This window comes from Bombus pascuorum, chromosome 7, assembly GCF_905332965.1.
Source record: "Bombus pascuorum chromosome 7, iyBomPasc1.1, whole genome shotgun sequence".
Classification (NCBI taxonomy): Eukaryota; Metazoa; Arthropoda; class Insecta; order Hymenoptera; family Apidae; genus Bombus; species Bombus pascuorum.
This window is the reverse complement of record NC_083494.1, coordinates 5,894,533-6,182,890: the sequence shown is the minus strand read 5'-3', so window position 1 is coordinate 6,182,890 and position 288,358 is coordinate 5,894,533. Positions and strand designations below refer to the sequence as shown.

At 31.7% G+C, this 288,358-nt stretch overlaps 17 protein-coding genes and 3 long non-coding RNA genes across 48 annotated transcripts; 11 read left to right on the top strand and 9 right to left on the bottom strand.

The window, feature by feature from the left end:
* Positions 1-34,861: 34,861 nt before the first annotated feature.
* On the bottom strand, positions 34,862-38,375 carry LOC132908802 (uncharacterized). The gene is made up of 4 exons (XR_009658421.1): positions 38,266-38,375; positions 37,628-37,793; positions 35,339-37,561; positions 34,862-35,278 (listed from the first exon to the last, which is right to left on the bottom strand). It is a non-coding gene; the product is annotated as an uncharacterized LOC132908802 (long non-coding RNA).
* Positions 38,376-52,720: 14,345 nt separating this feature from the next.
* LOC132908951 (serine/threonine-protein kinase mig-15) lies at positions 52,721-137,573 on the bottom strand. Of its 14 annotated transcripts, none has more exons than XM_060963421.1 (21): positions 136,796-137,573; positions 135,796-135,861; positions 94,362-94,418; positions 87,684-87,728; positions 87,303-87,585; positions 86,961-87,172; positions 86,622-86,850; positions 86,280-86,540; positions 85,983-86,164; positions 80,655-80,675; positions 77,681-77,860; positions 76,150-76,253; positions 74,563-74,654; positions 73,583-73,659; positions 71,681-72,478; positions 63,885-64,037; positions 57,345-57,558; positions 57,008-57,228; positions 56,571-56,888; positions 56,188-56,487; positions 52,721-56,061 (listed from the first exon to the last, which is right to left on the bottom strand). In XM_060963421.1, exons 1-21 carry the CDS (start codon positions 136,859-136,861, stop codon positions 55,978-55,980), a joined length of 3,963 nt encoding a protein of 1,320 aa, XP_060819404.1. In that variant the 5' UTR covers positions 136,862-137,573; the 3' UTR covers positions 52,721-55,977. The 14 variants fall into 14 exon arrangements, with proteins under 14 accessions (XP_060819404.1, XP_060819406.1, XP_060819405.1 ...); XM_060963423.1 differs by having other exon boundaries at positions 71,681-72,043; positions 85,983-86,161; positions 136,796-137,570; XM_060963422.1 differs by having other exon boundaries at positions 71,681-72,043; positions 136,796-137,569.
* LOC132908952 (uncharacterized) lies at positions 66,322-68,135 on the top strand. Its single transcript, XR_009658467.1, has 3 exons — positions 66,322-66,365; positions 67,271-67,433; positions 67,519-68,135. It is a non-coding gene; the product is annotated as an uncharacterized LOC132908952 (long non-coding RNA).
* Positions 137,574-138,058: 485 nt separating the features above from the next.
* On the bottom strand, positions 138,059-148,993 carry LOC132908950 (PHD finger protein 20). 7 transcript variants are annotated; one of them, XM_060963419.1, is made up of 16 exons: positions 148,453-148,591; positions 145,392-145,528; positions 144,287-144,803; positions 144,056-144,190; positions 143,874-143,900; positions 142,990-143,090; positions 142,783-142,868; positions 141,866-142,268; positions 141,351-141,755; positions 140,373-141,101; positions 140,166-140,294; positions 139,940-140,020; positions 139,288-139,711; positions 138,833-139,221; positions 138,508-138,747; positions 138,059-138,442 (listed from the first exon to the last, which is right to left on the bottom strand). In XM_060963419.1, exons 2-16 carry the CDS (start codon positions 145,411-145,413, stop codon positions 138,321-138,323), a joined length of 3,810 nt encoding a protein of 1,269 aa, XP_060819402.1. In that variant the 5' UTR covers positions 145,414-145,528; positions 148,453-148,591; the 3' UTR covers positions 138,059-138,320. The 7 variants fall into 7 exon arrangements, with proteins under 7 accessions (XP_060819402.1, XP_060819396.1, XP_060819398.1 ...); XM_060963413.1 differs by lacking the exon at positions 145,392-145,528 and having other exon boundaries at positions 148,453-148,993; XM_060963415.1 differs by lacking the exon at positions 145,392-145,528 and having other exon boundaries at positions 140,373-141,074; positions 148,453-148,993.
* A 459-nt stretch (positions 148,994-149,452) lies between these two features.
* On the top strand, positions 149,453-151,857 carry LOC132909398 (large ribosomal subunit protein P1). Its single transcript, XM_060964199.1, has 4 exons — positions 149,453-149,672; positions 150,227-150,371; positions 151,469-151,573; positions 151,763-151,857. Exons 1-4 carry the CDS (start codon positions 149,601-149,603, stop codon positions 151,774-151,776), a joined length of 336 nt encoding a protein of 111 aa, XP_060820182.1. The 5' UTR covers positions 149,453-149,600; the 3' UTR covers positions 151,777-151,857.
* Positions 151,858-152,542: 685 nt separating this feature from the next.
* Positions 152,543-153,237, top strand: LOC132909278 (NADH dehydrogenase [ubiquinone] iron-sulfur protein 6, mitochondrial). Its single transcript, XM_060964021.1, has 3 exons — positions 152,543-152,752; positions 152,837-153,013; positions 153,089-153,237. Exons 1-3 carry the CDS (start codon positions 152,618-152,620, stop codon positions 153,149-153,151), a joined length of 375 nt encoding a protein of 124 aa, XP_060820004.1. The 5' UTR covers positions 152,543-152,617; the 3' UTR covers positions 153,152-153,237.
* Positions 153,232-154,573, bottom strand: LOC132909272 (protein SYS1 homolog). Of its 3 annotated transcripts, none has more exons than XM_060964010.1 (2): positions 154,326-154,573; positions 153,232-153,892 (listed from the first exon to the last, which is right to left on the bottom strand). In XM_060964010.1, exon 2 carries the CDS (start codon positions 153,806-153,808, stop codon positions 153,326-153,328), a length of 483 nt encoding a protein of 160 aa, XP_060819993.1. In that variant the 5' UTR covers positions 153,809-153,892; positions 154,326-154,573; the 3' UTR covers positions 153,232-153,325. The 3 variants fall into 3 exon arrangements, with proteins under 3 accessions (XP_060819993.1, XP_060819994.1, XP_060819995.1); XM_060964011.1 differs by having other exon boundaries at positions 154,216-154,329; XM_060964012.1 differs by lacking the exon at positions 154,326-154,573 and adding an exon at positions 154,076-154,167.
* Positions 154,574-155,482: 909 nt separating this feature from the next.
* On the top strand, positions 155,483-158,619 carry LOC132909265 (uncharacterized). Its single transcript, XM_060963998.1, has 6 exons — positions 155,483-155,768; positions 156,172-156,252; positions 157,112-157,230; positions 157,311-157,434; positions 157,548-157,822; positions 158,352-158,619. Exons 1-6 carry the CDS (start codon positions 155,704-155,706, stop codon positions 158,459-158,461), a joined length of 774 nt encoding a protein of 257 aa, XP_060819981.1. The 5' UTR covers positions 155,483-155,703; the 3' UTR covers positions 158,462-158,619.
* A 1,764-nt stretch (positions 158,620-160,383) lies between these two features.
* LOC132909232 (E3 ubiquitin-protein ligase Su(dx)) lies at positions 160,384-169,388 on the bottom strand. 2 transcript variants are annotated; one of them, XM_060963928.1, is made up of 12 exons: positions 169,057-169,388; positions 168,648-168,783; positions 167,312-167,758; positions 164,753-165,818; positions 164,435-164,666; positions 164,000-164,313; positions 163,675-163,917; positions 163,435-163,594; positions 163,056-163,330; positions 162,738-162,963; positions 162,559-162,655; positions 160,384-162,438 (listed from the first exon to the last, which is right to left on the bottom strand). In XM_060963928.1, exons 2-12 carry the CDS (start codon positions 168,703-168,705, stop codon positions 162,266-162,268), a joined length of 3,291 nt encoding a protein of 1,096 aa, XP_060819911.1. In that variant the 5' UTR covers positions 168,706-168,783; positions 169,057-169,388; the 3' UTR covers positions 160,384-162,265. The 2 variants fall into 2 exon arrangements, with proteins under 2 accessions (XP_060819911.1, XP_060819912.1); XM_060963929.1 differs by having other exon boundaries at positions 169,212-169,388.
* Positions 169,389-171,011: 1,623 nt separating this feature from the next.
* Positions 171,012-174,718, top strand: LOC132909256 (large ribosomal subunit protein mL37). 5 transcript variants are annotated; one of them, XM_060963987.1, is made up of 7 exons: positions 171,012-171,140; positions 171,699-171,872; positions 172,663-172,869; positions 172,982-173,101; positions 173,185-173,291; positions 173,585-173,767; positions 173,854-174,718. In XM_060963987.1, the coding sequence occupies exons 2-7, from the start codon at positions 171,709-171,711 to the stop codon at positions 174,273-174,275; spliced, it is 1,203 nt and encodes a 400-aa protein (XP_060819970.1). In that variant the 5' UTR covers positions 171,012-171,140; positions 171,699-171,708; the 3' UTR covers positions 174,276-174,718. The 5 variants fall into 5 exon arrangements, with proteins under 5 accessions (XP_060819970.1, XP_060819969.1, XP_060819966.1 ...); XM_060963986.1 differs by lacking the exon at positions 171,012-171,140 and adding an exon at positions 171,153-171,314; XM_060963983.1 differs by lacking the exon at positions 171,012-171,140 and adding an exon at positions 171,332-171,517.
* Positions 174,407-176,411, bottom strand: LOC132909260 (cyclin-dependent kinase 20-like). The gene is made up of 5 exons (XM_060963992.1): positions 175,802-176,411; positions 175,486-175,674; positions 175,052-175,288; positions 174,748-174,975; positions 174,407-174,677 (listed from the first exon to the last, which is right to left on the bottom strand). The coding sequence occupies exons 1-5, from the start codon at positions 175,985-175,987 to the stop codon at positions 174,522-174,524; spliced, it is 996 nt and encodes a 331-aa protein (XP_060819975.1). The 5' UTR covers positions 175,988-176,411; the 3' UTR covers positions 174,407-174,521.
* Positions 174,851-175,425, top strand: LOC132909280 (uncharacterized). Its single transcript, XR_009658512.1, has 2 exons — positions 174,851-174,977; positions 175,054-175,425. It is a non-coding gene; the product is annotated as an uncharacterized LOC132909280 (long non-coding RNA).
* A 191-nt stretch (positions 176,412-176,602) lies between the features above and the next one.
* Positions 176,603-185,274, top strand: LOC132909234 (DNA helicase MCM8-like). Of its 2 annotated transcripts, none has more exons than XM_060963932.1 (14): positions 176,603-176,893; positions 180,722-180,862; positions 180,980-181,221; positions 181,288-181,420; positions 181,510-181,760; positions 182,205-182,309; positions 182,623-182,766; positions 182,849-183,068; positions 183,466-183,629; positions 183,776-183,988; positions 184,067-184,194; positions 184,272-184,494; positions 184,612-184,749; positions 184,821-185,274. In XM_060963932.1, the coding sequence occupies exons 1-14, from the start codon at positions 176,815-176,817 to the stop codon at positions 185,019-185,021; spliced, it is 2,382 nt and encodes a 793-aa protein (XP_060819915.1). In that variant the 5' UTR covers positions 176,603-176,814; the 3' UTR covers positions 185,022-185,274. The 2 variants fall into 2 exon arrangements, with proteins under 2 accessions (XP_060819915.1, XP_060819916.1); XM_060963933.1 differs by lacking the exon at positions 176,603-176,893 and adding an exon at positions 177,571-177,958.
* Positions 185,275-185,399: 125 nt separating this feature from the next.
* On the top strand, positions 185,400-188,143 carry LOC132909102 (uncharacterized). The gene has a single exon (XM_060963693.1). It carries the CDS (start codon positions 187,175-187,177, stop codon positions 188,141-188,143), a length of 969 nt encoding a protein of 322 aa, XP_060819676.1. The 5' UTR covers positions 185,400-187,174.
* A 261-nt stretch (positions 188,144-188,404) lies between these two features.
* LOC132909270 (uncharacterized) lies at positions 188,405-200,335 on the bottom strand. Of its 2 annotated transcripts, none has more exons than XM_060964006.1 (3): positions 199,187-200,335; positions 189,129-189,291; positions 188,405-188,700 (listed from the first exon to the last, which is right to left on the bottom strand). In XM_060964006.1, the coding sequence occupies exons 1-3, from the start codon at positions 199,312-199,314 to the stop codon at positions 188,494-188,496; spliced, it is 498 nt and encodes a 165-aa protein (XP_060819989.1). In that variant the 5' UTR covers positions 199,315-200,335; the 3' UTR covers positions 188,405-188,493. The 2 variants fall into 2 exon arrangements, with proteins under 2 accessions (XP_060819989.1, XP_060819990.1); XM_060964007.1 differs by lacking the exon at positions 199,187-200,335 and adding an exon at positions 190,175-190,459.
* Positions 190,680-191,915, top strand: LOC132909273 (uncharacterized). The gene is made up of 3 exons (XM_060964013.1): positions 190,680-191,256; positions 191,472-191,700; positions 191,774-191,915. The coding sequence occupies exons 1-3, from the start codon at positions 191,120-191,122 to the stop codon at positions 191,855-191,857; spliced, it is 450 nt and encodes a 149-aa protein (XP_060819996.1). The 5' UTR covers positions 190,680-191,119; the 3' UTR covers positions 191,858-191,915.
* LOC132909255 (odorant receptor 13a-like) lies at positions 192,974-195,785 on the bottom strand. The gene is made up of 6 exons (XM_060963982.1): positions 195,522-195,785; positions 194,881-195,133; positions 194,186-194,289; positions 193,561-193,893; positions 193,198-193,473; positions 192,974-193,066 (listed from the first exon to the last, which is right to left on the bottom strand). Exons 1-6 carry the CDS (start codon positions 195,714-195,716, stop codon positions 192,998-193,000), a joined length of 1,230 nt encoding a protein of 409 aa, XP_060819965.1. The 5' UTR covers positions 195,717-195,785; the 3' UTR covers positions 192,974-192,997.
* A 454-nt stretch (positions 200,336-200,789) lies between the features above and the next one.
* LOC132909350 (protein crooked neck) lies at positions 200,790-204,377 on the top strand. Its single transcript, XM_060964133.1, has 14 exons — positions 200,790-201,120; positions 201,232-201,321; positions 201,479-201,639; positions 201,761-201,957; positions 202,024-202,325; positions 202,396-202,510; positions 202,601-202,776; positions 202,860-202,960; positions 203,029-203,140; positions 203,210-203,356; positions 203,446-203,522; positions 203,594-203,711; positions 203,787-204,047; positions 204,124-204,377. The coding sequence occupies exons 1-14, from the start codon at positions 201,085-201,087 to the stop codon at positions 204,277-204,279; spliced, it is 2,049 nt and encodes a 682-aa protein (XP_060820116.1). The 5' UTR covers positions 200,790-201,084; the 3' UTR covers positions 204,280-204,377.
* A 1,021-nt stretch (positions 204,378-205,398) lies between these two features.
* On the top strand, positions 205,399-209,060 carry LOC132909244 (F-box-like/WD repeat-containing protein TBL1XR1). Its single transcript, XM_060963954.1, has 6 exons — positions 205,399-205,595; positions 205,913-206,200; positions 206,914-207,260; positions 207,329-207,673; positions 207,759-208,127; positions 208,212-209,060. The coding sequence occupies exons 1-6, from the start codon at positions 205,538-205,540 to the stop codon at positions 208,341-208,343; spliced, it is 1,539 nt and encodes a 512-aa protein (XP_060819937.1). The 5' UTR covers positions 205,399-205,537; the 3' UTR covers positions 208,344-209,060.
* A 649-nt stretch (positions 209,061-209,709) lies between these two features.
* LOC132909266 (diuretic hormone 44) lies at positions 209,710-287,940 on the bottom strand. The gene is made up of 4 exons (XM_060963999.1): positions 287,550-287,940; positions 220,914-221,090; positions 212,067-212,474; positions 209,710-210,737 (listed from the first exon to the last, which is right to left on the bottom strand). The coding sequence occupies exons 2-4, from the start codon at positions 221,058-221,060 to the stop codon at positions 210,708-210,710; spliced, it is 585 nt and encodes a 194-aa protein (XP_060819982.1). The 5' UTR covers positions 221,061-221,090; positions 287,550-287,940; the 3' UTR covers positions 209,710-210,707.
* Positions 287,941-288,358: the final 418 nt, after the last annotated feature.

Sequence of the window (288,358 nt, the reverse complement as noted above, 5' to 3'; positions counted from 1 at the left end):
CTGCTGTTTGCTTTCACGCATCGGAAGCAGGAGCACGACAACGTTGGAAACGTTTAGGATACTGACAAACGTTAACAACGTTTTGGACTAAAACATAATCCTCGGCAAATCTGTCGAGTACGTTATCTTAAAGCGTTTATACTTTTATACACGCAAAATGTTCGAACGAATCGATTTACGTATAAAAGGCATATGGCGTTGTTCGAAAAAGAAAAGAAGAAATACAAATACATTTTCTCGCGTAACTCATTGTTACGCTTAAAAAAAGGAGCGATATGTATTACGAAAGTGAATATTGTTAATATTTGAACTTTTTTGTATCATTTCTTAACGTTGTTGATCACACACGAAAAACAAATATTACTTGACGTTATGCAAATATTGTAATAAATATGATAATATCTTGGAGTAGTCCAAATGACTAAATCTTGTAATCCTTACCAGAACAAAATAAAATGAAAACTCGAGTAAGGGAAGAACAATATCTTTCAGAAGCTAACGATTTTTACAGAAACTAAATAGTCGAAAATTTTGAAGAAAATAAGGCTTACGTTAAATTGTAGTTAATATCGTTATTGAACAAAAATTTCATAGAACTATTGCGAACCGTTGTTTACAAGTTTCGAGTATCGAACGATAGAAATACGTGGAAAGACCGAGCAGATACGATTAGAATGAATTGAATCGCTTAAATCCGAAGATTTTAGTGACTATATGTATGCGTCCTAGAAAAGTCCAATTAATTTGCCTGAATAAGTAAAGAAAAATTTTGAAATAGAGAGAAAAGTAGTGTGCGAATTTATTACATTTAGTTAGAATTTATCGCGTGCAAATTGCACGCACGAGAAAATCGTCGAAGATAATTGTGAAATGAAATTGAAAGTTACGAACGAGTGACAGTCGGAGCGATAATTTCGCATTACATTTTGACTGATTATCAGTTGATTTCAGTTGATTTGTTTAAAAGGTAAAAACTATTCTACTATATTTGTTCATAATTCTATTGTTGTGTATTCAAATTCTCCTATAACCCTGTCTTTCCATCAAACCAGAGGTAGTCAAATAAAATTCCAATAAATTTCCATAAAATAATTATTGTGCGAAATTAATCATACACATCTACGCTAATACATAGAGACGTAAAATTTTTACTTATTTATCATACTCTATTTAATATAACTCTGTCACAGAAGGAAACTTATTGAACAAAAATGTCAATCAACTCCGTTGTCTCCGTCACTGAATCGTTACTGTACCACCATCGGCTTAACAGCGATAATGAGGATGCCTGACCACTGTAATAATGGAGATGATAAGTTACGCTACTGATGCTGCTTGACAACACGACGTCAGTTCTGATGACATCGGACGCTATCCACGAGAATTTTTAAACGCTTAAACCCACCTGGACTACCATCACATCAATTAATTATCAAAATTGGTGCTCCAATTATGTTATTACGGAACTTGCATACTCCGAAACTTTGCAATGGGACAAGATCGCAGCTGATAGCTTTCGAAAATAGTATAATTGAGACTAACGTTTTCATTATCATTCCGTCAGATATACCTTTCTAATTCATAATATCAAACGGTAAAAATTTATTTTTTGCAATAGCAATTAACAAAGCGCAAGGGCGATCCTCCGAGTGTGTCGGTGTAGATTTACGCGATAATTGTTTCTCACGTGGATAATTGTACGTTGTCTTGTCACATGTGGGGGAAAAAGGCGCACAATTTGCGTCGAAAAAACGTCGAATGTAGCGTATTCGGAAGTTAGCTACATAAGGAAAATTTAATACAAAGTACCGTTAGGTAGCTACGTAATCGAAATTATAGAAAGAAAAATACGGAACGAGACGGGGCAACGGCCGACTTAAAGTTGATATTTTGTGAAATGTAAGATTTGTAATATTCTTAAAAACAATAAAATGCACATGCAATAATACGCATATTGATATTCTTTTATCCCAACACAATTATTTCAGTCCATAGAAAGGTAATATTTGCACTCTTTGCGTTTGATCGGAGAATAGTAAAACGTGCATCAAAACCCTTTTACACGTAAAATATAACGCACGCGGATCCAGTGCTATCTCAGATTCTATATCAATATTTTCTATTTATTTAGTTCCTACTTTCTTCCTCGAATGTGTACGCTGATGGAGTACTTTTAAAAACCTCCATTTGCAAAAGTTAACTTTTACTGGTATGTATAATTTCCACAATTATTTTACTTTCGAGTCTGCTTGTTTAAATTACATCTCTGAAAGGAACTCTGTTTTAAAGAATTATTTCAGTGAAACGATCCTTTCACGCGATTTAAAGATACATCGTTTTTTTTAGAAGATAAATATCAATAAATAGAAAGTTTACATTTTAATTTGACATTATTTTTCGTTGTTCCACGCATGGCCATTAATATCTTAATATTTTTAATCGTTCCTAGTTTCCAGAACAAGAATTTTATCTGATTACAGTCTTTTACCGTAATCTAGAATCGGAAATTTAACTGATTGCCATAAATCGATCGGTTTAGTAAGGAAATTTATTAAATTTTAGTAAGCAAGTGAATGAAAATTTTTAAAATATAAGCACGTGTGTGTGTGTGTACACAAAGGGTAACTTCCAAGTTACATGGCATTATACAAGGTTAAACTTCCCTTGAAACTATAATATATATTAGTTGTAAGTTGATAATTGCGATGACAAAGTGCATGCTGTAAATTAATACGAAGTTATAATAAATTAATCATTAAACTATGTAATGTTATCAAAATTGTTCCCCTGCTTACAGAAACGTAAGATTCCTGTAACTCGGATATTCTTGTAAATTCTAGGATATTTGTTACTAGAATAGAGTAACAGTAAGAAATAACAGTCTTTATAATGTGGACATTATTTTAAATCCAGCATGATGGTATTTACGTTGAAGATAATTCAGTAAGATAAGGTAACACATTGCAAACGTTTGATTATAATAATATCTCTTTATTAATATGCTTAGTAACTACTCGAAATTATGAACTCGCTTAACTTTCTCAAGACTCTTACAGAATTTCAGGATTTAATACATTTTACATTCTACTGTTCTTATTCTTGTTTACCTTCTTCTCTTCTCATTCGTCAGAGATATTTATAGATGAGTCGTAATGACAGTTATCGAAAAACACGTAATTTCAAACACTCGGTCTACGCACTGCTCATTTACGCCGAGAATTTTATCGTTTTTTTTTTTCTGAATTATTTGTTAAATAACAGAAAGTCTGTTGATATGTATAAACATTTATTATTACGATATATTTCGACATAAATTTGTCGAGTACAAAAATAAGTCGTATTAGGGGAGTTTCTTTACATGGAATTGTAATACTCCGACTGTATCTGTATCTATTTTTACCTATATCTATATTTATTTTTTAGAATAACAACAAGTCTTTATCCTTATTAAACATATTTTTCTAAAAGAGAACATACAAACTTCTGTATACCGCAAAGCAGACTTCTTTATCACCTCCCCTATGGGATTATAAAGAATTCCACATATCCCTGTGTGTTACAGAACTAGCAATTTAAACATCGTATAATATAGAGAGATAAAAAACTATACGATAACAATATACAATGTTATATACAACTAAAAATTCCACATAATACAATAATATAATCAAACAATATAAGAGCCGAAGCTTAAATTCTGGAAGATATTTTATTTCATTCGATCGACTCTTCGAAACAAGCTGCACTGCGATCTAAACGTGCAAGTCAATCGTCTAAGTGATAGAAAACAAAAAGATCGTGCAATTTCTATTAATAAAAATTGTTTTTCGCAAGCAAGGATCTGGAAAGGAAAGCCTCGATATTGTTCGAATAAATCGAGAGCAGCGAAATATTATGAAATAATCTATTACATTTCGTGGCGATGAGTTTACAAATTTCGAAATATAAGATCATTAAGGACAAGTGTTACAGCTTTTTTTCTTCTAGGTATTTCACACAAATTTAATTTTCCAAAGGACACGATAGCAAGGGGAAGAAACGGAAAGGAGAAGCGTCAGTAGAAGAAGGTGGTTGAGTGGAGAAGCAGGAGGGCAGCTGATGGTTCGACGATATCTCGGACTCTCGAAACTTACCGGATAGACGAACTCCGCGAAAACTTTCTTACCGCTTTCCTGCTCCAGCTCCTTGATAGTTAAAAGTTTGCACCAGCTTGGTGTTGATCTACTTCACCCACGCTCGGATTAATCGTGATTCCGTAGAACGGAGTGACTTAAGGAAGTACCTTCTGCAATGTGAAAACGATAACATAAAGTAAATTGAAATAAAGGATGGTAGACAAAACGAAGTAAGACAGATAATTACCTGCACGCGGTTGCCATACGATACTCGTCTAATAAGGCAACATTCTCAAGCGAAAACTTATGTATGACGTGGTTCGTGAAAAAGTATTTAACACGTGTTCGTGTCAGAAGTGTGGAAACAGAAGTTTGCGGTTGGAAATATATTTCACGGATTATCTCGGAAATCATTAGTTTCGAAAACACGAACTAAACATAAAAATTGCTTGTTTTTAAGCAAGCGGTTTATTTAAATAATCGACGTTTAAAAAAATTCATTTGTTTAAAAAATATGGTAAAAATCGACACATATCTGTTCATTCTTACTGTAAAATATTGGTGCATTTTATGCACCATTTCCTTATAAGTTTAGTAGCAAACAAATCTAACGGACAATAGTTTTATGTATTATCATACTCCAAGGAAATTTTATGAAACAATAAATTTGTTGACAATTGTGGATCTTAATCGCCGAAATAAACATATAGGAACACTTAGATTACACTTAGAATTGATATCAAAATAGTTTCAGATTTATTTAATACGTGATTTACAAGATATTCGTCGATACATATTTGCACGCGTCTCAGCACTCTCTTTGTCTCACCATCTTCTATACCACACTACCAATGGAACAGTTGTATTCTTTTGTTTTACAAGACGCTGTGCACGCACATACTCCCACACACTCATACTTATATATGGGTGTCACTACTACGCGGCTAATCTAGTGTAGTACACAAAATTATACATACCTCAATACAATTTATTACATCATTTAATTATTTCTATCAGATTATGCAGAGGAGAATGAAAACAACACATTTCTGCACTAATTCGTTTCTCTAATACTTTATTGTGTGTATTATATATCTATTGTGCAACTGTTTATTATGTCATTACTTAATTTATACAATTACTTATTCATTGGGTATGCGAAAATAAATCAAACAGAAGAATATTAATATAAACAGTAACTTTATGTATAGAGAGTAAATCTTTTCTCATTGATTTTCATCAATAATTGAGCGACGAAGAATATTTTCCAATATGTCGCACGAGAATTATTGTTACCAGTTACGTTTCTCGTATTTATAAGAGTTTATTTATTCGGCAAAAATTGTTGGTGAATAAAATGTCATTCACAATAGCCGTAACAATCGCTCGGTGAGCGATTCACTACAAAAAGCTACTGCAATTGCAGATAAATCAGAAAATACGATCGGAACAATTCGGCAGATATTCTAACCGAAATTCACTTAAATGCGCAACGTTAAAATGATAAACAAATGGACGGCGACTGAAAGAGCCGGAAAATAAGTGAAAATAGCGCAGAGCAGAGAAATGAAAGGAAAAAAGAAACAAACGAAAGCAACCTTAGGGTATGCTTAAATCTGTACTAGGTCTTGAGAGTTTAGCACGGTTTCTGCGAAGCTCTCGTAGAGAAAAATAAATTTTGGACCAGTCGACGGGCGTAAAAAGGATTGAAGAGAAAAGGATAAAACGAATATACAGAAAAGGAGATAGAATAGTAAAGGACAAGAAAAGAAAGAAAAAGGCACGCGAGCTTACTGCATACAGACGAAATTACATTAGCCAATGTACTTTTCTTGGTGGTCCTCCTAGCTTCTTTCTACTTTGACTAAAAAAGGAGCAATTCACTTGAACATACACACTTAGGATCACATATATAAGCATACGCTGATGCCAGGGAATCCAATTAGTTGTATTTCCGCTCGAAAGAGACTCAAGGGGCCTATGCAAATAAATTTACCTCTGGTACTCCGTCTCGTCATTCCCCCGCCCGCTTCTCCTTCCCATCAGCTTGTTTCTCTGTCTCGTCGTCTATTTTTGCATAATCTTTATGTTCTTCTTCTAAAATGTACCTTGTGTGTATCTTCAAAAATAGCAAGGTTCTATTTCTATAATACTTCACTTTGATCACACTATGCATACTATTGTCCTGTGATTCGATGTACAAACTTTCCCATTGTAATATATGTATTAGGTCGTCCGAAAAGTTTCTTTCGTTTTATAAGGAAATAATGGATGCACAACATTTTTCGTTTTATATTATTTTGTCGAATTACGTATGTTCCATTTTGTTTTATCAAGATAATGATGACAACGTTTGACAAATTAAGTTTCATGTTTGTATAAAGATGCATCGTTACGAAAGACGTGTCTGTAAAAAAAAAACACTTTTCGGACAACCTAATATATCCATAAAAGTAAAAATAAAAAGTTATAGAAAAAACCATGAAATACGACAAATATGTGCGTCGGTACTCTTTCTCCTACAATTAGTTTGACACAGCATAAGACGAGATACATAGCGACATAGCGTCATGATATTGGATTTTCGCGAACAATCCTATTGCATTTGCATTTGCGAGAAAGACCGATATCACGGCATCTCATCGTGAAAGTTTGAAATCTAAGGTACGCGATATTCATGACGCGTGTTGCTAGAAGTTATACATGTGTTTAGTGCTTTTGTGCGTGATTCTAGGAAGTTTAGGAAGAAAGCGAATGTATTCGTAAAATGAAATGAATTAATTATAAGAAGGAAAATTACACGCAAAGAAACGAGAAAAATCGCCATGAAATTCGGTTTTCGATAGATTCAATAGCACATCAATATCAACTTTACGTCGATAAAACCGGACGATGCTTCGAAATGCGAAATATGTAATTACTTGTAGATTTACGTTTCGTTGTACGTTTTATTGTAACTTCTTAACGAAGCGTTTATGGGTTTCTCGCTGCATTAATTTTTACTTTTATTTTCATCAATAAACTACACTGGCAAAATTTGCCAACAAAACAACATAATTAAATCCACGCTGGCACGTTTAACGACGACAACGTTTCGATAAAATAGTCGATATTTCGTTTTTCCGTTATATGGACGTATTTAGCGAACTGTTTTTTTTTTTTTTTTTTTTCTCAACCAAACAAAGTAGGTGATGCTAGTTGCCCGGTGAACCATCTGCGGGAGTGAAGAGAAGCTAATCGTTAAAGTGGCGAAACAATCGTCAATTACACACAGATGCGGCGGTTGGATCAGTACAGTTCGCAAAGATATACTCTACGTTTACACGCATTTACACAGGACCATTGTTGCAAATTATTTAAGCCGCCTATACTGGTCATTTATAGAGAGTGGTCGCCTTCGACCCTTTTTTTAACATCGACTCTCTCTCTCTCTCTCTCTTTCTCTCTCTCTGTTGGTTCATGCAGTTGGCCAGGAAAGCTACGAGACTTGAACTATGGTTGCATGACAGCCTTTATAATGAAACAGGAAAGGTTAACAATTTTTGCACGAAAGTTATTAAAACCTTTCCAAGTTATTAAAACAAACAACTGGTTTATTTGAAAGCGATGACATTTTAATACCCATTCCACAGGGTGACTTTTATATATCGTTTCGTTTGCATTATTGATACACTTTAAAGTTGTAACATTTTCGATTATGAAAGAGATTTTTGAGGATCCTTCTGAAGCGTTCTTGTTTAACTGTTATTTTTTATTCTTCCAACTTTTCTAATCAATCCAAAAGTTGAAATTAAGGATACAATATTCTCGAAATCCGTATTTGATATTTAGCAAATTCCACCAATAGATTTATATCGTACAAAATTTCGAGGAGTTTTTAACGATTATACGATCGTCATAAACAGATACTATCATAAACTATATATATATATATATATATATATATATATATATATATATATATATATATATATATACGTCATAAACTATAATACCGGCGTTGAGTATATTCTTGAAGATCACTTTGAAGAAAATAAATAAATGGTGTATTATTTTATCTATCAATATGTTTCACTAGTAACGTTAACCTTTTTTGTTATTCCGTGTACACAATTATTGCTCACACGCTGCAACTGTATATTTAAGTTTGACAGATCAACGGATAAGCTGTTAGGTTACGACGATATTTTTATTCAAAATGATAAGTGTATGCCGTTAAAAGCAATTTATTGTATGTATAAATTCAATGAACGATATCTGAAAATCGAAAATCACGCATCACTTTCGCCCCATCGAGTTTTTATAGAATCAAAATTTATTTCAAATGTACCATGTATGAATAAACGTTAGATATTGCCGAATTCTGCTACATACGAAAAAAAAGATATAAAAAATCTATTTTATATATAACGGAACAAACAAGCTACACATATCTATTTGTTAAGTGAATTTACGTGTCAATATGTTTTTCTGAAGTACCGTTGCTTTTGATGTGCAGTTGTGATCATTTTTCTAGAAAATTGTTATAACTATATAAAAAACAGGCATGCTAAATCGAGGATTATAATAATCATTAAAAAAGTATAATCTCGGTAGAGACTTGTTATGCACTGCATTCTGCGCAATTTTGCACTTTCGAATTTCCTATACTAAAATCCGTAGTTTAATTATAAAATATATCTCGCTAGATACATTAACACACGAAACTTGCTTTGATTGCTCAAATATTTTTTGTCCTATATAATTCGAGTTCTGTAATTTTTTTCTCTGTTAATTATTTATTCTCGAGTTATGACTATTTATTTTGCGTTATTAAATGTATTTGCATGCTTAAGCAATGGTTTAAAAATAATTAAGTGATTAAGTTTAATCTACACGTTGGTGTGATGATGGGACAAATTGGAAAGTTGATGATGTTATGAATTTAGAATGATGGAAAACCGAAACCAAAATGTTCGGAGAATGAGTCATCCATAAATAATTTAGTTGTGCGTGTTAGTATGCGGCTACGCTCGTACATGTATATGTTACATTATTTTAACTCGACTGAAGTCAAACGTTTCCTTTTTTGTATAGATATATTCCTAAAGTATTAATTCGTTATTTAGGTACATATAGCTAAAAATCTAATTCCGTAGATAATTATGGCATTAAAAGTACCACCAACCAAAATCATACGAAATTTAATAAATATATTTACGTGGACCTAACTAATTAATATATTAATACTGCAATAAATACAATGATGTGCAAATACTTCTTGTAACCGTTGTATCTATTTTGAAAGTGATTTATCCTCTGTGATTCTATTATTCTTATCAGTATTTCATTCAAAAAGAAGTAAAAGGTCTAAATAACTAGTAAGAAAGTCTGCTCAGCAGATAAATGTTAGTTTTACTTTAGCCCTTCTATAACCAGACTTTAATTTGATTTGTTCCATCCGTAAGACTGAATAGGTATGTACACTCGAATTTTCAGACCACCTATTTATTCTTTCATTGAAATATCTCTTTATCCGACAGTCAATATTTAAAGCGCTTAATTGATTTTGTCGTTTCAGATCTTCACCAATTAGAGTCTTCATGCTAATTATTATAACGCTCTCGTCTCTCATTCGTCAGTGATTCATACAGTCCTTTGCAAAAGTGTACGTCCTCCTGTTATAGAACATTTTTCTGCATATTATCCGTGTTTTAATACAAATTTTCGTCATAAAATAACAGCCATCTGGAAACCAAATAACTTTTTTTTGTACTTGTCTTATACGACTCATCTTGTACAGGTGTATTAAATATCTTCTAACTTTCATATAGATTTTCAGAACCGTTTAAGATTTTATCAACACAACCGTGATAGTTAGGTGTCGTTACAGTACCAATGAAATTCCAAAATGTTTCGTATAACGCACGTAATATGTTCATAAAAGACGCCAATAGGTGTACGAATAGTTTCGAGAGCGTATATATACCTCCGATCATGCGCCTGATCGATTTTCATTAAAATCCTCGCGAAACACGCTTCATCTATTCTTACGTGCAAACATTCCTCTCGCACACTCATCTGGCTACCAGCTGCGTCTACGTATACGATACAACGTACATATATTTATACGCGTACGTACACGCACTTTGTCATTAAACAGGAAAGAAATTTAATAATACGACAATTTTAATTAGTGGTTATTGCGGATTTAATTCGAGATTCGCTAATTGGGATCAAATTGCTTCATCCGCTTGTGCAGAAGTGCGAACACGTGGAAACGTTCTATGCATAACACGTTATAACGTACCGATATCTGGCCATCGTGGCTACCACCTTGGTTTTGCCATGCACAATTAATAACAACCGAATTCGCCAGCCCGTTATTAATGTCGTTTGGTATTCTAATTGTAGTCGAAGTTATCGATTTCCGGATTAATACTAATTACGTATCATGGTATTCAAAAGCGCGGTATTCTCGTCTATTAAATGGCAAGACAAATGATCGTTGAGAAAAATCTCGTCCATAGAGATGAAGCACATTAAAATATAAAGCATACGTGCGCCTCGCCAAAAACGAATGAAATAGTATCGATAAAATGATTGTGACCTGCAAGTGTAGTAAGATTATAGTAAATATAAGAAATAATCAATTAGATGCATCATTTCTCTACCCAAATTCCACAATTTTTCATCAAAATTTCCCATTCATTTTTCCTCTTTTCGCGTTATTCTGAATCAACGAAACTATCCTCGATGAACGCGTTAAATCGAATTTGTATGAAACATGCGCTACATATCACGTGTAAAATTCCAGTGTCTTTGATTTGAAAAAGTATAGCAGAGTATACCAGCGCCATTCTTCAACTATTGCGACGTGAAAAATCCTTCGTTTTTTATTAGCTTGCGTAGATATAATTTTCCAGACGTACAGACTGTTGAACATTTTAAGGTGTTACATTGTGAACTAAAATGTAACAATAGTGGAAAACAAGAAAATTGTGTTTAATATTTCATCGCTGAGTATTCGCAATCCTTCTCTAATCCTATCCTACAAACCTATCCATTCTGCAATATTTATCGCTGCAATACAACCTTGCCATTATAAAAAAATGAATAAGAATTATTTTGGTGCTTCATAACGAAAATACTGACGTATTTGAAAGAATACATAACTCGTGATTCATCGTCAAGAAAACTACGCTTTTAAACAACGAGTAAACTACTCGTTATTTTTCACGTCATGTTTTTCTTTAACGACAAACAACTATCTATGTTTCTGTAATCTCACGTTATTTTCCTTGTAACGTATGGTAAGAAATAGTTTCGATGTGCAAGCAGCCTCGAGATCATCGTCCTTATATCATTTTTTTCTATGAAAGGATGTAAAGTCCGTACTATTTCTATTTTTAACGGGTGGGTTCTCTAAATTTAAATTGCCGAATGCTGGCAACAATTATCGCTTTCAGGATATCTGGTCTAAAATAAATATCGACAATGTGCAAACGATATTATTTAAATGTTCTAGATGATATACATATATGTACATATATTTGTCAACAGTTCTAATATTTCTTATGTGCTCGGAGATATTTTCTGTAGTTTTAATTCTACTTAGGTACAAACACATCGCTAGACTTTTTATAATATGTTTATGAAAATTCGATTCACTTCGGTTTTTTTTTATCCTCCCAAGTAAGCGCATACTCTCGAAAGATTTGAACATTTCCAATATCGTTGATTTCTCGATGCATGTGGTATAATGTTAGCTGTATAATGATAAGTAGAAGTAACGTTGACTAAAAGAAGAAGAAAGATAGAAGACAGAGCCTAAAATTAATTATTTAGTTGACCTAATCTAAGATTAGGATGAGTAATAAATAATTAGAACTTGAAATATAAGAGCACTAGAAAGATCAAATAACGAAAGCTGTATATATATGTCAGAATAAAGTAGTAAATGCGAAAAATAAGGAAAAACGATAGTCTTTGTTTTCACACGGCGATAATTCGAATAAATTCACAAATTATCGAAAGAATCTGCAAAATTTCTAAACAACGAAACGTTTGACGAAAATAAATTGAATCGATACGAACGAACATGAATTACAAAATTTCTAAATACTAAAGCAAAAGGTACTCTCTTGCTAATTGGCCATGGATTCGCAAAGATTTTGGCTTATTATCAAGGTATGCTTTGTATTAACTCTGTCTCGATGAGATATGAATGGAGAGATAAAGCGCGGCCGTGATACCGATATTCGGCCTAAGATTTTACTTTATACTTCTTGAGTGCGCCAATATACCTGAATAATATAACGTGCAGTAACTACATATTTTTCAGTCATTTGTATATACAGGGTGTTTTGATTTTTCCTCGTCAAACGCAATTGACATACTGTATAAGATAAGATAAGAAAAAATGTGATAAAAAATATAGGTTGGAAGAATTTATTAAAAAATTTTACAAATATACGAAATGACACACGTGTTTTTATTTAACATAATGCTTGACCGCGGATTAACCTTAACGATGAAGGTTATTAACATTCTTCTCGGCGAGATTCTTTGGTCACTAAATATCACGTAACCGAATTTTTATTCGTGAATGGAATTTTAAACTTTCCTCGGCTTATCGGCCAAGGACTAATACGCTTTAGGTATTATATTATACGAGAGATTCATGATGCATTCATTAAAAGTTAAGGAAAACCAGCAAAAAATTCATAATGTGATAAATTCATAGATATCAATATTCATAAAAACAGGAAGTGCTTTAAAATGGAACTAATAACACGGCCAATTTTCTCCTATGTTTTATTGAATGCAAAACTACATCGCTGTTATGTCCCATTTTTATTGTGATTTTTTAACGAAGCATTTATTAATTTATGTGTCTATGACATTTTTGTCTTCCTTTTATTTATGAGATCTACTGTTACAGATAAAAACAGGATTATCCTGTATATTATACGTTTATTGCCCTATTTTTGCAATTATGTGGACAAAGCGATCTGTCAATGACATTAATCCTCTCCACTGGGAAATTACACCGGATAGACTTTGATACTCTTTTATGGATTTTTATGAGTAGGCAGGTTTAATGTTTAATCTACAATTTCTTTTTTTTTTTTTTTTGACGAAGTGCAGGTCAGCTGCCAGACATGCGCCGTTGGGTTTGAAGAACATCGTATTTAAATCATATATGTGGGATGAGCTACATTCGTTTCTGTAGACCACGGGGATATTTCACCTAAACCTAAGATGTAAATAAATAAATATATATATATATATATATATATATAACTTTACATTTATATAATTTATATAATTTATATATATATTATATTATTATATATATTATATATATATATATTATTATTATATGTATGTATATGTATTATTATTATATGTAATATATATTATTATTATTATATTATTATATATATAATATTATATATATATTATATTATATATATTAAATATATTATATATAATATTGCCGAACACTCTGTACAATTTATGTAGCTTACGATTACATTAGTATTGATAAATACTTAAGTGCAATAAGATAATTACAGATAAATAAATCAGTCATTTACATGCCAATGTAAGTGTATAATAAATGGGGAAAAATGAAATCAGTTGCAACAGAGAGGTAATTTTCCATGGATAAGGTGGCACGATTCACAGTATTTCTCTATGCATATATGCAGTATTGGTAACATGAAACACTACTGAGGTTTGTGAGTATAAATCAAACTATGCGTTCCTATGAGGAATGTGCATTTGCGTTTCATGACACGCAAGCATGTAATACATGTATATCGTAGGAAAATTATGACTATACGATTATATGCAGATGTACATGGAGGAGACTCAACTTATACATTGTTATCTGAATATCATGTGTTTCACACATCGTGAGCTAAACATCGTGCGATGAATTTAAAAATTCGTTAATTATAAAAATAGAATCTAGTAAAATATATACGTATATGTTTGAACGTGTATGAACATGTATTCATGTATATTTAACTATTTTCACTCATAGCAATAACATACTCGCGAGGTAATTTCTTACACATACATGCGTATTACGCGCGAATATAATCTAATAAAATGTTCATAATAGAACTACCACAGGAGTCAAATTGACTGGGTTTTACAAAAGAATGATATAATGAATTTTATTTTGTTTTTTATGTATTCAAACTGAAAATAATTTCGTATCAAGGCTATTTATACCAATACCAGTAAAAGTGACCGGTACTTGTCAAAGTGTAAAAGGATGCTGTAATCTGTTTATCGAACCCCAATTAACCAGTTTCCTCGTTTTGTACAACTTCCCACACATTTTGAAAATTTTTACTGCGTATCATTCGATATGATGATCAGTTATCAGAAAAATTCAGGATCGATCGCTAGATCGCTAAATGTTAAGACTTCAAGTGCAACACCAGTCAAAATAGCTGATCCTACGATTTTATAAATGTGTCAACTCTCGTTTAGGGATCATGGTCCCAGATGTATTAATAATACCAAAAATGTACTACATAACATGGAATGCTTCTGTAAGAAAGTAATAAATCAATAAATATAAAAATATTCTATTATTACGTATTTTTTAAAGACCAGTCGTTTCGACTGGTTTTGGTAGAAATAGCTTCGTATTAACTAGCGATAGTTCTAGTGTTAAATATGCAAAAAAATAATTTCATTCCATTATTTATCTTTATTCATTGTAATAGATTCCTATTACATGTACATGTAACGTATAATTATTTATTATCAAAAGATGAAATCATTAGATTCTGAAATATTAACAGTTATTTTAAATTATCGTAGAATAACGTAGAGTAAAATAAAAAATAATAGCAGCAAAATTTAACACCAACCACTATGTCATTAAGCATTCGAAATTTCTTAGTCTCGATTTCTAGCATCTCTGACCATATTAACTTGTTGATATTATTATACAACTTGGCCAGACGTAGCTATATCTTGTATTGCCAAGTAGCCATTGGCGTAATTATTGCAAACTAAACTAAACTTGAAATTTTAGTCTACTAATTTTAATGCGTTTGGGCTCGAATTCTATCTAGAATTAAACACACTTGTGTAATTGATGCTGTTTCAACTTTATGTTGAAGGCAGTATTAATATTTAGGCGTTAACGCCGTAAACAGACCATGTTACCAACGATAATATCAACATCTAATACTCTTACACAGAATATTCATACTATTTAGAGTGGAAACGAACAAATTTTGTATTTATCTAAAATAGTATGATTAGCAATCCCTGTAATAATACAAGTCAAATTAAACAATGTGGTATCATCGATTAAGTGCGTTTTTAAAATATACACGATCATCGACATTGGCAAACGATAAACGTAAAAGTAAACAGTTACAGAAACGTAATAAGTAAGCAGATACAGGTGACAAGGAAACGAATAATATTCTTAAAGGTGGAACGAAAAGCGAACAATTTGCAAACAATTGATTTCGTTTGGCTATTGGAACGTTTCTAGAAACGACTTGACTTCTTCTTTCGAGATCAAAACGAGGCGATTTCTTTAAATAATTTGCCCTTACCAATAAGCAAAGAGATGTTGCAGTTAACGTTGCCGTCTATTTTAAAAAATGAACGAACAAAAATGGACTTGCACTCAAAGCGCCGTTTGCCAGACACACTCGGATGAAAGGGCAGCTCAAAAAGCTAATGACGAGGTAATTCATTTTCCTTAAATTAGCGCTCGGCCAAGTGTTTGGAACCTTCAAGAGTCAAAGGTCCTATATGCTTGAAGTTGTAAGATGCTTATACGTATATTTTATACGCACACACATTTATAACCAGAATTTATACGCACACATTTATAACTAGAGACATTAAGAAGAACTGGCATAGGTCAACGGCGAATGCTAACGAAGAAAGACTAATTAATAACTCCAAAAGACAGATAAGAAAGTAGAAGGAAAATATACAGGGTGCCCCAACAACTAGAAGATATTAGATTGTCCGAAAAGTTTCTATCGTTTTATAAGGAAATAATAGACGCACAATGTTTTCTGTTTTATATTAGTTTATTGAATTATGCACGAACATAATAGTAAAAATATAACGAAATGGATCATACCTAATTCAATAAAATAATATAAAACAGAAATTGTTGTTCATCTATTATCACCTTATGAAATGAAAGAAACTTTTCGGACAACCTAACAGAATCGTCAATAGGGTAATTCATCATGAAAACAAAATTTCTTCGTGCGATGCTTCGTTTTCGAGAAAAACGAGTTGCAAAATTTGTCAAGCATACTTGAACTTGATTGATTATCAGACCAGGTATGAGAAAGCAATCAGCAACAGTTTGTCCTACATGCGGAAGATAGGCGAAGAATTTACGGTAAAATTTTCCCGTTTCCAAAAAAAAAAGAAATATAGTTCGAACATGTTCGATGAAAAAGTGTAATAACTTTCAAATTTATTTTTCTCGAAAACAAAGCTTGTCACGAAGAAACTGTTACTCTACCTTTCTCGCTTATTTTCACGCGTAAAATAACCTCCTGCCGATTATTCCCCCATCTTCGATCCGGAATTAGCCAAATTCCAGTATATTCGACAAATTTGCAAACTCGAGTATCTCGAAAACGAAGCGTTCTGCGAACAAATTTTACCCTATATTTCCCAGCTATTCGTTCCTGTCGTCGATCGTGTCGCAGTTGCTGGGACATCCTGTATAGAATTAGAATTAATAAGTTGCACAAACTCTAAGAGAATAGCTGAACAATTAAATAAGTGAGACAGAGAATACGCAGCGATGCAACTTGGTTTGTAGTTAAGTAACAAGAAGCGAGGAAGAGGGATAAAGGAAACGGAAGGTGAGCATGAGAATGAGGAGGCAAGATCGATTCGAGCGTATCTTATACATAGGCAACGCAGCGTTTCGCGTCTGGTTGTGATCCGCCAACCGGAAACGACGCAATTTACATGAGGAATCGGGGCAAGGCGTCTGAAGTAGCTAAGCCACAAACGCGTACGTAATTCCTCTCGCATCGCCTGTACTGTATGATCATATCGATAGATCGACGCACGTTATACTAACCTACATATTTCTTGTTTGTAGATCTCTCATAAGATCGGCTACTAGAACACTATTGACGGTATTTGTACAAATCCGAAACATTCATTCGTTTTTGTTCGATTTCATTCCTGTACGAATCGAATCTAAACGATGAAATTTGTTTTTCGTTCGCTACCTTCTGTTAAACTCGCTGTCAATACAATTACAATTAGTCCGGCGTAATACCGCACGAGCTTATAAACGGTTAAATGTGCGATACACGATAAAGGAATCCGTTTTATAAAGAACAACGAAATGAACAAAACGATAAAGGACAGGATTACATTTTCATTAAACGGTGGAATTTCTGTGAAATATTCTAGTAAAAAAAAAAACGGAAATAGCTTTGACATAGATGCGAAGATAGTTCACGTACTACTAACGAGAAAAATATGATTATATCGGTAAATCGATATAGAGCGCCGATATACATATATTTCGTTCGTTTCGTCGTATCAATATCAATATCCCCTCCTACTCTTCATCGAACTTGAAAATACAAAACACAATTACTGGAATTATTAGAATACAGTGTGAAATAAATTTTAATTTTAAGATTTTCTATCTACGTATCCCAGACGACAACGACGATTACGAGTAACAAATTTTCTCCAAGTGAACCAAAATTCCTATACGAATTATATAAATTATTTGTTACGTTTGCATTTAATGAACGTTGTTTCCCTTGACACAGTTTATAATTGACGAGTCATATTCACTAGAGGTCGGCGACATTAAATATATGCGGCAAAAGAATATTTTATAAGTAGTTTCGGCATATGAGGTGTGACCGAAAGTTATGTGTGAAACTTAATTTTCAAGAAAATCGAGTTTGCCACATAGATGTACAGGGTGCTATAAGAGTAAGTGTCACAACTACCACATTCTACGCTTCTCGTTCAAGCGAGGTTGATGCAAGAAGGCTGCAGCAAAATTGATCTTAACCTTGAAGTTCAAGATCATATCTTTTACTAAAAAGCTGATTACCTAAAAATATGTATAATAGCTCGTGAAAGTATTCGTTTTGTGGACATTTATAGTCAAATCGCGTATGTTATACGAAATATTTTACAATTTCACTGATACTGTAATTTCACCCAACTACCATAGTTATGTTGGTACAGTCTTTAACGATTCTACAAGAGTACACAGAGGTTACATGATATTTAGTACAAGTAGATATTTCGCAGAGATCACAAAAATACTTAAACGCCTGTTCAGGTACTCATCCACGATATTAATAATTCTCTGTATTCATTGCGAACGTATGTAATACTTATTATGTGCTCAAAATGATTCATACCATATACCAAGCTTTTACTGTATATGAGTTTACAATGAATATCTTGCAATTTCTATATATGACCAACCAGTTTTAATGGTTGCCGTCTATCTTCGTAGATTCTGTTTTCACAGAACTCTACTTTTAACGTTACTGATATATTTTCGCTGTTACGAATGCTTTGCAAAATTTATAAAGCTGCCCCAAATGAAAAATTCCAGAATTCCAGCGCAGTTGTTAGTATTGATGAGCATCCTGCGATATTTCGGAACTTTTCGCGAATTATTTTCGACTTTGACTGAGATTTATTCAGCCTGGTACGATGAGATTAAGTTCATTTTCCCAAGTAAGGGTTACGAATAACTGCGGAACATAGGAATTTCCAGATATAAATCCCACGATGTTTGACTTGATTTAAGGAACGTCTATTTGTGATAGAATATTTAGAGGGAGCTAGAACTCCAAATCGGAGGACCCAATCAAACATTGCTCAACACAAACATGAAACGGACCATTGCTGAATGTGACATCGAATATCACTCGATTTGATATCGATCGGTAGAAGCACATTAATTTCGTTTAATTTTTATAATCTATAAACTGCACTGAGAGATTCGTGTTCTAATATCCGTACCGAAATGGGAGATGAAGAATCGAGGTAAAATACTTAATCAATCTCACTCGATCTTGTAGTCGGGATGGATTACAATCAAATTAATATTCCTGAAATTTTTAACATGTGTTATACTCTGTGCGATATATAAATTGAAGATTGATAAGTTATTTCCACCCCAGAGTTTCTCGCAAGCCTGTACAAAATATTATACACTAGCTCACGAAAGTATTTGAACACTTACTACCACAGAAAACTATTATTTTCACATTGTATATGTTGTATAGAATATTTTGAAATTTTATTAGCACTGTAATGAGATACAATTTGATAGCAAATAAAATTTGAATTCTAAAAATGTATATGTTACAAAATATTTATTGCAAACGTATATTTAGTAAAATATTAATACACAGTATGAATAGTTACCTTAACCATGTAAAAAGTGTTGAAGATGGTTCTACTGTATACTGAAATTTATTAATATTGTAGATAATTTCCTGTTTAAATATTCTTGTGATCCCTGCAAGATATATGCTTGTATAGTATTTTGTAACTGCTGTATACATTTTTAGAATTATTTAAAATTGTACCAACACAACAATGATAGTTAAATGGAATTATAGTACCAGTGGAATTATAAAATATTTCGTATAACACACGTAAGCATCGTATACGTATGCAACAAAATTAATTTTGCACATAGGAGCAAGATCTACGAAGCAGTTTTACAACGCAAAAAATTATTTTCCCACTCTCGATTCTTAAAGCTGATTATATCTATTTAAGAAACAATCAATTTTTCATTCGTACGCGTACGCGCAAGCTCGCGAAAAAATTCTCCCAATAAACTGTTAATTATCAAAGAATACCGTATATAATATAAATGAACAAAGGATAGTATTATTGCTATAGAATCTTTATATCGATTTCGTATGTGAACGTTAAAAGATATAGACGCGATAGAGGAACATAGTAGGAAGTGTTTTATCTCTCTGAGAGAGTAGCCCATCGAGAGATAGCGTCATTGTTAAGTAACAATCGTGCGAATGGTAACGTCGAATAATATTAAGTTACGAATTCCGTTGGGTAATGTTGGCCTGACGGTGAAAATCGATTTCCGCGACAACTAGTTTCTGCTTCGCATTTCCCCTTCGACCAACCTCGCTCAGCCCCGATTCACGGGAGGCGATTTTCCCCTGTCTCTGTACAGCATCGAAAGCTAGCCCCTTCCTCCCTGCAACCGTTTTCTCCTTCCAGTTACCGGTGATTCCTCTCGTTTCGGCTCATAAAAGAGTAAAGTCTTCGTGATTCGTTAATTGCGATGACGAGGAGGAGAATCCGCGGCACAAGATCGATAGACATTTCCCTGATTTCCGTTGAAAGGAAACTCTCGGCGAATTTCAGTTTCATTAATTTCGAAGATCTTTCCCTCATCGCCGAGGGTCCTGCAGCACGCCACTTGAACATTCTCGTCGAACGAGGAGGAGCTCACTTGAAAATTCCAATCACTGCCGTTACCGACTAGCTGCGAGAAAAAAGAAAATTTTCTTCGCGACATTTAATCGGCAGTATTCGATGAATGCAAATCGCAGCTCGGCGGCCGTCATCTGCTTGCTCCGAAAAATTTTGTCGCTTCTCTTTACGTTTGTAGCGACGACTAAACGAGATCGTTAAATTTTCAATATTACAGTATAAAGATATGCTTTGCCGTTTTATAAGAAATAACGCAGTCAACATGTAGCTTGTCCGTCCACGCTTTCAAAGCATATATTTCAAGCCTTAACGGACGTTAACGCTTCGCACATGACTTGCCGCTGGGTCGTCGTTTTACTTCATAGCTGCGTGAAAAATGTTGCTAACACTGCTCGATGCGAGAACATACTTTTAGCACAGAAACGTTTATTCTAACGTTATTCATCGCGATCTATACGTTCAAGCTTTGATTATTTATTTACATGTTATCGATGTGTCATGTTTTTTCACAACATGCAGGAACATGGAGGAACGTGGTATTCTCCTACGCGTTTTATAAAAATATATATATGCTTCTGCTCGCTCCCCAAAAAATTGTAAAAGTTGTTTTAACGACTTGCGCAAACAAGGATACATAGATCCATAATGACTCACGCGGTCTACGCTGCCCATGAATCTATCTATAATTCGATACGACTTGATGTTTTTGGCTTAAGTTTTTAACCTACCTTCCATGAGACATACACGTCCGATACGGTAAAGTTATAATGTCACGTTACAGGTAAAATACATCCGTTAAGGGATAAAAAGTGTAGGTTTCGGATAATATTTGGAATGGGACGTACGACGTTGAAATGCTTCTTTTTAAATAATCTATTTATTTATGGAAAATTAAAGAAGTCCAAAATGTGTTTCAAGAAATACGTACGTATCTTTATCTTTCTATTAAAATTTAAAGTATGTAACACAATTTTAAAAAACAGTGAATTTTTTGTAAATACGTGCATCGAGTTTTATTTTTCTTTTAAATCACTGATTAATGAGGTATTTGTAAATGCTATTTGTAAAATCGTTATCTATGTTCTGGCTGTTCGTTGTACTTTAATTACGTATACTTAGATACTCTAAGTACGTATTCGTCGAATTCCATACACTTATTGATTAAAGATAACGCTACTGGTTCAACTAAATCTCTAATAAACGTTGCTCGATTTTCATGATGGTTCATGATAAACTTCGTTTTCTAGTACATCCCAAAGGAAATTTGGAAATTTGGGGATCGTGAGAATTCTGTCACAACCATTCGATCGGTTATAAAACAAGGTTTTTCAGTAGTAGCCCTAATTGTTGTATAAAACGTACTCGGCAATTGTCGTGTCTACTACTGCGTTATTGTACAAATACTCAACGATATCTGCACCAAAAGAGCCAATGTTTCTATTAACGTTGTTGAACCTGAGCTTCCGCCTGTTATATATCCGTCGACAAACTGATGAAACCCAATGAAACCGCAGCAGATATTGTTAATCATCGCTTGGTAATCAATCTCGTGAAATCAATGAAGGTTTTCCAATAGTGCATATTTCTTCGGTTAATCTATACATAATTAGCAAACTTTGCGTCATCATTAAACAAGATATTTCATAGAAAGGAAAGTCACAGTTATGAAAAATGTATCATCGCTAGCGGACGCTCGAAGCTGCGAAAATCCAACGTGGTATTATTATTACGGTTTTGTTATTACGGTTTACATGACCTTAAGAAGCGTACGTTTACGGGTTCCTTTGTCCCATTATTCCCCGCTTCGTTATTTTTTATTCTATATGCTTTATTTTTATGGGAAGTCGATCGTGACAGAAGGAAAATTAGCGAAAGTTGTGATTTCGTCAGCGGCAAAATTCGGGCCGCAATCAGCAGAATTTGACACGCGATTGCTGATGTCCAATAATCAGCGTTGAAGTTTGATTTTGGGCGGCGAGGTCTAGTCAACATACAGCTGCTTCGCAGTCTGAATACTGCGAGTATCAGTCCGAATAGCGAAGCCCGATCAACGTCTAGCCACTTCACCGCTCTATTCTCAGCCCAACTTCAACCGATTTCGCGCTAATTATTCGCACGATAATGCACGTGCTATATAATCGCCAGAGACGGTAGCCATGCGCAACCCATCAACGATCGCACGTTCCGTCGATTAACCGTTAAGCCGAATCTACACCTTTCCACTTTGGATGATCATCGTGGCTGTTTCATTCACAGTGAATATGAAAGATGAAATTATTCACATCAGTTCACTGGTTGAACTCATTTCGCTAGTCTGAAATATTCTCTGGAACTTAAATACTTAATATCTGCACCGTCTAAGAGATAAAAGAAATCCATATTCATTCCGTACGATATGTGTCATTGAAATGCGAACTGATTCTTCCGAATATGGATTCAGTATAGACGTATACCCGTAACAGTGTGCATTATAAAATATAAATTTATACTTGTCAGTGACGTTTCACTACGAACGAATTATTCTCTATTTTGGCTCTGTTCTGTTCACTGATCACTTTGGATAATTACTTTGGATGAAATACGGATGAAGACAATATTTTCTGATAAATTAGATGGTACAAATTCGCCTTTATACATTTTGAACATTGACTTCGTGTCATTGCATATTGTCCGTTTGTTTTACTTATTCTTCGGTATATTATTATTCATTATTCGTTCGAACCTATTTTTGTGTATAACTCGAAGATTAAAACCGACTACCCTATATATGTAAAAAATTGCTCAGTATAGTAGCCTTGATGGTATATAGCATATAATATATAGGACATATAAAGCATCAAAATAAGTGAAGAGGTAACTGTTTGGTAACTTTACCGATAATAATTTTAGATACGATAATAAAAAATTCTGAACGTGAAAAGTTGGAAATGTTTGGAATCTGTGTTTAATTTATATAGTCAACTAGTCAATATGAGTGGTAGTTACATTAATAAATTTTTACTCATAACAATAAGTATTAATTGTAAAATATGTACACAAAATCTACCTACTCTCTTAAAAAAGAAAATCGTGAAAATTTTCTTGCAACGACCTAGCAGTAGATGCAACGTAGAATTGAAAGATGAAGAAAAAGTAATCAAATATAGGAAGATAACAGATCTAAATCGTGAAATCAATTATAATTTTGTATCTGATAATGAAGAGTAAATAAAATATTATATATATATATAAATGCTATTATATAAACTTTGGATGTTAATTGTTTAGTCAAGTAACACTTGCTCCTTGGAGATTTATAAAATAGGAGCTTGCAGTGGAATTAGAAAGAAATCAGGAAAAAGATTTACTGAACGCGATAAATTTTACTACGGTATCTTGCTAACTGGCCGTCGCTATTCCCACCATTTCTTGTAAGTGCCTTTATAGTGTGGAGCTTCGAGGTTCTGACTTTAGAACTTCCGCATCACGAGTTGAGTATCAGGTATCTCTGTCTCGTTCAATTTCTCTATCCATTTCATGCCGAAGCAACATTCTTGGCATGTATACGTATACCTTCCTCTGCTAACTGGTCAGATTAGTTTCCAACACGCGACCAGTTAACAAGACACCACTGTAATGTATATGTACACGATATATTTTCGAAATGACAAGTTTTCGTTACAAAATTGAAAATTATAAAAGAAACAAGATGGGTATGTTATTCGCTAATTGTAAGTGGATACCTTCAAATATCGATAACGATGTTTCAATTTATTATTTCCGATTCTTTTTTTATAACATCCTTTCAATCGATCATGTCTCTCGGTAATTAATGACTATTTTTATACACGCAGATTTTTAAACAAAACATCCACTGTACACATTATGAATCTTATTAAATGAGAAAACCAAGCTATTTGAATTGTCAATAACTAATAGTTTTGGCGTAATTTACCTACGTAGCTACGTTTATGTTAAAAATACACATCTTAAATCAAATATATTCAACTAAAATAGGATTTACATCTGATAATAATGCTATAATATGATACAAATCAAACGATAAGATGAACGTAAAGGTCTCCAACTGACTGACTAAGGATATTGGTATTCATAAACGAAGAGATGAATAAACGCAATTGTCTGAACATACTAGAGAATAATGCGAGACAGGGACATTGTGGTGATTTTAATTTTTACATTGATAATAAGCTAAAACATAATTTATATAAGAAAAGAACTGAGTATTATATCGTATAATCAAAATTAGTAGAAACGCTCCTGTCATAATTATTATATTACAAAACGGTCGAATATGTGCATAAGAGGATTTGAAAGAAAAAGAGTATTGATATGACTAACATAATATTATAAATAAACAAGAATTGAAAAAGAATTTTAAGAGAATTCACTTAAATTGATCTAATACTTATTTTTACTTAATTATGTTTCTTTTCATACGATCTTTAGTATCGGGAAATATCTTGATATGTAACCGTTATGGAAGCAAAGAATATGTTAATGAAGAAGTATGATCACTATCACCAAAGTCCTTTAAAATATTCCATTTCGTATTTTGTACTAATCTACTGTTACCAATAAGTCTATGCTGCATTATCTGAATATCTGAACTCAAAATGTATTGAGTACTAGTCCTCGAATAATTTTGCAATTTTTCTGCACCTGTTCCTTTAGATGGTTCTAAAATGGAGCAGTAATTATCAAAGTACATCAATAACAATAACAAAATTTACTATACAAATTGTTTAAGACCAACGTTTGATTGTTCAGAATTCTATATGTGTTACAAATGTTTATTTTTGTTCCCGCTATTGGTAATTATCGGATAGCTATTCTGATTGCTTCTAAATTATTGGTCAATGGAACGTCAATAACGCCATATTTAGCATGATTGATTATCTTTCATTATCCCTTTTTCTTCGCGAAGGTAAAATAATCTTCGTACGCTGGATGTTGGTGTTCGTTGAAATTCATTTCTTCCGAACAAAGAATTTCTGGCTTGAATCGATTTCAGATCGGATATAACTTCTCGTGGTTGATATACCGATGTGTTTGCGCGATCATCCGCTGATATTCTATTCCATTATCGATTTAACGATACATGTAGTGATATATTTAACGCGAAAGATAACTTGTGGTTTGATTATATGTTGCCATCTATATACGTCGACCAGCTAGCTGTCTATAATGTTGCCGGATGTTTCGAGATTAAAATTTCTCCATAATATAATATAATCTTCATAATGATAATGAGAATCAGAACCTTACGTTCTTTAACGCTGTGTTCTTTCAGTATAGAACAAACCTTTTTTATCATTTTTGCTTAGATCTCTGCACTTAGATGTATTTCTTCTATATGTTTTAAATACTCCGATCGAGTTGAGCGATCTAAACTCGTCTTTCAGAACGCTTTTGTTAAATATAATTAAGGTCAATCTCGTGTTTCACTGCTTCCAACATTTCATCTAATCTGTCGCAGTTAGGACATTTCACGACATAATACCATGCCAGAAAAATTTACTTATAATTCTCAATGAGAATTGATTGTAAAATACATCCAAATAAAAAAAAAGTTAGGATATTTATTACGATGTTTAGTCTTTTCCATCTTTATTGTAGCAGTTAATGCTCTTAATGCAATTAATGCGAATGTGATGCACGCAGCTCCTACTGATTGTGAAAATGGCCTTTAAATCCAAGTTTTATTGTTGGTAACGCTACTGGCAATCCCACTGTGTCAATTTCCATAATGTTGTTCTTGTAGATCGACGGTTCTATAATTTATGTAACTGTAAGAGAGCATATGTTGGTAAGAGAGTTTCCGCTTGTTTTAGCATTAAGGAGACATTGTTTAACTATGTCCTTACCATTTGCATAAAATCCAAGGTGATCAAAATTTGGTAGTTTCTATCTTCTAAACTATTAAAAATAAATTCATAATTCACATTTCTACGTCCACATAGACTTGTTTTCCAAAATTTAACATATAGAAGTGTTCCGATTCTGTCATACCAGCTTTTAAAGGGGATCTTATTGAGCAGAAACGAATATTATTTTTTTAAATATATCTCCCATCGCCTGATTAAAATCATTTACTGTTAATAATTTACTGTTGTTTATGGATAATTTTAATATTTATTTTATTGTATCATATTTTATTTAAATAATACTTAAAGCTGATAATCTGCTGTTCGAAGAATTATGATTTAGCCTTTGGCGGAAATAATTTATACGTTATAAAATTGCTGATTTTAAATTGATTCTGTGATATCATCATCATGTTACAGCATATTGTACTTTGATATTGGCGAACGAGGGATTTTCGCTACTAAGAAGTTTTACAGCTTTTTTGGCAACTATTATATTTTGGTTTCAATATAGTTGATTTATTTTTGTATTCACATATACGTACAAAAACAGCCAATGTACTGGCAACCACGCAAAACGTTTACTATTGTTAGCAGTACACATACTTCCCATATCTGATCATGTAATAATGTACGTATGGGACACGTAAACAGTTCTGATTGTCAAAACATGTTTGTGGTATCGATTTCTGCTTACATATGTATATTGTATAGAATAAAATAAAAAGATGGTTTTCTAGAAATTGAAAATAAAATCTATTTGTTTGTTAATAATTTTTCATAGATCTAAAAAAAAAACACACATTTTCAAGCGTAGATTCATACAAAATTATGCCATCCGTTTTATCCAAATATGCCGTCTCAATTTGCCTCGAACTACGATATACTGACGGTTTTGGTTTACGCTTTACCGTTATCCGATTGACAATAAATTAAACAGCTACCAACTAACAGACAGCATACGAGAATAAAAATTTTCAATCTTTTAATCAAAATTTAAATCACGTAAAAGATAGCATATAGAGAGAGTGTACATGTCGATATCAAAAGTTCAATCCGAACATATTTGTTGTTCACTAACTTTCACGTGGCCAGTATAGTACGAACTCATATCTGATTCATTGAATATACGCGTCCGTGGTAGAAAAAAAAGAAGAAAACAGAATATAATCAGAAAACTTGAATTTGAAATATATAGATAAATTATAATCTTTTTATATTATTCTCTTATATACGTATATGTTTCTAAAGGCGAGTGTTTGTAGGAATGGAATTATTAAAGATCATTACGAAAGGATTATCGTTAATTGCATAATGTTTTTTAGATACTTGCGAAAGCTACGAACAAGAACTTTTATTACATTTTCTATACGCGATAAGAGACCATACATTATTTACGGATATTGTAATCTTAAGTATCAAAAATTCACAAATGATATAAAGGACGGAATTTTATACTTTTAAACAATTAATTTAGCTATGTAATCGAAAGAAAGATATTTAACTTAAAGAATATTTTTTAAATTGTTACTTTTGCGCTCATCTTTTCTACCAAACATTTATGCATCATTATATACATTTCGTTCTTCTTCATGAAGAAATAATTGCCAAATTTGCTTAGATTTTGTATAAAATCTAAACTGGTATCATATTTATCTAAATAAAACTATAAATTTACGTACATGAGTGATTCAATTACGCTATACCGTACAGTGGTTATACCGTATAGTTTCCCAGGCAGACAAAATGAATAATTCCAGTCATAGAAGTTGCAGCAAATGCTTAAGAACTGAATCTAACACTCCTCAGATTTATGAGACCTGTGGAAAGTTAATTTCGCTTTGGATCACTCGATCTATGGTTACCAATTTCCTGAAACCTAAAATACCTCACAACGCCGCAATCGTAAACATTATTCTACGAGATTACGATAATAAGTTCCGATTCTTTAAAATAATAATAAACTCACAAAGGATAATTGGTTCGACTATACGGGCTCGGCAAACCCGCAGATCTTAACTACGCACTACCACTATGGAATAACCGCCTTATTGGTGTGAAATAACTGGTTCCAAAAAGAGTAGACCCTACGATGTAACGTTCGAGAATGTCGCAGGAAAGACCAGCACAGCCAAAACAATAATGAACTGGCTAATAAAAATGGCCGGAGATAAATCTTTGTCGGGAAATCAACCCATAACCATGGGAGCTAACTGATGGTAACACGTGTGTTTGATCAGAATTAGGAAAGTTATGTAGAATGTGGCTAAAACTTGAACAAATGAATTAACATTATTACAACAAAATCATCAAACTGTACATATAAAACACAGTACAATATCGTTCATGTACTACTATTTCATACGTTTTACGCACACATACCTAACATAAGGTACAAGTCGGACCGCGCAACCTCTCGTAGTATACCTTGGGTTATTCAAATGCCGGCAGCACAGTTTTCATTTACAGTGCGATAAAATGGCGAAAAAGAATCGTACATCAACTTTTTAGCGATCTTTGTAAAGACGAAACTCGCCTTTACAAACGCATCTTAAAACGAATTCCGAAAAAAGGTTGTTAAACTTTGCAGAGTCGCTTGAATTCGTAAAATCTGAGAAAGACGGAAAGCTACTTCAGTTTCTCCACTCAGTTTTGTAAGAAAAATGTGTTTTGGAAAAAATTGAGTTCAAGAATATATATAAGAAAACAGAGATTTCGCTCTTTAAGATGAAGTCAGCTGTACGATTCTTTTTCACAAAGTTGCGGTTGTTCGAATATCGACAATTTTTTTCGGTCAAAGTTTGGTTGAACATGGTGAAATTCGATGAAAAAATTGATAACTTTATTACATGTTTAAAGTTATGATCGGGGAATATATTTTTACCCTCAATTCTCCTCACTTCACCGCCGCAGATAGTATCAAACGCTGTATCAAATTTGAACAAAAACAAAGAACATGCCTGCGTTACTCAAGTTTCCTATTTATCTTTAAATTGAACAGACACAATCAGAGTTACTTAACTCAGATCTCTCTTCAGAACTAATTTTCGCCCGCCTTCAATTACTATCTTCTTGTTTCGATTAATTAACGTTAGCTGCTATTTTTGTCAAGATCTACTAACTTCCTGTCTCAGGTAACATCGGAGGTTAAAATTACATTAAAGAATTTTATTCCTAAAGTCTATTTCAGACAGATACTCGCAATGATTTAGAAATATCCAAATGCAACGGTAGCATATAGTGTACAAAAAAACGTTTCTAAGACAATATTGAAACCCGACTAGACAGAAGCATACCATAGTGGAATATTCACGTTTAAAGCTACGATACAGAGCTAATTACACGTAAATTTCAATTTCACAAACACGTAAAACTAGTTACTAATAAAATTATTTGCAAATTATATCATAGTATGAAGGCGTACGTGAACAATATCAGAATCGAAACACCAGTAAACTACGAAACAAACAACAGTCAGAGTAAAAGCACAGGAACAGAAAACATGAAACACGAAAGAAATCAAATAAAGACAAATCGAACATTTCAAAAGAATAACAAACCGACATGACAAGTAACAATTCAGAGAAAAATTAAACAAATATGAACAAACATAGAAAGACAAACACACTACGTATGCAGAAGAAGACCGGCCAAATAAGGGCATCAACTACACACAACAACTGAGAGAAAACACAGAACCTGTTGAACTTACAATAGATTCGTTTAAACAGAAAATTGTGTTGCGTTAAGCAAAAAGACATCAAACGGAGAAAATTACGAAAGAAGACATTGTCCAAAACAAAAGGAGATCATAACTTTCTCAGAGACTAACTAGTTAACGATACATAATTGGAAGGCACCAGGAATTGAGCAGGGTCTGGAGATGGCTTCCCCGATTTTCAAAATACAACTCGGATCGTAGTTCGATACGTTGTTATCTCCAGATAGAGTCAGAAACTTCGATGAAACTGACGTTTGGATCCTAAGTAGATAAGTACGCTACAAATAGTAACTAATATAACGAACGATGCAATCGAAAGAGCAGCACGTGGAGCTCGTTTAAAAGATGTCATCTGCCACATTTTGTCAAAAAAATACTCTATACGTTAAGTATTTGCTGTATATAATATCATTGAAATTAGTTCATTAATAAAATTTATTGACTCCTCAAGCCCTCATCTGAATTTTGGTTCACCCTATATGTAGGTGACGTTGACTATACGCTACATTACAAACACACATACGATATCACTTTTGTAGAATACAGAGGGAATAAGCAAAGAAAGACACTTGCATTTCGGAATTGAAAAATGCTACGCGTAAGAAAAGGGAGTAGAAAGAAATAGAAGGAACAGAAACGCTTAATAACCAATGTAAAGGACAACATGTCACAGGTTAAATATTCAAATACCCCGGTTTCAAACAAAACACAAAGTTTAAGCGTACTTGTCTGTAATCAATAGAAATTATAGAACTATATAATCCTACAAAGTTATCATATATGCAGTAGGAACTCTGACATGCATACATTTAGCATAATAAAACCAACACAAACATGAAACAATTAAACAGAATCAACAAGAACAATCATGAATAAGACAAGAACCATCTGCCTAAACCATACATGCATAGGAGGTCTTTGCCTACCAACAGAACCAGAAGGAAGAGGAACGATAAACATCAAAACACAATCTGCAAGTAACAAATAATAACATTCACGCAGTCGCTCGAGAGACAGCAGCACATACCAAAGGTCGCGTGTACTCGATGTATATAGATTCGGATCGGATTGGGATCACGAAAGTTTGTAATTACATAAATATTCGTGTATTATATTAGAACAAAAAAGAATAGAAAATACGTATAAAATAGTTTCTCTGCGAAAGCGTGTCTTGTTCGCGATGTTCCTTCGTTTTGCGAGAGCTGACCTCATCGTTGAAAAAAAGCCGTTCGCGATGTCAGAGAGAATCTTCGATATGTATACTATAGATGGGAAATCGCGCGAAGCAACTTGATCGCGGCCAAATTGCGGCTTTAGTATGTAACGCCACTATCGGTTCACCTGTACTCATCGTATCCTGTACTTAACATGGTACTCCCTTTCGCTCTCGCAGCATGACAACACTATTTTTTATGTATAAACCAATAGCTGCTAAATACACGTAAGATAAATATTAAACAGGATATAGTTAAAAAGTAATTTAAGAAAAATTCAAACAAAGAAACATATCTACAATAGAAAAATTTATGTATAAATTTATAATAATAATTGTACAAACAATACGCGTTTCAACAAAGTAACGCAAGATAGAACTCTAAGTCAGTAGTTCCCAAAATTTGTTTAGTCACGACGCAGTGGTCTTTGGAAACTGTGCAAATATTCTGGCGTTCACTTGGTATACAAATTCCAGAGTATACAACACAGATGCAATTGCGCGATTAAAAAGAAAAAAGAAAAAAAGGTGTTGCCCTTTCGTGGTAGCGCACGTAGTTTTATCCCAGAGGCGCACCTTTTGGGAATCACTGCTTTAAGTAATAATACACCTAAATAAAAAGCATCCCTAAACACCTCAAGTTTCTGGTCAACACAGTATACACTATGCATACTACTATGCATGCTGCAGTATCTATAACATGAAGTTACAAACAAGCATTTTTTTTTTTTTTTTATAAATAGTACCTGTACAGAAAAACGAAAGCCAAGATAAGAAAGAAATGTGTGAGTCGAATATTTTGTATCGTCGTATGTACTTACTTATTTCTTAATGTTTTTTATACCGCGTCTGCATCAACTTGTTTGTTGCCTCCGGAACAACTCACGAACAGAACATAAGCTAGCCTGTTGGGAACAGGCCGTTTGATCTACCATTTCCTAAGCGAAAACGGTATTTACTGACGAATTCATTACTTGTTCGCTGCTGGCGAAAGTACTTGTACCATCGACGAATACGGTTCGCGATCTGTTCGCAAATTGCTTGGAAAAAGTAAAAAGGGTAGATATATCGTTTACAGTTACAATTCAAAACAGAATAGATTAGTAGAAGATCTGTATGCCAGTGTTCGATATATAATGTTATATTTAAAGTATCTTCCTTATCAAATTTATCAAAGATAATTCAGTTTAACAAATCGAAGTATCTTCATAACAAAAATGAAGATGCTTCGAGGTTCCACCAAGAAAGCGAAACAGTGGTTTATAAGGAAAGTAAGAAAGACAGATTATACCTATGTGTCAATGAATAGAATGGGAGGAATTGTAAATCGTTAACTCGTAAAATTATCGAATCCGAATCCTTCGTTGATGTCGAAGTTAAAGTCCAAGGAATTTTTGTTTTTGTCTATTTGTCATTATCTCTTTATTAATGTAAGCGTCTAATTTGCGAGTAACATGCAAATGTGCAAACATCGAGGTTAGCGAGTTGAGCGTTCTTCCATGCGAGCAGTGGAAAGGAAAAACAGAAGCAGCAAAAGGTTAGGTGCAAGTAGAAGAAAGATAGGTAGCGATGGCGATAGTGGCGCCGTTATCGGCAGTAGTGGAAACGACGGTATAATGTTAGTGAAAGAGAAAGCTGAAACTGGCCTCGAACGTGTGCAGAAGAGAGGTGACGGCGTGTGCTAGTCGTTTGCAGGATACCGACACGGCGTGTGTGCCGACGGTGGTGAACGCGCCCGGACATCGATACAGCTCTACCGCCACTCTGCCCCTGATCCACTCTGACCCTCTCCGATCCCCAGCACCCTCTTGCACACGCACAGCTAGTCTCTCCTATACTTGTTCCCGTGCCATTAACTTCAGCAACGGAACAAACCTTCTGTCTTCCTCTCCCTCTACTTCGTCCTTACTCCCTTACCTTCCCCTCAGTCCTAGCTATCTCTGTCGTACACATGAACTCGATCGCGCGCGTGCCGAGTAACCGTTCGTTCAGCTTCCTTCTCTCTTCCATTTTGACCACTCTGACCACTCTGTCGCTTTATCGCCACAGGCAACTACGTGCTCGAGCTTCTTCAAAGAATAGACGAATGACTACATTATTATCTTATAATTCTTATTAACAACATAGATTGATCATGCTCCTTGGACAACTAGCCAACGATTATTCTTCAAACTAAATGCTAAAACAAGTGAGATAACTTATTACTGTAATTTAGTCTTATTACTGTTCCGTTGGTGAATTATGTTATCACAATATCGCTCGACCGCGATCAGCTGTCAAAGCGTTTGCTTGCTACATATTTTTATTTCGACAAGTAGGAAGCAACGTGTAATATTCAATGTACACGAAATTATATACTTTGCACGAATAATAAGGATATTTGTTTAAAAAATGGATAATCAATGGATGCTTAATATTTATTCGCGTAGAATTAGTTCACTTACCACCAACTTCAAACGCTCGTAATATTCATTAGGTTGTGACATGTTGAATTTTATCGCACCAATTTTCCAAACCTTAATTATCATGTTTCTTTTTTAATAAATATGTTTGCCTTCATATATCTGTCGTTGTATAACATTTTAAAGCTGAGAATTTTATTTTTCATACACGATTTTAATATTTCAATCTTTTCAGGTAAAAACGCATTCTTCGTAAGAGTCTGTAGTACGAACCAGTACAGGTCACACATTTCATACATACTAGTATTACTGGCTAATAAAGAAAAAAACAAAAGCGATGCGTTTCTGATAACAAATGACGATTTCCTAATGTAGATTACAGAGGAGATATTTGATTTAATACTCGGATTTCCATTTGAAACATTTTAATGAACGTCTATTTCAGCACCTATAGCGGATGGACGTCAATCCTGGCACACACATTTAAAACCCTTTCGAGCTTATAAAGACAACGATCAAAATGATTAAAACCCTTTGTAGCCTATTAAATATCCACATTTATTTTACTTGTACCACACTATATATGTAAAGAAGCCGTTAATCAATTCCAAATTAATTAAAGAGATTGTTTTTTGTAACATATTCAATAGTTGAATATTTTATTTTGAATCGCATAATTGAATATCTTGATACAGATACGAAAAAGACTAATATATACCAATATAGTACTCATATACTCCAATATGTACTAAAAAATCGTATGCTTACCAAGAGCCATTTTTAAATCCTGCCAGTGAATACAAAAGACTGTACATGTATGTATTCCAGGAATTTGCGAAGAAGACGATGTCCAAATGGAACGCAATTTTAAAGAAAAATTTCGGTTTTGAAACTACATTACGAATTAATAACACCTTACAAGCTGAAATCGTTAATGATGTACAAGATATGCACCTATTACATCTTATAATATTAAACGATAGTCTCTACTCGTAAATTAGCCTTTGATGAGAGACGTCACTAATTAATGCTGGATGACGTTCATGAAATATTTAGAGTTGATATAATTTAAATTGGTATATTTTATTATCATGTTCAAATAATATGATTTCCAATATATCTTACGTATTATATTAACATATTTTTTTTACACATTTCAGTAACATAAATATCCACAGGCTACCAACAACAATAAAGCTATTGTGAATTTTTTCTAAGTGAAACATAGTGCGTGCAAACTTTGGTTAAAATCCCTTCTCTATAAAGTTAATAAAAACTTAAGAAGAACTGCTTTTAAAAGAATACTCAATCACTTAGTATGCTCCACTGCTTAGAAAATATAAAAGAGGCTTTCCTTCTGTATCTCTTTGCTTTTTCTCCAAAGATTATGTAAGAATGACTTATTTGTCACTTAAAAGGTGCATAGGCGCATTAACGTCTTTGGTGCATGAAAAATCTCAACTTCAATCGCAATGCTTCATCTGAAATATTTTTCTTTTAGTACTTCAAGGTACTTTAGCCTAGTAAGTTTTGTTACTTACTCCACGAGATACATGTGGCATGTCCGTACATTTTCCCACTAAATGATACTAGATGCATATTTCTTTGAGCAAGAATAAGAGAAACATGTCATACAAACATGCTAAAAAATTCTTCAATTGAAAAATTATAACAACAATACGAAATAATAATAGAGTAATTTTCGTTCGATACAGTATAGGAACAGATAAGCGATTTGTAAATATCGTTCTTAAATACTTTTGAAATTCTATTGTTCCCACAACACTATCTAATACTTTGTAAGAGCAATTTTTAACTTTTTATTGGACATTTTCCTTTTCTTGATCTATATATATACAGAAATGTACTTGTACACATACAAGCTATGACAAGTAGCAGCTACAACCACTTCAATAATTCCATTTTTTATTCTTATTCACTGCTTCACATTACACTTTTTTCCATCACTCACACTTTTTGACATTTCTACATTGTCCTCGATTTCTTAAATGGAAACCAATCTTCCTTTCGTGACGAAATTTGTGAGTAATTTCAAAATAAGCTCGACTATGCGTGTATTAAAATGATTATTGAACTATTTTTAAAGAAATTCTACCAGTAAACATGGCAGTTTAATTATAGGAGACGTTCGTTTCAAATACGATAAATGTTGTGTCGCGGTTGACTCACGTGGATTTGTTCCTCTTCGGGATCCATAGTTAGTCACACTGCCAACTGATCTTCGCACGACCGACTATCCGACGAGTTAGTCTTCAACAACTTGTATGCGATGAAAAGCGAACAGAGAATAGACAATCCTGAACAATGAACCGTCTTGGATGAATGAACCTTAAAACGCAGAGCAGTACTAACCAACCCAAAATATGTTCGAACGCAGAATTACTGCTATTTAGTAGGTATAAATGTGAAACGTTCTTGAACATCAGAAAATATAACTTGGTAAATGCTGAAGCATTGCATTTTGTAACATTGTACTATCCGCAGTTTGATTTTACTTATCTTTTGTCAATTATTAAATGAAAATAAATTATTCCTTCTGGTCCTGTATATCTATAGGTCCCAAATAGATTTGCATTTTTATTGTTTCAGCATGATAAACCCCGTTAAAAGATTTGTGTGAACAATATGTTATCATCCATCGATTACTATCCCGATGCGTTACGATGAAATTAATGTTATGGTTATCTCATGTAAAACGTATGGAGAAACGATCGTTATCGCAAAAGTTAACGTCGCAACTACACATTGAATTAACAGCCAGCACAGGTAATACACGAAACTTAAAGTGACGATTCTGCATGGAATAATTACAATAATTATGTACTGTGGTACACCGTTGGATTCGAAGAAGATTAAAATTTCTGTAAGAAAAGCGGACAAGCAATTTAATTTTTGCAAAGAAATGATTTTTTAAATAAATTTTTCGCACAAATTTATAGGTGTCAAGACACGATATAACTTTAATTTGAATCACTTTTTCATATCTCTTGTCGTTTACGATCTATAAACATTTACATAGAAAGCCGACTCGGACGAGAGGGTTGTTTTCTCCCTTAAAGCAAAAATTTCTCCCTTAAAGCACGAACGAATTACGGCTAAATTCCTTATCTGGGTCTAACGAACACTCGTGCAGAGTCTCAAAATCGATGGTGTTAGTCAAGGATTGTTATGATTATGAATCTTCTAGAATCTAGAGCATCATCTTCGATGGCACGCCCGCGCGTACGACTACAATGCCGATACCGAGATTCAAAGGATGCATTTTCTAAAAGAGAGCGTTTCTGACATCAAGAACACTGAACGTTGGTTGGCATAGCGTTCTCCGTAATAGCGAACAGCAGCATAAATTACCGCTATAGGCATTCAAAGTCTTGATTATCTCGAGATATTCCTTGTTCCTGTATCTCATGGTCGCGATTAAGCGAAACTAACAGCTCGCGTGTACGAAACATTAGAGGAATTCGCGCAAACCTCGTATACATACGCGATACACGTTGCATGTCGCTCGACACACTGAAATTTCGAATTCAACGTATCATACGCTTCAGCTTGATCATCAACGATGTACGTTCTTTATGTCGTAGGTAATAAGGACAACTTACATAGAGAAATTTTATCGAATCTCTTTTCATTTCTCTAATTCGTGTGACTCCATTGAACTATCGCGGCAGACTATGTATTTGCTTTGGAAGGTCGTAGTTGATTGGCTCCTCAAGCGAACTTGTGAGGCTGAGAAGCAGTTCCTAGATGGATAGAGCCGATTCTGTTAAAAATTGCACGAAGTTGATTGGGTGACTCTCTAGACCAACCTTTTTAAGGCGTTATCGTCTATGTTCGCTACGGGTCCAAGGGCAATTTATCTCGTTACGTGGGAGGCCTGAAAGTCCTCGGCTTCAACGTTTTCCTGCTTCGCGAAATTAGGCCTTGTTATTGCCCTCTTTGTGTCCAAACGGTTAGCGTCAATGGTACTTGATCCTATAAACAAACGTTTTCGTCTAAGAGCGGAACATTCGATTTTCTCGACAAATAAGCCTCGAACAAAAACATTTCGTTCTGTATGCTTTTCTTATTTTTCTATGAGAAATCAGTTTACGCTCATCCGTATATAACGTTCGGACGCGAAGTGTGATTTAAAACTGCAACTCGATAAATGTGGAACTCATCAGAGTCAGAATCGAAAACTCCTGAAACCCGTAGGTATGGGAAACCGTACAGAGTTCTAGAACGCCACTAATATATATCAGAAATCCCACGGCTATAAAGCACAGTTCAATTCATTGATAAACTAGTTTGGAAATAAGCAGCTCCAACGCCCGCGAACAAATACGCAAAGTAGAAGATACGCAAAGCGAATTCTTCGTGAACAAAAATATATCGACGACTTCCATTAGCCAAATATGTAATACCATTAGTCAAAACCTCGTATATATCATTACTAAATACTTACGAAACGAATATAGCACTTGGAAAGACGAGAATTGAATTTGATTATAGAAATATCATTCCCAACGCGTGGATGAACGTTTCGTTCAATTATAAATACGCAATAGCGCTTACAATTAGTGTTACGTCGAGTGACACTTTCCTCGACCGGGCCACACACCGCGGGCAGGCTGGCAACAATATGTCCGCACCTCATCACAGCACACCTTCAATAATCTCAAGGACCCATCCTTATTGGTTACTATGGAAACGTTCGTTTTGTCACGTAGGATGTTTTTGCGTCGCGAGGTTCATTATGGGTCGTGTTTTTAACCGTCGACCGCGGTCCGCCGGCGTCGCATACCCATAGTCTCACCTTCCCGACGAGAACATACAATGTATCGACGAGCATCTGGTTGCCGCCTGGCCGCGAGTTCCAGAAAGGTCGATTGCGATTTGTTTATTTTCATAAAGAAATCGGCCTACGTGATCATCGGCGCGTGCGGTGGCGTGATCCTAGGGTGGTGGGGGTTGTCTTCCCGAAAGACAAAGAATCGGTCTAAGATCGTCAGTCTAAAACGAACAGTCATTCTGAACAGTCGCACTTACAAAATCTCAACCTAACATTCTATCTGAACCGTCGCGTTTACAAAGTTTCATACGAACATTTATACTGCAAATATCGAGAATTGTCAGAAGTCGAGTCGAACCACTAACTGTATTTATCATGAAATAAGCTGCGACGTCTTTACAACCATTTACCTTGTTGTTGAAAATATATGTTATCTTAACCTGTTAATACAGTGTTAAATTCATTGAACCACCCCTGTTATCCTAATCGAAACACGGGGAGCGACCATTTCGCGGCGTCGATTACAAGAATCGTAGCGAGAATTTACGCCTCTCGCTGACGCGTTTCCTCGCGACCGCGTCTCTCCGCGATCGGTCGTAACAATTAGTTTTCGTTGATCTCTTTGTACCTAATATCCATCCCTGGAACAGAAACTGACATTGTGAATATCAAGAACCCAAAAGGTAAAATAATATTGAAACGGAACGCAGCCGACTATCCTATTAGCACTGAAGACGATTGCTTAACCAGTATACTCGCGAATATATATAAATACAGAACACCGTATATGAATAATATACGGATGCTGATTCACCTAGTGTATTAGGATATTGCACTTCGTATCGCCTAACTTCTCGAAGGACCACCCGTTGATAGAGGAAAGAAATACACTGAATACTGGTTTATGGTGTATTCAATGAACGTGCGGCCATCAACCTGACTGTCGTGAAATATGATCGATGAAACAGGTGCTGTCTATGAAAGTTTGACAACTGGTCTCACTTAAGTTGTGGATGTTCTGCATGCTCTGGCTTCTGCGGTAGACTGATCGATCCTGATTCCGAAGTCTAATCCTGACTACTGAATTGTATCTCACTAATTGACTGACTGGCTGTTGGATTATAAATAACTGAAGCGTGATTGACTTAACTAAAAACTGATTGTGTGTGTATTTTTACGTGTGTCCGACGACGATGACACTGCACTGCATTGCACCCGTCGAATTAACCTTGGGCGATATATTCACGAGGAGGAATGGTGAATGGCAAACTGTCGACGACACTGAGGGGTGTTCTTCTCCGAACGATAAGAAAATTTCGAACTGTCTCCAATTGCTGAGACAAGATTTACGAATGGTCGTTATGAATGGTCACACGATATCTTACTCTGACTGCTGAGAGTTAAAGTCGATTCGAGATATAGCTCGACTGAGATTGGCAAAACCGATCGTTTCAACTCTGCGAATGCCTGGAGATGTTTACAGATGAAAGGCTCGCACAAGATTGATTTTGCTAGATTCGACCTAGAGTACCTAGCAAGGCCCAAAAAGGGTGCGAAAGTGTACACGTTGCTTGAATTTCACCAAACGCAAGAAAGTGACCAATCAGCATGCTCGTTCGTTGGGTGTCGCTAATGCACTTTCGTGCGACCGAAGCACAGGAGATACTTGGGGGAAAAAGGGTAAGCCATACTTGGACGAACGTGAGGCTTGCGATCAATTAGGTAAGAAGGTGCAGTTTCATGACAGCCTCGGCCGTTGAGAACATCATGGACATGGAAAATTAAAATCATTCCCGACCTAGAAATTAGCCTCTTGCCTGCGGAAGTGTGCGTCATAAAATTAGCCACGAAAATCCTCAAGATTTTTTGTTCCTACCGATGGCACACTGACTATGTGTTAAATTGCGACTGAGGCCAACGCCAGGTCAACGCATCCGCGAAAATAGGATTATAATTACAATGGCATATCTGGATGTATTGTTCGTAAAGCGCATCAACTATAACCATAGCTTAACGCAAGGCGTAACGTTCAAATAGGATTTATAAAAACGTTTTCTTTAATGTTAATTTGACGAAGTAAAGACAAAAATAGCTTTAACTGTGACGTATAACACAGAAATGAAAACAAGTCTCGCGGGACGGCACAAACGCACATGAGTATTGATCTCTATCACCTAACGTCACGCGTTGCTATTAGGTAGTACGGAAATAAATCGCGGTTTTCAGACATGATACCCTAATTTGTGTTTTTTTATTCAAAATAAATTTATTTGTTCAAAATAGCATCCGTTAAATTTAATACGCTTTTCCTAGCGAGATACAAGCTTTTTTGTATTCCATGATCATAGAAATCTAGAGCTTTTGGGATAATACGATCCCCTTTCTCTTCGAGTCTTTCATCGCTATTTCGGAATCTTTGAAACCAAAATTATAGCGTTCCTCCGGTTATCGCTCCTTCACCAAATGCAAAATTAATGTTTCGTGCAGCTTCGACTGCACTTTGAATCATTTGAAACTCACGTAAACAAACTGCGCGAATTTGCTTTTTCTCCCTGAGTACACAAGATTTAGTAAGTAAATAAGTTTTAGTTGTAGAAAAGTATGAACTCAATATTAACTTTGTTACCGTTTCCTTCAATATTTAGCAGATTTTTCTTTACTTTAGATTACTTCCATCAACCTGTTGGAAACACTGTTCGCTAATTTATTCGTTTCGGATATCCGTCTGACCTTTGGATTTTGCTCATTTTTTTAGTTCAATTTGATATTTTCTATAGTTGGCTTCTCCTGATCGTCAACTTTTCTTGCTACAATTCCCCACGGGTTCTCGATCGGCTTCAGATCAGCACTCGATGCTCGCCACGGTAATAATTCTATTCCAAAATCGAACCACTTTTTCGCATCGGCGGCTATACGAATAAAAGCGTTGTCTTGTTGAAAACTTACCTTTCTGTTTTTTCTACTTCAGTTACGAAAGTCAATAACTCGCCGTGTAATTCTATAGCGTACATTTGACGCATTACGTAAACAACTTCGCTTTTCACTTTCTTGGAAATATCGAAAAAACGATGCAGGAAATACGTTTGAGCTTAAAATTAATCGCAACACCGTAAATATATGTAACGTAAATATATCCTTAGTAAAATATAGGATAAACGCATTTCTTAAAGCCAGCATCCTACATCTGTCGTTTCATAACGTTGCCGCTTGTTTAATCCGCAGATGCCCTTTTTCAATTTGCATACGTAACCACATTTACCTGAGACAGCGTAGCCCTCGGGTTGCGTTATGTATACATATTATCTCCTTCAATTCTCTATTGCAGCATTCGCTGAATATGTATACGCTGTATATGTATATGCTGAATCGCTGTATTCGCATCGAAATGCTTCACATTCATATCCATTTTATCTACCATGGTCAAGCGTGTCCTCTTTTAGGCACGTCATCTCTTATCTTCCGTAGTTTATTCTATAAGCAAGTTACTGTATTTATGACTTCGCTCCAATGTTTCTTCTCGAGATTTGCGACAATCAGCACGCGGCATGCCATTCCAAGCAACGATCTATTTTTCTGTTCTACCACGTGTGAATAACGTTCTACTGCCCCCCTCCCCCTCTCCTGATGCAACGTCGAACAACGTCTTTTCGCTACATGTTCCAAGACATTTCCAACGAATAGCAGCTTATAGACACGTTTTGTCCACACCGAGGCAACGTAATCTAAGGAACATTTGAATTTTGTATTAGGTTTCAGGCTATTCGTCGCCAGTAACATGTATACGCTGAATGGACATTTGTTTTCGTTGCCTATTTTTCTTTGATCTTTACCATTCCCAATGGGAACAGGAAACAAGCGACAACATTTGTTGCCGGTAACGGAAAGAAGAAAAAACTTGGAGAAACGCTCGACAACAAACGGCGACCTTTTCAAGAAACACGGAACACCAACAAAATGTTTCTCGTTGCTGCTTCACTGAAAACGGTACTTAAGATCCACAATCGGTCGAGTCTTGCTTTTTTTATTCTCTCGGAGAAGGTGTTCGTGATACGTTCCTTTCGGTGCAGCACTCGCAAGTTCCTCGTTTTCCACGAGATTCATTTTGATACCAATCGTGAACCTCTTTTCTTCCAATTCTTTAATTGCGTCCGAATCTCTGTGTCCAAAGTACATAGGCAGTCTCGTTTATGGCCGCGCTAGCTCTTTTCACGATTGCTATCTCGTACAATTCAGGATGAATATCAGTTTTTCCATCGTAACGCATACCTGCTCAAAGCATTGTAATCCCCGCAGCCATTTCACGCCGCGTTTTCGTAATTTTTCTTTTTCTTTGCACTGATACATCGTAATAATCGAAACCATCTGAATCATCTAGATTGAAAATATTTTTCATCGATGAGTATAATTCTTCGTCACTTCCTCTTCCATCGTACGAGTCAAAAGTTAATCGATGCCTTGCTGACGATGCATGTGTTCATTTTTGTTTCAGTCTGTTTAGTTTGTTTAATATTGTCACGTGTCTAAAATACACAGTAGCTCACGAAAGTATTCGAACGTTTGGCACGGAATTTCGTTTACGATACTTTTTTGCCATCTTCTTCACATTCTTTCAGAATGTAATTTTTCTTTTTTTTTTTTTTTTAATATATTAGACACGTTACGTGAAACTTTTCGAAACTTCGTTAGCACCGTAATGAGACACGACTATCGTGTTATAATAATGAAATTTGAAACTAATTCGTAGATATATTTAAGCTAGAAGACATTTATTGCAATCATACGCTGAATAAAAAATTAGTGAACAGCGGTCTTAAACATGCAATTAGTGCTAAAGACGGTCTCGCCACGTATTCTAGCTTGTTAATACAGTGAATAAATGACTCTTGCTTATATCTTCTTACTCTCTATAATGATCTTCTAACATCTATATACATTCTCAATTTTAGGAACATAATCGCGATAGTCGTATCTCGTTACTAATGAGATTAGAAAATATTTTGAATTGTAATATACACATAAATACTTTCTAGTAGAATTCGAACGCTTTCCTGAACCACAATTGTATTCGATAAATAATTCACGGATTAGTTTCAATTCCAATTTTTTCAGCGATTTAAGATGACGAGTTTGATACATCGAAAGACGCAGCACGCAAACGGTCGCATCATTTCTTTTTGTGTAAACTGCAGGAAGTTGTCCATTACTCTTCCTACTACCATAATAATTCCAGCATAATTCTTTGCTTTTTCGTTAACGTTTAACGAGTATTTTTAATTTAAGTTTAGCTTTTTTAATTTCTCTTCATAGACATCAACATTCTTGAGTTCGATAAATTTTATTTTCTTAACTTCAAAATGCCATAAAATTTCCTTTTACTTTATCCTTCTTCGCCTCGTTTCTATGAAGAATATTTTCAATGCGCTTGACCATAACCACCTACGTCTAATTTTATATTAATATCTAATTTATATCTAGGATGTTGTAAGCGCTCCTTCGCAAAACGAATACCATAATTCTGACTTATATTCCTTCGTCCGCGCAACAGTGATGTATCCTTATCGTTTTCTAAAATTGGCGCCGAATATTGAGAAACAATATGGCGACGTCCAAGCAGCATCGAACGCTTAACGACGATTTTTATCTTCGTCAGCACAAAAAGTTGAGGTTTTCGCACGAATCACTTAACATAGACTTAATCGGTAAGCAAAGTCCTGTGACTCTTTTTTCATAATTAATTTATCTGTCGTTATTCGTAACAACACCGACGTTGCAAGATATCTCGTATATTCCTAAAGATCCTATGTCCCGAAGTTAGCGCATCAAAACGCGAACTACGCTATCTCGTGAAATCTAAAGATCGATACACGTATCGCAATATATTTCGCCGTAGGTTACTTGAAACTGATAGCCGTTTCGTGAAATTCATGTATACTGAGAGTCGTGCATTGCCGCGTAAGCAGCGCCGCTTTAGGGGCACGTGCTAAAGAGACTTCCGTGACAGACAATCGTCAACGAGGCCCAGAGGTTGGTTAACAGTACGTGATACGGTAGCTTTAACGTAATCTGGTTTCCTTGACGACGCGGAGGACGCTTCGCTAGAACTGTCTAATCGCTCGGCTAACCTATCGATATGTCACTTTCGCGTTAGGAATTTGTCATTTAATCGACCATTAACCAATTACGTAAGTCCCTTACATCACTTACGAAAGTCTACCCCCGTACATCGTTTGCGAAATCAAACGTACTTCGACTGCTCTCGAACTAGTTTATCAATTATGCTACCTTCGAGTTTGCCTTCAAATAAACATAGCGGATTTTACGCTTAGCGTGCTGCGCGCTGCGTGCTGCACACGCATCTGTGATCATGAATAATCTGAAATTATTAAATTTAATTATTATTAAATCGGCTGATGTTTTTTAGGAGCGGGGTGAAAGGGAGCTGCGAACATATCGGTAATTCCGATGTTGTATGTGGAACAGCTTTTCTCTCCTTGGCTGTCTGACCGACAGTCGAATCAGGAGTAACCCTTCCCAGTGTTCTAATATTTTTCTTCGAAAGATCGCGTAGAAAGTTGTTATCTCAACGAAGAATCTATGGAATTTGCTTTTAAGGATAATACTCGCGTATCAGATTGAGATTCGGATTAAATCGACACAGTGAAGAACAGAGCTTTTAAACATTCACAGCAACCAACAAAACATGTAAGTCGTTCGACGCTGACTGCAGTATGAAACAGAATATCTTGAGGGAAGAAAAAGTGTGAGAGATTGAGAGAAGATATCGATACCAATGGACAGCAATAGACATTTCTTCAGTTTAGAAGCGATTTTCGAGTATTGACGAGCGGAAGGCGAGCTACGGCTGCTGTGAACATCGACGCACGGTTTGTTTACGCAAGGAATCAACTCGCTCCGACAGCGAATCACGAAGAAATAACAGCGCAAAGCAAAAATTATAGTATATATAGATTTACGAAATATTGTAGCCTACTGTAGCACAGTATCGAGTAGCTGCCCTTGAATATGATTAAGCTACTTAAAATAATCGTTGGTCTAGGTATTGTACACAACATAAAGTGGCTCACAAAAATATTCGAACGCTCCTAAAAACTTTTCATGTATAAAGGGTGTCCTGTTTAACTCTGCCTCCCTTAATTACTCTCTTATTTGTTAAATGTAAAATATACAATAAACATATCGTACAATGTTACATGATACAAGAAAATGTTTCGAGAGAAAGTCATTGTATTGTAAGGAGGAAATTAGGCTATAAAAGTAAATGTCATCTCTAGGTCACATCTTTTGAAATTTTAGTAATTTGCAACATCTTTTCTTTTTTTAACGGAGTAACTTATTTCCTTATTTACTAATTAGAAAATGAGATCAAAACGTATCTAGCCATGACTCATACCATGTGATCTTGAAATGGTTTCATAAGATTTCGCAAGTAAATGACTATATAGAAATTCACGGAGAATGAATTGCAAAAGCAAGATAAACGTCTCAATCGCATTATTTGTTATTGCAACGTGCACTCAACGATCCGAGAATGACTGCAGACAGAAAAATACGTGTTTTCGCCGCCTATGCATATGTATGTATGTACTCTGGCATATATTTTCAGATCGGATTCAAATTTCGCCAATATAATGATGGCGATCGCATCTCATTACAGTGCTAATGAAATTTCAAAATGTTTCATAGCATAACACGTGCGCAATGATATACTGTAGACACGTGGAAGTTTTCGACGACAAGTGTACGAATACTTTCACGAAGCGCTGTAAATCGAAAAAGAGAATGAAATTTGTTCGTTTGAGGCTTCGTTTCCGAGGAAATTGAATTTGAAAATTCAACAAGTACTCACGTACTCCCCATCGGACGTTTCCAATATGAATATCCTATTCTATGTCAAACTCAATTTTCTCGAAAACGAGACCTGAAACGAGACAACTTTTTTTTTTAATTTATTTGTGCACGAAGAATTGCCTCCCGCTCAATTGTATCACCTGAGACACGTCATATGTAGATAAACTCGTATACACTAGCACTTGCGACGCTTTGCTGTAATAGTACATCGTTCGTTTTGAAAAGTTTTAACAATTCTACAGTTTCGAACGCGATTTACGGAATAAAAGTTGTTCGACCGTAATATTCTCGAATCAAATATTCCAACGGTATCATATGGAAAAATATTCAATCTCCTCGCTGTTTCGATACGAATAAGATAGCGAATTGAACTCTGAAAAAGAGTTACGTTTACTCTCGATAAAATACTTGTCGCGTGGCGATAAATTATTAACGTGGAAAAATCGCTCAAAGGGAAATGTGCTTTATTCGTTTGTTGGTTTTTGTAACTATAGTCTATTAACTTTAGTATGAAAGTATCCTGTACGATATTTGAATAGGGTTTAAACGATGCGCAAGTGTTTCCGTTTTTGAATTTGTTAATCTATTGGCGAACCTTTTCGGGAAACTAAATCTGTGGTGGCGGTATAGAGGAAAATGGCAAAATATGGAATACCTGAAATCAGATACAATATCTTTTATTTTTTTTTTTTTTTATTCTATTTATTCTTCTCTATCTATTCTATACTTCATTATTTTTATTGTTCAAAGCATTTTAGTTATAAAATCACATGTAAAAAAGAATGACATAAAAAGGATAGCTATTTACGATAGTCACGTATCCAAGTGTCGAACTCTGCATCAACACATTCATCATATGTTCAAAGTCCGCACATTATGCGTTTGATCCATATTTCTTCATCACAGTGAGCGAGTGAGATAGCCTATAGCTGCCTGACCGATATTCGTTTGTCAGGTTTTTAAAAACGGCACTACTCCAATTAAGTATACCATTCCATATTTGGTCAGTTTTCTATATTTGACCTTAAGTTTACTTAATTTGATTGGTTGCCGAAACGCAATAGAAGTGGTTGCTTATTTTTCCTGCAGGCTGTCTTTTGGATAAAAGTCGTGTCCATGTCTTTGCAAAGGTGTATCTGTAATGATAAATGTGATGGAATAGAAAGTTCGTGTTTTATGGAATTTTCCAGTATCAAATTTCGCCAAATTTGGCGATTCGAGTTTGATTCGGTTCATTGGTGTCCAAATTATAAAGCTCGATGTTTATGCTAGTTAATCTTCTGTATACGAAAAATGATGAACAGTTGGCTTAACACTTCATTAATAGAAAATTCATGTTTGTATTAGAATTTTGTAACTAGAAGAATAACATGAAATAAATTACTTGTGAACAAAAAGTATTTCGGTAGTAGCTGATTAAATAAGATGCATGAATTACAAAACAACAATATACTACATCGATAGCCAAATAATAGAAATTTGAACAGAGGTTTAAATACCATATTATAATATACTATCGACGGCTATTAGCAGTGGCGGACGAAAGGAAGTTTATAAAATAAGAAGAATTAAAAGACAACGTAATTTTTAAAAACCGACTTCTTATTTAATAAGACCAATAAATGAAAATTATACGTAAAATAGAATAAATGACTGTTGCGAATATGATAATAAATTTTTAGTGCAAAAGTTATTGTGAGTAGTAAATATAAATTTTTAACTTTTCTTACTGTATACTGTGTGAAAATAAAGAAAAATCAAAGAAGTAAATTTATGGAACGCTAATTACATCGAAGATAATTCGATATCATTCGATTCTCTTTTTACGTGTAATCCTGAAATACCACGTTGAAAAATCGTGCTTTCTTATTATTATCGGATACTCCAAAGCACTGTTATCGCATAACCCCATGAGCGTGAATTTTCCATCCCCTGGTCACTTAATATCCCTCAACGGTCTCTATAACTGGCATTGCTGGTTCATTGTCCAGGATAAATAACCGATCTAGCGTGGTTTCGGCGTAAGCTTCGATAATTCGATCTGGCGACTTTGTACGTCAACTTGTTAAGCCGCATTAGGAGGGTGGAGCAATAGTATCTCCCTCGAAAACCACCATTTATTTCTAATATCTGTACAGGCTGCCTCAGAAACAGGTGACCAAACTTTGGTACGGTGTTCTACGCAGCTTGTGCAACGGAAAGAAATCATATAAACCAAGGATCCAAAGAGTAATGGAACTTTCTAATAGGCTCTGTTTAAAACATGGGCCGTGAAACTTTTTTAGAAAACCTTCTCGCGTTATGGGTTCCTATGAGGACAGATACAAAGAAAAGTTCTTGAAAATAAAAGTTTTACTTTCGACAAATCTTATAAAATATGAAAGCAAAAATTCTTCTATAGCAGGAACGGATATTTTGCTCGTCAATATTAAAAAACTTCTCAGTTATTATTCTAACAGATAATGAATACTAATTTCCATGATTTTTTGTTATGAAAAATATATATATGCTTCTATTGTATAAATCCTAAAATATCTGTTCCACGATAACATTTTTTAAAGAATTACTGATTTTTTCACGAAAAATTGTCAATATCTGAATTGCTGTAACTTCGCGAAGAAAAAGTTTTGCAACAGCCCGTTTGGACTCGTTTTAAATGATGTGGGCTCTACTTTCACGCATTACATTGAATTTCAAGGTCAACGTCGAGGTCAATTTTACGGCTACTTTTTTTTGCAGATGTCGACAGATTTAAAGGTGATCCGTAGAACAACTCTGTGGCCTCAACTAAATAACTTTTTTACACCCTGTACATTATAAATATTTAATTCAAAAATACGCGGTAATATTGTCACCGCTCATCATCGTACATTTCGCATCTTGGAACTTCTGCAGACAGAATATTTTTCTTTTTCATAACATGTTCGAATATTAATGCGACGTGAAAAATACAGTTAAACGTTATTGTTAGGAAGCAACTTTTACGTATTTTCAAACTGCAATAAATAGTTCATATTTTCGTAGAATAGACGACATGATATTTAAATCGTCCCATCTTATAGAAAGCGACAAATACAGAGATAACGTTGTGTCCGAATATGAATGTGAGTAACGTAAATGCGAAACATGTACAGGTACCCGCATCTGCGTTAGTTACACGTGTGCGATTCACCAAAAGCGTTAATACGTTCGTCCAATATCTTCTTAAAGCGCTATAACGTGAATTTCACAATTTTCAGCAAATTCGAGCAAAGTGTAATTTCGCGACATATACGACGGATTTAACTTCGAGTGACATATTTCTCACTCTCTTGACTTAAGGTATAAGGACCTGGAACACGAGCCATTACACGTAAGAGAGATAATACGTTTAGAAGTAAAACATTTACTTGAAGTCTTCCCCTTAAATACACTAAATATGCGTATAAGACAAATGCCGTCTCAGAAGACTGTTTTCAACTTTCTGTTTACTGACGAAGTCAATGAAATTTTCATTGTGAAATTTAATGGAAGCAGTAGCACATGAAAACATTCGAACACTTACCGCGGAATTCTGTTTATCGATCTATTATGCGCATTGTACGAAACTTTTTTTTAAATTTCGTTGGTTTAGTAATGACACGCAACTATCGTGATTATGAGACTAAATTTTGAAACCAATCCATCAATTCATATAGAGGTTATGAGATATTTATTGCGAACATACGCTTAAAGGGAACATACCGAACTCGCCGATTTTGATGAAACTTATATGGGGAATAGATGCCGAAAAAATATTTGACACGTATTTTTTTATAGTGGACATCATCCACATCGAAGAGATGATAGTATTGCTAAAAATTTAGGGTTGAACGATACGTTTCTTGGACTATCTTCGACACTGGAAGGCGTAGTAAACAATTGTTTGAAATTATGTGTTTGAGATGGAGAATAACGTAATAAAAATCCTAATTTTTTCTTTAATTTTTCTTGCTAAATGCTATTATCTTTACAAACAAAAAATATCGTTTAATAATACGAAATATTATCAGCTCTTGTCTATAGTGTTTAGTCAACGTTCAGAATTATTGTGTTAAGAAGAAACAAAAATGTCAAAATTATATAATTTCTATATTTTTGAAACGTAATAATAAAGTACAACGAAACAAAATGTAGTTTTTATTCTGATACAATCTCTTTGTCATCATGCGTAATGTTCGAATGTCAAGTGACGAGAATTTTATTTTTTGTGTAGTCATAAATGAGTAGTCATTTGTTGTATTTATTAACCTCTTAGATACGCCTAAATTTTGCGCGGGGTTATTTTATAAGAACCATAAACAGAGTTTGACGCGAATTACTCCTAAACGATTCAGCACTTCAATCTGTGACGGATAATCCTGTTCCCTACGCAAGCACATTGAAATGAAGATTTTAATAGCTAAATTATAATTTTTCTTAAAGATATGATGCATATACTTTAGTTTTAATAATTTACTTTAATAATTAATAATACAATTGAGTGTGATATATTTTAAAGTACGGTACGACACATAAACCCACGTCACAATTTTCACACTCATATCGCGATAGTGTTTTCCAAACTGCTCTTCGTTTTCTATTTTGAAACGACATTTTGAGGTTAAAGATTTAAAAAAATTATAAGGGTATAGATCGGCATGTTGAAAAGAGCATCTAATAATGGTATATTTATATTAACGAAAAGCAACAATTGATACTTGATACTGGCGTATCAAAAACAAAGACTATATATTCTGTCTGTATATTGTCAACATTGTTATAAAATGTTGTGGGCAAAGAAAGTGTAAAGCAAGACAAATGAAAAAGATCATTTAGTTCAAACGGTGAGCGTATAGATCAGTAGAGTGAGCCATTATAGTGGCGCGTCGTAATATAAGATGACATCCGCGAAAACCACTATAGTGGCACAAGTACCTAAAAGGTTAATTGGTATAAGCTGAGCTCGAATAATTCTTGAACTAATTCTTCAAATAAAAATAGACTTACCGAATTTGAACGTTTCGACATTAATAACTGTGCAGGAGTTCGAGGATAAGGAAGAGTTTTTCTTTGGAAAAAGTTGCATATAATTCACTCCAGTATCATGCGATAAGCCAGTGTGATCAGTCAGTGACAAATTAAAAAGAATAATTTCCAACCACCCATTTTGTTTGGCTCGTCATTCATCAATCAAAATTTGAAGTTTTATATTTGTAATTGTTTGTAAATGTTTGTAATTTGTAAATGTTATTAGTTCTGATCTAATGCAGTTTTATTAAGATCTAACGAAAAATATAAACCTCCATTATTAAATAACTCACTGAGTACCCAACATTTTCTTTTTCATTTCTCTTCATTTCTCCAACCATGGATTTAAATATCTCCTGTTTATGCTTTGTTCCATTTGTTGTTGATATAGTAGGAATATTTTTGTATCATATGGAAAACAACAAAAAACGTAAACTAGCTTCAATGAAAATGTTCCCGTCTTTGTATTTTTAACTATTATAAAACTCGCTATGATAGTACTAGAAAAGACACTAACGAAAATTACTAATTGTTATGTCATTTCTGATAGCCAGCTATTCAACGTACTTTATTTATAAAAAAATTATAGTACACACAGCTGTCAAACTAATCACTCCGGTCTAGTTAGAACGAATGAAAAATAATTACAGTACATTAAACTTACGTGAGCAAACATTCATACAAATGTATCAGAAGAAAGGTAGTTCTTAAAATACTGCTAACGTCACTGATAAGTTATGCTGCTAGTTATATTGGCACTAATCGAATTAAGGTTTGTGTTACCAAAAGGGAATCAGAATATGATACAAACATTTATACAAAATTTCTTGCCGCATAATGCTTTAATAACTATGGTATATTTTTTAAAACAAATATATATGAATATTAATTAATTAAAACAAATATATATGGGACTCGAAGAGGTCAATATATTGAAATTAAAAAATTATAGAGAAAACAAAATTTGTAGATACTGTATCTATGTAGTACTTATCAATTTATTTTCCCATTGTTTTTTTTATCTGTCTTCTGTCTATGGTACTTTTTTATTTCATTGATAAATAGTTTCCATTTGTTTGAGATTAATGATTGCAATTGGTTGTTTTTGTGTTACTATAAAATTGAAAAGTCATAAGCTATTCTTATTATAAGCGGCTATATGGGATATAATAATATCCTATATATATATGATATGTACATATATAGGATATATGAAAAAACTGCTGTCGTATCAATTACAAATTGTCTGTATATTTGACTTCACTAATAGTAATAATAGTAGTAATTTTAATCATTGTAATCATAATATACCGCATGGTGATGGTCATAATGGCGTACGGATAGATAGAATAATCGCAACAATAATGCAATTATAAACTATAGAAATAATAATTATTATAGTATTTTTAAAAAATCATCACTACCATCTTTGGGAAACAATGTGCAAGATGATAAAGTAAAAGTAAATGGATGGAACGTAGTATTAACCGAAGGAACCGAAAGTGATGGAGGAATTCTTGCACGAAATTAATTCACGAATCTGTTTAACGTAGCAATATTATCGTTATAATAATATTGGAATCCCTATTATTTGTAAATGACCGTCCATACGTATAGCATTCGCTAAAAATTCTATTTCTCTCTTACTCGCATACACTCCGCGCGCGCAATCGATTAATCACTCCCTGTTCCTTTCCTTCCATCCCAGCGTAATAGAAACTCTTTTTCTCCACCAGAAAACAGTCTTTCGTTGCACTAGCTAAACGTCCTCCTCTTTGCATCTACTTACTACGAATGCGTTTTCCAGTGTTTCCGATGTCCAAAATATTAAAAATAAAGTTTCTTAAAAATTAACCATCATATTTCAAGAACATCGTAAAAAAATGTTGAAACGCATTCAAATAAATAAGTATGACGTATTATTTATTTATCATATACCACGTCATATATTTATTTACATACAAATAAATAAATGAGTGTACATTACGTATCTTTTTTTTTTCTTTTTTTTTTCCCTTTTTTTTCGAAATTCGAATCTCGCCCTTATTGATACATTATTGCCGTAGACCTTTTATTAATCAGTTACGATGATACATTAAGCAAAATATGCCCGACATTTAATAGTAATAAAAACGAAATCAACTTTATAATTACTGACTTACAATTCCAATATTACCCAACGATTAAGAGGAAAGCTTAATATGTGTAATAAACTTTGTACACGATATACGGTATAAATCGAAATTCAATTAGAAACGACATAAAAAAGCTGCAATTATATAAAAGAAAAGATGAAATGCATAACCATTCTTATTCCAATTTACATTTGATACAAAGTCAAAAGTATTTAAAAAGGCAAGCCCGATGTAAATTACATATAGAACTATTCAAACTAAAATTATTTCTAGCAGAAAGTTCCGTATAAAACTTCATTCTGAATGGTAGGACGCACTTGCGATATATGTACGTGCGATGTGTTTTAATCTGTTTCTTAATTACAAAAGTCACAGTTTCAAGGTACAACATTTATAATTCAGTTTGATCAATAAGACCGTCGTCAAGAATACTTCTACTTTTGAAATTATAAATTTGCGGATGAATAATATTCGTTAATTCGTATAATATTGAGCGAGTAAGTAGTAAGAAAAGGAAATTATCAATTTTCTATGCATGACGTCTTATCATATATAATATAATATAAATTGTCCTTTATTCGAATATTGAACGCGTTTCCTTGATTGCTTGTATTATTTGCTAGAAGTAAATAACACACGACTATATCGAAGCGAATACCTTTCGCAAAGAGGAGGGTGCAAGTTAAACGTAAGAAGTATATTAGTAAATCTTAGAAAAAATAATGAAACAAAAAAAAAATGTTTTCTTTGCACCTTATCACTTTACGTCTCAAAAACTGCTAACATAAATCTATTACTTGTAAAAAATGCAATTTATCCAACGCCACATATTATATCGTCGTATTATCATCGTCATCGTCATTATTTTAAATTGCAGAAGTAGAACATATGAGTCCTTCGATTACTACAAACTATACAGTTAATAACATTAGTAATTATCTCCCTTATTCCTAATTTTAGTTATAACATTTTTTTAGTCCATCGCTATTCTTCCATTATTTTGCTGTTAAAAACAATGTCGTTCTTCCACTTAGGTTATTCTAACATAAACTTGATGCAATGATACATATATGTTGATTACATATGTGTATATCATGAGAGCAATCTTTCCAGAAAAAAAATTAATAGTACGTCAATTATAATAATCTTTATGAATGGAAAGAAAATATATTCAATAAAAAATGACTTTAAAAACATACGTTACATACATTCCTTCGCATTCGTTATATCGCTCCTACTTTCACTCTTGCGCGCGCGTTCTCTCTATACTCTTTCTTCCTCGAAATGTAAATCGCAAAAATCCATTCACACTGCATTTTGCTCGCGTATTTGCACTTACAGCTATCGAAATAGTTCATATTTCTCTTATTATCATAGAAAAGTTCAGCCACTTGTTACAAACTCATTACGAAAAATCTCTTCGTCCATACAAACCAAAGCATTGATATTGCACAGTTCTTTTACACTTAGAGTAGTACAATGTAATAACTCTTATTACGAGTCACTAATAACGTATCAAGTTCGAGTTTTTAAAATTATTCCAAATTAAAAATTTGACTTGTCTTAAATCGTTCTCTCTTGTTATTTGTTATCTCGAAATTATAATTCATGCAAAGGATTCTTTCATGTATAAGAAATATATTTAGCAATTAGTAACACGATAAATTAATTATTATGAAGTAGAAGTTTTGTGCATATATGGTAGCTTTTTTCTTATTTACTTTTCTCTGTCAAGAGGAATATTACGGTAAAGAAGGAACATTTCTTCTGTCATATGCTAAGTTGCATCACGTAAGATGAACAGTTAAAAAAGCACAGAAATATTTTTATGAAGTGATATTTTTATACAAGTCCCTTGTATACTTTGCAAGAACAATCGAAGACATTGTTGAGATATTTCATTGAACATTTGGTGTTTTTCTATTAACGTGCAATTACTCGAGCAAACATATCGATATAGATTATAATGGTCATGTGGATAAAAATGATAGTAGTTATGGTGGAGGTGATGATGATGATGATGGTAATAATGATGGTGGTGGCGTTGACGATGACGATAACAATGATGACGTCGTCGACGACGACGACGACGACGTCGATGATAGCGCAAAAGACGACGACGAAGACGACGTCGACGATGATAATGATAATAATGACAATTGTAGTAAGACTGAAAATAATGACAATGTTGTTGACTCCAATAATAACATTGTCTGCTTTCCATGGCTTTAAATCCTGGCAGTGAAGAACGAATTAACATGAATGGCGATGATACGTATCTCGATACACGAGAAAGGTTTTGTGTCCTTATTCGTAAAGATAATTTGAGGGCCAGATTTGGCCTCATTCGGGATCACCAGTTAGCCATGCCAGGTTTATTTAATGTCATGAAGTAGATCTGGCACGCACTTCCACCTTTAGCTGACGAGAAAAATACCTAAAATAAACAAACACAATGTGAAACTATACTATAGAAAATAAAGGCAGTTTAATTATAATATGTATGTTTTCATTATTACTATCATAATAATATATTCTTTAATATGTATTTACATGCACGTACCTTATCATTACGCTCGCAAAGGAACTTGAGCCGTTGAGCTTTCTTGTGCATGAACACACCATCAAGGTGTCCACTTTCTACGCTTCTAATCTCAATAGCTTTGTTGCCCCAGCCCATAATTTGTCCTGTACCAATATATGCAACACTAGTGGGCATTTCTCCCCATTGTAGAACCATGGTCTTGGAAAGTCTACCATAAGTGTTTACGTATACACCTTCATTATCATAACATAACAGTAACTGCATGCCGTTACTGTTTGGTAATGCCACAATACAATGTGGACAAATGGGGCCCTGAGTCTGCAATCGATAACAAACGTCTTAATATAAATACAGGAAGAAGCATTGACTATTTTTAAGTCATATTATAAGTATTCTCTCACGTGTTTTGGCAGATAAATATCATAGACCGTTGCCGAATCTAAATCAACGGCATGAAAACCATCAGCACTGCCGTAAATAACTTTCAACCTTGTACCCTCTTCTATGGTAAGATCGACAAGTAGTGGTCTATGCGCTAGTTCACCGAATGATTTAAAAGCCATGAATTTGTGATAAGGTTTAGGTGCCCAAGCGTAAATTTCTATGGAGTCTTTCAGTGCGATGACAAGAAACTTTATTCTCTCGTATTTGACTATCTTGAAATGTACCGCACCCTGAAGATCGCCAACGTTAATCCAACCATTACGTCGTTCAACTTGCTGAAATATGAAAAAAAGTCTGAGCATATTAAACATATTTCCATGTGTATGTATCGTCGATACATATTAAATCAATCATCGATTAACGAAATCGATCGACAAACAAAATGGCGACTTACATCACTGTGTCCATCGGTTCGCAAGATTTTACTTTTAAGCCAAGAAAGATAATATACTCGTACTCGATTCTTCTTTCCGCTAATTGTAACCAAAATATTTTGTCCTTCCAGAACTTCCATCTGTTGGAACCGTCTTCTACTTATTAACTGATATACTTTGCCCTGACCACTCCTATCCAATAGCACCAGACCATTTTCAGTGCCAATTAGTAAATTTACTCCTGCAAATATTTAAACGTTGATTTAATTAATAAGGGTTGCGTAGAGGGTTGCGTAAAATAACGTAAGGAAACATGTTCGTTTCTTAAATATTGTATTCCTTATGTAATGAATTTACCCCAAAGTGCAGCGCACAGAATCTCACTGTTGAATCGTTTCTTGTATTTACGTATTTCAGGTGTGTCAGACGCGAGGTCGTGGCTGGTTGGTGTCACATTAACATTTACGTGAGACTCCCTTCTAGCTGGTCCCGCGCCGAAACCAAAGGTCAGGAAAGATCTTTGCTTCTGTTGAAATGCAAGTGGTTGTGGTGATTTAACTGCTTGCCGATACTGCAACAGAAAGTATCTTAAAATTGAACTGGAATACATAGATCTAGAGGATAGAATGCAAAATAAACCATACAGAAAAATAGACGTGTTATTATAGGAGATGATGCAACCAAGAGACAAAATACGACAACTGATAGGGTGTAAAAAGTAGAAAATACAATAAGACGTACATCTAATAAGGTAGTAACATGCAATAAAAGAAGTAGATGATACTAATCAGACTTAGAAAGATCATACAAATTTCCCAAACAATTTGAAGCGAATAACATACGTACAACAAATATACATGTTTCACACACTATAAATACCAAGTGTACGACGTAAAAATTGTTACGGTGAAAAGAGAACAGAAAGTATTGTACTTTTTATGGGTTAGGTTAGGGTTAGGTTTTATATATATATATATCTCCTTTAGATTACATATATCCTGGAGTCTAGAATGAGAAACACGAAATAAATTTCAGAGTAAAAAGGGATAATAGAAGTTGAAAAAAGTAGGAAAATAGGTAGCAAGCCTAAATATGAAAAAAGAGGAGTATGAGTAAACACGTAAGAAAGATAGAGGTGGGGAGGGAGAGAAAGTGATAGCTGGAGAGAGAACGAGCTAAGAAAAGCGCTGTGATTGTAATTGAATTAGAAAATCATTCCATTCGCACGATATCTAGGAAAGGGCCCACAAAACCAAATCGAGAATACGACGAGATAGTGTACAAGATATTGACATTCCATGCACGATGCACGGTGAGAGTTAAGAAAAATAGTAGAGGATTTTGTTGCGTTTCCGTCCTTTACGCGCAAGAAAATATCCTACAGAAGGAGGCAGAAGCAACACCGAGCTAAATCAATATCGACTGAATACTTACATGATAATTAGTATTGGGATTGGGATGGTCAGTAGAAAGGGTCCTGCTCTTCGGATTAGAGCTTCCACGCGTCCCAAACACACAACAGAATCCTGAATTAGTCACGCTGACAAACATAATGCGACTATTTGCGCAGATATTTGCGCACAATAATACAATGTAAAATAATATAACATCCGGTACGCTAACTTTCTTACAATATCAAATTTTCTTTTCCTTGCAAATTAATAGATGCCAAGCGTTCTGATAACGTTCTCTTACTTTCAGCGATTTATTCTTTCAACTCTTCGTATACGATCCGTTGAGATAAGACAATTGGTATAACTTTTAGGAATTCGATCATGGCGTTGCATCCAAACAAAGAAAATCGAGAAAGTTAAAAATGAAAGATACGGAACTTGTATTGGCATAGGTAACCATACATAATCTCCGTATTCTTTTTCTAAAGCAAAATTTATAATTACTATATAATTTCATGGTCCAAAGAAAAATGAGAAAATCGAAGAATTAAAGAAAAATGTGGAATGAGAATCAATTGAAATGATCGAAGAAGATCAATTGAAAGTAACTTTTCAGTTATTAATTGGTAAAAACTGTCACAAATCTAGAACAAAAGCTACCAAACAAAATTTCTAACGTTTCTAATATTTCCTCGGTTTTTGTAATCATCGTTAAAAGATATCGTTGAAGGTAAAGTAATATTGATATATAGAGAGTATTTGCCAGTTGACTCGAAGTGCGATTATGAGTCGGCAATGTCATTTAAACGTACAGAGTATAAAATTAATTGAATTTCCTTGCATAAATTACATAAATAGATAAATGGAGCGAGAAAGTGAACTCCTGTTTTATTATATTCTTACTATTTTATTCGTGGCAACCAGAATCAGTGCACTTAAACAGTGGTACTAATACAGTACTCATACACTACATATACAGGATATTTAGCACAAACTTCGACATAGTTATTGTGTCAATAAAGAGAAAAAAGAACAGGTCATCTTCTTTCATTTAAACAGCACCATATAATTTTTTTCTATTTAGTGCTGTAATGACAGTTGTTATGAGTATTCTAATAGACTTTTTCTTAATAACTCGGTCAAAAAATTATGCTGAAATGTGCTAAAGTTCCTTCTTGACATCTAAGTCACGCACGAATATGATTCGATAATATCCTGCAACTGAATAGAAACGATAAATATGTTTCTCTTATAGGCTTCATATTTTTTCATGAAATTATTAGAATAGTTGTGTCCTGTTACTAATTTCCAAATTTTCAAAACTTTCGTACAAACCACATAACATATCCATACAAATTTTCTAAGTGTTCGAATGCTACATATGCGTTCGTTGAAATACCCCTGTTAAAGCTATGGATATATTTGAAACAAAGAAATCTGTCACTCGCATTCGTTTGAAAACGCGTTCAAAAATTCCACACGTAAAATTCTTTGTTCTCTGGTTGGAACTTTCCTTTAAAGTCTCGATAATTTTCGAGTTTTACCGTTTTTATAATGATCGTTGAGTATGACAGTTGATCTTATCGTTTGGCTCATCTGAAGTTGCTTCGACAGTAAACCAGATGCAAATGCGGGCCAAGTTTAAGGAGAAATCTTGTCCATTGACTAGCAATGTGTAGTCGGATATTTATACCGGAAAGTCGGGGAAGAATCAACTTCAAAAATGTTGTGTAAGTCGGTGTAAAATAAATATACAATTTTTACTACCCAATGTTGAATCGAACATGTGAGAAAGAAAAATTTTTCACGTCTCGCCTTTCGCTTCCAATGATCCTTTGAAACATCGTTCACTTATTAGCGATTGTTATATGTTTTGAAGAAACTATATTAATTTTTACTTCTCTATTATTTGTTCGTTTGTAATTATTGATATTTAAAAGTAATAATTTGTAATTTAGTAATTTTTTACAATTACAAGGTTTCGTTAAGAATTTTTTTATAGTAATTGAGGATTTTCAATAGTTCCGATACTTGTCCGACTATCATTACACCTGATAAAAGTTTCTGTAACTAACATTTGCCCCGAAATTGACCAAATTGAACTTCTTTCGATGATTGAGAGAAAAATGATATTTTCTGCGCGAGCTACGAAAAATCGCGTTTAGGAAATTGTGGAAATAATTTTCGGATGGAAACTATCGCTATTAATTAAAAGATATTTTTAAACGATATTTCTCCTTATTATAAAGAATTGTCAAGATAATAAAATACCTCGATTCAATGTGCTTTGTTAACAGCAATCGTATGTAATATTGTTGTTAGGGGAAATCTTGCTCAATTTGTTGTTCTCGCGGACGCACAGCCGCTTTTTAGAAAATCAGATCAGTTTCTCCTGCATTTCCACCTTGAAGAACGATTTTTACAATCCACGCATGTCAATTTCATAGAAGCGTCTTTAACGTGTATACACATACAGAATTATTCGTTACTAACACTCGAATACATAGCAGGAAAGCTCTCCTATCGTATTTAGCACGATGTGTACAACATATTTGTCAAGATATTTCAGATCTCTCTCGTCCATCGCATGGCAGTTCACGTAGAATTTTACCACCATGCATTCACGCTAATACGCAACTATTCGATGATTCTACGCATACATATGTATATAAATAAGCACATATACGGGACGTAACTCGCAAAAGAACAGCATACTAAAATATTTTCATTAATACGTAATACTACGAAAGAAAAAAAAAAAAAAGAAAAGAAATAGCGTAATACATAATGTTTCAAAAATAGATCGTTTTTATATGATTCCAACATGTTGATTTGAAACTACAATGAAAGATATAAATAGAAAATAACAAGAACAAATTACATAAAGCAAGTGCTATAACTGTTCAGAGGAACACAAAACTATAATGTTTATAGTATTGATTACACGCTGTACGTATTTATAGAAAAATTGTATCCTGTATAAAATGTATGAAAATTTGGACAAGCATACTTTATATATTTTAATCATGATAAAGTATCTCTTAATTTTGTCTATAATTTTATAAGCACAAACTTTTATAGAAATAATCACATATTTGTAATGAAAAATTTCAACATTTCTTTAAAATTTAAATTATACGACAATATTACTACTTTTAAAGTGTAATTAAAAACAAAATATATTCTTTAAAGCGCATCATATTTTACAGTTAAACAAGATTCTCCTACTATTAAAAATTCCAAACCATTGTAAACGTAAGAGTTATAACATCAACACTGAAAATTATTTCCACAATGTTTCAGCATCTCGCATCTGCATTTCAACATTAACGATTTACGCTCGAGGCGTTAGGTTAAACTTTACTACGTTAAATCAAATACTATTTTCTTTAAATACAAAAAACTGAATGACTTAGCTCACCAAGGATAATAAATAATTATTCTGCAATTATTGTGATTTTCCTTGCTGCAAGAACGACTTATCGTTTCTTGTGTTTAGATATGTTTAACAATATTGTTGCAAATATTTAGTCTCATAAAGTTAGCGACACTAGTTAAAAATTAAATGACGTTACTAACAATTTAAATCTCTGGAGAATTTCAAATAGAACCACCTACGTTCAAATGAATAAAACTATGTTGCACTACATCTAATCTACGTTTGGATTGAAATGAAACCAAATTTTGGTTAAAAGTACACATTAGCAAAATACAAAATATTGTACATTTACTATGGCTTATACTAATATACAGAGAATTCTGTTTTTACACGGTAGGTGATTGTTAAAAAAAAAAGAAACTGTACAAAAGAAGTCATGTAAAAAAAGAAGATACAGTGCACGTGAAAGAAAAAAGAAAATTTGTTTCACACTCAAAAAAAAAAAAAAAAAAAAAAAAATCAGCGATATGAAAACAAATAATGTATTTTCTTCAATAGACTATATCAAAATCTTTAATTAAATTTTCAAATCATCCTTAAATATTTGAATATATTTTTTATTTTAGAAACTTATGAAGATAGTTATATACGTATAAACGCATATAGGCAAAGTAAATTATTTTTCATATAAAGGAAGTGACGTACCACTAATTCAAGAATACAAAAGGACAAAGAATATGATTTACATTTCTGGGCCTCAGAACTGCAGTGTATTAAGTCACATTTTTCAAATTTCATATCCATTCTGTATATATTGACAATATTTCAAGCTTCTCAACTAAAGGGATCAATGGATATTGTCAATATTTATTGGCAAACCGCATTTTCGTAGAAAATCTTGAAATATTGACGATATTATTGATCGTCTGAGAGCATCCTAAAGAAGAGTAAATCGATGTTGCAAAAACCTTGTAACAAGATACGCAAGACTTAATACACTCTGAATCTGAGGATCTGAATCGACATACGTTTATTAATTAAGTTTTCTTAATTTTAGAATTACCAAAACTCGACGTCACCACTCAATTCCGAAATACGTTTTATATGACTTTTCCATAAAGTAGGGACACGAACAAAAAATAAATAACTAAGCAGTAGCCAGTTAGCAGTTAAATTCCCATAGGTATGTAAAATAAAATTGAAATAGGAATCTACGAAAAGAAATATGAAAAAAACTTCGAGCACAAAAGATTAACGTCAAATGGTCCTTTCTTCCTTTTTTTTTTTTTTTTTTTTTTTCACAAGATACGATGTGAACTGCATTAAATCATATTAAATCGTGTAACAAAAAAATTTAATATTTTTTAAACCGTGTAGAATCAAAATTGCGTAAAAGAAAATCGTATAAAAACAGAATTGGCTGTATCGTGAAAACACGTCACATATTTCGAGAAATTGAAGATTAAATTTTCATTGGACCCTTCTCCTATATCTACCCGAATTCTATCGAAGGTATGCAATTTAAAAATATACCTCGGCTAAAATTATATTAAAAAAAAGAAGAAAAAAAACACTATGGTTCAAATATCAAGCTTATTATCAATGACTACTATAATTTAAAAAAAAAGCAACAATTTTAACTTATTTCTTTCACATTTGTTGTTAAAATAAAAGAAGTGCATCGAAGCAAAGCGAAAGAAAGAGAAAACATAACTGATCGACCACAGGGTGCAACTATTACGAAACTGTCCTAAGAAGAAGATTATATTTTCAAATACGATCTGAATTCTTAGCATTTGAAACGTTCGTATGTCATCGCTTTTTATATCTAAAAATACCACTCTTTTTTTAATTTTTTTAATCTACTTTTCTCTTTTTTTTATAGCGACTATATCTGTAATCTTTGAAATGCGTACAATAGGCTTACGATACGCGAGTTACATACACTATAAGAATAACACAAAATCAGCGGTCATGGACAATAATGATTCCCACGTAGCATCAAACATGTGAGACGAATCTGAATGCGTGGAAATTGACACATTCGCGGTTACATATATGGAGAAGATGAGGTAATAGAAAGAAATGCAATTATATATGTGTGTAAATATGTATATATCTAACCTCTTCACTTGTTGTCTTATCCTGTCGTTGACCTGGTGACGAGGTAAGAAGATCCGGCAAGACGGAACTGGGCCGTGATCCGGGGGATGAATCCGACCTCTGAAAATCACCACCACTTCCTCCGCCTCTCGAACGATCACCACTTTCCCGATTCTATAAAAATATCGATTAATACTTCAATCGATCGTCGCTATTAATAGAATAGAAAAAGATCTAAATAAAAGAACGACGATAAAATCTGCTCAAGATTAAAACCTGAATTTCTTTTTGAACGATCATCTTCAAGCAAACTGGAGATCTTCATCTCGATTGATAGATTAAATCTTACCGACACATAAGAATATGTATTCGTGTGTTTCGATATAAAAAGATGTGTAATTGATTATAGCGATCTATTGACTTGATAACGAAATGGATGCAACGATTGTCTTCGTTTTCTTTCTTTTCTCTCACCTACAATACGAATTGCGTTTCGTCTACGATAAACGTCAACGGTCTGGTTCTGTTGTTGCGCAAGGAAACACACGTATTTACTTGAAATTCAGGTTTTAAGACGATCAAGCAAATTGTAATGAAATAAGTGAATGTCAAAGATCGAATTGAAAAACTGTAAGAGGCGAAGAAGAATGCAGAACGAAAAGGAAGGGAAAACAATGAAATTATGGATAATGATTTTACAAGGATCGAAGAAGAGAAGAAAAGACAAGCAAAACACGTGAAACGCAATTATTAAAAAAAAAAAAAAAAATGAATAAGTGCGCGAGGAAGCAACAGAGAAAGTAAATACTAAGTATAATCGTTATTAATTTAAAATCGCTAATGCATCGACGACAAGTCTACAACAATAAAAATATATTTGGTATTTGATTTTTATATATTCGATTGACGAGAAAATACTTGTTACAATTAAATGTAAAATATTGCGCGAAACGTAAGTAAACTGGGTTCGTGCATAGAGAGTTGACAAAAATAAATAATAAACATTTGGTTCACTCGTCTACTGCATTAAAAAAAAAATAAAAACATATAACAATACACACTTTCTAAAGTAATGACGGAAGCAGGGGATAAGCAATCTCAGGATCATTTTTATATTCGTAACATTAGCAAAAGCGTGCAATAGGATGAAATACAACATCTTGGCACAAAATTATCGTATTATACATTGGTTTCTATAGATACTCGCGTTTATAATGATTGCATTCATATTTTAATTATTTTATGTTAAGTATTTATAACGCAATACACATTTCTTAAAATACTACACATTTTACTGTCACCGTGTACACTTTATTGTGCGACAGGATACAAACAATAAAATGACAGTACTATAATCCGACAACATAGTTACGTACTAAAATACGAACAGATCATTTCGTAAATGATACGAATAACTTAATCGTAAAAGATGTATTTGTTACAGGTTTGGCACGAACGGTGGCTAAAAGTTTCTTTCAAAATTAACAATAAACAGTTTGAGAAGTATAAGTTAGCGTTCGTACGTTTACTTGCTGTTGATGCTTATAAAAAAAAAAGAAATCACATTTCAACGCTTATCGATAAGACCAATAAAGATTATAATAAGAAATATGTGAAATCACTTACACGTGTGATATATGGTTGGATCGTTAGGTGCGATTATTAAGCGCAATTAAAAATTGAAGATACTTTTATCGTATCAATGGATTTTTATCGCAACATGATAGACAATGCTATTTTGAAGAATCAGTTTCTAGCGGAAGCGTCAAAATCGTCGATTTCCTTCGTTGTACGTTGATTTTACGAGTAACAGTAATAAAAACACAATTCATACCATGCCCAAGAAACACATAAAATGAAAAACAGAGCATGCTTGGCGTATACTGGGACATAGCGTTACAAACATACATCGCATACATCAAATAAAATGAAAAGCATCATGCAAGACAATAAGTCTCAATCATGATTCGTAACAGTGCTACCACAAAAATGTTTGCAAGCTGACATTTATGCATGTGACGTATAACGTACAAATGCGCGCGAATTATACGCATACGCACACACACGCACGCACACACGCATACAACAGCACTCCATCTCTTAAAATATCTTTTCGTCAGCAGTATTTCCCTTTCTTTTTCTTCTAAGTGGCTTTTCTCTTCCTTTCAATTTATCTTCACGTACAATTCTACAATTCTCAAAATAATTATAAAAACACTGTTAACCAAGAACACACATTACGTATACAATCCACATTGACGACTAACGCAGTGCTGTCCAAGCTTTACTCGCGAGCAAACCAACATTCCCATCACTGCCTTTAATTTACGTACGAGAGACGTGAAAACGCTTGTCGCGTACCCAACGTAAGTACGAGTTTCGTACGTGGAATTTCAAATACGTACGCCTCCTTTGGAACAACCAAGTGCTACTTTATTCGTCACATTTGGTGTTAACCGAGGCAAATGTCTCGTCGTTCGGAGAAGACGTAGCGTGTGTTACGTGCGTTAAGTGAGAAAACACGATAAAGGATGGTGAAAAGAGGGAGAAATTTGTATCGTTTCTGGGACCTAGAATTTTACAAGTCCTAAGTCCTGTGTTATCGTAAAGGTACAATTATTCGTGACAAATGCGGCGGGCAAGTTGTAAAAGAAATGTAGACGAGGTTCACGACGCTCTAGAGGCGAATTGGAACTTTCTGGCTTCAAACGATCAGAATATTTATATGAATACGAAATGTATTTTTAAAATTATATGAACAAAATAATACAAAAAAAAGTTTGAACGCTATTTTGTAAAGGAAAGTCGATAAATATTTATATAAAAATATGTAGGATATAAAAAAGTATTACTCAAATTGTTGATTAATAGAAACAAGAAATTGAGATATGATATTACTATGCGAATTTTCCACGAAATCTGTTTCTAATTACGCTATAACTTAATTCTAAAACGAGATGGCATCGTCGACTTCAGCTACATTTATTACAATTTTCCACCACGTTTGACATAAATCACTGTACTTTTATACGTTTGCACTTATAGAATGATGCTTTATTGGGATTTTACAATTTTTAAAGGAGTACACATTTGTCATTTTTTGACCATCCTCCTCTCCGAGTGAATGTTCTTCCAGTACGGTGCGACTGAAAGAGCTAATTTTTGAGTAACCATTAGTTTAGATTGGTCATTTGGTAATGAAAATTTACGTTTACTATATTTTTTATTAGATCTTCAAGAAGCTACTGCTACGTCGTTGAGAGCTTTTCCGATCAAAATGTGTCCGAATACAGACACATTCGGTTATCAATAAAGTAAAAGAAAAAATATAACGATAATAATTTCGTCTTACATGTAACGTAATAAACCCCGAACAAGATCGTAGTTGGATTCTTTTCTGTTAGCAGAATCTCAACAATGACAATAACGATCTAACATGGGATCTACAAAAAATATAAAAATTCGAATTTTCGTTGATCGATCATTTATTGAGCGCTCAAAATTAATCTGACCCGGGTGCTACAGGCTACTGCTTTGTCTCTCTCGTCCTCGGCATAGCATAATCGCTCGGTTCGTTGAAGCAAATTTAATAAAAAATGATATATCCATTAACCGTTTTTATCCGTACTTATCAATCATAAATAAATATCTGTAGAGGTAAAGTTAGCAGAGAAGAAGAAAGCTGTGTAGCGAATCTCGTTCACGGACAGCACTGGATTAATGATTCTATCTCATCAAATTATCCCATCCCTCTTTTTTTTCTTACGATATAGGTCGAATGATTTTTATAAGATGGTATCGATGTAACAATTAATATTACTCTGTCTTCTTGTTTAGAACTTCTTTTAATCGACAGGAACGTGAATAAACATGCATTACATGTATACAGCTTTGAGTGATCGGTGTCTTATGATAACATTGTCAAATAAATGAAGAACGAAGGACATGAATCGCTTGAAAATTTGAATCGATTGACTAGAAACAGACATGCAAGAAAGTAATAAAATAACACTTGATCGCTATTATCATCGTAAAATTATAACTTTTTGTAAGGCATTATATCTATATATATATATATATATATTAAAATATTTCTTTTTAAATTTATGATATTTTTTTTAGATTAAACAATATATGTTTATTATCAAATTAAGTAATTATCAATTCGAAAGATCCTACAGATTCTTCTAAGGCAAAGACTACAATCGATTAGAATGCACGCTTATACACCGAGAAAGCTAGCGATTGATTCTATACAAATGAAAGCATATGCGTGAAATTCGATTTAATTATCAGCTTGAAAGTTAACGTTCATTGCTATTTTCGTTGCTGATCACTTCTACATCGCAATAATTCTTACGTAAAAGTTTTTTTTACGATCGGATTTAATATCTACTGCGACAATTATGGCCTATATTTATACGAAACGAGAATGTTGTAAAAGTGCAAGAAACATTTTGTTTCCTAACGATTCGCTCCTGTAGAAACGACGATGTCTTTCTCTTAACTTAAAAAAAAAAGAAGAAAGAAAAGGAAACGGAAAATCAAAGTAAATAGAGACGAAGAAGAAGAAGAAAAGTAACGTGATGAAATCAACGTGGAACCTGTGTAGTAGATATGCGTAACGTGAACTTAACGAAAATGACGTACGTAAGACACACTTTCACAAATTTTGAACTGCTCTTTTTCTGAATCCCGCGATGTTTCGCTGCGACGATCGTAGCAACGCTAGCAGTTTTTCCCTTCACACGGTGATGTAACGTAGAAACAAGACGAACGTCCTCAAAGAAATTCCATGCGGTTAATCCTCCTCTCTCAGGTACGGAATTTGAAATAACGATAAATATCGTTGTAGAGCGATAGGGTTTCTCGTATTTTCTCCGTATTAAGTATCGTAGATCATTCGAAAGGAAGGAAAGGATTAGTTCCAAAAGAAACGGAGCGATAGTAGCAGTGGCGATAGTGATGTTAACGATGATGATATCGATGGCAGTAATGTTAGTGGATAATAAATATGGTACTAGAAATAGCGCACTGTATTCGTATTTGTTGGATACTAGGATTCCTGAAAATGAAAGCGATTATTTTTACATGTTTCTGTGGCCAATGACCGACTCTGATGTTCGTTGAAACCGATGTTATTTACAACGAGTTTTGTTACCCAAAACAATATTCTGATAGGAAATATCTTTTTATGCGACAACCTTAATCATTTTTATTAAGAAAAATGCATATGTACATGCAGTTTCACTAACTTCAATCCCAAAAATATTTCCTGATCTTCTCTTTCGCCCTCTCCTTCTCCTCTCTTTGTTTCTTTCGACTTCTCTCGTCTCCATTTTATCATTTACTTTAACGACGTGTAGAAGAAATTGACGGATTCGTTTTAAGGAATGTTACAATTTTAAGGAATCCTTTTGTTTATACAGATAAAGTTTTATTCATCGGAAGAAGTAATATACGTACTACACACTGAACTTAACACGGGGACATAGAAAACTGAAGTTTTTTCACGTAAAATTTCGACACTATTTCTCAAAGGTGCACAATAGTCAACACTGTTTCTAACAATTTTCACAATGAAGTTAGTGAAACATTACATAGTTTCGGTAATTGTTATCGTTAATCATATCCTCCATCATTAATCACTTTTACAATTGGACGTGAAAGGTGAAAAACATTAACAGGCCATATAGGATGATATTAGTAAAATAAAAAAAATAAAAAAATAGATGTTATTCGTTAATAGAAATATTTCGTACATTTTAGTAGATGTAAATTACAATAGAAACCAAGTTACTTTTTATTCTCTTATAGCTCGTGATAAAACTCAGAGATACTAACTTATATCCATATTGCTATAGTAGGATGTGAGCGTAAGTAATATTGTTATTATTACACAATAATTGTAGCAATACATATACTGTTAGTAATATGCATGATGGTAATAGTAATAACGACGGCAATAGCCATACAAGTACCTTTAAGATGATAACAAAACTAAGAATTTCTATGCGATTTAACCCTTTGCTACTAAGAAAGTAACATCTATGTACAGGGTGTCCGCGAAGAAAGGGGCAAAACTTACATTACGTATCAATGTGATAAAATAAATAAGAAAAGTACCAAAACAATTAATAAAAATTTCTAAGCGCTTATAACTCTTCGATAAATCATTTTCGGACGCAAATTTATACGAACTCTATTCATCCATTTGATCACAGTAATACGTAGTATCATTTTTGTCTTAACCTTTATGTCATACCCTGTATATCAGAAAGTGTAATTCTGTCACGGTAAATTTGTCAGATTCTCGAGTTGTAGACAGAATTTTTTCTGGACTTAAATATCTCTCTTAAATTAAAGTTATGATTTATTGATTTGTCGGAATTTACTCAGAATTGCTAAGAATAATACTAATCAATGGGTGGCAGAAGATTATCGAACAAAACGATGCACATTTGGTTCAATCGTATATTATCGCAAGATCTTAAAATGAAATTTATAATTCACACCAGAAAAGGTTCAAGACTTATCCGACAACACAATACACACTATGTGTGCGATTTAATTGTTAAAAAGCATTAGTTCCTATGTAATTCATATATTCATCGATTCTAGTCGTATACATATGTATAAATGTGCAAATTAATCGTCCAGAAAATTGTCAACGTTCTACGAAGAATTTATCGTGTGATTTGTAAATTAAACAAGATAAACTGAAATCGTCGCATCGTTGGGTTTGCACTGATCTTACAAAGTTTGAAGACGAATTTGTTCAATAGGATGCAAATTACATAGCAAAGGGTTAAACATCAAAGTACATCGTAGAAATGATGAGAATGAGATCGATTAAAAAAAAAATGTCTGAGAATGATTAATGCGTCGTTTTAATACTACTCGACAGATACTGTAATATGAGAAAATATCGTTAAGCACGAGAAACAGAATGAGAAGCGAGAAAAAGAAGTTTCGTTAATAAGGTGAAAATGTTCCCTTTCCTAAGTTACCATATAACAATCTTAAAATACTATTAGTAACGTGAAATGATATACTGTTAATTCCATTATACCAGGTATACGTTATCAAAGTTCTAACGTTCCTCTATGAAGCTTTGTGCGACCTTGTCTGAATGAATAATCTAGTAAAATAGTATAGGATAATAGTAATTGTTGGTAACAGAATACTGAGAGCGCTAATAGTTATGTATCCTACTCATGTTTGTAAATCTGAAGAAATAAAAAGAAGGAAGGTAACGGGGGGAAATGCGCCTAAAATTCGAGCGTAGCTGACTAGCTTTCTATGTTGATTTTTGTATGCCGTTAGATGTTGGAAGAACGGACGTGTAAAGGTTCAATGACAAAATATGCCTGTCGATGTGATATTAGAAAGTAAGATACAAGTGATAAAATACATTGTACAATTCGAACGGTTAGCTTATGTTAATATTAAGTTGCTGGTTAAGTTGATTATATTTGAAAAAAATTGATGTGTCAAAGGAATTTGCATTTTGTCAAGCAAAATGATGTAATAGCGAAGAATTACGTTAAGCGATTTCGAAAAGAGAAAATTTAGGTACTCGGCTCGAATAATTTAACGAGATAAATTTGCGACTCGATCAGTTTCAAGATCAAGTTAGAAATAAGATATTACGATTTATTTATCGAGAGGCATTTGTCAGGATAGTGGATTTTTATGAGAATCAGGGTATCGAAATTGACACGATGGTAGAGAAATCGAAGGTAGAGATAAAGGTAATGCAATAGGTATATATTTTTCAGGCAAGCACACAGGCAGGGCTGATAGGGGGGACTGACCTGGGTGACAATGGGGCTGTACTCGCTAGCCGTTGTACTGGCCGTAGATTTAATAGTTCCTGCTTCGTCAACGCTGACAGAAACAGCATCTGATGGTCTACAACTGCGTCTTCTCGTAGTGTCGTCTTTATCACGTCCAAAGTCGAACCTTCTGGCCTCGTGTCTACTACCGAAAACGATTTCGCTCTCAGTTTTTTCCCTTCTAGGCCTCTGAAGACCGTCACGACCGAACGAAAAGTCCGTAAGAACCGGCTCGCCGGTACTCACGACGTTCCCTTTTTTCCCGACGATACCGGCAACGCTTATCTCGCTGCCACGCCGGTTACCGCTTGAGAATATGCTCGATCTTGCTGAGTCTGACTTCTGTAAATATGCAGAGTGTCTCGCGGAAGGAAAAAAGTCGGAATTCTCGCGGCGGAAAGCACGTGCAAAAGCGCTGGACGTGTTGCCAAGCTTCGAATCGCTTTCTTGTCGTCTATGCGCTGTTTTCAACTGCTGTTGCTGCTTTTGATGATGCTGTTGCTGCTGCGAATGATTCTCATACTTCCTACGAGACGATAACTGATCCTGCCTCTTTAACGTTTTCTCCGTGGACGACGAAGAAAGGTGATTCTCGTTAATACACTTGCTCGTCTCCGTTGTCTCTTGCGAAGGTTCTTGTTTCATTTTATCCAATCGTTCGTTAAAACCCTGAAAGAAGCGGGTGAAATCCCACTCCTTCAGTAGAAGTTGCTCCTCCGCCTCGGAGCGCCGGTTGTTGTTAGCCGTGCCGCGATCGTCTGACATCTGACTAAGTTTCTAGGGAGCGCGCACGAGGGCGATAAACAAAGTGACAAAAGAAAAAAAAAAACATTCACACGAAAAGAAGAAAATCATAGGCGTGCGGTGATACATAACGCGAGCTAGCTGTGATATGGCAGTGCATTGCGATCAAGTGTAATTATATCAACCGGTCAATGGAATTCATTTTCTAACGTACTGACACACGTTCCACACGAAGCAAGATAATATATCAATAATAATAACATCTACTATATTTTATACGATGTTACGCGACATTGTCATGAGAAACATTCCACGATACGAAGCTACATGATGAAACGAAATCGTGAGACTCCGATTGATCTCCTCTATCCAACTACTAGGAGTAATGATCAAGCGTCGTTGAAAGGAACTTTTCAGCTGCGAATTCGGAATATTTTATTTCGAGCAACGCTCGGTCCATACTCGCGTAATTATAATCTTTCTGCGAATAGATCATTATATACACTGTACATCGTGATGTTATCGATTGGCTCTCGATTTCGCCGATCCCCTCTTTTTCCTCTTTTTATATCTATATTCTTCGTATGTTTCGTATGATTTTTTACCGCTTAACAACGGTGTTAATATTATATATGTAGCGGCGTTATGAATATATGTTTGTATACCATAACATATAGTCACCAAGCGTATAATGTATCGTGTGAAAACAACGGATATACAAATAAAGCAGTTTCGATCGTTGGAATTGCACAAGAATAATTAATATGGAAATTGACATGTGTTTCTCACTATTTCCGACTAACGATAGATATATAACACATCAGAGAGATATATCTATAAAAAGGGGAAACATAAATACAATGCAATCGTTTGTATCTTCATTCTCTCCTCCGATTCTATTGAAATCTGATCTCGAAAATGTTGAAGCGTGTTCGAAGAATGGAAAGAATTGAAAAAATACATGGATCGCTCTATGAAAATGTAAATAAATGACACAAGAGTAAATATTACATTCAATCTGTATGCGAAAATTGACCGATCCGTGTCATCATCAATACACATAAAAACGACAAGAAGGCGCTAAAAAATATTACGTTGACTTGCATTTAGGTTGACCCATAATTGGAGAACACTTACCCGTTTCATGACTAGCGTACGATCTCCTGATTCTTCCTCATCAGGGGTCGGTGGAAGAGGTCGATTTGGTGCTCCACCTGCACGCAAAACATAAAATAAAAGTATTTACTTTACAATCGAGATGCAAGTTTGTTGCAGGCTTTATCCCGTAAAAAGCTTTGACAGGAAAAAGAAATCTAGAGTCAGCTGTGTTTCCATATCATTCAAATATTCATTCAAACGTAGTTAAGAATAAACTAAGACAAAAGCTTGCAACTCAGCTTCTACATGTACATATTAGGTCGTCAAAAAAGTTTCTTTCGTTTTATGAGGAAATAATGGATGCACAACATTTTTTCCCGTTTTATATTATTTTATTGAATTACGTATAATTTTGTTCTATTAAAATAAAGATCACAACGTTCGACAGATTAGGTTTCATGTTTATATAAAAATGCATCGTTGTAAAACAAAGGCACCTTTCGGACAACCCAATACATATTTTCAAAACTTTTTACAAGATGTAGTAAAACACATTTTCTACAATGATTAATAAACTCATAACCTGCGATATCACAAACTATTATACCGCTTATTTTTGGTAATACGTCCCTGTATGCAAAAATAATTCTTATTCGTTATTTCGTTTCGTATGAAAAATACGTCTAACTAATGAATTTTCAAAATCAATTTTTACGGATACAAAAATTATTGTAACAAATTCTTCTCTATTCGTGTACAACAAAATTGCTGGTATCAAATTACATACATATTTCTCGAAACCTTCCATCTAAAATATTTCCGATCTTGTCGATGGTATCGGGTGTCCGCCGAAACAATTTCAGTGGGACACCGTGTACATTTAAAGTGAATTTTCATGCTGTATTCTAATCTTTTAATTACATAATACAGTATTTACATAATTATACTTAATTGAGACATTCATATAAATAGTATGCATTTTCGTGAAAAATATAAAAAATTCTTGTTCGATGTCCTACCTTTCGGCTTACCTTCGAGGTGTGAATTCTGAGCATTGTGCGACGATGTAGACGATGGATCTGCCGATGGTCTGAAAGGAGAAAATTCGGGTCTGCAGCAACACACATAGAAATGAAGAGGATCATGATGACGCACGAACGATGCGGAATGCGTAGTGTATGTTGCGTGGCGATGCGGCGAAGACGACGATTCGAAGCAACGTGTCGAAGCGGAATGAAAGATGAAATCAAACAAAACAACATCGGTAAAATTAATTTCATTTTTCCTTACATATAAAATATATAAACATATAAAGTTAACTGTAAATTATTCTCTGTTTGTTATTTAACATTAATTACTGCACATTGATTCAACTTTTTCCTTTGTCGCGACAACTATTTGTTAAATGGCTACTCTATTAGTTAAAATTCTTCTTTCAAACGAAAAATTTATTATTTATGCAAGTAAAGTTCCCATTGATACCGATTTATTAGTGATTTATAATATTACATTGTTGTTTTGTAAGTTGATATAATTATGAATATAATTTGATGAAATAATCTTGTGCTGGATATAATTGAGTATAATTTTCTTTGCACAATCTTTGTTAAAAATGGCAAGTGATATGGTAATTGTTATTTGATAACGAAAACGTTATTATCTAGCAGTAATGAATTCTTATGATTATGTCCCTTTCGTGATAATTGTTGCGATCATCGACAGTTGCAAACTTTAACCACTGACCGATTTTACAATGCCACTCTATTGTTTCCACCTATTATACATCGTTATTCTATAGTCCTAGTCTTCTTCGTTTCCTAACGTAATTAACCTATTAACGTAATTGTTTGCAACTGAACGAGCCTCGTGTCACAATTATTGGGTTGGCAACTAAGTGATTGCGGATCTTGCCATTAGGTGGCATTGACAAAATCCGCAATCACTTAGTTGTCAACCCAATATTAAGCTGTTGGAAATATCTTATCATCTCCAATTTTTTTGACTCATTTTTTGATATTTTACAAAAATATCGCTATAAGAAACACGGAACCATTATTAAATATTATTAAATAGTAAAATTGAAATCTATTGCTACGAATAATCGTTACAAGAGTAATCATACAAGATTTCATAATATTCGATTAGATAATATTTATGATCAGTTTACAATATGATATCCAAAGAGCTGAGTCAGCAACAGATGTGATGCCAGAGGCAATCATTTTACTATTAAATTAATCAAGATGAGCTCAAGCATTAGAACTTTATAAACAATTTTTTAATTTTGTGTAATAGTATCAAGCTGATATTTTTACTTGCATGGATTTTCGCAAAATTTTCAGCAGCAAATATGTATTATCTTGAACTTTCAACAACTAAAAGTTTCTTTCGATCTCTCAATTATTTGAATCTTCGTATAACAGTGGAAATAATTTAGTTCAAAATGTACGAGATACGCTGTATCAGGATGAAGTAAAGAACGGGAAAACAGAAAAGATCGTGTTCTGTTATAAATAACGACGACCATCTATCACTGAAGGGTTAATCGTTAAATGTAAATTCCTGCTTTGTCGCTGTTAAATTGATAAATTAATTTCTCTACTTACAAAGGTTTCGGTGGGTCGCTAGCAAGTAATGTGCCATCGTTCCTTGCGTTATTTCCCCCTGCATCTTCAAGATCATCATCGCTGTCGCTTTCAACGGACAAAGCCTGTAAAGCGAAAGAAATAGTCTGAAAACAAAGCAAGTTTTAATCGACGTTTTGAATCACAAATTACGCGATGCACTACGATACTAATCCAATAGGAAACTGAAACATTCGAATAACCTTATAACGCTATGATGTTGTTATGTACACTATCGTGTTTAAGTATTTGAACACTTGGTATAATCCAATCAAAACATTGATGCTTCCACTATAGTCTCAATATTGTATAGAAGAATGTTTCTCCACTGTTAATTCTTTACTTCTTGCCGTAACTGGCATCAAATGTTTTGCTAAATTGAAACTGAAACAAGGAATATACTTGTGTCAATCAAGTTCCACACTTGTCTCTAATAAATAGCCGACACTTCATAAAATCTGTAGAAACTTTTCAAGTTTAAACGTATGTTTCAATTATCGTAAGATCTTCACATTGCACAGATACAAAACCTTAAAGTCATTAAACATGGATGTTGCTTTTTTATTTATGCTTACTGATATCAACTATTATTTTCATCGATACCTACTAATCGAATATACAGCTAACTGAGATAAGGTCAGAGGTGAAAATTAGATTACACAGCGTTATTTAACACGTTGACGCCGTTGCCGATATTCATGGTTTTCTGTGTGAGGCGGCGCCCAAATGCACAGTCAGTTTCGTAGGGCGGCGCAGCGTCAGACTAGACTGTTCGATACGACCGCAATTTTTCAACTTTGACCTCAATTTATAACAAAATTACAAAACCTATACGATTCCTGTTGGGTTCAATGAATTCCGTGAACTTCAACTAATACATTAATATACAATAGTTTGACAATATCAATTTGCATATATCTATAAATGTTAAGTAAAGCTGATGGGACCAGATTTGGCTCCAATTTTGTACTCTTTTCGATTTTTCTCAAAAAATGGAGGTCTGACGCAAATTCTGATCATCGCACGCAATTCTGTGAACATTTTTCCATAAGAAACGTTTGTAGCGCGAATCAAAAAATTTTTCAATTCCATGCAGGAAAACAAATAGTCATGCGTGTTCGTCGGAGAACGACGGTGCGCGTAAGGAACACGCTCGACGAAAATAGTGTTAGGTTACGTTAAATTTTTAGAATGGACTGACAAAAGGCTAGTATGTATGCTAGCTACTTCCAAAAATCACAAGTGTCTTATAATATTGAGATAAAATAATATAAACCTATTTTGTACTATCTATTTTGTGAAATACATATATGACCCATCGCGATGCACGCTGCCCGATGGAAAAACTCGAGTGACCCATCGGTAGTGTACGCCGCCTCACGAGACAGACACGTGCGACCCGCCGATGGTACACGCCGGGCGTCAACGTGTTAAAGTGTATTTTATATATTTGCAATAATTTAGAAGGACCCTAATACTTACGCAGGATAGTGTATATCGCTGTAACACTTACTTGATCGAGTATACTGGAAGACTGTGGCATTTGTTTATTGTTTTGATCATTGCTGCTTGCGGGCTGACCGGAGTTGGATGTTGATGACACAGCCTTATGCTGCCTGTTCGGCCTTGGCGGGGCCTCTGGGCCCTGTGACACACCAAGCTCGTTGAGTTGAGCGGCCAGCATGTCCAAGTCCTACCACCCACACACACACACGCACAGCCCCGTTAGTCACTGTTCCGAGACACCTCCAAAAATTGTTTAAAAGCCGCCACCAACCAGCCAGACGAAGCAAATAACAATGGTACAAAAGATGCAAGCTACTCTTATGTGAAACTGTTACACTCTCTGTAGTACAGTGCAAATTGTTTGTCATAGATCGAATTGAATGATTTAAGAGATGACGATGAAATTCATGGATAGATTCCCGATTTTTTAACGATTGATAAAAAACAATAATTCGGGTCCAAAGTTAGTCATTAATTATTATCTATATAATGTAGATCTGCTGGTTCGTAATGTTATATTTAATTCTAATTCGAAAGAGAATTAATTGAAACACATTACTTTGCGAAAATTCCGATAAACGCTACATAAAGTTGTGTACAAGGAATTTTTAATAAACGACTTCGCTGCATGTATGAAAGAAACTAGTTCGAATAATGACAATCGACATGTTTTTTTCCTAATAAAATTTTCCTTAATACTTTACCAACCGCCAGCGATTCAACAGCATACGCACATCCGACCGGCATCTTAGGCGCAAATTCTCCCCGCCACCGACTCTATTTCGGTTTAGACTCTCCAATACCATTCTTTTCGTTCATCACGAACGGTAAGTTTTACAAATTGGTATAAAATTGTGGGAGCTTACAAAGCAACGCAACTGAGCAAGGTATCTTAGCACTAAATAACAAATTACTACTCAAATAATAAAAAAGATCGTCGGCGACAAAAAGTCGATTAATAGACTATCGGTCGGTAAGTATCGGCGACAAAAAGCCAATTAATAGGCTATCGGTTGATAAGTGTCGGCGACAAAAATCCGATTAATCGGCTATCGGTCGGTAAAGTGTTAACATTTAACGTATCGTGTATATGTAATTGCATTTATAGATTACAATTGGCCACCCTGTGTATGATATTATCTTTTATATCAAAATAGATAGATTCAATTAACAGTAATGTAACGATCTCAAAGTACATATACATATTTATACTAATATTTCCTAATGATCTCGAATAATTACTGGATCATGGATTAATACGTAATGCCTGAGATTATAACGATACGTGTCATTGAGAACGATAATCGAACAGGTACATTAGTGGATAATGAAAATGAATGGATTGTTCCTTCTCCAGTATTTTTAATGAAAACTAGAAAACGATTATATTATTATACTGTATAAGAAACTACTGATATAACCCTAATTTTTAATAAAAAGAAAAAAACCAAAATGTTATAAATGATACGTTAATACAATGATGGATAATTCTAATTCACATTCGAGCTACATTGTACGTATTTTGTTGTGCACATGTGAAACAAATTAAACTGTTTTAAATTAAACACAATAGTGTGGAGGATCAAAGGACACAAACACGTTAAAAAATATAATTTGCATTGTAGCTACAGTACCTTGTGAACCGAATACGAATAGACGATAATTTTTGCAAAAACACGATATCAGTGGGAAATCAATTACGAGAATACTTCATCGAAAAAAAATTCTGAACTTGCATCGAAAGCTGCACTATTTTAACCTTGTTCTATTTTTTTTCCTTTTTTTTTTTTTTTTTTTTTTTTTTTAATAAGTACGGTATCAATTAAAAATAGATAACGCTTTTTTCTAGTAAAATTCTCTTTAAAAGAAACAGCTACAAACAACAATATGTATATTATTGGTCTTGTCTGTTACAAATCCATATTAAGGAAAATAGATAAGTAGATCGTTAACGCGTGGCAAAATTGTGTATAACTAATCGAAGTTTATGACCATACTTTACAGATAACTTTATCTGACCTCCCATTGATTATTTTCTTCAATGCGTGATTTATATGAGAAAACTTTCCAAAAGTGTTTATAAATCATACTAATTTATCTTACACTTTTATCGGCCTATTACGTTAAGAACGTACTTAAAGAACGCAAATGAAAAAATAATTAATGCAACGTATCTATCGCGAGCAATAAAAAACAACTACATTGTGATAATAATTTGTTACTTCTTTCTTTAACAGCGTTCAATTATTATCAGACTATGATTAAGTTAAATTTTAACATAAACCGAAAATGGCAATGATAAACTTGTCCGTTTCCTTGATAACTAACATTATGACAGTAGTCCATTAAATGGTGACATTAAATAATTATTATGTTACTTCTGAATTTGTTTTTCTCCGCCGGAACACAACACATATACATATAAAAAAGAAAAGAACGCCAACAGGAATAAGATAGTCTCAATCGTAATTGTTAGTTCTTGTTCCGATATGTGTCCATAATAATAACAAATTGTATATAGTTTTAATGCCAGTTTAATGAAATATCTCGTACGTCGATAAAAATGTTAAAGATATATTTCTTAAAATACCAACAATTACAAACACAACCATGAATTGCACTTAATGCGTTTAAGCAGTGTGTAATCGATCTCCGTGAAAGCATACATTCAGGGAGCTTGTCTGAAGCATTCAAGAACGTTATATCGTCTAAGTAATGGGGACTAAGCACGATAGCGGTAAATAGTACACATTTGCTAAAGATAAAATTCAGAAGTGCTGTTGAAACTTCGTATGTATAAAAATAAACCAAGCAAATTATGTAGTAATACCAAGACTACGTCATAGCGCGTGTAACCTGTTTTATAGACTGCATGTATAAACAATTAAAAATGTTACGCGTAGAGATAAGAATACGTGTAACTGTATGTATAAATGTAAAAATGGGAATGTAAAGAGAAAAATAAGTGTGCGTGTTCTTACCTCTGGCTTCCTTGGAGGCAGCTACAGTACGTGTGAACATGGAAAGAAAACAAAAACCGAATAATTTGAAATCTGCGTGTAAGAAGCGCGCGCATGTGTTTATGTGGATATATCTATGTGTGCGTTTATAGGCGTGTGACATGTGTGTGCACGTGTCGCGTTCATGAATGCAATTAAGTATACGCGCCCTAGGAAATAATTGTGCAATTATATTTGCGTGCACGCCAACGACTTAATAGCAAAATAGAAGGAAAGTCTACGTGCTACTGATTAAAATATGTATCTGTTTATGAGTATGTAGCAAAAGAAAGATATAAAGATATATATTTATATATACAATATAGTCTGATTTAGATGGAAACCAATTAAATATCTCGACTGATATGGAAGATGCGGAAGAGTATTTCAGGCAAAAGTTATAGATGGCCATGAAAGTTCTGAGGAAAATCACAATAGAATGTTCAGAGAGAAACCAATATCTTTTATTGCATATTGTCATACCTTTCACGAGTATTTTCAAAACAATAACCATCCGTATCTTTTGCACAGACTCTTCCCAAGATATTACTTTTTAAACGTTGTACGCTGTCGGTGTTAATATTACTCGACATTGTAGATCGCAAGATTGCTTGTCCGGACTTTGTACATTATCGCTCAAAAGTATACCGACACTTGTTTACTTTCAATAAGCTGCAACAAGCTTTCAGCAAATTCCGATAAATTGATTCTTCATAATCACTCTAGTTACGTATAATAGCAAGTTATACTAGATTAGCAACTAAATGATTGCGGATTTTGCCATTACCACCCAATAACGCAATAATCTAATTAAGTTGATCTTCAAAAGTCGATATATAATAATAAAACTGGTGTTCGCAATTGTCAAACTTTGTAGAATCAATATTTCTTCACCTGATCAACTCTTTATCTCCAGATTCTTTGATTCTTTTAATTATAAAATGGAATACGAGGATATAGAGACTCCCAGTGTTAATATAACCAGTGTTTTTTAAACAACAAATGAATATATTAGTATTTACAATGAAATAAATCTTCATTCTATTCTTTAATACGCGATATATATATCAGACGATTCCATAAAAAGGTAGTAATTGCTGCTTCTAATTATTAATTCATCGTTAATTTATACAGTTTGGTAAAATTCACGTACCGTTAGTACAAAACGACCAAAACGTCCATACTTGTGATAGCGTAGCTTATGTCTTGCAAAAATTGCATATAAGATGTAGGTACTATCGAACAGGACATAATTCTACCGCGTATTAATAAAAGCTACCGCGCAATGAGTTGATTAACATATAACTGTTTTTACATAACTGCTTATATTTACAACACATTTAACTATTTATTATTACAGGTGGTATTAAGAACATCGCAAACAGATTCGAGCCTTCCTGGAAAGTTTCAAGCATCTCGTAACTAGTTCGGTAAAGAAAACGGAGAGAAAAGGAATAAATTTTTGTAAACTCAAATTTAATCGTAAATAAGTACATAATTCCAAATATAATCGAAACTTGACGAGTAGGTTCAAAATATCGATTCATAAATAATTTAACGAAAAACTTGCGATAACTTTTTACTTACATACAGAATTCAAATAAAATTCAAATATGAGCATATCTGTTGTATGTACGTAATTTCTAATCTCTCGAAGTTTAAGTATTGCTTATACGAGATTTGACTTTTCCAAACATCATAGCTAGAGTGCAGCTATTTATGTAAATTTATATTTTTATCATCGCAATTAAAAAATGTTAACTTGAATAGAGACTTTCTTCATCTACTAGATATTATAACGTGTGCTTTATTTCAGATATTAAGCATATATTTTTTACGTTATGTGTACGCGTTCTGTAAATTTTTCATAAACACCTAACATCCGCAGTCTAATAATAATACTTGCATGTACGTAAATTTATTCCTGAACATACACGTTGTACCTAATCTCGTTCCTACTTATCATCTTACTGATTTGTTATCAATATGAAAAATCAATCGAATCAGAATTATCGATTTTGACTTATCGAAGTTAAATACACGAATATCTACCGGATTTTCAAAATTCGAACGATTATTTTCTCAGAAATAAAGCCTTAGTTTAAAAATTTCATATTTTATTTCCGATTTATTATCACGTATGTGTTATTAATGTTATAATGATATTAGATAACCGGCCACGTATCACCTTTGAAAGTTACCATCTCGAAAATATGCTTGAATACTAGTTTCCATTTGAAATATTAATCATGCCATTCTCAAGAATTTTCGAGGTCTTTGCAAGATTAAGCGTTTGATATTTTACAGCTATTGTTTAGAACGTATTTTTCTGTATCTTGCATACTCTGCGAGATATTTAACCGTTTCCATTTAAATTGAACAAACTGTATATATATACGTAACAAAATATATGATACACAAAATACATTAAGTTGATGAAAGGCAGCAAGAAGGCAAAGTAGGATAAAAATAGCATGTGCTCTTCTACAATCTTTATAAATTGGAGTAGTTTGTAGACTATATCTATCTATATATAACATGTGTATGCTGAGTCATCTAACTTAGAACTTGGCATTTCTTCATCAGTTTTAATGATACCAGAAAATGTCCAAGGAAAAGATATTTGCTATAAGAGAAAAAATATTATGACAAACAAATTTTTGTCGCGTGATCATATTTTCCAATGTTTTAAGGTCGTCTGCATTTTTCTCTGATAAACAAAACAATGTTTTCATTGTTGTAATATTGAAATAAAACAATTTTGAACAGATCAAGCGATCTTTCTAAAAAGTAATCTATTTTATGGAAATGATGTTTCCATGTTTAGAACGCAACAAATTTATTATTCAGTAAACAGACCTAAAGCCACATACAAATATTCGAACTTACATTTGCAACTATTAACTCAATCAAACATGTACAGAAGTATTTAAAACAATATCACATCTACAGGAGGAAATGCAAGAGAAATACCTAGATTCTAGAACATATCCGTAAAATTGGAAAATTCACCATTACATATCTACATTTGTTTATAGTAAATTTATTATAACCACAGATCCATAGCGAGTCACGAAAGTATTTTTGAATGCGTATAAACAATATTTACGATGAATCTCCGCATCAGATACAACGAGCGATAAATTCAATCGATGTCAATAAGAGAAGATTTTGAATTTAACGAGTTTTTATAAAACAAGGATATAGATTCTTAACGATATGTATAGAATGTCAGATGTAATTACTTGATAAGCTTAAAGATATAGACGATTAAAATTACGTACCTAATGATGTTATGTGAGTATACAAGTAATGTTATCGAAACTGCATAGGCAAAGCAAGATGGTTGCATGGTTTATAAACCATGGTTGCGATTAAACTTTTTATTTACTTTTTTTGTATTTTTATTGTGATAAAATATCATCGATGATATCGCGGTATTGGAGACGTAAAATATCTTAGATATTAAGATACTTTTATTCGATCGAAAATACTATGATGAAACTACACCTATTGATTGCAAAAAAATGTTGATACTGTGCTGACAAAACTTCTCGCAAACCACTACCTAAATAACTGAATGACATATATTTATATCGTTGTTGATTACAACTTTTGTTATTTGTGTTATCTTAAAAATAGGAAAATCCAAAAAATTTGTTTTCTCGATTTTTACGATATAGAAGTTAACGATACTGAAATTTTTACATTTATTGCTGGAATTTCTGGTAAATACAAGCATGCGCGTGTATTAAAAAGGAAAAAGATAAATAATTTTATTTTAGGAATATGCTAGTATCGGTGAATCAACTGATGAACATTTCTCTTTATCTTACTCATAGTTCATATTTCTCGCTTTTAAGACCCGGCCTCAACCAGATAAGTGCCCCAGAAATTCAAGTATCCAAAGGGGAAAAAAGGAATGTCAGTAAGATATCGATATTTAACACGAACATAAAACGCGAACACATCGATGATAACACGATATTTTTCCTTCGGTTAATAAATTGCAACTGAAACTAAAATTATTTAGTAGTAGCGTGCGTTCATATGTTTATAAAATAATTTTATTCTAATTTTTATCCTTGCAGTACTATGTGGACATTTATACGTCATCTATGTCACGGAGAGGACAATTGTAACAGTACATTTTTGGTGAATATATATATAAAATATGAATGCGTGATTGAAGTATGAACATGATGGTTCCATTGTTTCGATTCGTTGCTCTCAAAGTAAGAAACATTAAGCATAAGTGAAATAGAAATAAAAGTTCGTTGGTATTGAACTTTTGCACAATTATCAATGTAATTCAAATTGAATCATACACGATGATTGTTGATATCATTTTCTTTGGAGAAACCTCGGAAGTGATAGGAAATATATAAATTTGGAAAATACGTTCACTGCGTTTAATCAAAAATCTCCTATTTAATCTCAGTCCCTAGAAACGATTCATTTACGATTTTAAATAAAATGCCGTATTAACTTACAATGCCGAATATAGCAAAATCTGTTGCAACTTGTAAAACGTCGTTGAACAAAAAAAAAGTTGAGGGTATTTTAAAAAATTTTTGTTCTATAAGATATAAGTACAAGTGCGTGCGTGTGTGCGCGCGTGCGTGTTAACGTTGCGAATTGCCTGTGTACAGAGATTTCTAGCCCGAAATTCAATTGTTTAGAACTTGCATATCAATGTTCATGTTTGTTTCGGTTTCCAAAGGAGGAGTGCCCCACATATGTATGTCACTTGTCGAAAGTTGCAAAGGTAAGCGTTTGAATACTTCCGTGTACCTGTCTATGTAGATTCTTTTCACTATGGATTATTACTAACATATATACATATACATATATTAAACAAGAAACGCCAAAGATCTTGCGAATATTGGAAAATATTAATCGCGTGAAAAAATCTCTTTGCCGTGATATTCGTCTTTTTATAATGAATATCTTAGTAATTATAACGATCTGGGCAAAATAATTTTTATGAACGTTCCGGAAATTACAACCGAGCGGCGGTTATACGCATAACGTACAAGTAAAATTGCTCAGAATGTCGACGTTGGCAACGCATTTGAAAATCATCGAAATCGGTGAACTGTGCCCTGATCGATATAATTATCAATACTTTTCCTCTTCGAATCTAAATCTAAATAAATCTGACATAATCGGTCAAACGTATAAGATACCAATGTTAAATAACTCAGTTTATTTATTATTTTGTTATTGGCATAAAATAAGTGTCGAAGGAGAAGTTATAAGATACAAGATAAGATAATTGCAAAAATAAAAAAAATTGAAAAGACTTACCATAGGCTTAAACACATGACTGTTTCTTTGCGATGCAGCTTGTCCACCAGAACCTCCACTACCAGCCCCACCAATAAGAGGTTGATGATTGGATGGCGGTGTAGAAACTTTATGAGGTTGTCGTGGATCATCTCTGGGTGTTGGAGGTAATGGCCGAGATGGTGGTTGGGGGTCTGGAACTACTATACAGTGCAAAAGTAATTACGTAACATTTGAGAAAATTTATTCGGCGTAACAATGGATAGAAATTTTACATAAAAACGCAGAAGATAATTAATGGTATACTATCAAACGCACCAATTAATCTGTGTGGTATAGCAGGACGTGCAGGTGGCCCTGGTTCTGGTATATCTCTTTGAGTTCTGCTACTCGGTTTTTCTTTAGCAGCGGGTGGTTGTGGATTTACTTCTTGGGTTAGGGTCCTACCTTCCTGAATTTGTTGGAAATTTCTACGCAAAGTATCACCACCAGGTGCTTGAACAATGGATGACGCTTCACCAGCTAATGCCGGTTCGTCTTCTTCATTTTCACTACCACTATATCGGTAATCGTCTCTTTCTGTGTAACAAATTACAAATAACGGATTACGGCGATTAAGCAAATTATCGTTGACGAATCGCTTCCGCGTGTCTTTCATACCTTTCTCCTGTTTACGCTTTTTACAGCGGTCAATATGATCTTTAAGTTGTATCCTAACTTGTCTCTCGGTTGGTTGGTCCCGAATAAACGGATGCTTAAGGAGTTGCTCTGTATACGGCCGTTGATGATAATCCTTTACTAAAACCGTTTCAATAAAACCGTGGAATTTCTTCGCCCACTTTTTCGATTTGAGTCTTGGTGGTGGATTACGTGGGATCAGAAATAAAGCCTTTTGTGTGAATTAAGCATAATCAATAAAATTAAATTTTACCCTTTTTAAAACAGAGTAGTAATGTAGAAGAACGGTGAAGGAGATTCACAGCCGTTACAAATACTCACTCGCATCGGATGAAGATCACAAAGCGGAGGTTGTGATTCGGCCATTTCTAAAGCGGTAATTCCCAATGACCAAAGATCGCTTCTGTTATCGTATGTAGCATCAGGATTTTCATCACAGGCTATTACTTCTGGAGCCATCCAATATGGCGTTCCAATAAATGTATTTCTTCTACCTATTGTCCGATCTAATTGTGCGCTAACGCCAAAATCAACTACGGCATAACGGAATAAACGATTACTTAATCATTCGAACGATTTAGCAACGAACAACACTGTATTCAGTTGAAATATCGTCCAAGTACTATATACTTTGGTTACGATATAGATGGTCGAGGGACATACCAAGCTTAACTTCAGCATTATCGGTTAACAAAACATTTTGCCCTTTGATGTCCCTGTGTATAACCTTATTGCTGTGAAGATAACTAAGTCCTCTCAATATTTCCCGTGATATATAAGCAATCCATTCCTCCTTTAAACTCTGACCTTTAGTTGACTTGACAAGGTCTGTAACGGAGCCAGCTCCGCAGTACTCCATAACCAACCACAATTGATCATCCTTTCCAGGTGATGACTTCTTCACGAAGGCACCGTAATACGTTGCTATATTTCTGTGATTCGAATACTGCAACACGCGACAGAAGGCAAATAATGTGATCTCGTCCTCTTTGAATCCGTTTTGCAAGGAAATATTCATATTCTTTACGGTATTGGTATACTCACCCTTTTTAATACATTTATTTCTAATTTGATTTCTTCCTCTTCGTCCTGAAACAGATAATAACGCGAATTAATTACTTGTAACACGTATAATTTCCAACTAATTTTCATGATATCTGAATCACACATCTTCGAGACGTCTCGATACTTGATAGTTGATAGTTGACACATTTTAAATAATTGTTTCGATATGAAAAAGCTGTTCAAATATAAGATATAGTATAAGAATATTTCTACTTGTATCGTTATGCTCGACAATATTTATGATAACACTTTACTGACCGCTAGCGGTTCAACAGCATACGCACATCCGACCTGCAACTCAGGCGCAGATTCTCCCTAGCGCCGGCTCTGTTTCGATTTAGATTCTTCAATAACATTCTTTTCGTTCATCGCGAACGGTAAGTTTTTCAAATTGGTATAAAACTGTGGGAGCTTATAAAGCAACGCAACTGACGCAACTGAGCAAAGTACCTTTGTACTAAATAACAAATTACTGCTCAAATAATGAGAAAGGTTGTCGGCGATAAATTAATCAGCTACCGGTCGGTAAGCGTCGGCGACAAAAACCGATTAATCGGCTACCAGTCGATAAGCGTCGGCGACAAAAACCGATTAATCGGCTACCGATCGGTAAGCGTCGGCGACAAAAAGCCGATTAATCGGCTACCGGTCAGTAAAGTGTTAAAAAAACTTATGAATGTTATAAACGAATATCTTCTGACTAAAACGAGATCCTCTAAATTATTTGTTGGAACATGGATGGCTATCAAGATATTATGAGAAATACTTTTAAGTTGAATACTGTTGATTACTATCAGGAAGATAAGTAAGTATAACATTATAAATAAAAATAACATATTCATTTGTTGATTGAACATTTTACAAAATACGCAGAATGCTGACTAAACAAGTATTCCAAAAATAGATATAACGTAATTCTTCGCTTGTAAATACGTAGAAAAGACGTCGTTTGAAAATTTCGTTTGAAAATGCATACGTGTATTACTTGTAATTATATTGTTTAATTGAAAAACGTGTTTCTATAATTTAATGATATTTCAATTCAATAGTGAAAATTATTCAAGCAATGAAAAAATCTTACTCTCCAATATATGCTTAATACTTGTATAAAATACAGTGGTATATAAGAAGATACAATAACAGAATAACTATAAAATTCAAATCGCGTCACAATTTTATAAACAATTAAGTATAATGTGGGAAAAAGTGCTCTATAGTTTGCAGGAAATGATTGAAATTAATTATGACACTAAAGTAGTAGTCGAACATCGACAATCACGAAAGCCTACATATACTAGCCAAATTTTGTGTATTTCTAGCCTATCAAAAAAACTAAAAACGTATTCTGTAAGAAAATTATTTATACTTAAATATCAATAAAATTATCATGAATGCATTTATGTATATATTAAAGATTACAAATCATTAATTTTTTCAACGCTAAGAAGATAACATGATATTATTTATAGTTATTATATCGATATAATATTATGTTACTTATTATTTTTATGATTTTATATAGATACAACAGGTGTTTGTAATTTTTTTAATATATTGTCTTATATTTATTTCGCTGCTTTATTTCTTAATAAAGGTAGAAGCAAATAAATTGCGTTATATATTTAAAATATTAATTAAAACTTATTTAAAAACAGAGATAAAAATTCTAATGTCACCACTGGACTGTAGATCTTTATGCAAATTTATATTTTTCAGAATATAATTGAAAAAGTAAAATTATTTTACTTACACAGTGTTATCAAAAGCACTGTACTTTGGATATTTTATATATTTTTCGTATGATGCGCATTTTCTGCAGTTTTACGCTTTCAAATTTCGCATAAATACATGAAAACTTGCAATCTAATCCTTTCGCTGCGCAGCGCTCAGAAACAAATTGCTCTCTGAGCAGCCGGCGTGACAGTGGTAGATCGGTCGCGCCGATCGCACGATGCTCGGAGAAAGATATTCTGTCTGAGCGTCTATAAGCGCTGTTCACAGCGAAAGAGCTAGTCATGAGATATTAGCTTGCCAAGTACGAAATGTTTCTTTCGTTTTATAAAGAAATAATAGACGCACAATGTTTTTTGTTTTATATTAGTTTATTGAATTATGCACAATCATAATAATAGAAATAGAACGAAATGGATCATACTTAATTCAATAAAATAATATAAAATAAAAATTGTCTTTCATCTATTATCGCCTTATGAAATGAAAGAAATTTCTCGGACAACCTAATATTATTCGATGACTAAACTGTTAGCTACGTAAATCCGATGTGTCATATATAGCAAACATTGTAAATATAATGTAAGCCGGAAGCCATACTAAGCAAACATTTAATAATCAATAAGATTAAGGATATATACTTACGCAATTGTATGTATTTTTTAATTTATCAATTAATTTATTTATTTAGATTATATAATTAGATTAATTTATTAGATATTTAATTTATTAAGAAATTCACTGTAACTATCCTAAATAGGAATACGTGTTAAATTATCTTTAATAAATATTATTTTATACTATCTAAAATATTTTTTATCAATCGTGGATACCATTCACTCAACAAATCATGATATTGATAGGATGTTAGAGTTTCTTTATACAAATACAATTCAATGAACACTTTATCTACAGTGCGTTTTGACAGAGCATTACAAGTTGTATTCGGTACGATATTCGCTTATCGCACGAATGATAACAATAAAATGTACTTCATGTATAACGCATTTAATGATCATAACATATATGGTAAGTTTTGAAAAATCTGTCGGTACACATCGTAATTCTTAGATTGATATCTACAGTTACGGCCTTGAAAGTTTTCTTTATAATCGTTGCGTACCATGTTTCTAGAATTAAACGATAAGAGTAATTAAAGAGTAATCCGGAATTAACGTGAAATTATAAAAATTGCAGAACTTTAAATAAATGCGTCACGGGCTCCTTTTACTTGATAATTCTGAAACTTTCTCAAATATCATTTTCTCACCAAGTGTCGTATTTTTAGAAATTACGGTAAAAAAAGAAATGTTTTTGAAAGAAAATTTGATGAGTATACTTATGTGGTTGCCTGCGCGTACAACTTTTCCCCCGTAACTTCGGCGTTTTAAATATCTCGCTTATCTTTTATGATAAACAAAAGTTTCAGGGGAAAACTTTTTCCTGGTATTTCAAAGTTACCGAATTCTACTGAATGAGGATAGATATTTTTATCATCGTGAAATGATAGTTAAAGTCAAGACGAATTGAACAATCTATATTATGAACTTCGTGGTATTGTGATTAAACGAGAACATAATTAAAAAAATTGCTAAATAAATTACCTTATTTTATTATATTATTACCTTACTATTGCTTTAAAAAAAAAAAAAATAGCCTTAAGCGGCGCCAATGACGCAATTTTTTAGAAATATACCCCTCCCCCCCTACCTCGAGTCTGGAAACAGCAGACATCAGTTTAATACGATAATTTGAACCAGATACTTACAATTTAAAAAATAACTTTTTGGAACGAATTTCTTATAAAACAATGTTATTTTTCTAACGAAAATATAACTTTAATATCTTTCATTTCATTCTTAAATTAATCTCTCCTGGTTATATATCTTCTGGTTATATTATATTCATAACTTTAATGGTGGTTTTTTTAACACACCTAGTCTTTCTTAACTTGAGAATTAACAATAATTATCAAAGCATATAAGCTACAGTAATCGTGTATAGCCTGATCTAAGCACGAGACAATAGGACAATGCAACAAATCTAAACACGCCATCAACGCTCAAGTTACATCAGTGTTGTTTATTGGAATAAATTTTTATTCGAAAGATAACTTCTATTATCTCACTCGATCCCTTATTTTAACCGCGCGTTTCTTAATCACTTCCCCTTGTCTAATTAGGTTGTCTAGTTGAAATTGAAATGGATGTTCCTTGTCTTAAGATATTCAGACAGTTCGATAAACGGAGATCAAAGCTAGCCCGGGAGCTGAATTTCTCAGAAGTATTTGAGAGATGCGCCTTGTTATTGTTGTACGAAGTTTTATTCCAAACTGTTTCGCAATATTCGTGCATTCTTCTCCTCGGAAAATTTGTAAAGAATGCATTTGTCGTGTATGCATTCTTGTGAACTATACACGTCGGAGAATTTAGTCACTGGGAGACCGTTGCTATTTACCAAGATACCTAGTTAACAAAGGAAATTTTTATAGCTAAATCTACGTACGATGGCTGCCGAAAGTATTCGTACGTTTGCCCATATATTTTATAGACATATTACGTGTTATGCGAAACATTTTGAAATTTCATTAGCACTAAAATGAAGCGCAACCATCATGGTTACATCAGCAAAATTCTAAGCAATTCTGAAAATGTATACAGAAAGTTGCAAAATATTTTACACAAATCAAAAAGCTACTTAAACAGGCAATTATTCGCAATATTCAACGACGCTTATCTTCGTAGATCATCTTGAATGCTTTATATACAGGGTGCGCCGTTAGAATCCGGACAAAAGAAGTTTTGTGCAGAAAGTTGTTTATTTAAGTCAATACACAAAAACACATGAAAATGTTGTTATATCTCATTTAAAGGGTCCTTGCTGAGAACTTTTATTCTATGTAACCACCCTCTGCCTCTATGACCTGCTCTATTCTTGCTCTAAAGCGCGAGCACGCTGACTTCAACTGGTCGCGTTTAATTGTCGCGAATTCTGACTCGATAGCAGCTCGTAGGGAGTTGACGTTGGGGTGCCTGCATTTATTAGTTTGTCTCTCGATAACGCCCCACACGTAATAGTCCAATGGGTTTAGGTCGGGACTGTTAGGAGGCCAGAAATCTTTCGACCAAAACATGTCCACATTGTCAGAGAGCCAATTTTGAACAAGATGACTTGTGTGAGCAGGTGCGCCATCTTGTTGAAATAAATACGGCCTTCCAGAAGCCGTAATTTCCATCCACGGCTTTATTACTGTCTTCAGGACCTCCAAATAAACCTCCTTTGTGATTCTTTCGCCTTTTTGGAAGAAGTGCGGAGGCATGACGTCGCCCTCACTTGAGACAACGCTCAAAACGTGAACACTTGCTGGAAATTTGGTTTTGCCCACAACAGGAACATCTTCGAGATTGTGGGCCAGCCAACGGTCGTTCCTCCGATTCACTTTGGCATCCACCCGGCGCGAAGACTTTCTATAATCGCCGCTCTTCTATCGTATTCCGGGTTTTGCTTAACGAGTTCTGTCATTTTGAGGTTATAGAAGACTTATTGACATATTTAACTAACTTCAGAGTCAATCAGCACAAACATCTGAATTCTAATATGGTGGGAACTACAAATTGAATTCTGTCCGAATTCTAACGGCGCACCCTGTACTTATGCTTATATGCTTTATATATATCACATCGTACATTAATTTTTTACTAACTATGAGTTTACGGTAGGTATCTTGCAACTTGTATATATATTTTCAAATTGGCTTCAAATTTTACCGATATAATTATGAGAGTCGCGTATTTCGTTATAACGCTAATGAATCATTAAAATGTTTCTTCCATAAGACGCGGCGTAAAAGTTTTGTGTAAGCGTACGGATACTTCTGCGAACCGCTGTACGTACTCGAACAATTATTTATACTTATTCGCATATAGTAATCTCTACAATTTTATACACATTCTGAAAGAATATTGTTTCTATATGGACAACATAGAAAATACCATTAGTCATTCTTTTTCATCTTTAATATAATTATTGTTATCATAACAATAATTTCGTTACGATTGTAATATTTATTATTATTATTATTGTAACATTTTAAATACACGCCGGGGTATATAGTCAAAGAGGAGGCCAAAATAGAGTAAATAAATGAAGAATTTGGAGGCAGACCTCTAGAATTCCAGGAGAAAATGAAGACGACCACAAAGAATGAAATACCGAAAGAATGTAGAGGAGAGATAAACAGCCAGGAATAGGGGAAAACGAAATAGAGGGAAAAATGCAGGAATTCTACGAGCAAGAAGAAGCTGATCAATGGGCGAAGCAAAGGACGACCGTTGGTATTAACGTCATAGAAGAGTGAATAAGGAAATACGGAAAGAAAAAGATAGAGGAAAGGAGGAAGAAAATAGAGAGATCAAGATCGTTGAAACAATACAACAAGTGGAAAACAAAGGTAGAGCAAAATAGCGAGAAGAGAAGGGAAAAATCACAAAGCTGAAAACAATGGCGAGATTTTAGACGTGGAAATGAATGGGAAGGAAGTAGATACTGGGTGGAAGTGAATCGGAAAATGTGTAAATTATGCGAGGAGAAAGAAGAATCATGGCAACATATATGGAGGGAATGTAAAAAGTCTGAAATGATGAATACAACGGAAAAAGAAATTATGGCGGAAGAAAGGAAAGGAATGAAATGGGTGCTGGAAATCGGTAAGTAGAGGAAAGTAAAAGAAAAACAGACGATCCGAGAAGAAAAGTAAAAGTATAGAAGGTTAAAATTTTGTCATGTTAGAAAATCGTTAACTAATTTCTTATTTAGTGTTTTATATTATTTGTGTTAAATCGAGCTATAGTAGACTTTCGTGTGTCTAGAGAAGGTAAGTACTGTTATGAGACAAAACAATAGTATGTTTTAAAAACAGTTACTTACTTCTGTAACGTCCATAACTTTGATGGCTGCCAATTGTCCAGTTTTGGTATGTCGGCCCTGCAAAGTAAAAAATCAGATTATTAGTATTGTATTCAAATAAAACTGCTTTTTCTTCACTTAAATGACTAAAATAAATTGATATTACTTAATTTTAATAATTAATAATTTAATCATTTTAATATAGTGGCAAGTAGAAATCGCGCCAATCGTCAGGAAGAATCATTTCAATTATTACAAGAATCGCTCCGATCGTCACGAGAGAGAATCATTTCAATCGTCGAAAGAATCAGTCCGATCGTCAACCGAATCACATCGAACGATAAAACAGTCATTTCGTCCTTCAAGAATCGTTCGAAACCCTGACGGAGTTCTATCGTTTTTTATTAGAAAATCGATTTGATAATCGTGTAATCGTGTAATCAAGAAATCGTCTCGCCAAATTGAATTATTCACGACATCGTTTCGGTAGCATAAAGTTCATCCTACATAATAAATTAAACCGTCGCGGCACCTTCAGGACTCAAGACTCTATCCTGAAACAGTCGTTTCAGTATTAATTTGGCAGGTAATTGGTTGCGCGACAGTCGTGGACCAGCGTGACTAATTCAAGATTTACAAGGAAAGCTCAAGAAGGATCTGATCTCCGTGATTAGAAAGTGATAACACGATATATATAACGGATAAGGTGATTATTATCTGCACCTTAATTCACGCGAACAATTTTTTAAATATCATCAGTGAATCAAGGATGTGATATAGTCAAAAGCTGGTCTGAACTTTGTTTAATACAAAGTCAGAAAAGTTTGCAAATCTAAACTCATAAGAAATTCAGGCAGCCTGCAACAAGTAAATATTTCTTACAACACTTGAATAGTTTTTTCTTTCACGAACGTTCTTCGCCAAATCGATCACTTCTTCAATTATCTTTTTTTTTTCTTATTTTATTTTTTTTCCTTTTTTCTTTCTTTTTTTTTTTTTTTTTTTAATATCCATCGATATTCAAAATTCCAAGTTTCAGCGTTATATCTTCTTTATAGCCCAGTAATTAACATCTAACCAAAGATACAGCGGTTCGCGAAAGTATTTGAACGCTTACAGAAATTTTCATCGATATATCATGTCGAATATAAGGAACATCTTGAAATTTCATTAGCATTTCATTAGCAATTTAATGACACACGACTATGTATATACTGATAAAATTTGAAACGAATCTGAATATGTGTATAACAGATATAAGATATTTAACCCAAGCATACACCACACCAAAAAGATCACCCAAGTATTTCAAGTCGATCATTTGTTACATTAATATATCAGAACATTTAGTGAGACCGATTGTAGCACTAATTATACGTTTAAGACCACCATTTATACTGTATATTAATTTTTTACCGAGTGGACGATTTGTAATAAATGTCTTATCATTTTTAATACATTTTCGGACTGACTTTATATTTTAAACGTACGATCGCGGTAATCGCCTCTCAGAGCAGTGTTAATGAAATTTCAAAAAATGTTGTATAACGAACATAATATATTTATCGTAAGCGACAGTTATTTCTGACTGCAGAAGTTTGGAAGGAAGCATTCGTCGAAGGCCTGTCTAACTTAATCGAAAAAAACATCCGTCCGGCAAGCAGCCGAATATCTTTCTGCTTACGTTGTACAAATTTTCTATGATAATTGTTCGAGTAGTTTTGTGAGCAACCGTACTTGCTTCGAACCATATCCCAAAATATTGGAGTTTCGCCAAAGTAATACGTCATGGTGCACCGATGCTTACTATGTCACGTATTATTCGCTAAAATAAAGCAGAGCGCAACATCTTGCGTGTTTTTCAAATAGCCATTTCTCTTAAGAATTTCGAAAACGATTGAATTAATTTTTCGTCGGTGCATCTATAGTTCGTGGGACCATTGTACATTGTTCGATATGAAAGGAATTCAAAAAAGATGTAATGTAGATAATTATCGGTAAATTAGGAAATAAATTTACGAACGAGGAAATAGTAAACAATGTGAAAAATCCCACGATTCAATAAGGAAAGCAAACGTACAAATGGTTATGCAAACCTGCACGTAATCTAAGAAATCTGTCAAGCGATACAATCGCATGATGGTTATCGCGAAAACCGCAATTCATCGTTGTGCGAAGAGCGAATAGTACATACAGTTGCGTGGGAAAATTTTCGCATGATGTTTTAAATGGGATATCTGAAACAAGTTTCAACTAATATTGGGTTTCGGATATTCCAGCTAAAAGTGTAAAATAATATTTAAAAAAATATTATAGATGAAGATTGTTTACTGCTCCGTAGCTATCGCAAACTTTTTCAAATTATTCACGATTTTCCGACTGCTTTATAAGAAAATTCTGTACATATTTCATAGTGTAAATAGATTTACGTATTTTATTGTAGATCTTTGGTAATATGTTGTCATCATGTCATTTGTATAAACGCGATGACGAAAACAATTAAATAAAAAACAATTTCTATCACAAAACAATAAACGATCTTTATTTGTCACTAAGGTTTGCTTCACTTGTCATGCGATCATAATATCTACGTATCTATTAGTTAAAAATTGTCTATATATCGAAAAATCTATCGGGGACCTTTCGTTATCTCAACTGTATAACCCACGATCAGTAAATATATAAAATAACTGCGGACTACTGCGAGCGTCAAGCTTGTAAATGTGGAATAACTTTGTGAAACTTTTTTAAATTTCGATGTTTGACTTGACGAAGTCAAATAGATCCGTTTATCGACATAATTATTACGTATGCTATATTATACGAAATTCGCACATCATAAAAGAACAAGGCGTTAATCAGCCAGAAACGCAGATGTGAAATAGTTTACCTTTGAAAGATTCTAAAAAAATTTTTTTCTTCCGTAAAAAAAAAAGACAACAGTTAGAAGACGACACACGATCTAAACATTTCATTCAAAAAATTGTGTATCGGTCGACTAGTGTGAGATAGGTGGAGCACCATCATCGACTGATTCACCAATTTTATCATCGTCTAAAGTCAATGCGTACTCTTCGGTAGGAACATGCACGGAATGTAGAAATGCGAGTCCGGCGCTGCTTAAACAGCAAGAAAGAAAGAAAGAAAGAAAGAAAAGAAAAAGGACACGAGATATATAATGGTGACTCTGAGGTATTTATCAGCGACATTAGACTATAAAAACTATTTTTCTTGCATCTGACTGCAAGATGTAAGCGTATTAAAAATAAAGCGAGTTGGAAAAGCAATGAAACTTTTTTTTAGTTTGGAACTAACATTCTTTTCCAAAAGAACGGATGAGTTGCGAATTACACGGTTCCTCCGACACTTTTTATCCTCGCGATGAATAGGATACGATGCAATGAAAAAAAATGTTGTCTGGAACTTCAAGGTCCAAGTCAATTTTGTGGCTGCTTTTTTTGCAGATCTTCAACGATCCAGAGGTGTAGCATAACGCTACGGTGTTCGTGACAAATCATCCTGGAGCACCTTGTACTATTCACGAATCATAGATAAGAAATCTTATACAAATAAAACTAACGAAGAAACACGGAACTATCAAACTTCGAAATTCAGTGTTGTACTCAGACGAAAGTAAATTTATTATATTACAATTAATAATCCATAACGATTATGTGTTTGTTAGTAGGAAAAAATATAATGTTGCTATAAATTTGAAATATTTGCAATTTCTTATGAAGCACGAAGACTGTATATGGTGTGTGTGTGTATATATATTTATTTATTTATTTATTTATTTATTTATTTATTTATTTATTTATTTATTTATTTATTTATTTATTTATTTATTTATTTATTTATTATTGTATATAGAAATATATGAAACATATCTATCTATGTATCAAACGAAAAATCTTACAAAAAGATTGCAAGCATTATTTATACAAGTTATACAATAACAGGGAAGATTATAAGAAGGATAGGAAAGACGAATAGAAAACGAAGCAGATTAAGATAAAAAGAAACTATAAAATTTATCATAAAGAAACATTACATTGTTAGAGGAAGTAGTGAAATTTGAAATAAGGGTTCCTGGTGTAAATGTATTCTTTTCGAAATGAAACGCATTTCCAATGAAACAATTGCAAAAGTATTATAAAGTAGCTCGTATAATAATCTGCGTGAAAGAAGGCGAAGAAAAAATGGGAAAATATTTTTAATGCAGCGGAAGACAACGTAAATATTCTGCATCTGCTAATAAATCAAAATGATTTAGCAAATTTTTAATCGTAATGAACAAGTTTTAAGAAATAATAGGTAACAGTCTAGTATAGGGTGTATATTGAAGTTGAATGAGAGCGTGTGTGAGAAATTTATATAGATCAATATCATCTTATAGCCGGTAGGCAAAAATTAGTAAAATATATATATAATACATAATGAGTAATATTAATTGCGTAAGTTCTGTATTCATAGAATACAAACTTGAAGAATGAGCGAAGAGAACAAGTTTTAAAAACACAGTTTGGCCCAGTTGCGTAGGATGCTCTGTATTGAATTCATCTCAGATTTGTAAAGAGGCTAAGTCTTGTTCAATTTAACGTCGAAGTAACAACTGAGCGTCAAGTTTCGCCTTTCGGTATCATTGAACCTTACTTTGAGGAAAATAATCGGACTGTGACAGTAAGTAAGAGGAGAATGTCACTGGAAGATACATGTATATTGCTAGAATTTCCTGATACCGGGGAACACGGTAAGCTCTAGTTTCAGCAGGAAGATACAACGGCACATGGAGATTTTCTGCAAATTGTGCAAGAACTCTTTCCCATTCAATGGCAAACGAGATGTTCGGATTAACAGCTGCGAACACGTTCTTTTTCACGCTTGAAAATAAAAGTTTATACAATGAAATCACGATTATTCGAACACGTTTCGTACATAAACAATTCGATCTTCTATAGAAAAAAATTTTTGTCAACCAACGATAATACCGACGAAAGGGTCATACAGCTTTGTAAGCAATTTTTAAAGGATTGCTGTTATACGGCGACGTACACTTGGGTGGGTGTTAAATGTACGACGCTAAAAAGAACACGAAAAAAGCTAGTAAACTACGCTGAAGACACCATAAAGAAGAAATGAAAGATAATATTACGAAAGATATAAAAGAAGCTCTTTCTGCATTGAGTACAATACTAGGATTCAGTGATTATGATAATGTCGACGCGACGTGATAGAACGGTTGCAATGTGATGAAACTTCTTCAATAATTGACTATGGTACCATTGTTATGTGTGCTTGGAATAATGAATTGGAACACGAATACAACGGCTATGATGACATTCCCAACATTTTGAAGTATTTTAAGCTTTAGGTGTGGAGTTCGGATAATACGATGTATAAAAGAAATGTAATTTTATCAAATTAAATCTGCAAAGGAAGTTGAGCGCTTATGTAGCTAAAAGGATTCAAAACCAATAAATCTTTAGTCAAATATTTAGTTTCGTTAGTTGCATTCCGTATTTTTTTAATTCCATGTTCTTTCTTGAAATACAAATATAAAGATAAACATCAGCAAAGTGTCTATTTTGTTATCCGAAAGTTCGAAAATTCTTATCCTTCTTGTCCTTCAATTAGTCCGTATAATCGTTCTTATAAACGTCCTACTGCATTATAAAGAACAATTTGTACAAAAAAAGTGCTGACATATTAGGATTTCGAAACGCATTTTATTCTCAATAAGGTCATGATCCAATGTACAAGGTAACGTATAATGCGTCAATGACGTTTACATGCAGACTTACCAAACAATAGCTAGTCTTTCACTATCACATAAATGAACACGTATGATAGGAACTTGGAAAATAGGTGCACCAATATCGTACATCATTAAAATAATATCTCAAGGAATCTTTAAAAAGAGAACAAAAAACAATGTATTTCTTTTTCAATGAAACATGTATAACAATATATACCAAATAGATTACAAGATATTATTGGATAATGTTAAGGTTATTCCGTGTATATGGAATTAAAGAAATGCGTGGGTAAATTGTAAGGTATTGAAAGTATATACAGTGCTGGACAAAAGTATTGGCACAGCATGATTGTTATGATAGAAATGCTTATAACTACTAAACAAATTGATTTAAACAAAAAACTTTTTGACGTATTTATTTATTATCTATTCTAGTTTATTACATAACAAGAGCAACAATATAAATAAAATAATACGCAAAATAATAACAAAAATATATTTTTTGAACATTTTATGGGTGGACAAAACTATTGGCACAGTAGAATATTTACGCTTATAACTAATTACATAATAAACTTCTAATATTTTGTTGGCAGTCCTTTTCTTTTAAGGACTTCCTTTAATCTTCTGGGCATCGAGTGGACTAATTTTTTAGTGAATTCAGGTACAATATTGCTCCATTCCTGCAGAAGAACTTTCTTCAGTTCAGACTTGCTTGTGATATTATGTTTCCTAATTCTTTTTTCCAATTCGTTCCACACGTGCTCAATGGGATTCATATCGGGACTTTGAGGTGGTGTGTTTAATGTGTGGGCAGTATTATATATTATCCACTGACGAACAATATACGCCATATGTTTAGGATCTCGATCCTGCTGAAAATAGAAATCCCTGGGGAGGTTTAATTTTTGAGTACTTTTCAAAAGATTTTGCTTGAGTATATTTAAATATACATATTTATCCATTATCTCATCAATGAATATAAGTTCTCCTACACCCGATGATGCCATACATCCCCACACCATTAAACCACCACCCCCATGTTTCATGGTGGCTTGCAGATTCAGTTCGTCCATCTCTGTGTTGGGTTTTCGCCATACTAATATTCTGCCGTCAGATTTAAAAATATTAAACTTACTTTCATCTGAAAACATGATCTTTTCCCAAAAATCAGTATCTTTCGTAACAAACTCTTTCGCGAATTCCACTCTTTTCTTTTGGTTTATTTTACTGATGTAGGGCTTTCTTCGTGCTGCACGGGCAGAATAACCGGCATCCTTCAATACCCTACGTACAGTTTTGGTACTTACTTCTTTTTCACACTCAGCTTTTAACATCGAAGCAATTTCAGTCGAATTAGTTTTTGGATCCTTCTTTACAATATTTACGATTTTCCTTTTTTCTCGAATTGTTACCTTAGAAGGGCGACCACTCCTAATTTGATTCTCTAGATTTTCTTCACTTTTAAAGCGTTTTATGTTCGTCAGTGGATAATATATTGTTCGTCAGTGGATAATATATAATACTGCCCACACATTAAACACACCACCTCAAAGTCCCGATATGAATCCCATTGAGCACGTGTGGAACGAATTGGAAAAAAGAATTAGGAAACATAATATCACAAGCAAGTCTGAACTGAAGAAAGTTCTTCTGCAGGAATGGAGCAATATTGTACCTGAATTCACTAAAAAATTAGTCCACTCGATGCCCAGAAGATTAAAGGAAGTCCTTAAAAGAAAAGGACTGCCAACAAAATATTAGAAGTTTATTATGTAATTAGTTATAAGCGTAAATATTCTACTGTGCCAATAGTTTTGTCCACCCATAAAATGTTCAAAAAATATATTTTTGTTATTATTTTGCGTATTATTTTATTTATATTGTTGCTCTTGTTATGTAATAAACTAGAATAGATAATAAATAAATACGTCAAAAAGTTTTTTGTTTAAATCAATTTGTTTAGTAGTTATAAGCATTTCTATCATAACAATCATGCTGTGCCAATACTTTTGTCCAGCACTGTACATAGCAGTTGCAAGATATTTACTGCAAATTTATATTCAGGGGAAAAAATTATACTGATATGTAAATATAAATAATTTTGTAACAAAATGCATTTCTAACTTCTTAGGTAAATTGAATACACAAACTTCGGTAGATATATAATAAACTTTCCGTTTATTTTCTTTTATTCACCTCTAAAATACATGTAGCTAAAGTTTTGAACAAAACATATGTCAAGTATAAAGATATTAATTTAATAAATACAGTTAGTACAAATTTCTACAACACGAATATACAATTAAATTTGATCATACGTTGACGATGTAAAATAATGTTGACAAACAGATCAGTACGTACATACTTGTGTCGATGATTATGAAAATAATCTAAGTGGAGAATCTAAAAAAAGAAAGGAGCTTATCATTTATTTTGCGTCACGTCTATTTAAATCACAGTAACTTGAAACCATCTTTGCAAAGTAACAGTAATCGAAACGTATCATTAAACATAATTCAGATCATGCGTTGAAGCTTTAAATATCTCGAAACAAAAAACATGTGACTTAAGCCACTTTCATAATCACCGATACATTTATACATATACAATAATCTTTATATAATAACAGCGACTAATTGTTAAATTATACCACTCACACATTTGTTATATGGACAATATATGCAATTAGGTTTAAAATGAATCAAACTAACACTAGTATGAATCATTTTATAAGAGAAGTATAATATAATCCATAAAAACCATTTATTTATAAACCATTTGCAAATAAAATTATTCTTATTATTCTTATAATAATCTCATAGTAAATTCTAACTTTCATGCTGCTTGCTTCTATACTCTTGGTCGAATATTGCTTGTTATTTTAATATACAATAGAACTTGGATTATATACAATACATATACACAAACATACATTACCCGAACGTTTTGTCACCTGAACGTTGCATAATTCTCGCACTGCATTAACTGATTTTAAGAAACATTTTTCGAACCATTCGTTCATTGTCTTCCGAATTGCAGTTAGGTAATGACAATAATGTTTCCAGCAAATCTTTTCGGTATATTCACTTGAAACATGCGATTATTCCACGATTCATTGGTTCTATGAGAGGTGCAGCGTCAAATGGAAAGTTCGTGATTCTAACATTTTCTAAGTTCTTAACAGTTCTGATTCTAAGATTTTAGCAAACTCTTGCAAAACGTATGGTTCACATTAAAAAACGTTTACAACACCGGTAACATAAGGCTAATGTGGAGGACGATACCACAGCAGACTTTGATCATTCACAGCGCGATATCGACAGCGAACCGAAAATTCGAAAGGATCAAGTTACCACATTTCTTTCTGAAAATATTACCGAATGTCACAAGTTGCTTGTACTAATAATCGGCACAGTTATGGAGCTTTTATAATTCCAACCAAAAAATTCGCAAGGATCAAGTTACCACATTTCTTTCTGAAAATATTACCGAATGTCACAAGTTGCTTGTACTAATAATCGGCACAGTTATGGAGCTTTTATAATTCCAACCAAAAAATTCGCAAGGATCAAGTTACCACATTTCTTTCTGAAAATATTACCGAATGTCACAAGTTGCTTGTACTAATAATCGGCACAGTTATGGAGCTTTTATAAAGCAACTCGCTGTGAAAGATCAAAGTCTGTTCTGGTACTGCTCTCCACATGAGTCCTGTGTTATCGGCGTTGTAATCGTTCTCGAATGTGAACCTTTCGTTTTGCAAAAGTTTGTTAATATCAGCTTTGATGTTATCCTTTGCAGCCTTATTCGGATTTCGAAAATATTCACTGATATCCGCTTGAAGAGAATATCAGTAAAGAGTTTCGAAACTCATTAAGCTATAACGCATTTCTTCCAAGCTGATTTTAACAAACTCCTACAAAACGTATGGTTCACATTAAAAAACGTTTACAACACCGGTAACATAAGGCTAATGTGGAGGACGATACCACAGCAGACTTTGATCATTCACAGCGAGATATCGACAGCGAACCGAAAATTCGAAAGGATCAAGTTACCACATTTCTTTTTCAAAATATTACCGAATGTCACAAGTTGCTTGTACTAATAATCGGCACAGTTATGGAGCTTTTATAATTCCAACCAAAAAATTCGCAAGGATCAAGTTACCACATTTCTTTTTCAAAATATTACCGAATGTCACAAGTTGCTTGTACTAATAATCGGCACAGTTATGGAGCTTTTATAATTCCAACCAAAAAATTCGCAAGGATCAAGTTACCACATTTCTTTCTGAAAATATTACCGAATGTCACAAGTTGCTTGTACTAATAATCGGCACAGTTATGGAGCTTTTATAAAGCAACTCGCTGTGAAAGATCAAAGTCTGTTCTGGTACTGCTCTCCACATGAGTCCTGTGTTATCGGCGTTGTAATCGTTCTCGAATGTGAACCTTTCGTTTTGCAAAAGTTTGTTAATATCAGCTTTGATGTTATCCTTTGCAGCCTTATTCGGATTTCGAAAATATTCACTGATATCCGCTTGAAGAGAATATCAGTAAAGAGTTTCGAAACTCATTAAGCTATAACGCATTTCTTCCAAGCTGATTTTAACAAACTCCTACAAAACGTATGGTTCACATTAAAAAACGTTTACAACACCGGTAACATAAGGCTAATGTGGAGGACGATACCACAGCAGACTTTGATCATTCACAGCGCGATATCGACAGCGAACCGAAAATTCGAAAGAATCAAGTTACCACATTTCTTTCTGAAAATATTACCGAATGTCACAAGTTGCTTGTACTAATAATCGGCACAGTTATGGAGCTTTTATAATTCCAACCAAAAAATTCGCAAGGATCAAGTTACCACATTTCTTTCTGAAAATATTACCGAATGTCACAAGTTGCTTGTACTAATAATCGGCACAGTTATGGAGCTTTTATAAAGCAACTCGCTGTGAAAGATCAAAGTCTGTTCTGGTACTGCTCTCCACATGAGTCCTGTGTTATCGGCGTTGTAATCGTTCTCGAATGTGAACCTTTCGTTTTGCAAAAGTTTGTTAATATCAGCTTTGATGTTATCCTTTGCAGCCTTATTCGGATTTCGAAAATATTCACTGATATCCGCTTGAAGAGAATATCAGTAAAGAGTTTCGAAACTCATTAAGCTATAACGCATTTCTTCCAAGCTGATTTTAACAAACTCCTACAAAACGTATGGTTCACATTGGAGAACGTTTACAACACCGGTAACATAAGGCTAATGTGGAGGACGATACCACAGCAGACTTTGATCATTCACAGCGAGATATCGACAGCGAACCGAAAATTCGAAAGGATCAAGTTACCACATTTCTTTTTCAAAATATTACCGAATGTCACAAGTTGCTTGTACTAATAATCGGCACAGTTATGGAGCTTTTATAATTCCAACCAAAAAATTCGCAAGGATCAAGTTACCACATTTCTTTTTCAAAATATTACCGAATGTCACAAGTTGCTTGTACTAATAATCGGCACAGTTATGGAGCTTTTATAATTCCAACCAAAAAATTCGCAAGGATCAAGTTACCACATTTCTTTCTGAAAATATTACCGAATGTCACAAGTTGCTTGTACTAATAATCGGCACAGTTATGGAGCTTTTATAAAGCAACTCGCTGTGAAAGATCAAAGTCTGTTCTGGTACTGCTCTCCACATGAGTCCTGTGTTATCGGCGTTGTAATCGTTCTCGAATGTGAACCTTTCGTTTTGCAAAAGTTTGTTAATATCAGCTTTGATGTTATCCTTTGCAGCCTTATTCGGATTTCGAAAATATTCACTGATATCCGCTTGAAGAGAATATCAGTAAAGAGTTTCGAAACTCATTAAGCTATAACGCATTTCTTCCAAGCTGATTTTAACAAACTCCTACAAAACGTATGGTTCACATTGGAGAACGTTTACAACACCGGTAACATAAGGCTAATGTGGAGGACGATACCACAGCAGACTTTGATCATTCACAGCGAGATATCAACAGCGAACCGAAAATTCGAAAGGATCAAGTTACCACATTTCTTTCTGAAAATATTACCGAACGTCACAAGTTGCTTGTACTAATAATCGGCACAGTTATGGAGCTTTTATAAAGCAACTCGCTGGGAAAGATCAAAGTCTATTCTGGTACTGCACTCTGTCGTTGGTAGATAACTCTGACGCGCATCACAATAGCAGGATAATAAGTACGAAAGATGAATTTGTTAGAATCTCGAACTTTCCATTTGACGCTGCACCACTCATACAACCAATGGATCGTGGAATAATCGCATGTTTCAAGCGAATATACCGAAAAGAATTCCTGGAAACATTAATCCCATTACCTAACTGCAATACAGAGAAAGAACTGATATATAACCATTACGAATTAAACATGAGCGACTGTTGTCGCATAGTATATGATGCTTGGTCAAGTGTCAACAATGTAATACTGAGAAATGAGTGGGACATGCGTTTGAAGCATAAAAGCGAACAAAGTTCGGAAGACTTCGAAATAATAAAAAAGGACATAGATGAAGAACTTGCAACACTGAATAGATTATCAGTATGCGGATATTCGGATATTTATCAGTTAGCAAAGCCGCTAGATACGTGAATAATCTATGCAAAACTTGAATTGAAATTAAATTTAGATTTATATAATTATATTATATAGAAACAAATACGTATATACGGACTGGCTTCTTGTTTTCTCTTTTCTTTCTTGTATTCTTTATAATTTGTCTTATTAAACGAAGAGAAAATTAATTGTAATTACTAATATTTCCGAAGATTTACGAATTACTGAATATACGCTATTGAATGAGGAGTAACGTTAAACTAAATCATTAAACATAATAAAGTTTGTACTCGTTAACATACGTCTCTAAAATATTTACTCCTCCTTAAAAGAAGGTAATAGTATTTCGACATAACAGACTAATATTTCTTTAGAAGGAATGGCGAACTATTTCGATCAATGCATGGAAAAATATAATCTTATTTTTAAAAATCTATATAACCTTCTTCTGACCTCAACGCCTACATCTATCTATATTCTGCCTACAGGTTCTCGGATTTCCCCACGAATAATTTCATAGTCTTTAACCCCCGGCATACCATGATGTTCGCTGATGTTGGTGAAATTGACGCTGCGTGATCGACTTTAGTTGTCTGTTCGGATTTTTTCATTTTGCTCGTACAATGGACAACCTCGAAATCTTCCGGTTCACTTCGGTTCGTGTCACTTAGATTTTCGTCACTAGTGAACTATCCTTGCACGGAGATTCAGCGTTATCCAACAAACTCAATGAGCTAGAGTCGATGTGCTTTCGAGACCTTCACAGTATCTTCGACTTTTGTAGATTCTGAAGCTCCTCTGCTTGCAATGGTAGCAGTATCTCTTCCGACCTCGCGAACAACCTTTTGTTCGGCATCTTCGAAAGTTCACTGCTCACGGGTATGATCAAGGACGTTCGTTCATCTTCGAAATTTTCGCTCGAAGATACTAAGGAACTCTTCGACGTTCCACCGTCGCATCTTTTCAATTTAGCAACGCTTTTTCTCTTTTCTTGTTCATATTATCAGTTATTGTTTACCTGGAATTATTCCCAATTAATTACACTACTATTTCTATTTTTATAAAGTACAGTATATAATAAAATAACCAATTTAGTGATATTAAAATTAATTTAAAAATTACACTATCATTTATGACTAAATAAAGTTTTAAATATAAAAAACTTAATATAAAAACTAAATATAACAAACATTTAATATATATTAGGTTATCCGAAATGTTTCTTTCGTTTTATAAGGAAATAATAGATGCACAGTGTTATTCGTTTTATATTAATTTATTTTATATTAGAATTATGCACGAACATAATAATAGAAATATGACGGAATGGATCATGCCTAATTCAATAAAATAATATAAAACAGAAATTGTTGTTCATCTATTATCTCCTTATGAAACGGAAGAAACTTTTCGGACAACCTAATACCTTTAATTTGTTCTTTGTATAATCAATATGAGAAATCGTTAAATAAAATCATTACCGCAAAATATAATTGATCACTTAAATAATTGTTAAACTTCTTTGTTTTTTAACTAGTGAACATTACTTTTTGATACTACACGCGCGCGGTTGACGAAGAGTTAACGTCTCTACTATAATAATAATAATTAAAATTAAAATTAAAACTAATAAATAAGTAATAATTGCGACACACTACATGCCTCCTCAGAGGATATACTTACATTGTTAAACTGCAATGCGATGTGCCCGTACTCTTGAAATTTGAAACATCTAGCACCTTTGCCTTTTGTTGGACATTTCGTACTTAGATGATCTTTGTTTTCGCACAGAAAACACCGTTGCACTGTTTTCTGTGCAGCTCTGTCGCGACTCGTCCTCTCGGATTTTTCTTCAACCCGCTTGCTTTTCGTCTTCGCGTTTTATTTCATGGTCTCACACAGGGCGAACTTCTCTTTTAATTCGCGAATATCATTGGCGTCATACAGTATTATTTTGTTGGTCACGAATTCCGTCCATGATATATTTTATCACGACTGAACTCTCCATATGCACTTGCTTAGATATGCCGAACATTTTGTAGACATACTATTGGTATGTCTCGTTGTCCTTGGTTCGATACGACAATCCCTTATGCACCTTGTGCGCGTCTACTTTTTGCGCAAATTCGGTACTCAACATTTCCTTCGTTATTGTGTAACTTTTAAAGCACATTTAATAGTTGACGAACAATTTTGCCGAACGCGTAAAAGTCTCTTCGCGTGCATTACTCGCTCAATCCAACCACAAAGATCGCACATTTCCTCAATTTCTAGCAACCAGCTTTGCACATTGACGTTGTTACCAGCTCTGAATATTAAGACGAGTGCGCTCCTCTTGTCGACTCTCACACGTGTTTCAAACACGTTGCGCTCTTCATCTTTTGCCTCTTCGTCTTCTTCCTCCATCCTCGATTTCCAAGACAATGAAAGCTCTTACACGCTTTTGCAGTTCTTTCTTCTTACCAACTGTCTTTTATCTTCGTTTCTGGAGTTCATCTTTGAACTCCGCAACTTTCACTGTTTCGATTTGTTCACACTTATCGTTAACAATACACTTTTCTTCGATATCCACGATGGTATTATCCGCGTTTGATCCTTCGCTCGTCGTGATATCAATTGATATCAATCACTTGATATCAATTCACTTGCACAATTACTACACGAATAGTTAAATTAGTTAACGCAATCTGTTAAATAGTTTCTTTTCTGTTTTGTTCAATCTCGACACGAGGTCTCAGAAGTTTACGAGACTTTATTTATTATATAGATTTATTTATAATGATTGAAACTCATCACCAACAACTCACAACTCGACAACCACCGAAGAAAGACTCGCAAGTGCAACTGGTCGCAACTTACTCGTAACTGACCATTCTCTCTACCGAAATGTCATTTTATACCACAGGTTTTTACCCCCACCATCATGCATTTTAAAACTATTAGGGAGCGCAGGTAGTCAAGTATACCTTTTTAATTAGTTGCAGGTTCAAAGGTTACATGAGTCATCGGGATATTTAGTTCTGCCCAGGGTGTTAGCCCTTTCAATTGCTCCCTATAGCCCACTAAAATTTTCCTAATAGTTCTCTACTATTATTATACATATTGCATGCTATTTTCTGTAACCCAAACATTCAACTTACTCGGACCCACAATAATCCCAATGAACCGTTATTAGCCGCTTCTAAAATCCTCTTTCTTGCGACTAAATTTACTGCCGTCCTCAGATTAAGATTCTTTCTTACTGTACATGAATTTCATTTATACAATTTATGCATCCCTCAAGTCGAGACAATAAAAAATTTTCAGTAAAAAAAAGTTGCTCCGTCAATTTAATTTTTTATGTGGAATAGTAACTAAATTTTACTGCTTTACACAAATTTGATTTCAAAGCTGGGAATTATCAAAATTGCTCGTGAAGATACACAAGCGTGCATTGGTATTAGAACACATCCAAATTATTGCAAGTAAATAAAATATATTTAAAATGAAGCTCTATAATATAACATTCGCCCCTGATCTTATTTCGGTTAACCATCTGCGATTAGTCGATATTGTCCAAAACAATAGTTGATAATCATTAGTGTAAATAAAAAGCAAAACACAATTGAAGATGGATGAAAATTACTTCCATGAAAACAGATAAGTTTAGTAACTGTAAGCATACATATCTCTTCAATGTTGAATGTTTAGAATGATTGCAATATGCATTTATTCAATTACATTCTATAAGTTTATATAGATTTTATCAAGTGTTAGTTATTTCTTAGTAATAAATATGAGACTTGCTTGGCACAAGTATATTATCCTCGTTCCAGTTTCAATTTGGCAGTACATTTAATAGCAGTTATGACGAGAATTAAAGAGCTAACACTAGAGAAACATATTTCTATTATAATCTTTAAGATATAATAATTATATAAACGTTTTGTTTGAGTTGCATCAAGTGTCCGCATACTTATGCATGTCGGGTTGGCGTTAGGGGCGTGTAACGAGTCTTTGCCGGGGTTGTTCATTGTTATTGCACAATCGAGGTAACGTTTATTGCACAGGTATAGTTGGTACAAGATTGACAAGCGGCCGCGGTAACTAGAGGATGAGGGAAATAGACGTTGCTGTTAATTGGTTAATTTCTATGTTGGCGGTTAGAAAAGGATGCTAGCCGCCCTTGAGAGAGAGTTCCTAGCGGGAAGCGTCGTACGTGAGGAAATCAGAACTCCCTATCTTCCCGCAATAGGTGACAGATTTACGGACTGATAGAATAAAGACTGTTTGTCAATCTGAAGGACTTTAGTTAACTAAATCCTAAGATTTATAGCGGTTACTCAGGCTATCTGAACATAAACTGTGAATAATGCATCGGCATCTGGCGAATTACCCAAAGAATGGGGTCTGTGTGTGGCAAGCCATGAGGGGCCGTTGGAATATTTTATTGTCAAGTGTCGGTACTACCAATTCTTTAAAGGAAAGCTATGTAATTGCATATCTCGTTAGGTGGAACGTTAATCCCGTGACCCTGGCTAAGCTCGGCGGCCGGTTGTCGCCTCGAGCCTAAGCTCATTGTCTCAAGTTTCGAATGACTGTGTTTGGGTTATTTTGTAAATGCTACAATATTGAGGTTTTTCCAAGTAATCCCAACGGAGGACCCGGTGTCCTTTCATCGCCGACATGCATATAGTAGTGTATATAATTTGCTAACGCATTGGATTTATCTTTAATTGTTTATCATTGTAGTTACAACCATTATCTTTTGCTCTTACAAAATAACGTAAAACCACTCAAGCAATAAAACCATGAAAACAAGCTTTGCAATATTCACAGAAACAATAAATTGTTAGTCTTCATGAAAAGGTTACCGTTTATAAAATGGATAGAGGTATAAATTTAATTACGAAACATCAACTCTTGGTCGAAGAGTATTTTATTACTCGAATGTTATTTTGATATACAATATAATCTCGATTATACGTCACATACATTATCCGAACGTTCAATCATCAGAATGTTATATAATTCTCCATTATGCATTTCATATACATATATACGTATATAGCTAAATATGTATATAATCCATATAGTACCTATTTCCCCTAATCAAAATTGTCGACGACTGTAACTACTGAATTAAAATCTCGTCAGATCATTTCAGTGCGATATTTACGTTCGAAACGTTCTCAAACAATAATGTCCCGTAGAACCATAGCAAAAAAGTATGGTATTCAACACGAGAAGAGATAATAAATTTTATTAAAACCGACGCAGCGACTACTAACAGGAAATATGGAGATGGATCGATTAATCTATTAAACAAATATATGGTCCCACAAAAAAATAATGATGACCTTGAAATCTTATTTAAAAAAATGACTTTCAGAAAAAGCATTATCTACCACTGTGTGTGCTCCTCCATATAGCACAACTTTGTCCTGTATAGTTCTTTTCATACAACCGATTTATATTCCCCATTCTGTATATCAGCGGATATTTATCAGTGCGAATATCTACCAAAGCCGCTGGATACGTAAATAATCTGTGCAAAATATGATTTGGAATAAATTTTATATTTATAAAATCATATGATATAGAAAGAAATACAATACACAAACTGGCTTCTTTTTCCTCTCTTCTTTCTCGATTTCTTTATAATTTGTCTTATTAAACGAAAAAGAAATTACAATTGCAATTAATTAACTGAATATAATTATTAAGAATTTAATTATTGGGTATGGCGACCTCACCGATCTAAATAAAAATATATTATGTAAATGTAATGTAATGTAAAATATATTATCAAGATTTTCATTCTCAATAACTATCCGTCGGCTTTGGTTTTCAAGTTAGGAAGCAATTTGTTAGTGAAAGATTAGCATTTATTATAGTTATTAACATTTATTTGTGATCTCTAATCCAATGTTTTGTGTAAAATTATTTATTTTTGTAATTTTGCAAAATATTACAAGTTTTATCAAATTTCATTTGTATAAAGTGTAAAGGAAATATTAAATATAACATTAGACTCGTTACAGCCCAAAGAAAATGCTAAATACTTCAGAATTTGAATTAAACGGAGATATACTAGAATATATATTAAACATAAAAGAAGATAATTGCTGACAATACTTTAGAAAGAATTTCAGTCACGGCTTATAATTTTGTTGTAATGTAAATATATCATCGTATCTGTTGTTTTCCAACTATTTTTTACCTAATAGATGACTTAATTATCTTGCAAATGAAACTAAAAATTATGATTATTATTAATATTTTCGAAGATCTACAAATTAGTGGACATACGCTATTAAATGAGCAGTAGCGTTAAACTAAATCATTAAACGTATATGTTGATACAGGTATTCGTAAACATGCGCCTCTAAAATATTTACATCTTCTTGAAAGAAAGTAACAGTTTTCTGATATAAGGGAGTGTCCTGAATTAAAATGTCAAAAAAATCGTTTTTTTTTTCTTTTTTTTCTTTTATTTTATTTTTCTTTTTTTTTTTATTGCTTAAATCGGTCGATAGATAATCAATAGATTACAAAGTGACATTCATTTTTCTCACATATTTATCATATATGAGAAAAAATGCTGGCTAGTACCTGTATAAAGATCCTGTATATTTAAATTATATATGTGTAAATTACAAAGAAGGAATTATTTGCTACGAGGAAAAGATAGATCCAAACGTCCAAAATGATCAACGTCTGTAAACGTCAAACTAACACTAGTAGTAATCATTATGTGGAAAGTATGAAATTCTTTGTTTCGACGAATTCAAATTTCATAGATATAATCAACGTTGAATTATTTCCGGAAACGGACACTATTTTCAAATTACTCGATATTAACAATAAAGCACGATGATACACGTAGTTCCATAATTCACCGCTATCCAAGATTACAATTCATTTTTGACTCATTTATCTTTGTAATTACAATCATTACTTTTTCATTTTACAAAATTACATAAAAATATTCGAGCAATAAACCCATGAAAACAAGCTTCGCGATATTCACAGAAACAATAAATTGTTAGTCTTCTTGAAAAGGTTACCGTTTATAAAATGGATAGAGATATAAATTCAGTTACAAAAAACCATTTATTTATAAACTATTTGCAAAAAAAAATTGTTCTCATTATTCTCATAATAAATTCTCATATTCATCTGCTTGCTTCTATCAACTCTTGGTCGAATATTATTTTATTAGTCGAATGTTATTTTGATATACAATATAATCTCGATTATACATCACATACATTATCCGAACGTTCAATCATCAGAATGTTGTATAATTCTCCATAGTGTATCTCATATACATATATACATATCTAGCTATATACGTATATAATCCATATAGTATTTGTTTCCCCCTATCAAAATTGTCGACGACTGTAACTGTGGAAGTAAAATCTCGTCACAACAATTCAGTGCGGTATTTACATTCGAAACGTTCCTAACAATAATGATTCCAATACGAAAACGGTCACAGTTGACAGTTGAAAAAAAAAAAATAAAATCATTCCGATGATAAACAGAGGTATTTCTCATACTAACATAGCAAAGGAGTATTGTATTAGATATGCCACCGTGTCCGCTATAAGATTAAAACGAGAAAAGATAATAGAATTTTTTGAAGCTAACTCAGAGGCTACTAGCAGTACCAAACAAACAGGGGCAATGATACAACAAAAAGCTCAGGAACTTAATGAACAACTAAAAGAAAGTAATACTTTCAATGCCATTCTCCGTTGGGAGGCAAGATTCAGACAACATCACATTTTGCCTGAAGCAGATATCGGTAAAGATTTAAAATCCCGAAATCAAGCCGCAGCGGATATCTTCAAAGCTGAGTTTCATGACTATATGCAAGAGGAGGGGTACAGATGGGAGAACGTTTACAATGCCGAAACCACAGGACTACTGTGGAAAGCAGTACCAGAAACAACTTTGCTTTCTGAGAAAATTAAGTCATCGAAAAGCGAGAAGCACAAAGACCAATTTACTACATTTCTCTGTTCAAATGCTACCGGATCTCACAAGCTGCCGGTACTAACAATCTGCGCGATTCAGGATCCTCCATCTACCCAGTGTTTTTCCGCAAGAGTTCTGTCAATTATGCACAGAACTAACACCAATCCTATCATGGACAGTAACATATTCAATGAATGGTTCAATAAATGTTTCTTAAAATCAGTTACAGAAAGACAACATAAGAACAGGTACAGAGAGAAAACTCTGTTGTTGCTACATAACAGTGGCAGGGATCACGAGAACAGGATAATAAGAACAAAAGATGAGTTTGTTAAAATAATGTATTTTTCATCTGACATTGCACCGCTCATACAACCAATGAATCGTGGAATAATTGCATGTTTCAAGCGAATGTTCAGAATCGAATTGCTGGAATCATTAATGCCAACATCTAACAGCGTTTCAGAAGAAGAACTAATACACATCTATTTCCACTTAAAAATGGACAATTATTGTAATATGGTACGTAATGCTTGGTCAAAAGTCAAGAATCCAATACTCAAAAACGCGTGGGACAAGCTTTTGAAGGATGAAAGCGAACAGAGTCCGGAAGACTTTGAAATAATAAAAAGAGACACAAATGAAGCACTTGAAAAACTGAATAGGTTACCAGGATGCAGAGCGTGCGACAGTATCACTGTGATGGAATGGTTTGAAACTGATAAGAAACATAACGACATGCAAGTCGATATCAACAATACTCTTATAGATTTTTTAAATGTAGCTATGGATAGAGAAGCGAACAAACTTACTGACGAGAACTTTGAAGATATACTTGATCTATCTCCAAAATGAAAGTAATTAGGAGGAATTACTTATATTAAGACATATATATTCAAAAATATATTAAGAAACATAATATGTTTTAGTGACAAGAAAGTTATGAGACTCATGAGAAAGGTATAAGATGTTACGTGCCGTCTAATTGTTTGTTCGTACCATTTGGTTTGAGATATATGACATTCGGTATACGAAAAGCTGTTTTCCTACTATTCTGATATTAATTATTTTGAGTTACGATAATCAAGACTCAACAATATGTGAAAAACAAGGAAAGACACGAAATGGTCTCCTTGTATTTACGTCCTCTTTGCCTTTTATACCTTCAATTTGAAAAATTAGAGTTACAGTAACTATTAAATTAAACCTTTATAGGAAATATAGAGATGGATCGATTTATGTATTAAACAAATATATGATCCCACAAAAAAATAATGATGACCTTGAAATCTTATTTAAAAAATGGCTTTCAGAAAAAGCATTATCTACCGCTGTGTGTACTCCTCCATATAGCACAACTTTCTTCTGTGTAGTTTTTTTCCATGAAACCACTAAAAACGAAGATATTTAGGTGTTCCGATTTATATGTCCCATTCGGTACATCAGCGGATATTTATCAGTGCGAATATCTACCAAAGCCGCTGGATACGTAAATAATTTGTGCAAAACTTGATTTGGAATAAATTTTATATTTATAAAATCATATGATATAGAAAGAAATACAATACACAAACTGGCTTCTTTTTCCTCTCTTCTTTCTCGATTTCTTTATAATTTGTCTTATTAAACGAAAAAGAAATTACAATTGCAATTAATTAACTGAATATAATTATTAAGAATTTAATTATTGGGTATGGCGACCTCGCCGATTTAAATGACTGTAAAATATATTATCAAGATTTTCATTCTCAATAACTATCCGTCGGCTTTGATTTTCAAGTTAAGAAGCAATTTGTTAGTGAAAGATTAGCATTTATTATAGTTATTAACATTTATTTGTGATCTCTAATCCAATGTTTTGTATAAAATTATTTATTTTTGTAATTTTGCAAAATATTACAAGTTTTATCAAATTTCATTTGTATAAAGTGTAAAAGAAACATTAAATATAACATTAGACGCGTTAGAGGCCAAAGAATATGCTAAATACTTTAGAATTTGAATTAAAAGGAAATATACTAGAATATATATTAAATTTAAAAGAGGATAATTGCTGACAATACTTTAGAAAGAATTTCAGTCACGGCTTATAATTTTCTTGTAGTGTAAATATATCATCATATCTGATGTTTTCCAACTATTTTTTACCTAACAGATGACTTAATTATCTTGCAAAAGAAACTAAAAATTATGATTATTATTAATATTTTCGAAGATCTACAAATTACTGAACATACGCTGTTAAATGAGTAGTAGCGTTAAACTAAATCATTAAACGTAAATATTGATACAGGTACTCGTTAACAAACGTCTTTAAAATATTTACATCTCCTTAAAAAAAAAGTAACAGTTTTCTGACATAACAGGCTAATATTTCTTTATAAGGTATAACGTACTACATCGATCAATGCATCGAAAAATATAATCTTAATTTTTAAAATGTATGTAACATTCGTCTCACCTCAACGCCTACATCTATCTATATTCTGGCTACATCATACGATATCAACCTAGATCTCCCATATACATATGTTCCTAAATACAACTTTCTTCTTTGGTGTATCGAGCCAAAATTATTCGCATAAGTTACCCGTGTCAGTTAAAAATATTTACAATTATGTTGAATAAAGGGCAAGTAGGTAATAATTTTATTTACAGTTTGAAATTTGTAAAAGTGTTAATTGCGGAATATTGGTTGGTAAATCTGTACTTGTGGATCAGGTTATCTCGTTCATCTTTGTCAAAATATAGTTATACTTACTAAAACTCCTTTATCAGATTATTAAGTCAAAATATTATATGTTAAATAAGAAATATTTAATATGAACAGCTTCGTGTCCAATGTTATGTTACATTCATTGTTAAAAATTGTAAAAGAAAGATTATTTGTTACATTAGAATGTGTTTAAAGAAACGAAATGAAAGCAGTTCATCGAATTTTAATAGATCAGGTAATTAAACAGACTTCTCCATATTTAGGAAACCTTTTAGACATTTTTTTGTACTTTAACCCCTTTGTAACAGGGAACCAGTCAAAACCACCAGCCGCACCTAATTGAATGTACTGTACATAAAAATACTTCATAAGCATAAAACGTGGGATAACAAATCTAAAAATGAGTCGTGGAAAAAATGCCAAACTATTGTTCACGATAACGATTAGACGAATACTACTGATAAATATAATTAAATATAAATTTACATAAATATCTACAATCTGTTTATGATTTATAAGTTACTCGTCGTGATAAAGAATAAGAGGAAATTACATTGACATGAGTCTTATCTGATTATTGCTCAAAACAGTTCTACAATAATTTTAAAATTGTTTGACGTCGTCAAATTAGTTGACTCAACCTGTATATTAAAACGCTTAATTTAGATAAAAAGTTTGCAGAAAATGTTTCTCCGAACAATATGTTATATTTGTATGTAGTAGGTATCTACAGACATATCTTTTGAAGAAAATTAATCCTTCATAATAAAAAGTCCTTTAAAAAACATTAAATTTCTGTAGATTTACTATCCGCTCACAGACACGTACCATATACTGAATATGAAAAATTAGCTATCGCACAACAGTGTAAAAAGAAAAGAATCCACACGATAACATATGTTGATTAGATGGCCAAAGAGTCTAACATGTCCAAAATCATTATAATAGGAGTAGAAATTTGTCAATGTCTATTTTTTGTGTGGAATAGAAACTAATTTTTACTGCTTGCACGAATCTGGTTTCACAACTGGGTATTATAAAAGTTGTTCGTAGAGTGATTATATACTACCATGCATAAGCATTAGGACACTTCCAAATTATTGCAAGTAAATAAAATATATTTGAAATAAAGCTCTACAATATAACAATCGCCTCTGATCTTATCTCGATTAACCATGTGCGATTATTCAAACAATAGTCCGTCCGAAACAATAGTTGATATTCATTAGTATAAATAAAAAGCAAAACACAATTGAAGATATATGAAAATTACCTCCATGAAAACAGATAAGTTTAGTGACTGTAAGTATACATATCTCTTCAATGTTGAATGTTTAGAATGATTGCAATATGCGTTTATTCAATTACATTGTATAAGTTTGTATAGATATAGATTACTTGGCACAAGTATATTTTCCTCGTTCCAGTTTCAATTTGGCAGTACATTTAGTACCAGTTACGACGAGAGTTAAAGAGTTAACACTAGAGAAACATATTTCTATTATAATCTTTAAGATATAATAATTATGTAATCGTTTTGTTTGAGTTACAGCGAGTGTCCGCATACTTATGCATATAGCAGTGTATATAATTTTCTTAACGGACTGGATTTAAGTAGCGATCGGACAATCGCTTATGAGTCATTCTTGTTTTCGTAGCCATCGGTGCATGGGTTCCTACTGTCCTAAATATAGTGATTTATGACAACTGGTCGAGAACACAAGACGGTACTATATTGAGTTTTTCAAACAGGATTATCCTAAGCATTGTCCTCGAATAAAATAGAGAATAACATCGAAATTAACATAAATTTTTATTTTCAAGATATCTGTACTTAATGATCGCATTTTCAGTATTGCTCACTATAAATCGAAAAAGGCAAGCTGTCAATACGTACTAAAAATACAAATTTGGTAGGTATAATTTGCGCTGAATTTTTTACGAAAAAGATCACTGTTTTCAAATTATTTGATATTAACAACAAAGCACGATGATGCGTGTTGTTCCAAAATTCACCGATGTCCACAATTACATTTCATTTTTGACTCGTTTATCTTTGCAGTTACAATCAATATCTTTTGCTCCTACAAAATTATGTTAAAACACTCGAGCAATAAAACCATGAAAACAAGATTTGCAATATTCACAGAAACAATAAATTGTTAGTCTTCTTGAAAAGGTTACCGTTTATAAAATGGATAGAAGTATAAATTCAGTTACGAAACATCAACTCTTGATCGAATATTATTTTATTAGTCGAATGTTATTTTGATATACAATTTTATCTCGCTTATACATCACATACATGCATTATCCGAATGTTCAATCATCAGAATGTTATATAATACTCCATAGTGCATTTCATATACATATATACGTATATAGCTATGTAATCCATATAGTATCTGTTTCCCCCTATCAAAATTGTCGCCAACTGTAACTATTGAAGTAAAATCTCGTCAGATCATTTCAGTGCGGTATTTACATTCGAAACGTTCGAAACAATAATGGCTATAAGACGAAAACGGGTACGGTTGACAGCTAATAAAAAATTAGAAGTCATTCAGCGAATATACGCAGGTGAATCACATGAAAACGTAGCAAAAAGGTATGGTATTGGAATTAGCACCGTGTACATTATAGTTTCAGAGCGAGAAAAGATAATAAATTTTATTGAAAAGAACACAGAGGCTACTAACAGTACCACAAAAGTTATAACTAACTCACAACTTCATAGTGATTTCAATAGACTCCTTCGCCAGTGGTACATACGATGTGCACTAAAAGAGATAACACTAACAGAGGCAATGGTAAGAAAAAAAGCTGTGCAACTTAATAATCAATTAACTGGAGGTAGTACCTTCAAAGCCAGTCTCCGTTGGGTGCAAAGATATATGAAATGTCACTTTTTGAGTAAAAAGAATATCAGTAAAGAATTAGAAACCCCAAATCAAGCCGCAGCGGATAGCTTCAAAGCTGAGTTTCATGCACTTATGCAAAAGGAGGAGTACAAATTGGAGAACGTTTACAATGCCGAAATCACACGACTACGATGGAAAACAATACCAGAATCAACTTTGCTCTCTAAGAAATTGAAGAGATTGGAATCGAGGATGGGCAATAAAAAAGTTACTATATTTCTCTGTACAAATGCTACCGGAAGTCACAAACTGCCGGTACTAGTAATCGGCATGGAAAAGGACTCTCCAACTATCAGTGCTTTTTACGCAAATATTCTGTCAATTATGTACCAAACTCGTACCGATCCTTTCATGGACAGTGACATATTCAATGAATGGTTCCATGATTGTTTCTTAAAATTAGTTATAGAAAGACAACAGAAAGGCGGACAAAGAGAGAAAACTCTGTTGTTGGTAAATAACGCTGGCTTGGATCACGAAACCAGGATAATAAGTACAAGGGATGAATTTATTAAAATCATGCATTTTTTTTATGACGCTGCACCGCTCATACAACCAATGGATTGTGGAATAATCGCATGTTTCAAGCGTATGTACCGAAAAACTTTTCTGGATTTCTTAATGCCAAGACCTGACGGCATTTCAGAGAAACAAATTGCATACACCTATTCCAATTTTCAAATAGACAGTTGTTGTTGTATGGTACATACTGCTTGGGTAAATGTCAACAATTCAATAATCAAAAAAGCATGGGACAAGCTTTTGGACAATGAAAGCGAACAGAGTTCTCAAGACTCCGAAATAATAAAAAAAGACATAAATGACGTACTTGAAAAACTGAAGAGAATGCCCGGATGCGAGGGGTGTGACAGTATCTCTGTGATGAACTGGTTTGAAACCGAAAAGAAAAATAATATCAACCAACAAGTCGATATCAACAATGCTCTTCTAGATTTTATAAGAACAAACACAGAAATGGAAACACTTACTGACGATGACTTCGTAGATATACTTGATGATACCTCTTCATAAAAGGCTTAGATCGTTTGAACTACTAAATGAAAGTAATTAGGAAGAATTACTTATATTGACATATATATTAAAAAATATATTAAAAAATATAATATGTTTTAGTGACAAGTAAAGTATTGGACGCGTAAGATTTTATTTAGCGTTTAATTGTTCGTTTGTACCATTTCGTTTGAAATATATGACATTCGGTATACGAAAAGCTGTTTTCCTACTATTCTGATATTTATTATTATGAGATACGATAATCAAGATTCAACAATATATGAAAAACAAGGAAAGACACGAAATGGTCTCGTTATATTTACATCCTCTTTGCCCTTTATACCTTCAATTTGAAAAATGAGAGTTACAGTAACTGTTAAATTAAACCTTTATATGGAATATGGAGATGGATCGATTAATGTATTATCAAATATATGGATCCACAAAAAAATAATGATGACCTTGAAATCTTATTTTGAAAAAAATGACTTACAGAAAAAGCATTATCTACCACTGTGTGTGCTCCTCCATATAGCACAACTTTGTCCTGTATAATTCTTTTCACACAACCGATTTATGTTCCCCATTCTGTATATCAGCGGATATTTATCAGTGCGAATATCTACCAAAGCCGCTGGATACGTAAATAATCTGTGCAAAACATGATTTGGAATAAATTTTATATTTATAAAATCATATGATATAGAAAGAAATACAATACACAAACTGGCTTCTTTTTCCTCTCTTCTTTCTCGATTTCTTTATAATTTGTCTTATTAAACGAAAAAGAAATTACAATTGCAATTAATTAACTGAATATAATTATTAAGAATTTAATTATTGGGTATGGCGACCTCGCCGATTTAAATGACTGTGAAATATATTGTCAAGATTTTCATTCTCAATAACTTTCCGTCGGCTTTGGTTTTCAAGTTAGGAAGCAATTTGTTAGTGAAAGATTAGCATTTATTATAGTTATTAACATTTATTTGTGATCTATAATCCAATTTTTTGTGTAAAATTATTTATTTTTGTAATTTTGCAAAATATTACAAGTTTTATCAAATTTCATTTGTATAAAGTGTAAAGGAAATATTAAATATAACATTAGACTCGTTACAGCCCAAAGAAAATGCTAAATACTTCAGAATTTGAATTAAACGGAGATATACTAGAATATATATTAAACATAAAAGAAGATAATTGCTGACAATACTTTAGATAGAATTTCAGTCACGGCTTATAATTTTGTTGTAATGTAAATATATCATCGTATCTGTTGTTTTCCAACTATTTTTTACCTAATAGATGACTTAATTATCTTGCAAAAGAAACTAAAAATTATGATTATTATTAATATTTTCGAAGATCTACAAATTAGTGGACATACGCTCTTAAATGAGCAGTAGCATTAAACTAAATCATTAAACGTATACGTTGATACAGGTATTCGTAAACATGCGCCTCTAAAATATTTACATCTTCTTGAAAGAAAGTAACAGTTTTCTGATGTAAGGGAGTGTCCTGAATTAAAATGTCAAAAAAATCGTTTTTTTTTCTTTTTTTTTCTTTTATTTTATTTTTCTTTTTTCTTTTTTTTTCTTTTTTTCTTTTTTATTGCTTAAATCGATCGATAGATAATAGATAGATAATCGATAGATTACAAAGTGACAGAAGCCAATTCTAAATATTTTCAAGAATATAAAACAGTCGGCACTCCGTCTTTCTATTCAGAATTTCATACCTGAAAAAAGTTGAAGGATTGTTCAATACAATGGTTATAATCCATGGTTGTATCCAGTTGAGTCTTAACGTGTCGAATAGAAGTATAAATGTGTATGATTCATTTAGTGCACCTGGCTTTACCTAGTACTTTATAGCATCAACGGTTAGTTTTATTCTGATTGTAAGAATTTTTAGACATTCTAAGAATATTATGGTTTGGACATTAGAAGGAACGTGGATTCTGTCCAAAAAATGAAAAAAGCTATAATAGCAACGCTGGATCATTATTGTTTAACTGATGAAACTCCTCAGCACGATAATTATTCAGCGGGCGTCGACATTTGGTGTGAATGGCGTAAAGCTGAATCCATGAATCAATTAAAATCTTTCGAGCATCCCGATCGACTGATTAACGAAGAAGTTGAGAAATACATACGCCCAATTTATAAAGATCTCTTAAACGATAACCTTTTAACGCGATGCTTAGGCGGTTATACTCAAAATTCCAATGAGTCGTTCAACTCAACAATTTGGATCATCACTCCAAAACACTTGAATTCGGGCCAAAAAATCGTTGAAATTGCTGCCTACATGGCAGCAAGTATGTTCAACGAAAGGCATTCAGTGATTTTAAGTGCCATGTAGTTCCTTAATTTGAGTATAGACCAGCAGTGCAAAATGTTTTATGTGTTTAAATGCGTTTAAAGAAATAAAATGAAAGCATTTCATCGAATTTTGATAGAACAGGTAATTGGACAGACCTATCCATATTTAGGAAACCGTTTAGACATTTCTTTCACCTGCTGTTTGATTCGATGAATTTCTTTAAATTGAACCTTAACCCCTACATAACAGTAGACGAGATATCTCGCGACCTGATACAACCAGACAAAATCATCAGCCACACCCAAGTGAATGTACTGCATAAAAATAGTTCAAAAGCTTAAAACGAGGGATGACAAATCTAAAAATGAGTCGTGGAAAAAATGCCAAACTATTGTTCACGATAACGATTAGACGAATACTACTGATAAATATAATTAAATATAAATTTACATAAATATCTACAATCTGTTTATGATTTATAAGTTACTCGTCGTGATAAAGAATAAGAGGAAATTACATTGACATGAGTCTTATCTGATTATTGCTCAAAACAGTTCTACAATAATTTTAAAATTGTTTGACGTCGTCAAATTAGTTGACTCAACCTGTATATTAAAACGCTTAATTTAGATAAAAAGTTTGCAGAAAATGTTTCTCCGAACAATATGTTATATTTGTATGTAGTAGGTATCTACAGACATATCTTTTGAAGAAAATTAATCCTTCATAATAAAAAGTCCTTTAAAAAACATTAAATTTCTGTAGATTTACTATCCGCTCACAGACACGTACCATATACTGAATATGAAAAATTAGCTATCGCACAACAGTGTAAAAAGAAAAGAATCCACACGATAACATATGTTGATTAGATGGCCAAAGAGTCTAACATGTCCAAAATCATTATAATAGGAGTAGAAATTTGTCAATGTCTATTTTTTGTGTGGAATAGAAACTAATTTTTACTGCTTGCACGAATCTGGTTTCACAACTGGGTATTATAAAAGTTGTTCGTAGAGTGATTATATACTACCATGCATAAGCATTAGGACACTTCCAAATTATTGCAAGTAAATAAAATATATTTGAAATAAAGCTCTACAATATAACAATCGCCTCTGATCTTATCTCGATTAACCATGTGCGATTATTCAAACAATAGTCCGTCCGAAACAATAGTTGATATTCATTAGTATAAATAAAAAGCAAAACACAATTGAAGATATATGAAAATTACCTCCATGAAAACAGATAAGTTTAGTGACTGTAAGTATACATATCTCTTCAATGTTGAATGTTTAGAATGATTGCAATATGCGTTTATTCAATTACATTGTATAAGTTTGTATAGATATAGATTACTTGGCACAAGTATATTTTCCTCGTTCCAGTTTCAATTTGGCAGTACATTTAGTACCAGTTACGACGAGAGTTAAAGAGTTAACACTAGAGAAACATATTTCTATTATAATCTTTAAGATATAATAATTATGTAATCGTTTTGTTTGAGTTACAGCGAGTGTCCGCATACTTATGCATATAGTATATAATTTGCTAAAGCATTGAATTCATCTTTGGTGGTTTATCTTTGTAGACACAACCATTATCTTTTTGCTCTTACAAATTTACGTAAAAACACTCGAGCAATAAACCCATGAAAACAAGCTTTGCAATATTCACAGAAACAATAAATTGTTAGTCTTCTTGAAAAGGTTACCGTTTATAAAATGGATAGAGATATAAATTCAGTTACAAAAAACCATTTATTTATAAACTATTTGCAAAAAAAATTGTTCTCATTATTCTCATAATAAATTCTCATATTCATCTGCTTGCTTCTATCAACTCTTGGTCGAATATTATTTTATTAGTCGAATGTTATTTTGATATACAATATAATCTCGATTATACATCACATACATTATCCGAACGTTCAATCATCAGAATGTTGTATAATTCTCCATAGTGTATCTCATATACATATATACATATCTAGCTATATACGTATATAATCCATATAGTATTTGTTTCCCCCTATCAAAATTGTCGACAACTGTAACTGTTGAAGTAAAATCTCATCACAACAATTCAGTGCGGTATTTACATTCGAAACGTTCCAAACAATAATGGCTCAACGACGAGCACCGACACGGTTGACAATTGATAAAAAATATGAAATCCTTCAGGATCTAAACAAAAAGATGACGATCCAAAAGGTAGCAGAAAAATATGGTATTGGAATCAGAACCGTGAGCAAGATAAAAGCAAAAAGAGAAAAGATAACAGATTTTATTAATACCCACCCAGCGAGTACTAGCAGTACCAAAACACAAATGAAATGGCCAGAAACTTATGAGGAATTAAACGAACAGCTTTTCGTGTGGTGCAAACACTGTGTAGCAAAAGACATAGAACTAACAAAGGAAATGATACACAAAAAAGCTCTGGAACTTAATAAAGAACTAAAAGGAAAAAGTAACTTCAAAGCCAGTTACCGTTGGGTAGACAGATTTAGAAAACGTTACAAATTGCGTAAATCAGATACAGTATTACAAACACCAAATCAAGCCTCATCTGATATCTTCAAAAGTGAGTTTCATAAACTTATGCAAAAGGAGGGGTACAAATTGGAGAACGTTTACAATGCCGAAACAACAAAACTACTGTGGAAAGCAGTACCAGAAAAAACTTTGCTCTCTCAGAAACGGAAGGCAATGGAAAAGAGAAGGGGCAAAAGCGAAGTTACTGTATTTCTCTGTGCAAATGCTACCGGATGTCACAAGCTACCGGTATTAGTAATCGGCAAGAAAAACGACCCTCCAACTATCTGTAGTTTTTACACAAATGTTCTGCCAATTATGTACAGAACTAACGCCAAGACTTACGTGAACAGTAAAATATTCAATGATTGGTTCGATAACTGTTTCTTAAAATCAGTTATAGGAAGACAACAGAAAGACGGACAAAGAGAGAAAACTCTGTTGTTGCTAAATAACGCTGGCTTGAAGAAGTCAAACAGCATAATAAGAACAAAAGATGAATTTGTTAATATCATGCATTTTGAATGTGATGCTGCACCGCTCATACAACCAATGGATCGTGGAATAATCGCATGTTTCAAGCGAAAGTTCCGAATCGAACTGCTGGAATCATTCATGAGAGCGTCTAGCAGCATTTCAGCGTTAACAGAGGAAGGACTTGTATACTCCTATTACCAATTAGAAATAGACGGATGTTGTTATATGGCACATAATGCTTGGACAAATGTCAAGAGTCCAATACTCGAAAACGCGTGGGACAAGCTTTTGAAGGATGAAAGCGAACAGAGTCCGGAAGACTCCGAAATAATAAAACAAGACATAAATGAAGCACTTGAAAAACTGAATATATTACCAGGATGCGGAAAGAGCGACAGTATCGCTATAATGAACTGGTTTGAAGCTGATAAGAAACAAGATACCGACGTACAAATCGATATCAGCAATACTCTTATAGATTTTATAAATACAAATATAGATACAGGAACAGACGAATTTGCGGCCGAACTTACTGACGAGGACTTCCATGATTTACTTGATGATAGCCCTTCAGAAAACGCTTAGATCATTTGAACTACAAAATGAAAGTAATTAGAAGGAATTACTTATATTAAGACATATATATTCAAAAATATATTTACGATAATCAAGATTCAACAATATATGAAAAACAAGAAAAGACACGAAATGGTCTCGTTATATTTACATCCTCTTTGCCATTTATACCTTCAATTTGAAAAATGAGAGTTACAGTAACTGTTAAATTAAACCTTTATATGGAATATGGAGATGGATCGATTAATGTATTAAACAAATATATGATCCCACAAAAAAATAATGATGACCTTGAAATCTTATTTAAAAAATGGCTTTCAGAAAAAGCATTATCTACCGCTGTGTGTGCTCCTCCATATAGCACAACTTTCTTCTGTGTAGTTTTTTCCATGAAACCACTAAAAACGAAGACATTTTGGTGTTCCGATTTATGTGTCCCATTCTGTACATCAGCGGATATTTATCAGTGCCAGTAGCTACCAAAGTCGCTAGATATGTGAATAATCTGTGCAAAACTTAAATTGGAATTAAATTTATATTTATATAATTATATGATATAGAAACAAATACACATACGCAATTGGCGTCTTTTTGCCTCTCTTCTTTTTCGGATTCTTTGTAATTTGTCTTATTAAATGTAAAAGAAACTAGAATTATAATTATTTAACTAAATATAATTATTAAGAATTTAATTATTGGGTATGGCGACCTCACCGATCTAAATGACTGTGAAATATATTGTCAAGATTTTCATTCTCAATAACTTTCCGTCGGCTTTGGTTTTCAAGTTAGGAAGCAATTTGTTAGTGAAAGATTAGCATTTATTATAGTTATTAACATTTATTTGTGATCTCTAATCCAATGTTTTGTATAAAATTATTTATTTTTGTAATTTTGCAAAATATTACAAGTTTTATCAAATTTCATTTGTATAAAGTGTAAAAGAAACATTAAATATAACATTAGACGCGTTAGAGGCCAAAGAATATGCTAAATACTTTAGAATTTGAATTAAAAGGAAATATACTAGAATATATATTAAATTTAAAGGAGGATAATTGCTGACAATACTTTAGAAAGAATTTCAGTCACGGCTTATAATTTTCTTGTAGTGTAAATATATCATCATATCTGATGTTTTCCAACTATTTTTTACCTAACAGATGACTTAATTATCTTGCAAAAGAAACTAAAAATTATGATTATTATTAATATTTTCGAAGATCTACAAATTACTGAACATACGCTGTTAAATGAGTAGTAGCGTTAAACTAAATCATTAAACGTAAATATTGATACAGGTACTCGTTAACAAACGTCTTTAAAATATTTACATCTCCTTAAAAAAAAAGTAACAGTTTTCTGACATAACAGGCTAATATTTCTTTATAAGGTATAACGTACTACATCGATCAATGCATCGAAAAATATAATCTTAATTTTTAAAATGTATGTAACATTCGTCTCACCTCAACGCCTACATCTATCTATATTCTGGCTACATCATACGATATCAACCTAGATCTCCCATATACATATGTTCCTAAATACAACTTTCTTCTTTGGTGTATCGAGCCAAAATTATTCGCATAAGTTACCCGTGTCAGTTAAAAATATTTACAATTATGTTGAATAAAGGGCAAGTAGGTAATAATTTTATTTACAGTTTGAAATTTGTAAAAGTGTTAATCGCGGAATATTGGTTGGTAAATCTGTACTTGTGGATCAGGTTATCTCGTTCATCTTTGTCAAAATATAGTTATACTTACTAAAACTCCTTTATCAGATTATTAAGTCAAAATATTATATGTTAAATAAGAAATATTAAATATGAACAGCTTCGTGTCCAATGTTATGTTACATTCATTGTTAAAAATTGTAAAAGAAAGATTATTTGTTACATTAGAATGTGTTTAAAGAAACGAAATGAAAGCAGTTCATCGAATTTTAATAGATCAGGTAATTAAACAGACTTCTCCATATTTAGGAAACCCTTTAGACATTTCTTTCACCTGCTGTATGATTCGATGAATTTTTCCTAATTGTACTTTAACCCCTTTGTAACAGGGAACGAGATACTTCGCAACCTGATGCAGCCAGTCAAAACCACCAGCCGCACCCATGTGAATGGACTGCATAAAAATAGTTCAAAAGCTGAAAACGAGGGCTGCCGAATTTGAAAGTGAGTCGTGGAAAGAATGCCAGATTATTATTCATGATAACGATTTGAGAAATATTGCTGATAAAAGTTCAATAATACTCGCTACAAGGTTTTGTGGTAACAAAGAAGCAATCCTCGCTTTATCTATAGAAAATTATACAACTGTGGAGTCTTGGGAAAGTGGTGACTCATGATTTATGGAAGCTTGGTCCTGCCACTGAAGAGCGAAAGCATTTTTGCTTGTATATTAACCTGTGATGAAGTATGTGATGACGCACACCAATAAAAAGCATCCACATTACTTCTTATCATCAGGAAATCCATTTACACATATGCCTAAGCGTGCACTTCACCCAGAATGCATACATACATGCACACTATGAATTTTGAATGTACCGTTTCCCATAAGTCTATATTTGTAATTTATAAATGTTTTCAGTGACAGAATGCTTACATTCCATCACTCCGAAATGCAGAAATCATTAGCAATACCATTTACGACGAGAATTAAAGAGTTTACACTAGAGAAACATATTTCTATCATAATGTTGAAAATATAATAAAAATATCAACGTTTTGTTTGAATTTGTATATGATCAAAATGGTATATATAATTTACTTAATGCACTTGATTTAAGTGACGGTCAGGCAATCGCTCATGCGTCATTCATGTTTTCGTAGTCATCGACGCCTGGTTCATAACCTCCTGGATGTAGTGATCATCGACAACTGGCCGATAGGACATAACGGTACTAAATAGAGTTTGCTAAATAGGGTTCTCCTAAGTAATAAATCTCCAGATTGAGACTGGTTGACGGAATCTTTTAATCAAAACTACGCTAAAACTTCTAGTAAATCTTAGCTTCCTAATTGAGACTACATTAAACTAATAAAATTTAATTATTCTAGGTCTCTGATTAAAACATAACTTGACCTTTATTAAATTTTTATATCTTCTAATCATAATTTGCAATAAATCAAACTACAGAGGCTCTTGAAAGTATTCGTATACTTGCCAACACATCTCATAAACATATTACGTTTATTATATTAAACGTTTTGAAATTTCATTAGCTCTGTAATGGCATGCAACTCTCATGATTATATTGGTAAAGTTATAAACAATTCTAAAAATGTATACAGAAGTTATAAGATATTTAGCACACGTATACAAATATTTTACAGAGATCACGAAAGTATTTAAACAGGCAATCACAATGTTAATACGTCTCAATATTCAGTGGAAACATCTTTAACACGTATTATATTCATACCACGTACTAATTTTTTTCTAAATATAAGTTTGGAGTAAATATCTTGTAACTTCTACATTTATTTTCAGATTAAATTCAAATCTCGCGAATATAATCATGGCAATTGCGTCCTATAATAGGGCTAATGAAATTTCATGTTTTATGTAACATGCATAATATGCACATACAACATAAAAGTTTTATATGGTAAATAAATAAATACTCTTGCGAATCACTATATATGTTATGAGTCATAACTAAATAAGTGAACTAGATCCCATGATTGTTTGATATTATGCCCGCCTATGCTTCAGATGAGGTGAGGCGATTCCAACAATAGTTAACGTAGTACTTATGACTATTCTGAAAAGTTTTCTCCTGATTTCGAAATTTTCTGTCCTTTGGTCAATTATTCTTTGCATGCTGATGCATGACGTTTATCGAAACTCTTCGGTAATCCCTGACCAATGGCACGTTTATGTGGCTTGCCAATGAAAAGTTGACTTTCTAGGTCTAGAAACACGCAATTCTGCCATCTTTCAAACTGCCAGATACCTTCTAATAGCATAACCGTAACATAAATCATATTAGCGGCGAACGCATAAGACATTACAACACACGTTAAAGAAACGTTACGCCTTGTAATGGCATGTGCATTTGAATAAAGTAGAGAATAACGTCGGAGTTATTATAAATTTTTATTTTCAAGATATCCGTATTTAATGATCACAACTTTAGCACTGCTTACTTTCCGTCGAAAAAGGCAAGTTGTTAGTACATACTTAAAAATAAATATGGATTTTCGACAGAATCGTTAAAGATAGGTTTCCTTCTTGCTTATTGAAAGATATTGAAAAATACCGTTGAAATGTATAAATTGATGAAAAATATCTTGGATTTATATAAAAAATATAGTTACGTTTTCAAACATGATAATCTACAAAATACTTCATGAAATATTAATGGACTTGAATGTGAAATTAAAAACTTTGAATTTTTCATATAACTTTTATTCATTCATGACTTATATATATAAATATTTAAATTATTATTGTTTATTGAATTTCCGATATAACTTTGATTAATATTTTCAAATACTGACACTGTATTTTTGAAATCATTTATTGAGAGACAAATCCTTCATTGAAACACAGGTTTAATATAGCCTCTCCTAAATTTTGACTCAGTATATCAATATGTATCTGCAATCATGATTTCGTTATTTCGTACTTAAGTACCAATCTCATGATCCACCGCCGAACTTTTTTGGACACTATCTATCATCCACTTACTTTTGTCCACGACTGTATGTATCTCAAATTAAATCATTTATTTATTAGATGTGTACTTAACGAATTATGAACAATAAAATAATAATGAATATTATATTCTCACAAAATATATAAAACTATAGTAACGGAATTTATTAATAATTCCGATGAGATTAAAATAAATTAAATCTTTTACAATTCTGGAAACAGATAACTGACACCACTTGCAAACTAAACTACTTATAAAGGTACATTTCAACGCAGCATTCATCGATTTTATTGAAATTTATATTTGGGAAATACATAGTTCTTAGAAAATTGTACCGCGCGTAATTTTTATTAGCAATCATCCAATCATCGATGAAATGAAAATAGTTTTCGAATCTTGAAAGGTGCATGTGTGTTTTTTAATTGCATGTTATTGGGAAAAAATCAGACACAAAGTTTAAAGAAAAGAGTTATTTATTTAAAATATATATTTAAAAATTTGAATATGTCTAATCATTTTTCTTGTTTCTCATTTTCAGTTAAATTTATATAAATACATGAACTATAGACCAAAAAAGAAAATCTGTTTTTAAAATTGTTTCTCCTCTTACATTAGAATTATGTTTGCTCATCTTTTGAATTGTAACTACATACCAGAAATGATCGAAATATGTGGAATAAAATGTCAAAATATATAATTGCCAAAATTCATAATTTTGTTTTTATTACTGGCCCATTTCTCGGCATTTCATACCACTACTTACATATATACATAATCTACTACCTGTAATTAATATTTAAATATGTTATCTCGTTAACGTAGTATTTGTACTGTTTCAACTATAAAATGTATATAAAACAAAATAGTTAGAAAAATCTTTAAAATATAAACATCATACATATTGAACAAGAGCTCTGTTTTTAAATTTCCAAGTTTTCATATTCACTTTCACTTTCACTCGGAATACGAAGTAATGTCATATTACAATTTTATTATGTAAATATTCAACAAAAAGTCAGTGTCACATTTCGAGATCTTTATAAGTTCAATAATTTGTTCTTGTTCAAATGTGTTTCAATCGAAAATCTTGACACACTCCGAAGTACCCTATACATAAGTCCCTTAATAACACTTTACACGTTTTTTCTTTTTGACGCAATTAGAGACTCGCGCTCCTTATGACATTTAATGGATAGTATTCTAAAATGACAAGAAGAAAATTGAGTGTTAATCGTTTGAAAAACGTATATCGTAAAATTAAAAGTATGGTGACGAATTTTATATTGACTCTGAACACTTCCTGTGATATAACTACATAGAAAGTGATAACGGTTATTCTGAAAATATTTATGATAGTAATTCCGAGAGTAACATAGATCCAATAAAGAAACGAGTGACGTAATTAATAATTTCTAGCGACAATGAATAGAAGAAACTGATGAGAATGAGAATACTGGTATAAATGTCACGCCTAAAGAACAGCGTCGATAAAAAATTAATTACGCAATGGAGACTAAAATTATTAAATCTAATATTCCTGTTCATTGCAACAAACTAATTACTTTCGTGATACATGTCCTCGAACACCAGAGCATCGGATCGGAGAATGTTTTAAAAGATACTATACCACGATGGAACAGTATAGAATATGATTTTTATATCAAATGAAACCATGTTATTGTGTCACATATGTGTGTGAAGTCGAAAAGAGCAATAAATTTTGTATATTATTTATAATCTTCCATTATGTTATTACCATTTATTCATTGAAAATTAATTTCGGCCATATATACCATATATACCATATATAGCATCTGTGTATAAACTAAAAATGATCGTTAGGGGTTTTAAAAAATGTCTTACAGCCTGTAGTTACCAAAATATTCCAAAAAATATAATCTCAATTCTCATCTTTTCTTCAAATATATTTCGCAAGAACTACTTTTTCTATCCCAATAAGGATGCATATAAAATATAGAAAAAAAAGATCGCATGCTCTTTTTAAACCAATAAATAATATTTTAAGTCATGAGATTATATATAACTGAATAACTGACATACGTATCAAAATAGTAGATTAACAAAAAAATAGTCAGTTGAGAAAGTAAAGAATTAAATTAAATACAAAAATAAAAGAGGAAAGCGAAGGAGGTGAATCCAGATAAGAAAAATGTTAAACAATTCTATTAAAATGACCAGAAATTCAAAAGTGCACACACTTGCACTAAAATGCTGAATAAATGATCTGACATAATTTAAATTTGTAATTTCCATTTTAATGACAGTCAATATTCATAGAACATAAAACTTATATTACTGTATGTATATACTATTCTTTATTACTTTAATTCTTATTTAAATTACAAGTTGATGTAAGGTAACATACATTTTATCGAAAAAGAGTGGAAGTGAGGAGAAAGAAAATACTAGCGTTATAAAATATTACAATACTCTATCGATGACATTAAAATATATGACACAGCTATCACTTCCTCTGATTAATTTCTTATACAAATTTTTTCAAAGATTCTTTAACTGTGAAAGATATAAGCAATTGAGGAATCAGTACAAATTGACAACACAGCGTTTAATCGTTTGTACTCATGCGCACGGCTGTTTCATTCGTTCTATGTCGTCATCAATAGTAGGTCATCGCACTCTTCCTCATTCCCCCCTTACTCTTTATTATCATACACATACAAAAGTAAGAATCATAATAATGTCTCTGAGCAACATAACAATGTACAAATTAATTTTTGACCAATATGTACAATAAAAATTGGGCACATCGTGTCACATCCAATGTACTCTACATATTATAACAACCTCTAATAATACGAAAACTATATACACTGTAAAAAGCACAAATATATGATATAACTTACACTATACAAAAAATGTACATGTAAAACAACATTAATAATGCTAGAGTCTGCTTTGTTCTTTATACCTTAACATCGTATGATGCATCTTTTGCATTCTTCCGATTGAAATTTACGTTTTCTTATACCTATATTTTTCTTTCAAAATTGAGGATAATTCGCGAGAGATTTTTTTTCAAAATGAACGGTTATTTTCTTTGATTTTGTGATTTAAGTCAGCTAAATCATTATTTATTTTTATGCTTAAGTCAATATAAATCTATATGTAAATATCTGTACATGAATGTTTACATATGTGTGTATGGATCTTAGGAAAATATCAAGTAGTCATAAAAATATCATTTTGTATCAACCTATAATTCATTACCACTAATTTTGATACATATTATATAAAAATTGTAAAAATCATAGATGCATAAAAAGCATAAATGCAATTAGATCTCTTGTACAATCAAGCTTTGAAGTTTTTTTTATTTCATAATATATGTATTATATATGTATTTATTTCATAAAATCACGCGCGCGCGCGCGCGCGCACACACGCATGCGCACACAAAAGATATATAACATAGTAATGTGTATAAAAATAAAGTAATTAAAAGTTATAGCTAGATGTAATGTAAATAAGGGAAAAAATTAAGAAAGTCAGAGATTTGACTATTCTTTAAAAATCATAAGTTATCTAATACTGTATACTACTTGTATACGTGCATTTAACTATTCTGACAAACTATAGTTATTCTTTGAATAATACAAATCTAAAATCATAACTTTCAGTACCATAAATTACTAAAAGCAATTATTATTTCAAAGAACAATACCAGATCTTTGACATATAAACTACAATTATTATGTAATTTAACATTTTAAAGTATATTGTATTCTTAATCAAGATTCTGTACAAATTTTCTATTATTCATTCATATTATTCATAAAAAAGAGACAAATCTAAAATATTACTATGTATGAACTTGTAATATATACTTACTTTATAAACTTGGCCATAGGTTCCATTACCAACAACTTCGATTAACTCGAAAATACCTGCTGGTTCCTATAACACACATGCACACATATAAGTATATATACATGCATATACAATTTAAGTATAAATTATATTTGTATATCATGTTTTTTATACCATGTATATATACAATACACTGCATGATGTATATTATGTATAAAATAATATTTGAATCAACAATTTCTAACGATACTACCATGTCTTGCTATTGACAATATCAATAAATCATTTGTTATATATGAACAAGACATGACATCAAAATGATTATTTTCATATATTAAGATACTATTAAATATTTTATAGGTCCTTAAGAAATATATGTATCACAATACTTAAATCTTTAATATTCAAATAATATAAACTGTTAATATTTGTTTAACAGGTACATGTATACACATCTGCATAGTGTATGCACTATATTTAGTTCACATTCTAAAAAAAGTTACATATATTACAACTTATCAGAAATAAAAAATTCTTGCATCAATGAAAAATAATACAATAATGGAAGAGAGAAAAATGAGATAATAATAACTAACTATAATTTTATATTTACTTAATAATACTGTAAGTAAAAATTGTATGTATAATATCTGTTCACAATATTAACTGTTAATCTTAATTTTTTGATAATTTGTATAAATCAGTCCAAAACTGTAAACGCGAAAAAAATACAAAAATGACTAACTAAACAACTTCGAATCTCCTTAATTTATTTTTTAAAAAGCATTACGAAAAAAAATTGTACAAAAACTCAACAAAACTGAATTCTCTTATTTCCTTCTTTCTTCATTATGCTGTGGTGCTACCAAGAAATAATAATCATCGTTTACTCTTATGAGGTTAATTATCAATCATTGAATTCATAGAAACTACAAAAAATGGACTTCTGCGTCCATAAACAAATATCATTAAATATTAGATTATGTCTGATAAATAAAAAGCATTAAAAGTCGCAACGTACCTTCAAAGCGTTCAGATCAATGTCGTCGAGCGAACAGTTGACGCTCGGTGCCAAATTATGCGCCATCTTGATACGCCACTTGCGCTCCTTGCGAGATATCTTTTCCACTTGAGCTCAGCAAATCCACCGTCTATCCCCTTTTCTGCTTCTCTCGTTATTGTTCTTATTCCTTATTGTAATTTAAACCGTATAATAATGTAGAGATATAGAAAGAAGAAAATTCCGTCTTTGCACTTACACTAACACAGAACACCAGAATCACTAATAGAAAATTTTTATTAAAATAATTCACCGGTAAACTAGTTACACGAATATTTTTATGAAAATTTAACCGAACACAACCGAAAGAGAAAGGAAATACACATAGAGCAATGGCACATGGCGTATGAAAGAACTCTAACGATCAACGAAGGAACAGTTTACCAATCAGATTAGAAAACAATACACTTCCATCACGTTCTCCCCGAATTTCTCGTAAAATATAAATGTCAATAATGCGTAATGGCAAGTAATGTATTACACACTCACAGCGCTAAGCGCTGGATTATCGTATCGTCATAACGGATGCGGCACAACCGAGCCGAGCCCAAACACCACGGCAGCGGCCGTTCTACGTCCTGTCGTACTGCTTGCTGCACGCCTCTATTCCCTCTCATTCCCTCCTTGGCACTCTCTTACTATCTTCTTCGTTCTTATGCGTGCGCACACATGCTTTTTCTGTTCTCTCTTCTTAATGTAGACAATATTTTCACCGTCTTTGTTTTTCGTGTGCTACGATTGTATACCACTATGCTTCTTGACGTCATCAGCCCAACTATGATGGCGGCAAGTACTTACTTCCCTTCCTAATTTTCTTATCATAAAGTAAAATTAAACAAAAAATCATTTCGCTGGTAGTTTCACTATTTCTCAATTATAATTAATAAGTATGATATATTTTAATAATATTTGTATATTTCATAAATGATTATTTCTTTTGTAAATGTACAACACCATATTTCACACAAATGGAAAATCTAAATAATTGAAAATAAAAAAGATGATCGTTTAACATTCTTTCTTTAATACAACTTTTATTAAAACCTAATATATTTTTAAATAACACTATAACATGTTTGAAATAATAAGTACATGTTATAAAATGTGTTAATTATAATCTACTTTTATGTATGTTCTTTTTGTAACACTTTCATTATAAGTAATCTATGTTATAATTATACTTATTTTTAGAAAATATAGGACTGATATAATAACAGCAATGTATTTACATACAAATAATTTGTTAATCAATTTAATTACAATTACACATGAAACAGTATATATTTACAATATAAAATACAGCAGTACGGTATTCCTAATTGTAAGCCTCAATTAAGTATCAACTAAATTGTTTAAAATTATATTCATAATAATTCTTCAATATTATAAAAAATAAGATCTTAGATTCATATTAGAATTTTTACACATATAGACTATATTTTTAGAAATTTTATTTATAAATATTTTCTATAAATATTATTTATATTCAACACAAAGCAGCTAATTTTCGCACGGTGTTTAAATCTCGAACAAGCATTTGAACCGTTTGTTTAGTTCGAGGCTGAACATCTAAGGTAGATGTATCTTCAGGATCCATGGCTTCTAAAGCTAAAAAAAGATATATATATATATATATATATTTTTTTTTTTTTTTTTTTTTTTTTGTTACCAACCACGAACTTCTGCCTCGATAAATGTTAATTTTGCATCTATATGATGTTGAAAATGTTCTATGTGTTCTATTAATCGCATTCGACATTCTCCTGGGTCAATTGGCGCTTCTGGTTGTGGTATGAAAGGTTGCAACGGTGCTGACATTTCATGTTCATTTAGTTCTTCATGTATGTGATTCGCTGATATAGTTGTGGGAGATACGTTATTCTCGTATATATCTGATTGATTGGTTAACAAATCTATATAAAAAATAAATATCACTTTTTTGTTATAAATAAAGATGTATTTTTATTTATCTCTGTTTTATTTGTTTTCTTTTTTTACCTCTATCTGTTTTCACCTCTGAAGGTAATGAGTTTGTATATTTTCCTTCTGAAGTATCATTTTTCGTAAGTGCATCGAGAAGAATATGACTTTTAGTTTGATGTATAATATCTTCTTTTTTGCCGTTAATTTTAGATTCATCTGGAGTTATATTATCTTCTTCTAATATCTTCATTAATTCTGAATCTGAGGCTATCGACTTTTCATCATGATCATCTCTTAAACTGAACTTTGTTTCAGTTTTTACTTCAGTTTCACTTGGAATTTCTGTACACTCTTTTCCTACTTTCATAATCTCCATGATTGGTACTGGTGTGACATTTGGTTTTGGTACTTCAACTTTTTCCCAATTTTTGGCCCACAGATATAGCTTTGGATGATCTTTCTTTCTATCACACAAATTCTATTATTAATAATCATTTTCTATATTTTTCAATTTAATTACAGTTACTTACTGAGCTACATTGATTTTTACTCTTAAACTGTGTAAAACTTGCTGAATGTGTAAAAGAGCAGCAACTAAATCATAAGAACGTTTTAACATAGCTATTCTTTGATTAACTCGATGCTGATTTTTTGTTCGGCTAGATAATGTTGGTAACTTTCCCTCTTTTATCCAATCTTGATCGTGAAAATATTTTTTGGATAATCGTTGCCGATATGGATTTCGACAAATAAAACAAACATATTTCTCAGGTACATCCTTTTCCTTTTCTATTGCATTGCAGTGACCATGTTGCCAACACAAACAAAGGTCGCATTGAATCATCAATCCATCTTCTTCCATAAATCCACAAGTGCAATTTATTATTTCTTCCCTACGAAGCTGCTCAACTTTCACCATTTCACCATTGATCATCATCATAACTCCTTCATTCTCTACAGAAGTACAATTACTAAGTCACCATAAAAAAATAATTATCCTTTATAGTTAAAGATACAATTCATGCATAAATATATGCTTAAACTAAAAGAAACTATGAAATAAATATCAAAATATGAGAAATAAAAGTACTCTATACATCAAAACATTTTATATCTCAAACCTAAGATTAATATAAATTTGATATAAAATAAAGAAAAACATAGAAAAAATAAACAATATACCTTCCCCATCATTAGTATCTTTTTTACCAATATTCCCTTTCAAAGGATCATCTTTTTCAACACGCGAATCATTTAGTTGACCTAAAGAAAAATAAAATAATAAAATAGTAAAATACCATCTTTATTACATGGAAATAAACCAATGTTAATAGCAAAATTAAAAAGTAGGATTCAATATAAAATTATTCGTATTGAAAATTACATATCAAAGTAAAAAGCAACTTACTACTTTGGCTATTTTCATCACTTCTTGAATCTGATTTTCTGCGACTATATCTATACGTGGGTGTAGTCGGTCCTGTTCCTTCTATATCCATAGTACTATCATCTAACTCGCTATACTCGTCCGGAAATTCTAGAATGCCCATTAAAAAATAACATTTTATATTTTTAATTTGTTAGAATGATTAAATTATAATGATTAAGTTATTACCATGTCGCCTTTTACTTCTGTTTAATGCATCAGAACTATATTCTGATAATTGTCGTTTCCTTTGTCCTTTAATTTTGTCGATATGAATAGCTTCATCTAAAGACTTTGATCTATCAATTCGCTGTGATTCTGAAGACATGGCTGGTCTTACCGGAAGAAGTGTCTTAATGCCACTTTGCGTTTTTTCTTCCCTAATTTTCATATCAAATAGTGTTCCTGGTGACATTGCACATGTATCTTCCTGTTTTTGTTCTACTTCGTCATCCATATCTAAACTATGACTAGAACTTGGAGACATTCTATCCATTTTAATATCGTCTGTTTGCGCATCATTGGATTTTTCCATTTGGTCTACTTCATCCTCTGTTTCTACTGTTGTTGGTACAATTGCTGTTGGCGATATAGGTTGAAGAGTGCTTGTTACAGAAGATGATGAAACATACAATGATTTATCTTGAATAAATTTTCTCTTTCCAAATTTATTGCACTTTTCTAACAAATTATTTGACTTTTTTGGAATAATATCTTCAACAGATTCCCCAATTGTCCTTGCATAAGCTAAATCTGCAACATTTGGTGTAGATCCCAAAAATTTCGAATATTCTGGATGATAATGTTTTATATGCATTTGTAGAAGATTTTCCTTCCTAAATGTTTTACTACACCCTTGTTTCGGACATTTATAAGCACTGTCCTCCATTTCTACTCGAAGTCCACCAATAAAAACAGCTGTCAACAAATAAACAAAGAATTATTTTTCTAACAACACATTAAACAAAATTTATATACTACTTATTTACACACTTATTTATAAAAATATATTTAGTCTAATTTGGTTAATTAATAATATGTAATATATATAAACAATATTATCTACTAATACTTACAATAAATTACTCCTAATATAGGTAAGCATAAAAAAGTAAACTCAATAAAATATGAAAAATATAAAAATGAAACAAAGAAATGGAATCTTACCACCATCTTTAATAGATGTACTTGATGTAGATAATAATGTTGTAACTGGTGTACTTGGGGGAACAGATAAAGAATTCTCAGTTATTGCTGTTGCCTTTGTTTTAGGCAATAAAGTCTTAATTTTTTTTGGAGTATCCACAACGATATCTTGTTTTACTTTTTGACTTTGATTTTTCTTTTTTCGATGAATGCAAAAATCAAATTTTTCTGGATCAAAGTCGAATTGCCCCTGATTTTCCATAAATGCCCTAATATCATTTTTTGATCTAAATTTTTTCCCACTTGATTTATGAAGAAATAGGACATCCCATTTTCCAGCTGATGTACCAGCTTTTCTTTGAGTAAAATGTTTTTGCCATCCAGGCGGTAATCTTCTGTCTGCAACTATTATTGATCGACGTGGTCCTTTAAGAAACAAACATATTACACGTTCATATCATTTTTACTCATATACATAAATGATGATAATGTAGAATAAGAATAGTGAGTGTAAATATCCATTTCTTTTGACATACCATCATTTCCATCCACTATATAAGATTCAGTTCCCTGAGGTTCTCCATCAATCCATTCAGGACCCACATCTTCTACTTGATCTATTTCATTCTTAGATGCTTCCTTTTTACTTTTTTTAGGATAAGCTTTCATTTTAGACACATTGGTGTCAAACCCACGTAATAAATCTGTGCCTGGATCATAGCAGGGCCCAAATAAAGTTCCATCTAAATCAATTTTATTTTCCGAATGGCATTCAACATTTTCATTAACTATAATTCCTTCCTTTTTTATTAATTTATCTGTTTCATTTTTTGAACGTTTTCTATAATGTGTATGAAATAACTCCATCACTGTATGCTTTCTTTTCTTATCCCTTCTTTCTTGCTTGCTTCCTATATATTCTTCAGTTTGACTAGGTTGCTGCTACAAACAATAAAATAAAATTTCCCCTTTTTCCATCTTCTTTACTCTTATTGAATTCATACATTTTACAAGTTTTACAATTTTCAAGGAAACAAAGGATAGAAAATAAGTTATCTACTTTAATGTTAATTTTATCCTATAATAATATGGATTCTTTATTTGTAAAATTCAGTTCAAAGGAAAAAAAAGGAAACAATTCATGTCATAAAATTTTTAATTTATGATAATAACGTCGTGTATTATTTATATAATAACTGTTAAGCTCATATATAACATATTTATAAAATTATTTTATACTTTTCTCATTGACTTTAAGAAAGTGGTGCATGATTATAAAAATATATTTCCGACAATTATCACTGTTTTTCAATGTTTGGACGAATAAAGCAAATTCAAAACTCAATTTACTGTACATTTTGTTACTAATAATAACAAGAAAATAAGTAATTATAGCTGATGAAATTTTACATTAACGATAATAGAACATAACCTTACTGTACAAATACTGTACCTTTGTGACTGTTGTAGCAATTTTTGTCATTTTTGACGATTTAATTGTCTTTGTATATCCATCATCAAACAGTACATCATATTTATCTGTAAAAATAATCTTAAATTAAAAAAGTACCATTTCTCGAATTAGAAGGATGTCCTATCACGAAACGTCAAACTAACAATATACGTAATTCTCATACGTAGTTAAGGTTAGATCACTTACCGTTTCCTAAGACGGCATTTACTTTAGCAGGATATTTTCTACCATCAGCCCACGTAGCAAGTATCCTTTCTCCCATTGAAAAGTCTTTCATTTTTGTTTCCCTAAGAGATTCAAATTTATTTATTACCATATTTGAAAAAATATGGTTAATTATTATGATAGATAGATTCAAATGATAGATTAATTTCTTATACAAACAGTAACTTTGTTTCACGATATTTAAACACTATGCAAAAAATAAATAACATTTTCCAAATGTAAATATAGATTACTTTATATTTTTAAGTCTGTATGACTGTTAATAACATATTTTTTTTCTTTCTTTCTTTTTTTTTTTTTTTTTTTTTTTTTTTTTTACTACATTCATTTGAGAAAGAAAGAGAGGGGGGAAAAAAGAGAAAAGAAAAAACACTAATGCATTGTAATTATAATTCTTAAAAGTTATTGTGAACGACAGTTTATATCATGTTAAAATGTATTCTGAAAAAGAATCTGTTTTAAATATTCCAGCTTCTATGAATATGACTTATGAAATGATATCTAAATATAAAATAAGGAGCTTGAAGTGTGTAAAATATGTGTATATACAACTGTGCACACACATTTTAGAAAAATAAAAATAATAAGTCCGTTTTATTAGATCACAAAAATTTCTTTTCCATTTTTTAGGTAATAAGATAATGTAGAATACCTATAGTTTAAAATTATGAAAATTATTAAAATTATAGATTTAGATGAAAAGATAAGAGAAAAATGGAGAAAATTTATTATTGGTAACGTAAAAAATAAAATAATTTAATAACATTTCTCATCACTGCATAAAAAATACTATAGATTATACAAATTCTTTTCACCTAGCTAATAATTATACAATATCCACTTACTGAGATGGTAGATTCCAGGTTTGTTCGCTTTAAAAAAGAATAGGTCTATAAGTAATGCAGATAATTATTATACTTTATATAATAAATCAAAGCAAAAATTATTCACATAAACATTTTTTTATTTTCTGTATCTATTAATTCAAATAATTTTGTGGTAGATTCATTGGAATATTTTTACTTACTTTGATTGTGTTTGCAATACACGTAATCTTGAACTATCCATAGGTATCCATTCATCAAACCTTGAACTCCACTTGTCAAAACGTATCAATACTTCTCGTTCATCCCAATCAGTTTCAACTACTTTCGCTGAATACCTACAATATAACATCAAATAAATAAAATCCTTCATCAATATTTATTACAATAAATATAATTATCTAATTGCCATTAACTGTTCTACAAATATTTACCATTTTTCATTGAAATCTTTCGCTTCCAATTTGGCTCCGGGAAAAAATTTTAGTCCACCTCGATTAAAAATTTTTGGTTTAAGTTCTTCTGGTTTATCAAATGTTTTTTCATCTTCCACTTCCATACTTTTCAATTCTTCCTTAATGGCCAAATCTTTTTGTATATGTTTTATTGCTATATCAGATTCAACAATACCTAATTGCACTGCCATAGAATTCACTTCTATTTCTGAATTTTTATTTATCTCTTGTTTCACAGTATATACATTTTCTTCTTTCACATTAATGTTCTTACATCCATTATCAAGTAATTCTGATGAATCTATTAAATTGAAGGAATTAACTGATGGTTCCGGTCGAGACGAACATGTTTCTCCACAATTATTAGACTTTAATGTTCTGAGACCAGAATTCAGTGAAGAGGTAGATTGTTCTAAGTTCAGAATTTCAGAATTAATAAGATCTAAATCTTCTTGCGCATAGGAAGTTGATGATTTTACAGACATAATTACAGGATCTGCAAAAAGAATCAATATATAAGCTTAAAATTTCAAGAGATATTTTTTAAAATACTCTATTCTACAATAATTTTAAAATATTCTTAGATGATATACATTAATAAACATCTTTTATAAATAAAATATTTAAATGCCACTAAAATATTACTTCTTATTACACATATTTATTTATAAAATTGTATGATATCACTATTAAAAACTATCTTTAATAATTTACTATCACAAAGATATATAAATATGAAACAAAATATACAGAATAATAGATAACAGTATTAGTATTAAAAACTAATGATATACTGTGTGAGGAGCATAACTGAACTAATAACAATATATTTTTTCAATAAGAATCAGATCAAAGCTTTCAGTCAGTTACTTAAAAACAGAAAATTGTTAAATGCTTCATTAATTTCATATTGTGATAATACATGTATCTAAAATTACAATCATGTAGAAAATCTTAATGTCTTTTTCAATTAACTATGTATTTTCAATAACTCTATCTATTCTTTTTTATGAATTTCATATGAAATGCAGTAATTTGATTAAATTCTATCAAATATACTTTCATGTAATGCACATAAACGCACATTTTAAAAGTTCAGTAACCATACTTGCACTCAATGTTTTATATCTTCATTCACTAAAGCTTTCATTCATCCTTCTACTACAGGTAGTCCAACCAATGTTGAATAGCTGATTGCCTTGAAGAATATTTTTCAAAAACCTAATAGATTGATACATAGTTATGTAAAAAACAAATAATTTTATCAAGCATAATTTACAAAATAATTATACTTTATAGTTTCTGTTATTTTTACTTGATTTAATTATAACTAATAATAACATTAATAACAGTAGTTCTTCAACTATAATGAAAGAATCATCATTTTAATTGTTATCATCATATAAATATATATAAATAAGAGTAATATCAAAATGTTCAAAAATATTTTATTCGTGTGCAATTTTTTTATTAATAGTGATTTATATTAATAGAAGATAATATTTATAAGATGTAATCATTAGTTCAATTACGCTCTTTAATATATATAGTAAACAATATCACAATACAACATAAAACTTATTAATTGTATTATTACTTGTGATCTTTAAATCAATGTAATGTTCTCTAAAATAACAAATTTTCACATAGATTTAGAAGTTATAAACAGCTATACAGATAGGTTATAAATATGTTTATAAAAAGAAAACTTTAGGTTTACATTTATTAAATCTTTGTTTGTTCAAAGAATCATAATGTATTAAACAAAATATGAAAACATAATGTACTAAACATATTATAATACAGTATACAGACATAAACAATAAAAAGCTGTTGATTTTATATATAACTATTTAAACATGAGGAGAAATGGTAAAATGAATTTTCACAAAAATATTTGGACATTTTATGAATTTAAATTATAAAATTGAAATAATTATTTTTTGTGTAAAGGTTTAATATTTGGTTGAATAATCCTTATGTTCAATAACTACTTTTTGTGAATGATCAATTTCAGATTTATTGCTATTGTACACTTAAGCTTGTTTTCTCTATTTACTGCATTGTAAACCGAGGTCTCTTTTCTTTGTTTAGTGTATTAGTGTATTGATTACTCATCAATGTCTAAAGTTTTGTACTACAGGTAGGTGAGAAGATTGCAAGGGATAGCATAAGGACAAGAGCAGTACTGATCTCTATTACCCTCTGTCATGCTTTGTCTTATTGTCTTATTTGTATAAGTGACACCTTTATCCAATAATATTTATCTTTATGACTGTATTGGGTCTATCAGAAATAACCAAACAGATCTGCATTCCTTTGCTTATCTATCTTCTCATCTGCACAGTACATTCTGTTTCTTATTATTAGACTGTGAATTTTCATGCATTTATAGGAAATTTAATAGTACAAAAATACACAGAATACACATAACATGGAAAAATATGGAAAATATTGAAAGTATAATACTCGTTATAATGTTTAATGAATAAAACAATTCTCTATTTGGGTTCCATTTTTTTTACTATATCCATAAAAATATGAACTGGCATAAATATCTGCAGCCTATTTATTATATTTTTCCTTTACTATAACATTATAGTTATCGCTAAATTTGTTAGCTAATTTTGCAACTTAACTAACTTAATAAACTACTTTTAACTTAACTTAATAAACTTTTTTTTACTTCCCTAACAATGAAACATTTACTTTAAATACTAACAACTTTTAGATGTCTATTTTGCAGCTTGTAATTAATTCTATCTTTACCTTCAAATCATTTGATAATATCCTACACTGTACTCTTATCTATCTTGTAAAAGATTTGTTATTTCATACACTGACATCTTTTCTTGTAGTAAAATAGCATTAATCACTATGTTTCAAAAGATATGTTCTTACTTTGGCAGTCTATTTTATAACATATTTGAGATAAAACTAGAGAATATCCAAATCTTAACATTTTTAAATGATAACTTACCATTATAATTACAAACATTCCTGGCTGATTATTTAAAATTTAAAATAAACATATGCAGTTCCTTAAATATAGTAAATATCCAAATATATTTGTGATATCATATTTAAACAATCATATGTAACAAATAACAGCATTTATTTATTATATCATAATGAATATATAGCATAATATATTTTTGTTACTTATTGTATATTATCATACACTATAAAAATATGAGACAAAATTATGTTGCCCACATATTTTAGTAATGGACTATATGTAAACATTCAAATAAAGTAATATAAATCTGCAATATAGTGATATTTGCAATGAGATTAATCAGCTTACAATTATATTCTATAAAAATTAAAAATTTCTAATATTGTCTTTATTTCAATATAAAAATGTATCTCATATATGTAAGAAATATGTATTTTATACATTCTTCACTTAAAGATATGTTTTAATCACATATTCAAAAAAGTAATAGGCATATCCTATAAATAAATTGCATTTTTTGTTCATAGCTGTTCTCTTCGTTTGTTCTAATAAAATCCTATGTTGTAACTCAACATTGCCTAGTACATTGCATTAAATTAATTATAATGTCCAATTCAATTACTTCTAACATTTAAATAATATTAATAACTCAAATATTCATATGAAATTTTTAACACAACTTGTCCTCTACGTGAAGGTATGTATAGCTAGTATGTAATCTGTCTATTACATTCCACATGTGACTTAGTAAACATTGAATATATTGATTGTAAATTAAATTAAATTACATAGCATATTACATCATTTCAATAGATAATAACTGAGTATTGTAATAACAAATAAAAATATTTCCTTCTATTCTATGCATTTATTATTTTTACAATATATATATATATATATTTATTTATTTATTTATTTATTTATTTAACTATATATTGAATAAAGAACATATTGAATAAAGGATGAAATTTAGGAATAAATTAAATATATTTAATAATGTATGAAAAAAGAATTAAAGAATGAAAGAAGAATAACAGAATGAAACCGACTAAAAAAAGACATTATGAGAAAGAAAAATAATAACTTGAACACGCAAGTTAAAGCTTTTAGATATACAATTCTTTTATTTGGCAGTATTTCGTAAAAAAGTAATATTAAGAAATAGTAAATAACAAATGATACGCACCTGGATGATTGTCATAATCTGCAAAAACCGACGGAACGCTACCCTTACGTAGAAGTAATTTATGTCCTTTAGCAGCTTCGTAGTCAGCTCGTTTGAAGTGTCTATGACAAACAACCTGACCTGGTGAAGGTTTAAAGCTCGCTTCGAATCCACCACTAGTCAACCATCTGTTCCTTAAATTAATATCTTTTGGAAATTTATGAAGCGGTAACCCTCTAGTACGCACATCTTGCACATCGGCCTCACAGCTACGCACGCAACATTTGCGCGCCATTCTCATTGTTCTCACAAGCGATATCCTTTTAACATGCGACGCTACACGTCGTCGCTTCATTTACGTACTACATAGCAACGTAGCACAAAAGAACATTGCCCAGGATATCCGTAAAAATAAAATTTAAACGTGAGAGAACCAGTCGTGTACCAACCACTTTGACACGCACTCTTCTAACTGAAAATATTTCAACTTACGTTCGCAAAAACACTGAACTAGCTCAATTGCGTATATGATCCACTAATCGATCTGCACTTTTCGAAGAACATCGAGTATATAAGCATTACTCATTAAACAAACTTATCAATATGTGGCGCCCTCTTCTATTTACATGGATATCCGCATTAATGTGAAATAATATTAATCGGTTAAAAGTTTGAACTCTTATATTTATTTAAAATAAAATATCCTGTCTCTAATAAATTTCAAATAAGTTTTATCGTTATTAAAATCATTGGAATATTAATACTAGATAAAATGGTTGTTTTAATTAAATATGTTAATACCTCCTCCATCATATTTCTATGAAAATTTTATATTATAATAATATGAAAAATAAAAAGATAGCAATATAAGATGTATAAGATAAATAAAAAAATACATCTTAAATATATCTTAAATGTGTTGAAATTTACTGTGTATTATATCACCAGGTTAACCAATAGAATTACGTCATTTCCGCTCTTTAGTTGTATTGAAAATGCTGCCCAAAAATAAGTCATGTGATTTCCTTTCAACGCATTTCTCCTTCCTTTTAGCTGGATTAAGTGGAAGCCGGGTGCTTGTTCTCTTTTATTGGGCTAAGGCTAAATCAGCGACTTGCACCGTTTTATCATCCCATCCAGTTTAACTATATATTATACAAGCAATAAACATGAATTCCAAAGCTGAACTTGCTTGCATTTATTCAACATTGATACTTGTTGATGACGATGTTGCTGTAACTGTAAGTACCAGTCATACATGTGATTTCTTAATGTCATGAATAAACTATGAATGTTTATACATTTTATAAATCTTTATAAACATAATTAAAGAAACAGATTCAAAATATAAATTTGTTTCATCTACTAAATATTATAATAAGTTCTCTACTTTGGATATTTTATATATTATTGCTATTATTTATTACTGTTTGAGGCTTTAAGCAGATAGTACAATCATTGGTTACGAATGTGCACGTGTAATACAATTCTGATTACTTTCTAAATTATTACATGTATCTATGTTGCTATTGTATTAACATAACATTTTCTATCTTATGTACTAAATACTATAATATATTTGTTGGGTATTCTATATATTTTTACATGTTATATGCATTTTCTAGATTTTTAGAAGTCTAAAGAAGTTTAAATTTCCCAAAACTGCATAAGCATCAACAATACAATTCAACAATTTTGTTTTATTATTTATAGTAGCAAAATACAAAAGTATAATAAATATATAAGAACAAAGTATATTTAATACTAATATTTAAAATCTTTGTTTATTGCTCAGGGAGAAAAGATTCAAACAATTTTAAAAGCTGCGGCTGTTGATGTGGAATCTTATTGGCCTGGACTTTTCGCCAAGGCTTTAGAAGGAGTCAATATAAAAGAACTGATAACAAAGATTGGATCAGGAGTTGGAAGTGCACCAGCAGGTTGTAAAAATAGGATTTTTAATAATACATCATATTCTAACTCAAAATATTATATAATATATTTAAACAAATTTTTTCATATATTATCCTTTGAGTACGATATATTTTAATTAATAATTCAACATATAATAGTTATTTTTACCTTATACATAATATAGAATATGGCATACTTAATTAATTTTACTATTTTATATACATTAAGTACTGCATATGTTGCATACAATATACATATATTGATAATGGAAGAAACGTGAATTAAACTGCTTCATTTTAGGCCTTTTCAAATTTTTGATCTATTTTGTTACATTTTAATAGTATTTAACTAGTTATCTAAAAATATCAGTTTCAAATTTAGGAAATCATGGAATCGAAAGTTATGTCTGTAAGAATGGGCATTTGATAGCTTATTTTGACACCATATTGATTTCATTTAACAAGTCGGATCACTGACTGTAAACAGATACACATAATAATTACTTTAGTAGGTAAATTTGATTGGATTGTACAAATACTATGTTGAAAGTTAGTTGAGATATAATATGTAGAATTGATTTAAAAGATACTTTAATGTTCAAGTAAGTGCCTTGACGAAAGATTGAAAAGATTAAAAAGTCAAATCTTAATATATGAAATAGGATATATGTATGAAGTACACCTTAACTTCAATTTAGTTTCTATTAAAAAACATAAAACACTAAATGTGAGCCTAGATATACTTGCACAAACGTGTGCTATTTGTATTTTAGTTAAGAATGTTATATATCCTTCATCAACTATAGTCATATCACTATCAAAATTTTTTAATGAAAAAAAAATATACACAAAATAAGTTTAATCTTCCCAGATATGATAAACTTACATATGTATATATTGGTATCATTCACAGAAGTACAAATCCTCTACATCCACCATACTACATAAATTTATGTAGAGCGGTCAGCAAAAGAGGAGAAAGAAATAGTATTAGAAAATTGTGAATCATATTTAGAAATGTGATTAATGTTTCTATACGACAACACTATAGATAAACATTTTTTTTCATAACTGTGAAATTGTATTTTCAAACAATGAGATTATTTTCTTATTATCTTTTAAAGCACCCGCAGCAGCCGCTGCACCTGCTAGTACAGAAAGTGCACCTAAAGAAGAAAAGAAGAAAGAAGAACCTGAAGAACAAGAATCTGACGATGATATGGGCTTTGGTACGTAATGTATCTATAACTAATATCATATCAATATTCCAGTTAAATATTAATATGCAATGATTATTATTATGTATTAGCTACTGATATTATATATGATGACATGAGAAAAATGAGAATATTATTTTTTAATTACAGTATATTATAGGGAACAGAACTTGTTTTAATAAATATCTTTTTTTTTTACAGGATTATTTGACTAAATTTAAGGATCGCAATATATTGGTCCATTACATAATTTGTACAGTTATATTGTACAATAAATAAAATATTTTGAAATTAAATCATCCAATGATATACACTTCATTCATTGAAAGATCCATTTCATTTATTTTCATCCTACTCACGATTATATTTTATATATTTCTTTTAATGATTATAAAATTAAAATTAAGTTATATATTATATATTAATTATTAATTAAATATATAAATTATATATTACAATTTTTTTACCGCATATTTTAGAGATTTTTCTATTTTTATGAGAATCACATTTTGTTTGTACCATTTATTATTAATTTTTGTACATTTTGATAATGTAAACAAAGTTTCATATTACAAACTATTCAATGCTTTTATGAGAATTTGAACTTTATAAATAATTGATTTTTTATGTAAAATGGTTATTTTTATTTGTCTGAAAATTATATATAAAACCCTATGTTGCAGTTTTCTAAATAAAATATCTAAAGATATTGATATTATTTAAAATTTATTCTGTGAAATATATTTTCTATATTCAATTTATTTGAAAATTGATGTTAAAATGAATGAGCTACTCGAGTACTAGAAATTAATATCACGTTTCATTTAAGAAAGACAAACTAATCTTTTCTTCTAGTAGTCACCAAAGAAAAAATTGTTACACACTAAAAACCCAGTCACATGAATGTTAATTCAACAGATATTGTGGTCAACGTCGTAGCATAGCCTAACTTTGGAACGAATATATATATGTATATGTATTCTTGGTTAAAATCTTATACGTTATGAACATGCTGTGATACCTCAAAGAAAAAAGTGTAAAAACATTTTAAAAAATATGGCGAATTTGAAAATCGTAAAATTTTTAGAAGCTTTCAACAAAAGGTATAAACCTAATATTATAGGACTAATAACAAGAAATGTACATGATGTAACTACAAAATCTGCTAAAAAGGTTACCCATACTGGTCAGGTAAAATAATATTGATAAAAATATATTTATATCGTTACAACTTTATAAATATCGTTTATATAAATATCGTTTATTTTGTAATAGATATATGACGAGGATGATTATCGTAATGTACGATTTATAAATAGACCAAAGGAGGTTAATGATAATTGGGCCATTAAATTAATAGCGGAAGTTCCTGCTGCACCAGTGAAAGATAAAATTGTAGCGTGTGATGGGGGAGGTGGACCTTTAGGACATCCAAAAGTTTACATTAATTTGGTACAAATTATATGTATTTACAACGTAAGTAGATACATTCTTTAATTTTATTTACAATATATAACTCTATTTTAGGATAAACCTGGTAATCATACTTGTGGATATTGTGGTTTACGCTTTTATAAAGAACATCATTAAACAGATAGGACAAATACATGTAGTCAAATTATATATTATATATGTATTTTAATGTATATTTAATGTTAGAAATATATATATAAAAACAAATAGTCTTTTATTTATCTGTTTTAAACTTTTTAGTATAAAATGATATTGTTTACTAAACATCAACTTCACTTTGATAGCAAACATTTACAAGGCTGTTTTCTGACTGCTCATGCTTAATGGTATTGCTTGTAATTCAGTTTTCATGCAAAGGAATTCACCACAAACGCACATTATGCTTAAAGATATAATATTTAAACACCACCAACTAAAAGTTGATGGAAAACTTGCATTGTATATCCAACAGCATAATAAATGTATTAAGTGTGCTGTACAGGCAAAATCCATACACTGTTTTGTCCTTTGTACTAACCACCACAGTGCGATTGCTCCAATTAATGCATTTAAGATAAAAATAATTATTATAAACTGTCCAGCAAAATCTCTAACGTGTATTTGTTTATAATGGAAAACATAATCTAATGACTTCGTGGATCCTATGTATGATGCAACAATCCAAATCCATAATCCAAGACAGAAGTACATCACAGTCTGGACTGCAATTATTTGAGATATTATAAGGAACGGATCCCACATTGTTTTACGGAATTGTCCAGAAATATTATTCATTGTTTATCTTTGAGATATTAATTTTGTCTAAGGCAATCCTATGCTGTATGTTTTATACTTTATCATATTAAAGCTTCTTTTGATCTAAAACAAAAAGTAGAATTTTTAATTTATAGGAAGATGAACATATAATTATCAATAAATTTATGATTTATGTTATAAATTATAAATAAGATAAGAAGGAATAAAAATCATTAAATAATTTTTAAATCACATAAGAAACCAGCTTTGTTTAATTTATGACGGTTCATTAAATTTGTTTAATACTTCGTAATATAATCTAATTTAAAGCAAAAGGGTTTACTTCGATTATTCCACAAACACATACAATTATATTAATTCATTATATGATTATACAATGTATTATTTATGTTTGATATAAATTTATATAATAAAATACCACTCACATAAATTTATATAATAAAATATTTATGGTACAATTATGACAATTCAGAAGTTTAAATTAATACAAATGGTTATCTACTAAATGAAAATGATGCTTTTCCCTGATACATACGTGTATACATAATATACTTATTTATTTATTTATTTATTTATATATACAACTCAATCAGACAATATGACAGATTCAAAAGATCTAATTCCACTGGATCTTATGTATTGGTATAACATAAAAATTGTGATACTGTATTATAATAATTGTAATTTTTAAACTTGCTTTACATCAAAATGATTACCTTTTTCAAATTCTGTCATTTCATGAGATTTTCTTATAATGAATCTAGTATACATATATGTACTTAATATATAAATAGGGACGGACAGATATTTGGCGGTAATTTTAAATCTATCATTCAAAAGCATTTATTCTTATTTGTATTGTGTTCATTGTAAAGGTAAAATAAATATGTACTCAATCAAATTTAGAATTCTTTAATTTTTATTCAATGTAAAATGTTTAAATTTGTACTATATTTACTATATAAAATTTTGATTGCATGATATTATATTATTCTATTATTAGGGAACCGTTATTAAAATTATTGTTATCATTAATATCTTTACAAATATAGAAATTGTCTATATTTAAATTACATTAATTTGTCAAACAATAAATTTAATTTCGTTCTATATGAATTACTACAAAAATTGAATTTACATATGTGATTTATATATATCTTGCATTTTATTCATATATCCCGTTCTTAAACCGTATAAATAAAATATTTTCAAGGACAAAACTAATATATAATCTATATTCTTAAGAATATAATTTTAATAATAAATTCAACTATGGTCATTATAATAATGATAAACACAAGTTTAAATATTATTGTATTACCCTACAAATATTAATAAACATGTATTTATATGGCTATATCTGACTTAAATTTTTGTCCTAGATGATGCCTAAATGTATGCGATATTTCTTATGTTGTAAATGCCAATCTATTTATTGTATATTTACAGACATAACACAGGGATGGTCACGGATGGATGAAACGTGGATGAAGTACAAATATAATATGATGAATATAGCAGTATGTGTCTAAATGCAGCATACTTATGTACATCTGATTATATATTTTAATTCGAGAATATATGCACATACCACGATCATATATGTAAATAGGTCCCGACACTCGCTAGGGAATACCGTCCCAAAATTGAATCGTGTTTAATCGTGAAAAATCAATATGGAAGATCAACAAAGTTTGCGTTCTTGCGAGACAGACAGAGATGAATAAATTGTTTCTGTCTCTGATTGAACATTCATAGCATGTCACTCATGCGCAAGACGAGAACTTTCTTGTCCTCCATGTTGATTTTTCACAACTAGTCGTGACGTCGCGATCTGTTTATATTATCATATTACATATTGCAATATGATGTAAGTTTGTTTCGAATCAGTGAATGAATTAAAAAAGCAAGAAATGGAGTTGTGGGATTTCATTCGCAATATACTTGGTAGGCGGAGATCAGAAAAATTTAATAATGGGTAAATATTTAAATAAACATTATTTATATCTATATTACGAACTATCTGTATTTCGATAGTCTATTTTCATTCATTTTCTACGATGTAATCAATTATAATCCTCTTTCTCATTTTGGTGAAACTGCAGAAAAGCTAGCTACCCTCCGATTTCAACGATTTTTAAATATACTGTAAAAGACAACATTTTGAATAACTCTTTTCTGTACATTTAAAGGATGGGTTAGCTTAGTTTCTAAGATAATCGCGAAAAACTGTAGGTACCACTACAGTAAATTCTGCCTAAAGTAGTGCATCTGTGGCAGTATTGGTTGCCTCCAGCCGCTTATCTTCGATAATAGAAACGAGGGTATTTTCTACAGTTCCACCCTTATTTTAATTAAACTTGCATTATTAAATATTTCAGATTTGACGATTATCAAAATAATTATGGAGGAGATAATTTTCAAAACTCAATGTCTCAAATTGATATTCATGATGATAGCAGGTAATTTTTACTTTATATCTTATGTCAAAGTATAAAACCGCATATTATTTATATAAATTTACTGTGGAAAGTAAAGTGATGCTTTAAAGATTAGCTAAGAATGAAACAAAATGTTAAACAAATAGTAACTTGCACCGTGACTAAATTTAAGGTATGCTGCAAAATACGTAGTAAAAAAATAGTGAAGAATTTTGGAATTTCAAGATTTAAATTTATATAATTGTTAGAATTTAAATCTTCTATGTATAAACTATCTTATTGAATATTATTTAAAACATTTTCTTAATTTTTTAATCATGTAACTAACAAATTAAGAATATGTGATTGGTGATAAGGACATAGCTTATATCTGTAAATTATCAGATGCATGCTAATATCAGTATACTCTCGCTTAGTTACAATGTTGATGAAATGTTATAATATATAAGTATTATTGTACAATACTTAACCCAAAACTGTAACTTTAGTTTATTTATAACAAAAATTTATTCTAACATTTATGTTAATACATGTCAATTTGTTTTCCATGATATCTACATTGTAGGCAGCATCCATATTAAGTTTTAAAAATTTGGGAGAGAATATACACAAATGACTTGGATAGTTCAATTGAGAAAGCACTTGTTTGGCAAATAAAAAATTCATGTATGAATCCCAGTTCAGCAAATTGGCTGAATATTTTTCTTCCTACTAATTAAAAAATGGAACATGTCTCAACACCTGATATTATGGTTATAATCAGCATTTACATATTTATTGATATTAGCATCTACTGCCCACAATGTATTTTTTATTTACTTTATACTCTTTTAAATGATTAATTTTATCATACAATCTCATATAATATAATATATAATAGATTTTTCGAGGGAGTCGGTCACTTTAACATCTTTAGTGACCCATTAGAAATAACAAGATATTTTGAGTCTCAGATAGAGAATATAATGATGAATTTTATTTATGGATTTAATAATGAAGGTATGTACATATAATTATTATATTTAACTTACACGTAATTAAACTTAGATTTACATTTACATATTTTTAAATTTGTTCAGGTAATGATGCAAATACAAACGTATTTTCATTTATACCCTCACAGAGAAAATCTTTACGTGATAACATGTTGAAACCAAATAATGATCAGATGGAATTAAAATTAGATACAGATTTAGATGGAAAGTTAGTATTTAAATTTAATGAATTGCAGTTAATTTAATCACTTTATAAAATAATTAGATATAATTGATAGACATAATTTATAATTGTTTGAAAAAATGTTGTATTTTTAACAGAGTCACTATAGATAATTTTTCCAATGTTTGGGGTGAGTCTGACAAACCACAACTTAAAGTAGCACGACCTTCCATAATTGGAAGATCTATCAGGAAAGAATATGTTCGTAAACCTGATGGAACAATAGAACAAAAACAAGTTATTAAAGATCATGAAGGAAATGAGGAAACTATTATATCACACCAAATTGGTGACAAAATTCATACTATTGTTACAAAAATAGACAAAAATGGAGTGGAAACCAAAATAGAAGATATTTCTGATACAAGTAACTGTAAGTAATTTATATAAAATGTTGATACTGAATATATAATTGTTTACATTATTTATAATCATTATCAATTATTATAGTGTCTAAATATTTCTGTTGTTTTTAATATAATGAAAAAATGTGTGTAATGTTTATAGAAAGAGATGGGTAAAAGTAATATTAAACTTTTTAAATTATATTTTATGTTGGTACATATAGTCCCTTTCGAAAATTGTATAATAAATCTATATTGTTTTAATTGTGTCATTATTTTCGAATATATCTCGAATATTTCTTATAGCTATTCATGTTTTTTTTATGAAGAAATGTTCTTTTTTACATGCTGTCATCCATCTGCGTTTTATTTTAGATTTTAATGTAATTTTCCGAGAGTTAATCATCTACTATTATTAGAAACAACAGAAATATTTAGAATCATTATATTAATTAAAATCATTCTACATATAATTATATAGTATTTTCCATAGAAACAGTGTTAATTGATTTTTATGTTTGAATATTTATTATTATATGAATGCAATATGAATTTCAGGTGATTTATTGGAAAAAAGGAAGTTACCGAATGAAACAGATAGTTTTCCTAATATTCATTTCAATTTCTTTTCCTGGGAAAAATTGTTTAAACCCAATCCGAAATTATGATCAAGTAGTATTTAAATAATAGTTATCTATAGTAAGAATGTATAAATAATTAATGAAATGATAAATAATACATTGTTGTCAAGCAATTTAAATTTGAGATGTATGTAATATGTAATAAATTTACTTCAATATAATATATAAAGTAGTTTTATAAATATGTGTATTTGTGTAGAGAAGTAGATCATTTCTACAAAAATAAAAACCTTTATATTCGTGAAACGTGAAATGAATAGCGAACGGTATTGTTCGTATGTGGTATAATATATGACTATATACCTATGGTAAGCTTTGATTTATTAATTAGGTACAATTAGACACCTGTCGGATAAGTCGGAGAATCTTGTTCATTCTGCTCTTACTGATGATGCGTAGGTTAAGATAGCGTTGAAGGCATCTCTTAACAACGCCTTCAATTCTCTGTCCTGGAAGACAATTATATTACTTTAGACGGGTTGGGCGTATTTCAACCTTGCGCCCATGGATGCCGAGCCTAGTAGGGCATCAAGCCGAGTATGGATACATAAATAAAAATTATTTGACATATATCTTAGACGGGTTATCGGGCTCTATCTTCGGGAATAGAATATCTGGGTCAGAATGGCGCATTACATCGGAGGGAAGTGTCCTACGGGATACACTAAGAATCGGCGCTCGGGCCAATTCTGTAGGACTTGCCATGCGATGTCATCTTGCAGGTTCTTCTACTCACAGATACAAGAATCACTAGCAGGGAATCATCCAACAGTCGGAACTCGACATGGTTCTCCATCAAGAAATCAAGGCCCTGAGTGGGTGAAACGTACGTCAAGATAGGGAGTTGCAATTCGCGGATTCTATAGGGTCAACAGTTGATGAGAGAATATTAGCCCGATCTTACTTACTAACTCGTAACGAACTCGATGCGAAATTACATGATGACACTTTTCGTGACGTCTTGCAGATGTTCTGTATCAGAATTATGATTTTTCGATTCTTTATATACCATAAAAATATCAAAATTTCATGGTAGGGATGGATCATGAATTTATCATATGCATATATGAATATGATTTATTATTCACTCATGTTTCGGAGTTTTATACCTATATGCAAATGTGTAAGTTGTGGCTAACTTGGTTACTTCCAAATTTTTGTTGTATACATTATACACATTATATATTTGATATATTATAGTTGATATAGGGATTGAAGTTATTGTTTCTTATGTGTTTCATTGGGATGACTTCTGATGTGGAGCAAAAATTTCTGTTCATTTTTTTTTTAAATTTTGGGTTCCAGTCTTATTTAATAAATAAGGAAGAAAGTTTTATAAAAGTGCTGAAACTTACCTAATGTAAATAAAATTGCCCAAAATTTAGTTTTGTACATATATATCACAAATCTTGTAATTTTGATAATCTTGTAATGAGGTATACTATAATATCATGGTCTAACAAACATATGCTCACATGTGGTATAAATGAATTCTATCTGTGGAGTGCACTAGACTAACGGTGCACGTTTTCGTTCTGTGGTGGATGCGTATATAACAACAATTTAAATAAAAAAAAGTACAATATTTTATTATAAAATACGAAATATGCACAGCATAGATTTTACATATTTAATTTCATATATTTAGAAAAAATAGATATCAATACGTTTTACAGAATCTAAAGTATTTTTATACTTTTACATTCTCATTTAAATTTATCAAAAGAGATTTTTCAATTATAATACTTCAAAACAGATTTCATAATCATTTTCAAATTCTGCAAAGGACAGATTTTAAATAATAATATTGGGAAACAAATTATATCTTCTGTTCCTTCTTTTTTTAAAATACTTTTATTATTGTAAAAATTTTTACACAATCCAAAAAATGATAAACAATAAATAAAATGTTGTTACATTAAAATAATAGAAAGTAAAGTATAAGTTCATTCAATTAAAAGTTTACACTTTAATAGTTTGAGAAGATAACAGTAAATAGTTTCATACATTGTATACATGTTAAGTTATGAAACTTAGAATACACATTATATAGAAGTTATAATACAAGTATTTATATGTATTTTAAGTGATTTATCAATGAATGAGTAAACTTATTTTTTTTAATATTATTATAAATTTGTCATACATTTATTTTGTATTATATTACTGTTTGAATACACAATCCATGAATTTAATTTGTGTGCACACATATACAATTTTATATTGCATGCATATTAAATGTGTTAATTCTTACATTAATTACAATATCTATTTGTACATATACGGATGCATACATGCGCACACAAATTACTATTGAAAACATTAACAAATTTCATGTTTATAGTCCTAAGATTATAATATAAAGAATACTAGAATTAAAAAAAATTCAAACTGGTATATTGTAAATGTTATAAAAGAAATAGTTATAATATCAAACATTAATTTAATAACAATAATACACAAGCAAAACTCTGCACATAAAAGTGAAATTGGACATTATGGACTGGTTTGAATCAAAAAACAAATAATTAAAAAATAATCTGTAAGCATAAATTTATAATCTATAATTGTGTCATATCTTGAAATAAATTTATGTAAAATTCACTTTATACGTTAATTTATATAATAAACATTTTACAAATGTTAATTAATATTTCACTATGAAGGCATTCAATTTTTGGATTCGGATTTATATTTCTTTAAGTTCATCTTTCCTGCTATATTTTTATGTGAACGTATATAATAAATATCTTTTATTAATTTGACATCTTCAAACTAATGTTTTATTACCTGGTAACATAAAACAATATAAGCAAATAGAGATAGTCAAAAATTTTATTTTATTATCATTAATTTTGTTATACCACATTCTTATAGTGGTATCTGTTACAGAAACAACTGAAATTTATGCATTATAAATATTAATAAATGCTAATAATTTAAAAATATTATTTGTAAGAATTAAATTCTCACGATAAAATATAGTATTTTTTCGTTTATAATATTTCAAGCAGTAAAAAGAATTACTTGAAATGTAAGCTGTAATTATCATACATTATTTCTTTATAGACTCATATGTTAAATATTTATAAATTATCTAGTTTATGCAAATAGCCATTTTCGGATCTAGTATTTTTCATTTCTTAATGTATCTACAAAATTTTTTCAATATAGTTTTTTATAACTACTTAGGACAAAACATGAAATTGTTATTATTGAGTTGTCACATAAAATACAATATATTAATGGCTTAATATGTACAGCATTTGTTATTGTAATTTTCAAGCCCTTCCATAGGGACTGTTACTAAAATATCGTAGAAAGCATCAATATCTAACATTTAAAAGACAGGATGTATTTTATCATTATAACTCTTATTAGGAGAGAAAAACGCAAGAAAATAAAATAAAATTAATCTTTAAAAAATTAATTATTATAAGATAATTATTTTGGCATCTTTGCTTTCATTTAGTCTATGAATTGTTTATAAACTTTATTTTCTAAATATATACAAATTTGTTAATATTTTCTGTGCATTTCATTAATATTTTCTACGACTTTTACATGTCTAGATTCCCTTACAACATACATAAAATAAATGAAATATATTTTGAAATAAAACATTTTCAATTAAAAAGAATATAAGGATTTTTTATAAAGATGTAATACAAACGTCTTCAATTCATTAATTTAAAGAAATTTCTTTACTTAACAATTGTATCTTGTTATTGGGAACAAGATAAATAAAATCATTAAAACCTTATACCACTATACTAGTCTTCATCGCTTCATAGGCAGTGGTATATTACGTTTCATAAGGTATATTTCTAATTATTCTTGACCAAAACCTTCAGTTTCTTCAATTGCATAGTTTAACTTTTCTACTAGTTGATCATAACTCTTATATGGTGGTAAATCCAATCTATTGAAGCATGTATGTGATCTAGGTAGCCATGTATCCTTTCCTACTTTTTCTATGCAAAATCTTTGAGGACCATTGCTCCCTAAAGAGAATAAAAATGAAGACCAAAACAAAAAAATAACAAAAAATAGTTTCAAATGTAAATCATCTGATTTCTATAAATTATTTCATATTTATTTAGTTATTGATGTTTACTATTTACCCATTAGTTCTGCAAATCCCCCAACAGGTACTCGACAAGTACCCGTTACGAATTGCAAAAGTCGAGCTCGTTTTTCACTATCTGTTCTTGTTACAAACTGAATAAAATATATAAATATAATAAATGATATATATATTGGATAATATTTTACAAATAATTTTGTACGCATAATAACGAACCTGCCAAAACCATAAGATTTGTTTGCTATTTCGTGTATAATGTCTATAAATTGTATTGCGTTGCCAGTCTTCTACATCTATTTCTTGCATGCCACAGAGCATAAGTTCTAATTCACGTTCATCAAAATATTTCAACCATTCCAATGGTACAACCGAATTAAAACCTTCCAAAAATGCTTTAGTTTGGTCCTCTATACCTCTGGTCATCCTCCATTCTGTCATTAACCTTATATAGTAACAATCAATGAGGTGTAAAATATTAGGTAATATTGGGTAATAAGGTGTAAAATATTAACTTAATATTAATTATAACAGTACCTAATATATTCTTCTTTATTATCTTCAATAACTCTAATTTTGTCACCACCCTCTTTTAATTCATGATGTATTACTTGACCAAGAATTTCAAAATCCACACTATAATACAATTCGAGGCCACACTCGTCGATATTATTTTCTTTTATCCATACAAGAGATTTATAGAATTCTGGATCAATGGATTCTATATCTTTCATAATCAATTTCTTATTTAACATACGTTTATAAAACGGCATAGTGAAACCACTGTAGATAAACCGTCCATGATAAAGAGCCTACAATTAATGTATTTATATTTATTATATATAACATATTTTATATATATTAATTTCATTGATTTTAGTAGATATAATATTATTAACAGTAGAAATTATCATACCATTGCTATAAATCTTCCAATGAATTTAAAATACTGTAAATGATCAGGATTGACATAAGATGCTGGATTGATTTGTAAGCTATAATTACTCTTGTTGGCATATTCAAATAAACAGTACATTGGATTTAATACTTCATGACTCAATAGGAAAAACCATTCTCTGAAACCAGAATTTGTTTAATTTATTTTTATTCTTATAAAATAAAATTTTTTCCATGGAATTGTTAGTTCAATTCTTACCTTGATACACCTCCATAATCTAACCCTTCTTCTCCTTTAAATATGATATATAATCTGCGCCTCAATGCAAAAGCTTCTGCATTCATTATTTGATGGTAAGAGTCTTCAAATAATGTCTGTCGATTGACGCTAATTTTTATATGATTCGGTAATGCATTAGTTTGACACAAGAAGCGAAATTGTGATAATTTCCATCGGAATGATCTTTCATATGCTCTTGGTACACGATAAATACCTTTAGGACTAAATAAAAGTATAGTAGTAAAGAACATAATGAAGCAAAAAATTAAACTAGTAAAGATTGATAAAAAAAGATTACACAAACCCTTTAGGTGCTCCAGGTCTTGGATCCTGAAATGTAGTTGTTCTTGTATTGTGATCTACAAAATATCGAACTCCATCTTCAGTTAATCGCATTTCCCAGCCATCTGGTAATGGTGGTTCATCAATTCCAGTTTCTTGTCCTTGTGTTCTTGGATCCTCCCATTGTGTAGTACGATTTTTATGATTTACATAATAAACTCTTCCTTCTGGTTGTTTACGTCTCTCCCAGCCAGCAGGTAATGGTCCCAAAGCATCATCATCATCGATTATGGATGATGTTGATGGTCCTGCTATAGCTGCTTGATTTCCATGTGCCTATATATACATATTAAATTTATTTCTAAATTAGATTGTTAAATATCTATATTTTCAAAACTTAATGTAAAATATAAATAAAAATAAAATTATATATATGTTATAATTATTTATTACTTACTTGGGGATAAAGAAACCGTTGGTTACCTTGTTGTACCACATGCTGTCTTTCACCTTGCCAGTGTTGAAAATGTTGTAATCTTTCTGTATTTGGTATTTGCCATGTTGTAGTTCTTCTATTATGATCTACATAATAAATTCTGCCTCTTGGATCTCTACGAACTTCCCATCCAGGTGGCAGAGGCTGTGGTCTTTCCCAAGAAGTGCTTCGTGTCTTATGATCAACATAATACCTAATTAAAAATGTACCATAAAGAAAAAGAATATTATATATTTTCTAAAAATGTAAAAATTGAATAATTTTTTAAAATAGTACAACCTTCTCCCATAAATGTCATATCTCATTTCCCAACCAGGAGCTAATGGCTCTTCAGAATGATTTGTAGGACCAACTTCAGCAAGTACTATTGAAGATTCAGGTTGAGTTGACTGACCAGGTATCATAGTAGTTTGTCCTGTTAATGGAGCGACCCGTTGTACTACTCGGGAATTTGAACGAGTAGTTGTAGGATTTGTATATTGTTCAGTACGAGAAATTCTACGTGCATCATCCAAGGATAATATCGAAGATGGGTCTGAACGTGCGATTCCACGTCCATCTGTCATAAGAAACACTGTAGGTTGTTCTAAATGAGAACCATCTGATAAAGTAAATACTACAGATTGCTCTGTCTGAGAATGTCCCTGACTATCAGTTAATCCAGAATGTCTAAGTTGATCTACTCTAGAAATTGTACATCCATCTACTAAAGGAGTAGTATCTTGATCCGTTCTCATAGTTCCATAACTATCTGAAAGAGGACCAGTTACAGATTGTTCTGTTCGAGAGTTACGTTCATTAGAAATAGACTGGTCTGTTCTACTATGTGAACATATATCTGTATTAACTACAGTTAATTGATCTGATCTAGGTATTCCAACTGTTCCAGGTAATACTGTTGATTGTTCAAGTTGAGAAATATTACGACTTTCCGAGACAGAAACCTTTGGATATTGTTCTGTACATGTACCAAATCTTCCATCTACTGTACCAAGTCTTCCATCTACTATACCAGATGTCGATACATGCTCTATTCGAGACATTTGACGTCCATCTGGCAAAGATCCTGTAAAACGTCCTGGTAATGTTACAATGGATTTGTCTGCAGGCGATATTGCATGCCCATTTGATAATGAATTCGACGCAGCGGGCTCAATTTGTTCATTATTCTTATTGGCATTGGCCTGTTCACTTCCACTACTATAAGTAGAGTTCTGATAAACATTTGGTAATGTTCCATGAAATGTAGATGATGCAACATGTTTAGGTTCATGTAATCTCATGCGAGCACGAATCCCTCCATTAAGAATGCTACTATTACTAACAGCATCATTATTTGAAACACCTAAAATATGATCATGCCTGTACTTAAATTAAGACCAATTTCATTATTTATATATATGTGTATATATAAGATATGTAATTAGAATATATAAAACTTGTTTTTATTATACATACACGCTCACAAAAGTTTTATGTAATGTATATTATAAAATTATTCTGTATGGTTCTTCATTTCAGAAATCTATTATTTATTAAATACATAAAAACAAAACTCAGCATATATGTTTAGTTTATATTTAAAATTATTCAATCATTTATATTTTACTATACATTATAAAGATATTTCAAGTTCAATTTTAAATAACTTAAAAAAGAAGACATCTCCTTTCATTTTTCCAAATTAAATAATGAAAAAATTTGTGTATTTTCTGATACTTTATTTAAATGCAAATAACACTTACTTTAAATATATTTTATTACAACAAATAAATAAAATATAATGATAAGTTCTATATAGATGATTGCAAGAATATCTTAAAAATAATTTATACTTTAATTTACACATATCACATTTGCATTTTATGTATGTAAATAAATATTTTGCATATAAATATTATTTATTCATTACTAGGTCTTTACTTATTTCTCAGTCTGTTAGTTCTTCCAAACCTACACTAATTATACCTACCTAATGATAAAGCAATAAGAACACCAGCATTAGAAGTATCTTATATGTATATGTATGTAGCAAATATGTGTAGAATATGTAGAAAATATATTTTTTATGAAATCGTAATATGATTATCTATGATTCTCTATAAAAAATTGATTACTTAGTGATTCTGAAATATTATACTGCAAATTCAAAGCCAATCATAGTACATCATACTACACTTGTTAATCTGACCATCATTGAAAAATTATTATGAAGTTCTGTAAAGATGTGATCGTATAATTAAATATTTTAGATGTATGTGTAACAGTGGAAATTAAATAACATTATTCCTTATAAAATTAAAAGTAAGAATGCCCCTATTTAAAACATTTAAAGTAACTTTCACTTTTCCAAGAAGAGAGAAATATTATTGATTTTTAAAAATTAATATAAATGCTTTAAAAATTTTATTAAATTCTATAATAGACAGCTATATTTGAAATGTCATATAATGTCATATAATGACATACACTACATATATTAGATCGTTCGAAAAGTTTCTTTTGTTTTATAAGGAAATAATGGATGCACAACATTTCCCGTTTTATATTATTTTATCAAATTACGTATGATCCAGTTTATTCTATCAAAATAAAGATCACAACGTTCGACAGATTAAGTTTCATGTTTGTATAAAGATGCATTGTTCTAAAAGACGTGTCTGTAAAAGAAAGACACTTTTCGGACAACCTAATAATACTTATCTAGATAATACTTATTATTCTGGTATTCTTTCCTTAAAATTTTGAAAAAATTTCTGTCTCATTTATCATTGGCTAAAAATTATTTTGTTCATTTATTATTTAAAAATTATTATATGCTTGATCTTAATTTCTTACCATCATAAGGCATACAGCCAGATTGCATCTGACACGATGGTGATTCATTAATAGTTAGTGATGACGTATTTGGCATGTTAATTCTTAATCCATCAAATACTGTAATCAATTCTCCAACCTTACATAACTGAGAATCATGTTTATTTTCAGTCATTAAATCAAACGTTACTTCCATATTTTCTAACTTCCCATTATAATGAGATAATACTTGAGAAAGACTTATTTTTTTTTCTCCAATTAAAGTATCTTTTCGGAATGTACTGTGATCTAACAATCGAAAATGTAATTGAGAATATGGAGTTACAAGTATTGTAAATTCCTCGTTCCATTTTGGTTGATATGTGGATTTTGAAACTTCTGTCTTTCGAGGACTTTTATCATCAACAGAAAATTCAATGTAAGGATTAGGCTTTAAAAATGTAGAACTTCTTAATATAGCACCTTCAACTAAAATAACAAAATTTTATTATATATACTTAAAACAGTATTAATATTTAAGAGTAATATTATATAATTTGTTTTTTATGTATTTTTTTAACAATTTTTATATGTTTAATATTTATCTGGTAAGTAATTAAAATTAAACTACATTATATTGTAAAATTATGACTGTTAAATTATGTAAATTTAAAACCATGTACATGTATGTACACATATTCATATATATACTACTATGTATAGGTATTTGAACATTTCCTATATCTTCTAAATGCATGAATTGTCAAAACTGAAATTTTTATATTTTGAGTTTACTCTCTGTTCTTATAACATCCACCAAATTTTGTCTTGATTGGACACAGATGCTACTTGGAACTTTATCCCAAATAAAGTTCTTTAATTTAATTTTTATCTTTGATCCTAATACAGTATCTTAAATGCAATTAGTAAAATATGATAAAATTAGGGTAGGATAGGTAGGATGAAAAATACTTCGAGAGAAACATTTCAGATAGGCAACTAAGTGTATCTGTTCAACATTGAGATTTTAGAATAATAATAAGAACAAGTGTTCCCAATCACATTTTAATAGTTTATGTATATTTTATGAAGAATCATGTATTTATTACAGATAAATGTGGAACTTGATTGATACATGTATATTCTTCGTTTTAGTTTTAGTTTTAGTTTAGCGGAACATTTTACTTCAGTTATGACAAGAAATAAAGAATTAACAATAGAGAAATATTCTCTTATCATAATGTTAAACATATAAAAAAATATCTATGTTCAGATTGGACTGCACCAAGTATATACTTATGGATGATAGTGCATGAACTATACAATACACAAAATATGTTAAATATATATAATAATAAATAAGGATATAAAAACTTACTTGTAATGCTTAATTGGTGAAAACCAGACGATGCCACTTCTTCTTCACAATGAGACATTGTATACAATTTAGTATATTTTAATAAGATAATTTTTGAGAATTCATAATTTCTTAACTATTTATATGTAAGTTTTACCTGCAATATTTTATAATCTTAATAGTACAATTAAGTATCAACACCCTTATCATAAGTGCATAAATAAAAATTACAAAAATAATTTAAGGTAAAATTAAAGGACGTTGTGAAAACAATTAGTACTATGTTAAAACAAAAGAGATACTTAAACCAGTATCGTGAGTTGGTAAATTATGCTACATCAATATATAAATTACCAAAATAAATACGTATTTCAGATATTTTATAATGGCGATAAACACTAAATAACATGTTGTGAAGAAATGCACTTACATATATAATTAGTAGTAAATACACACATTACCGATTAAATACAGTACAATATGATTTAAAAAACTTTATCGTTTTCACATACTAAAAACACTACTGCTATAGGTATCCTTTCTAATGATCGGATATTAAAATACTCAAATAATTATAACACATACAGATGTATTTATCATGATTGTTGCAAGTGTATCCAGCTCCAATGCATTGCCTGTATCTAGGATATTAACGTTTGTATGACAGAAAAGGTTCTTCCACACTCACAATTTTTATCACAGAACTTCGTTATCAGTAGGTCACCATCTTTTCACGCATCAAAGGTAGGAACCTTTTATAATATGCAAATCACTAGGTATAAAAGTATAGCATGTGGATGCGCGCGCATATATTATGTATTTATCTCACAGAAAATGTAAGCTGTATTAAGTCTCTATATTTCGAATTCCCTAGAATTTAATAGCATAAAATATGAATTTACTAAAAAAATAGTATATAATTCGTGAATGTTGGACATGTCAAAGTATTTATTTGTTGTTAAAATAAGTTGTTGAAAATATTTGATAATATATATATATACATAAAAGAAGTAGAAGGAAACATATAAATCATAATTACGAAATTGTTAAAATATGTATGCCTTATTACGTCATTAAAATTATTATCAAAATGAAGTAAAATGGTTGTTACTTTATATTAAAAAGAAACAAAATGATATGTGGTATATTCAATATTTTAATTTTAGTTTTAATAATATTAAATGATATCAGTTTGTAATATCGTAAGAAATCATTAAAAAATATGAAATGAAATCTAAAAGATCTACTCTAAAGATTGGGCTTTTACGCTTCATAATAAAAGTGAATCTGACAACAATATTAAAAACTTCTTCTTCTGATATAAATATAATCTAGCTAGTTCTATAACCTATAAATGTTTATTTGTGTAATATATGTATGTTGTGACAGTAAGTGATAATACTAACATAAAACAATTACAGTATAATGCAACAGAATGTATAATCGTGTATGTGAAATAGACTTTAAAGTCAAAACTCTTAAATACTTATTTTATATCTTTTATTTTAGCTTTTTACAATATAATAGCTTTATACAATGTTTTATAAATTAATAACATCATTACATTGATGTGTTCTTGGCTGTAAAGGAAATTATGATAGGACTTCAAAATCAAATAATTGTGTTTCTGTTTTTTTTATTTCCAAAGAATGAAGAATTATGAAATCCTAGCACTTATATTATTACTAAAAATTAAAAACGATAATGCGTTACCTCTAGAGTGGTGTGCGAAATTTATCATGTTTTACAAATATTGACATGAAAATTTTTGTTCGTATTTGCAAAAATTCCATTTATTTCTCGTGAGTTATTCTTATTGCTTATTTATTTATGGACATAGGAATATAAGAATCGAGCATAAATGCTAGTTCTGGCAAGGAGTGTGAAGTTACTTCCAGGGAACTGGGAAAACATGGTCAGGTGATACTTTGAGGCTACATTTGTTATTGGTGACTTAGTGACTGACTCAATGATGTATGTCAGAAGGAGAAAACTAGTTACACTAATTTACTCTTACTTGATGAGACTAAGAGATTGCGTTTGCGCTACCACGACTAATTATCAATGCGGCCCTAAAATACTACGTTCCCCGCTCCCCAGAAATAGCTTCATCGTCCCTCATTTATTACTCGTTCTCTATATTCCTATGTCCATGGCTCATCTTCACTTATGCTATGTATTCACTTAACCTCTTTCATTTAGACAATTTCATTTTTTAAATACTTTTATTTATTTATTTTTGAAGCTATAGGTCAGTTCTTCTTTTGCATTACATTTACATTCCCTTTAAACAGTGTAAATACTTTACATACAGGCAAACACTTATTTTAAAAGTTAAGTATATCTTTATCAATTCTTTTTAGGAAGAATTAATGATAATCTACTTACTTCACTGCAATAAAATAGGACTTTCGATGCATGCAAAAGCAGTGTTGCCATCACGGTCGTGTATACAGGTTCGGCTATGATCATATTTATAAACAGATCCAATATTCATATACCAGAACCAGAGAGGTAACTTCTTCTCTGATATTCCTCAACAAGTCTCTAGACTTGTTTATATGTATGACTGTAGCCTGTGTATATATTCTTTAATAGTATTTGAGTGATATTTGAATTATTGATATTAAAGATTATAAATTTATCTCGATGATATTGTATTCATATCTACCATCATGATATTTCTCAGTAATATATTAATATAAAACATTAATGGAATTATCATCTTCATAATATAATTATTAAACATACATTTGTATAGTAGATACATTGTAATATGGATAAAAGCTTACTCATATAACAGTTATCAAATTGGTGTTAATTTAAACTAAGGAGTTAAAATTGTTTCAATAATTTTGAAAAGGGAGAGAAGAGCAGAAGAAAGAGATAGAGTAGGAAACAAATACTATGTATTTCTTGTTCTTAGAAAATAATAGTTCTACTTAACCTATATCAGCAATATTCTAAAGTATATAATTGACTAAAAACAGTGAAATGAAATTTAATTAAACAAAACTCTCAGTTACTCTCTATAATGATGTAAATTATCATTTTTTTTTTTTTTTTTTTTAGATAAATTATAATGAAGTTTACGCAGTTATTATATAAACAACACATAGGTAAAGCAATAAGATATTTATGGCAACATCAACGAGAAAGAAGTGTGCAAGTAACTAAAGCAGAAAAAATGTTAAAATCTATGAATTTTACAATACATGATGCTACAGAATTAATATCAGCAAAAAGGTAAAATGCTTCATATATCACTGAGGTATAATTTTATAATATACATCTTATTTAATTTGTTATTTTAACATTTATCTTTCATTGTTTTCATATTTATTTCTTTATACTTTATGTTGTTTGTTTTATAAAATTTCTAGAAAACATTGTTTTACCTAATTAATAATGAAAAGTTAATAACATATTTATATCCTTAATCTAAATAATTTCATAACTTAAATCATTGGATGTTACTTAATTTTAAAAATTATTTCAAGTGACATAAAATAATATAAAAATAATTTACCTAACTTGCAAATTACTTTATAGAAAGATTATTTCGAGAAAGATATTGCTTAATGTATTTATTTTTTGTAATTTTGGACATTGTAGGAATTTTTACAGTTAAATGTATCTTTTGTATCAATATTTAGAAGAATATTAAATTATAATTCTCATTATTCTCATAATCTTTTTAATAATTATAATATTTAACTTTATAAGAATTTATTTTTAAGGACATTGATATCTATAAAAACACCAATAATATTATAATATAACTGTATAGAAGGTTACAAACTCCTTTTAAGATAAATATTTAGCAACAAATGTTATTAAATATTCTTTTGTATTCTATGAAATTAATAAATCCTTAATAAAGTATTTTGTTTTCATATATATATATATATATATATATGTTATTAATTTTTCTTTAGTTAATTGACTTAATATATATTTACGAATTGAGAAACACTTTGTTAATTTGTAGCTATAAAGTTTTATTATAAATACATTTCCTTCTTTTTCATATTAGAATTGAAAATTCAACTGTTTTTAATAAGTCAGAATCTAATTCCAATAGTAAAAGTTGTTTGGTAATTGAAGATTGGAATGTTTTACAAGAAGGTGTACCACAAGCATGTGTATTAACGAAAACCCTAAAACTTGATGATGCATTACCAAAGAATATACAAGAGCTAATTACTGACGTTCCAGACAATGTAGATAATTTATTAAAAAGGTATATTAATAAAAATATAATTATGTTTCATATAATTTCATTAGTCGTTGTATTTGAAATATACAACTAATGATTTTCTTTTCTCAATTTAAAAATCATTTTAATTACTCAGATTTGTTTATACATCTGTAATATATGATGCACAGCAAGTAAAATTACCACGATTGAAAGATCCTAATCGGCCTGCTTGGGTGTTTCCAAGAGTATATGGTATATCTAGTACAAGAAAAATGTGAGTATGAATCGTCTATGATTACATTTACCTCATATTTTTTAATTTGAAATTTTATTTCTGTAACAAAGAATATGTTGTAGGCATAATTTAACAAAGAAGTTTTTACAACTTTGTGAATCATTATGTGGATTAAATGATGTACAATACAAATCAATAGTTCATGATGGACTTGTATCTATGTGTATAGGTATATTATTAAAAGAAAAATATTATAAAATATACGTTAAACTTCATGTATTATATGTGTTGCATATTCATATATAATATTTCTATTTTTAATGATCATGCAAGACAATAGCATCATAAAGTATTTGACTTTTTCAGTTACGATTATTATAAACCAACTAGGAATATTTATGATTCATGACTTTAAAATCATTAGTTTTATAATTTGTACAAGTTAATTAATATATTTTATTAGCAGATTTTCGTATATATGTCTATTCACAAGCTCGTAATTTGTTACTTCGTATATTTTAGGGAAAGAAAACGATTTTATAAAATTTTCCTTAAAAATGGATATAATGATGACATCTTCGATACCTCTAGCACCTATAGCTGATGTAAATATGGATAACGAATATGCATTTCCTAATCTTCACCCACTACATTGTACTGTTGGTTTATCTAAATTAGATATTGATAACACTGAGGATTTATATCGTAAGTTGATTATAGTTATAGAAAGCTAGATTATAGTTTATAAATCATAATTAGAAAATTTAAACATGTACATTTTAACATTATAGCAATTGATACGGAATCGCCATTAATGAATGTTCACACTATTTTTATAAATCACAATCCAGAGGAAGTTAAAAATATAACTGAATTGCCAGTAACTGAAGATCAAATTCACGCACGTTCAATGATGAAATCATTTACTGTAGCAGCAACTTGTGCCCGACAAAAGTTTGGATTAAATGTGAAGAAGTTACCTGAACCTATTGTTGTGCAATGTGTTCAGTCAGATGGACAAAATTTTCATTTCTCTGTATACCAACTTAATACCTTAGATATTGATGGCAAAAAAGGAATCACAAATTTTTGGTGGTCAGAACCATCAATAAAATTATATGAAAAAGCTCTATATGAAAATGGGCAACCTTGTCTTACAGGCTACAATCGTGATGTTTTTAATAGATTTCTTGCATTTTATAAAAATAAATAAAATAAGATAATTATTGATAATAAACTCGTACATCATTTTTAAGAAAATAATCGAATTTTATGTACCTATAAAAATATTTATAGTTCTTATTCTATCAGGTTTAAAATGATTAAAATTAAATAATCTCGAAGTTTATTATAATTAAACGTATAATTTATTTGTGTGGTCACTTCTATATATTATAATCTTAGTGTATATATTTTTGTTTTATTAATTATATATGTACTTTGTTAATATGAACATTTATTATATAATAGTTAACAGATTTTTAAAAAGGGTAGTAGCTTGGATATTTGTATTAATTTCTTTCTGCTTTATTTGATAGCGATGACTAGTTTGTGGTTTTATCAAATGTTTTGAAGAAACATATGGTTTAATATGAAAATATGGATGTTGTAATGCCTGAAATAAGAAATAAGAAATATTTTAATTTTTGTTAGTAATTGCTTGCTGTATTTATTTTATTACACACTTCATCAGCTGTCAAACGTTGTGATGAATTGTAAATAAGAATTTTACTAATTAGATCAAGAGCTTCTTGTTCAGTATCTTCAAGAATTTCATCCCATGATATTCCCTTATGATATGGAAATGTAATTTTGTTATAATCAGGTAATATACTTAAATCTGGCCATGTTTCTGAGGTAGGAGAACCTAAATATTTTAAAACTATTGCTAACTGCTCAATATCTGTCTCTCCCTGTAAGTTTGATGTTTACTATATAATTCATATTAAAATTACCACCAATAATAGAGTAAAAATAGAAATGTCTTACAGGAAATAATGGTGATCTGTTATATAATTCACCAAAAATGCATCCAATAGACCACATATCAATTGCTGATGTATAATATCGTGCACCATATAATAATTCAGGTGCTCTATACCATCTAGTGGCAATTTGGTGAGAATATGGTTTTGTTACATTCTTCCACAATAATCTTCCTAAACCAAAATCAGCAATTTTCAAAATACCTTTTTCATTTATTAGTAAATTAGCAGGTTTTAAATCCTAAAAATAGTATTTTAATACTCTCACTATAATTCAATAGAATTTTAAAGGTAAAAAGTAAATAAACCAAAAATTCAAAATATATAACATTCTGTGTATAAATTTAATATGTATGTAATTAAAGTTCTTCAGGTATACTTATTATTATTATTATTATTATGTTTAAGTTTATATTAAAAAATATAAATACTTCTTACTCTATGTATTATATTTTTTCCATGTATATATGCAATGCCCTCTAAAATCATTTTTGTATAAATTTTTACTTGAACTCGAGTTAATAATATATCATTGTCTCTTATTATTTCCCATAGTCCTGTCGGCATATATTCAAATACCATTATAAAATCTAAACCAGTAGGGAAAGCATCTAATAACTGTATGACCTGTGTTAAACAATCTTTTTTATTAAATTTATTTCTATATTATTAATAAGGAAGTTCTTTTTTATATAATTATTTATATGAATTATATACGTATATATTATATATAAAATAATTAAGATAAACATACATTGGGATGTTTTAATTGTTGTAAAATTTTTATTTCTCGAATAATAGATATGGATATACCGTTATCAATATTCTTTAAAAATAACTTTTTTAATGCAACATCCTTCTCTGTTTCCACATCATGTGCTTTTAGAACAATACCTTGTGCTCCTTTTCCAATTTTCCCTGTGACTATATATTTATCCATATTCAAGATATTTATGAGTTAATACCAATTATAATATTAAAATAATTCCACATTTTAGAGATAAATAAGATTGTTTTTATTTTTTAACAAATATACTATATTTGTTAAAATATATGACATAATTTTATAAGTTTATAGTATATATATTTTCTTTCATTGAAATTTTTATCTCTTTCTCTCTCTTGCTCTCATTGAAATTTATGGACATAATTTAATAAACGAAAAGCTGAATAAATATATTGTAAAGCTTATACGTAAATTATTACGTTTCCAGGTATATTACGAGGTCTCCGTTTCGTTACATAGTAACGTTAATGATGTCAACTAATGGTTTCCATAGTTACAATTGAAAATGCTTGACTAACCTTATCTTTGGTTAGCTGTGATTAAAGCCTGTTTTCCACTTGCGACTATTCGCGCAGGACGACAAAATTGTCGAATGTGACATAATTTTCATCAGACGACAGAGCAGTTCTGTGAGACTATAAATTATGAATATGGAATATATACGTGCTATACCCACATGCGGAACAATCGTGTTACTGAACGTCATTTTGCTGCTAGAATGTACGATTAGTCGCAAGTGGAAAAGAGCCCTAAATCTTTTCAAAGTGTTTTATAGCAGTCAATTAATGTAAACAGTGAAGTTAATAAGTGGAAAAATCAGTCATAGTCTATTTATATAATATATGTTAGTAAATTTCAAAAGTGACAAATTATATATGTATCTATAATGTATGAATGAAATGTAGAAATTGGAATAGAATATATTCTGTAGCTAAAACTTTATAGTAATTTTAACGGAGATTTATTAGATATTTGTAATTATGAGTAATAAAAAATCGAGCAATTTTTATAAGAACAAATGGTATCTTGGTAAAAAGAAGTCATCAAAATCTAAAAAGAGTAAGATATTCTTTGTTCATTTTAATAAATCTATAGTTTTAAATAATTTAATGAAATATAATCAAATACAATTAATGAATTTGTGTTTACCTTTTGTACATATATACATCACGTTTTTATTTTAATATTTGAAATATACAAAACGTTTTTTTAAGTATTGATTATTTAGTGTGTTATAATATAGTAAAATTACGTTAATTATATGTGAAAAGGAGAAATGATGATCGTCTTTTTGATCACATATCGCTTTTTTTTATATTCAAAGAAACTTATTAAGGTAAGCTAATTTATGACTCAAAGCCAACATGAATTTATGGAGATCATACGTAAATGAAAGTGTTAATATGGGTTTCTAAGTTATTAAATTATCATTAGATGTTTAATTATTATGTAATTAACATTGACTGCTATAGTGTTTAAATTTTTTTCAGTGTCTTAAGTATATAATGTTTTTATGCATATATCATATACTTTTGTATTTTAGGTTACATAGCCTGTATTGTGTATATATAAATAAAGATATGCTTGTAGACCACAGATGATTTTCATAATATATGAATGCAAATTAGTAGTAGCCCATATATTGAAGATATATGAAAATATATTTGTGAATCATTGTCGATTTATATATTAATCAATATGTTAATAGTTAATAATAATATATGATGCATCTAAATAACATAATAATCTTTAAATTTTCTCATTTTATTTAGCATTCTTAATTAGTTTAGTTGGATGTATGCTTAATTACATAATCTTGGTATTGATCTATTTGATTAACTATCAGAATTTATAAGTATTTTCATAGACATAATATATATTACTAACATTTCATGATATAAGAGATTAAGATAGAAAAAGAATAATTACAATTTGTATTCAATTATAATATGTCGTAATTAGGAATATACAATAGAAATATAACAAGTATAGAACACTATATTTTAAGAGGTATTTATATGTAGAAGCGATCTATAATTAAATTAACACTTATAATGTTAAAATATAAATAATGAAGATGGGATTTTATTAACAAAAAGTGCAGTTGTATGTATGGATACATTTGTAAGTATAGTTGTATCATAAAAAGATAAAACTTGTTGAACTATACAAAATTTTCTATTGTGGTTTTCTTCCACCTTCATTTAAAATAGAGCTATAATCTTGTCTAGTTATTAGACTTAATGTTTATATAGAGTGGTTCAAACATAATGTCACGAAATGTTTTTTCTTAAATTATTAGGGGTGGCAAATTTCATTTTTGGCATTTAATTGGCACATTAAGCTTTTCTATAAAATAAATAGTTCTACAAAATAAACTGCTTGCCTTATCTAGGAGAAAGAAGATGGATCTTCGATTAGTTTTTATGTATACCTTGATTATGTACACATTTGATATCCATCACCTTATTTTATTATTTTATTATTATATTTATATTAATATTATATTATATATATTATTTTACTATTATTACGTTTAAATTAAAATAACTATTATTATAAATTAGAATATGTGTACTGTATCACAGTGTTATGATTTGTAACATACTTATTAGAAAAATACTGTAGTTATTAGTTTAAGTGTATCATTGTGAGAATTTTCAATATAGCAGGGCTTACGTGAAAATAACAAATTAATTATAAAAATAATAGGTAAATTAATAATAGATATTATCTTACGAAATAGAATAATTGTTATCATCTTACGGAAGCGATTGAAAAAAACCCAAATTCAAACTCAATGCATTGATGATATTCATTTTTAATTGAGTTTTAAGACATTTCCTATAACCTCGCATATGCATGTTACGTACGAACTTTCATCTTGACTATTTAAGCACGTTCCACCCTCTGTATATATAAATAAAAGCTTCCGAGACCAGGTCATATTATCCGTTCCTTGGTAACTAATATAGATGCATACGCTGTCATAAACGCTCAATTCTATGTAGAATTCTATGTTGCAATAGTAGCAGTTCTTCGCAAATATCTAGTAAATAAACTCTTCGTATGTATCTGTTTCAAAACCCATGTCGTCAGTTTTACAATATACAATTAGTCGTGAGCGATGTTCAGCTGGATATCTTAACTGGCAAGTTAAGTCAATATAAGGACATTTGCTTTAATGCATTTATAGAGAATATCCGTTTCCATTGACAAGTTAAATTAGCTCAGCCATTTGAAAAATCAATTTTCTGAAATCATTTCTACCAAAACAAAGTTTAGTTGTCGCGTAAGCAATTTTTCGGAGACCTCAGTGACCTACCAGGGAGCCTTTCCCTTCCTATATGCATGGACTAGGCAGTTTATACCACCATCGGCTGATCGCCACGATATTGTTTTTGCTTGTCAGTTGTCAGTTTATAAACATGTAATGATTAGCAATTAAAATTTTATCGAATGATGAATAACAAAAAAAGAACAACCAATAAATACACGATTGTGTATTTAATACATATGTGTATGTATTATTATTGTTTTGTGTATCTGTTGTTAATATTTGACAGAAACTCAGTTTAATGATTTTAATTATGTTTTTCAATAGCTCAAAAATGTTTTTTTGTTTTTTTACTATTACTATTCAACCATCTGAATAATAGTTTGTGTCCATGTAATCACCAAACATTCTTACAATTTGCAAAAAAGCAAATTTAATAAACATAAGAATAATAATTAACAGGTAGCAAATATTAATGGTAAATAATAAATAATTTATACAATTCTGATCCATGACTCACCTGTTTGAAAACTCCAAACTACAATAAAGCATGTGCGGCGGACTTGATGACTCCGATATATAGTACAATATAAATCTGTAGCAATTCTTCAAGGAGTTTTACTGAACTGCACTTCTGTGAAGGTCTTTTTTTCGACGACGAGGCAGTCTTCGCCTGCTCTCGCAAACGGAACAAGGCCGTTCACCACTAACATGTGTAGGAAAAAGTTGCTCAGGATCATGCCTCCAACCACATATTAAAAAGAATCATCGAAATTGGAGAGGTTGAGTTCTATTTGTACATACATCAAAACATGTCTTCTTTCGTGTATATTAGAAATTTGTCAGGATAGGTTCGCTTACCAAAAAGCATTACTGTCTTCCCTATTCTGTGACCAGATCTTTTAGAACCTTAGTCATAGTCTTTATTCTTTGGCAATATGACGTCACGGTCGGGTCGCTTGCTATCAGTAAAAATTATTTTACTCTTCATCTAACTAAATAGTCATATTATCAACATCTCATAGTACAACGATTTGGAATCGTTGGCGATGATTTCCCAAACATTCAGTCGAGCATCCTGCCAAGGCCGTTACTGATTCCTCCTCCTAAATAGCGGTGGGCTATTTGCCATAATATCGTTAAGAAAATGTGTTGCCACTAACACATACATCAATTATTCGAAATCGCTTACATATTGAAGTATTTATATTTGAAAATGATTAATTTAAAAAATACTTTTACTTTCACTTTGTTAAATTTAGTGTATGGAATAATCTTATTTTGATTTTTGACGTTTTTCATTTTCATATTTGTCAATTATTTTTTTTTCATATTTCTTTTAACGATTGTCTTAAAGTTAGTTTTTATTACAATAATGATGAATAATATGTCAATATATTAAGATCATAGGATTTTTTTACTTTTGTTTAATTGATTGATGCAATAAAATCGTTCATAATAACAATCCTCTAATTGTTTTAAGCAGTGTATTTAAGCATTAAAAGTTAGATTCTAATGGCATAATAATCAAACTTTTATTTGTTGGAATTTTAATTTTGATATACATATAAACTTATTTATGTTATATCTGTATAATTAATAATTTATAGATTACAATGACAATCAAGACGATGAAAAGAAATATCAACGTTTGGACCCTATTGAAACATATAATTTATTAAACGTAGATAATACTTACGTAGATTTCAATATTCCATACTATGGATGGAAGCTATTTTTTTCTGATGAAGGTAGAAACATTTTTTATATTTTTTATTAAATTGGGTTAATGCAAATTAAAATACAATAGTTATATAAAAATAATTCATAGATAAGTAATAATGTTGGAAAAATAATTTGTCTTTTAGTTTATAAAAATGATTCTGATACAGTTAAAAAAATACAAATAGTAGAAAGATTTATAAATAGACATCAACGATTGTTAACATTACTTTCGTTGGAAAATTTAGAAAATGGCATAATTTTTATTATTGACATATGTGAATTATACAATGATACAATTTTTATGGATGAATGGTCCAATTTTAAGAAAGACATATATGAAAATCCATTGCATATCTTAAATTCTTTTAAATTGGCTGTACACCAGGTATACTTATAATATTTTTTATAATTAGTATATTTATTCACGAAATATTAAGTTCTGTATTTTTAGCAAATTTTAAATACAGTACCACGAGAAAGTCTAAGCTCTGCAAATATTATAAGTACACTTTCTACTGTTAGAATAAAAATATTAAATTACCAACCGATTATGTGTTTGCAAGATTTGAAAGCAAATTCTTACGGTATGTATAGAATTTCTTGAGTAATAAAAATCATAATTTTCTTTAATTCTGACCTAATTCTGTTTTTATATATTTAATTTTCTTAACAGGGAGATTAGTATCAATTAGAGGCTGTGTAATAAGAGTAGGCCACATAAAACATCTAGCACAATGGATTATGTTCGCTTGTCGTAAATGTAATTTACAGAAAATAGTGAAACAGCCATTAGGAGTTTATACAGTTCCAAGAATATGTAATACATGTGGCATATCTAAATTTCGTGTGATATTAGATTCATCATTGGTGAAAAGTATCTCATTTCAAACGATTAAAATACAAGAACTTTCAAATAACGATCAGGTTTGTACTTCTATTACAATTAAAAAAGATCATTTTTATTTTGTGCGAGTATGTGCGCGTATGTTTATATAAATGAAGCTCAGAGTTACAATTCATTTTAATAAATTTATTATGTTATATACTATGTATAAAACTATTCATTAATTTTTGAATAAATTGTTTCGAACAATTAAATTTATACTCTTACTCAAATGAAATTTTTTAAAACGATATTTTTTAAAACAGTTATAAGAATTCATCATAATAATTTATCATAAACGTAAATAATATAAAAAAATTGATTCTTCATAGCATTACTCTTTCATATAAATGGTGTGAATAATATTGCGACAAAAGAATAAATAATTTTACTAATAGATTTAAAAACTGTCGAAAATGAATTAACTTATAACTCATTAATATTGCTGGCGTGTTTCATATATGTACATATCTTTTTTCGTATAGAACAGTAAAGGAAGTATGCCTAGAATGATTGATATCGAATTAATGGATGACTTAGTCAATACTTGTATGCCTGGAGATGATATTACTTTAACAGGAATTATAAAGGTAAAGTGTACTTAGATATATGTGGTAGATTACAAAAGAGTTTCAATGTTTGCAATTAAGTGTTTAATTTATATTTGTAATCGATTTCCGAGCAAGTTGGGGCATTTATATACAGGAATTGTTTCAAACAATTCTTTTGAGAAGCTAACTTTTCTATTTTATAATGTTCTCATTTTAACTAAATATTTTTGTCTTTAAGCATATTTTTGCATCGTTAGCTTTAGATAATTCGCCTGTATTTTATTAAAAACATATAATCTATGTTTTTTTATTTATATTATAATGTTATGATCTGACATACTGTGTTATATAGGGTAATAATAATGCAAAGCCTCGAAATAAAATCTCATTTTCTTTGTACATGGAAGCTATTACGATAATTAATAATAAACAAAGACTTCAGGATAAAAATATCATAAATAATGAAATGTCAATAAAGGATTATTTAGCAATAAAGGTATATGAATTGAGAATATATGTTATAATTTAAGTAATCTATCCTGTGAAGTATTTATGTTTTATTATATTAATTCTGATAGGAGGTATATAATACACCAAATATTTTTCCGCTGTTGGTACATTCCTTATGTCCAAGTATATATGGTCATGAAATTGTCAAGGCCGGACTGATGTTGAGCTTATTTGGTGGAAATGTAGAAAATTCAGAATCACGAGAAAATATTCATGTATTAATAGTTGGTGATCCTGGTCTTGGAAAATCGCAAATGTTACAAGCCTGCGAGCGAATTGCTGTTAAAGGTACAACAAAACGAATAAGAATTTTATTATATAATTGTATAGAGGATGTCTGAGCAGATATTGATTTTTTGGTTTACATCGCTATTTTAGAAGTTACTATTATACAAGTTGAATGGCTTTATATTCCAACGTTATTAATATTCCTGTAGACGAGCATGTAAAGATTATGTGAAGGTCAACTTTTTTTTTTTAATGGAATCATATATCTTTTAATACATTAATCGGTGCAGTTCGACACTGTTTATAACAATTAATAATATCAGAATGCATAAAGCTATTCAACTTTTACCTGAAATATTTTTCGCTACGGGTAATAAAAGTAATGTAAATCAAGATGCCAATATCAGGTGAGACACCCTGTATATTATCGAAGAATTTGTAACAATGATTTTTATAGGTGTATATGTGTGTGGAAATTCAAGTACATCTTCTGGTTTGACAATAACACTAACAAAAGAAAATAAAAATAATAAATTTAATTTAGAACCAGGAGCATTAGTTTTGACAGATAGAGGCTGTTGTTGTATTGATGAATTTGATAAAATGCATAAACAACATTCGGTAAAGCTGTTAGAACTATTTAGAACTGTTTTGCTATAAAGTTATTAAATATCAAATTAATAAAAACTTAGCATTCTTAATATCATATTGAATAGTTGATTATGATTTATTACTTTATATTAAAAAGCAAATTGTTTAAATTATAGGTTTTATTAGAAGCTATGGAACAACAAAGCGTAAGCATTGCTAAATCTGGAATAATATGTTCTCTTCCTGCTAGAGCATCAATTCTCGCAGCTGCTAATCCAATTGGTGGTCGATTTAATAGAACCAAAACAGTACTGCAAAACTTAAAAATGAGTGTTCCTCTCTTGTCACGTTTTGATCTAATATTTTCATTACTAGATGAACCGAATAAGGTGCATACTTAATATTTAATAGTTATACATACACAAGTGAATATTTCTAATTAAGATTATATTTTCTGTTTGCAATAGCATATAGATGATTTATTATGTAATCATGTTATGTCAATTCATGGTGATTTCAACACAACTAATAGTGTGCCAACTAATAGTACATCTCAACATATAAATGTATCACATACAACTAAACTTTTATTAAGGTAATTAAAACATATTAGACATAATAATTGTTCAACATATATAAACATATATTTATTTTTCATAAAAAAATTTTTAGAGATAGACTGAAAGTTCCAATAGCAGAAAATACGAATATCATTCCACAGTCAATTCTCAGAAAATATATTGCGTATGCACGGCAATATGTTAAGCCGAAGTTAACTAAAGAAGCAGCTAACATATTACAAAATTATTATTTAGAGCTTCGAGATCAGAATAATAAAGTTGGTGGTTTATCTGTCTGTAATAGACAATTAGAAGCCATGATACGATTAACAGAGGTTCCATTATTTTTGTGTTTGTTATTTTGAATTTTTAATCTATGCATATACATATGTATAGATTTTGAATTGAAATATCTTTTTTCTCATGAAACGAAAATTAAAATTCCTACATAGGCTAGAGCAAAATTGGAATTACGTACAGAGGCAATAGAAACAGATGCTTTGGATGTGATAGAAATTTTACAACATACGTTTGATGACAAAATTACAAATTGCCAATCCTTAAGTACAAAAAATATAACTAATCGAAAAGTAAGTAAGTTAATATAGATTTACAATAACAGGAGATTGTGAGATACTAATATGTATTGTTTTGTTCAAAGATTAAAGAATTTATAAAGATACTAAGAAAAGAAGCAGTCTCTAACAATAGTAAGTTATTTTCTATGAAAAGATTGCGTGAAATCGTATCGGATAAGAAAATTTTGATGAGTGACTTCTCTGAATTTATTGCGAAATTAAACGAAAACGGCATTTTATTGAAAATGGATAGTAATACGTTCAAATTTATTTCTTTAGATTAAGTATATATATATATAATGTTTATTATATTATTTCATTGTGTTTCTCGAGATCTAAGTAATTTATGTTGTTACACTAATTTTAGGATACTGTAACTGTAATAAACAATAAATAATATTTTGCAGTGATTAGCATTAATGATTAGCATCAAGTGTTGTGATATGATGATGCTTTTCAAAATTATTATAAGATTGTACTACAATATTATATTTGGCATTATTGTTGATAATACAAAATAAACAAATTTACATTACATTATCTGTCAGTTTTTATACGGTTTTACACTTCAAAACAGTCAGCTTTACACGGAAGACGCCAATACAGGTACAGACAGCATCTTGGTTTTGGTTTATGAAAACAACCAGGTCTGCGACAAGGTCTTTTGGGAATATATATCTTTGGTTTTGAAGCACGTGCTGGAGGTATAGTAACCTTGCAAAATCTGTATAATAAAATTCTTTTATGCCTTGTTTTTTTAACATGTATAAATGATTATATATTTCATTTACATAATTATATAGTATCATATGTAATATATAAATATATACATATATATCTAAGGTTCTGCTGCTAACCAAAGTATAAAATATATTTATTATTGATATCCAAATTAGCATTGTAATCGTTCCTAATCTGTGCCGGACGGACAAAAACAATATAAATTTTTATTCTTCTAACATTGAAACAATTCAATTAAGATATCGTGCTGTAACTCTAGTTAAACATCGTGCAGCACATGCAGGTGGACAGTATGGAATACATTTCGGTGGACAAGGTCCGCACGGCACTGGTGGCGTACATATCGTAATTTTACACGGTGGTGGGCATGCTACACAAATTGGTGGAACACATGGGTAAGGTACACACGACGGACAAGAGGGTAACTGGTACTGGATGCAGGATGCAGGAGGCGGATAGCAAGATGGTGTGCAACATGATAATGGACTTCCTCCACAAGACATTGTTTTCCTTTTTTATTCCTTTTTTGTTGTATATTATTTTTTATGATGTCATATACATGAAATTTTGATAATACCACTTATACGAAATAGCTGATAATTGAAATTTATGCGAAGATATTATTCATTTATTATGTTTTGAAGACATATTCAGACGATGTAGTCGTTTTTTTTTAAATAAATCATTCCAGTGTTATAAAACGAAAAATAAATTAAATAGAGTGGAAATATGCTAAAAATATAATGAATATGTAACAAAATTCATATTCTTCAATTTTTATAAAACTTGGATAAAATCAAAATTTTTGTTTTTAATTATTTGAACATAATTACCATTAGAAATGCCTTGTGACGGAAAAAATCCTAATTGTGATAGAAGACGAGAATTATTAGCGCAACTAAAATGTTTGATTAGTTCTATGGAAAGAAAGTAAGAAAATGTTGAAACTAAATTACGAACATGAATAAAATTGTAATTTGTTCATTATAGAAAAGCATGTGAATGGGATGAGCCACCTTGCCCACCTCCTGTTATTTGTTCTTCACCTTGTGCACCTATTTCTGATTGTGTAAGTACGAATCGATTTAAAAATGCGTAATGTACAGTAGGGAAGAAACCTGACTCAATAATTACAGCTTTTGTATAAATCATTTATTGTCATAAAAAGTAAAGGATATGAAAAATAAACATAATATATACAGTTATCATGATTAAAGGAAACGTAAGAAATTTTTTACAATATAAATTTTTTTTATTTCTAACAAAAGAATCGATTGAGTCAGTTTTGCTGATAGAAACCAATAATACATACAGTATATGTGCACATACATACATATACAATGAATACACATGTACAGTACATATACTAAGTTTCATTAAAATTTGAAGATACTTTCTTGAATATGGTTTTCTCTTTATTTTAAAGTGGAGATTAAAATCTTTAGTTAATATTTTAGTATCAGTACAGAAAGTGTATTGTTTCAAAATAGAATAATACTAAAAATAATTTTAACTAAATTTGGGAAAAAATATCTTCTATCATTTTATATTTTTTAATACATCAATTTATATATGGAGCTAAATTTTAATTATTAAATTTCAGATTCCAGTTAAACAATGTAAAAGTTTTGATTTTCGAGCAGGTATTATATATAGATGTGAATGTATCAAAAGGAATGGTTTACAAGATAGATGTATGGTGTGGGATTGTATGGGTAGACCAGAATGTATGACAAAGTTATATCCCGTTTGTATGCCAGGGCGCAACGCGTTGTTGAAATTAACAGAATTGGGAGATATGGAAGTTGCACTAAGGAAATTTTATTGTGCTGATCAAGCAAGGGAAGCTGCTCTGGCTGCATATTGTAGATTGGTATGCTGCAATGGTGCAGAAAAATCTTGCTGTACAAATGTAAAGGCAATATGTTCAAGCAATACGAAGTGTAAGCCTGTATGTATCGAACTACCACCCTGTCAACCCTGTCAACCATGCAGTATTACTCCTTGTATAGCACCTTGTACTTCTTACAACATTTGTGTACCATGTCCACCACCATGTTCACCACCATGTTTACCACCATGCCCACCACCATGCCCACCACCATGCCCACCACCATGCCCACCACCATGCCCACCACCATGCACACCACTATGTCCACCACCATGTCTACCATCATGCCCACCACCATGTCCATCACCATGCCTACCACCATGCCCACCACCATGCCCACCACCATGCCCACCATGCTGCCCCCCACAGTGTCCACCATGTCCACCATGTCCATCATTGTGTTCGCCATGTCCACCATGTCTGCCATGCCCACCATGCCAGCCATGTCCACCATGCCCGCCATGTCCACCTTGTCCGCCACTGTGTTCGCCATGTCCACCTTGTCCGCCACTGTGTTCGCCTTGTCCCCCGTGTCCACCATGCCTACCACGTTCACCATGTCAACCATGTCCATTACCATGCTTACCGCGTGTATCACTATGTTTACCGTCATGCCCTCCACCATGTCCACCACCATGTCCACCACCATGTCCACCACCATGTCCTCCGCCATGTCCTCCACCATGTCCACCATGCTGTTCCTCACCTTGTCCACCAATGTGTCTATCAATGTGTCCATCACCATGTCTACCACTGTGTCCATTACCATGTTAATCAAAATATTTATCAGTACGTATCCATTATTATATTCTATTTCTTATGTGCCAAATATACATTTTCCTTTCATCATTCTGTTATGAGTCTATTTTACTATGTATAGTTTATATATTTCTGTCGAATATCAGTTATCACAAATGTATCTAAAAATTTTTTACGTGTTCTCCAATATTTGCATACTTTTTATGCATATAAATAATGTATGTTGTAAAAGCATCAATAAATATAGTAATGAAATATATTTAAATAATAAATGGGTTATTTTACTCAACTATTATATATTACTATTTTTATTATATTTGTATTATATACATATAAGTTACATAAGCTTTAGAGTATTGACAGTATCAGTGTTTGGATGGTGGATACTGTTCTGGATGTCGAGATTGTAAGTATTTTGCTGGTAAGCAACTGGGCCATGGTTTATCAAGGCATTCGGGTTCTTTTTGGCATTGACTCAGTGGACAGGAATCTTGAAGACCATCTCTATGTACACAATGACATCTTGTGGATAGAATACCATTTCGCATTTCAGGAAATTTCAAACGACTGAGCTGAAATAAATATTAATATTTAGTACATATGAGAATTGAATTACATTGATATTATCGATATACGTATTACGCACAGTTACTAGCATTAATATTCGAACACGGCACTACTTCTGTACTTGATGCATCGTATAAAAGTGAATGATTTAAATGTCGTGTTACTTATTCTATGAGAATATAATAGAAATTTCCCACATGCCATGCTGTCCGAATATTAATACGAGTTATTGTAAATGCATGGTCTGTGTACGAAATTTATATTCGAAGATTCTGATATGCACAGGTAGATTTCAGGAAGGAAGAAGATACATTTTTAATATAATTTATTTACGATTTTTCACGAGCTATCACACGTGCTTCTTCACTTATATATTTGAATCATCAAGTTTGGATTATAATTGTATTTACATTACGTACTGACCACAATTTACCTCTGAAGTTTGGATGTCACTCACACCCGTCTTTGTTTGTTTGTGCGATGTTTTTGGCGCCACGGAGGACTTCTCTTCAAAAGGAATCATTAGAAATATCGGTAGCATAAGTGGTGTATTTTCTTCGTGACATTCCTGCTTCACTGGATATTTGCGAAGGATACTATCAAGCAGAAAAAACTTCATTTCATTTTTGTCGAAGATAATGTTACTGAGAATAAGAAAAGATAGCCGGATGAAGATGACAAAAAGTTTAAGGGATGCTTCTCCGAGTCAAAGTAAATCGAAATGATTGAAATTTCAGAATCAGCTTAAGTATTTCTGATTCTTGGTAAAATTTCCTACATGAATAAATGTACAATGACTCATGTTAATATTCGGATACAGCACTATTTCCATATTTGTAGCTTTGTATATGAGATGACGATCTAAATATAGTGTTGCCTATTCTAAGAGAATATGAATCATTTAGTGTTGCTCGTAAATACATGAATAATTCCTTCATAGCAATTACATTGAATTGTACAATAGAGAACAGAAGTTACTCTTCTTGTTTCTTAAATTCGATGGCGATCTTCTTTTAAAGATAGTATTCTTTCCTCTTCGTGACATGTTAAATTTTTTAATGTATTATAAAAATATCGATATTAATTTTTTCTGGTACTAATCATACAAAATGATTATTAAAAAAAATTATTTTGCAATTCCAATTGTTTCCAAGAATTGTTAGATTGCAGAACGGTAACAAGTGTCCGAATATTAGTGTGTAGTTTTTTGATAAAAAGCTGTTGTACAGTAAAATGTTATTGTTAGAAAGAAATTTTTTAGGCATATTCAAGCTGCAACAAATGGCAACAATGCTTTAGTGTTTGAAGGTAAAGTAATTGTACAATGCAAGTACATTTGTTGCATGAACTATTATTATTTTTATACCTACTTGCAACCTTGTTCTTTTTTTTTTACTATAGAGAATTAATTATTTTATGTACATATATTTTTACGGAAATTAAGAATATGGCATAGTATTATTATATTATTAAACTAACCATTTTGATGTTGCTGGCTTTAATGTTGCAGTAGTTTGCATAATGTGTTTCAGTTTTGTAATATGTTTAAGGAGCACTATTAAGAACAAAGTACTTGTTAATTTGTCATGTTGTAGAAAGTGTTCTATATAAACTAAAATTTAGTGAAATATCCTGGAATGTTGTTGGTTGATGAATTTTAGGTTAAATTTTCTAACGATCGCATTTTGTTGTGGTTTATATACATGTTAACATTCTTGAACTGAGCAACATTAGAAAGCACTAATAAAATTTTACACATTACGAGAAATAGTTTTAACGCAAATATAATTTAGTTTAATATAGTTTTTGAAAAGAAGCAGAAATTTGTGAAAGTATTATTATTATTTATTTCATTCAAAGTCGCATCGACTAGTTACACTTTTATTCTTTCAAATAATCTTTCATAGATTATTTGTACATATTATTATAGAAAAACTTATGTATATAATATTTGTTATTGTTGATAAATATACGACTTAATTGTAAAACTATAAATTAGTAGGAATGCAATCAAACAACATTTATTATAGGAATCCTCATCTCTTTCTAAAAAAATCTTTCACTTATTTTATATATTGATACACAACATATTATGAAGTTATTTACATTTTTAATGTTGTAAAACCCACAAAGAAAACATAGATCTTGTCACCTTTCTTCTTTGTTTCTTTTTCCACTACTGTTATAAGTATATACATAACTTACATTTCATAATACATATGGTATGAATATCAGCGTTTTAATATTACATGAAGTTTGCGATTATAGAAATAAAATAAAAAACATATGATGATAATGTGATACCTTCTTAAAATATATTTTTAGATGTTTTATATCAAAAAATTTCCAAGTTTATTATTTGTTATATTAATTTCGTTAATTTTAATTGTATACCATTGATATAGGTCGAAAAAGAAATCAAAGATGTCGTACAAATGTTTAAAAAGCAATGGTACCAGTATAGAAGAGACACTTGGAAATTGGGGCTTTTCTAACAGAGTCTCAAATTCTGGTCAAGAACTTAGACGTTTAAGATGTCTCTTTAATAAGATGGATGGCATGTAAGAGATAAACTCTATAACTTTTTCTTCCAATATATTAATTTCTGTAACGTATTAAGTTGTTAAGTAGTGTAAAAATGTAAGATAAAAATAAATTAAAAAATAAATTAGATAAGGAAGGATTAGAATATTAGAAATAAACTAGATTATATAAAGATATAAAATAAATATTATCTGAAAAGTATTTTTTCATGATATATCATTGACATCTTCAGGAAAACTAGGAAACCAATGATGTGTGTAAAATATAATTGTTTATATGACCCAGACGCATGGCATGTAAAACCTAGTCCTGACGAATGTAAACCTATTTGGACAATGCCTATGAGAAGACCTCTTATTACATATAGTTCTACTGCTGATATAATAATGACATCAAATTTGGATAGCATTGGAACAGATTTGCTTTATCCTATTCCAGGACGAAGTTATCTATTACAGGGCGTATGTAAAAGTATCCAACCAAATGGAGCAGTTATAACATTTAACTTGGTTTAACTTGGTTTTCTTTTAACAGACAGATAAATGGTATCGGCATAGCCAATGCTGCAATCAACAGCCAAATTGTTTCGTACAACATCCTTGTGTACCACAGTGTTAAAAGCATATTATACATGTGTAAAAATAATGTACGTGAAAGTAAAATATCTGCTATTCGGATTTTTATCAATAAAGCTGAGAATACACTTTTCCGAAACATTCACAACGAATTCCTAATGAATTTTCATTCGTTATTATGTCCGTGATCTTCAGTGATCTCAAGTGATCGTGATATTTGAATTCGTCTTGAGGAGGGCTACAATCGTAGATGTTCAAAAATATGTAGCTCAATTAAAAAAAAATGGAGATGATGTTCAGAACACGTAATTCATCACGTAATAATTTCCTGTCGAAACTTTTTATTTCAAGCTTTTCTTTCAAATATTTCGCCGCATAAATTGAAAGAGTTATTTAAGTGGCTTGCTTTTGGTGACTCACCTCGTATATGCTTCAAAGAGGGCTGTGATTATCACCTCCTATAATATATGTATAACTAGTACTTTGCCACATATTGATTATTTCCTTGCTAGAAAAATAAATGCAGTTGGAAAGTATAACACATGTAATCCTTTCTAAATGTACAGTCATGGCATGGTGTATAAAGATCATTTCCTTTTAGTATCAGTACGATTAAGCTGTTATTTTGATCACAAAATGTGTATATTAATTCTATAGCAATGTATTATAACAAGTACGCAGTTTTATTTATTTTATATATTAGCACGTACATTTTGTAACATGAAGACAAGCTTCTTTATTTGCAGGCAATAATATGTAAATTATGCTGTCTTAAAGTACCTAAAACTATAGAAGCAAGAATAACAACTAACAGCAATTAATACTTAATTTTAGCTTATTTGGATAAATTAGATGAGTATATTATATATTATTTTTGTTTTTCAAAGTACTGAATAAAATGCATTATTATGATATTGAATTAATCTACGATCTACTATTAATATTAAAAGGAGTACATATCGTATTGCTAATGATTGGCCGATATATTAAGGTATTGAAATCATATACGAAAAATTCCATATTGATTATTGATTATACATGTATTAAAATTAAATTATCAGTTATTTTCCCTTCAATAATTTTTTTTCCTTAATTAAATGTAAACGTGCAATTCTTTTGCATAATATTGTAAGCAATTTTCTTCGAATACTCTACGGAGTTTGTTGGTGATTTGTTTTATCAATCAATTTACATTTTCATCTTCTACATTATTCCTTAGCAACGTGAAATACGATATTGCGGTAGACAAAATCTGCAAAATGTTAATAAGCAAATTATTTCACAATATCAAAAATTATAATTTTCTGGTATTTTAAAATTTTCTATACTTCAAATTTTATAGATCGCAACAAGTATTTATTGTAGAGTTGATACTATATCTACCGTAGTGTAAGTTTCCAATGATACAGGAAAAAATTTGTTCGCAGTAAGACAACAAACTCGTCTTGATCGTTCAATCACCATTATCAGATCGTTTCGCAACATCCTACCAGGTTTGTTCATTGGCATGATCGTCCACAGCGCAGAATATGCTCCTATAGCAACTTTCTCACTGTGTTCTATCACACCGTCACAACTATAGGTGAACATAAACAGTAGAGCCATTGAACCGATTAAAAGAAAGACAAAGATGGAACGTCTCGCAAAAGGAGCAGCAACCTAAGAGGAAGTTGTTTATTTAGAAATTCCCAAATATTTAATAAAATTTCATAAAATAGCAATGTATTATGGCGCGTAAATACCAACCACTAGTCCTTGGTAAGCAAACAGGCAAATTAACACGCTAAATACCAACACTTGTCCAAATATTAGCATCGTGTATATGTCTTCAAGCCTGTTGCAAAAATCTATCAGTGTCTGATGTTGTCGAATGTACAACTTCAATTGCTCGTAAAATGTATGTACATGCTTTGTTATCATCAATCCCGTGTCTTTTTCTGTTATCTGATGTTCCATGTCACACAGTTTTGCGAACCTGTATCGAAGTATGCGAAACTGGCCAGTCAAATGTATGGCCAGAATGCAGAAAACGTTATCGAAGCAAAAATAACTGACCGCTATGTAATACAAACTTATCGTCTGCAAAAATTAAAAATTATTTCCCCTGTCACAGTTCGTGGAAGAAATTAATTCTTACAAAATCGCAGATATGTCCCTTACACTATAATCATCGATACAAAGGATTTTATAGATTTATAGAAAGTGGGAGATTCTAAGAGTGTAATTCGACTAACAGCAAATACATTTTACCTCCGTGAGTATCCAAGTATAAGTCATTGTATAATAAGTTGGGCGTAATGTATAAAGGTATACATATAACGCAGATAACTAAAGTAACATTTGTTAGAAAAATTTACGAGAAGTTAAATACCTGTATAAGGAATCCTATTTCGTAGTAAGGCGATATAGATACTGGTAAATTTAGCCACACGTTGAACGGCAATATTCTTTCTGATTTATTTTTCCCAGCATTTGCTGCAATAAACGCTTAGATGGTGTACTTTTTTCTATATCAAACGTTTTGCTTATTTATCGTTAGGTATATTTTTTGTTTATGAAATTTTCAGCCTTCGAGGGTAGAGAAATATTTTTCAGTATACATAATTATTAAACATCTAAATGTAGCAATACTATATCGATATTCTTTTATTAAAAAAAAAAAGGTTGTTTAAGTTATACGACAACAAATTCTTATATAGTACGAGAGTTTTGTGGCAAAAGTATATTATTATCTATATACCGTTCTTCGCCTTAATTTGTTTTAATCGCTTTAATCGTACGCGCTACAGCATAACATTACAACCATGGTTAGCCTTTAGAAGTAAATTGTAATTCAATTTTCGGTATTTTATACATTAGGTATTAAGTTCTTTGTCTTTTCTGTTAATTAATTTTAAGGGTTGAATGATAAATTCTAATTTTGTTAGAAGTGCGTGTAATTTGCCGTCAGCTGTTCTTTCGTTTAGTCCCTAGCTTTTTAGTTAATTCTAGCATAACGTATCGTTGATGTTTTGGTATTACGTTCTAAACAACACATTATAAACAAATAGAATATTTTTAACCTACCAATAAGCGGTGTTGATAGGTAAGCTAGCATAGCACATATGCCAATGACGCTGACAGAACAGACGAAAAAGGTGCAAGTCTTCCTGCACTTCTTTAAAATTTCTTTCTCGCGTGTATCGTAGTTAGCATTCCAGAAATTTCGTTCCGTATACGTAATCAGACTCATAAATTCCCTTTTATGCATTAGTATGATACATATCTTGATTAAACCCATTGTCACAGTTAATGTGTTGGTAGTAACGTAAAGAATGTCCTGAAATTATCGTTTGTTTCACAGAGTTTTAAATGAATTACGCATGTCACAAACTATTATCTACTGTTACGTATAAGGAACGGTTTTAAGTATTATTTAATTTAATAAATAGAAACGAATACTGAAGATGAGTGCCAATTGAAAACAATCCATGAATCGAGAAATCAATATATATTTTTTGTACACATACGTATATGATTTAACAATAATTAGAAAAATATTGACTACACCTGCCAAATATCTTCTAGAACTTAACACTACTAATTTTTTCATTTTTCTACACGTAATAAATTACTATTAAATTTTTAGAATACTACGACTATTTGTACGACAGTATAACATGTACGCAATTTCATTTAACACAATTAGATTTATAAAATATACTCACGCCTTTGTATAACCAAGTAAAATAGAAATCTCTCATAATGACGATCGAGGCATCTATCGAATTGAATAGTGTGCACATTAACTTTATTTTCATCCGACGATTTTCCGCGCGATTGTCGGATATCCATAAGCCGATGTTCCTCAAGAAAAACGTCGAGAAGATGACCGATATGTCCAAATCTTGTTCCGTTTGCATGGTGTCTGATCGACTTCTAAAGCTGTCGCTCACGTATGCTCCAATACATATGAATCATGATAACAGGTGTTGCCTTGATTATTCATTCCTTCTTTCTATGATTCTAATATCGGCTTAACACAAAGGGTGTGAAATAAAGGTTTGATTGCTATCTTTAGATATAGACGGATAAATAACAGGTACATTTACGCTTTGATCAATTTCTCTTTTATTATTAACACAGGTCTGTGTTAAATCCTCGAACGTTAGACGTCGTGTTATTTCGTTCTTGTGGCAATTTGCTGATGAAATGGAATAATAAATGGATTAGTTGATTACACCGTTGAATATAGAATATAGAAAGGTACGAAGACAAAAGGTAGATATGGAAGTTCTAATCGAACTTACCGGATAGAAGGTGCTATAAGAATAATAAGAAGTTTATACAGGATGTTCGGTTATAGGTTTAAAAAAATTTAAGGGATGATTCTTGAAGCTAAAATAAAATGAAAATCGTCGGCTTTGCTTTCTAGTCCCTTTACGCAAGCAAACCTCCTTACACGAACGAAAGAAGATCAGCCTAAGCAGTGGGGAGCACAGTGATCTTCAATCCGAACGACACATGGACGGCAGCTTACCTCATACAAGTTGTAGTGAAGAAGATTATGATATTCAGAGATGTAAACTATGCCCACAGCAAAATCACACACGCATTGCGATTGTCCCGTCCGTGAGTATCCACAGCAAAGTCACACACGTATCGCGATTGTCCCGATTACAAATATTCATAATAGAATCGCAACAATAGCATATAGGCGACATTTATACGAGGTTCACACACGCACTACGATTGTCCTGAACGCGAGAGTATTATATGTCTATTTCCTGTATAAGTTGTAGGGCTGATGCATTTTGGTTTAGTGATAATTATCTTTGTGTAAATCTTCCTTAGGCAGTGGAAGAACGAACAAGAAGCTACTATTGTTCTGCATTTCTTACATAGCAATTCATACTATGGAAGATTTTATAACGTGAACTTAATTGTTAGTTGCAAGCAATGTGTAAAACACAGAGTACGCGTCCGATTTTTATTCTTATTGATAGCTTTCACTAAGTTTCACCTATTGTCACTTATAAGAAAAAACTGTTTCGCTCAGGTTTTCAAATCCCACGCGGTTAACCAATTCATTAAAACTCGATGAATATGTGTTTTGCGTGAGATGATTGTAAATATTGCAAATTTAACATATGTGCGTCGATGAATTTCCAAATTTTTTGACGTGTAATACGTTAAAGATAAATAACTTCGTACAGTAGTAATATAGTAACTAGTAAGTAGTAGTATAGTACTAGTAAGTAGTTGTATAGTAACCAATACGTAATTAATGCATTCTCCAAATTATTTAAAAAATTGGATAATTTTTTTAAAGATTGATCTACTGCTTTGCGCGAGGTTTTTCATATGAGAATATTGCGTATGAATTTTATAATATCGTGCTAGGTGAAAGTGTCACGATTTTATTACCATCCACGATTACGGCGTGTTTCCATTACCGTCGCGAGATGATAGTGAAAGATTAGAAATGCAAGCCAGGTAACCAAAATTAGGAGAGATATCCAAATCTGGATGTTCGGGTGTTGTGCAGGTTCCTTATATCCTTATATTCTTATATTACTTATTTTTCCATTTTAATATTATTATTATTTTTATATTATTTAACAGAATGATTAAGTAAAATTTGGAAAGCGGAAATATAATGATCGCAGAAGGGTGAAAGAACACTGAATGTTAGGAATGGTAGATGATATCAGAAATATCAATTGTAGAATGGTGATGGTTGAGAACAGAGACGATGTTAATTTCCCGAATACAGAAACATGTTGCCACCAGCAGCAAAATCCACATAGACTGCTTTCGAAGTTACGCTGGTCTCGTTGCAGAATGATTCATTCATAAAATAGTGAATTACAGTGTGGAAGCTACAATGAAATTTGAATTAGATTTGAAGTACTTTTCATTCATCTAACTACAGCTAGTGATGGGATCCATAGCCAGAAGATAGAATTTAATTGGAGACCAAAGAATTGAATGCGAAGAAAAGACCGCTTTCACGATAATGACACTCTTCCGACCACCTATGCGAATTTCTGTGGCAGCGATATTGCAAAACGTATCAATCTTTGATGGCGGCAATACGCAAGCAGTATATCTTTGAATAAGGAAAGCGGAAGAGGCGAACATTCGAATGCTCATCTGTGTCGACTAATCAGAGCATGAATAGAAGCTTGTGTGACATCAAAATAGCTTGTAAAATATATTAAAAATGTTCGATTTTATATACGCACAACTTTTGAATCAGTGCATTCCGCACTTTAAAACTTGATTTTGTTGAAACACGTTAAAATAAGATTGCAAAGAGAAATATCAATAATTTCACGGCCCCTAAAGTGTAGTTTACCCTAGAAACAAGTTCGGTTTCTTATCACTGTAACATCAAGAACTTCTATCCTTTGTTGGTTAATCCAAATGAACTAAACCATGAGAATTAAATTAATTTTTATTTTTTTAAATTGTTCTGTCGAAATATTAATTCTGTGAGATGTTTTGCTGTATCTCAATTATTTTTTTTTTTTTTTTTTTTTTTTTTTTTGCTTATCCTTACATTCGATGTATTCACAACAGAGCGATCGGAAAGTAGATAATAGCGATCAACTTATAGAAAGTGATAGTTAACAAATTTTAAATTGAAAATTATGATGTAAAGAAAAAAGGGTATATATTTATAGATTCGGAAGAAACATCCTGTTGAAGAGGCCTTCAAACAAAACATTTCTATTCCCGAGTTCTAACTTTCCTATCGCTATACTACGCATCGAACCATCAGACAATTTTCAAATACATGCTATCTTTTAAAATATACGTGATTGATAATTCAAATTACGTGCCAAATGTATATATCGACTTTTCTAGACTAAAATCACATTAAGGCTACTTTCATGTAATAGCGTAACAGTATCATATATCCCTCGTAACGGGAAACGCTATATAAGGTAAAATTTGTTATAATTATCTAATAAAATTAATAAATATGACAAATAAATATATTAATACTTGCCAACAAATATAACAATTGTTGCTAAAAAACATAATTTTAGAAGATAGGCGCACAGATTTATTTTACCGATCCGAAAAAAGTTGGTTCTAATTCCAGTAGAGATTTTCTTTCTTTATATTAAATATATGTATATAGTACACATTTAAAAAAACATATCTAAAACAAAAAAAGTTTTTATCATACTTTATGTTTTTAATTGAACCTTTATTGGTGAATTTAAATAATTTGCATTTATCCGTTATTTAAACATTTAAATGATACTTCTTCAGTGAAAACAGTTCTTACATTTACTTTAATTTGAAAATCAAATATACATATAGTATGTGTGAATGTAAATAATATGTACATAAAAAATTTCAACAAGTGTTGACTTACTTTGGAAATCCACTATATAGACGGGTTAGCGTCTCTGTCGGTTTTCTCCTGTTTTCGTCAGATTTCTCCCGTTTCCACCCATTTTCACCAGCTTCCTCCCGTTTTCTCCCATTTGTTCCTGTTTTCATCCATTTATAAGAAGCGTTAAAAGCGAATTCACAATAGTCCCGTTTGTAGCACGTTCTGCAAACTCGAAAAATGATGAACTCGCGTGATTTTAGTTTTACGTTTGTCCACTGTGACGATTGTACAAAGAATGCTTGAGTACCCCCGGAGTCGCAGCCGCGAAGAAGGTCAAAACCCGTTAGCCTGTGCGCTAGCAAGGAAGAGAGCCCCTTTCAACACCCCCAAGTGACTTCGCTATCTCTCACTAGAACCCAGGATGGTGGAACCCAGGCAATCGCAATCGTAAGACGTCAGGACCGCTGGTCCATACATCATGCGGATGAGGGATTAATTTACGGCGCCTTTAGTATCGACGCTTTTTTTTTCTCATATCCGAAGGTAACGAAGAACAGGCGGTCGAACCAGGTGTTCGAACTTCGCATTTTCTTACATTTTTTATTCCATTTCCGCTCATGTTATCCCGTTTCTATCGAATTGAATATCGCTTTAAAATAATTGAGATAAGTGAACTAGATTTTATTCGTTTCTTTTCGTTAACCTCAATCCGTTATATTTTAGGTGATGTGCGGTGCGAGACATATAAACCAAGTTGAAGTTTATCAGTACCGGCCGATATTCTTTATTGTGTATTGAATTGCATGTAATCGAGGAGTATCTTTTCATCACATTCGATGATTAAGTTGATCATAAGTCCTACGTTCGCCGTATTAAATAACAGAGGGCGTAAGAAATATGTACTCTGATTTTTTTCCACGTCGATATTAAAGAAACTGAAACACAAATTTCTATTTAATGTCACGTCTATCCTCTCCTTAGTCAATGCTTAAAGCACCAACGAAATTCTTAAATCTCTAAATATTATTATTTCCTGTAAAAGAGTTCAATTTAAATCAAATATAGTTTTAATACTTTTATAATGCGTACATGTACAGAGCGTCAAAAAATTATTCGTGGTAGCTTTGGGAGATAATTCTGCATTTTTGAATCAGTGAAGATCTGTTAAAAAAGACCGCGTATTGACCTGAAAGAATTTTGTGGTAGTGCCATGGTAGTAATATGTAGTTTATAAGAGAACTAAATACATCAAAACAAAGCAAATTAAAATAATGGCATCCTTCACCGTTGCTGGATTTGTATGTATACCTGAGTATATATGTATATAATCGTGCATATAATATTGTAATATGTATCAATAACTAAAAGTACGAAAAAGTATTGTATGTCCCATCTATTTTATACCAAAGAAGAAATCTATATAAATACGTCTGTGATTCAATTAAACAACTAAACAGGCCGAAGTTGCAACCACGTGCAGTGATTTCTCCGATACTAAGCTGGTAAAATAAACCACGTACAGTCGTAAACTCTTATCATCACGTACCGCCACATGATATTTCTATAGGTCGGTATTTCAGAACCTGAGACATAAAATCCCATTTAATGTCACATCTATTCTTTTTGTCTTAATCGATGGTTATACATTGGTTATAGCTAGTTATACCTAGCCTTTTCATTTGATATTTGTTTATTAAAGTACGTTTTAATAATTAAAAATAATTGTAAATATCGATAATAATTATAAATATTATCAATGTATTGTATAAAAATTTCCATGAAATAATTTTTGACTTGCTATTCCTAGATCATGGTCAGTTTAAAAAATATACATTGTTCTTTGCCATAAATATATTATAAAAATTGAATTAACCAGGAGGATAAAAATATTTCTAAAATATTTATTGTGTAGAAAGAATTGAACTAAATTTAATATCATGGAAAAATCACAGAAAATGCCAAAAGTGGCAAAGGTATGTAACACTTCTAAATTTTTACTACACAAATAAATCATATAATGTAATATATGAGAATGATATAATTCTTATATTGCATCAAATTATTTTAACTATATTTTATTCTAGGTTAAAAATAAAGCGCCTGCTGAAATTCAAATAACAGCAGAGCAACTTTTGCGAGAGGCAAAAGAACGGGACCTAGAAATCTTACCACCAGTAAATATATTTACATTTATTTATTCAATTTTTACCATTCATTATTTTTATTAATTTTATGTAACTTCTATCTATATATAAATTTTAATATATGTGAGGCTGAACAGTTGAAAAGTTGATATATAATGAATATTTATATATATTTCTATTACTTCAGCCACCAAAGCAAAAGATTTCTGACCCTCATGAGTTAGCTGATTATCAACATCGGAAACGTAAAGCTTTTGAAGATAATATTCGTAAAAATCGTATGGTGATTTCAAATTGGATAAAATATGCTCAATGGGAAGAGAGTCAAAAGCAGATACAACGAGCAAGGTATAAAATATATTAAAGTCATCATGATTATGTATTTATGATTAATGTTTTTTTTTGTAAAAAGTAAACAACATTTTGTATTAATTATAAAACTATTAATTGTATTATCTATGAATTTTAGATCCATATATGAACGTGCTTTGGATGTTGACCATAGAAACATTACATTATGGCTCAAATACACAGAAATGGAAATGCGAAATCGTCAAGTAAATCATGCCAGAAATTTATGGGACCGTGCTGTTACTATATTACCTAGAGCAAATCAATTTTGGTATAAATACACTTATATGGAAGAAATGTTAGAAAATATTGCTGGTAAATTCTTTTATTTTTAATCTAACATAGTATATTGACTATTTATTGATTGAAATATTTATTTAGGAGCACGTCAAGTATTTGAAAGATGGATGGAATGGGAACCTGATGAACAAGCATGGCAAACATACATCAAGTTCGAATTGAGATATAAGGAAATTCAGAGAGCTAGACAAATTTATGAACGATTTGTAATGGTACACCCTGATGTTAAGCACTGGATAAAATATGCACGATTTGAAGAATCTCATGGTTTTATTAATGGTGCTCGCAATGTTTATGAACGCGCCATTGATTTTTATGGTGACGAAAATTTAGATGAAAGATTATTTATTGCATTTGCAAAGTTTGAGGAAGGACAAAGAGAAGTAAGGAAGGACCAAAATTATTTTTTTTCACATAGTTTAATTTAACGCATGTTACATTATTTTATTATAGCATGATCGAGCCAGAGTAATTTATAAGTATGCATTAGATCATATTCCAAAAGAGAAAACACAGGAAATTTATAAAGCATACACAATACATGAGAAAAAATATGGAGATCGTTCAGGTATTATAATTTATTATTGATTTATCATACTTAATAGTATTTTATAAATATATATTTATACATACAATCATGTTGTATTATTATTTATAGGTATTGAAGATGTAATAGTAAGTAAACGAAAATATCAATACGAACAAGAAGTGAAAGAAAATCCTTCTAATTATGATGCCTGGTTTGATTATTTGAGATTAGTAGAATCAGAAGGGAACATGGATGTCATTAGAGAAACTTACGAACGTGCGATAGCTAATGTACCACCAACTAAAGTAAGAGAGATGTATTTAATATATTTAGCATTTTGTACATATATCGTAAATAAATGTTAGTATAAGGATATCATTTTCCATAGGAAAAACTATTTTGGAGAAGATATATTTATCTTTGGATAAATTATGCTCTTTTTGAGGAACTTGATACTGAAGATATAGAAAGATGCAGACAAGTCTATAAGTAATTAGTACTTTAAAAAGTACCATAGAAGATGTTTTATTTTGATTAATGTGTTTATATGTTTTCAGAGCTTGCTTAGAATTAATTCCTCACAAGCATTTCACTTTCTCTAAAATCTGGTTATTTTATGCGTATTTTGAAATAAGACAGAAAAATCTTACAGCAGCTAGAAAAAAATTAGTAAGTAATAATTTTACAAAAATTTATAAATTGTGACACCGCATAGAAAATTATTTTAATTGATAATAGGGTATGGCATTGGGTATTTGTCCTAGAGATAAATTATATCGTGGATACATTGATTTAGAAATACAGTTGAGAGAATTTGATAGATGTAGAATTTTATATGAAAAATTCCTTGAATTTGGACCAGAAAATTGTACTACATGGATGAAGGTATGATAATTTAATCAATCTATTATTTATTATCATTTCAATGGTTAAATATCTATAAAAATCATTCTTGATAATATTTTTGTACATAGTTCGCAGAGTTAGAAACTCTTCTGGGCGATGTAGAACGAGCACGAGCTATTTACGAATTAGCTATATCACAGCCAAGGTAAAGTATTTAAAAATGTAAGTAATTTATATTACCCTAATCTTGTATTGTATCATTACTTTAATTTATAGATTGGATATGCCAGAACTCTTATGGAAATCATATATTGATTTTGAGATATCACAGGATGAAACAGAAAACGCACGGCAATTATTCGAAAGATTATTGGAACGTACACTTCATGTTAAAGTAAGATTAATTATAATTAAATACAAGATATTTAATTTAGATTATATGTTATTAAATATAAATCATGACATCTAGGTTTGGATTGCCTATGCTAAGTTTGAATTAGCTAATTCGACAACTGAGGATGGTCTGGATAATGTTGTGCTGGCAAGAAGAATTTTTGAACGTGGAAACGATGCACTTAGATCGAACGGTGACAAAGAAAGTAGAGCATTGCTTTTAGAAGCGTGGAGAGATTTTGAAAGTGAGAAAGGAGATGATGACACTCGAGCTAAAATTATGGAAAAAATGCCTCGAAGGATTAAACGTAGAAGACGTATTGTTGGAGAAGATGGGGTGAATAAATTTATTGTATTACTTAAAAGTTATTTTTAAAAAAACATTTTTTCACATATGTAATTTTTGTTTTTAGAGTGATGATGGTTGGGAAGAAGTATTTGATTTTGTTTTCCCAGAAGATGAATCACAGAGACCTAATCTTAAATTCTTGGCATCTGCTAAAGCTTGGATGAAACAGAAAGAAATGAATGACAAAAATGAAAATAATCAGATAGATTCCAATAGTTAGAAAAATATTTTTTTTTATTTAGATACAATTTACTGTTTTTGTAAATAAACTAATGTTTGATTTTTTCACTGTAAATAAAAATATTAATTATCTTTTAATTTTTTAAAAGCATTAATTACTTTTTCCAAATTCTAAGATCATACTTAGTTTACTCTATACTAGACATATTAAGAGATACTAAGTTTATACTTTAAAAAATCGTAATATAATGTATTAAATCTTGATCATTTTTGTAACTGTAAAGAATTTACATAAAGTGGCTCAGTTGAATGAGGTCATCTAAATTTTTGCCTTATTTATTGTTACATGTAAAACGTTTTCAGGACAAAGTTACAGTATTTGGTCATTTCATGGTCATTTTTAGAAATAGAACCTCATTTTTCGATATCTTTGTAGAATGTGACAAAACAAATTCAGCAATCTTAACAATCATACAGTTCCCATCATATGATCTTGAGATATTTGCATTTGGTATATAAAACCATGGTCTAAATGCGTAAGAAATTTGTAAGATTCTTAAGGAAAATATAAACAAGATGAGGAATAAAAATAATTTAAATTATGTAATTATTCCTATTTTAATAACATAGAATTGTATAACTCACTTAGTTTAGAACTGTTAAAGGATTACAAAATATATCTTAAGATAAACGTATAGAATAATCACATATATATGTACAATAAATGTTAAAGATGATATTATATATATTATGAATGACTTATAAATTTGAGAAATTTAAAAATTTATAAATGAAATGTTGATAAATTGATGAATATTTAATAAACATCTCTTTGATCTCTATAAAACATAAACTTATACTAAATAACTTGCTACTTTTGAATACGTTTTCAGGATCGTTTCATATATTATTAATATAATCACGATAGTAAGTTGTCATTATACTACTACTGAAATTTCAAGATATTTCGTACAACATACATAATATGTTCATAAAAAATACTTCCATGAGCCACTGTATGTTTTTTACATAATCCATTTGACAATAATAAATGAAATCTAATTGATTATCGTCTCGTTATTTTGAATGAAGAGATTACATTGAAGTTAGGTATGTATCTCTATAGAACACATTGCTATTCGTATTTCTTGGCCAATGGTAAGGTCTCATGTGTAATGTGTCTGTGACTTGTAGAGTGGCCTCGACGCGGCAATCTCGGCGTCCGACGTGAGTCAAAGTGATTTTTAGGCGCAACTTTCAATAAATATGTTGTGCTAGTATCGTGAAAGTAAAGAACGATGAGCTTCTCTAGCGATGAAGTCAATTTCTTGGTTTACCGATACCTTCAAGAATCTGGTATATTTTTTGGAGTACTACGTAACCTCTTTTCAAATAATTTTGGCAAATTTTGAATTTGCTATTGTTTGTACACATTTGTTACTTATATTATGTATATATACATTTCGCAATAATATTTGCAATTAATAATATCATATTGGACAATAATATATTACAAATTATAGATCAAACGTGATTTAAAGAGGTTATTTGAGCACAAATAAAAGCATATCCATGACGTTGATTACTAAGTTATTTCTTAAGTTTATTGTATAAAAGTTGTACTGTAGATTATATAAAAGATGCAAATTAATCTCTGTGTTTTTTTTTTATAGGATTTCAACACTCTGCATACACATTTGGCATAGAATCACATATATCACAGAGTAACATAAATGGAGCATTAGTACCACCAGCAGCACTTTTATCAATTCTACAGAAAGGGCTACAATACACAGAAGCAGAAATATCAATAGGTGAAGATGGTACTGAACAAAGAATGGTGGAATCCTTATCTCTCATTGATGCTGTTATGCCAGATGTTGTGGCATCAAGACAAAATCAAATTAATCAGCAAAAACAACAGGTGAAAACAGAAGTACAAGATACAAATGGAGAGGAAGGTAATTTGACTTATTATATTAATTTTTATTCGTGTTATATTTTATGTGTTATATTTTGAAACCAAAAATTGTTATCCTGGCACACCCTGGTCTATAAAAAAACTTAAGTTTTATAGACCTCCTTATTATACCAGGTACATTAATGGACTGCTTTAGCTGTCGGACTTGTTATGAGCAAATATTTTTGTTATAACAGTCATAAAATATTAAAGAAAAATATATTTATTATACTCTATTAATGAATTAAAAAATTTGTTTTGTAATGTTAAATTATGTACTGATATAGCAAAATAAAGCTCACTGTTACATTTATAACATGTCGGAAAGCTAGGAGCAAACAATATTATTAATATATGTGTGATCTGGAATGAAGAATAAGAACAAGAATTACGAAGGTTTACTATTTACAAGTTACTTTATATATATACTGTAATATTATATAAAGAATAAGAATAAGAATATTGTTAAAGTTTATACAGACTGTAGTTGTAAAAAGAGATCAGTTTTTATTAATTTAATTGTATAAGATAAGTATAAAATAATATTTTAATTCTACAAAATAATATGAAGGTAATGAAACAGTTTGTTATTTAATATTAATGTATTATTTTTTGGAAACAGAATTTCTTTATTTCAGATTACGTATATAAATACAAGAAGGAGAGAAAACTTTTCATTTGGTAATTGTTATTAATTTACTAACCTGTTTTCAGTTGTTACCTCCAATGAAGGTGTAGGCACAAATGAGAGAGGAGGAGATAGGACAGAAATGGAAGTAGATGAACAACAACAAGGTTCAAGCAGGGGAACTAATGCTAGCGCTGTTGAAATTCCAGACACTAAAGCTACAATATTACGTGGTCATGAATCGGAAGTTTTCATATGTGCATGGAATCCAACAACTGATCTTTTGGCTTCTGGTTCAGGAGATAGCACAGCTCGTATTTGGGATATGTCTGGTAGTTCACAAGCTCCAAATCAGCTTGTTCTTCGTCACTGCATACAAAAAGGTGGTACCGAAGTGCCAAGTAACAAAGATGTTACTTCATTAGATTGGAAGGTAAAATGATTATTTCTCCGAAGTTACAACGTTGAAAAAAGGAAACTAACTTTGTTTACTTATTTTAGTGTGATGGTACCTTATTAGCAACAGGAAGTTATGATGGTTATGCACGAATTTGGAAGACTGATGGTAAATTAGCATCCACATTAGGTCAACACAAAGGTCCAATTTTTGCATTAAAATGGAATAAACGTGGTAACTACATATTAAGTGCTGGAGTTGACAAAACAACAATTATATGGGATGCAGAAAGTGGGCAATGTACTCAGCAATTTAGCTTTCATTGTGCACCTGCCTTGGATGTTGATTGGCAAACAAATACATCATTTGCTAGTTGTTCTACTGACCAATGCATACATGTATGCAAACTTAATGTTGATAAACCAATCAAGAGCTTCCAAGGTCATACAGTATGTATACAAAAATAATTATATTTTCTGATTCAGTTAAATATTTATTTAAAATTTAAAGAGTTTGTTTTTTCTTTAATTCTAGAATGAAGTTAATGCTATAAAATGGGACCCCCAAGGTAATTTATTGGCTAGTTGTTCTGATGATATGAGTCTTAAAATTTGGTCTATGAAACAAGATACGTGGGTACATGATTTACAAGCTCATAGCAAAGAAATATATACTATTAAATGGTCCCCAACTGGACCTGGAACTCACAATCCAAATATGAATCTAACTTTAGCTAGTGCATCATTTGATTCTACTGTAAGGTTATGGGATGTAGAAAGGGGTGCATGTATACACAGACTTACGAAACACACAGAGCCAGTGTATAGTGTAGCATTTAGTCCAGATGGCAAATTTCTTGCTAGTGGAAGTTTTGATAAATGTGTTCACATATGGTCTACACAGGTAAGATAGTTATTCTTCTTTTGTTTGCTATATTTAACAGAAGGTTCATATTATATATATTTTCTTTTATATTTACTTGTGCAGAATGGTCAATTGGTACATAGTTATCAAGGAACTGGAGGAATTTTTGAAGTGTGTTGGAATAGTCGAGGAGACAAAGTCGGTGCTTCTGCGTCTGATGGCAGTGTGTTTGTTCTAGACCTTCGTAAAATGTGATCGCAAATGAACAATAGATTATATTTCATTTCTCGGACCTATGATTTTAAGTTACCTTCAGTAATTCTTGTTTTATTCTTTATTTTTCTCCCTTTATTACCCAGAATATTAGCCACATTTTACAATTACTTGATTTACTTGTGCTTGTTGAGTATAGTTTCATAGTACATTAATTATTTATATATAAAATTAAAATTAAAATTGAGATAGGTTCAGTAAGTTATGAATTCAAGAAGATTTGGATATAAATATAAAATAAAAAATGTGGTTTTTTTTAGCTATTTCACTAGGATTTTATTACAAATGTTTATAAAAAGTATTGTACATTAATATTTTCAATAATACTCTGTAAAATTTGGAACAGCTTGACAGATATTATATTTCTAGAGAAAAATATTCATTCACCATGTGGATGGGATATATATAATTTTAATGATAATATTAAGTATTATATGAAACATCGGTAACAATAAGGAATAAAATGAGTCTTTTAAAAAACTGCACAACCATTTCATTTATTTTTATTACATTTTATTATATTTCATTAAGTGAAAGAGGTACAATTAGAGTACACAAGAAATCTTATTTAAATTAATTTTATTTTATTTCAATTACGCATTATGTAATTATATCGATAAAAACGAAAATCTAAAACGAAAATAAATAAACGATATTGTACGTGTTTTTCAAATAAATAAAATCTATTTATGTTACATACATTTTTTAAATTTCTTACATATTTCTTCAACAATAGGTTATATAATACGACATATAAATAATAATAAAATTTAATTACATTTATTTTCTAATATTAACGTAAACATCATTAGCATTAATCATTGTACTTTTAAAATAACCACAAAAATCAATTTCTAATTTTTAATATAAAAATGCTATAAGATAAATGCAAGTAAAATAAAACAAATGAAATTGAAAGAGTACGTATTTTACGAAGTAACATAATTAAAGTCAACAAGTTTGTTTTTTTATTATGAATTTTGTATAATCCTATTATGTTCAAAGACATTTATTTGCATTGCGTCTTTAATTTAGCGTAAAATCATATGACTAGAATGAAAATATTTCAAAAATAAATCACGCCTCGATGTTTTACGTAGGCATAAACGCAATTCGGTGAAAAACATAGCATATCTATTAATCTGTGGTGCATATGAAAGGAACTATTCACCGATTATTTAAAATACACGCCTCTAATGCAGTATTCATTGATAAATATATAAATTCATTAGACCGTTATCTGTGTTTCTCTGAGGGTGTTATAAAAATAAGGAATATAATCGTAAAGAAAGTAATGTAAATGAAAATAAAAAAGAAATAATCTACATAAAATAAAAGTATTTAAGAGTTAGTTCTATGGAACATTTATTCTTAACTACATTTATTCTTTTCACGTGAAATTTGTTGAGAAGAAAGCGTTTGATCTATATATTTAAATAATTACATTACATTAAATTTACAGCCATTTGCATCTATATTTGTAGATAACGTCTAAGTTCGGCTTGAAATGATTACCAAAATATTACTTGAATACTTGGTTGTTCAAGAAATTTTACTGTACAATAGATAAATACAATTTGTTTTTCCTTTGCACGTTTTCGCAGTTAATTTTAATTAAGAGTCGTATTTCAAAATAATTATAATAAAATACTTTAAAACATTTCTATCGTCGTGTTCGTAAAACTTAATACTAATACGAAGAAACATTTACATTAAATTATATCCAAAATTGGATATAAAATGTCTTCTGTCTGGGGTTTATTGGTTGGGCAGACTTTAAGGGATCACAACGCATAATACTGTTTTGTTTCGTGTTTTTTTGCGCTATTGAAAAGGAAGAAATAGAAAATAGTAAAACGTTTAGTCCGAGAGCTAAAGTTAAATCGTTTTGTATGATTAGTATAGAGAAGAAAAAGTGTGAGTATAGACAAGGAAATTGATATCATATGTTTCACATGGTATTTCTATTTCCCTCCTCTTCTGGATGCTACAAAATTACTTAGAATTAAGACGACTAAAACTTAAATAAAAGAGATAGGAGAAAATACTGATATATTCTGATTGTTAAACTTTTTGCACTACTGGTAACTTCATGCGCTAATATTTACTTTACGCTTGACACATGAATAATCTGCATATAATTCATGAATGAAACGCGATGTTAACTTATGAATTTTGCACAGCACAAAATGTATAGATACATGTATGTATTATATGTATATATATATGATAAAACCTGAGGAATATGACGAATAATAGATAAACTATATGCAATCCATTAGCTTGTTAGATAAAAAATCGTAATATAGCGATAGTGTATTGTGACTTGATCTTCCTTTGTGTTGATTACAGCAAACGTAGTTCATTCGCTTGGATCTGAAAACAGAGATTTCATTTATTTTTTACGAGATAATATTTTTAAAATGCTATTCTACGTCAATATCTAAAATAAAATTAAAAAATAAGAAGCATTAATCCAATGTACAGACCAGGGCTGGGCAATTTAAAAATAATTTTATTCAAATAATCATTCGAATAAAATTTTTATTTTATTTGTTATTTCAGCAACGGTGTATTTGTAAAATAACTTATTTTATTACTTGTTATTTTATTTGAAATTTAGATATTTGTTATTTGACTTTACCAAGAAAATAATTTTCTTCCTATCTATATGGCATGGAACTTCCATTCAAAAATTACAGAAATTCTAAAATTTCGACGATATGTATAATCGGAAAAGTTATTTTTACTGTAAATATTTTGATGGTCTATTCTAATTACCACGTGCAGGTAATACCACTAACATAGTAAACATTTCAAGCACGGTTGACTTTGTTAATAAGTGCTCCTCTTCCAGCGTCTAATTCAATTAAACGGCTGTTTTCTTTGTTATTGTTATTAATGATCATTAATGATCATGCGATTCAATTATCTAATACAATATTTAAGTTTTCAGTCGTATTAAGAGCGAATATACAACAATTAGCACGTTTATTATATATAAAATTGTTATTCATAATTTTACATTATTATTTGGAACAACCATCATTGTTTGAAATTATAATTTGGAAACAATTTATTTCCCAAACAAGACATTGGAATTTATATTTGCATTCATTTCTATTTTGAAATAAACTTGTCTGTCATTTTATTTTATTATCTTTTATAAACCTTACGCACGTTATAGAAAACATTTAAAAATTTCATTAGTGCTGTAATGACACCCAACTATGGTGATTATATTGATAAAATGTTAAACGATTCTGAAAATGTGTACAGTTAGTTGAAGAAAATTTAATACAAATATATATTTTACATAGAGTGTTTAAACAAAGTGTTTACAAAAAGTGTTTAAACAGGCAATTACTTGGAATATTAATGAGCCTCACTATACATCTTTGATACTTATTATACACATACTTAACTATATATAGTTTATACTGTATATTAATCTTTTTCCAAATATAAGTTTACAGTAAATATCTTGCAATCTCTATGTATATTTTCAGATTGGTTTTAAATTTTACCAATATAATCATGGCAGTCGCGTCTCATCACAGTGCTAATAAAATTTCAACATGTTTTCATATAACACACACGGTATAGACGTAAAAGTTTCACGTGGTAAGTGTACAAATACTTTCGCGAGGTACTGTACATTTATGAAAAATTAAATTTACGAAAACGAACGAACAGAATAATTACCCTTCGCATTTGATCGTCTTGTCTTTCTCGAAAAGCGGAATCGTCATTTCGTAGCCAGTTCTGCATTCTGTCAGGGATCCCTTCTGGCACCACGTCTCGATCGTGGCTCTTCTCTTCCTGTTCGATCACATAATCAATTCCGTTTCTTATTCTTGAGTCGATAGCTTTGGACACGTCTTTGTTGTAAAGCGGTAATGATCTTTTTCCGATAGTTTTTAAAATACGTCGATTCGCGTCAATTTGCTGTTGATCCTGCAAAGCTTTACGCCGGGCAAGTTCAAGAAGAACTCTCTGTCGTAACACGTCCAAGGAATTCACAATCGACAACGATCCAATGCGTTTTGATTCCAATCGTTTTGTCCGGATCACCGTTGATTCAGGATCGTTTCCCGAGTCGAACATTTCATTCTGAAAATTATGAAATCGTCATCTCTTAATTATTTTATTTTCCATTTATTGTTCATTTATATTTCACAGTCCCTTCTCTCTAGGTTAGGACGGAATTTCAATTACATTTCTCTTTGGCATACTCTTATCGTCTACCTATCCAATCGCCAAGCTTAACATATGAATCATCCTATTTAACATACATAACATTTAGTTTTAAAACCTACAACTTAAATTTAGCTTTACAATGTACCTCTTATATTCCTTGTTGTCTATGTCTTTTATAGTCTCGCAATGTTTAAGCTTCAATGACATACAGATCCAAACAGAAACATAAAATACGAAATATCTATGGCAATATAGAATATAAAAATACAAAAATGTCTTCCACAAATTCGGCACTTCCTGTTTCCACTCTCTTTCCACTATTCATCTCATTTCCACGCCTAAATCCTTGCAATCATTCTTCCGTCTTTACCCTTCATCCTTCCTTCTAGACGTGTACCTAGGTCGTCTTTGCTACTTCCATGTTGAGAATTGTTATATTTTACAATAAGTAGAATTACTCGCATTTATGCTCGGACACAGCAGTACCTTTGTATTTGTTACTTTGTATAAGAAGGAATGATTTGTAAATCATTATTTGTAGAGTTGGTTGCATTGACATTCAGAAACCCTTTAAAACGTAATCACTTTTTTTTTAATTGGACCAAACGACGAGTTTTTTATTTTGAAAAGCGAAAAAAATTAGTTTGTTCTTTTTTAAATTTTTGAATTAATTAACCTATTAAGGAAACGTTGTTACTACTGATAACCTTAGGAATTTTTAATAATTACATATCACCGACGTTTCGCAAGACGTGGTTGTAATTTATTCGTTCACAATTCCCAAGACCGTTAAAAACCCATTTGTTCGGGTAATGGATCAGCTTTACCCTATGTAAAAAACGGAAGTATTTTTATACGATCCTTGCGTTTGCTTTTATGGAGCACTTAATTCCTACTTTGCCAGGAGAAAGCGTACGATTTCTTCCAAATGTGATTAAAACGAATGACATTCTCACGTGTATACCTGTCTCATTTCAGTACGAAAATATTTGGATTTTCCATTTACGAAATAATGAAAGATTATGTACACTGTAACTAAAAATAAGCAGTCGAATGTAATATATGATGTGTAAAATTAATACGCAATAACAAATTGACATTCGAAAAGCTTTTTATTCCTAGATAATTAAGTTGTAATGCTGATTTTTAAATTTACGTAGAATCGTATGACTATTATTAATTTTACTATTTCGTAAGTACTTAGCAATTTAATTTTTTAAACATTCGCTTAGCTGTGATTGATCTAAATCGTGAAATTTAAAACTGGATATTTAAATCATACATAAACACATATTAATTTTAATACATTATTGTAATATGTTATTAAATAAATGATTTAAATTTTGATAAATATGTTGTTTTTATGCCGATTTGTCATTGGGTAATAAAACTGAGATCTAAGATTTTAAGTGACTCATAATCTTCATCGAGAGCAATAAGAGATATTTGTTGCTTTTCTAACCTACGGTCTTTTTCACATTTTTAAAGCTGGAAGTTGGTTGTAATAAACTGAAATTTATAGCTGGATGACGTAAAATACTGCTATTAAAATAAGAAAATCAAGTATAAATCTTCTCACGCATTATGTTTATAACTACTTATTGCATAAAAATTGAACGACAAATTCGTGCGTTTATACTGTATGCATTTCACTGAATTCTATTTGGAGAACTGCACTTATTAAATATCGAATCAATAATAAAATGTCCATTAGTCTCTATTACTATCTCATCGTCCCACAAGTTTTTGAATATCATCTAGGTAGAATTTTTGTGGCTTAGACGAGAAATATTCTTGAAGCATATTGTGCATTTCGTAGGTTCTGAATCTTTTGCCATTCAGATAATTTTGCAAGGATCTAAACCAGCGATAGTCTGATGATACCCAAATCGGGTGAATATGGGCGACGCTTCATAATTTCCTAGTTTAAATCCATAATTTTCTGTCGTAAGACTTATATCGCTCATTTGTTGCAGCATAACTCGAAATTTGTAGTTTTCGAAAAACAGGAAAAACGGTTGTTTCTTGTACTTCTACTGGTGGAATCCTACAAGTGAAGTTCAAAAATTTGCTATTGGAGGGCAGTTGCGTCGCTATCGCACCATCACGAAACTACATATAACAGCTCAGAACATTCAAACTCGTTTTCGTTTGATTATTGCGGAAATAAGCTATATGCGGTCATGAATTATCTCGAAGAAAAATAGAGATACACGCGATTTGTCGTCAAATATTTGGTTCACTCATTGCAATTGTTGACAATAAACTTTTGAATTAATGGTCTGATTTGGTTGAAAAAATTCATAATTACGTAGCAGAACAATGCAAAGACATCTGTTCAAAAACACATGAACTTTTTATCCAACCTATTCTAAATATGCAGATATCTTCTTATTCATTTAACGGTATCAGCAATCAATTCCTTAAGAGGATTCTTAGTAAATTAGATGGCGCTGTGTTTTGATGTAAGCGGTAAATTCGATTTGCTATACTGCGAATGAAATAAATAGATGAAACATCGTATAAAAAAGAAGAATGTTAACGTTAATTCGCAGTTGCTGATGTAGTATCTCTTTCTAAAATCTGCAGCTGGTTGCTGCTCACGTAGAATGCAGTCTGTATACATATAAGTTTTTTTATATTTGAACACTTTTACAGCCGGTCATTTTTTTCATTTTTCCAAAATTGTAGTTAAACTACAATGTCTTCAAAAATATACTGCCGCATAAAAGCGTCTGAACACGCATATTTTTTGCAAGATATGGTTTTATTATAAATAGATTGCGGACTTTTGGTGCTTATTCATGGGAAATTTTCAAATAGATATCAACCAACTAAAATATAATAACTTAATCGTTATTTTCATTTTTAGAAGTATATAAATACTAAATACTATATATACTACATAAATATTAAATAAATAATAAAACAATATTGATAAACAACGTTGTTCACAAGCTTCTTTAATTTAATAGAAGAGTAACTCGAGAAGGCTGCAATTAAAATTAATTATTCGTTAACGGACTGTGAATGCAATTATACAAAATTCGAAGATGCAAAAATACACAGAATGTACATAATTATATGACCTACCTATAGTAGAATACTAATCTGTTATAATTTCTAACAGCTAAAATGTATCTCTGTTCAACTTCTATTTCTTAAATAGTTTCTACAAAAATATATATTTGCTTAAAGGTTAGCAGTCCGCTGACTATCGATTGATCGCTCATGTATACGCGCCCGGTCTAATGTCTCTCCGCCTTTAAAAAAGATGATATCTTCCTTTCGAAAATGCGTGAAAAAGCAGGATTTTTTTTCTTCAGACAAATGCATTTTTAGTTACGACTGCGAAGCGTAATATCAGAATAGCAGCGAGAGGAATTCTGTGAATATTAAAATATTGCGCACTTAAGGCACATGCGAATGTCTATCGTGAAAGTTAACTGAGCGGTGTTGGATAAAGGATAAAATTCAATCATCGCTTCGGCTATGTGGCAATATCGCGGCTGAAGTGGCGGTGAAAAAAAAACCATTGTAAATTATTGTTTAAGCGGATCGACGGTAGAGTTATATTGAGCATATCCGTGGGAGTAAAAAAAAAAAGAAAAAAAAAAGAGGAGAATGAAAGAAAGGAACTCAACGGTGCTCGTATGTGCAGACCGCAGTTTTCTACCCTATCCACACTCGGATATTTCCCAGCTTTTATTGCCACTTTTACGGAAAACGCGCTCAAGAATATGAAGAAAAGGTCTAGGGGCGCGTACCGGAAGAGGGCCACAGCACTTACTTACGCGCATGTACTAGTACCTCGGAATACTTTGCCTTCAGCCATTCTTCAAATTTCACACGCTTCCTTCGCTTTTTCGTAATTTACAAGCCGTTATAAAGAGCTGACAAAAAGGAGAATTCGTTCGTGAAATATACCGAGTATCCCGGCGTAAAGCCACCTGCCAGTACAGTAGAGCTTGCCTTATCCGAACTAACAGAGGGACAAAAATATTTGAATAATACGAAGGACGTTCTAAAAGTGTCAAATATTCTAGCGTCATTACCTCAGGGAGTGAATGTCGTATTTAAGAATACGATAATACCGAAGAAAAATTATTCGCAAGTTCTGCAACTTTTAATTTAACTTTTCCTCCGTATCTTATGTAGTTTCTTATTGAAATATTCACGATGATACAAAAAGTGAAGATTTCTTTGGGGGAAGGTGTTTTCACCCCTAGGACCGTTCTTTAGCTGAGAAAAGAAACTGTCCTGTTATTGGCATCACACGGACTACGTCTGTGAAAAGTTAGAAATTTTCTTGAATATTCGACTTCCGTACTTTGCTAACTTCCCAAGTTACATAATTACCGACTAACGGTAACTAAGTTATAAATTGCGTTTATTCTTTCTCTATAGCTACGCTTCGTACTATGATTTTGATAACGAAATTGCACTCTACGTACGTACTTTACGCTGCGACCAATATTGCCTCGCAACCTTCCAATAAAGCGTTTGCAACAAAACTTCATCTTTAAAACATTTTTCCTTATTTTCACTTGTAAATCGCGCTCCTAAAGTTAAACCGGAAAAAGTAGAAAACACTGTGCATACTGTATCTAGCTTCTAAGCGTGTTCGGATACTTTCGTGAGCCATCATTTACGTAGACTTTCTTGATCGACCGTATATCTGTCTGTATAGCTTGTATTGAAATCGAAGTCTGTCGTGCACGTATCTCGAGAGTTTCATCGGCATTAGGAATCCAGGAGCTCGATAATCGCTCCTTGCAGATATATAGCACTTATTCCTCGTTCGATGTATTTATCGCTCTGGCTCAAACATTGTCGGCTCGCTCCATATAGATCCTCTATCGTTTGCACAATATATAAGGTAATTAATTAAGAACATTTGACAAGGAGACGAGTTTTAATTAAATTCATGCAATGAGAAGAATAGAAAGAAAAGATGCCTTGAGGAATGTTAATGCGACGTTCACACGCGCAAGTTGAATAAATCAATTATGGCCAATCAATTGGCCTTCGTTGTTTTCGCATAGGAATATGTTATGAATAGTTATTATATGTTACAAGAATATGCTATGAGAGGTATATGAATAGAAATATGTGTGAAGATTAAAAATTCCGGGTGTTTGGAATTTTATTTGGAATCTTCGATTCGACAATTTTGTGTTATTCAAATTATCTACATTATCTCTAACGGTTTAACTAACGAATCTCTTTGTTTTTGACGTGAGAACTTTGAAAATTACAGCTGTCTGGTTGCAAGCGATATTATACTAAACGTATGTAGTTTCCAACGAATATACAAATTTACTCTTCTTTACTTGATCTTTTAATAAAGCATTTATTCCATTTTTCTGCCAATTCTGCAGAGAGTAAATGACATTTTTAATTACTAATCCACCGCCATTTCATATATTCTGATCATATTCGACCGATCAGTATTCAAATTTAATTTGTAAATTACAACTCGAGCGAAACGTCCAGATACGTTTGAACAGTAGTGATGTGTTTATAGATGCGAGTACACTAGCACGTTGTGTTTGATTAATGGAGAGAAAGAATGGTCAGAAATCATGGTCGAACGAATCTCCGATTCCATTTCCAATTACAAACCTCTCGACAATGAAATTTAACGAGCGTGTTATCCTTTTCATGTTTCACCCGCGAATAATTTCTCTGTTGTTGCAGAACAACAACCATGTTATTGTCCGCTTCGGAACGCGAAACAGAGAGTTTTTCAATAATCTGTTTATCAAGGTGGTCCATGAAACGGGAAAACGATTGTGACGTTTAACGTTTGATTCTGTCCATACGACTCCAGGCGAGAGATTCGCGAGAGGATATAACGTAATCATTTCACGTTCAGCCAATAGAGGTTAGGTTGGGGTTAGGTTTGGCGAATTAGGCTCGTGAATCTTGAATTTCAGCACACGCCTAGATCTCATTATCTATTTCTGCGTTGTTCGAGTTGTAAAAAATATTTTTTAACCCAGGCAAATTCGCTGGTAAGTTTTATTGCAAAGAATTAACGACTTGATTTAATGAAATAATAACAGAATAATTTAATTAATAGTTTCACGTTACGAACACGAGGCGAAGGAAACACATGGTCTCGTAAGAGACATTTTAATTATCGATTCAACGGTAGTTAGTATATTCTGAAAGGAAGAAACGAATTTTTAAATGTCATTTGCTCGATTTACAATTCTTTTGTCCAGCGAACCTTCTTTTCTCGAAGTTTCGAAGCATTTAAACGAAAATAGACGAAATGCTTTCTGGAAAGTTAAAATGAAAATTTTGTTTCGTTTTTACTAAGAAACTTTTATGTTTAAAGCAACTTAGCACGTTTTTCTATCATCTGTATTTTCACATTTTTCCATATTTTCCGGATCACTCCGCGAAGTAAACATTCTGCTATTATTATATTTTCTACTACAACTTTTTAAAGAAATATTCCGATGCATAATCGTCTTCGATATTTTAGTAAGTCGGTGGGGTATTTCGAACATTGATTAATTTTTTTCTTAAAATGAATATTTTTCTACCGACGGGGAGGGAATATTTTCAACTAATTTATTATAAATCTCAGCGTTTTTAAACTAGAAAGCTAAATTTTGCAAAAACACCGCAGTAACTTGACCTTTTTTATACCAAATGATTTCACGATGACGTTATTTCAATTGTGTCATAAAATTATCCAATTTAAACGGATAAAATGTAGAAACCTTATTATTTGTTTTATCACAGGCTGTATTCTGCGCGAGAACCCGAATCAATAGAACGACTTCCACATTTCGATATTTAAATCCACTTTTGAGAAAAAGTATGTCAATCATACTCAACGTTCCAAGCGTTTGCTTATAGTCATTGACATTTAACGCTTCAATCTATTATAGTTCTATTAATTTTAAGCAGCGTTCATCCGGACCACAATCTTTGAATTGAATCGCATCGAATGTCCAAATATTTGTGCACGGTAGTGTAGGTTTCACCTATCTGTATTTATAAAAATATGAATTTGCATAAATGTCCGCAGTTTATTTATCGAATTACTACGTGTAATATTGTACGTTTAATAGACAAGTTTGCTTCTTATTTAACAGATGCTGGGATTTTTATTCCACTTTATTTTACAATGACCATAATTCTATTATCTGATAAATTATCGACTATAAAAGGATAGAAGGTAAAAACAGTCCTGTTCGTTTTATCATAAATTGTTATCTAATCGAATATGTATTTATTCAGAAATCAATAGGATAACTTTGTTATTTCAATATTTATCTCCTTAATTCACTTTTATAATATTACTATTGTTTCGTTATTAATTTTCAGTGAGAATTTCCAGATTTTCTATGTACAATTTCTTGGTCAATCGAAAATATGAAAATAGAAATTTGTTAAAAAAAAATAGAAGAAGATTTGATAAATATTTGTGTGTTAATATAACGAGATAAAAAAATCTGTTCTACTTTGACACATTTTATTAAAATTTAGCGAGTTCTTAAGGAGATGAATCCACTTTGGGATTTCTGTTGGATATAGTGGCTATACAAAGCAATCGTACACTACTGCATTTATTATTGAACTTTTATATTAATTAAATGGATCAGACTATAATAAATTTTGTACCAATTAGTAGTACTTTCATATGATTATACAAGTTTGATACTATGAAATGAAACGTACAATGGTTCGCGAAAGTACTCGAAAACTCTTAAAAACTTCCTATTTGATTATTACAGAAAACATTTTGAAATCTCAATAGCACTATAACGAGGCACGACTAACGTGATTATAACAGTAAAATTTCAGACGAATCTGAAAATGTGTGTAGGGAAGTTTCAAGATACTTATCACAAGCATACACTTCGCGAAGGTCACCAAAATATTTAATTAAACAGTCAATCATTCACTGTAGTAATAAACCATGAATATGTAGCTTAATATGAATATTCAACACTGCTATTTATAATGTAAATTAATATTTTACTATGTGTATGTTTGCAACAAATATCTCGTAATTCCAATATACATTTCCCAATTGGTTTTAAACTTTATTGTTATAATCGCGATAGCCGTGTCTCGTTACAGCCCTAACAAAATTTCAAAAAGTCCCGTACAATGTATAGGATATCTACATAAATAAGTTCTGTGGTAAATATTCGAATACTTTCGTAGGGAACCGTGGAATTTAATAAAAGAACGTTTCATTGAGGAATAAGAACGTGTACAAATACTTTTCTGTATCAGATATCATACTTATTATAATCTTTCTCATATATTTTTCTTATAGCTATTTCGTGTAATTTGTATTTTCATAGCGCGAGAATATCGTACCTCTAAGTCTGGAATTCGGTGATCGACGAGAAGTAGGAGAGGATGATTATCCCTAGACAATTCTCTCTCATCGTACACGTAGGATATGGGTTGACATTTAACCATAGCGACAAATAATAGAGATAGGAGCAGGCTCATAAGCGTCATTGTGTCTGCAAGCACGGGAAACGAATGTATCTGAAACAGAGTGAAGGTAAATTTTCATTAAGTACTATATGTCTGGTAAACGTTTCATACGAAACAATTTTCACAATGTCTTATTAAATTTATTATGTAAAACGTGTTTACCATAGCGACCAGATGCTTAACCAAGAGAGCTTTGGAATGTTAAAGCTTAACCATCGCGAATTATCAACACGATCAAGGTTTTAGTAGGTGGCAAGGAAAAAAGATTTTGGTTTACTCAATTTTTTATTAAAATCACAACGAGGAGTAATATTTTGAAAATTTTGATAAAAAGAGACATCTTGGTAAGATAACTTTGATAACGTTTTAATTTGTTTGTTGATGTATCCAATTTTCAATTATCCAGACATGTAGGTAGAAGGTTCTGTTAAATTTTTAGAATATTTAATATTTAAATTTAATTTCAAAATTCTGTTAAATATCGACTTCTCTCACTTATCCCCTTTCAAAGAACTGAAGCAATTTCAATGAAATTTTAACTCAAACTGCCTTTTTTTATTAACATCGCTAAATATAAAGTCTCTTATGAATATTTAAAAGAAAAGTTCCATGGCAGATAAAAATTATTCAAAGCTGTAGACAAATGACGAATAATAATTTTGCTTCGTCAAATACTGACGCTATCTCTCTAATCCTGGATTTAGTATGCACATTAATTTTGTAGAAAATAGTATAGAAATATGAATGGATTAACATCTTTAGATCTCGAGAAGAATTAAAATGAATAAAAAACTTTAATTTGCTACAGGAAGTTCGTTTGCTTAGAAAAGTTCCAAAAATTTCTTGTATCTTTAATAAGAGATTCATACAGCGTAATAATAAAATTTAAGGCGCAGGAAAGGAAAAGTTACGAGGAAAAAGAAAATCTCCAAGAACGAGGAAAGGATGATATAAATTTCATATACTGTACAAGATGTTTCATCCGATTTTAATACATGAAATATCGTTGCTATAACTGAAATTTCGTACAAATATTTTCTAAAAAGAGAGTATAATTACTTGTAACAATAACTTCATTGCATTAGGAAGGATTAATGAAATAAGGAATTTATCTGTTCAAATGGACTATTCCATTTTATTTATCTGTATACGATAACCACTTCAAGAATGAATTTAAAGATAAAAGTCGATAACGTCAAAGGATCAAGCCGAATTCGTATTTGCAACGTTTTACGAAATATTTCGCGGAATATTACGCACGGTTAGAAAAACGTAAACGAACATTCCAGTTTTACTTTTCCGAACAACTTTCCCCTTCGCTCGATACTGGCCACGATTTTCACTGACATTTAGATCGACTGATATCGCATTCCGATCGTATCGAATGACCACTTGAAAAATAACCAACTATTTGTCCGATTAAGTCGAACGTGCGTACATTTTTCGACAAGTCTCTCATGTATCTGTTATATTTTTTGCTGCAGTACTGGAATTTTCATGTCTCATTTTGTGTCTCATAAAAAGACTTTTAATGCCTGTGAAAACAATCTTTAGCAGAAAATTAAAGCAAAGAATTACGTATATTAATAATAATATCAATAATGAATGGTTCATAGCAAAAATGAACCTCACTCGTGTTTTCTTTTTTGCAGGATAACCAGAGAATGCTTTAGTATTTTTTATTTCTATTTAGTATATTTTATAAATAAAATATTCGTCATATTATACAGTTGATATAATCTATAATCATCTATAATTATATATAATGTATAATTAATGTATAGTTGTATATTATTAAACTATTTATTTAATTATTTAATTACGTTGTTGTATCATTACACATATACAGGGTGTCCAATTTTAATCTATAAATGTAAATTACATTACAATACTGGTAAACTATCCATTGTATAAAGAAAAGAAACAGGAATTGAATGTTTTATAATGGTCTAGAATTACAAATATACCAAACTAACAACATTTATATAATATGGCAAATATTTTATTAAAAAAATTGGTAACCTAGATAGCTTGGATTTAGAAATTAAATGTACATGTATAAATTTAGTATGACCAATTCCAAACCTGTTTAATACTAAGCGTTGTTTACGTCCAATATTTGCAGCCATTAGATTTTTGTTAAGTAATTGTTCATTGATTTTTAATGCACACGGTATTGCAGAATTCTTTCGTTCGCTTTCTCAAAAGGATTAGAAATATTTAATAATCTTTTTATCGATCGAAGATGGGTTCGATTATTCAAACGATATTACAATATGTCCGTAGCAAGAATCTTCCAATTTTTGCTACGAACATATTAAAATAATCAATTCGAGGTAACCCGTTAATCAAAGCCTTTTTTCTTTCAGCCTTGATTTCAGCCATTCGCGATACTAGATCTCAGGTATGGAGACACTTTCCAACCACGCCTGTTTGTTCTGTTAACATCTGACCGAAGGGTCTTCGTCCTCTTGGCACCCTCCTCTGATGGAAGTGCCATTAACTTCTTCCCGTCATAATGCACGCTATCGTATACATACCCAAACCACGTTCATTTTCTCTTCCCACGATTTTAGTACTTAGCACGAATCGTTCAATTTCTGACGCTCTATATGAGCAATAAATCGTTACATGTTCGCTCTAACAGCGTAAATCGATAAAAACAAGCGCGAGGAAAGCTTCAGAATATCGAAGCTTAACTATCGCGAATTATGAGCACTAGAAAGACGTTTATATACATAGCAAGAAGGGTACATTTTGATTTATTTAACTCTTTATCAAGATTACCAAATATACCGACAGCGTTTACGTCTTGAAAACGATTGGTAAAATGCTCTTTAATTTCATAAAATCTTGTAGTTACCGTTGTACAGCGAGAGACAAGTACGTTCGCGCAGTTAGCTCGTCCGACGTCTTATTTATAGCAAGAAAAACGCGACGCAGGAGCGACAAACCAGAAGGTCAAGTTCGATGGTAAATGAATCTGGGTCGATGTGCCGATATAGTCGTCGGCGATCGTTACGATGTCGTCAGCAGCGTCGTCACAGACGAGTTCATTAACACCGGCGACTTAATCTACGGCCGGTAATTTAGGGTGGCCGTTCCGCTCTTCAATTACGCTGGTTCGTCACCTGCACGAACTGCTCGCTCCAATCTCTACTTCCTTCTTTCTATCTTTTTATCATTGTACTTTTAATCTCTGGTGCAGTTTGTAATCGACGAACGTACTCGAAAGGTGGCAATTAATAGTCAAGCGAGAGGTAACCAAAGAACTGTTTGAGACTAATACGAGAGAAAGGAAAATTCGACAACGAATGTTAGTGTCAGGTAACGGAAATGGTTTCTAGGTAGATAGAACGACTGAATGTGAACCTCGAACAAGGTTTATAGTGCATTTTGCTGGAAGTTCAATTACCAATAAGTGTTTCGTCCATCGTTTTTTAATTTTCGATACACACAGGTCGTAGATTAGGTTACGTCGGAGAATACGATGTGTCAACAGAGAATTTGGAAGCGTGGTATTGCGCAGAATGCGCATAACGTGGGAAGATATATAAAATATCCAAAGTACGGTGCATTGCGTAATAATTGTTGTGTGAAACAATTTTCTGAGGTGATTCTACGTTTTCAATTATATTCTGAGAAATACGAATCCGCATAAAATTCCGCGGCTTATTTATGAAACAGTGTAACTTAAAAACCATTTTTCCTCAAAATGTGTTAAACGTGTCTTATTGGAGGTTCAATTCAGTTGATAAGATTTTTCCACTTTGCTAATCATTTGTATTCTAATGGACATTAAAGCATCATACTTATCAAGGTTCAATATCGATGCAAATACGTTTGCATTCTTCATGATACTTGAATGAGTAATAATTTGAATAACCAACAATTTGCTATTTATCTAACATAATATGTCATATTAGATCGTTGTAGATGGAACGAGCAAATTTTTAGTGAAATTTTCAACGTGGTTGGTTAAATTAGTATTCGATAGATTCTATGTATTTTGACCATTGCACAACAAGGTTATAATTATTATCCTTAAAATGTGATCATTGAGTTGATCACGTAGTTTTAATAATTAAACATCGTTTGATTCTTTAATACTTTATATTTTTTATATTGAGATATTATTGAGATATTAAAATGATGTGGCTCTTTAAATGGCACCTTATATTTATATTATAACATTAATCTACCTAGCTGGACAATTCTCTATAAAAAGGTAATCTATTTATATTGAAAAATCGCTAGCTGAGATATTTTGACTTTAATTCGTCAAATTCAAATATTTCACCAACATTCGTCTATTAATATTACTAGCACATATCAATCAAAGTGTCCATATATTTACAAATAGTTACACAGGGAATATTTACAAGACATATTTATGGCAGTCTACAAAAAAATATCATTCTACATTTTCGTAGCTTTTCACGTAGATTGAACTATTTTCTCCCCTTCGTGCAATCAGTGCGGAAACACTTTGTAATGTCGACTATTTCGAGGTTGCATGAAAATGGTAATGTTGCAAAGTTTGTGATAAGTTATATCTGTTATTGAATCGTGTTTCGTTATTGTCTACCAGCCACGGCACTATCATTTTCATTGTCCTGTTTACGGATCATAGCTGCCCATTGATAATGTCGATGCTTGTACGCTGTTTTAAAGGACAGTGACAATGAGCTGTGGCGAACAAGACGATTATAATGTGGCGAAGGGTACACAGATTTCCACTTTGTATCGGTATAACTTTCCAGGTCTATGGACAAGGTGTAATCAGCTCTGCTGTTATTCTAGCTTTCTCGTTTTAACATATTGTGTATAGATAACGAGATACATTGTCTACCGTAAGTATCCAGACACTTCGGCCAATTTATAGCAACAGCACAGAAATGTTAATGAAATATATAAATTAGAGAGAAACTAATAGGAAAAAATAATGATACTTGATACAATGATGTTTTAGTAGGATTAGCGAATGATAATATTCAGAACGAGACGATCTAAACTTAGGACGGGACTTAAAGGAACGCGTTAACGATAATTTGGCAATTGTAAGTGTAAATAAATAAAATAAATCTGATATGGAGAATTCTAATGGTCGAGATTTGTAATGGTTAGACAGACCTTCGTTAAGGAATTCTTTGTTGATTTCTTAAGATATTTCGCAAAATTGACAACGATTCTGTCGCAAGCCGCTCGACTAAATTTTGTTTTTTTGAAATAATATAATTAATTCTGTATAGAAATAATTGTCGTATAATATGTAAAGTCCTCCTTATCATACAAAAGTTAATGCATAATTGCGATCTTCGAATCAATTCAAAAACGCATACGTTTACGTATCACGAACGAGTATAAAATTGCAACGAAGCATGGAAAGCAAATGCAACAAATCAGTAAAAAGCAGTGTTTGATTTTTTCAATGGAATCAGCATGCGTGTCGTTCTGGGCATTCCACATAAAATAACAATATTCGTAGAGTTAGTGTACGGTGTGAACAGTCGCTTTAAGCATATAACAAGTATTAAAGAGTGTCAAAACAAATGCAGCAGGTCAACCACTTTTTGCCACACAATTTTGTCAAAAGCACGTGTATATTTTTAACGGTTGGAGAAAACAAGAAATTGATCTCTCGTAGCCCTAACGTTTTATTAATTGATAATTATAAATGGTATTTATTTTAATGAAATTCTACATTTTTTACGTATTCGGATAACATTTCTCTAAAAATTAACACCGCAGCATAGATTTAAATAACTTTACCCCTCGGCAGAATTGTTGGCATTGTCGAAATGACTTTTTATTCAAATAATCGCTGGAACAAAATTTGTATTTTATTTGTAATTAGCTTTTCTATCTTAACCCTTTGTACTCCGAATTTTATTTTAATTTCGTTACCACCAGCTCCCAACGTTTTTAAGTGTTTTATTTGAAATTTACTTTAACTGAAAAGTAAGACAATTTAAATAAATAAAGGAAGAAACAAATTCACTTAAATACCAGTTTTATTCACACTATTGTTGCATTTTGTAATTTTTAAGTGTATGATATATCTTGAAATAATTTCCAGGATGCAATGCTGGTTTTCTTTCGCACGTTTCACAAAAAAAGGTGGACGTGAAAGAATGTCAAGTGGGACTCGACAAAGGAGCTCCTGAGATAAAAACTGATGTCGAGTCACATTCGACATAGGAGTGCAAAGGGTTAATGCTATTCGAATAATATTTGTTATTTTACCAAGTACGAACATAGATATTTGTCATTTGGTTCCACCAAGAGAAAATATAGTTTTTTATCGATGGTACACAGAATTTCTACTCCCAAATTCTGATGTCTCAGTCTAGATACATAATATCCTTCTCGTAGTTTTTAATTTCTACGCTACATCATTTGATCAAACATTTCAACTGTCCAGTTGTTTCAAAAGTGAATATTTCACGCCAATAGTAATTTATTTTTCAAATAACACGTTGAAGTTAGCCTGCAGGCAGCGCTATTTGCAAATAAAATTTGTTATTTACTTTGGTGTAATTATTTCTTCATTTTATGTATTTGTTTAATTTAATTTCAAATAAAAATAGCCGGTCCTGTCCCTTAGATACACCGCGACCCAATGTACCTCTGCAGGGTTAAAAGAGACCCTTCTTCACCGTATAACTCTCTGCAGAGGACTTTAATTACGTGCTGGCTGACGACAGCCAGAGTAGAAGAAGAAAGGACGGGGAATAGGAAAATATTCCACGAGACAACAGGCGTGAAATTATTCGCAGATGGATAGATCAGAAACAGAAGGAGTGCACGATATTCGCCGGAAAACGGCACAGCTTTATCGATTAACAATGAGATTTTACAAAGGTGTTCCAACTGGAACGTACTTCGGACCTTTGTAGAGCGTGTAATTTCTATAGTTTCGCTAAGCGACCCTTTAACGAGCAAAAAACGTGCTTAATCTCGAAAGGATGATACGGGAGCGCTTTCTTTTTCAAGACAAAGAATGAAATATTGTTTAGCAGAATGCCCTAATTTTTTCAGGACTTTATCCTTTATCCTTACATCCGCGCAAATAAGAAAAAACTTGTGTATCTATGGCTTATTGTTCGAATATGGTAAATTTACGTTTGTGTATTTCACGTTTGAATCACGATCAAAATAACCGAATTATTTTACAACGTGACAACATTTACTTTCAGAATCGTTATGAATTTCAATTATCTTTGAATAATACGCGTCTGAGATTATATGAGGAAATGTGTATTTCTAACGTAGTTGACGACGCTAACAGAGTGAGAAACTGTTTGAGAGATAATTTCAGAAAATGTTTAGCCAAATACAAAATACCAAATAAGATGCAAATTCATTTCATTTAGTAGCTAAATTATGAAATAACTCAAAGAAAAATCATTTGCTTTACTCGAAGGATAATTATTTGCGTATTGCTTGAGTATTTAGAGAATTAATTTAATCGAATCATAATTTACTATACTTAGATATTCCAGCTATTGAAAATAAGTATGTGATCATGTTTGAATATATTTTTGAACAGTATTAATGTATTTAGAATTTTTGAAAGAATTTACGAAAATATCGAAATAATCTTCTATGGGCCAAACTTGTTAACGTTGATAAAGAAATATTGAAATTTCAAATATCGAATAATATTTCGATCTGTGATTCTCTATTAAAATTGTTACGTTGATGGAAAATAGATGATCGGCAGGAATTTCTATTTTAAAGTAGTTTTAATTCGTTATATGCATATTGTATTTTATATTCATATTGCAATCGAAAAGCAAATCTTGCGAATTTATGCACTTTTACCAATTAAAATCAAACTACGCTACGACTACCTTAAGCTGAAGGAACACATACTGCGTACAAAAATTTATGTAAAATATTAATAAATGTTCTTTGACCGTTCTAAGAAATCTAAAAATTAACGTTAAGAGAAACAAGCCTTTAATACGAAAGCTTCGTGCTTTCATTGTCCAGAATTGTACATAGTAGAATTGATACCTATTGATATCACAATAGAATTGATTCGAACACGTCAGAGGATAAATTGTTCATGTAACTGGATCGTTCGTATCGTAGGAATTCACTGATTCTCCCTATTATCTACGAGTTTTCGTTCAAACAACCGGATTCGTGTTTCGCCCAAATAATTGGATTCATATTCAGCTAATCGGACACTAAATAAAATTTCGTTCTAATGGATGGGGTTCAGACAAATGAAGTCTTGTTTTACATCTTCGTTCGTAATAGAAATATTGAAACGCAGTAATTGATTCAAATTGTCAGGAAAACTATGAATCGGTCAAAATTTGGCATTTATGCAAGATGAAGCTTCAAAATAAATAGAATAAACGCGTAAAAATAGTTTACAAGGGACGTGCTGTAATTGATGGTACAATTGAAAAAGGCTGATTCTATTAGGTCGTCCGAAAAGTTTCTTTTGTTTTATAAAGAAATAATGGATGCACAACATTTTCTGTTTTATATTATTTTATCGAATTACGTATGATCTATTTTGTTCTATCAAAATAAAGATCATAACGTTGGACAGATTAGATTTCATGTTTGTATAAAGATGCATCGTTGTAAAAGACGTGTCTATAAAAGAAAGACACTTTTCGGACAACCTAATACATGAAAAAGCAAGTCGAAAATTTCTTTCGTTTGTACGTGCTTCTCGATCGCTTTAATTAACCATCTCACTGTCGAATACATATTCTCATGATAAAACGCCCGCTGCTGAATAAATTTTACATCCGATTGATTTCACGCTGCGCGGAATCTGTAAATTTATGAGTTCTGTATAATGAACGCGCATTTTGTAGAACGTATTACCCATTACGAATTAAGCAGTGAAAGGAGTAATTTTACGTATTATATTTACGAAACATTACATTACATATTTAAATTTTTCGTGTTACGTTAGTAGACTGCAGATTTTAATGCGTTTACATAAAATTTAAAGATGCAAAAATTCACAAGTATCCAAGTAAATCCAAGTATCAAAAATGGAATATTAGTTGTAATTTTTGATAGGTAAATTTCTATTTCAATTTTATCTGTTTACAGTTAGACGTTACTAGTAAATTACGTTTATAAAGATATGATAACTTGCATAAAAAATGTAATTATTAATTTTTCTATTACATTCCGCACTACTTACTACCATACATGCTATGCAACAAGTTAGCTTTAGATCTTGGATTAACTTCCGTCTATCTCTACCTACTGGAAAATTAAAAATAAATATTTTTTAGTGGAGTATAGAACAGATGACTATTGTGAGGATATAACAAGCTATCCTATAACTAAGGGTACAATTATAGCTTAAAATTTTATATATGTTCTTCATTTTTGTTTGATCAACTAGTTATTTAAAGGTCAGAACTTTTTTTTTTGCAGCATGGACAAACGAAAATTTTAGTTGGACAAATGAGGACAAATCGTGGATAATCATATTCCCGTTAAAAATCAATGATAAAGTTCATATACGTTCTTCTATATATTATTGGAATCTGTAATCGATCGAAAGCTGATCAAATTTCGTTCTAAACATTTTTCCTCCCACTATAGAGAAACCCTGAAAAATCGTGGAAATTGATTTTCAGCTTACTCTGTATATACCTACGTAAATTATAATTCCTCTTAACACATAATCACAAAATAAATGAAAACATATCTCTGTAAAAGCTGCAATATATTACACGTTCACATTTGGCTTTAACTGTTCCTTGTACTTTTACGCTGTTTTTCTATGGATCTTAACGAACTTACCACTGCCCCATTTCTCCTGCCTTCCACTATTTCCTTCTCACTCGATACACACACCAGACACAGTAGTTGTCTAATAAGCGTTTTAACGTACCTATTTCTATTTTACAAAGAACACATTTCCTTTTTCTCGTCCTCCAACCAATACCGGTTTCCCTCCTCCGCGTTTCCACACCTTACACTCGCCATTAATCCTTGCCTGTCTCCGCTTTCCTCCCTCTCTAGATGCCCTGCCGTTTCCACTGTTCTTATATATTTACGTATATCTCTTATTGTATTTGGCGTTCATGACTTTATTCTATAGCACCTGGTATCGCAACTCTTTGTCCTTTTCATTTAGAGTTTTAGATATATATTCTGTTGCCTTAGATTTTCTATTCATAGATATTTCCCTCTCTGTTTGACTGTCTGTCTGTCTGTCTTTGCTATAATTTTTGTTCCAATTTTCCTAATTGTCTCTTCCCTTTCTTGCAGACTCTCCTTCACCAATATTTCCCTCTCTCTCACTCTGTCTTTGCTATATTCTCTGTTCTAATTTTCCAAATTGTCTCTTCCCTTTCTTTCAGACACTCCTTCACCAATATTTCCTTCTCTCTCACTCTGTTTTTACTATATTCTCTGTTCTAATTTTCCAAATTGTCTCTTCCCTTTCTTGCAGACTCTCCTTCACCAATATTTCCTTCTCTCTCACTCTGTCTTTGCTATATTCTTCGTTATAATTTCCTAATTGTCTCTTTCCTTTCTTTTAGACATTCCTTCATCAATACGCTACCCGTCCCTTTTTTAATACCTTTTTCCTACTTCAACATCGGAAAATAATTAGTTGAAAAAATATTTCATCTTTGATCTTGTACAACTTACCGTATGAAAGATAAGGAAAAGGAACGCAGTGTTTCTTATATTTACATTCTTCTTGTGTCTCATACACATAATTTCATGAAATTAACGTTGAAATATGTTCTGAGGTAAGCATTTTCAGATTCGAGTGCCTTGATGCGTTTTCGTAGAGAGTTAAAAACCGCATCGAACGGTGTACAAAAAAATGTATGTTTCCATTTAAAAAAAAGCAAAGGCTAGCTTGAAATTCCCAGGGTACGTAAATTTAAATAAGATTTGTGATCGTTACAAGATATTTAAGATCGTTTAGGAGATATTTGCGTGGATCGATTAAAACAGGACACCCTGTATATGTAGCATGCCACAGTATACTATACTGCAAGTTAAACATACTTTATTTTGTCATTCTGCGTCTGTTAATTCATTAATTCTGGACGAGTAAATTAGCTTTCTCGCGTATCTACGTAGAAAATTGCGAAACTTTAGATCTGGTCTGTGTTTTGAGGTTATTAAAGCGGATTTCCACGTTTCATCCGCTTTGTACCGGATGCCTCGTTTAAATAACGTCCAACGATAGAGATGTGCTTTTGCCATAAGATGACCGACAAAACAATTAAACGTGGAATTTTGTGAGCGAAACGACCTCCTTCTGCCGAAATAACGCTAATTAAACCATATTTTACGTTCTATGTATTGCACGTTCATCTGGCAACCACGACCTAGAAGCTTCTCCCGTTCTTTGTGTTCCTTTTCAATTTATTTAATGGTCGCGTAGAGTGCTCTGACCTTTCTTACTTATTTATCTTATAAGCACAATTTCGGTTCCAACTTCGATAATTCTATCCGTGAAACGTGTCAACCAGTAAATTCTTATAACGAATTTGCTAACTTCCTGCTCCATTGTTCACTTTTAAATATCGCGCAGATACTTTGCCAAAGTCGTTACAACGCCGAGAAATGGTATATTGGGTTGGCAACTAAGTGATTACGGATTTTGTCAATACCACCTATTGACAAAATCCGTAATTGTCGGCAATTAAATAAAATCGGCAATTACTTAGTTGCCAATCAAATATAATTGTATATACAGCGGCTTGGAAAAGTATTCGAACAGGCTTGGAAACCTTTTACATATATATCGTACGATGCATCTTGAAACCTCATTAGCACTGTAACGAGACAGGACTGTCGTCATTATATTGGTAAAATTCAAAACGGATCTGAAAATGTATATTTAGAAGTTAGAAATTTACTTGTTGAAAGCGCACGCTTCGCGAAGATCATCAAAAGACCTGAACAGTGAACTATTTGCTATATTAATGAGCCTCGTTATATAGTAAGATCGTCTTTGACATTAATTGTATGTTTAAGACTATTATTCATATTGTATACTGATCTTTTTGACGAATTAAAGATATCTGCTAAGTTGATAGCTTCTTGATATAAATAGATTGATATTTTCTTTATCGAAAATGCCGAGATGAATCGATGAATATATGACAAAATATGTGGTTCCACTGAAAAAACTGACCGCGGCTTTGAAATTTTATTGAAAGAAAAGGACCCTAAGGAAAAGTTTTTATGCGTAAAATGCACGTATACAGAGTGGGCCACAAAATGTGATTAGCTTAAATTGTTGTGTTGATAGCTGGTGGAAAAATTTCTTTGCCTCGGATAACGGAGAACTTTTTTTATTTTATTTTGGTTTTTTTACAATTTGTCCTGAAGGACATTTGGTAAAGTGTTATATCTTATTGGTGAAAAAAAAAAATAAAAATAAATATAGCATGTGGGTGGCTACCCCCAGCGGGGTGCCAGCTTCGTTTTTTCTAAGTTATATCTTTTATGAACGGAGAACTTGAAACTGAATCAAGAATAGCTTTAAGACGATTATAGTACATTTTGTCTGTCAACTCTTTTTTTCGAAGTTTTCAAGTAATACAGTAAATTTCAATTGACTTCGAGACAGTGAAGTTGATATCGAAAGATTTTTAATCTAAATCCTCTAACAAACAGATTGAAGATATACCAGATTAAACAATTCAAGAAGTCTGTTGAAAATCCGTATTATAAAATTATTTATAGCATGCATGGGAACAAATAACAGGAAATACAGTAATGATATAAACGTCAAAATTGGTGGAAATCGTGATCGGAAAACACGATAGATAATTACAGACAAGAGGAGAATTAATTTTGTTACGTCGAATTGACGAGATTATTGTTATAACATGGAATAATACGTAGGTCCACTACACTGTGATATTTCGCATAAAATAATGACTCTTAAAGATTTTGATAATTTTCCACTACACTCCACGTCAAAAAGATAGCCCAGGTATGCTATCTTTAATTTCTTAATGACGCGTGTAAAGTTTTTCGTCTGTAACGTATAATATCAAAACGTTATGAGCTCAGAATATGCGGTTCTTTGAAAATAAATAAAAATTAGTGTGTAACAAAAAAAATTGTTTTATTTTAAGAACGAAATGATAGCATATGTACAATAAAAAAATAATAATTACATAAATTGTAACTAACAATAATTACTTATCAAACATATATTACTTTCTCAGACCATATTCAAATAAATAAAATATTCCAGTTAAATATTGTACTTAAATATTTAAGTAAACGAAAATAAAAAATATTTTAGTTTTCGTATGTGTCTTAGCGATGAAAAAGATACGGGGCTCTTAGATATTAAACCAAACCGAGAAATTTCTTAATCTCTGTTTCAAGAAACGAGATTGAATATCAGAAAAGAGAACGTTTTATTATCCGGAAGTTGCAAAAGAATAATACACACAGGGTTGTACACCTTTAAAGTTTGATACAATTTTCTCTGAACGTCTGACACGTTGGACGACATGTCACAAAATTTTTATCATAAAATCATAAAATCTACAATGCTTATTACTTCATATGCGACGTGTATCTGTTAAAAGAGTTGCGCAAACATTTGGCCCATCGTAGGTGGTATGAATTGAGAAAGACGTAGGAAGTACAGGGGAAATTCACTCTGTATGCAAATTACTTTGGTGGCGAACATCGGGAAATTTTTCACGGTCGGTGGAACCACGAATGCCGCGTAGTAAATCTGCAGCTGCCTTGGAATATCTTGGCGTTATGAAAATTAACTTCGACAGATTATCGGCCGTCTTAATTCGACAGAGATTATACCGAACAGTTTCAGAATCTTCTTTACTTTGCATTTTAATCAAACTTCTTTATGCTTAAATTGCACGTGCATTGCGGTGTTCGTTGACGGCGGAATATCTAAAATATTCTGCATTAATATATGTACTAGGTAATTATATATAATATAATAATATACCGTGAGCTTTTATGCGTTTTTATACGAGCTGCAAAACTAAGTCAGCATATTTTACAAGTGAAACGTAAGAGAAAAATATCATATAAATGTAGGCTGAAAAAAGCTTTATTAAAAAATTAGAACAAAAATACGCATTAAACAAACGTTCGCTTCAATGCTGTCGCGTTAAGTCGAAAGGACGTATCTGTTACGTATCTTTAAATCACAAACGTTTAAGTCAGGTGGTTGCTGCCAGGTAGCAGAAAAATAGTTTATCTATATGTATATTAAATAAGAAAGCTGCATCCACATCGAAACTAAAGATATAACGCGTTATATTTCGAAAATGTGATAATCGCGAAATCGGTGCCTGGTTGTTAAATATTAAAATTCATTTTTCTTAAAATCACTCCACTGGATTTCTTTTTCTGGACATTTGGTGAACGTTAAAAGAAGAATGTTCATCAGGTAAAAGTTAATACACGGGAGGAATCGCCAAAGGATTTGCGCCGCGTTCGTCAAAATTGAAAGAGATCAACCAGACATTCGTAATGTAACAAATTCAATTTTTAACATCGGCTTGTTCGGAAAGTAATTTCGTTTTTTCCATAGATATGGAAGTGGATTTTTTTGATGGGGGAAAAATTCGGTTATGTAAATTCAACCTGCCAGCAATTTCTCGTGTTGTTACGTAACGATCTGCGTGCACCAATGCCTTTATTTAGCCTTCATCATTTGCAGAACGTGATGCAACTTTGAGATCGACATTTCGGAAAGCAATTCTGACACTGGCGGCTAGCGAACACATTCTTTTTGTACACGGCGTAGAATTTTTTTCTTGCTCGCACCGCATTTTTATGCTTTACGGCAATAAGAAAGTCAAGGATGAAAATACTCACTTTGGTTTCCCATTTTTGACTCAGCAGATTCGAAAACATTGTTCGTTTATAAAACTTGAAATATCAGTTGTCAAAATGTATAATGATTTCATTAGAATAAAATCACGTTAGAATAAAGTTGGCTGTTTAAAAATACCACCAACGACGTTTGAATCAAAAAAACGAAATTACTTTTCGGACAACCCATACGAGTGCTGTATTTATAAGAACAAGCGATACTCTGAAAGGAAATTTGTCCTTGTACCGGACCGAATGAAAACCAGTCCGTTTTTGTTTCACACTTTTGTTATAATTTTATTAACAGAACATTTTTGAGTATCGATTTTATTATGCGACGTTCTTTTCTTATTTTTACTCGTAGAACATTATTATTTTGCCTAAAAAAGCATAGACACATTTTCTTGAACATAATTAAGAAAATGGAATCTAAATATATTTTATTTGACAAAATATAGTGGACAAAAGAATTTTTACACGTTATTATAGTTCATATAATAGGAGCTCGTCAACATACCTGTTATCTCCATATTCCATTCGCATAATAGGAGTTCACATTCAGATAAATGAATTTAAACCGCGGAAGTTCGGTTAATTAGGTTTAACTAAAATTTCGTTCGAACAAATGGAATTCTAATTGATCAATTGTTTAATAGAATTTATAAAAATAGAAACATACTCTGTTCTGTTCAATACTTTATATATCTTTACGTATTATATGCATCGCATGCAGTTTTGCACTGCCAATTTCCTACGAACGCATAAAATTTCTAGTCTACTTGGTACTTCAGCATCCATATATAGAGATACCTATATTTATCACTCACCAAAAGAGATATTAGACCATTGATTCAGAAAAATGGACCAGCCCCGAGACGATCAAGCGTCCACGAGAAGAACGTAAAAATGTGCGGTTTCTTGTCACGAGGCTTCGAAAACCGCCGAGTCGGTTGAAGAAAGGAAATAGAAGATTGAACATAAAGAAGACACAGAATATTAAAAGCGTCGTTACCATTGCTAAAAGGAACAATTCTAAGTGTTAATGTCGCGGCTCAAAAGTAGCCTTTTGTCTTCGAAAGCTGTTGTCATAAAATTAGCTACGAGAATCCTCACGTTCTGTTCCTTTGGACGAAACCAGGGCCGGCGTAAGGCAGGTTCAACGCGTTCGCCGGAACCCGGCCACGCTTTTTGAGAGGCCCGCGGTCTGCGAAAATTACCCAATTAAAAACATTGATTTTGATTAACTTTTTACAGAATGATGATATCATTAACAGATGCAAGATATTTTGTTAGTAGCGATGATTCAGTTTGAAGGAGTGAGAAAAATCATGAAAGTTCGATGTAACTCCGTAAAGTCCTCATATCCTGGAAAATACTTTAAATAAAAAAATCCAGGCGCTTTCAGAGAAATGTACTTTTTAGAGAAATTAAACTACATCAATAGTTTTTTGCAAAAGTCATACATGATTACAGATATTCTACTTTTATTGAATTTTTTGCCCCTTGAAAGCGAATTATGTATGCGAGAAACTATTACTTGGATTTGTTTAAAAAACTGATTATAAAAGATATATAATATGTAACAGCATTTGTAAATAAATAATTTCTCGTTGTAAAATTTAAGTGTAAGATTTGAATGTATATTCAGGCCCCGCAAAAGGTCACACCGGTCCTGGACGAAACACAGCGGCTACAAAAAGTATTTGCTCATACCTTTATCTTCCAACGAAGCTTTCTTTTGGACTCCGTTTCTATCAATTTCATTTTAAAAATGTTACATTTTTATCCTCGTGTGAGAGTATTACCAAATGATACGAAACGTATCATACTTGGTGCTAATTGAGTATATAGTATATAAATGCGATAGTAAATAGAACGCTGTGGAAATATTTTCTGTAGCCAGTGCATGTACTCCCGTATAGTTGAGATATGAAATATGATGTGAAAATAATTAAACTGAACGCGCGAATGGACAGGTAACAGAAGTTTCATTATAAATAACGAGCGTATTCGGAATTTATGATTATGAATTTTAACGAAGATTAAATCTGATTAACTCATTAAGAAGAAACGTTGCGTTCACTCCACGTTTCATTCATGCTTTCTGTTCGCTCAATTTACATTATTATATTATTTACATTATTATATTATTTTCGTTATTGCACAGATGTATCGTGGAGCTACAATCACGTTTTTCGAAACACGACGCGATAAATATTTCTGTATAATCCAATGTAGGCGTATAAGAAATTACAAATAGATATCTGAAATTCATCCAAAAATAACGATGGTTGGAACAATAATTAGCAGAAAAATCCATTTCATCGCAATTAATACGGTCCTACAATATTATAAAACACCCCCAATTTAGAAAACCCAATTACGGAATATCCAATTTTCTCGTAGCTCTGGCGAAAATGAACGAAAATATAAATTAAATTCAATAATTTGTGCACTTCTATAAATTTCACGTTTTCATATACAGAAATTGTATAATAATTAATTACCAATATGGGAAACCGCAATCGATACGATGATTATCCCAAGGCCTGTCAAGGTTAGGGCCACCGGAAATTTATCGACAACGGAAGAGTAAGAGTAAGATTAATTCGGCATATCGATTTATCGATAACGCGCCAAACCCTAAATTAATTCATTAAAATTGCTTGGTCAAAAAAGATCTGAATGTCGTTTATCACCAACAACGATCTGATTTACATAATGGAAAATTTCCTTTCAACGTTGCTCAAGCGGATCTGATTAAAATTCATTGTTGTAAATGTCCCTTAAGAATTTGTATTATCAACTCTAAATGATTCCATCGAAGCGAATTAAAGTATCATTTGCGATTCATAGAAAGATCTTGATCGAATGATTATTTCTTTAATCTATGTGTTGAGATTCAGTTCTATTTCAAAAGGTCTAAGCTAAATTGTATTATACAGTCATAGACAAAAATAAATGGACAGATAGTGGAAATATCAACGAAGTTTAATTATTTACTGAATAATCTATATACTATGAGAATATATAATAAATAAAAGTTAAGTATACAATGCTAATACTAGTTCGATTATTCTTCATTCATATTTACTTCCACTGCCTGTTCATTTATTTTTGTGCAGGTCTACAGTTGTATAATATAATGTACTGGTATGTTTAACGATGAGAATGTATTTCGGAAACAGATTAATATTTTAAAAATATTTCTTTCAAATATTATTCAAATAATACATGTAATGTATTTCATAATATGCATTAACATTAAGTAAAAAGATGAAAGGTAACGTGAATACGGTTCATAAAATTGATTGTTACATTTTTGCAACGAACTTTCCATGTGATTTTGATATTGTGTCAAATACTATAATACGTTATGCTCGTTATACACCTACGTCAATTAATTATGGTGTTTCAATAATGGCAAACTCAGTTTATGTAATAAATTCGTACGTACTTCGATGTTATATTTTCTGCTATATTACGAGAATGTTAACTGCAATGGACAAATATTGTTTATAATCGTATCATTTAATAATTATAATGGAAGGGAAACGAACATTATGAATATTTAGTAAAAAGATTGTTTCTTATGTATTAAATTACAGATTTCTTTTCTAACACAATATAAATTGTTACAGTTCCGTTCAGATGTCAAATATCTCAGATTATTATAACATTTACATATTAATTAATTAGACTCGAGTATAATAAATCTCGTATCACATTCTAATAATCTTATATTCTACATAGCTACAGAAAAATTGAAATAAATATGAAATGTTTCAATCTGCTCAAAACGCTTCATTGGAAAAATATAAAAAAAAGGTATACATAAATAGGAAAACTTTAGGAAAATTCCCCATTCATTATGAATATGAATTCGAATGAGACATTTTCGAAATAGCTATATGAGCATATTCGAAATATACCCGATATCGTACATGCGTGTGCGTTTAATAAGAATTTGCATGTGCAATTTGCGAGAGCAAATTAAAAAACGCTGCTGGGTGAGCGTGTGCTTCTTTGACCACGCGTTTCCCTCGTGTGATCTTTAGTCCTCGTTCTAACCGCAATTTCCCTGGACGAGCAAATCTCATTTTGCAATCACTTCACGTCATCTCGAGTATTGGATCGAGATTTTTTCGATGAAGACACAGAACCATGATTGAACTATCGGCGCAGATTAATAGGCACTCGCGACACAATATGGTGCGATGTTCGCGACGAACGTATAGAAATGGTAATTATTCACATGAATAATTCGAAGCAATTAAGTGATTCATCGATCGACTACGGAACGTAATAACGGAAAGATCAAACGCATAATGTCGTTGCCATCGAGTTCGATGAAATATAAATCGCGGTATTGCGTATTATTTAACTATACGTTGCGTTCTATGGACCATTTGGGTCATTGAATCGTAAAATTCTGTAGAAAATTTCTTAATTATCTTTCATGGCGGCTGTTTCGTATGTGTATTTTATTTTACTGTGAATCAATAATATTTGATATTTTACTTTTGATTCAAGGATTATTCGTTGCTATTTAATTTGATAATTATTCTTGTTTTTTAAAAAGAAGTATGTAAGTTTCATGCAAGTTTTGTTCGGCTATTGCGATTCTGTTATCTAAAGAAGTAATATTGATTAAAGAAGCATATATTAATATTATCCTGTCTTATTATACTAAACCATTCAATACAGTTAATTTATGAAAAATACAAAGTACACTTTTTTAGAAAGCAAAATATAAGACAGGTAAATAGAGAGGGAATTAGTAATTTCAATGTTATTTATATTCTTCTCAATGTTATCAGTTAAAGACAGAATGGACCTTTGGTGTTTGATATATCTTGCTTGAAACAATATATCTTGCTTTCATCCCATCTCTCTTCTACCATTTTGTTTTCAAAATGTCATTCTTATAAAATCAATTGCAATAAATAAAGGACTTTTGTGGGTATTCAGTCATATATTTATGCAAAGATGTGCGTATCTCCATGTGAAACTGGTCTAACGTATAAACAACTTTCAGTATAGAAGTAACATTAAGAAAACATAAGTTGCACTTAATATAAAACGTTTGATATCAATATTTTTATGAAAAGGAAACAAAAATTAGTTCTATTGTTCTCACTGATTAAGGCACTTTAGTTGTAAAATCATATTTTTAAAAGATTAAATAGGAAAAAAGTTATTTATGTATTAAAAATTTCTTTGATTTAACAATAAAAAAGATCAACTTAGGATTTATAAATAATTAAAAATTCCATTTCTTTCATCCTATGTTTCTATTTTCTATTTTAGAATGTTCCTCGGAAATTATTATCCCAACAGAATTATATATTTCATAAAGTAGATTAAGCAATTAGCTGTTGCGATTTGTTTGAAAATTTTGAAAAGTGTGTACCTAAAATGTGTCGCAAAAAGTAAATTAAGAATTAAGTTCTAACGAAATGACAATTTTATTTTTTAATTTTATTATCGACAAGGTTCGTCGTAAAATAAAGTATTGCCATTTCTTCGTGACCAATATACTCGTTAAAAACAGCCAACTGGTTAAAGGCTAGTGAATACGGAATAAAAAGATGAAAGATAATATAACTACGAGACGTGAAGTAAATGACTGTTACATTTTCGTTGCTTATTTTCCATTTCTTCAATTATTTATGATATTACGTGAAATGCAATGATATAACGTGTCATGCTTGTCATGCGTATGTCAACTGATTACTGAAATATGATTTCGATATTTTTACGAAATGTATTTAAATGATAAATAGCAGCAAGTAATAAAATTTGATGAACGTATGCATATGACATATTTACCATGCCATTATAATTTAAATCTTCGTATTTGTATTCTATAAAAATAAATGTATTTTATTTTCTCTTTATCAGCTTTGGGAACGATATTTTCAAAATTAGAGGAAGATATATAGAATGGCAAGGCTCATATGAAATATCTCAAATATGATAACGAAGATTATAGATAGGAAACGTTATAATAAGTACATTTCTCAGCTGAATTTTCTGATTACCATCTTAACTCGTAGCTGGAAGGAAGTGCTTTAATACATACAAAGTAAAATTACTAAGAAAAAGTCACAGTTTCTTATACGATCTAATCTATTCTTTATGCATGTGTAATCTGAAAAGTGACTATTTTTTATACAGCTGGCGAAAACACGAGCATACATAATGACGATTATTTTGTAATTCTTAAGAGGATGAGAAAAGGTATATGTATTTTCCAAATCAAATAATAGCACAGTTTTGGTAATATGGAACTAATTAAAAACATTGTGAATTAAAAATCTATTCGTTTGTGAAAAATGAGAAATACGTCTTATTATATTTTTCTTTTTATCTTCATGTGATCAGTTAAGAATCGTAGTAAATCGAAGTTTTAACAATTGAAGAGAATGCGGTAATAAACAGACAACTCCGCTTCTTGACTATCGCTTCACAATAAACTCTTTTTCATAAATGCACAAAAATATATTATCAATTATATATAATTTAAATTATTTCCTTCCTCTTTAATTTCGTTTTCATTTATATTAGGTTGTCCGAAAAGTGTCTTTCTTTTACAGACGCGTCTTTTACAACGATGCATCTTTATACAAACATGAAACCTAATCTGTCGAACGTTCTGATCTTTATTTTGATACAGCAAAGTAGATCATAGGGAATTCGATAAAATAATATAAAATGAAAAATGTTGTGCATCCATTATTTCCTTATAAAATGAAAGAAACTTTTCGGACGACCTAATATAAACTCATAGAAACATAGAAGATATTTTCCCAACTAAAACTAAAAGTAATTAAGTAACGACTGATATGAGAATATCATTAAGGTTTCAAATCCATCAATTCGCTTGGTCAACACAACTGTTGAATAAATCGAAAGAGTTTCAATGTACACGTGATGATAAGAGTCAATGTATATGACGCGTATCGCGTCGCATTGTATATCATGTGGCATTGAAATTCATACGAGGAAGTAGTATGAGTACATTTATCGTCAGACGTCGAAATATCTTAACCGTCTTCTATGCTGCGGGACGTGTACACGTCGCGTACATCGTACGACTCTTCCACTGAGCAGATGTTTCCTAATTTAACAAGATCTTGTCTCTCAGTGTATCTTTGTCAAGTTTAGAAACTTACTCGACACGTTGAATAATCTATAGAATTATTGTTTAATTCCATCTGTGTACTTTCGTATTTTGTCCTGAAACCACGACAGACGTAAGTATTTATTTTTGGCATTCGTTCTTCCATTGATTCTGAATTTAATAATTATCGCGTTATTAAATAATAAGACAAATAACATACTGTTATTGTAGATATTTCGTTCTAAGAAATTCTTCTGCACAATAGTATTGCATGAAAAAATACAGTGTTTCTTCCATATATGATATATATGTATATATTATTACACGATATTTCTTTTATTTCAAATTACCATGCTAATGTGGAAATCATTAAAAACATTGGATATCATTCAATAAGTAATGTCGAGAGCAAAATTTCAAACGACGGAACTCGGTTACGATAGTCTTATAAAAAGAGAATAGAAAACCTGATAGAAAGTTGGCAAACACACTTAGAAAATGAAAAACGATATTTTACTGTCGATTACTAGATAAAAAAATAAAAGTTATAGAAAACTGTTTTGTACGCTACATGTTGTAAAGATCATTGTATTTTGAATATTCTATGTATTTTCCCATGTAATGCGCGTTCTGTTCATTCTTGCGTTTTGAAATTTCGCACAAATACATAGGAATTTGCAATCTGCTGATTAATTATCGACAGACAGTTGTTTATTTGTATCTAATAATGAAAAAGACGTATTAGTCATGACCTAATATTTTAAAAAATATCTATTCAACTAACTTGTCAGAAGCGGCATTGAAAGAAGAAGTCGTTTAGAGTTCACGTTATATAACGCGATTAAATTTGTTCTGATATTATCTACAAGTTTTTTAATGAGAAAAGTTTGATGTTCATTAAAAAAAAATGGAATTGTGTCTTCTACCTATACATTTCGGGACATTTATTTTAATCACTTTTCGTTAGAATTATTTCGCTTCATTTTCCACGTGTGACCCATCCTTATATTTTAATATTAAAATTCAAATTATCTTATCGTAGATTTATTTGTCCTGAACAAAGTTCCTTTCGCAACGTTAGTCTCAGACCAAAAATAATAATATTGGCAGAAATAAATCTTTCCTACTTAAACTGTTTAATTATTTCAAATTGTTATTTCTCATTTTTATTTTGAGTAAAATTTTATCCAAGCCTGCTTTGATTTCCACGAATGTTTATACAAACTGTAAACTAACGGATTAATTTGTTAAATGAACAAATTATAATAAATAATAAATTTCGACAAATTGTTACTTTCGATCTATATCATTTCCATTTCTTATTTCATTTTCTATTACAATCGTTACGTTACAATAAATGTTATGACACTAAAGTAACATGTCGTCAAACGTGATTCTTTCGACTTTATTCCCCGGAGCTTTCGACTTTTCAGTGATACTTCATAATAACTGTGAACAGACTCGACAATAAGCAACAATTTGTTTATGTAAATTATCTACCATCGACATATTGAAAGAATACAAGCAGGAAGTTCTTCTAATGAATTCTCTGAAGATAAGTAAGCCAACCTGGTGAAGTAATTCTAAAATGTTTTCGTCAGGCGCTGTTGAGGATTCTGCATCAAAGAAAGAAAGAACTACGACAGAAAGTAAGGAGTAGAACATAATAACGAGTGTCTGGATAAACTGACACATAATCTGTGCAAGAAATAAGTTTATCCAAGCGCTCGTTATTCTGTCTTATTTCCTTGTATTTTTACTGTATTTTCTTTGTCTCTTTGATCTAGAATCCTTAGCAACCCAAAACGAAAACTCTCTAGAATTACTTCAGCAGATTGGTTTGCTTGTTTTCAGAGAATACATCGGAAGATGCTTTTCATGCAAATTATTTCGCTAAAGAAAAGACATTGTTCTAGCGAGAAAATCTCTGTAGGAAAAGATACTATTCCGTGTATTTAAGAGACATTTACTATAAATTTGACAACTAATATAAATAATTACATATAAAAACACTTTATATATATAACAATTTTGTATTGATTTGTATCGAACCTGGGAAGCCAGTGACTTCTCGTTTAAGAATTAAAGGACACTCTCAGAATTCAATACGCAGTCGTCTAATCCCATACGAAAACTTTCTTCTCATTTAATTTTGATATTAAATTGTAACATTGAGAAACGTTACAGAGTATGTCACAAAGTATAAAAACAGTTTTCCATCGTAAGCGAGGGAGTATTTTTACGAGCTACGGTGAACGTTTGCCTCGAAGACATTTGTTGTATCAATAATTTTTAAGATATTTATGGAAAACGCGTTAAACGAAAAACCTTGTAGTATCTGTAAATGAAAGCAGTAAGCTGCAAATGAAAGCTGCAAATGCAGAAAGCAGTATTTAATAATGACTATAGCGCGAGGGTGTTGAATAACGAATTAAGAAATTAAATACAGACCGGGAAACGTCCCTTGGAAACAACGAGGATCTTTGAAAAGTAAATTACGTGTCTAATCTATTATAACGGGGCAAATTGTACCGGGACTGTCCTTTTTACAGCAACTAATAGGAATATCTAAAAACTCGTATTAACTTGTGCGCAACTTGCAGTGATTAAACGTTACGGCGTTGACGCAACGAAAAAGGTAAAAGGACAAAATTAATTTTCATTTTCCAGCTTGGACTTTATCTCATAGCCAGAAATGAAATATTTGCTGAAACCTGGCAACCAACGAAATTCACCTTATATTCGAATATTATTTAGCAAGTGTAGTTTTAGTCGTGTTATTTGACGAGTTCAAACTCCCTACTTCCGGTTTTCAGACAAAAGATACTCACGCGTGTGTGTTTTATTTTAAATTCATCGTAGACATTCGTTACTATATTTCGCATATTTTTACCATATATTTCACATATAGTTACATTAAGCGTATTTCACATACAGTTCATCACGCGTGAGATTTCATTTCACGTGAATTTTATTTTAATATTGTATTTAATATTGTATGCCCACTTTTTGTGAAATTTTTATATGCAGTGGATAGGTGGTTCTTAACTGTTCTTCTATGCTGTATAAAAATTACATTTATTGCTATATAATTACAGATATATTTATATCTGCTCGATAAATTTGCCGGAAGAATATTTTTGCTTATTGCATTTAGCGTATGTAGGGATACTTTCATAGACTGTGACCCACTTTTGTCGTTTTATAATCCTAAAAAGGATCAATGTTCAGTTTGTAACCAATTTTATGACAGCATTGATAAAAATGAATACAAAGCGAAAAGTATTTATTTAATTATTAAGTAACATTGAATCTTTTAAATTGTTTGTTGAAGTGGTTACCACTTCTAAGAGAACTCTACATCTAATCTTTTAGTTTTCTCAAGCACTGAAGCCATCGACAGCGTACAGACAAATAACTGGGTCGAAGGCAGACCATAAACTGTAGACAGGCGACGATGGCTTCAGGGTTTTCAGTCATAGGGTAACATTGCTAGCGTGCGGATCTAGACCAGCTCAATTATATTCCGATTTGTATTTATACTTCAGTATTTAAAATATATTTTCCACTTACAATTTATCCACGTGTTCCTTTGTTCACATACATCTAATAATCTCAACATTGTTTTTCCAAAAATCATTGATATTTGTACCTGCACTAAGCCATTGATATCATCGCCCTACGAATATTATGTAAATTTATATTTTTACGAATACAAATCAAGCGATGAAACCTGAAAATAAAAGATTTGTTTCATCCACTAAATATTACGACGAGTACTCTACTTTGGATATTTCGTACATATATCTTTCTCTATCATGTGAATCTTTAAGTTTGCAACAAAATTACAGATAAAAATATTTTCAACAATGTTATTCCTCATTTTGGCTACAGTTAATAAGAAAAATTGATTTTTACACAATGAGATTATTAAATGATAAAATAAACCAGATTGTCTGTGGGAAAAATTTTCGATTTTGTGGAGCAATATTTAATTGTTTAATTATGTTAATTCACTGATGTTCGTTTCGTAGCGTTTGATTTAGACGAATAAAGTTTGTTGATTTGATATGAACATGTGTGTTAAATTTTTCATAAATTTAATAAGAAGCTTTAGGCATCTTCCTCTCGATTACCTCATATAAACTACAAAAATTTATTATTATAAACATTTATTACAAATATATTTGGCACAAAGAGCAATGCACTATATTACAATATTATTATACTGTATAACCCCTCAAAAATACAGTATAATATTTGTATATTTTAACAAAATTAAACACAATTTATTATAAATATTGAAAACATTCAAAAAAATATTAAATTAAAACAATTAAATATATAAATATTAATAAATGAATATGAATTATAATATTTCATACTACTAATTAAAAAATATAATTCAGTTAATATTTAATACTATACGTAATTTGTGTAATGAATCAATGCAATGGTTAGTCGTTGTCGTGTTTCTTTTATTTTTCTTTTAATAAACTGTGGCTAATGTGAAACGGATATCAAAATTCTCGAAATACTATTTCGAAACATAGAACCCGAGAAAAATGTGAAAACGAAGTTATCAAAGTTGCGAGAACGCAGACAGATTTAATTTTTGATAAAGTTGGATATTATAGAAAATTTGCAGTTTTAATCTTTAATAAATATCAGATATTACAGAACATTCGCAGCCAATAGACGAGCGGAAATAGTAGCAAAATTGAAAGGTTTTCAAGTCTAAAAACGAACGCATATCTGTAAGTGGAACACAGAAATGTTACAATTATCAGATATAATAAACGTATTCGTAAATATGTTAATCTAATGTGTTATTACTGATGAGAATAACGAACACGAATAAACGAAAAATACTTGATAAAAATATAAATAACGAAGAATAAGTAATTGATAAGTATGAAAATGACAAAAATGAAATATAATTAATAAAATAAAAGTCTATTAGATACAAATAAAACAAAAATGAAGGCATTCCACTGTGTTTGCAGTTTAATTATCCTCGTATATTAATATTCTCTCTTTGAAACTTAATATTTATTTAAATTCAATTCTGAACATAGTACGTGTTATGTAACCGCAAGAGACTCATAACTTGACACGTAGTTATATTCGGTTTAACAAATATTTGCAAAATCATAATTTCAATGGCTTTGCCAATTATCGAAGAACTAGTTGAACATTTCACAGCTGATAATTAATAAAATTGAAATATCTGTCTATCGCTATTTCTGTTGTCTCCGAGTGCAAACTGGAAAAAAGTATTACAGAGAAAAATTGCTCAATCTAGTGCATCGTTCGCAGGAAAAACATGACAGGCAGATTCAAACATTGGTGTGTTTGAAGCGCAAAGAAGCAGTCGACATTCGCTAAATCGTCGTCGCGTTGGTAAGCAATGGCATGATACTGTGCCGTTTGGTACCCAATGTTCTAAATTTATGAACCCTTTTTTCCTGGATCTACGGCAGCTCAGGAAAATATTGGGATACTCCTAGATGCTGTTTGTGTGCGTCATACAAAATATTTTGAAGTTCCATTAGCAGCGTAACGAGATACGAATATCGCGATTATATTGATTAAAATTTGAAACGATTCTGAAAATGTATATGTATTATAGAAGTAGAAGATATTTACTGGAAGCATACTCTTCGCGAAGATCAGCAAAAATATTGAAAGTATTCAAAATAAAGTAAAGTAAAGTGAAGTAGAATAAAATATTCAAACAGTCAAATATTCGTTTTATTAATAAGCCACAATATGTAATGAGACCGTCTTTAGTACTAACTGCATGTTTGAGGCTATTATACATGCTGTATACTAATTTTTCACCGAGTGTATGTTTGCAATAAATGTCTTATAACTTCTGTATATGTTTTCGAATTTATTGCAAATTTTGCTATTACAACGACGATAGACGAATGTCATTACAAAGCTAAGGAAATTTCACAAAATTTCATATAGCGCAGCTACATAATATCTACATAAGAAAATTCTGCGGTAAATGTTCAAGTATTTTTGTGAGCCACTGAATAACATTCGTTTTGTCGAACAGCGTGTATCACAATTAATTTGAACAATCAAGGCTTTGTTGCAACTTTTCGTACGAATAATTCCTTTCTGTCAGGTTATAAGAATTAGCATCATTCTATCGTTTGTAGAGATGTCCATAAGGTAAGCTTTGATAACATGTATACTATAGCTACAGTTTTAATGTATTAAGCATCAAGTAGTTCTATTTAATTCAGACACTTGTTGAGTCAGGCTTGAGGCGATACAAAACCTCTGTAAGCGAAAGCGAGAAGTTTGATCTATCTGTGTTAAAGATGGTTCCATTGAATACTGTGACGTGTTAATATCGTGGACGATTACCTGTTTAAATACTTTTGTCATGTGCGAATGTCATCACATTTCCAGAATTGTTTGAAACTTTGCCAATCGTGATCATGGTAGTTGAGTGTCATTACAATGCCAATGAAGTTTCAGGATGTTTCGCATAAAACACGTAATATATTTGCAAAAGGAATGAACAAGTGTGCGAATAATTTCCCGAGACTCCATATGACCCAGTTATCGCTTTACGAATCGATTGATTTAGTAAGGTCAAGAAGAAGATAAAAAGTATCCATCGTTTCACTAAAGATAGTAGTCATAAAGACGTTAATTCATTAGTCGCGTGGTCAAATCCTTAGGAACATAATTGACGTGCGATACCATCTATATTTATCCATGCTATTATGTATTATTACGATGACACATTGTGATAAAATACAGTACGTGAGTCAGTGATATACTGAAATCATTCCTGACATCAACTGATTACGCTAGGATTTTATAGCTTTATGAACCTGCTAACGAAGTGCTAAGATATGACGTAGCTTAACGTTCTTCTTGTAAAATTAAAATATCTGCAGTTTAAACGAAACGCGAAAGAAGCGTGGTGCACGTGACCTCCCGTGCCAAAATTTTACATAGAACATCTCAAACAATTACCAATCCTTTTCGTTCGTCAAACTCTAAGAGTAAGATTAAAATATGAAAATTCGAGGATCATAGCTGGACTAACCTTGCTTTGTTTTATCTATCATTTTTCACTCAATTTTCCCAATGTTAAAAGATATTTAAACTTTGAAAAAAAAAAAGAAAGATAAAACATGAAAGGATTGTTATCGGAAGCTGATCAACATATATATATCATCAATATGTTTGCATCAGAAGCTATCTTAATGCCTATGGCAAGTAGCATTTAGAAATCGATATGTACAGCGACGTTCAACAATTTACAGGCAGACAGAGATTTATTGTACATAACGAAGAATAAAAAGGGCACCACAGATTGGACAGAGCATTCTTCAATACATTCTGTAGTTCTTTCATTCCGAATCCACTGGTAGGTGGAAAGTCATAAGATTTTTCCGTGGTATACGTCCCATTATGTCACAACGTATATCGTGTAACATTCGTTGTTCCGTTGGAGGGCGTAAAATTTGATGGACATACCTAGTTCGTATTATTACTGACGACTGCTCATATGCATTGCAATGTTATGGTACGACAAGCCCTGCAACCTTCATCGTACATAACGTCCTTTATTTCAACGCTCGCGTGACCACATACTGGTACTAACATTAATCATGTAGGAACGATTAAAATATAAAATTTGTATCAAAGAGATCAAAGTGAAAGGTATATGAAAAAATGTGTGCACTAAATTTTTCGGCTATTTTGCAGAGCAAATTCTGACAAATGTTTTGTAGCGCAGCTGATAGATAACATACAACTTCCTACGTGATACGAAAAATGTCGTTTGATGTAGTATTACGTAATATCTTTTTTTCTCTTTCTGAAACAAATTTTATGAATTTACGATGTACAGCCCTGGGCAGACGCCTTTCACTGTAGTATTGCAATTTTTAATGTTAATGATGTCATATTAATTAATTAATGTAAAATTTTAATAAAATTAAGTTTGTATTGAAAATAATTAAAATTAATAAATTATGATAGTAAATATATCTTTTTAATATGTGATAAAAGTATTTTGACGATCGTATCATTTCAGTAACATAAAAAGAAAAAATGCTAGCGTAACGCTAAAAGATAGATGAGGCTAAATATAATCAATCTTTTGTAGCACATCCTTCCAAATCATTGAATTATTGCATTCTCTTCGACATGTAATATATTACCCCTTGGAAACTTTTTATCGTCAGATTATTTATTTTCACAACTATAAATCAGATGGAAGATATTTTTTTTCTACTAACAGGAAGATCATCGACATTATTTTAAACAGTAAGTGAACATGATATACTTGCAAATCGATTGTAAGGAAAATAATGTGTGTAGTAATATTAAATGTAATATATAATTAAATAAGTAAAATTTGTCATTGTTAATTTTTTAAATTTTAGATTTATAATTTATTGACTTAATCGGAGAGTAAGTATTGCTCCAAGTCATTAATCTTAGAACTGTTCGATAAAATTATGAATTTCGGTCAAAAAAAAGTGCAATTTTATGTTGGAAAATATCCGATAATAATTCCATATAAATAATTCCATATCCGATAAACAATTTTTTACACTTTACAAGTTCATGCTATTTTTTAATGATTACGTCGTGCGTGATAAATCTTGAAACGTGGGCTACACAACTGTATCGCAGCCCGAACAATATTTTGTCTCTTTTCTAATTTTCGACCATTAAGGAGTCGCATTCGTTTTACAGACAATAACTCCTCAGAAATACAAAGAGATCATCCAAATCCGAAACGATACAAAATTTGCCACGTGCTCAAGCGTATTAATCGTGAATTCTTGACAGCAATTACGCCGGAACAAAATATTTCTGTAGACCAAAATTTATTAATATTCCAAGGTACATTCGAAACATGGTTTTTCACGCTTTGTATCATAAACGGAAGTATTTTACAACGTAAAAAGACATATACATCTTTTTGAACAAAACTTTGAATTTTGTTAGACTGTCACAATGATGAACAGTTCTGGCTCGTGCCAGAATCACGCTCGAGGTAAAATGTTAACTGGTTAATTTTCTATTTGTCCGAAAATTTCAGACATACTATTACCGCAAATATGTACGCAAAGCGACCAGATTTTTACGAGTAATTTATATCATTCAGGCCTGGATATTTTATACTCCTCGTTCGCTCCAGGTATATCAATAACAACAAACATTTACATATTTATACTTTTGCCGATGATACGGACGAAAAAGTTGGAACTACAGCAATAATTCTACAAGATCGTTTATAGAAGATAGAAGGCTGGACGGAATCCAATAAAATTAAAATCAATTCAGACAGATGTTTGCACATCACTTACACCCTCGATAAAAAACCAACTCCCAGAGTAAGCTTTCAGAGTAACCTAGAAATCCCATAATTAATCCCATAGTTAAACATCTCGAACTGTGCTTAGATAATAAATTAAACTGGTAGAAACATATTCGAGACAAAATAAAACAAATGAAAATTACAAGAAGATCTACATACTGGTTCACGCACCTGAAATTGGATGCAAGAACCAGACAGCTCCATTTTTTGTCGAAACTGAGAACTTATAACATGTTTAAGAGAAAAAATAAGCCAGCATTACTGTGTGAGATCCACATAATACGTATCATAATTTTCTTTCGCGTTGCAATGGAAACGGAGCTACGCGGATGCAGCGATAATTCTGATACGAGAACCAGGTGACTCCAAAATTTATTCATTGCTACAGAAATACTCTAAAGATTAAAAAATTTGCTACGAAGCAGAATGCGCTTATCAGCCACAATTAACACATCGATAAGAAGAAATATCTTAATTTTTCATCGCTCGTTAATTTTTTAAACAGCTTCTTCCAGTTCAGTCATTTCATAAGATAGGTAAAAACAGAGCTGCCTATTTCTCGCATGCGACCCTTCAATCGTTACTTGGTCGGTAGTAGGTTGTTATACAGCTAGTGGATTTGAGGATCGTCGTTCGAGCATTCGTGACCCATTCACTTCCTCAACCCTGTGCGAGACCGTGTTCGTTGATGAGCAAGCAAGAATCCCGGAAAAAAGATTCATTCATGATTCAACTGCTGACACGCAATCTCGTGATCTAATTTCGGAATGGCATTTTACGGGTTTGCAGTTAGTAGCCCTCGCACGTGAATGAATTTAATTTAGCGAGAGAACCGGTCGGCTAGTGTTCGCTACACTACGCTACGTTAAACACTTTTTGTTGCTTTCAACCTCTTTATTTTTTCTTTTTTTTTTTCTCATTTCTGCACGCTCATATCGTTTATGCGTCAATTGTCGTCTCCTGGCCGCTTTGTTTTTCATGGAAAAGCGAATGAGCCGACGGAGGGTGGAGGCGTGAGCGCCGACTACAGCGCGAGAAAAAGGCGAAATTACGATACGGCGTATAAAATACGATTTAGAAAGGTTGATTCGTTGCGTCATTCGGCAAACTGAGTTTAGTCACGTTCACAGCGTAGCACGCATTGATGCAGCGCACGTTTGAAATGTTCATTTCCGACTGGCATGTAGCATAATACAAATAACTGCGAGTGTAATCTGGCTCGTTTCATTTCAATTTTTCACGTTCCGCGATGTACAGATTGCTTCAGAAATAGGCGCAACTTGGCTTTCGTTGTAAAATATATTCTATCCTTCTTGGGGATGGGAAAAAACATCAAATAAACTTAAGTCTGGAAGCTCTTCCGTGGAAAATATAAATTTTTCCTTTTATCTGCGTCTGAGTATTTCACGAATGGTTAATACTGCAACTACCAATCGTTGATTTATACCTAAATACGTTATATGCAATTAATTAGAATTAATAGAACGAAGATAAATAGGTATATGTACGTAAGTGTCTGCTTATCGCAGCAGGTTTCCGCCCATTGTAATTTTGAATGTATTAGGTTGTCCGAAAAGTTTCTTTCTTTTTATGAGGAAATAATAGACGCACAACGTTTTTCGTTTTATATTATTTTTTCGAATTACGTACGATCCATTTCATTTTATTGAGATAAACACTGCGACATTTCACAGACTTGGTTTCACGTTTGTATGAAGGCGCACTGTTGTAAAAAACACGTTTGCGAAAGAAAGACACTTTCCGGACAACCTAATAATACAAACACATACAAAAATATACAAGTGAATTTTATCTTATTATATGTGTTTTAAGAGATCCTCGTATCTTAGCACTATGTTATTTCTTATCCAAATACGAACTTTGCAGATTTACTTGCTTAATTACTTAATTTTAATATTTCTATTAATTTATTCTATTATTTAGCTTTAATATTTCTTATAATTTATTATAATATATATAAATATATAATATATATAATATATATTTGTATATAATTAAATCGCACTCGTTTAATTCTTTAATTATTTATATTTTTGATATATTTCTAAGCTCCCATTATATCTCTAATTTCTCGAAGCTAATTGATTAGGATACAGAGATCGATCGGTAGATATACGTAATCATGTTAATGTCATTGAGATGAAAGTAATCATTAATATTGCCAAATACAGTTGCACGTTTTTAACACAGTAGAACTCCATTTACCTGAACTTCATTTATTCCAATGAAATTTTAGTTAATAACCGAACTTTTGTTCGCTGAATTCACTTAGTAGCTGAACGTGAGCTTCCATTGTGCGAACGAAAAATAACAGGCAGTGCGGAGAATTGATGAGCCCCTATTATATGAATTCCGATTATATAAATTGTTTGTCCCCCGACAAGTTCAAACGAATGGAGTCCTTTACTTTATCTACAAAAGCAAGAGATCTTACACCGATCATTTTGATTAATTTGGTAATTTGTTAAAGAAATTACTGAATAGAATCTTCTTGCGCTATAATATATGCAAACAATATATCGACGTGTTAGAGGCTGTCGAAGACTTTCAAAAATTCTAAACGTACTCCGAATTTTATCACACGCGGCAGTAATCCGATTTTTTGATACTGTTACACTATGGACAGTGTTACCATTATCATAAACTGAACTTTTCAGATACCTCCGCATATGAAAATACTGCAGGAGTTAATCGGAAGACAGACCGTGCAATTGATCGTAATTGTTATTAAAAACGATAATTGTTATGAACATTTTGAGGCGAGCAGAAAATGTCCATATTTTGAAAAGCAAATGTTTCTGGACGTACACTGTCGACAGTAAACATTAGAACACGTCCTATATTGATTACATCGATCATATTGATTATATTTAGTGGGAGACTTCGACAAATTTTAGACTATTTAGTATCTTACGTTACAGGACACATTAATGTGAGTGAAATAACAGATTTGTAATAAAATAATTAGAAAGTAAAAGCAGTCAGAAGAATTTGATTTATACTGAATGTTTGCTAAGTGTCCTAATCTATGACCAGCAGTGCGTACACAGACTTACGAAAGTGTTCGATAGCCTTTATGAATACATCGTACGTGATATTCGAAACATTTTGAAATTTAATTAGCAACTTTATGAAACTCGACTATCAGGATTATATAGGTAAAGCTTGAAATAAATTTGGAAATATATAGAGAAATGACAAGCTATTTAGTACAAATATAAATATACGTCGAAAGAGTCACAAAAGTATTTAAAGAGTTAATTATATTAATAAACCTTGATATTCGGTGGAATCATATTTAATACTTATTAAGTATATGATCAACATAGTTATTCTTGTTAATTTTTTCATAAATAAATTTCTTCTATCTTTTGTATACATTTACAAATTGGTTTCCAATTTCACAAATATAGTTACCACTGTCATGTCCGATTACAATATTACTAAAATTTAAAAATGTTTTATATAACGCATGCAATATTCATATAAAAATTTTCTATGATAAAAATTCAAATAGCTTGGCGAACCAGTGTATGATCTTTCTTCATCCCTGGGAAGAGTAAAGTGTCATACTAAAGTCTTGCCACCTGATTCTGAGGCACCCTGTATACTGAGGTACTTGTTTTCGCCAGGAATTCGAGATTACCTATTGCTGTCACTTGCTCGTATAAATTCATCAATTTCTCATTCACGACAGGATTTCATTCACGATCTATACATGTACTTTGGACGTGCAGGCGCAGATACGGGAAGACACTTGTTTGTACAGGATTGATTTATCGGAACGCGCAATGTCAGTTTACTTAAAGTATTTCGTCGTCATTTGTTAGTCAAACTTGGAAATATTTTTTATTTACAGAAGCTTCGAGGTTCCCAAGGTTCACAGTTCTAATCTAAAAATAGCAAATGGGAATACATGCGACGTTCTCCGGTAGAAAGAGATCAAAGCGCGACAGGATTGATTTTCACATTGATTTTGATGTTTCTCTTATGGGCAAAAGTATGAAGTATATGTTTCATAGAATAATTATTAACTTCGTTCAACTAAGATCATATATTTATTAAGAGTGAAAGTAAACTATTATTTGTTACGTTAATGAAAATTGCAAAACATTTTTAAAGAATGAGAAAATGTGTTATTTTCTTTCTTAAGCGACAGAAGAAGTACCTTTCGCTCTTTTCTTCTTCGGGACCTAAGACAGTTGCAAATGAAACAGAGAACTCCGCTACGAAGCGCATATTTTAAAGGCGTTTACATATCTCGAAAAGTCACTTTTGCACGCTAACCTCCTTTTATCAGACACGTCACGTATGTACGTACGTGTAGTATTTATTGTAGTATTAACGCCTAGTACAATCTCTGTTTAAATAAGTGCACGTTTAGCGGGATTACGTTCGTTTTTTAACATGTTACCTACATTTATATCGCAATGTTTCCAATCTAATTTTTCCAACTTATAGACTGAGTCTCCTATTGCTATATTATAATATATTTCTACTTCAAATTGCCATATGTTTTATTCATTTATTATATATGTCCGATTTATCTGGAAACACGCGTAGATTTCAAGAATTATGTGCGATACACAAAAATGTTTGAAACAAATGTTTTACGATTTCGAGGAAGACATATCGTACCGATATTTACTTCACCTTGCAATTACCTCAAAAAGCCCTACGAAGGTCACGATAATATTTTTAAACGGAAACTATATTTTTCTCTTATACATTCCTGTAGCCAACACCAAAACATTTTCAAAATAATCCTTGCTTGCATTTTTTCATAAATCATCGAGATATTAATTCCTAAGAAGGATGAAAAATCGCATCTTTTTCAACGATAAACGCGCAGAAGGACAAGCGAAAGGAATAGTATTTAATACGCGCGCAATCGTCTCTTTTTAGGGCCACCACGATGCACAAAGTCTGACGTGTACATTACATTGGAAAACGCCAATGCCGCTGGCATATCGAGTTTCACATTTGATATCTCGATAGTGGTTTATGCGAAAAATACAAATAAATAGTATTTTGAAAATGTTTCAGCGTCGGCCAAAAGAATATCCAAAACAAGAATATAGTTCCCATTTAAAAACATAAATTTAAATTTAAGAAATTAAGAAGTAAAAGTTTTAAAAACTAACAAAAAGCAATCGCAAGGTAAAATAAACACGATATATCATCCTCGAAACCGTACGACATTTGTTTCAAACATTTTTCGGTAGCATCCATAGCTTTCGAAGTATTTACGTGTTTCTAGACAACACAGACTCACGTGACACAGTTATAGCCAAACCATAATATATTTCTGCGTCACAGTGTGTTCGATGTTAAAGCATACCTAATACTATAATATATCGCTGTACCACGGCATTATATCATCATATTTTTGTTCGATCGTGGTTTCTTTGGTACTTTGCGTTTGAAGTATTGTATTGGGTTGGCAACTAAGTGATTGCGGATTTTGTCATTAGGTGGTATTGAGAAAATCCGCAATCACTTAGTTGCCAACTCAATAATTGATATTGCACTTGGATTTACTCTTTCAGACACAAAGCCCATAGTTTCAGACTTTTTTTTATGAACCTTGTCAGTTGCAATACTTATTTCCCGATGCTCGTTTTTGCTATTTCTGGCCATCCCCTATTTCTTTAATACGTTTAGCCTAATGTCTTTGTACGTGCGAGTGGAACAAGGGTGCATAACCCTTACCCTGAAAATTTACGCGACTACTGTAGGAGGTTTCACAGTCCGCTATCGTCTGTTGCATCATTACGTACACACACGTGCGCGATAAAAATCAAATTCGATTGTTTCCGCTTTGTGCATTACTAACGAAGAGACCGAAGCCTAATTAAACAATAGCAGGTTCTGCTGTATTGACTTTGCTGTATTAACACTTTGATTACCACGTTGGTCACATATGACCAGCAACGGTTTCTCCTGTGACGCCACGTTGGTCATTAGTGACCGGAGCGCTTGAACTTCTTACAATTGTAAAAACTGTATGAAAATTGACAGTTAGAGCATTTTGAATATAACCGATAAATAGAAGATACTTTGAAACAAAAAGTGCCCCATTAAACAATTAAACATTTTTATTAGAACATCAATAAAAAAAAAAAAAAAATGAAAACAAATCTTCTATCTAACGGTGCATTGTGTTTGTATCCATATCTTTGAGAGATAATCTACGAATATTATTATAAACACAACTTAAAAAATAATTGTGAATGTTGCTTTATAATCATATAATTGAAGTTAGAAGTGTGAACATACCTTACTATTATATATAGAATGTGCAAATACTGTTTACTAATATCTTCTACACGTTTAAACAATATATTCTGGGCGTTTTGCTTACGATTATCAAATGCGATTGGTTTGTTGAAATAAACGAAGCCTTGTTATAATATGTCTCTATCAACTGTTACCAAGGCGTCACGGTGGTCACTCGTGACCACCAATAAGATAAACGGTCCATTGGGGAAGAATGTTGTCTTACATCATCAATTTATTATTATTTTACCATTATATGCTTTGAATAATAAAAATATTCCTGTGGCGTCCTGAGTGAAACATGTGATTTCTGCGTGGCAGTCGAAGTGTTAACACGTTATCCTCATTATCGTGATAAAAATTGTCCTTAAGACGATCATTAAAAATATCCATAAGCACACATGCGAAAAATATCAAAAGTCAAGGTAAAATCGTTCCATACGCTAAATTCGACAAAACTAAAGTAGAAGTATTTTTCAAATTAATCGTTTTCGAATACAAGTAGCCTGATACGTAAGAGATCTTGAACAATCGATGTACGTGTTAGCGGCTACGTATTTGCTTAACCATGTTACGGTAGATAGCCCGTAGCTATTTGGCCTCACCGTAATTTATCGAGGACTCGGTAAGGACCACGGCAGGGTGTTTCAACGAATGTTTGGAAAGTGAGGATAATCGAAGTCGCCCTACTGTGAAGTGTCCATGATACGGCTATTGGGAGGAGACGTGAGATAGTTTACTAGTAGCAAGCGACCCAACGTTACAATGCCAAAGATTAGAAACTTTGCCTAAACGATCTGGTCACGAAACGGGAAAGACAACGATAAGCTTTTAGTATTCGGATTGTGAGGGGTCACACTCATTCCAGAACCTCCAGGGAATAAAGGTATCCCGACAAATTTCTGACAAACGTATCGAAAACTTTTCTTTTTCACAATCATTTATTATAACAAGGGTCATGCAAAAAAGCTGAGTATTACACATTCTGAATGATATATTCGACATGCCAGGTTTTCTTCTATTCTGTGTCTGCACGTACGCATATGTACGATGATATGAACATCCTAATATCAGACAGAATGTTTATTACTAACTTTTCCTGTTACGAAATTATTATTACATGCGTGACGTGAAGAAATTAGAATAGTAAACGATTATATTAAATTTGATTCTATTAAAAATTATAATAATCGAACGTATAAGAGATTACGTTTAATTTCGCGGCGACCAATGCTTCGCGTATGTGTAAGGTAGATTATAAAATTTGTTCAAAGTGAAACTAGAATGCTCGTAATAATTAAAAATCGTGCATACAGAAGCAGGGTAGAAACAGAGAGAATGCGATAGAATTTCGTATTTGAATCTCTCAGGTTTTATACAATCGTTTCCGCGCAAGAAATTTAATTTTGCGATAGGATCGAATTATATTTATTCGCTAACACGAATAGTTTCATCTGTTTGTTCGCGATATGTTTCAGCTATAATCGAGGGACTTTTTTGAAAAATATGCGTATGAAATAAAACGGCGAATTGAATAAATTGCGTGAGGAAATCGGCCTCCCCTTTTAAACGCGCAACTACGTTTAAATTTATAAATTATCCGCTTGCCGTACAAATATTCTTATTTTGCTTGCGTTTCAGTTTGTTTTGTAAGAAAAAGTGATCAGTCTGGAATTTTACAAACCGACGTTAAATTATCTTAATTTTCTTAAAATTCCAAATTTATTAAATTTTGTCACGTTCCCAACGATTCGTGTCATACTCTTTCTGAATTTAGACACGTATAAGAAATCACACGATTATTCTAAGAATTTTATTCGCAAAGGCTGGCATTTAATTTCTGAGATTTCTATTATAAATAGTAAATTCGGTTACTTTTTTCGTCTACAACGTATTTCATAAAAATTAACGATAAAACAAAAATGTGTGCTCGTCACGTTTACACTTCGGAGAAAGAATATCTCGTTTATAGTTTTTAGATGTTATATCGAGATAGAAGAAAGAAATTCTAGTTATTTATAATTCTTTGTCAAAGAAAGGAGACAAAATTCTGGTTACAATAGTTATAAGTTAAGTTATGAATATATTTGTAACAATTAAATCGCTCAAAATGCAAATGAATTATTTATCCATTAAAGGGAAATTTAAAAGTACGTAATATAGAAAACTGTATAAAATGTTCCAAGTGTATTAATTATTATAATATTTAGTAAATGAAACATACTTCTATTACGGTTCCATTTCTTTAATTATGTTCATTTTTTTCTTTTTTATTTGGATGTATTTTACAATCAATTCTTATTGAGAATTATAAGTAAATTTTTCTGGGGTGATACTATGTCGTGAGTTGTGTTCATAAAAATATGAATTCGTATAAGTAATAGTGCAACTATTTTAATACCTGCCATTATCATTTTCCTAATAGATACATAATAAACTGTGCCAAAATGAACTTGTATCTAAATATGGTCATTTTCTAAACGTATTGCGTGCTTCTAGATTTTTGAATGATGATATAGGTGGATATTCGACACGATATAGGTGCGTCGCTGTATTTTCATAGAGAGATGGATCACGTTATTGCTGGACGTCCCAATGACCTAATAAATGTCCGAGAATTTGATTTCCGTATTCCATCGAAAAAGGTAATAACGTGATAAAATAGAATTCATTGGAAGTTAGTTCGTTCTAGTCAGGTTTGCCAATAGCAAAGTTTGGAGGGTAAACCAGTTACTATCTAACAGTTATGTAGCACAGTGATAAGATTAAATATCGTTTAATGGATTAAAATTCGTAAAATCATAAAATGACGTGAATACAAATTTTGACAATATAAGTTAATAATTTCTCGATGCCCATAAGACTATCATTTGTTTAGTTTCATAATTAATCGATGCAAGACAGAACCACCGTCAACCAAAGGACAGCTTTCATACAGATGGAATAAGAATCCAGAATCCAATACCAGAAACGCAAAAAGTCTTGACGATAAAGAAATACGTGGTTATTACTATTCAGATCCTTCATTTCGAATTCTGCATTGCTTTGTGTAAGTATTTATGATCCAATGAAGCTAAATCTAAAGGAATTGACATCAGAGAAATGCAACGAGTCTTAAGGTCAAAACGATATTTATTTTTTAAATCGTTCGTTCTAAAATCCTCGCTATTTTCTAACTTTATCGAAGGATTAACAAATACATTTGTCTGTCTTGCGACAATAAAAGCAGAACGTTTGTTATATTGACTTATGGTGTTTTTATCATGTTTAATAAAAATATGAATAGTTATGGGAAAATAATAATAGTTCAATACAACACCACTACGACGTACAATTTGCTCGATTTGTTTCTTCCCTTCGTTTATCCTTTGATTTACTTCCGGCTGTTAGAACGTTATTCCGTTTAACGTCCCATAAATCTCGTTCGACGTTCATTCTGCGAGACCTTCGTTGGTTCGAAAAAAGAGAAACGAATATCAGGAAAACGAAAAATCCTCTTCTTTTTATTCAAATCTTATAAATATCATATTTTTCTGGAGAAAATCTATCTAAAATCGTATTAAAAAGCATAGATAAATGTATTGGATATTTACTCTAAAATAGAAAGGAACACACGTATCGATTTGAGAAAATGATTTTACAAATTGTTTCTACGGAAACGAAAAGATTGTTTAAATATCATTTTCTCTGACGAAAGAATATGTAAGAAAATATTACAAGATACGGATAAATACACTAGGCAATTACGTTAAAAAAAGAGAGATACACGTATCAATGTGAGAAGTTTTCTTTTTTTGCAAAATATTTCTACGAATGACTCACGAAACGAGAATTCATCGAACCAAATTTCGTCACGCACCTCTTAAATAATATTTTACGATTAATAACGATATCGTCGCACGTTTCTTTGATATACAAAGTGTCTTATAAGGTAAATTAACCAGATAAATTAATCTTGCTTTGCAGGATGAGAGTTTTATGCGCGTTGATATTAATACAATTGTGATGAAAAGTATTTGAAATGCATGAATATACATCATATATTTAACGTTAAATATATATATATATATATATATAACTGATATTCCTCTTTATATTTCTATTATCCACGTTTTCAAGTTAATAGAATTTTCGAGTTGAAAATATTACAAAGAATGATGTAGATGATACGGTAAGAGACTTTAAAAGCATTCTGATAAATTTCTATGGTAGTCACATTTTCACACAGTTTTTGAACCGGAAATATTAAAAGAAACGGTGTAAAGAGTACGGTAAGAAACTTTATTATTCGACAAATTTCCATGAAACATATTTACGATAAAGTGTATAAATTTCGTATAAATTTCAGTCGCCAACTTATGATTGCACAAGATATATTAAACTTGTATTCCCCTGTGATATTTGGATCTGTTATAAGCGATGACCGTTGAATTCGTAAGTAGTTATAGTTGGCAACAAAATCTACGATGAGAATACAATGAAGAAGATAACTTATAACGACGTTATTAAAATTCCAAATCAGTCTCTGGTTAATTAATTTCGATGCTCAATTAATAGCTAAGATACGAAAAAGTATTTTAAATTATTGATTAACAGAAATACAAATTGAAAATGATTTTGCCTCAAATAGTTGATCTTTCCTAAACATTCTAACATATTGCAAATAAAGAGTGACTTAGAAAGTTCCATTTAAATTCGCAACGTAATTTTATAATAAATTCTATAAGAAGAATGTAGCGCAGAAGATGATACGAATAGTATTGCAATTACATTTTTTAAAATTCTAAATAAGCAACCAAACGCACAATATTAATTTTTCTACTATGATAGTTAAAATATAAATGACTATTTTAAGAATCATTGATAAAAATGTATAAATTGGAATAGTTCTCTCTAATAAACATAATAAATAGAAAATTGAGCAAAGAAATAAAAAACAGGGGATGATGATAGCTTGCAATGGCGTTTATAAAGTTCTAAATAAAAGATCAGATATTGAACAATGGAATTATCATGATTGCTACGATTGTATGAAATCGTTAAAACACGTCGTTATTTTTAACGTAAAAATTCCGTAAAAGAGAAAAGTTTGTCACAAATAGAGGGAAAGTCGGACATTTTAACAAGTTAGTTAATTATACAATTTCGTAAATTGTATAATTTTAATTGCTAATTAAATCGTTTAATTATACAATTTTAATTGTACAAGTAATTTTATAGCCGTATAAATAATTTTAATACTTCGATTATACAATTTGTGAAATTCCCACGTCATTTTATAATGTATTTAAAAACTTACATAGAAATTGAATTTGAGAATTCTATTTTAAGAAACACCAAATATCGAATAATTAATACTACCGAAGCTACTCATTGTTTTTACAATCATTTACTTAATTACCTATAAGATAATTGTTATATATAGATAACATGATAGAGAGAACGTTGTTTTTGTTATTTAGTATTTCCACTAGAAGAAAGATTTCTGCATGAAGAGTCCCAAAATATCAAACTTTTATACGCGTTACAATATTCTTAACAAAATAGACATCTGTTTTGTCACTCAGTTTCATAAAATTAAACAACACGATACTTAGAGACACGAATTTCTGCCATTAAAACTATTTCTACGATTATGTTCAAATTAAATAACCGTTCAAAATGATTACCATCAGGATTATAAATTAAATGTAATTCAGACATTTGCTAAAAATATTATATGTTTAACTGTGTTATTAAGATACGATCGGTATTGTGTGATATAATTTAATAAAAAGACAAACTTTAATCTCCAATATGATTACCGAAATGTTTATCATGGTCTCTAGAATATTATACTTTCGATATAATTTCTATCTTGAATATAATAGAATTGAATTCGACTTTATCGGCTAATAAATACGTTGAAGTAATATTATAATTATTTCTTTCTATATTCGAAACATTTTTCTATGAAAAGTATTAATTCTAGTGAAATATATATAACAATTAAAATGAAAAATTTCCGATTCCAAGACATTCTAATTTTATTCTACTTGAAATAAAATAAAGATAAACGATAGTAACATTCATTATCAGGAAATAACCATAGAACATATATCTTTTTCAATGAATTATTACATTTCAATTGATTAGATGTAATAAAATTACATCTGTGTAGTTGTATATTAATATGTATTAGTGTATTGCATATAAATACTTATGTAGAAATAAATTAAAGGGGTTGTAGAAAATTGCTTGTAATTAAACCAGAACCTGCTGAGCTTGTTTTTCTCTTACATTTCACCGTTGTCATTATGGTGAAATGTTTCACGCGGCGCGTGTAAATCGTTCTAGGATTAAGTTAGGAAATTAAGAGAGCTTCAGTAATGGCTTGTAACATAGACTGGAGGCGTTCGAACAATTACACTTGTCCCGATAGACCTCTCCAAGATCGTCCTTTGTAAAGGATAATTACACCTGGACGTCTTGTACTTAATGTAAATTGCCAGAGATTATGAAAATTCATTCAACGCCAGAGTCTATTCCCCCTTCCCTCACTTTCGAAATTTCTTCATTTCCAACCGCTGAAAATTTGCAAGCTGATTTCTAAGATTACAGATCTAGCGAAAATCCCACCGGACGGTTAAAGGATAAAAGCGACTTTGTAACTTTCTTTTAATTAACAACGTATAAACTAGAACATATATTTTTTATCGTAACGGTAAATTGGATAAGAGGAGAAGCAAAAGGAGGACAAGCTTCTGGAGGAAATATTTTTCTCAACTTGAAATTTCTTTATCCGAACGGATAACTAGGAAAGTTTAGGGTAACTTGGAAAATTGATAATTACGAGTTCTTAGTTACATCGATGTTGCATTAATTTTGGCGAAAAATTTCACTGTGTAACAGACGTGATAATGCGAAACACTCGAGTATTTCTTCTTGCAGTCACGACGTTACCCCAAAAATTTCAGGAACTTTGCCACAAACGATCTCAGGCAAAGTTACATCGAAACACGTTGTAGTCAAACCCGCACAAAACGAAATTCCAAGCGAGACTCGCGACGTTTCACGCGTACTCATGGAAATGCCATTGATACGCTCGAACGTTTACGTATATCGATAAAGCTATTAAAAGCTATAAAATGTTACTGTCATTACGCAATATTAAACTGATTCGTGCGTTCGTTCATTGTGAAGTTATACTATTAATATTTTCTTATTAACACTAGAACCACCACATCAGCCAAATAAACTGGTTTTACAATTTTATTTTCAAATTCCCACTTCATGTTATATTTTTTTTCAGCAATGATGTAATTTGTAATTGACTTTCGCAACGATAACTAAAAGAATAATATAATGAATTTTATTTTGTCTTTTATGTATTCAAACTGAAAATAATTTCGTATCAAGGCTATTTATACCAATACCAGTAAAAATGACTGGTACTTGTTAAAATGTAAAAGGGTGCCGCAATCTGTTTATCGAACCCCAATTAAACAGTTTCCTCGTTTTGTACAACTTGCCACATGTTTTTAAAATTTTTACTGCGTATCATTCGATATGATGATATCAGTTATTAGGAAAATTCCGGATCGATCGCTAGATGCTAACACTAGAAATACCACACCAATCAAAATGACTTGTTCCACAATTTTATAAATGTGTCAATCCTCGTTTAGAGATCATGGTCCCAGATGGATTAATAATACCAAAAATGTACTACATAACATGGAATTGCTTCTGCAAGAAAGTAATAAATCAATAAATATAAAAATATTCTATTATTACGTATTTTTCAAAAACCAGTCATTTTGGCTGGTTTTGATAGAAGTAGCTTCGTGTTAACTATCGGTAGTTCTAGTGTTAAATACTCTCTGCCGCAAGGTTGCAGTACATTGATTTTATCGCGTACAGTAGCTCGCGAAAGTATTCGAATACTTCTAAAACTTGTTTATGTGTACCGTACAAAACATTTCAAAATCTCAGTAGAGATAACATCCTAAAAACAAACTGTTTGCCTAAAATCGGATACGATTCAATGGCAGAGTACCATCGTGTTAACTCGTCAAAGCATTAAAAAGATTTACCTAACGTTTGACTATCCAAGAAATTGTAAATTAACAGATGGTTATTTAGAAGAAAAGATATGGCTATAACGAAAATAATAAATATTATCGGAAGCAAATACAAAATTTAGATGTGATTTTTAAAAGAAAATAAGGGAAAAAAAGTTCGTTATTCTCACGGCTCGATTGTTGTGTCGATCGACGCTTTTTAATGCACTAGATACTGTTTGGTGACTTACCTTTTCTTTAGCGAAGATAAGGAAATTTAACTTAAAAAGAATTTGCGCGTGATTATTAGCTCTGTATCTTTAACTCAATTTACGTGAACTATTCGCTTTTCGCCTCGGCTTGTCAGCGAGGAGCGATTTCACGAGAAATATGAAATTGCGTCATAATGGTACGCAGTTTCCATACCCTCCATTAATTTCGTCATCTGATTCGGTAAAGCAACGCGATCTTTGGTTTTCTACGAACTGAAGGGAAATACCTGCTCCTTGATCTTTTCTCCTTTCCGTATAATGAAACACGAAACGTGTGTATGAAAGCAACTGCTTCATCTTTGACGTGGAAATTGATGCACTATCAGTCGCATAGTTTCACATCATACGCGCATGGACGATATTGCAGAAAGCTACGTACGAACAAGTTCGCGAAATTATTCGAACACTCTTTATGAACATGTTGCGTGCGTTGTACGAGAAATACTGCAAAATTTCATTAGCGTTATAGTGACATTCAGTTATTGTGATTATATCAAGAAAATTTGATACAATTGCAAAAATATATACAGAAATTTGGAAATATTTAATACAAGCATATTTTGCATAGATTACAAGAATATTTAAAGGGCAATCGTCCGCGACATTAGCAAGTGTCATTATTTAGTAGGATCATCTTTAACTCTGCTGACGTCTTCGCTTTTTCCTCACGTGTCTGTGTCTCTTCGGGCATCTTCTTCTACCTTGGACTATTTTATTCATACAAAGCGTGGAATAAGCAAAAGCTACAAAAACTCGTTTGAATAGTAGAACCGTAGATATTTAGGAACTACGTATATTTTCATAATGTCCATCGAAATATAATTTCTTCCTTTTTTTGTGCGTTTACTGTCACAAAATACAATGCCTACGATTCAAGGTAAGGAGGATTCAAAGTAACGCAATAGAGAGATAATTTTTTACGTGCATAAACCAGCCAATTATATGTTTAGAATTATAACAGAAAAATAATAGATCGGTTCTCTAAGATGGTACAACGATGGAATGAAAGAATTATAATAATAAGGTTTCTGGATTGTACAGCGTACTATAGGCTTAAGACGTCTATTCATATCGTGTATTATCTTTTTACTAAATATAAGTTCGTAGAAAATATCTTGCAACTTGTATGTATATTTTTAGATTGGATTCGAATGCCGATATAATTCGTGGCAGTCGCGTCTCTCTGTAGTGTCAATAAAATTTCAAAATACTTTTCTGTATACAGTATATACAGGGTGCGCCGTTAGAATTCGGACAGAATTCAATTTGTAGTTCCCACCATATTAGAATTCAGATGTTTGTGCTGATTGACTCTGAAGTTAGTTAAATATGTCAATAAGTCTTCTATAACCTCAAAATGACAGAACTCGTTAAGCAAAACCCGGAATACGATAGAAGAGCGGCGATTATAGAAAGTCTTCGCGCCGGGAGAACGCCGGTCGAAATTATAAAATTCTTTAGCTACCCAAGATCGACGGTAATTTAATTTTGTTGTGGGCAAAACCAAATTTCCAGCAAGTGTTCACGTTTTGAGCGTTGTCTCAAGTGAGGGCGACGTCATGCCTCCGCACTTCTTCCAAAAAGGCGAAAGAATCACAAAGGAGGTTTATTTGGAGGTCCTGAAGACAGTAATAAAGCCGTGGATGGAAATTACGGCTTCTGGAAGGCCGTATTTATTTCAACAAGATGGCGCACCTGCTCACACAAGTCATCTTGTTCAAAATTGGCTCTCTGACAATGTGGACATGTTTTGGTCGAAAGATTTCTGGCCTCCTAACAGTCCCGACCTAAACCCATTGGACTATTACGTGTGGGGCGTTATCGAGAGACAAACTAATAAATGCAGGCACCCCAACGTCAACTCCCTACGAGCTGCTATCGAGTCAGAATTCGCGACAATTAAACGCGACCAGTTGAAGTCAGCGTGCTCGCGCTTTAGAGCAAGAATAGAGCAGGTCATAGAGGCAGAGGGTGGTTACATAGAATAAAAGTTCTCAGCAAGGACCCTTTAAATGAGATATAACAACATTTTCATGTGTTTTTGTGTATTGACTTAAATAAACAACTTTCTGCACAAAACTTCTTTTGTCCGGATTCTAACGGCGCACCCTGTATATACAGGGTGTCTCGCGCAACTGGACCAGACTCATCTCGTAAACGGTTAGGGATAGAAAAAAATGTCTTAAGTGGAAGTTAAATAGTATCAGGAAGAGCATAATATGCAATTAATTTTATGCATTTTTGAGCATCGGTGCATCAGAAAAATGCAATTGCACTCTGTTTTTTAAATGGAAACTTATATTTTTGACTGCAGCAATCGATGCAATTCTTGTGCTCTATATAAAAGTACTAACATAGCTATGCCCTAAACTTATTCATTAGGAAGTTATCGAAGCTAAAAGTTCTCTGAATTATTTCAATCTTGTAATGGAACATAACGTAAGTACTCCGGAGCACTTGAGCAGAGAGACTGAAATAATTCAGAGAACCTTTAAAACTTTTTCTGTCCCTAACCGTTTAGGAGATACAGCCTGTTCCAGTTGCGTGGGACACTCTGTATATTGATAACGTAAACATAAAAGCTTACTAAGGCAAGTATAGGAATACTTGTGCACGAGCCACTGTAAATATAAATGATCTTATGACAAAGCACCTTTTTATCTTCTTTTGATTAAGTCGAATGTAAAAAGTTTAATTAATGCAAGTAGACTTTTATGATTGGCTATGTGCATCAATATCAACCGATTTGGCTTCCGACGACTATATTTATGGGTATAATAAATTTTTCTTTATCACACACGCACACACACAAACGCAAGTACACAGAAGTGAATGCAGACACTACAGGAAATATTACCTCTTATTTTTGAGGTATTTTCACCTTTTGTCGCTATTTTTCACCCGCAACCACACAAAAGAAACTTAAGAGGAAAGCCGACGGTGACATAGTAATCGAATAATATATTTCACGATATACATCGATGGCCCAGGGCACATTGTTACCAGTTGCTTACATTCCATATAGCTATATTTAAAGAAAAACAGTTTTTCGTAGACGAAACTTTCAGCACAAACAATATCGTCAAGTTATATCTTATGGCTTTATATAGGGCACGTGTTCGCAATTTCTTGCGTACACTATACACGAAAGACGTATTTTCGTTGTTTGAACAAATTACGCAACAGCAAATATCGACTTGTAATGACGATGAAATCGATTGATTCAAGGTTTAATCATATCAATAAACTCATAAAATTACATATCATACTTATGTTTCGAATTCTACCTCAATTTATGCCAACATGTATCGTATATTGAAATTTATATGAAATACCTGATAGAATATGCGAAGCTCATCTTGACAGTTTTCCCAAGATCATTGACACTTTTTAGATTGAGAGTTCTTACGCGTCAATTGATGCTTTTTTATTTTGTACAAAAGGATATTGAGATGATTGTATGTACAAATAACTATTTTAAAAGATATTCTAACTTTGATTTTGTTAGGCATATTGTATAGGTAAATTCAACAAACTTCAAGTTAAAATATCTCCTAGACTAATTATTTTCAGATATATACAATTGTCTCAATATTTTTTGGAGACAATAAAAAAGCACATCCACCGGTGCATCAAAAAGTATGTGGCTCCATTGAAAAAAAAGTTAATGACCCTAAAAAAGCTGTCAAAATCATCTTCACAGCATTTTTTTATTTATTTACCATCAAATGCAAACCATTTAAATCCCTTTCAGTAATTTTTTCTTATGCCCCTGACAGTAGTTGAAATATTATTTATTATTATCATTATTATCATTCTTCTTCTTCTTCTCTTTTCATTTTTTAACGTCGCATCAGAAATACGGTCACTAGCAATGGTATATTTCCTGTTTCTAGATTTTGTCCCACAGAGCTGCTGATTTTATCTATCTCAAGACGTTTTTTCTGCTTTGTTCATACATAATATATACTTTTTTAAATATTTTGCGTTATTAGTATTCTTGCGTTAGCGCATTGGCAGTTACAATCTCAGGTAATAAACCAGTTGCGAATATAAGTAAGACTGTTAACTCGATAATATTCAAGCAACGATCTTTCTTCGATATAGCGCTGATTTGTCAATAGAAACTGGTTAGTACACTCCGACTCGTATTCCTATCCTCGTTACGTACAAATAATTAATATCTCCCGAAACAATACGGCCGTTCCCACTCGAAACTCTCATCAGGATAACAGAGATCAATTTTCGTTCAACTTCTGATGTCGCGAGTGCCATCAAAATTGTCAAGCACAGAGTTTCGCCATTGCAAAGTTCAAAGTGCGCTATCCAGCTTAAATGACAAAAGTTTATCATAAAACATATTGGCCCGGCGATATGAGCTCTTTACAACGCGCAATAGATGTAGTTGCCATTCCAGCGGATTAGATTCAACGACGTAGTGCCACGATTTTTCCACGTTACCGCCTGACGACCAATAAACCTTTAACCCGTTTGCTTAACGGTCAACCAAATCCCGTGTCGCCTCTCCGTTGTCTGCGACCAACGAAATTTTTATAACCGTAGATGGTGCGCTCGAAAGACAGGTAGCAGCGCGCGTTAACGAATACGTGTCCCAGTGTGTCGTGACATTTTGAAATATTCCTTCGGTCGCGTTATTTGCATGCATGCGAGACGCGGGACTGTGCACTCGTAAAAGCGTCTAAACGTATGGCTTTTGCATGAGAAATTCATAAATACGTCTTGCAAGGTACACGCGGGAATTACAAGTTGCTACGCACGGAATTGATGCGAACGTAGCGGGGCTAATATTAACGCAGTGTATCGACCTGTCTTGAAAAAATAGTGTGGGCGAGGAAAATATTGCGATTAGAACGAAAATCGAAATTGCCTTAGAAACTTCATCTTTCAGAAAATTGAGTTTGTAAAGTAGCGAAGTAAACGCGTTATTTCGCGTGTGAAAGTAAGGAGAAAATGTCAAGTAAAATTTTATCGTTTGGCTTGACTCGCACGATTTAACTGGTGTTATATTACAGAGATTAGGATGCTGAAAAAATGCTCGGTTTTGCACCTTCTTGCGAACCAAAATTTATTACTCGAGCGTCTCTCGAGGAACAAAAGACGTTACTTGGCATTTATCCGAGGCGTGATGGGAAAGTTGGAAAAAATGAGCGCAAAATGTGAAATATAGTGGCGTTACGCTTGTCTATTACAACTTGTCACTTGTCGATTCGTTAATATCATCAGATGGTAGATAATTATGCTGTTGTTTAATTCTAAATTTCTTGTTTACACGAATTTCGATTTAGATTCAGTTGACGATGGTCTCTAACTTATAACATTCCTTTTGTATTTCTTGCAAATAGGTTTTACAAATCTTTGGATTGCCATTCTTCGTAAATGCAAAATCATCGTTCGATCAATTCAAAAATAGTTGATTTCTCACTTGATAATTTAATGCTAAAATATCGCTGTGTTTCGTTCATTTTTCATTAAATTAAAAGAAACATTAAAAAATATTTGAAGAAAGTGTGACAAATTTTGTTTACCAAAACAAGAGCAGGATGAAAATATAAAAATTCGAGAATCGCAGTAGAACTAACTGATGAGCTGCTGACGAATTTTTTTCAATTTTCCATATCAGATTTTCTTGCTTTTTAGACGATAACGAGTAATCGATATCATAAAACAATGATCTATATCTTGACTTATTACGAAAAAGTTTGCAATAAATACTTTTATCCTGATCTCTACGACTTCATCCTTCATGGGAATAATTCGACGGTAAACTTTCCAACGGATTCTGCCCCGTGGCTCGCTACACAAAGACCCTATTCTTCGGATAAGATGATTGCCAGATGTCGATACATCCTCACAGAATATTTTCAGCTAGCCTAAGGACCTGTTATAAATCTCAGGATTTATTTAGCTAAGGTTCTCCAAAGGGACAAACAGTCTTTCTCTTAGCAGTTCCTAAACCTATCATCTCCTACGGAAAGATACGAGAAATCTGCTTTTTTCACGTACGATGCTGACTTTCTTTCAAGGGCAATTAGCATCACTTTTCCAACCACCAACACAAGAATTAGCCAATTAACAACGGCGTCCATTTCCTTCACTTTCCGAATCAAGGCTTTCCTTAACGAATCCGATGATCTCGCATCCTTAGACACAGTCTATCACAGTTTTCCTTCGCGGCATCATCGTGACGGAAAGTCAGTCGTTACATATTGGTCCGAAGCAATCATTGGCAGTTCATAGTAATTGATCAGAGTTCCTCGGCGTCTTAAGCAATCATCACCCGAGTTTATATAGCGCATTAAAACGCATCGACCATCGTTCCAACTTGTAACCGCGAACCGCTAATATAACAATCGCGAGTCCTACGCTAAGTGTACACCTTGATAAATTTCTTTGTTAAATATACTCAACTGTTTCTTCCTCTCACTATCACGATCCATCACCTCAATTCTCGCCGTAGAAAAGTTATAAATCATGAAGATGTAAATATCGAGATAAAAGTATTTACTAAACTTTTTCATGGTTTATATTCAAGAATCAGGAATTTACAGATACACTTACAAGAAAGGAAAGGAAAATGAGAAAATATAAAATGGTGCCATTTTTTTTAAACCTGACAAACAAGTATCTGTTAAACGGTTATAGGCTGTTATTTACTCCGACAACCGTTTATTTCGTTAAGAACTTTTTTCCGCAATACACTCGTGCAGAAATATGTCTCAAGTTGCTAATATGCGGATTCTGGACGCATGACAAATGTCCTAGTGCGGAGTTTGACACATGAACGTAGATTATTGCAAGTGGCCATTTATTTAATTAATTCTTTAGAAATGTGATTTTATAGCCAAAGTGTCTTAATCGATAAGAACGACAAAGCTATTTTTTGTTCGTTCCCCATATCGTAACTAATGTCAGTGTTCCTGATATTTGCTACCTATTGCGTGTTAGAAAATAATTCCTAATAAAATCAAATTGTTTACGAAAGTAAAAAAATACAAAAAATAACGTTAATTCAGTATCGAAAATTGTTCGTTACGCTAGAAATGCAAGACCGCTGTGAAATCGTAGAATTGTTCAAACGAAGTATAAACGATCACTTAGAAAAATTGGAGCGTATCAAGAGGAAATTAGAAATGTCGGAGTATTCTTTCGTTTTTCTGAAGAGAGGCAAACACGAGGAAAAGTGATTTTCCTTGCGAGCCCTTCAATTTATTATCGGACCTTATGGAACCAAGGGGTGTCCTAATATTTACAAATACCAGTGTACACATTGACAAACCAAGAAGTAGTGAAGTTAAGCTCTACGATGTTGCTATGATTGCGCCCAACCACTTTCTACGTTCAAAGATACATTACGAAATGAAAGGTTGCGCTTGTGCGCCGAACAGGTACCGAAAGTAATTGTAACTAGCTAAAAGCGTAGCCAGCTGTAGCCGAGTACGAAAAAATTTCCTCGCGATTTCGATGCGTTCCTACGTAATCGGAAATGGAGTTCACGTGGTAATCGCGCGAACTCGACTCGTGTACGATCATTAAATAGCTTTTAGTGGTCGATAAGAATAGACTTGAATCTTCTGTTAAACGCACTGCCACTTTCTACCGCCTCTTTTCCCCGTGGTTATCGCTTTTGTGAAGGTCTGAAGGGGGCAAGGGAATTTTTGAGGAAAATTGTTCACACCCTTTACGATCTTAAGCAACGAATCCTCGAGGAGATCTTAATTCTTCAGAAGGTATTTGATAACGTCTCCGATGAATAATTCATTTAGTACTCTGCATTGTAACGAGATCTACTCAACTTTGCATAATTTACAATAAAAGCTAGATTTAAATTTACGCAGTTGAAAGATAAGCAGTAAATTCTAAAGGAATTTAGTCATCTAGCAGTTGTTTTAATGTGTCGCTTTCTGGATTTATCAGAGCAAGTATTACAGGGTTCTCTTGCATGATAATTTACTAAGAGGCAATTAGATTGCAGACTTTTATGCATTTAAATGAAAGGAAATTTGAACACGTAGAAATGCGTATAATACGTCAAAATATACGAAATATCCAAACTATTTGTAATATTTATGTAATAGGCAAACCAATTTCTAGGTTCAATTTTTTCTATTATTATATATTCCAAAAGATACAAATTTCCGTAAGTCTGCCAATAAAAATTAATTATCGTTGACAAACGATAGATCGTAGATCATAGATTCTTTTTATACATTTTTTAATAATTGTACAATTTTACGTTAAGTAGGGTAACTGGGTGATTCTTCCTGGATGAATTTTTTCAATGTCACTATCAACTTTCTTTCCATCGTGTAAGATCGCTACTGATAGATGAAGTGTAATTATGCAGGAGGAACCACGTAATATTCTTTTTACACTGTTTCTTTGATCAATGATTGATTAGAGTGCAGTATAGCGCTCAAAACCAATATACAGTAGAACCTTGATTGTCCAAGTTAATCACGCATGCTGAAACTTTGTTCTTATAGTTCCTATCTCTTTCATTCGAAAAATAACCTATACTTTTTTCTAACTATTTTACAAATATTAATATTAGACACACAGGAACGACAGGTTTTTGAATAAGAATTTAACGATCTCTATTGATTTCTACTCTCATTTTCCTCTTTCTTACGCGCACTTATTCTTAATTTTCCCACTAATCAACATTCCGATAATCGATCCTTCCATTAATCAAGGTTCCATTGTAGCAGAAATATTTTCCCAATATTTCTAACATTTGCAACTTCGATAAAAATTTATTTCCGATTACATGAACATACTTATGCTGTGGCTAGCAAAAGTACTGGCATAGAAAATAACATTTCAAACTGTTTCGTGCAACGCACGTAAATATAATAATACATAAAATATAATAAAAAATACTGCGATAAGCCTTCGAATACGTCCACTGTCATTTCATCAATTTTCTGTACTCTTTGTTCCGTCTAGTTGACCGATTCTAGAAATAAAAGCGGTTCGCATATCGCGGCCCAATTTCTTCTTGACACCGTGTGAGAAACGTTGACCCAGTCACGTGGCACGCAGTAATCTTTTTTTTTCCGAGTTCTTCAACTCGTTATCGAGAGCTGCTGTCCCGACCTTCAATCACAGTTGTCGTTTCGTATTGAACTGCGCGGTTTTATCGCAGAGAGCAATGCCGCGGCTGAAAATTACAACGGGCCGCGGCGACCAAATGCGTTTCTACGACGAACGCCGCGATAACGATTTCAACTCTTTGGCGCCGGTCACCACGATAACCGAGCGATTTTTGCCGGTAGCCGCGTAATTGCTTCTAATTTTACGCGGATTTATCGACGATCATTGTCGCCACGATTCTTTCTCTGCCCGTTGAACGCGAGTCTGCAGACACGCTGCGTGATTTATACTTTACACATCCTACGTAATGATAAATTCCGAGACACGGAGCGCGCGACCGCCTCTCGCAAGACTAATTACCGGCCTATCTCGAGAACCAGTTAGCCGATCGTAACACGGCTATTCCTATTCCATTATAGCTCAATAACGTTTCTCTCTTCTGTCTGGCTGTTACCAGCGCGCACTGCACGCGTATCGTCCAAATTATTAATCGTCTAGTCGTTTCGTGCTCTATTTGCGAGCTACAATTCCAGAATTGCTGAAACCTGTTTGGTTTTCTGCGTAGCTTCGCGCTTTGATTTATGTGCAACGTTCCCATGTTTGTTTATGTTTTGTTATTTCTGGATTTCTTTTTTTTTGTTTCTTGTACTATTTATATTTTCATGTTCGTCGATGTTAATATTGTTCGTTCTAATATTTAATATTTTGAACGTTAAAGTTCGATAATACGTTATTATCGGTTATAATGTTAGCAGGTGTCACTGGATATCGGTTGTTATTGGTAATAATGTTACTAGCAGCGGCGGCTTGCCTTAAAAGCCCTTCTTTTATCATCGTCGATATTAAATTTATATATATTTATCTGGAAACCGTTATTTTCTGGTTTGTAATACGATACCGGTCGATAGTGTTTTATATAATAATTACACTTATTAACGATATTATTTTTTCCAACCGTATTGACCTTTTCTATTAGGTCGTCCGGAAAGTTTCTTTCTTTTTATAAGGAAATAATGGATGCACAATATTTTCCATTTTAGTAATAATAATTTTATATAATAATAATTTTAATAATTTTAATAATAATAATAAAATAATAATTTTATCGAATTACGTATTGATCCATTTATTATCAAGATAAAGATCACAACGTTCGAAAGATTATGTTTCATATTTGTATAAAGATACATTGTTGTAAAAGACATGTCTGTAAAAGGAAGACACTTTTCGGAGGATCTAATGCTTTCGTTGCTACAGCCGCATCGCTGTAGATTCTTACGAGCCACTGGTTACTAGATATCACTGGATAATATTAACGTACGGTATCGCTTGCATCTGCTTCACTTTGTTATATTTTTCTGGTACATAAATTATTAACCGTCTAATCGCTTCGTATTTTATTTACTGGTTAGGATTTCAAAATAAGTGACAAAATCTATTTGACTTGGATCCCAGTTTTACGTTTTAATTTATACGTCGTTTCGATATTTGTTATTGATTCTACCGCGACGTTTTGGAATCTGTATATTACTTATATTTCGACATTTTTTAATTTTCATGTTACAACTTAATGTTACTGTAACTGTTAACACGGTTAGATATTACCAAATATTATTAGTGTTTCTACAGTTAAATATCCACAGTTATTAAAGAACTTTTATCAGTATATTATTTGCGTTTCGTAAAATTTTTTCAAGCTTCATCGCCGCTATAACCGGATATGGTTATCCTGATTACACGTATTGGTAGAGTTCGAAACGTAGAAATTGTAAATCGTTTGCCGCAAATAGCGTGTAAAAAATTGTTTACGAATGGTATAGGAAAATAAAAAATGAAACGTTTTGAATATGTAAAAGCGTAGATATCTCTGTGATAAATATTTTAAAGCTTATATTTTCAGATTTGTTACAAATTTTGCTGATGTAATCACGATTGCGATCACGATACTAATGAAATTTAAAAAACTTTCGTATAACGCGTATTTAAAAATTTCTGTTTTCTACTCGATTTTTGATGCTTCCTATCGAAATTGTTTTTCAGTTTGGATTGACGAACGCTTTTTACGTTTGCGCTCCGGATCAATTAAAAAAATTGTACTTTGTTTACGCTAAAAATTGCACATTGTGTTTGCTAAAGCGAGCTCGTACACGATAGTAGGAAAAAGAAAAATTTTTAAAAGTTGATCTACTGTCGCTGTAAAGTAACTTAAAAAGTCACAAGAATGCATGAAAAAGAGGGAAAAAACCCAATACGAATAACAATAGTGGCAATACTATTCCACGATATTCGCTACAACCTGCTGCAAACGAAAAACTAAACCACAGCGTTGTACTTGTTGCATCAAAGGAATTAAAATTTCATCGAACAATATACCAATCAAAGGAACAAAGGATAGGTTCGAAAAAGAACTACAGGAACGCGTGTTAATTTTCAAAAATTCGGTGAGTATACAAGAAAGGTAAAGGTAAATGGATAAATGTGATAAATATTTTTAAGCAAAATTTAAACGTTGCACACGATTGTTCTCCCACGAGAAGATATTTCGTTCTTTTTTTATACATTTCTTTTTTATACAGTTTATTGTAAATATATTTAAAATAATTGCGAAAAAAATTCTCTCCATTCTGAATTCACTGGATAACACAAACTGTACCTTTAATACTTCCACGTTTTACCCTTATCATAAATCCCGCACAGCTTTATTATAGCCGTTACAATACGTTACTCAAACTTGTCATAAACAGTTGTTTTATTTTAGCTTTTGCGATAAAGATCACGCGAGAAGTTTCACGCAATTACCTGGAGCTTGCAAGAATAATACCAGAATAGCGTACGTACGAATAAAATCAGTTTGATATTATGAAAATGCATGGATCAGCATATAACGATATTATCTATATATAGAAATTGCAATATCGTTATAGTGCAATGGCAAGTGATATAATACATTGACAAGTATATTGCCAATTACATTTATTAGGAAACAAAGTTGAATGAAATGTCGAAACTAAATTCTTTTGTTCAGTGTCCCTGATAGCATGCTGTGCTTTGTGTTCGCGAAATGTCAGAACGCAGTGCCACGTGTTATCAAAAACATCATCTAAACCTGAGGAACCACGAATATTTCATCCAAAAGACATCGTGAAAGTTCAAAAAAATTTCTTTATTCTCTTATGAAAAAAGAAAATATCGAAAAAAATCGAATTGAGATACCATTCTCCTTTTCCAAAATCAACAATTTGTTAATTGTTAGCACGTTAATTTTACGCGGACTGCAGTGGCTAGAAAAAGTATTTACAAGTTATATTATAATATATTGTATCGTAACATTTAATATATCAACCCTCTGATGTGCGATTTAATTGAGATTAATTATTACCATTATTTATTTAAATTATAGTCAGCCAGGCAAGTCAAACTCAGACTCGTTTGAGGCCAAAGGATTAATGTAGTAATCGAACGTATAATTATATTTAATATCTATATATTATAACGTATCATAACATTCACATATTACCTAATTAATTATGTCCAAGTTTATTAAATTCCATATCATTAGATACTAGTGTACCTAGTTTCATATGGCTCCAAAAATTTGATAATACGAAAATATGTATATGTAGAGCTTGATAAGAAAGTCAAATACAGTCTACCGAGGTCAAAGGTGAAGCTGATTTTCAGCATGGACAGAGTATTTATATCTGACGATGAAGAAATGCCACTTAATGTTAGTCAATCCGGTGTAATTATCCTTTTTTTTTTTTTTACATCAATAAACCACGAGTCGAATTTAACTTAAATTTGTTTAGTTAGAAGATGATTAAAAATTATTTTTATATCCACCCATGACCCCAGTATTTGCTTTTCGTCTCGAAACATTCATAAAAATCATTTTAATTGCTTCTCCTGATTGTCCCAAAATTTCACTTAAGGATGCTTTCCGCTCATCTTCATCTCGTGATTAATCTTCCTCGGCGTCCCTTTGTACAGGCTATTTCATAACACGTGGCAGCCGTTTCAGGCGACACAAAAGCAATGGACAAAATTCATATCACAAATACGCGTTCTATCTGACCCTGCCTCAAACTTATGGCCACTTTTGCGTTTCGATAACGCACAACTTCTTATCTTCACGGAAGATGCTCCAAACGACCATCCATAATCTGCGTGCAGACCTTTACAATCGTCGTGTCGAAGAATTCCTCAATTTTGCAAAGATTCCATCGTACATGGAATGATGTTCTAATCGTTTCGAATACCTTCAGTGAAGATAAGTTGTCGGACTATTGTAACGCAAAAGTGACTGTAACTTTGAAACAACGTCAAACACGACACATATTCGCACGAATATTTTTCATCTTTTTTTTTTTGTCCCTTGCTCACTCCCGATATTGGTCCCACGTGTTATGAAAGAGCCTGTATAAGCCTCTTTCAAGTGCTCAGTTCCACGCTTATACATCAGACAGGTGGGAAAAAATTCATCGAAAAGTAAGAACAGGTGCGAGCACTTTTTCCAGTCACTGTACTTACAAGCGGAACGATCGGTGCGAATTTAACGACAGCTCGTTGACCTAGGGCGCAACATTAACGAAAGCGTTTAATCTAGTTTACGGCAATACAGATGACGATAATTTTGTTAAGGCAAGAGCTGTCAACGGCTCGCCATTGTCGACGCGGAACAATCGACGATATTCTATAGCCGATCTCGAGAAGCGTTTCCGATGGGAAATCGATGGCTGACGTACCGTTCGAAACTTTCGACGGGTTCTCGATTGCCGGCGATCAACCGGATTGAGATACGAAAGAAATTGAATTAACGATCGGCAGATCGGATGCGCGGCACCGGAAACGCTGCACTGAGAGGCTTAAAACGAATATATAGGAATATATATATATATAGACGGCCGACCCATCGCGTCGCGTTCAAAACTTTCAATCAAGTTCAACGAAAGGAAGCTTGTAATTCGCGAGCGGATCTGCGAGATCGAAATGTACCGTCCTCAGAGCCATATCGCTGCGCTTCCAGGAAGAAGACAGAACAACGCACCTCGAGGGAGGAAAACTCAAGTTTGCCTGCGTCTTTACCTTTACGTTCGTCTAAAGAATCTCTTAACTTCCGGTTGACATACCACACCGAACAGAAAATAAGAGTTGAATTTCCAATTACGCGCTCCGAATCGCACGGTGCAAGTTTAGCGTAAGTTTTTCTGCTCGAATACTCGGTCGTTTCATCTGCTTCTCCTCCGTTCATTTTTTAAATACCCGAGCGTAACAGGAGCTTCGAAATTGAAGTTCCACCTTCAGCCAGCCAGGAGATAAATTTGATTTGAAGATTGGAAGAGAACGATAATTGTTTTTCATATGGTTGCTGTCGGTAGATTTAGCGAAGTTCTGAACGCGACGAGTTCTGAACTCGTTGTGGCGTATTAAGAGTTTCAGCAGATCGATAGTTATGCGTATCCCTTGAACGAGGAACGAGGGGATACGGATAAAAGAAGAATACGTGATCCTTGTAAATCCTTAACGCTTTTATTCCAACTTTGCTTTTATGACCGACAGAAATAACATAAGGTAGCCGTTGTTGCTCTGACACATAAGAAATTCCATCTGGTTGATCGTTTTGTTACCTGAATAGAGCAATTTTAGTACACGAGAGACGTTTATCCCTGTTTTAACGGTGTATAATAAAAATGGAGCTTTTGCACCAAATGCACTGCGCCTTATTTTAATCTGCTCGAGTAGAGTGAAAGGTATAATGTTAGGCCGCGTTCTACAAATCTCCTAAAACGAATAACGTTATGTCGTTTCATAAATTATCGCTTTTTACGATAGTAGTTTTATAGGGAAAAAAGAAATATTGGGTTGGCAACTAAGTGAGAAATGACGAGGAAAATATGTAACCGATCAATTATTGACACATAATTAGTTAGAAATGTCTGGACATTTTGGTCAGACGCTGCAGATTTATAGCATGTAAATTTAACCAAAGTGTAGAAATTAATGATAAAGTAGTAACTGTAAGAAACGCTACACGGTTGGAATGTAGAAATGAAACGATCAATATTTTCTGTATCATTAAATATATTCAGATATTATCGATAATACCAATGTTTGTGTATTTTCAGTACACAAATATGTATTTGTAGAAATGTATGTATAGTAAACAGTTATATAATACATTTGTATGCAACATAGTCCTCTAGAGTTTTGATTTAATTTCCTGGGATCAGTTTTGTTATTGCATATTGAATTTCAAAAATCTATTTAATCAGATTAAATTACTTTAATTAAATGAATTAATTATAATACACTTTTAAACGTAATTATGGTGATTGTGAAAAATAAGACCTTTGCAATTTGATTCATCTGCAATTTGTCACGAGAAATTTTATCACATTGATTCATCGTGTCATAGTAATAATTCAAATTAGTAGCAAGTAGAAATTATTAACTTTCGATGTTTAAAGGTGATATGTATTTACGATAACACGAACAATAACATGTTAAAGTGTGATAAACTTATTTTCTCGGTATTTTCTTAACACGATCATACTAATTTACGTTTAAAGAAATGTTTATAAAAACACTGATAAAAGCTTTTAGAAATATTTGTAAAATCGTGCACCCATTTAAAAAAATATACGAAATATCCCACGTTATACGATATTTTTCATGCCATGTAGACGTAAAAAGTGAGAACTACGTCTTTTTATCCAATTTTTAACTATCTTATTCTAAATATTTATAAAAGCGACCATTTAAAAAAAAAAAAAAACTATACTAAATCAAGAGCTTTCCTAAAAGCTATCGTTAATTGTTTCGTTATAAAAATTCGCAAAAACATTTTCTTATTTAAAAAACATTTTATACCATATTTTTAATACTAAACTAAAAACTGTATAAACATATTATTGGTAGGATATAAAAAAAAATAAAAGCTACGTTTTTTTCCACTTTTAGAAAGCGTCATCGTCGAAGTCGTATTTCGATAGAAAGACCACTCATGCAGAAAAGTGATATTTTTATTTCGCCATTCAGATTCATCCGTATGTCACAGATCTTTGAATTGACATTTAAATGGGGCAACGAATCAACGTAAAATAACAGAGCTGCGTGCACGCGTCAAGCAACGCACGAAGGCGGCACGAATAGTTTCGCGGTGCAATATAGGGGAAATCCAATATCCTCGATACCCGCAGGAATCATAGCCAGGTCTCTAGTCCCGTTGGGTCTAAATGCAATCGCGGAAAGAAAGAAGGAATCGCAACTATTTACGATAAACACGATTTATACAATCCTTGTATTTACTTGGGCGAATCGTCTTTCTTTCGATCACCTATTACTATCAAAACGTAGTCTTACATCGCGATAGAATTTTTAAACCCATTGTATATGAGTATACAGAACGTTCCATGTTGAAAAATTCAATTCTCGTTTAAGTTTAGGGAATGATATTAAATTTGTTCGATCAAAAAAAAAAAAAAAAAAAAAAAGAAAAAGAGAGAGAAAGATCTACGAATAACTAAGGGTTTAGCGATAAGAATCTACAGGTCGCAAATAAGTTGTCTTTACTGATAAGAAATTATTTACAAAATAGAAAGAAATATGAGAATAGAGATATTTGCAATATCCTAGAAAGTTTTACGTTGCTTCTCGCATACGGTGGCTGGCAAAAGTATTCGTACGCTTACTATAACGCTCCTATATTTATATCGTGTTATGTAAAAAATTTTGAAATTTCATTAGCGCTGTAACGAAACTTTCACGATTATGTTGGCAAAATTTGTAGTCAGTTCGAAAGTATATACGCAAGTTGCAAAATATTTATTGCGAGCTTGTCATATAGTACAACATTGATGTACAGCGTGAATAATCGCTTTAAGTACACAACAAGCGTGAAAATGATCGCACTGAATACCGCGAGGTTTATTAATATCACCGATTGCCTGTTTAAACAGTTTTCTGATCTCTGCAAAATGCAGGTATTGACGTAATCTCGCTGTCGTACACTTGTTGCAATTAATAATTAGGAATTTTATATTTCCATTCCTTCTTAACGTCGTCACTACGTATATTTGTTTCAAATATCTTACAATTACCGTATACATTTTCAGAATCGTTTAAAATTCGATCGATATAGTCAGGATAGTAGTCATTACGGCGATAGTCGTCATTAATGAAACTTCAAACCGTTTCGTACAATGCAAATATTATTTCAAAACGTTCCGAAACAATTATTAATATATCAATAAAAAAATTCTGCTATATGTGTTCGTCGAATAATTTTGTGGTCTTTGCAAAATATATATAGATACTTGTACTTTTCTATTTTTGCAGATTTACAAAATTGCAATTTTTTGTAATTTTCCAGATCCCTTTTTTGTACATTTTCAGAATCGTAAAATTTCGAAACAATATAATCCTGATAGTTGTAGCTTACTAATAAAATTTCAAAATGTTTCGTATAATATACGTAATACGTTTATAAAGGATGTCGATGTGTGTGTTGGATACTTTGAGTTACTGTACAACATCAAAGATACTAACTGCACTAAATTGTACTGAATAAAACTGTACTAAAATTCGGATATTATGGTGCAATGATTCACTTTGTTGATATTAACAAATGTACTTTAGTCATTCTAAGTCATTTGTACTTTTTTATTTTATTCCAATAATGTCAATTGTTTATCTTGTTTGCGGTCTTATTTTAAAAATCTTATCTGGGATCGATATTTATCGTTTTGCAGTACGTATTTTGTTTACGCAGTATCGAAAATAATCTGAGAGCTTCGTGTATAATAATTAGGCTATGTATTTTTATGCATTTATAATAAAGTTAGATGCACAATGATATGCAAAGTGTACGTAGAATGTAAAAATATATGAAAATTCCAGAATAAATTTCTCGTTACAGTATTCAGAGAATGATACAGAACTTTTACTTATTTTCCAGACTTTATAAAAATACGAATTTCCACAAAAATCGGCAATTTAACAATAATTTTTATTCTCAATTCACCATACGAGACTAAAGAATTTTAGAGACTTTAAATATAATGTTAAAGGAAATATCGATACGAATTATGTATAAAATAATTATACTATTATTACTAAGTTTTTATAAATTACTTTGTTCGTAAATTATAGTAGTTTCTAAAAAAATAAAAACGGATGGAAGAATTTATAGATAAAAAAAACTGAGAACCATAACAAAGTTTAATAAAATTACGATATTGAGGAATTAATAAATAGAAATTCGAGTGGTTATAATTCTTGTTGTTTGTGCAACAGTTTCTACTCCCGGTTGCATAGAAATAGTGGGAAATAAGTTTGAACAACGAACACGACGTAGTGAAATCATATTTCTATTTAATTAACTTGTAGGAAATTTTTGTCACCCAAGTACGAACGTTATTGTTGTTCCTAGAAAAATTCTACAGCTACCTACAAATTTATGTAAAAATATACAAAACCAACTGTGCCACGCTATTCTGTAATTTTTCTCACAATATACAAATCATTAAAAATTATCAACAATTGTCATCATAATTAAGAATGAATAATGAACCGTCGACATACATATATCAATTATTTATTTGCGAACACGAACCTACGTGCATTACGAAGAAAATTTTATCGTTGATTGAACGACTAACATTTTTTACTGTTATTTTCTATGACATATCGATCCTTTAACAATTTGCATGGTGTTTTCAGCACTGGATTATTCATTCCACGTTTTAAGATATGCCGTGCAAAAATTGATCCAAATGTGTGACGAACCATATTAAAACATAAATTCAAAACAATAAAATAATCGTCAAAATACGAAAGTATCGAAACATATGTATTTTGTAATATTAATACACTTTATAACATATTTAATACTATTTTTGTGTAATATTATTTTAAAATATGTAAGTGCAAATTAAAATGTATAAAGTAACTAAATAAATCATATTAAAATATGCTTTGTAAAATCTGCTTATTCGACAACCACAACGAACAATAGTAAACGCGGAAAGATAAAAGCAGTCTATTTTCCAATCAGTTTCAGCCTACCAATTTCCAATATAAGAGAAAGCATAGTCTCAAACGTGTTACTTCGTGTCGTGTTCAATACACAATTAAACGATCAATAAGCGAAACCTGGAAAATCGCAGGAACGCGAAAAGATACCCGTTTCCTACGATTAACGGATGGAACGGCACATTTCGTTCACTTCGCGACGTACACGTTTAACGAACAGTTTCACGAATTTCCTAAAAAACGATTAAGAAGAGAAAATTAAGAGCCGAATGCGGCGTCCCATGGATCATTTTCGACTTCCGTATTCCATTTTGACAACTGAGAAATCAGCGGAGGAACGAGCTAATTAATGTGACGAGTTGACGGTGCGCGGTATTACCCACGTTGCAGCAAGAATGGTTTATTCCAAACACGCAAGGCAACGCGATATCACGCGAACGGTGCACGGTTGATCGTTAACCTCTGACGTTAACTTAACAGGTACGGGAGGAGCGAAACGTTCGTAAGATGCGGAAAACGGATAGTCGAACTATTTCGGTACGCATGATCTTCGCTTGTTTGAAGAATTGCTACGTTAATACGTAAATTGTGACGAAATGTGACGTTTTCGGTGTATGAATCACTGTTTAAGCGTACAGCTTGGCCGCGAGCAACCGTGAAGCAAAGCAAATTCTCAAAGGTCAAAAATAATGCGTTTTCGACGAAGCGATTCGGAAGAAAAAGAGGAAAAGAAAAGAAAAGAAGAGGAGGAACACGATACCTTCGATACTTTCGCTCTTGCGTTTACCTTATATGATATTGATTTACTTGACCGCCACGGCTCGAAACTGCATAATTGATCGTCGTTCTTTGCAATGTCGTTATCATCGAGAAGGATTAAACGCCTGTATCCCGCGAACACTTCTCTGCCAGTTCAGCCGAACTATAATTTCCCAATCTCTTTAATTCCCTAATCAGTCTTATCAATCTTCTTATTTTCCGCATCTGTCAGTTTATTGCCGCACTTATCTGTTCCGTGGAGCGAGACACCGCCAAATCCCTGTTCCAACGAATCACTATCTAACCCTAACCGCGCGGAAAGAATAACGTAACTTGGAATGGTATCGTTTGCCCGTAATCTCCTACTAATCTGGAGATCGCGTATCGCACTGTAATCTTCAACCCCACGGCAAGGCGTGCGTAATATTCGTAACGTGGTAATTGCTGGAGGACCCGACGAACGAACGCGGCGAAGGACGAGACAGAGATTATCGAGGCAACCACCGCGAAACACTCGCAACCGCAACGAACGACAACACTCACTTCTCCTATCGCGTTTGTCGATTTTCACTGTCCTTGTCCCGCCAAAACGAGCGCTGACCGAGAGCACGATAAAGAGAGGCGGATATGAGAAAGATAAAATTGAACGCTTACCTCGAAAATTAGAAAGCGATCGTGCAATTCCTGTCCGATGAGTCCAAGGTCCTCTCGTCACAGATAAAAATCTTCTGCCGGAGACAGAGGCGACGAAGAAGAAAAAGAAGAAGAAGAAAATCGAAGGAACGACCCAAAGCAAACAGGCGTTTTAGTCGACAGCGGCTACGGGGGAGATTTTCGTTTATCGATTTGCTTGATCCTGACAAAGCGAGTTCCGATCCTTTGCAGACAGCCGATAGTGTACGATGTTTACTGGAACGTAGCTCGATTGCGATTGTACTCGGGTGGAAGATAACCGAACTGTTTCTTCCAGGGATAACAGGTGGTACGCAGGAGTTCCTCACCGTGCAGAGTGCTAACGACGTGTGACGTTGAGGGCTCGGTGCGAGAGGGCTTTTATAGCCGACCGTGCCGGCTCGGCTCGACTACGCTCGACACGACTTGCCATAGAGAGGAGCTGTTGGCCCTACAAACCGATTTGTCCCTTCGCCCGTTTCCACACTCGCCACCCCTATGACCCTTGATCCTCTTCGATCAGGATTAAGGACCCGGTGCTGAAATTAACAGCCGCTCGATGATAATTGACCTGTTAAATGGTCGACGTCTCGTCCACGCGATATTTCCATATTAACATTTCATTTCGATAGAATTGTGCTACAATTATAGAAACCATCGACCGTTAGATATTTACGTATTTATGGAAAATCTAACATTACGAGAATGTGGAAAATACGCGTACTTAGAGTGACTGTATCGTAGTGAAAAAGCATCTGTAAATGCGCATTCCTTTTTTGCAATGAAGCGCT

Bases quoted from the DNA above. Each gene is read 5' to 3' on its own strand.
- LOC132908951 (XM_060963421.1), bottom strand. From the start codon at position 136,861: ATGGCGCATAATTTGGCACCGAGCGTCAACTGTTCGCTCGACGACATT. The intron at 87,729-94,361 runs GTAAGTAACTGT...TATCTGTTTCAG, and splicing joins AAGTTATGGACGTTACAGAA to GACGAAGAGGAAGAAATCAA. The intron at 64,038-71,680 runs GTCAGTCCCCCC...ATATTTTTATAG, and splicing joins ACAGCCCCATTGTCACCCAG to AATCGGGAAAGTGGTGATCG.
- LOC132908950 (XM_060963413.1), bottom strand. From the start codon at position 148,786: ATGAAGCGACGACGTGTAGCGTCGCATGTTAAAAGGATATCGCTTGTG. The intron at 144,804-148,452 runs GTGCGTATCATT...TTCTTTTTGCAG, and splicing joins AGATTATGACAATCATCCAG to ATCCTGTAATTATGTCTGTA. The intron at 144,191-144,286 runs GTAAATATTTGT...GTTATATTGTAG, and splicing joins AAAGATTTCAATGAAAAATG to GTATTCAGCGAAAGTAGTTG.
- LOC132909398 (XM_060964199.1), top strand. From the start codon at position 149,601: ATGAATTCCAAAGCTGAACTTGCTTGCATTTATTCAACATTGATACTT. The intron at 149,673-150,226 runs GTAAGTACCAGT...TTTATTGCTCAG, and splicing joins ATGACGATGTTGCTGTAACT to GGAGAAAAGATTCAAACAAT. The intron at 150,372-151,468 runs GTTGTAAAAATA...TATCTTTTAAAG, and splicing joins AGTTGGAAGTGCACCAGCAG to CACCCGCAGCAGCCGCTGCA.
- LOC132909278 (XM_060964021.1), top strand. From the start codon at position 152,618: ATGGCGAATTTGAAAATCGTAAAATTTTTAGAAGCTTTCAACAAAAGG. The intron at 152,753-152,836 runs GTAAAATAATAT...ATTTTGTAATAG, and splicing joins AGGTTACCCATACTGGTCAG to ATATATGACGAGGATGATTA. The intron at 153,014-153,088 runs GTACAAATTATA...ACTCTATTTTAG, and splicing joins CAAAAGTTTACATTAATTTG to GATAAACCTGGTAATCATAC.
- LOC132909272 (XM_060964010.1), bottom strand. From the start codon at position 153,808: ATGAATAATATTTCTGGACAATTCCGTAAAACAATGTGGGATCCGTTC.
- LOC132909265 (XM_060963998.1), top strand. From the start codon at position 155,704: ATGGAGTTGTGGGATTTCATTCGCAATATACTTGGTAGGCGGAGATCA. The intron at 155,769-156,171 runs GTAAATATTTAA...TAAATATTTCAG, and splicing joins TCAGAAAAATTTAATAATGG to ATTTGACGATTATCAAAATA. The intron at 157,823-158,351 runs GTAAGTAATTTA...TATGAATTTCAG, and splicing joins TATTTCTGATACAAGTAACT to GTGATTTATTGGAAAAAAGG.
- LOC132909232 (XM_060963928.1), bottom strand. From the start codon at position 168,705: ATGTCTCATTGTGAAGAAGAAGTGGCATCGTCTGGTTTTCACCAATTA. The intron at 167,759-168,647 runs GTAAGTTTTTAT...TTGTTATTTTAG, and splicing joins TCACCAATTAAGCATTACAA to TTGAAGGTGCTATATTAAGA. The intron at 163,918-163,999 runs GTTTGTGTAATC...ACTTTTATTTAG, and splicing joins AGACCTGGAGCACCTAAAGG to TCCTAAAGGTATTTATCGTG.
- LOC132909256 (XM_060963987.1), top strand. From the start codon at position 171,709: ATGAAGTTTACGCAGTTATTATATAAACAACACATAGGTAAAGCAATA. The intron at 173,102-173,184 runs GTGAGTATGAAT...AATATGTTGTAG, and splicing joins ATATCTAGTACAAGAAAAAT to GCATAATTTAACAAAGAAGT. The intron at 173,768-173,853 runs GTAAGTTGATTA...TTAACATTATAG, and splicing joins TAACACTGAGGATTTATATC to CAATTGATACGGAATCGCCA.
- LOC132909260 (XM_060963992.1), bottom strand. From the start codon at position 175,987: ATGGATAAATATATAGTCACAGGGAAAATTGGAAAAGGAGCACAAGGT. The intron at 174,976-175,051 runs GTAAGACATTTC...TCAAACTTACAG, and splicing joins ACAGATCACCATTATTTCCT to GGAGAGACAGATATTGAGCA. The intron at 174,678-174,747 runs GTGTGTAATAAA...TTCTTATTTCAG, and splicing joins AACGTTTGACAGCTGATGAA to GCATTACAACATCCATATTT.
- LOC132909234 (XM_060963932.1), top strand. From the start codon at position 176,815: ATGAGTAATAAAAAATCGAGCAATTTTTATAAGAACAAATGGTATCTT. The intron at 180,863-180,979 runs GTAGAAACATTT...TTTGTCTTTTAG, and splicing joins GCTATTTTTTTCTGATGAAG to TTTATAAAAATGATTCTGAT. The intron at 184,750-184,820 runs GTAAGTAAGTTA...TTTTGTTCAAAG, and splicing joins AAAATATAACTAATCGAAAA to ATTAAAGAATTTATAAAGAT.
- LOC132909102 (XM_060963693.1), top strand. From the start codon at position 187,175: ATGGTGTGGGATTGTATGGGTAGACCAGAATGTATGACAAAGTTATAT.
- LOC132909273 (XM_060964013.1), top strand. From the start codon at position 191,120: ATGTCGTACAAATGTTTAAAAAGCAATGGTACCAGTATAGAAGAGACA. The intron at 191,257-191,471 runs GTAAGAGATAAA...TGACATCTTCAG, and splicing joins TTTAATAAGATGGATGGCAT to GAAAACTAGGAAACCAATGA. The intron at 191,701-191,773 runs GTATGTAAAAGT...TTCTTTTAACAG, and splicing joins GAAGTTATCTATTACAGGGC to ACAGATAAATGGTATCGGCA.
- LOC132909255 (XM_060963982.1), bottom strand. From the start codon at position 195,716: ATGCAAACGGAACAAGATTTGGACATATCGGTCATCTTCTCGACGTTT. The intron at 193,474-193,560 runs GTTGGTATTTAC...ACTTCCTCTTAG, and splicing joins TTGCTTACCAAGGACTAGTG to GTTGCTGCTCCTTTTGCGAG. The intron at 193,067-193,197 runs GTAGATATAGTA...AACATTTTGCAG, and splicing joins CATTGGAAACTTACACTACG to ATTTTGTCTACCGCAATATC.
- LOC132909270 (XM_060964006.1), bottom strand. From the start codon at position 199,314: ATGAAAACAGGAACAAATGGGAGAAAACGGGAGGAAGCTGGTGAAAAT. The intron at 189,292-199,186 runs GTAAGTCAACAC...TCTGCTTGATAG, and splicing joins CTATATAGTGGATTTCCAAA to TATCCTTCGCAAATATCCAG. The intron at 188,701-189,128 runs GTAAATTGTGGT...TATTTATTTCAG, and splicing joins GTGACATCCAAACTTCAGAG to CTCAGTCGTTTGAAATTTCC.
- LOC132909350 (XM_060964133.1), top strand. From the start codon at position 201,085: ATGGAAAAATCACAGAAAATGCCAAAAGTGGCAAAG. The intron at 203,712-203,786 runs GTAAGATTAATT...CATGACATCTAG, and splicing joins AACGTACACTTCATGTTAAA to GTTTGGATTGCCTATGCTAA. The intron at 204,048-204,123 runs GTGAATAAATTT...TTTTGTTTTTAG, and splicing joins GTATTGTTGGAGAAGATGGG to AGTGATGATGGTTGGGAAGA.
- LOC132909244 (XM_060963954.1), top strand. From the start codon at position 205,538: ATGAGCTTCTCTAGCGATGAAGTCAATTTCTTGGTTTACCGATACCTT. The intron at 206,201-206,913 runs GTAATTTGACTT...ACCTGTTTTCAG, and splicing joins AGATACAAATGGAGAGGAAG to TTGTTACCTCCAATGAAGGT. The intron at 207,674-207,758 runs GTATGTATACAA...CTTTAATTCTAG, and splicing joins AGAGCTTCCAAGGTCATACA to AATGAAGTTAATGCTATAAA.
- LOC132909266 (XM_060963999.1), bottom strand. From the start codon at position 221,060: ATGACGCTTATGAGCCTGCTCCTATCTCTATTATTTGTCGCTATGGTT. The intron at 212,475-220,913 runs GTACGATATTCT...CATAATTTTCAG, and splicing joins ACCGAATTCCAGACTTAGAG to AATGAAATGTTCGACTCGGG. The intron at 210,738-212,066 runs GTAATTATTCTG...CTCTGTTTTCAG, and splicing joins AAGACGATCAAATGCGAAGG to ATCCAAGCGAATGAACTACG.